Genomic DNA, 288,358 nt, shown 5'->3' on the forward strand with positions numbered 1-288,358 from the left:
GACCCCATGGACTGTGGCCTGCCAGGCTCCTCTGTCCATGGGGATTCTCCAGGCAAGAATACTGGAGTGCGTTGCCATGCCCTCCCCCAGGGGATCTTCCCAACCCAGGGACTGAACTCAGATCTCCCACATTGCAGGTGGACTATTTACTGACTGAGCCACCAGGGAAGCCCCCTTACACTTTAAGGGCTGTTATTATCACGCCTGTATTGTTGACTTTTCACAGAAAAAAAAAATACTTCTCCATATCTGGGTCACCATCAAAAGTGGAAAAATGGAAGATAAATGAAATGAGACTATGTCCTCAAATCCTGGGAGAGAGCATCTTTTTTAATGTTTGCTTTCCACAGTAAATGCACTGGAACATTCTCTCCTTTTAAAAATTTTCCCATTTTGTTTTGGCCATGCCACGTGGCATGCAGGATCTTAGCTCCCTGACCAGGGATTGAACCAGTGCCCTGTGCAGTGGAAGTGCACATTTTAACCACTGGACTGCCAGGGAAGTCTCAAGAAAGCGTGTTTATTTGTGTAGGTGGGAGAATCTTACTGCATGACTAAGATGCAAGCTAAGTGTGTCTGGTGATGGCTTATGGCCAGACTTTTCTTTCAGTGGTGGCCTCTGTGGACATTTGAGCCCCCATTTGGACCCCAGGTCAGCAAGAGATGCTGCAGCAATGAACAGACCAAAGGTGGATCGTAGAGAAAGAAGGAAGGTCAAGGGAAAGTCAAGTGAAAGTGAAAGTCGCTCACTCGTGTCTGACTCTTTGTGACCCCATGGGTTATACAGTCCATGGAATTCTCCAGGCCAGAATACTGGAGTGGGTAGCCTTTCCCTTCTCCAGGGCATTGTCCCAACCCAGGGATCAAACCCAGGTCTCCCATATTGCAGGCGGATTCTTTACCAGCTGAACCACAAGGGAAGCCCGAGAATACTGGAGAGAGTAGCCTATCCCTTCCCTAGTGGATGTTTCTGACCCAGGAATTGAACGGGGGTCTGCTGTATTGCAGGCATATTCCTTACCAACTGAGCTATCAGGAAAGCCCAGAAGGAGGAGGATGACTCTTCTTTTCCCCTCTTTTTTCACGCCCTGGGAACACCTCTTGGAGAGCAGCTCAAGTCCCCAGAGAACCAGGATCTGGCGAAGCTAAGCCAGAAACTACATCCCTAGGTCCTTCGTCAGATGGTGTGATCATGCTGTTCCGGTTCTTTATTTCTAATTACTCCTTTTGGGACAAACTGTCTCATGAGTGTTCTGGCACAGATAGCCTCAATTTTTAGAACTGTTTCAGCCTTCTTGCCAGTGTTCAAAGTATAATTATGAAAATGACAATAATAATAATTCAAGAAATGACTATGGGCAGGACCTGTTCAAAGTGGTCTTTTTAAAAAAATGTATTAACTTATTTAATGCTCAGAAGACCCCTAAGGTAGATACTATTACATCATCATTCTCTGTTTACAGATGAGAAAATGAGGTGTGGAGAGTTAAGCAGAACTACCTGAAGGTCTGCGCTAGTTTTTGTTTACTGTTTCCCAAGGAATTTCCCCCCCTATTTTTTAGCTACACCCCAAGGCAGTGAAAGTGAAGTTGCTCAGTCATGTCTGACTCTTTGCGACCCCATGGACTATAGCCTACCAGGCTCCGCTGTCCATGGGATTTTCCAGGCAATAGTACTGGAGTGAATTGCCATTTCCTTCTCCAGCGGATCTTCTGACCCAGGGATCAAACCCGGGTCTCTCTCATTGTAGACAGACGCTTTACCGTCTGAGCCACCAGGGAAGTCCACTCCAAGGCAAGCAGGATCTTATTTCCCCGACCAGGGATTGAACCTGTGCCCCCTGCAGTGGAAGCATGGTGTCTCAGCCATTGGACCACTGAGGAAGCCCCAGGTCTACACTAGTTGAGAGGTGACGTGGGATTTGAAGGCAGGCTTCTGGCTCTGAGCATTTGGCCATTGCACTACACTACCCTGGCTCCCCCTAGAGGTGAACAGATACCTAGGGTTGTTCAGCTCTTACAATACATCAAGATGCTAAAGGACATGACCACCTGTTTATATTTTATGTGCTTAACACATCTGTGTTCACGTTTTAAGATAATAAAGAGCATGCAATGCATGGTGTTGGTCACTCCGTCATGTCTGACTCTGCGACTCCATGGATTGTAGCCTGCCAGGCTTCTGTCCACAGAATTCTCCAAGTAAGAACACTGGAGTGGGTAACCATTCCCTTCTCCAGGGAATCTTCCCAACCCACAGTCTCCCACGTTGCAGGCAGATTCTTTGCTGTCTGAACTACCAGGGAAGCCCTCAATGTATGGTAACAGTATACAAATCATTTCTTTTAAATAGAATTGTTGATAAAAAGCTCTGACCTTTTTATATTTGGCATGATGGATAGTTAGCTGGAATTCATATAAACTACTGGTTGTGTGTGTTGGGGGGCAGTTGTTCTGCTGTAAATTTGCTTAGAATAATTTTTTAATTGATACCTTTTATCTTAAAAATAGAAATAGATTAGTTTCATTATCCATTTTCCCTTATTATTCCATGTCCTTATTATTTTCCTTATCTTGGGTTGAGTGGCAGATTGTGTTAGAATGTCCTTTCCTTTCCTTTAGGAAGTCTGGAGCAAGGGATTAGACCTTGTCAGTTATCATCACAAATATATCATGATCATGATATACCAAGTATTTTATGCCTCTATTTTATGTGTAGAATTTCATGTACCAGTTAAACTCCATAGGGTAAGAATAATATGGAAAACTGGAGAGGAATAAAAAAGGAATAAAAATAATCAAAGGGTGAAAAGGTTACAGAAATATTTAGTCTGGGGACGAGCACGCTGAGGTGTTTGAAAAACTTACTTCAAAAATGACTAAGGACGCAGGAGGATATTGAACAGATGTCTGGTCAGCTGGTGGCCGGTGGAGCAGGTCTGCTTAAGGATGTTACACAGAGCAGCTACAAGGGAATAAATTAGGGGCATCAGCACCAGAGATGAGGGTTATAACCAGTGATGGGCATGTTTTAGTTCAGAAAATGATAGGAGCACAAAGGCAGTGGTTTATAAAAGGCTTCTCGGCCAGGTGGGGCTTTCTGAATGGCAATAGTGGGCCCGCCAGTGCAGGAGAGGTAAGAGACATGGGTTGCGAAGATCCCCTGGAGGAGGGCATGGCAACCCATTCCAGTATTCTTGCCTGGAGAATCCCTTAGACAGAGGAGCCTGGCGGGCTACAGTCCATAGGTCGCACAGAGTCCGACACAACTGAAGTGGCTTAGCACCCACACACACAGACAGATGGACATACGCTCGCAGGCATGATCAAGGTCAGTCAGGATCCCACCTGTCCTGTGGGTGCTCCTTTCCCCCTGGAGTCGGGCTCCCTCATGCAGGGTCCACCTGAGTCCCAGGCTGTCCGCCTCGCATGTTTGCACAGGTAAAAACCTCCTTGGCCTGCACACGAGGACAGACTGCTATCGGTTAGTTCAGAAAACCCAGGTCATTACTCCTTCATCTTTTTGGCCATTGGCGGGGCACTCATTGCTGAATAATTCCCTTATAAATAAATACTTCAGTCCCAGCAGGTATATGGACATAAATACTTGCCAAATCGGAACCACCACCTCATTTTAACACTTTAACCAACCCCCAGTTCTAAAGCTACCTATTATCATTGAGGCAATATAAGGGAGAATATTAAGTGCCTTTATTGATGCAGTTCTACCAGTAGATTTTCTGAGACTCTTCTAGCATGTAATTTATCTTACAATGAGTCTGGAAATCCTCTGTCCATACCTGGTGAGGGAAGGGGGTGGAGGGAATGAGGGGAGGGAGGCAGGGAGGTGGGCTTATCTTGAAACAGACCGGGGCTTTGTTTTAATCGGGTATGGTATGGTGACAGCCATGGAGACACCTGCCTTCGGAGAAAAGTTTACTACTTACAATTTCCATGGGGAGGAAGCACCTCGTGCTACAGAGGGGGAAGAACTAGGGCCAGTCTGGAAGCAAAGGAAGAGAGAATGGTCCAGAGTCTTTTCTGTGGTTTCTACAGGGAGGAACGGGCCAAGAAGGGTAGGCAAATTTGAGCAAGTTTAGGACTGGATGGCTTGAATAATTTGGGTGGCCTCTGGGCTATAGGGGTGGTTTCTAGAATCTGATGCTGGGCTCTGGGGGGAGTTAGAGCAGGGAAAGATTGGTTTGGGGTATGAGAGCTAGATGGGCTTCCCTGATGGCTCAGACAGTAAAGAATCTTCCTGCAATGTAGAAGACCTGGGTTTGATCCCTGGGTTCAGAAGATCCCCTGGAGGAGGGCATGGCAACCCACTCCAGTATTCTTGCCTGGAGAATCCCACGGACAGAGGAGCCTGGTGGGCTGCAGTCCATGGGGTCACAAAGAGTCGAACACGACTGAGTGACTAAGCACAGCACAGTACATGAGAGCTAGACACAAGAGGAGCCCGAGAATGAGGGTTTTGGCTGGTTTGGTTTGCCTATGAAAGTCATGCTCCCAGGCAAGTTGTTCACCATCTCTAGGAATCCCTAGTCCTGAGAGGAACAGTCTTTCCAAGAATCTTTCCAACAGTCTTTCCCCAGAATGTAAAATCATCATAAAACAGAAAAAAAACCTAACGAATACAGAAGTCTGAAGTCACAGAACCAGGTTTGAGTGAGTCCTGAAAGGCTTAGGGCAAATCTAGACGGGCTGCACACACCTGGGAAGCGGGGCAGCTGGCAACGAGAGTGCCTGTCAAAGCATGCGGGGCAGGGGACTGTCACTGATCACGGAGTGTGTGGACTGCACAAACACATTCTACTTAGAGAGCCGAGCACACAGGGACCATCTGTCAGCAAGGGAGCCAGTGAGCCCAGCATTCCCAGAAAGGTCACTGGTCCTTGGAAGTGGGTGGGATGGTGTATTGGTCAGGGTTCTCCAGACATACGGAACCAGTAGGATGTGTAACTGTATCTCTCTGCATCTACACATTTCTCTGTCTCCCCATAGATATCTATCATCTCTCTCTATCATCTCCCTGTCTATCTCTCTCTCTATCTCTATCATCTCTCTCTTTATCTGGCCAAGACAGAGATTCATTATAAGGAATTGGCTTATATGATTGTGGCTGGAGATTCAGGAACAGTTGCTGCTACAGTTCCAGTCCGAAGACATCTGCTAGCAGAATTTCCTCTTCTTTAGAGGAAGTCAGTCTTTTTTACAGGGCCTCGGACTATTTGCAAGAGTGTGCCCCCAACCCCGCCTGCATCACTATGGGGGATTGTCTTAGTCTACGTAGGCTGCTACAACAAAAACGCCACGATTGGGTGGCTTAAACGATGTATTTCTCACAGTTCTGGGGGCTAAGAGGTCCCAGACCCAGCTGCTGGCCAATTTGGCTTCGGGTGAGGGCCGTCTTCTTGGTTTACAAACTGACGCCGTCTGGCTGCATCCTCACATGGCAGAGAGAGGTCACCTCTCTCCGATGTCTTCTTACAGGGACACTAGCTCTACCCCTATGACCTAATTACCTCCCAGAACCTCCACATCCAAACCCCATCACACTGGGGATTAATGCTTCAACATAGGAACTTGGCAGAGGGATGAAAACATTCAATCCAGAGCAACGCCGATCTGCTTTACTCAATGTCTACCGATTTAAATGTTAATCTCGTCTAAAAAATACCTTCATAGTAACTGCAGATGTATCTGACCACATGTCTGGGTACTGTGGGCTAGCCAAGTTGACACATGAAGTTCACAGACACAGGGACAATGCCACGTGACCACAGAGGCAGAGACTGAAGTGCCCATCACAGATGGGGTCAGCAAAGGACAACCGTAAGGGGGAGAAGTCTGGGGGCATAAGGCATGCACTATTCATGGGGCAGGAGACAGACACTGACCTCAGGAAAAGCAGAAGCCCACCCAACCGTAGAGCTGGAGCAGCCAGCATGGCTCATTCACGTCATTCAATAAATAAATATGGATATTGAAGATCTACTGTGTCAATCACTGTGCCAAGGTGATAAAAAGGTTAAAGACAGGCCCTGCTCGCAGTGGAGTAGGGGAGACAGGCAATCACTGGTGAGTGCATTAGTGCGTACTCTTTCACAGAGGAATTCCACTCTCAAGGGGATGGAGTCCAGCCACCCTCCCAGAGCAGGGGACTGGAGCCTCTCAAATTCCTCTTACCCTACATCAGAACTGGTCCTACTGACTGGACCACAGGTTCAAATGCAGAGGGAGGTCAAGGTGAGCCATGACTGTGGGAAGAGTGGGTGCCAGGTGAACAGGTGATGAAGCCAGGTGAGGGAAAGAATGGTTGTTTCTCCTTGATGCTGGTCTGGTCAGAAAACAATGGCCCTGGGACTTCCCTGGTGGTCCATTGGTCAAGACTCCGTGCTTCCACTACAGGAGGCAAGGGTTCGATCCCTGGCCAGGGAAGTTTCACATGCTGTGTGGTATGGCCAAAAAAAGAAAGAAAGAAAACAACAGCCTTAAGTCACGGCAGATTTGGTGAGCATCATGGGAAGAAATATTTTACCAGTGAAGTTTTGGGTTCATGATCTTATCGCCAGACATACGACATACGAGAGCAGACTGCTGTCATCTTTGGGACTAAGGCATTGCTAGAAAGGGCATGGTGAGCTTGGCCCTGTGTTTGCTGGGCAGAAGTCAAATGTCAGCTTTTATGTAGGTGGAAATTAAGAGGAAAGGGGTAACAGGTGAACAGCAGACAGAATAAGAAAATTTAAAATATGAATTAAAGAGAAAAGATCCATGCTGCCTGGGACTGCCATAAAAAAAGCACACCAGCTAGTTGACTTAAAACAACAGAAATTTATTGTCTCACACTTCTGGGGGCTGTGCTCTCCTGAAACTTAGAGGGAAGAATCCTCCCTTGCTTTTTCCATTTTCGGGGTTTTCTCAGAAATACTTGGTGTTCCCTGGCTTAGAGATACAGGCACTTCAGTCTCTGCCTCTGTGGTCACGTGGCATTGTCCCTGTGTCTGTCTGGGACATCTTCTCACAAGGACATCAATCATGGTCCACTTTGGCCCCACTTGACTCCATTACGACATCATCTTAACTAATTATACCTGCAATTACTCTTTTTGCAAATAAAAGCAAACCCTCAGATATTCCTGGGGTTAGGAATTCAACAGATATTTTTTTTGGGAGGGTGGGTGTTACACAATTCAACTCAAAACAGGGAGAGAACTAAAGATGTAGGTAAAGAGGGTCCTGAATTTAGTTTTCCATAATAAAAATAGAAAAGATAAAGTCAATAAGCAAAGTAAAGTGGCATATGATGGTCAGTCTTTAGTACTTTCCTTTGTTTTCCAGCTTATTTCCTAAAATTTAGGAAATATTTCCATGTGTTCTTTTTTCCCTCTTTAAATCAGCTGCTATGGTAATGCTATTCCTAAGTATGCATATTTCTATGGAATTTCTATAGATTTACAATAATAAATATTACCAGTAATGGAAATAAGAGTGATAAGGTGTTTTCTGCACAAAATCATTATGATTATCTCCACTTGGGAAAATAATAATTACAAAATTAAATGAATATGTGTTATGGCTGCACCATGAAACATGCAGAATCTTAGTTCCCTGACTAGGGCTCGAACCTGAGCCCTCTCAACCTCTGCAGTAGAAGCACAGAGTTTTAAACAATGGACTGCCAGGGAAGTTCGTAAAAGAATATATCTTGTTTTAGGACATTATGTTGAACATATCAAATCAACATGCTATCACTGCTCAGCATGACCTGGCCATGAGATGCACAGCAAAATTAAATATCTGAGCCAATAATGACCCTCACATCTTCTGAGTAAGCCAGTGAGAGACAAGCTCCCACTTCTGTTGATACAACCCTGGGGGATGTAGATCTCGGTCGTTAGCCTTGCCCAAATGGACAGGAGGCGACTGGGCAGATTCCTAAGAGGACATATCGTGGGCAGGGCATGAGGTTATGAAGTTTGGCACATCTGTCCTGTTTTGATGGTGCCCTGAAATCCAGCCTGCACCCTGACAAGGATCCAGGACAGCTACATCATGGGCCAGGATGAGTCATGTGGTATGAATCCTCAGCCATCTCCATCAAGGGGAGGAGAATGCTGGCCCAGTAAAAACGTCCTGCCCTGTGGCCTGTGGTAAGAGGATAAGGGGAATTGGTCATTTGGCCTCAATGTCTCCTTTCCACTTTTGGCAGATGATGCTGTTGTCTCAACCATAGCCTCTTTGCCCATGTTGAAGGTCATCTAGAGCTTCAGGGACAATTGTAAAAGTACGTGTGTCTCTCTGCCCGAGGGCTTTCTCTGCATGCACGAGCATGGCTGAAAGCACAGCGGGGTGTTATAACCCTCAGGAGCAACTCTTATCCAATGAGAAAGGGAGTTGGTACGAAAATAGCTCGGCTTCCTTGCCTGCTAGTGAGCTAGTTGTGAGATGCTTTCTGGTCAGACTCTTACAAGGTCTCTAGTAGGACTCCGGAGAAGGCAATGGCACCCCACTCCAGTACTCTTGCCTAGAAAATCCCATGGGCGGAGGAGCCTGATGGGTTGCAGTCCATGGAGTCTCAAAGAGTCGGACACGACTGAGCGACTTCACTTTCACTTTTCACTTTCATGCACTGGAGAAGGAAATGGCAACCCCTCCAGTGTTCTTGCCTGGAGAATCCCAGGGACGGTGGAGCCTGATGGGATGCCGTCTATGGGGTCGCACAGAGTCGGACATGACTGAAGTGACTTAGCAGCAGCAGCAGCAGCAGTAGGACTCACTTCCAAGTGCTCACAGCTGTAACCCACTCATTATTGACCACCCTCTTCCCCTCACTTCCCTAGGTCCTCACCATGCTTCCTAGAGTCACCTCTCAAATGGAGGGGTGGGATTTGCACCAAAATTGTCTCAAGGTTGGCTTTTGGGAGAACATGAACTAACAGCACTACATCCAATAGCCTCTTTGAATGAGGAATATTCAACTTGCTTAAACAACACGGACGGGCTAGGAAATGAAGGTGTGGTGTTGACCACCCTGCAATGGGAAGTTAAGTATCCATTCTACTTTTATTACTGCTCTTGTACTATGAGCAAGACCCCGTCCACTAGATCAAAATTACCCTCAGAGGAGAAAAATGGATAAGGAACAGAATAATCCTATTTGTGAACAATATAACTTACAAATATTCTAACCAACAGTTAGTGTTATGGAATATGTATGGTCATATTAATAAAGAGCTTCTATGTCTCCTATTATGTCATATACCTAAAAACAAGCCATAAGAAAGTGTCTTTTACACCTGATATGTAATTTTGAAGATGCCCGAAGACTGCATGGTCTTTGTTCACATTAGGCCATCCAGAACCCAACTGTACGTGCTAAGTCGCTTCAGTCATGTCCAACTCTTTGCAACCTGACTGTAGCCTGCCAGGCTCCTCCTTCCATGGGATTCTCCAGGCAAGAATATTGGAGTGGGTTGACATTTCCTCCTCCAGGGGATCTTCCTGGCCCAGGGATCGAACCTGCATCTCTTACATCTCCTGCCTTGGCAGGTGGGTTCTTTACCACTAGTGCCACATGGGAAGCCCACCCAATTACAGTCTGTCAAATGTATGCATGGCATATACAATATAGTCTAATGGCTCTCAATTCTAGGAGATGCAACTCTCCCTTTTATAACAAATATTCTGTAATTCTAATACCCTAAATGAAACTCAGGAAAATATGCTATGCATAATTTTAATAATCAGTATAACACCATTACTTTTATGCAATGAAACAAAGGAAAGAAATGTATAAGAAATTAATACATATTTTGATCTGTGGGTGTTTGGACATGACTATAGTAGGAGATGAGCTTCCCTCGTGGCTCAGTGGTTAGATAATCCACCTGCAATGCAGGAGACGAGGGTTTGATCCCTGGGTTGGGAAGATCCCCTGGAGAAGGAAATGGCAACCCATTCCAGTATTCTTGCCTGAGAAATCCCATGGATAGATGAGCCTGGTGGGCTACAGCCCAGGGGGACCCGAAAGAGTCCTACCTGACTGACTAAGCAGCAACAACACTAGCATTCCCCTGTAAATAGAAGTCAGAAGATCAGAAGTGATGCCACACAGGAGGTATAGGAAAATGAATGCACAGCAGAAAAATAACTAACGGAGGTTGAGAACGTGCACACGTGGTACCAGCAGACCAGATTATGTTTGTGACATGGGAAAGACAAGGAACCTTCACTTGGCCTCCAAGAAAGAGCAGATGGTCAGAGTGAAGATGAGGACGTTCGACTGTCTCACAATCAGGCTCCATATGAGTTGCTTTAAAATACTTCCCTATGCATTGAGTGGTAGTGATGAAGTCTGACAGAAAACTGATTTCCCGTTCTGACACCCCACCACGTGTTAGGGCATATGATCCGTCTCTAGAACTCAGACTCTGGAGACTACAGCCTTTGCTATGTGATAGAAAACAGAGAAGAGAGGAAGAAAGGAAAGAAGGAGGGGAGGGAGGGAGAGAGAGAGAAAGAGGGAGAGGAAGAAAGAAAGGAAGGGGAAAAGAAAGAAAATGAAAAAAAACTCTAATGAGGTGGACTTCTAAAGATGGTACTGGAGGAAGACTGGGGGTGGGGGATGCAAATCAACCCATCACTTCTGTTAAAAAAAACCAAACAAACCCACCCTTTGATTTCCATATGTAATTTTCTCAGCACAGCCTTCTTACCACTGTGCCGCACAAACAGGAAAGCCAGAGGCGGGATGGTACCATCGTGTCCGTACCCCATCCTGAGCTTTAACCACCTAAGGTCACCCTTCCCAACCACAGCCCTTGCTCTGCCACCAGAGCCTCTGCCCACTCACATTGGGGTTGAAGCGCTGGGGAACTGCACCGCTGTGGGGGGGGGGTGTGGTACCCCTGAGTGACTGACAGGAATCAGTGGATAAATACCCCAGCTCCCTCCCCTTCTGAAGCCAGGATTCTAGGGCATTGGCTTAGCTGCCTACAGTGCTGATTCGTTTGATGATTCATCTCTATTGGCTTCCATCCTTTCCTTCCCATTCTCTTTTTCAAAAAAGAGTGGTCCCTTTTTAGGACTGCTGCTGCTGCTAAGTCGCTTTAGTCGTCGCTTCAGTCATGTCTGACTCTGTGTGACCCCATGGACTGCAGCCTACCAGGCTCCTCCGTCCATGGGAGTTTCCAGGCAAGAGTACTGACTACTGCCAGACAAACTTGAAACTGAATTTGAAACTTTGCCTCAGAGTCTGCTTTTGGGAGACTCAAACTAAAACAGGAGCAGCACGGGTAGTTTAGACAGTAAAGAATCTGTCTGCAATGGAGGAGACGTGGGTTCGATCCCTGGGTTGGGAAGATCCCCTGGAGAAGGAAATGGCTACCCACTCCAGTATTCTTGACTGGAGAATTCCACGGACAGAAGAGCCTGGGGGGCTACAGTCCGTGGGGTCGCAGAGTTGGACACAACCAAGCGACTTCAGACCAGAAACTAAAAGAGATGGTAATAATCTGAAATATTAAAAAATTTTTTGATTGATCAAATTTAAAGATGTTCTAATTCTGTCAAAAGAAATCTCAAATGTTCTGTTACACTTTGTTCCTTTTGCCAGAATTATTTCACTTCTTCACCTAAATATATAACTCTTCACCTAAATAGGCTGTTGGAAATAACTATAATAATGTAGTTCCCTTGTTGTTTAGTCGCTAAGTTGTGTCTGATTCTTTCCAACCCAATGGAGTGCAGTATGCCAGGCTTCCCTGTCCTTCACCATCTCCTGGAGTTTGCTCAAACTCAAGTCCATTGTTCACTTACAAAGGCTTTCTTACCTCTCCTCGCTATTCTTTGGAACTCTGCATTCAGACGGGTGTATCCTTCCTTTTCACGGACATGAGTTTGAGTAAACTCTGGGAGAAATAGTGAAGGACACGGAACCCTGGCCTGCAGCAGTCCACGGGGTCAGAAAGAATCAGACAGGACTGAGCGACTCAATAAAAACATGTCCATTAAGTCGGTGATGCCATCCAAACAACTCATCCTCTGTCGTCCCCTTCTCTTCCTGCCTTCAATCTTTCCCAGTGTCAGGGTCTTCTCCAATGAGTCGGTTCTTCGCAACAGGTGTCCAAAGCCTCCCCATATATGTTCTTTAAGATCTGTGTGCATGCTTGGTCACTCAGTCCTGTCCGACTCTTTGCGAGCCCACGAACTGTAGCCCTGTCCACGAACAGGATCCTCTGTCCATGGAATCCTCCAGGCAAGAAAACTTGAGTTTCCATGCCCTCCTCCAGGGGATCTTCCCGACCCAGGAATCCAACCCGGGTCTCCCACTTTGCAGGCGGATTCTTTACCAGCCGAGATACCAGGGATGCCCTCTTTAACGACCGCATAACATTAAAGTTTTCAAGCTCAACCTCCCTTTAAAAGAAAACTTGCTTTCAGTTCAGTTCAGTCGCTCAGTCGTGTCTGACTCTTTGCGACCCCATGAATCGCAGCACGCCAGGCCTCCCTGTACATCACCAACTCCCAGAGTTCACTCAGACTCACGTCCATCGAGTCAGTGATGCCATCCAGCTATCTCATCCTCTGTCGTCCCCTTTTCCTCCTGTCCCCAATCCCTCCCAGCATGAGAGTACTTTCCAATGAGTCAACTCTTCGCATGAAGTGGCCAAAGTACTGGAGTTTCAGCTTCAGCATCATTCCTTCAAAGAACACCCAGGACCGATCTCCTACTAAGGAGTAAAAATTTTACAAGGAGAAAAAAAAATTTTTTTAATGGCAAGCGTCCGTTTAAGGACTCCATGACATAAGTCTGGGGAGTCGGTTCGCTCCGCCACAGACTCACCGCGGCTAGTGACATGACACGGGCCACCGCGGCGGGGAGGGGTTGAGGGTCCAGGGACCACGGCACTCGGCGCTTTTTGTGGGGATTTTGCGAGAGACTGACACGGGACAAGGCGGAGGGGACAGCTGGACCGCCCTGCTCCCCACGACAAGGACGGCCTTCCAGCTCCGAGTCCTCTTCCATCCGAGAAGCTGTCTGTATAGCACGCGGCCGGACACCGGAACGCTAGGCGGTCGTGTCAACAGTCAGCTGGGGAGCCGGCTCCGTGACGGCCCAGAAAGGACTGAGCACGCGCGGAACGCGCCTGGCGCCAAGCGGAGAGGAAATGTCCCCCGCGCCGGCATTCCGGAGGCATATGTTGCTTTGGTGTCTCCACGGGGCGAGGGGCGGCGCTAAAGTACTAATGCGGTCTCCGCAGAGTTACACCCACTCCTCCCACAAGCCATTCCCACTCCTTTCCCAAGGCTCCCGCGGCCGTCAGGAAAATCCGAAGAGGCGAACCCCTTTCACTTCGGACGCACTTCCCTTTCACGGCAGGAAGTAGGTGAGGCGGGGGAGCGGACTGGAAAAAAAAAAAAAAAACACCAACGGACGAGCCGCGCATGCGTTGTTCTCTGGCGGCCTCTGGTGTGGAGTCGAGTAGCCCGATTCGTCGCTCCGCCCGGAGTGCGCCTGCGCGGTCACAGGGTTTTTCTCCACACCGCCCCCCCTCTTCAGTCTCCGCTTCCCCTCCCCCTGTCCCCCGCGGGGCTCTGGGTCCGGCGCCGGGACCATGTTCACCAGCACCGGCTCCAGTGGGCTTTGTGAGTACCGGCCGCCGCCATCCTGGTTGTGTCCCCTAGACGGCACCCTTGGGTACCTCCTTGAGGAGGCTGGGGGCGGCAGGGATTCGGCGGTTGCAGGAGGTTTTGTGTGTGTGTGTATGTGTGTGTGTGTGTGGTCGGCGGGCGGGGGGTGGGGGGGCGGATCTTCCATCCCCGTTGCCAGAACCTTGGTAGTTCCTGCCCCTTGGGGCCAGCTGTCACCGCCCCCGTCTCAGCCTGGAGTGGCCAGTGAGGACTGAGTCCCGCCTCCAGCTCCCCTCGCCCCCAACCCGCCTGTGAGCCCCAGGTTCGATGCTCAGGTGCTCCCGGGGCTGCCGCCAAGTGGGCTGAGCAGTTAGGGTCCGGCTGGGTTGCCTGGTGTTCTGGCCCGGCTTCTTGCCCTCAGCGGAGAAACCAGAGGCTGAGGCGATGCTGGAAACCTGCTCCATTCATTTTAGGCTACCGAGGGACCCCAACTGGCTTCCCTCAGATGCAGATTTCAAACCTCTGCTTCAGAACCTGACCCCTTAGTTTTACTTCGATTTTTTTTTTTCCTCCTCAGTCTCTCTTAGGAGTATTTAGATAAACAAAAACTGATTAAAAGTACTTGAAAGTGGAAGGAAGTTTAGAAGGAATTTGGCACAAGCAAGGCCGTTGCTGCTGGATGTTGTTATATTTTAGTGGAGTATCAGCGGTGGGGTGTCAACAGATGGAGGGTAGAGAAATATATAGAGCCTTTTAAACAGCTTTCTTTTTCTCGCTGAAATGGCCTAATTGACTCAAGGAAATGGCAACCCACTCCAGTATTCTTGCCTGGAGAATCCCATGGATGGAGGAGTCTGGTGGGCTACAGTCCACGGGCTCTCAAAGAGTCGGACACGACTGAGCGACTTAACTTTCACTAACTTTCAAGATGGACTGTATGTCAGCTGACCAGCATTGAGGTTAGGCATTGACAGAGCAACAGCGAACTGTTTGAATAGCTACAGTTTTTGCAACTGCTTGTCTGTTCATGCTTATCTCCAAATGTGTGAAGTTAATCTTACCAAGTACAGAGGCAGTTGACATTTCCAAATGTTCATGATCTCTTGTGAAAGCTAGGAATCTTTTCGAGAACACAGATCGCATTATTGACCAGGGGATTTTTGCAGAAATTAACACCTGTGGTCAGCAGTTTGTTACATAAGTGAGTATTAATATGTCTCTGGTCAATAAACGTTCTGGTAACAAAAGATGTATTAAGATACCTGGTCAGTAAATTGATGTCTTAGTCTGGGAGTAAGTTAGTATCAGGGTGACAGGCATAATTATAAATCTTCCTCACTGCTCAGCTTCGCAGGTTTTGAAGTGGGCTTAGTATTTATGATTTCCCTTGTTTCATGATTTGATTTATGGCATTTTTCAAGCACTGGCCTCAGAGTACCTTAACAGCTACTAGGTAGTTAATCTTCCTCAGAGTACCTTTTGGATAGAGAACATCATGACTGTTGAAACTGATAGTTGAGAAGGTGGTGTGTTTTTCCTGTGATCCTACTATGAGCCATACACTGCTGAATAGGAAATTAGCGGTTGTTATTGTTCAGTCGGTCAGTCATGTCCGACTCTGGGACCCAGTGGACTGCAGCACCCCGGGCCTCCCTGTCCTTCACTCTCCCGTGGAGTTTGCCCAAATTCATGTCCATTCATGCCATCCAACCATCTCGTCTTCTGTCGTCCCCTTCTCCTCCTGCCCTCATTTTCCCAGCATCAGGGTCTTTTCCAATAAGTCGACTCTACATCAGGTGGCCAAAGTATTGGAGCTTCAGCTTCAGCATCAGTCCTTCCAATGAATATTCAGGGTTGATTTCTTTTAGGATGGACTAGTTTGATCTCCTTGCAGTCCAAGGAACTCTCAAGAGTCTTTTCCAGCACCACAATCAATGGTAGAATTCTTCAGTCTTATTTGTTTTCTTTCGTCATTTGAGCTATCCTTCCTTGTTAATCAAAAAACATTAAAAAACTAAAACAGCAAGCAAAATCTGTTACTGGTTACTATGCTCTGTTAGCCATTATGTTGCCAAAGTATATTCAAATTTGATATAAGGTGACTCTGGGGAAGGTAAGACATGCTTACTTGTGGCACATGGTTGATAAGTATTGATTTCTAGGATCCAAACTGCAGCCCAGGGAGAGGCCTAGGCCGGAGGCTACTCCTTAGCTGTCTTGCCTTGTTTCCGAAATAAATTTATCAGAAGCATAAAAATGGATGGAATGGCCATTCCTCAGAAGTCCATGTCTTATATGCTCCTTTAACAAACATTTTGAGCAACTCTTATGGGTTGGTTTCTGGAGATGTGACAACTCTTGCTGGGTTCTGGGGACTTGACATTGGACAAGTCTTGGTCCCAGTGTTTGCAGAGCTTATAGTGTTATTTAGGCACCATTTTTTTTCCTGGACTGGTCTTTTGGCAAGTCTAGGCAGGAAAATTTTCCTTGCTCTAAAGTTTTTCTTTGTAAGGCTCCCCACTGAAAGGGAAGTGATTTCCTTTAGATAAGTCGTGTGCCCTTTGGTAAATGAGAGTTCTGATCCTAAGTGTCCTGAGGATGAATGTTTGCCTAACCCTGCCCCAAGGCGTGCTTTTTAAGGGAAAAATCCCTGCTCTTTCCTACCACCTGCATATTTCCCACCTCTGTGACTGGTAGATGATGGTGTTTGCGTGTTACACTTGCTTTCCTCTCTCTCTCATTTATTTATTTATTCTGCAAGTATCTGTTGACTACGTGCATAAGCCACATACTGTTTGTGTACAAAGGATAAAGTGGTACACAGGATGAAGCAGACCGGCATCCAATAAGTGTGTTACCATGGGATCGCACATAGTGGTAAGTGTCGTGAGGAAAATTCAAGGGTAGTGGCGTAGACTGTAGTTATAGAGGACTGTAGCAGGAAGCCAGAAGAATGCAAAGAATGCTGCTTTAGCTGTCGTGGTCAGAGAAGACGTTCAGGAAGGTGACCGAAATGGTGTGAAGGAGCCAGCAGCTGAGTTTTTGTTGGACAGTGTGCATCTTGCAGAAGGGGAGACACAAGCGCAGAGGCTCTCAAGCAGGCACAGCAGGGTGTTTTCCAGGTGTTGAAGAAAGCTGGTGCTGCCAGGGTCGTGAATCAAGCAAAAGGCATTTGCAACCATGTCTTTGAAACTGTACTGCTGTCGGGTAATTAGGACTGGATAAACGTGCGTAGGACTCGTGTTCTTGCCTCATTTTAGATCCTTGCTTAGAGACGACTACATGTTGAGTAATAGATGTATTATTTCTGACATTTATTAGTAAGTGGTCCCATGACTTACTTCACAGTGTACTCACTCTGACCGTGGATTCAAGCAACACTCGTTGGATGTCTGCTGCTGCTGCTAAGTCGTTTCAGTCATGTCCAACTCTGTGCGACCCCATAGACGGCAGCCCACCAGGCTCCCCCGTCCCTGGGATTCTCCAGGCAGGAACACTGGAGTGGGTTGCCATTCCCTTCTCCAATGCGTGAAAGTGAAAAGGGAAAGTGAAGTCACTCAGTCGTGTCCGACTCTTAGTGACCCCATGGACTGCAGCCTACCAGGCTCCTCCATCCATAGGATTCTCCAGGCAAGAGTACTGGAGTGGGGTGCCATTGCCTTCTCCCATTGTCTAATGTATTCCAATTTCAGGTCCCACCTTCAAGGAGTTCAGTGTTTAGTGGGAGAAAAGTTGACAGAAAGCAATGAGACAGTGTCTGTACTGGGTGCTTCGGGTTTCTGGCAGGGGTTGGGCTCGGAAGGGGAGAGGCGCTGTTAAGACTTCCATCGTGGGGCGATGCTTCAGCTGACTTTTGCGGCCTGAACACGAACTGCTCAGGCGTGCAAGCAGGGAGAGGGCCTCTGTGGGGCACGGAGCCTGGGCAGGGCCTGGCAGAGAGGCCAGAAGTGATGAGTTAGGGGATTGCTGATTCCGGCGGAGGGGAGCACTTCCTGCACAGAGGTGTGTGCAGTGACGTCATTCAGAGGCCAGTGGGTCGAGGGCTGGGGATGGAACCTGAAGAGGAGACGTAGCCAGCTGCCCCTCCCCAGGATCACAGACAGGAGCGGATGGTAGAGCCGAGTTCAGGAAGCAGGAGAAGGTGAAGTTGTGAAACTCTGGTTGGGGAGGCTTCATGCTGCTGTGGGCAGCAAAATGGAAGCTTCCCCTTGGGGATGCGAGCAGGGTTTTCCATATGCTGCCTGTGTCCTGGCTGCGAGAGCAGCCACGGAGCTTTCAGATTCCTGGTCCCATCCCCAGAGAGTCACATTCAGAAGAGCTAATGTGGCCATTAGAGATCTGAATTTTTAAAACCAGGGGGTTGATTCTGAGGGACAGATTTAGGTCAAGGCAGTAGGGTGGCCAGCAGGAGGGGCCCAGAGTCCAGCGGGAGAGGCTGATGGCTTCGGTGAAGGTGGGAGCAGTAGAGATAGACACGGGGGAGAAGGAGGATTCTAAAAATGTGTAGGCAGGTGGGCTGTGTCAGTAGAGCTCATGAGATCGGGAGAGAGAAAGGAGTTGAAGGTGACCGGGTAGACACGTTCCTGTTCACCGAGGCAGGGAGTGCAGAAACAGAGGGCTCAGTTGGGGGGAAGACATTTAGTGTCTGAGGGCCTGGGAAGTCCAGTTGGAGATAACCCAAGGGCCATCTGCAGAGAGGAGCTGGCCTGGACACGGGCCATTACGTGGGGGTTGTGCCCTGGATGTGAATGACAACACCGGGAACAGCAAGTAGAGCTGGAAGGCTGAGGACAAACTTTCAGCTCAGTTCAGTTCGGTTCAGTCACACAGTTGTGTCCAACTCTTTGCGACCCCATGAATCGCAGCACGCCAGGCCTCCCTGTCCATCACCAACTCCTGGAGTTCACTCAAACTCAGGTCCATCGAGTCCGTGATGCCATCCAGCCATCTCATCCTCTGTCGTCCCCTTCTCCTCCTGCCCCCAATCCCTCCCAGCATCAGGGTCTTTTCCAATGAGTTAACCCTTTGCATGAAGTGGCCAAAGTACTGGAGTTGCAGCTTTAGCATCATTCCTTCCAAAGAAATCCCAGGGCTGATCTCCTTCAGAATGGACTGGTTGGATCTCCTTGCAGTCCAAGGGACTCTCAAGAGTCTTTTCCAACACCACAGTTCAAAAGCATCAATTCTTCAGTGCTCAGCTTTCTTCACAGTCCAACTCTCACATCCATACATGACCACAGGAAAAACCATAGCCTTGACTAGACGGACCTTTGTTGGCAAAGTAAAACTTTAGGCAGTTCCAAACCAGTGTTGAAGGCACAGTGGAGACAGGAGACAACAGAGTAGGCAGACATGGGTGTTTCTCTAGGATAAAACTGTCCTCACCCGACCTAGTTTGATTTGCCTGCTTTCTTTGTAAACAAACTCCTGCAGCTTCTTCCCACTCTCTCATGGTGACTCTGATGGCCCGACTTCTGATCTCCTTGTCTCCAGTTTACAGCCCATTTCTGGCATCTTCCACTTCCAGTGTGGAGACCACGGTTGATTCCCCGAGTTGCGTTGCCGTCGAGACCCTTGGCGACCTGGGATCCCTGTCCTGCTGTCTCACCTTTCAAAACTCCAGCCTCGTCCTAATGTGTGGTGTCCATACAAGCTGAGTCCTGGCATGGCTGCTCAGTTACATTTCTTGGATTCCATTGTCTCATCATCCAGGCTGTTCCCACGCTTACTCCATCCCAAATACAAGGGCCATGGGTGTTGGCACCCATGGCCATGCCTGGGCACATCCTTTCGCTAACTTGTTTGTATCTATTCTTCAGCAGGTGTTAGAGGAGACGTGCTAATGTAGGTGATGTTCGAGCTGATTTTGGAGGGACGAGTAAGGGTTTGTCAGGCATGTGAACGTAGTTCTTTTTTTCCCCCCAATCTCAAAGAATTCTAATTGAGGCCCACCCTTTGTCTATTCTTAACTCATTCTTTTAACACGTATTTTTGTTATTTATTTGGCTGCATTGGGTCTTAGTTGCAGCATGTGGGATCTGGTTCCCTGACCAGGGATTGAACCTGCGGCTCCGGCATTGGGAGCTCAGAGTCTTAACCACTGGGCAACCAGGGAAGTCATCCTCTGCTGCCTTTTCTAGTGACACTCCCTCCTCTCTTCTGGCACAAGTTAAAGCTGGTGCTTTCTCCTGTGGGCTCTTCGGAGATCCCCAGGATATTTCAGATCCCTATTCTGTGGAAAGTAAAAGTGAAAGTGAAGTCCCTCAGTCATGTCCGACTCTTTGTGACCCCACAGACTGTAGCCTACCAGGCTCCTCCGTCCATGGGATTTTCCAGACAAGAGTGCTGGAGTGGATTGCCATTTCCTTCTCCAGGGAATCTTCCAACCCAGGAATCAAACCCGGGTCTCCCACATTGCAGGCCGATGCTTTACCATCTGAGCCACCAGGGAAGCTCTAGTTCTGTGGAAAGGAGATGTTATTCCCTGTTTTTTTCAGGTGGTTGTGAAGATGAAAACATTTATCATGTGTAAACTCCTAGAGTTTTGCATAGTAAATAACTAGGGTAAAGTATTTTTTTTCTTTTTCTTTTTTAATTAATTTATTTTGAATTGAAGAATAGTTGCTTTACAATATTGTGTTGGTTTCTGCCATACATCACCACAAATCAACCATAGGTATACATGTGTCCCTCCCTCTTGAACCTTCCTCCTACCTCCCACCACATCCCATCCCTCTAAGTTGTCACAGAGCCCCGGTTTGAGTTCCCTGTGTCATACAGCAGAGAGACTCCTCTAGTAACAACCTATGGAAATGATCCCTGAAAGTATAGTCTTAGAGTGAAGTATTTTTAACTGGAGACTTCTTTGGAGTCGTAAAAATACAGAAGCATAACCACTTCATCCATTGACCGTGTTCTGTATGTGCCCAACTGCTAATGACTTTGTTTCTTCTTCCCTACCAAGCTTCTTGAAAGATGTCTTCACTTTTTTTCCTTTCTCACTTACCTTCACTCTTAAGCTCTGCAGTTAATTAGCTGTTTGTTTTTTTATTCTGATGGTCACCGGCTGTGGCCTTGCGTTCACCGTGCCTGCTTCCCTCCCCCACATACCACCGAGAGTGAGTGACCGGAGACTTCCTTGTCCACATACGGGCCTCTCACTCCTTGTCTTAGTGGAATGTTCTCTCACACTGGCCTTGATGAACACTTTTTGTGCAATTTTTTTTTTTAAATGGAAGTGTCGTTGATTTACAATCTTATATTAGTGTCAGGTGTATAGCATAGTGATTCCAGTTTTTATAGATTGCCTTCCATTCAAAGTTATTATAAAATATTGGCCGTATTCCCTGTGCTGTACATTACCTCCTTGTATCTTATTTATTTTATACCTGGTAGTCTGTACCTTTCTAAAATTCCTTGTTCTTTGACTTTCTCCTCTCATCTCCTGACGACATCTACTTAGTTTCTTTCACATCCTCAGGGGCTCCTGAATTTGGCTATAAGTTATTGTCACTTTAAGATGAGCAGTTTCAGTGGATCATTAAGGCCAAAACCTATTTCTGTCGAAGTAAAGAGTGAACTAAAGGTTGTTGTTGCTTAGTTGCTAAGCCATATCCGACTCTTAGTGACCCCATGGACTATAGCCCCCAGGCTGCACTGTCCGTGGGGATTCTTCAGGCAAGAATACTGGAGTGGGTTGCCATTTTCTTTCCCAGGGCATCTTCCCAACCAGGGATGGAACCTGGGTCTCTTGCATTGGCAGGTGGATTCTTTACCACTGAGCCACCAGGGAAGCCCATGAGCCAAAAGTAGAGAGTAGAAATAGAGTGGATTGTTGGGATGGACAGCTGAGCGAGTCTCAGGAAGACAGAGCTGGAGTCAGCCCTTTGGAGATTCGGATGGTTGTCAGTACCCAAGGGTATCATGCTAACTAAAGCTCACATAGCCCTGAGTTGGGAACCAGTATAAATTTATCGGAGTGCAAAATTCATTCTCAGCTGAGCTGGAAATTTCCTTTGAGTGAAACTCTTCTTTCTTTATCCAGAAACCTTAGTTAGGAAGCTTGAGTCAAATGCAGTTGATGAATCCGCAGTAACCATGGTGCCAGCCTATGGTAAGGACAGTATTCTCACTCTAGAGATGGGTGGGCTGTAAGGACCAGTGGGTCACTCAGGGTCTACAAACCCCACCCTCATTTCAGCTTTAGGATATTGCCTCAGAAGCCGAGCACTCTGACCAGCATCACGCTGACACGACACTTCCATAGTTCCCCACTGCGGCTGTGGTGGTGCTCCCAGGAAGGGCCATACCACGTTCTGATCTATTCTTTCCTCAGATATGTACTCAGTGTGTTGAATACATAAGTAAGTTGTGGGAGATGATCAAAGTAAATATTTTTGTCTCTCACCATGTCTTTAAAATGCACTTGGCTTGGGAAGCTTTTTGCCTTTATGAAATGGCATCAGGCCTTACGACTTTTTATTCACTCTTTAAGTTACTGATTCAGTGGCTGTTTACTGTACCCGTGAGTCAGCTATTCTTCTAGGAGCTTGGGATTCAGTAGTAAGTGAAAGACAAAAGGTGCATTCAGGTGGCAGTAACCTTAGGGAACAGAAGTCACAAAACATAAGCTCAGTTTAGAGATTGAAAGTACCCAGTTCAGTGTATTCAGCCTTCATTCAAAGGTAAGACTTTATCTCCCTCTTTCTCCCAGTTAAGATTTTATCCCTCTTTAGAGATTGAAAGTACCTAGTTCAGTTCATTCAGCCTTCATTCAAATTTAAGACTTTTCCTTCTTCTTTATCCCAATTGGGATTTGTAGCTGGTAATGCCTTGTCAGAGAAAGTGATGTAACTAGCTTCTGACCTTTTGTGTGCCAACTGACCCTGAAATTTCTAGTTTCTTCTTCCTGGTTTCTAGATGGGGCAGAGTGGGAGGACGAAGGAATGGTGAGGAGCTCAGACTGTTCTATGCTTCTCTCCGCGCCTGGCCAGTGGTTTAAGCTGACTCTGTCCTATAGGTTCTTGCAGTGTCTGGGGAGGCACTCATGTGGGTTGCTCCCCTGACCTCTGGGGGATGTATTATTAGGCTGGTGGGCTTCATTTGGTGACTCTTCCTTAGCTTCCTGAAACTTAGGTCCATCTGCAGTTTCTTCCTTCTAAGGCCTGTTTGGCTTGCTTGAGGGTACCGTTGGACAAATCAAAGACGACGCCTCTGGCTTGTGGTCCACCTCTGCTCTGCTGGAATTGCTGATTCTTTGCCCTGGTCGTGCATTTTTTATCACATTGATCAACATGGCTTCTCCTCCTTCTGCTTTCCAGAAACCCACTGTACCCCCCACCTCCTATCAGGGCTCACGTATTTAGTTCACCCCTTGCTCGGCTTGACGCGAGGGCCTGGATGTACGCACAGTGAGTTGGTGGTTCGCTCCACTCGTCTTCCTCGTGATGTCCTCTCTCCACAGCAGAGAGCTCTCACCCTTCTGCTCTTTATACTCATGATCTGACTGAGAGGACTCTCTTGGGGCTCTTTCTTTGTAAACTCTGCATTTTGGTTGTGGAATCTCCCTTTGGTATTCAGCGACTCTTGTATTAATATTTCAGTACCTCAGTGAAACCTGCAATTTTGCCATCTTGTTTTAGTTAGGTTTCTGTTTTGAGGGCCAAGGATTACTTGGCTGGCCTCTTTAGAGGTGACTTTGTGTATTTGTGTTCAGATTTCATTCCTTGTTGCAGTAAGGGATTAACTGAGCAGGCCTGGTTTGCCCTGTTGCCCTGTAAAACCAGTTGCTTTTAATGCCTGATTCTTGGGGATAAGCTGCTTCCCAGATTTCTTCAGTTTTGAGGGAGTGTATTTTTTGAAACAAGGAGATCCAACCAGTCCATTCAAAAGGAGATCAGTACTGGGTATTCTTTGGAAGGAATGATGCTAAAGCTGAAACTCCAGTACTTTGGCCACCTCATGCGAAGAGTTAACTCATTGGAAAAGACTCTGATGCTGGGAGGGATTGGAGGCAGGAGGAGAAGGGGATGACAGAGGATGAGATGGGTGGATGGCATCACCAACTCGATGGACGTGAGTTTGAGTGAACTCCTGGAGTTGGTGATGGACAGGGAGGCCTGGCGAGCTGCGATTCATGGGGTCACAAAGAGTCAGACACGACTGAGCAACTGAACTGAACTGATTTTTTGAAATGCTTGAGAAATACAGTACTCTTTATTCAAGAATTTTGATTGAGAAGGAAAGACATATTAAGTAGGAAAGGGCAAACCTGAGCAAGGGTGCTTTTAAAAACAATGTTTTTCTTTTCAATCTAAAGTAAGATTAACCACATTATAGAAAGCTTGCAAGATAGAGAAAGACCACAGTTAGCATTTCAGTTAATTTTCTTAATCTTTTCCCCTCTATACATTTATGTTCTTGTTTTAAATTAACTGATTTTGTTATTGTAAAATGAATACATGGTCACCAAAGAAAATTCTGAAATATGGAAAAGTAGTGGGAAAAAATAAAAACATCATTTATTAACATCTTGGTGTTTATACTTTTTCCATTGCAAAAATGAATATCCAAATTAATAATTAAGTTTATCACACTTGAATACTATTTTCTAACTTGCTTTTATTTCATGCAACACACTTAAAATGCAGTCATAATGACTATGTATATTCTGCTGTTTTTTCCTTTGTCATAAGCATTTTCTTAGTATACTATTCTTGCAGTTAGGTTTGTGCTTCCCTCCGTTGTTTTTTTTTTTTCCATTATAGTAATGCTGAGAGCATCTTAATTTTCAAATATTCCTAGGAGTAAAAGAAGACTAAATAAAGAGTATTTTAACTTTTGATACTGCCAAATTCTAGCCCCACAGGATGGTACCTACAACTTTACCAGCAATTTTAAGGGAGAAAATATTGGTTTACTTAAGTTACCACGTTGAATTTTCACAGTAGCTCTAGGTATTGTTACTCTTTTTTTCTGCAAATGAGTATGTTGAGGCTCAGAGTGTAATTTGTCCAAATTATGTGGAAGAGCTAAGACTGAGCTCAGGTTTGCCTGCCTCCAAAGCCAGTGGTTTTTTCTGCTGTGTCGTGCCACATTAGAGACTAAATTGATGTGAATTTAGTCTCTGACTAGGAGCAATGGGAATATAACTTCTAAGCCTTAGGAAAAACACCTGGGAAAAAGAATCATCATTTAAATGAGAGTTCTGTGTATCTCTGTAATTTTTCAATCAACAGCTAATAAAGTATGCGTCATTACCCGTTTTACTTGTATCACAGTGTAAATTTTACTGTGTAACACTTACATGACAGTACTAGGCTCCATCTGAACAGCTGGTTAGTTCAGAACAACCCCGTGAGGTACTATTCTGAGTTATTCCTCGCAGTTTGCAGATGAGGAAGGTGAGGTGCAGGTATTTAAGTAACTTGTCCAGGATCGTAGCTGGTGAGGAGCAGGGCTAGACTTGGAATGCAGTCTGGCTCCCTGTTGTGTGTTGTCAACTAATGCACGCTACTACTGCTCAGACTCAAGTTTCTTTACATTTCTCTCTCTTGACCGCTTGACCCTGTTCATAGGCTCGTGATGAATACAGCAGCTCTGCTCAGCAGTGGGGCTTATTTCCCGGTCACTGAAAATGCACTCTGAGTCCTGGCACGTTGCTTTTCATTCCTCCCCTTGTGTCTGCTGCAGCTCCTTTCTCTCGGGTCCACCACGTTCCTTTTGTTGGCTTTCAGTCCATGAGTCTCCCTCTTTCTTCCTAAGCAGAACCAAAATCTTGTTCTGTTTTCGCTAGAGATGTTTTATGTCCTAATTAGGATTTTTTTTTTCTTGTAGGAACTAATATACTATGGTTATTTTTATTTGCATAGTGTTCTTTTTCCCTTCTCTTTCTTGATTAATAACTTGACTAATAAAGAGAAAGTAAAAAGAACACTATGCAAATAAAAACAGCCATAGTATATTCAGTCAGTTCAGTCACTCAGTCGTGTCTGACTCTTTCGACCCCATGAATCGCAGCACGCCAGGCCTCCCTGTCCATCACCAACTCCCAGAGTTCACTCAAATTCATGTCCATCGAGTCGATGATGCCATCCAGCCATCTCATCCTCTGTCGTCCCCTTCTCCTCCTGCCCCCAATCCCTCCCAGCATCAGGGTCTTTTCCAATGAGTCAACTCTTCACATGAGGTGGCCAAAGTACTGGAGTTTCAGCTTTAGCATCATTCCTTCCCATGAACACCTAGGACTGATCTCCTTTAGGATGAACTGGTTGGACCTCCTTGCAGTCCAAGGGACTTTCAAGTCTTTGCCAACACCATAATTCAAAAGCATCAATTCTTCGGCAGTCAGCTTTCTTCACAGTCCAACTCTCACATCCATACATGACCACTGGAAAAACCAGAGCCTTGACGACAGACCTTTGTTGGCAAAGTAATGTCTCTGCTTTTGAATATGCTATCTAGGTTGGTCATAACTTTCCTTCCAAGGAGTAAGCGTCTTTTAATGGCTGCAGTCACCATCTGCAGTGATTTTGGAACCCAGAAAAATAAAGTCTGACAGTTTCCACTGTTTCCCCATCTATTTGCCATGAAGTGATGGGACCAGGTGCCATGATCTTAGTTTTCTGAATGTTGAGCTTTAAGCCAACTTTTTCACTCTCCTCTTTCACTTTCATCAAGAGGCTTTTTAGTTCCTCTTCACTTTCTGCCATAAGGGTGGTGTCATCTCCATATCTGAGGTTATTGATATTTCTCCCGGCAATCTTGATTCCAGTTTGCACTTCTACCAGCCTAGCATTTCTCATGATGTACTCTGCATAGAAGTTAAATAAGCAGGGTGACAATCAATATACAGCCTTGACGTATTCCTTTTCCTATTTGGAACCAGGCTGTTGTTCCATGTCCAGTTCTAACTGTTGCTTCCTGACCTACATACAGGTTTCTCAAGAGGCAGGTCAGGTGGTCTGGTATTCCCATCTCTTTCAGAATTTTCCACGGTTTATTGTGATCCACACAGTCAAAGGCTTTGGCATAGTCAATAAAGCAGAAATAGATGTTTTTCTGGAACTCTCTTGCTTTTTCGATGATCCAGAGGATGTTGGCAATTTGATCTCTGGTTCCTCTGCCTTTTCTAAAACCAGCTTGAACATCAGGAAGTTCACGGTTCATGTATTGCTGAAGCCTGGCTTGGACAATTTTGAGCATTACTTTACTAGCGTGTGAGATGAGTGCAATTGTGTGGTAGTTTGAGCATTCTTTTGCATTGCCTTTCTTTGGGATTGGAATGAAAACTGACCTTTTCCAGTCCTGTGGCCACTGCTGAGTTTTCCAAATGTGCTGGCATATTGAGTGCAGCACTTTCACAGCATCATCTTTCAGGATTTGAAATAGCTCAACTGGAATTCCATCACCTCCACTAGCTTTGTTCGTAGTGATGCTTTCTAAGGCCCACTTGACTTCTCATTCCAGGGTGTCTGGCTCTAGGTGACTGATCACACCATCGTGATTATCTGGGTCATAAACATCTTTTTTGTACAGTTCTTCTGTGTATTCTTGCCACCTCTTCTTAATATCTTCTGCTTCTGTTAGGTCCATACCACTTCTGTCCTTTATGGAGCCCATCTTTGCATGAAATGTTCCCTTGGTATCTCTAATTTTCTTGAAGAGATCTCTAGTCTTTCCCATTCTGTTGTTTTCCTCTATTTCTTTGCATTGATCTCTGAGGGAGGCTTTCTTATCTCTCCTTGCTATTCTTTGGAACTCTCCATTCAAGTGCTTATATCTTTCCTTTTCTCCTTTGCTTTTCACGTCTCTTCTTTTCACAGCTATCTGTAAGGCCTCCTCAGACAGCCATTTTGCTTTTTTGCATTTCTTTTCCATGGGGATGGTCTTGATCCCTGTCTCCTGTACAATGTCATGAACCTCCGTCCATAGTTCATCAGGCATTCTATCAGATCTAGTCCCTTAAATCTATTTCTTACTTCCACTATATAATCATAAGGAATTTGATTTAGGTCATACCTGAATGGTTTAGTAGTTTTCCCTACTTTCTTCAATTAGCTCCTACCAAAAAAAAAAAAAAATCCTAATTAGGGAATGGCAGCCCACTACAGTATTCTTGGCTGGAGAATTTTCATGGACAGAGAAGCCTGGCGGGCTACAGTCGCTGGGTTGCAAAGAGTCGGACACGACTGAGCAACTAAGCACATTATCTACCTTGGGCTTCCCAGTGGCTCAGCAGTAAAGAATCTGCCTGCAATGCAGGAGACGTGAATTCAATCTCTGGGTCGGGAAGATCCCCTGAAGGAGGGCATGGCAACTCTGTCCAGTATTCTGCCTGGAGAATCACATGGACAGAGGAGCCTGGTGGGCCACAATCCATAGGGTTGCAAAGAGTCAGACACGACTAAAGTGACTTAGCCCATTATCTGCCTTTTCCACCTTTTTCCATTCTCAGCCTATGGCAGTATCGGTTTAAGTCAGAACGTACTTTAAATCAAGCTACTTTAAAAATGTATTTCTATGGAATTTTAATAAGTACAACCTGATAAAGAATATCATAAATAATAGTTGACTCCAACATTTTTGATATGTGCTTTGTGGAACACACTGGTAGTGTGTGGGGCTGCTTAAAAATTTTTTTTAATTAAAATTTTTAAACAAAATTATATTGTTCAGTTCATTTTTTCTAGCTTTATTGAGATATAGTTGACAAAAATTTTATATGTTTCTATTGTATGTGATGTTTTGTCATATGTATACATGGTGAACTAATTACTGTGGTCAAGGTAATTAACATACCCATCACCTCACAGTCATCTTTTTTGTGTGTGTCAAACATTCAAGATCTACTAGCCAGTTTCAAGTATACAATACAGTATTGTTACCTATCGTCACATGCTGTACATTGCTTACATTTTAACTCATTTAAATAATAAATGAAAATGATTGTTATTTTTATTGTTGTTCAGTTGCTCAGTCATGTCCAACTCTTTGGGACCCCCTGTACTGCTTATGTAAGTCATGATTCCCTTTCCCAGACATTTTTCATGAGATTTGTATGTTACATTGCCACTGTTCTCAGACATTTTCCAATGCTTATGTCACCTTAGTCCCTTGAATGTAGCATGGTACTGTGGAAAGAGCACAGTATTAGTTGTTTTTTAAAGATTGATGATGCAAGTTAGTACTTCCAGGCTTATGGACCCTGCGACAAGGAAATTTAACTCTTTGTTAAATTGATTAACTTTTTGTTTCTAAGACTTAGTGGGCATGGTCTTCATTGTAGAAAATTTGGGAAACAAAAGGAAGAACATAGAATTCCATTTCACTGTGCCACTGAGAGTTCATCTGTGTTTACATCTTCAGTTCAGTTGCTCAGTTGTGTCTGACTCTTTGCGACCCCATGAACCGCAGCACGCCAGGCCTCACTGTCCATCACCAGCTCCCCAAGTCCACCCAAACCCATATCTTGGTGTTCTGTAAATTATTCCATATGTATGTACGTAAACATATTTAAAAGCAAAATTGGATCTATATACAGTTTCATGTTCTGATTTTTTCATTTAGCCTTAAATAAATTTACCCCATCATTAATAACATTGTTAATGATGTTCAAAGCTGACATTTAGTGTTGTTTTTGTCTTGCCTTAATGACAAAACTGAAAAATACTTGCTGCCAAAAAATTCACAAATTACACAAGTAATGTAATGTAGAAAGGAATAGTCACATTTTACTCCAGCTAAATGACTATTACCGATAGTTGAATGTTCATTCTTTTAGAGACTTTTCTATGCAAGTTCTTAACCTGTGCATTCTTTCTCTGAGACACATACACACAGAAAATCATAACGATAGCTATGTTTACATTGTTATTATTGTATATTCATTATCCCCTGGAGGAGGAAATGGCAACCCACTCCATTATTCTTGCCTCATGGACAGAGGAGCCTAGCGGGCTACAGTCCATGAAGTAGCAAAGAGTCGGACATGACTGAGCACACACACCTACACGCAGTCAGTGTTGAACCAAGGTGTGTGACTGGAGTCGTAGGAGAAAATAGAGCCCTGGGTCATAAAACCTGTGCTACTTCAGGGAGTCTCTTAATTTCTTTTGATATTTCTTCACTACTTAATTTCACCCTCAGCTACTGCAGCTTCTTGAGCCTTGCATCATTTTCTTCTTGGAAGTCTTCTGTGATCTCCCCCTGGCCTCCCTCCTGCAGCAAACGTTTTGGTGCAGAGAACACAGGGTGAACTTTCCAGATGCTCACTTGGCCATTCTTGTGCATAGTGAGAGACTGGATTCCTAAGTAGCTGGTGTGGGTTTCCTCTTTGTTTGTGGGTTGGTCTTGGTCCCCAGGAGGCCCATACCTCCACTGCAGGGCTGCCTGCAGGCCCTGTTCAGGTGTGCAGAGCTTGTGACTAGGCTGCAGAGGTGGGGAGCAGGAGGAAATCCCCGACTGCTGGCCTGTGGGCTGGCTGGGGGGCTCAGCCCTGTGTAACTCTCACTCTGAGTAAGGCTGCCCTTCCTCTTACCACCCACCCCCTCCCACTGATCTGTGTTCCCCAGGCTGGCACCTCCTGGGGGAATCTGAAGATACCCGCGCTCTTTTCGAGTCCTTCTCAGTCCTTAGACACCTCAGCGTCCTCCCAAGTACATCGCCACTTTCTTCAGAGGGCAATTCTTGAATTTTATTTTGGGGGCCAAGCCTTTTCTCCTGCCAGGGAGAAAAATGCCAGATGAATGGCTGTGGGTGAGAAAATCTGAGTGTGCCTGGGGGTGGGGTTTTGTGGAAGGGCCACCCACCTGTCACGGCAAGGCAGGCATGTGTGCCGTTTATATGGGGATGGTTTTACACAGGATGTGGGCTCCACACCAAGGGCCATTGAGACAAATGTGAGATAATAATTCCCTTGTCAGTTCTTTCTCCTCTTGATTGTAACAGAGGGAGAGTCTCAGTCAGGTGCTAGTTTGACGTGCGTTGCTGTTAGCAGCCAGTCACCTGCTGTGACCTGGAGAACAAGAGGCAGGCCGCCATCTTTCTGTCAGCAGCAGTGTTAGAATCTCATAAAGTGTGTTCACTTTATAGTCATCAGCTACTGATGACATTGTGGCACTCATTTTGTAATTATTATAGTGATGTACAGTTTCTTTTAAAATACATTTATTTAACTAAATCATAGTAAGGTGAGTTGAAGTGTTAAATACTAGAGTAGGTAGCACTGGGATATGGCAAAACTTGTGGTGCCAAAATGGAAATGTTTGAAGTTTGAGGAATACTCTAGATTATTCTGATGGATAATTCTGTTTGTACATTGCTCCTTCCCAGGTCTTGGTCTTTAGTGATTGTTCCCTGGACGACTTTGAAAGGAGATGTTTCTCTGGTGTTCTGAGGGCCCTCTTATTTCAGTATGACTTAGGAAGGGAGGAAACGTGGACAGGTATCGGAGTCTGTCATCTTGAACTGGAATTTTGTCTGGAGCTGTCTTTTTGGTTTCATTGCTTTTATCCAATTCTTGAATCTACTTAGAATTCATTTTAGTGTTTTTAGAGTTTAAGTGGATGTTTTGTGTTCCTACTGACCTGCCAGTCTCGGCACCAGTGGTTTAAGATGTTTAGTAGCGTCTCTGTACACAAATGGATTAGGTGCTAAAAGGCTGTGTGTACAAGTCCAGACTTAAAGACTTTCTGCTTGGTTCTCTATTTTTTTTAATTAATTTATTTTATTTGGAGGCTAATTACTTTACAATATTGTAGTGGTTTTTGCCATACATTGACTTGAATCATAGACTTTCCCACCAGACAGGAGTGGAAGAGATTTCTTGGATCATCAAACTTGAAAATCAGACTTAGGTTTCTCTGCCTTGCAGATATGTGTTTGGTTTGTGTCTCCCGCGCCCCACCCCACTCCGATAGAACAGTTTTATGGACGTCTTTGTGGGGACAGTCACCAGAAGGCACTCGCTGTCCTCCACTTGATCACTGAGGGTATGTTTTCATCAGGTTTCCTTCCAGGAGACTCATAGTCCTGAACAGTAAAGCAAGGTGGATGCTGAAGGCATCCCTCCCAGAGGCACAGGTTTCTGCCTTTTCATGGACTTCCACACGTTAGCTTAACCCCTTTTCGATGAAAAAGCTTAAGTGACTTCATAAAGCACCAAGTCACCCCATTCTTGGGGGACCCCTGAGAAGTTTACCAAATAGTTAAGTATTCAGAAATAGAAAAACCAAACTGGTAGGATATGGCGGCCTCTCCTCCCAGGGGTGCGAACCACACCGGGGCTTTTGGCGAGTGTGCTGTGACATGGTGACTTGTGGGAACAGGCAGGGTTGCTGCCTTTTCGTTCCCCTCATCCCCACCCCCTGCAGCACTCGTCAGCTACGATGCTCTGTAACAGCCCACATGGCTATGCTTTGCAAGACCTGTGGTTAGTGTCTTCAGTACCTAAAAGATGCATATTTTTATTCAGGTAGGATTCACATAACAAAACTCACCATTTTAACCATTTGAAGGTGTACCGCTGTTTGCTTCTGGCCCATTTACACTGTTGTGCAGTGGTCAGTCTCTAATTTCGGACCATTTCTATCGCGCCCTAAAGAAGCACAGCTCCCACTAAGCAGCCCCTTGCATTCCACGCGCCCCCCCCCCCACCATAATCCACTTTGATCTGCTTTCTGTCTGCATTTTTGAATTCTGGGCACTTCATGTGTATGGAATCATCGTGTGTTGCTTTTTGTTTCTGGCTGCTTTCACTCAGCGTAATTTTTCAAGATTCTTCTATATTGTAGCCTCTGTCAGTAGCGTGTGTCCTTTTATGACTGAGTGATGGCCTGTTTCATGGGTGTACTTCATTCTGTTTATTCATCTGTTGATAAACGTTTGGGTTCTTTCTACTCTTTTGGCTCTTAGGGTATGCTGTAATGAATATTCAGGTTTTTGTTTGAATATCTGTTCTCAGTCCTCTTGAGTATATAACTAGGAGATGAATTGTTGGGTCATATGGCTACCCACTCTAGTATTCTTGCTTGGAGAACCCCATGGACAGAGAAGCAAGGTGACCTACAGTCCATGAGGTCACAGAGTTGGGCATGACTGAGTGACTAACACAAGGACACCATGGTAATTCTATGTTTAACTTTCTGAGGAACCAAAAAGGTACAGGTGAAGTATTCAAAATAGTAATAGTGAAAATCCTTTTGGACCATGGACTAGGATACAAAGATATCAGATTTTCTTGTTATATATTAGAAAACCTTTGCTTTGGGGTCAGGCAGAACAAGTTCAGATCTAAGCCCTTCTACTAACTAGCTGTGACCTTGGGGAAGTTATTTAACCTTTTTTATCCTATTTTTTACCTAAGACATTCAGATAAGTAACTATTGCCTCAGGTACTGTAAGCATTCACTGAGTGCTTTTTTTAGCACAGTGCTTGGCATAAAGCACTCCACATGTACTGTAATAATTATTTTAGGGCAGTACACAGTCACCGTAGCCTGATGCTACTCATTGCCAAGGAGAGATGGCTGTGTGCCTCAGTCATGCCAAAGAGTTGAGGGACCCAAAAGGAGACACCCTAAACTTTGGTGTTTTATGTTGTCTTTCCCATAGATGCTTTGCATTTTTATTTTTAAATTAATGTATTGACTGTCATTCTCAAAGTTTGTAACATCCCTGTTTTCAAAAGTGGAAGGACCCACTGCAAAGAAGTGACTTGTTTTTAACTTTCCATTTGATCCCTGCTTGGGTTCTCCATGGATGAACCACTTCCTGGTTCCACTCACAGAGGGGCCAGCAGATTGCTAGCGATTTGCCTTGTCTTGCTGCGTAAGGATTTAATGACACTTGTTACTGAATTAATAACTAGCTAAACCAAAATTATTTTTTCTAATTCTTAAAATATTTTCATAAAAAATTAAAACCTCCCATGAACAGATCACTCAGAGATTACCACTGTTAATACTTTGACAGGTGCTTAAAAAAAAACCCATGTATGAACTGTTTTTTAAAAAGTGTTATATAATAATGCTACTAGAAATATTTTGCACTTACTACTTAGGAACATGTCTCCAAAGCATGAAATATTTTTCTATAACCTAGTTCTTAAAATTGAATATCATTCCATTTTATGGATAGGACAGTTTATTTTCCTATTGGATAGTCATGTTCCTAGTTTTTTCACGGTTACAAACAATGCTGTGATGAGTGTGTTTATAGCAAAAATCTTTTTGTATATCCATGATAATTACTTTGGGCTAAGTTCCTAGATGTAGATTTTTTATTTTTTAATCAGAGATCTTATATATATTTTTAAAACCTTTGATCCGTTTAGCATTTAATAAAGTCAGGAAGTAAGAGTTACAACTGGACATGGAACAACAGACTGGTTCCAGATAGGGAAAGGAGTACGTCAAGGCTGTATATTGTCACCCTGCTTATTTAATTTCTATGCAGAGTACATTATGATAAACGCTGGGCTGGAGGAAGCACAAGCTGGAGTCAAGATTGCCGGGAGAAATGTCAATAACCTCAGATATGCAGATGACACCACCCTTATGGCAGAAAGCAAAGAAGAACTAAAGAGCCTCCTGATGAAAGTGAAAGAGGAGAGTGAAAAAGCTGGCTTGAAACTCAACATTCAGAAAACTGAGATCATGGCATCTGGTCCCATCACTTCATGGCAAATAGATGGGGAAACAATGGAAACAGTGACAGACTTTATTTTTGGGGGGCTCCAAAATCAGTGCAGATGGTGACTACAGCCATGAAATTAAAAGACGTTTGCTCCTTGAAATAAAAGTTATGACCAACCTAGACAGCATATTCAAAAGCAGAGACATTACCTTGCCAACAAAGGTCCGTCTAGTCAAGGGTATGGTTTTTCCAGTTGTCATGTGCAGATATGAGAGTTGGGCTATAAAGAAAGCTGAGTGCCAAAGAATTGATGCTTTTGAACTGTGGTGTTGGAGAAGACTCTTGAGGGTCTCTTGGACTGCAAGGAGATGCAACCAATCCATCCTAAAGTAAATCAGTCCTGAATATTCATTGGAAAGACTGATGCTGAAGCTGAAACTCCAATGCTTTGGCCACCTGATGTGAAGAACTGACTCATTGGAAAAGACCCTCATGCTGGGAAAGATTTAGGGCAGGAGGAGAAGGTGACGACAGAGGATGAGATGGTTAGATAGCATCACCAACTCGATGGGCATGAGTTCAAGTAAACTCAGGAGTTGGTGATGGACAGGGAGGCCTTGCGTGCTGCAGTCCAGGAGGTTGCAGAGTCAGACACGACTGAGCGACTGAACTGACTGACTGACTGAACTGAAATACAGAGTCATGCGGGAAAGCCACTCTGAGGTGCTGTTTGAGATGAGGACTGGAGTGATGAGAACAGGCTGGACATGGGGAGAACGTTTTGAGTAGAGGCAGTAATGGGTGTAAAGGCCCTGAGGTATAGGACCTTCAGGAACAAGGTCATTCACATAAGGTGCTGTGGATGGGACTGTGTACTGCTGAATAATCCATAAATGCTGGATAGTATTGGTAGTAAGATCAGAGCACAGGAATAGCCTGTCATTAACTGCCCAACAGTGAGTGTCCAGTTTTGCCTCGTGAGTGGACAAAAATTGGCATCGTAGAATACGCAGATAATTGTACAGTGAATTGTACACGCGAATAGAGTTGCACAGCACATTTTTCTTTATTGTTGTGAATTACATTGGTTTGCTTTGCATTCCTGGTTTAACTTCACTTGGTTGTGACTATTATCTTTTTTGTGTATAGCTGGATTCAATTTGCTAGTATTTTGTTGAGAATTTTGCATCTGTGCTTCTAAGAGATAATTGGTCTGTTATTTTCTTTGAGTGTCTTGGTCTTTTTTTGGTATGAGTATAGCATTGGCTTCATGAAATGAATTCAGAAGGGTTCTCTCCTTTTCTGCATGGTGGATGAGTTTGTGTAGGGTTAGTTTTCTTTTTCCTTTAAGTGATTGGTACCATTCATCAGTGAAACTGTCAGGCCTGGTGTTTTCTCTGTTGGAAGACATTTAGCTGTGAATTGTTTCTTCATTTCTATAGGTCTGTTCAAGTTATTCATTTCTTTTTGAGTGAGCTTTGATAGATTGTATCTCTCAAGGAATTTGCCTGTTTTATCTTAAGTTGTCAAATTTGTGGGCAAAATGTTGTTTCTGATATTCCCATATTATTCTTTACAAATTGTTTATGATAAAAGTACATACATAAGATTTAACCATTCTAACCATTTTTAAGTGTATGCTCCAGTGCATTAAGTGCATTTTGCAATGCTGCTGCTGCTGCTAAGTTGCTTCAATCATGTCCGACGCTGTGCAACCCCATAGACGGCAGCCCACCAGGCTCCCCCGTCCCTGGGATTCTCTAGGCAAGAACACTGGAATGGGTTGCCATTTCCTTCTCCAGTGCATGAAAGTGAAAAGGGAAAGTGAAGTTGCTCAGTCGTGTCCTACTCTTAGCAACTCCATGGACTGCAGCCTACCAGGCTCCTCCACCCATGGGATTTTCCAGGCAAGAGTACTGGAGTGGGGCGCCATCGCCTTCTCCGTTTGCAATGCTATAAACCGCTTATTAGGCTCTTAATGTCTGTGGCATCTGTAGTGATGCCCCCCTCCTTTATTTCTCTTTTTTTTTCCCCCCAATCAATCCTGCTAGAGGTGTATCCATTTTATTGATCTTGTCAAAGAGCTTTTAGTTTCATTGATTTTTTTTTCTGTGTTATATTTTGGTTTTCTATTTCATTGATTTCTGCTTATAATTCTTTTCATATGCCTGGTGAGGGTTTAGTTTGCTTGTCTTTTTCTAGGTTTATTAAAGCTTGTAGGCTTTGTCGTTATTTGAGACCTTTTCTTTTCCTGTATAACCATTTAATGTTGTAAATTTCCTTACTTTGCCACCCACAGATTTTGCTTGGTTTTTTTATTCTATTAACATATATTCTGTTTTACCTTGTGACTCCCTCTTTGACCCAGATATTATTTAGAAGTATGTTGTTTAATTTTCAAGTCCAGTTGACCCTTGAACAACATGAGGGTTTGGAACACTGACCCCCGTGAAGTTGAAAATCCAAGTTTAAGTCTATAGTCAGCCCTTCATATCCATGGTTCTGCATCTGTGGATTCAAGCAACAATGGATCATGTAGTGCCATATTATGTATTTATTGGGGGGGGGAATCACATAGGTGAACCCTTGAAGTTCAGATCTGTGTTGTTCAAGGGTCAACTGTATTTGGGAGATTTTCCATCCATCTTTCTGTTGTTGATTTCTAGTTTTAATTTTGTGGTAGTCAGGGAATATACTTTGTATGATTTTAATTTCTTTAAATTTATTGAAGTGTGTTTTATGGCCCAGAATATGGTTGGTCTGTCTTGTGGAATGTTCCATATGCATTTGAAAAAAAATGTGTAATTTTCTATTGTTGGGTGGGTGTTCTATAAATGTCAGTCAGGTCACATTGATTGGTACTGTTTTTCAAGTCTTCTATATTCTTACTGATTGATATAATAGCGTATTGCAGTGTGGGTGTCTTAAACAACTGAAGTTTATTTGCTCTCAGGACAGGAGGCTGGAAGTCCAAGATGAAAGGGTTGGTGAGGCCTTTCTCCTTGACTTGTGATGGCTGTCTTCTCCCTGTGTGTTCACATGGTCTTTCCTCTGTATGTGTGCAGCCCTGGTGCTTCCTTCTCTTAGAAGGACAGATTGGATTAGGACCCCACCTTAATGACCTCATTTAACCTTAAATTACCTCTTTAAAGACCCTTTCTCTTCAGTTCAGTTCAGTGCAGTCGCTCAGTCGTGTCCGACTCTTTGCGACCCCGTGAATTGGAGCACGCCAGGCCTCCCTGTCCATCACCAGCTCCCGGAGTTCACTCAGACTTAGGTTCATTGAGTCGGTGATGCCATCCAGCCATCTCATCTTCTGTCGTCCCCTTTTCCTCCTGCCCCCAATCCCTCCCAGCATCAGAGTCTTTTCCAGTGAGTCAACTCTTCGCATGAGGTGGCCAAAGTATTTATTGGAGTTTCAGCTTTAGCATCAGTCCTTCCAAAGAACACCCAGGGCTGATCTCCTTTAGAATGGACTGGTTGGATCTCCTTGCAGTCCAAGGGACTCTCAAGAGTCTTTTCCAACACCACAGTCCACAGTTCAAAAGCATCAATTTTTCAGCACTCAGCTTTCTTCACAGTCCAACTCTCACATCCATACATGACCACTGGGAAAACCGTAGCCTTGACTAGACGGACCTTTGTTGGCAAAGTAATGTCTGTGCTTTTGAATATGCTATCTAGGTTGGTCATAACTTTCCTTCCAAGGAGTAAGCGTCTTTTAATTTCATTTAACCTTAAATTACCTCTTTAAAGACCCTTTCTCTTAATGCAGTGGAATTGGTGGTGAGAGCTTCAACACATGAATCTGGAGGAGGGCAGTGGACATTTCAGTCCATGACACTGATTTTCTGTCTACTTGTGTCACTGATTGCTGAGACAGGAGTGCTGAAGATTCCTACTATAATTGTGGATTTATCTGTTTCTATAAGTTTTTGGTTCATGTATTTTGAAGTGTTTTCTCAGCTCTCAAATTCTGTGATTCACTGTGTACCCCTCTCCATGTTTTATTATGAAAAATTTCAAACATGCTGAAGAGTTGAAGAATGGTTGTAATAAACACATATACCTACCACATAGATTCTCCAGGTAACATTTTGCACATTTGTTCTATTAAATACCTGTTTTCTGTTTCATCAGTTTGTCTTATTTTTTTGATGATTTCAAAATAAGTTGTAGTCACTTATTTCTAAACACTTACGTGTACATGTTGTTAACTAGAATTTAATCGTTGTTTCAAGTTCTTTTTTTTTCCTTAAAGTAAACTTCATATGGTGAAATGTACAGGTCTTGAGTAAATCTTGCTGTATACAGTAATACTGTATACTTTCCCTGTGATGTAGGACTTCTTGGACAATTGTATATTATCTTGTAGCTTTCCTCATTGGTTTTTTTGGGACCTCATTTTTGCTCACCTTAAGAGGAGAACTTAACGGTTCTCTGATTTAAGTACTCAGATCTGTATTTTTAGTGGTTTAGTCCTAGACAGAATGAAAATGGTTGAAAAAATAGGATCAGTTATTAAGTCAGTAAATAACTTATTTATTTTCAGTCTTTATTTTTAATTGTGGTAAAACATACATAACATAAAATTTGCCATCTTAACCATTTTTTGGTGTATGGTTCTGTGGCATTACGTACATTCACATTGTGCATTTATCTCTAGAACTCTTTTCATCTTTGCAAAACTGAAACTCTATACCCATTAAACAGCTCCCTATTCTTCCCTCCCCCCAGCCCCTCGAAACCACCATTCTGCTTCCTGTCTCTGAATTTGACTACTTAGATAGCTCATATAAATGGAATCATACTTATCATTTTGTGTGTGCTTATCATTTTGTATGTGACTTATTTCTTTCAGCATAATGTCCAAAAAGTTTATCCATGTTGTAGCATGTGAGGATTTCCTTCCTTTTAAAGACTGAATATAATTGATTCTATTCGATTATATGGATATACTGCATTTTATTTATCTACTTACCCATCATGGATGTTAGGTTGCTTTCACTGGCATTTAGTGAGCGTCTCTTAGACATTAGTCACCCTTCAACACACGAACATGTGTTGACTGCCTTTATGGACCTGATCCTGCTATAGGCAGGGATACTGAGGGATACTGCAGCAGTGAACATATAGACAAAACTTCTGCCTTCAGGAAGCTTATATTCGAGGTGGGAGGGGGGGTTCAGGGTAGGGAACACATGTACACCCATGGCTGATATAGTCAGTGTATGGCAAAAACCACTACAATGTTGTAATTAGCCCCCAATTAAAATAAATAATTTTAAAAAAAGAGAAGCTTATATTCTAGTAGGGACTGAGGATGGGAGATGGGCAGTACCCAAAGAAATGTATTTCTTGATTCCAAATTGTAATTTTTCTCACATTTTAGTGTTTCTAGCCTTGGGTTGTATTTTACAATTGGTGCCATCTTAGAATTACATTTGACAGTGTTTCTTTTTTAGTAACACCTAAAATAATGGTGTATCTTACAGTCAGTTTGAATCATAGACTTGATGAATCACTATTCACTAAGTCACTTGTTGATAAGTGCTATGAAAAAATAAACTAGAACAAAGGAGAGACAGAATCACATGGGGTGGCCGCAGATAAATTTGAGCAGAGTGCGTGTTCAGTACAGACATTTTTTTCATAGCAGGACTTCCTACCTGAAGGACGTAGTGTGTTGGTTAACACTCTGTTCTCACTGTGGACTGGTAACAACTTGTGGACTGGTGACTTTGAGTGGCACTGGTGAGAGGCTAGAGCCTTGGTAGGTGGGGGTGGAAGTGGGCTTAGAGAGCACTCTGCAAGATGGCTGTAGATCTTGTAGGCAAGGTAAGGGTGAAGGTGACAGAATTTCCCAGCCTAGGAACTGGCAACGTTTCTCCTACCGCTCACAACAAAAACTTTGGCCGCATCTTTGATTTCTCCATTTGCCCATGCTTTACACCCCATTAACCAGCAAATCCTGCTTGCTGTACCTTCAAAACGTACTCCAGTTCTGACCACTCTCACCTTCAAAACATACTTCAGTTCTGACCACTCTCATCTTCAAAACAAACGCCAGTACTGACCACTTTCACCACCCCAATCCAAATCACCCTGGTCCAGGCTGTGATCATCTCCTGTCTGGATTATCATGGTGGCCTCCTTCCTGGTCTCGCTTCTTGTCCGTTTGCCTTCCTATGGGGTATAGCAGCCAAAGCGATCTTGTGAAAACACGTCTGATCGTGTTATCATCTCCTTTGCCTCCCCCAGAGCATCCTGCCACTCTCTGAGGAAAGGGTAGAGTCCTTGTGGCCTCTAAGGGCTCTCCACTGTTTGCTCCTCAACTTCTCTGACCTTATATCCTGCCTGTCTGCTCTGCGCGCATTCTCCCCTTGGCCATCCTGGCAGCCTTACTTCATCGTGTGGAGCGTGTTTCTGTCTCACAGCCCTTGGACTTGCTCTTCCGTCTGCCAGAAACACTGCTCCCCAGGCCCCTGCCGGGCCCACATCCCCAGGCGTCTGCTCATACCTCACCTTAGAAGGGCCTTCTAAGCTCCCTGTTCCCTCCCCACCAGCACTGTTTCCCCCTACACCAGGGCAGGCTAGTTAGTTAGGCTGCAGCAGCCAACTGCTTTAAAACGTCAGAGGTCTGCAGCGACAAGCTTTGTTTCTCACTGATGGCCTCCCTCTCTGTGAGTCACCCAGGAGGACCTGTCCCACTCTGTCTTCCATGCTGGGATCTGACTCATAGCCGAGCCTCCATCTTGAGCACTGGCACAGGTTAAGGACAGTCACTGGCTGTCCGGTGTTTGCCTGGGAGTGACGTCATGTTGAGTTGGCCACATCATGTTGAGTTGGCCAAAGCAGGTCACATCGCCATGTCCCACTTCAGTCAGGGGCAGGTGTGGGTGGGCAGCAGTCCTGTCTCTTACCTGGAAAGAGAGCAGGAAGTCCACGGTAGGTCACACAGCCTCGCTCTTTACCTTGCTTAATTTTCCTGTAGTATTTATTTCTATCTGTCATGACACGTATTTAGCTCACTTTGTGTATTTTCTTTTCTCCGCTGTCTAGACTGTAAGCACCACAGGGGAGGAGCTTTGTCCATCATCTGCTACTGTATCTCAGGGCCTCGGGGTGATGCGTGGTCCCCAGCAGCAGGAGCTTGTTCATTGTAGAAATATGAGTGAGGACACCAGAGCACACTGTCCATTTATTCATATGGTGACATGTAAGCCACCGGGAATGTGGAGCAGGAAGGTTACTGGAGAAAAGCAGTAGCGTTGCTGCTCAGTGGAGGTGTCTGTTTGAGATCTGAGACGATGAACCTACAGTGGTTCCTACAGGCTGCAAGGAAGAGGCAGGAATAAACGAGGGGGCCCATTTCACAAGCATAGATGAAGTCCAGGGTCAAGAAGGAAACCTTCAAGGTGCACCTTCATTGCCCATGCGCGATCCTCAGTTCTGTCTGAATGGTAAGGGAGGAGCTTGCCGCAGTCATCACCTGGGATGGTGATTGCGGTGGTTGGGGCAGTTTTCCCTGCCTTCATTCTTTAATAGGATTTCTGAGGGAGCTTCTCTTCTCTTCATTTCACAGGTGAGGAGAACTGCGGGTGAAATAGCGCTCGATAGAACTGCTCAGGCTCACAGCTGTAGTGCTTCCCTGTACATTTGAGTTCCTGGGCAGGGGGTGGGGCTCCGTTTTCTAGAGGGTGGGGAGCTCTGTTAGCTTTTCGATTCCCTGGAGCCTTGATTGCATCTTAGTGGTGGAGGCAGTATGCAGCGACTTTACCCGTGGTTTGAGTTTAGCTGTTGGTAAGACCTTACCAGAGAGGAAATAGTTGAGCTATTTTTACATACGTAAACAAGTGCGGTAACCACACCACCAGCTGTGACCAGTGGATTCTTTCCCAGGGAATTTATTATGAATACCGTTGAAGTGCGCTTCGCATGATCTGAGAGTGTCCCTTTTGGTGACGCTTTCCTGTGGTCCTGAGTGTTGATGATCTGTATATTTCATTCCCTCAAGGAGCTGTGCTAGGCTTTATAGCCATCATTCAGAAGCATATAGAAGAGAATCATATTGAAGATTCTTCCTTGGGAATCTTTAATGTAGTCAGGAAGGCAAAGTTCCAGACCCTGACTGGTAAAGTAGTATCTGGAGACAGGGGTGCGGGGTTGGGGAAAAGCCCCCCCCTAAAATGGGAGAGACTGACTGGAAGGAAGTGGAAACCGAGCTGTCATTTGAAGGCTGTGTGAGATTCAGACAAGGCTCTGGGGGTGCCCGTTGTGGAAAATCTCAGCAGGCCACTGCAGTCAGCCGTGTTAGCACTTTTAACCTTTTCTTAAATTTCCCTGGTGGCTCAGATGGTAAAGAATCCGCCTACAATGCAGGAGACCTGGGTTCGATTCCTAGGTCAGGAAGATCCCCTGGAGAAGGGAATGGCAACCCACTCCAGTATTGTTGCCTGGAGAATCCCATGGATAGAGGAGCCGTGTGGGCTGCAGTCCATGGGATTGCAGAATCGGACACAACTGAGCAGCTTAAATTTCTTAAAATAAGTGTTTATGTACGTGAATCCCAGTCATGCTCAAGAGCTGACTGGTCAGTTTGATGGAAAGCCTGCTTGTCTGTTTCTTTACACTTCAGTGGCTGCTTTTCTGAAAGGTAGTCTATGAAAGTAAACTTGGTTTGGTTTCATATAAAAACCAGATGACAACAAAGCCCCCGTCAGCAGTTTCCCAGCGCCCTTTGATCACTTACCTCTGCAGGGCGATGTTTTGAAAATGTATGTAAACAAGAATTAAATTCCAGAGCATGTGAACTTTGTCTTTATCCTAATTCAAAAGAAGTGAATTCTCTTGCTCTTCACCCGTATGGTCTGTAGAATCTTAGGGACAGGCGTTCTGAAAGCCATGTTGTTTTCCCCCCAGACAAGGCACCTGTGTCCAAGTGTCTCCTACTGGTCCCCAGCGCCCTGTCCCTCCTGCTGGCCCTCGTCCTGCCGCACTGTCAGAGGTTCTTCGTGTACGACCTCCAGGCTGTCAAGGACGACTTCCAGGTGAGCGCCACTCCACTGGCCCTGGGAGAGGAGAAAGCAAGTCTCTCGTCTCCGATTTGCCCTCCTTTCTGCCAGTCTCAGTGTCTCATAGCCTCTCAGTTTGTAAGAAATATTTATTATTACTATCCCGTTAACAAGTCATTTTTCCAGTTGTATTTATTGATAATTTTCAGCAAAGCAGATTATATAATGAAGCAGTTGCAGTATTTCCAGTTTCCTTTTGCACATTTCAACTTCACCTTTTACTATGGAAATGCGATTTTTAATTTCAAGAGATTTAAACTGTTAAATCTGTTTTGTTGGTATGATTAGTTTGCATACTTAATATTTGCAGAAACTTGCCTCAGTTTGAGCATCTGTTAGATGTGCTAAGCTCTCTCAGCTCTAGCAGATTGTGAGTATGTGAATTTCTTTTATGGTGGTGGTTAAATCAATAAGAAGTTTCTCTTGGATTTTTGCCCCACTCTCCCCAAATCTCTACGTATTCATCACCCGGGAAGCTCTCAGAGGCCTGTCCTTCTAAGGGTTTTATGTAGATTTATTACTCAGGCGTGCAGGTGTGCTAAGTTGCTTCAGTCATGTCTGACTCCTTGCGATCCTGTGGACTGTAGCCTGCCGGGCTCCTCTGTCCATGGGGATTCTCCAGGCAAGAATACTGGAGTGGGTTGCCATGCCCTCCTCCAGGGCATTACACAGGCAGGATTGATTACATCACAGGACATCTGTTAGTTGACCCACCTTCCAGCTCCTCTACTCCCTGAGGTCAGGACGTGGGACTGAAGGTTCCAACCTTCTAATTACAGGGTTGGTTTCCTGGAAGCCAGTCCCCATTCTTAGGTGCTTCCAAAAGTCACCTCATTAATCTGACAAAAGACACTGTGATGGCTTTCTTCACTTTGGCAATTCCAAGGGCTTTAAGAGTTCTGTGCTAGAAACAGGCAAAAACCAAACACATATTTTTAAATGTGTGTGTGTGTGTGTGAGCGCGTGCGTGTGCTCAGTCATATCCAATGCTTTGCAACCCCATGGCCTGTATTATAGTCCCCCAGTCTGCTGCAGAGCCGGTTGCCGTTTCCTTCTCCAGGGGATCTTCCTGACCCAGGGATCAAACTTTGGTCTCTTGCATCTCCTGCACTGGCATGTGGATTCTTTACCAGCTGAGCCACCAGGGAAGCCCCATTTCTAATTTATAAATCACAGTATCACAGAATGTTAGTGCAAATTATGGTTATAATCGCCACCTTTTCTTTGTTAAATTCTTGATTAGTCATTTTAAGCATGATAGTCCATTCTTTTCTTAAAAACATTTTAATTTTTCATTTATTTGTCTTTTAGGGGCATTTCTCTAGCTGCAGCGAGTGGGGGCTGCTCTCCAGCTGCAGTTCTTGGGCTGTGCGTTGCAGTGGCTCCTCTTGTTGGGGAGCAGGGGCTCTGGGGCATGGGGGCTTTAGTTGTCGACCTGCAGTCTCAGTAGTTTTGGTGCACTGGCTTAGTTGCTTCAAGGCATGTGGGGGTCTTCCTGGATTAGAAATTGAACCCACCTCTCCTGCATTGGCAGGTGTGTTAATCCATTCTTGAGCATGACGCTTTTTCTTCATAAGGATGTCATTAATGCCATTGCTCAGGTGGGCTTCACCAGGTTCCTATGACTGAGTTATTTATCTATACTACTGCTTTCTGTGGGAATATCGTAGAGCTTCCGTTACGATTTCAGTTGCTGTAATAGAATGGTTCTTAACCCTGTCCATGCAGTAGAATCACCTACATAACCGTTTTTCTTTCTTGATGCCCAGACCTTGCCCTAGACCAGCTGAGTCAGAGAGCCTAAGAGTTGGTGTACTTTTTAGAAAGATCCCCAGGGGATTCTAGCATCTGGCCAGCCCTGAGAAACACTGCTCGTAAGGGAGTGTCAGGGCCCTGAGGCCCCGAGTTGGCGCCTTTCCGATCATGGGGTGGTGTTACTTTGGTTCATCTGGCTGGGTTGACACCAGTCCCATTTTCCTGGACCACTTTGTGGGCATCTGCGCTCTAGGGCTGGGGCCTGCCTGGGTAGAGGACAACCATCCTCTGTCCAGGAGTGAGAATAGCCCCACTCTCCTGCCAGAACCTCCTAGGATGCCCTCAGTATGCGTCTCTTAAGAGCTGCTACAGAGATGGAGAGTTTCAGTTCTGCCTTGGGAGATCTGAGCTTAGAGTGTTAAAAATAAGCAGTCTGAAGTAAACATGATAAATTTGCTAACGAAGAGACCCCCAACAGAGCTTACTCATATTTGTTATTCTTTTTTAATTCCCCATCTATAGATCTGGAGGTTGATTTCTGGAAGAATAATTTGCCTTGATCTGAAAGATACTTTCTGCAGTAGTCTGCTTATTTATAATTTTAGGATATTTGAAAGAAGATATGGAAGCAGAAAATTTGCAGTAAGTTTTTATGTATTTTCCCTTTGTTACTTTGGTTATGGGGAAAAGATATTTGTTTTCTTATTTTTAAGTAGTTTTATTCGCTTGGTGTTATTTTTAACAGTTGTCTTTTTATTACATAATCCTCTGTCTGACTTGGAGCATGGACATTAACCAAAGAAAAATTTGAAATTGAAGCCTTTAGCATAATAAAATAATAATAATGGTGAAAATAGATAATAATATCAGTGCAAGTGGGCAATAACCACTTTAATTAGGACTTTTAATATAGTTCTAATCACTCAATTTGCTTAATAGTTTGTGCATTACTTGTAAAAATGAATCATGCTATAAATATCTTTTCTTCAACATACTTAGAAATTATGGAAGTTAATAACATTTGATCAATACGGTTTTAATCCCTCATTTTGAAAAGTCTTTTGGAACAAAAAAGAAACTTTAAAAAAATATGTGTAAACCTGAGTTGGTTTTAATTGATTAAGGTTATTTTTAGAAGTTTCTTCCCTCTAATGTTCTTCCTGTTTTGTTTTTAGTCCTTTTTGCTGGGCTCCTGGGTTTTGTCAGTGGTGGGTGACTTCATCCTTGTTGAAGCTGTGCGGTATTCCTTTGGTGTCACTATGGCCAGGAATTTGCCTTCTGGATTGTAAGTAGCTCCTAAAGATTAGCTTAATTCATAACTATGTAAATCTGATTTAAAGCATTATTGTACATGAAAGTCAGTAAAGAATATTTTAAGCTTTTAGATGTAGTAAAAATTGATTTTATATGTAAAAAATCCAGTGTATACCTACATTTTCATTATGTTCTTGAAGCAGATAAAATAGATCTGAAAAATAGATTTTATTCTCAGTCTTTTTTTTCAGCTTTCAAGTCTCATATTTTAGAGAATTTTAAATGAATTTTCTGTTCTGGTCCTGAAGATACAATTGTGTTTTCATAGTTAAATTTCATCTTTGTTAACTTCAACTACTTAAACACAAAAATACAACATTTAATTAGATTCAGTTAGGAAACAAAATTAATTTGTCTGAAATTAGGCTTCTGAAGAATGATGCTTTTGTAAAATGGTATTGTTGATAAATTTCCGCCAAATATAAAAGAAAATAAATAGGTTATGACTTTGTGCCCAATCTGCAGCGGGCAGCCTAACTTGTAGAGTGTTTGTGCTTTCATATTGTGTTGGTCTTCTTTAAAAACAAAATGAAAAAACATGTATTAGTTTGTGAAATAACTAGCAGCAAGGAGCAGAGTTGTTAACACATACAAATGATACTGAAACATCTCTGAATGAAGTTTCTGAGGCTGTATTTAAGAAATGAGATACTGTGAAATAAAGACACCATATATTAAAAATTCATGTGTACTAATTTAAGCCTTATTTTAATTTTCAGTATGTGTTTTTGAGAACTCTTAGGCTATGCAAGTATCTTGATCCAGCTTCACTTTGGATCTGTATTTTTAAAATACGGCTAGTGATCTAACAGCTCTCACACTTACGTCCTTAATACTTAACAGTTGTAGTGGACTTACTGAATTATTGGCATGAGTGTCGATTTTTAGTTGTCTTATGAATGTTTAATTCTGAATAATCTTTTAGTGGAGACATAAAGTTCTGTGTCGTAATTATGCAGTTTTTGAGCTTTATGGGTTGTGATTGCAGTTAGATTAAGAAGTTCAACTATTCTGCTATTGTGGAAGATTGTGTAGTCATTAGGAATGATGCTGTATTGATTCAGAAAATAAGCAGCATTACTGAATCATTAGTTTTTCCCACACATTTCTCATCGAGACCAATTCTTTTGGTTCTTTCTAAGACCTATTGAGTTGTGGAAAGGTTATGCATGTCATGTATGTTTGTGTTAGAATAAATTGAGGGGGTGGGTAGTAACATGGCTTTTGATTATTATTTACGTTGTCTTCTTGTGAGGACTTTCTTTTCTGTTGTACGGAGAGTGGAGTGACAGTTATTTCTTTGTAATGAATGATATTTTTTTATGGAATCCTAACTGGTACATATAAGGAATATTGATTCAGTTTTGAAATAGGTGGTAATGTGTGTGTGTGTGTTTAACCAATTCTCAAGGCAAGAAGGCATTTGCCTATTTATATCTTAACTATAGCAAGAATTGCAAATTTGAGTAAATTCAAAAGTTATAGGATCCCCTTTGGAAGACTGGATGTTAATTCAGACATTACCTAAATGAAACAATATTTCCCTTTCTGTTATTATATGGCTTATTTGAATCTTGAAGCATTCTCAAACATAGACTTCTTGGAATATAAATCTTTACTTCAGTAAGTAAACTTTGCATTTTATAAATGTATCTTTTACTTGATGGTAGCAAAGCTTCAAAAACTCAGGAAACTTTTTGGTCAGTGTGGTGTATGTGCATTATGTGCCGTATTTTCCATATAATGTTTTTTTCTTTCTCATCAGTGCCAAATTTATCTGCACTCCCAACAGTTCTTCACTTCTTATTTAATTGTGTCTCTCTCTTTTTAAAGCTCACCACTATTAAAACTATAAAGGTCATCAGTGACCAACTGATTTCTGAAGCCAGTGGCTTGTTTTCACTTGTCTTATTTGACCTTTCAATAGCACACTGTATGCTTTTGGCATCCCATTATTTCATGAAATAACCTGCCCTCCTGAGTGCTAGCATACTACTGTCTCCTGGTCCTTTTTGAGCTTATTTATTAACTCTTGGCAGCTCCTTTCTCACACTTACGCCAAAAGCTTCCTCTATGCCATCTTGTCCACTCTCATGACTTCAGCTATCGTTAACATCTGTTGTTTGTGTCCCAGTTCTCCATTTCCAGTTCATATTACTTTCCTGATCTTTACTTGTATTTCCTGATGGCTTCTCAGACTCCAAGAAAATTCGTCGTGTTCAGAAGCTGTCACCTCCTCTGGTCACCTCTCTTTCTGTGCTCTCATCTCCTCCTCCTTCTGTACTCTTTAATTGAAGGCATTTCCATCTACACAGTCATCCAAGCTGGAACTCTTTCCCTTTTCTCGTCGTTGGAGTGGGTCACTGAGCCTTATTCGTTTGAAGTGCTGGGTGAATCACCCCTCATTATGTATTGTCGTTATCTCAGTCTTAACTAGTCTTTAACTTTTCTTGCCTAGATTTTTATAATAATTCTCTAAATAGTCTACCTGTCACCTCCAAAGCAGTTCATGCACTGTTTTCAGAAGTTGTCTTTCTAAAATAGAAGTTTGACCATACTAATCTTCCTTTTAAAAACCTTTAGATCTTTATTTTCTTCAGAATAATAATCAAACTCCAAGATGGCATCAAGGCTGTCTGGAATAGTGTGAATGACTTAGGCTTTGCCAGCACGTAGACCAGATATAATTGAGGTTTCCTCGCTCTGCCGTGTGTTGTGTGTCGTCATAAGCAAGTTACTTCTCGAGTTCTATTTCCTGAGCTCAGTTTGTAGAAAATCCTCATATGTAAATTGGGGGGTCTGTACTTGACAGGGAACTAAATAACCTGTGCAAACATCCTAGCAGTAGTAACTTCCCCATCCTGTATGTGTGTGTGTGTGTGTATATATATATATATATATTTTTTTTTTTCTTTTCCTTCAAAGCCTTTATAATCTGACCCCAATCCAGAGTTTCCCATTGGTCATTCTTGTATTATTTGTTTTCTTGTATCTTCTTGGTTTTCTTTCTGCACCCTGTTGTCCTTCAGCAGGATTATTCGTCCTTTTATGTATAGTCCAACACATTTATTACAATCCCTGTTAGTGTTGATTGCTTTGCACCATCACGGTCATCACCTGGGCCTCCTGTGCCGCCCTCCCAGCCCACTGAGGGCGCACCAACTTTCCGTTACGTACTCGCTGCCTCACCCTCAGGAATGTGGAAGGGGTAGCCTTGGTTGTGCTGTAGCCCCTGAAGACTGTAAGGTGAGGTCTTGGAACCATAGACACCTTCATCTCTTTTTCTGGTGCTTTACAAAGAAACTATACCTGGCATGTAATAGATTCTCATGACTGTTACTTGATAATTGGACAACGCAACCCTTAGGTTTTGAAAGTAGCTATATATTAGTTTCTTCCAGTAACCCATGCTTATCACACACCTGTCCTTACATACCTATTATTTTTTTTCATTGTTAGTATTTATATGTAGATGTTATATAGTTTCCCAGAATCAAATCACTCCAGAATAAGTAGAATTTGAAGTTTTACATATCATATTAAAGTATATCTGATTACAATGCTGAATAAAATTATTTTTAATTAACTGTTTTTGTTTTTTTGTAAGAACCGTGACTTACATTTTCGCTTTTTGGACTTTGTGTTGATAAAGACTTTAGTTGTATCATGTGCTCTCAAATTCTTCTCATCAAGAAAAGTCATTGCAGAGAAGTTGCATTTAATAAATTATCTAAGAGCAGATTAATCTGTATAGGTGAGAGTAGGCTGTGACTGTATAGCACATATCGAATAGAGGTTTCTCTTGTTTTAGCAATATTCACTTAATGATATTTAAGTGTCTTGCTCACTCGACTAATAAAGCTAAAAAATTCAAGTGGTTTTCTCTCAGTACCATCTTGACTCCTTTTCGTTACGTAGCTATGAGAATGTTTACATTCTGTGAGCTTGTTTGCTTTTTACTATTGAGAAATTGGTGCTTGACATGAAAGGAGAGCTAAACTTGGTTTCTAATGCTGGTGCTTTAGCCGAGCAAGTCACATAACCTATGTGGACCTCATTTTCTTTATATTTAAAGCAGAAGGACTGGACAGGAAGACCATCTAAGAGATCTTCTGGTATGAAAATGCTATTTTATGATTGGGTTCCTTTGTGTTTATCTCTTTTTTTTTTCTTTAAGAATATTTATTTTCCCATGTTATAGAAATATATTTATAGCCAGTGCATTTATCTGATTCTTAGTCCCATTAGGAGATGATCATGCTAAGAGTCATGCAGGCTATTCGGCAAAGAGGAAGTTACTGCTGACTCATTTATGTGCTTTCATAATATTTAGAATAGTATGTTTACAGATTATAGTTGACTTCCTTTCCTTTTTAAATGGAGAAGTCACTTGGTTACTTCGTTAGGAGGAATTAAATGATAAGGCTTGGATATGAATCCAAGCCTAAGTTTTACTAGTCTCTGACTAGTAAAACAGTCGATCCTAAAGGAAATCAACCCTGAATACTCATCAGAAGGACTGATGCTGAAGCGTCAATACTTTGGCCACCTGATATGAAGAGCCCACTCATTGGAAAAGACCCTGATGCTAGGAAAGATTGAGGGCAAAAGGAAAAGGGGGCAGCTGAGGTTGGGATGGTTAGAATAGCATCACTGACTCAATGGACATGAATTTGAGCAAACTCTAGGAGATAATGGAGGACAGAGGAGCCTCGTGTGTTGTAGTCCATGGGGTCACAAAGAATAGGACGTGACTTAGCAACTGAACAACATATTTCACCATATAGCAGAAACCTTATGTCATGGGAATGAACTTAGATTATTGGGCAGAAATAGGATCTCAGGTTCAGTTTCCCCCAGTAGTCTGAAGTAGAGTCTGGCGCATACTAGGCTCTCAGTAAGTATTTATTGAGTGGCTGTAGTCTGTTTCCGAAGGAAAATGAATTCAGTGGAGGGGAGGGCTGATGGCAATGACCTATATCACGCCTCGGGTGTTTGCTTCTGCAGATTTTGCTGTACATCAGTAACAGTGATGTGTTGAATATAGTTGTTTTTATAGGAATCCCAGAAGTTTTATGTTTAGAACACAAAGAACTGAACTTAGACCACCATTTCTGAGTGTAAATCAAACCAAAAGGAGCTGCATCTAGTTGGAAAATAATTCAAATTATTTCAAACAGTAGCTCAATTATTTGAGATCATGTAATTCTTATTTGCACATAGGGTTAAATCCAAACAGTCAATGATGTATTTAGATAAGGCTTGAATCTGAAACAGGAATTGGATGCTTTTCTCCCAGTCATTCATGCAAGTGTTTTATGTAAGTTTTTAATATAAAAATAATGAACTAGAATGTTTCGATATATTTAATTATGCTACCACAATAATAAGATCCCACAAAAGAGGAAGGGTTTTTTAAGTTTATTTTATTGTTTTTTCCAGGAGAGAAGGGACTTGGTGATATCCTAGAGATTATCCACTGACCCTAAGATAGATAGTAAAGTGTATTTAAAGAGCTTGAAGGCAAACAGTGACGATTCATAACATTTCACTGTTTATGTTGCTTAGTGACCGTAAGCTACCTGAGCGGAAGCTCTTTCTGCGCACGCTCCGAAGGTAATTACGGTACAGCATGACGCTAATGACTCGAGCCTGAAATTGTTTCGAAACGATGTAGTAGAGAATCACGTCCAGACAAGTGCTGAGGTTCATGAGGAAGGTGGTGAAGGCTCCCCAGGGGTTGTAGCTGTTCTCATCCCCTCCCAGCATCAGGAAAGCAAAGCAAATGTGGAAGGGCATGAAGCAGACCAGCACCTGCACCATCAGCGTGATGATGATCCGGATCGACTTCTCCTTGACCTTTGGCTTCAGCTTAGAGGTCTTACCGTGAAGGAGACTATGGATAATGACCAAGTAGCACCCAATCATGATGAACAGAGGAATCAAGAAAAAAAATATCAGTCGAGTGAAGTTCAGCGCATTAATAGCTTTTAAGTAAATGATGTCAGAAATCTTGAGGCAGGTAGGGGGGGTGGAGGAGGCTGTGTCTGGGTCTTCATAGAGCAGCAGGAGTGGGATGGTGGTGGTCAGGGTCATTATCCAGACGCCCACACACGCCATCACGGCCTTGCACGTGTTTTTAAGTTCCTTGGCATATTTCGGCTGTACGATGGCCATGTATCTGTCAGCACTAATAAAGGCGAGAAGCCACAGAGCAATACTCGGGTAAAACACTGTGAGAGCCCCAAGAATCCGGCAAAAGTACTCTCCAAAAGGCCATTCACCTTTTGCGTAGTAAAGCATCCGAAAGGGTAAGCTCATTATAAACACCAAGTCCAGTAGCGCCACGTTCATCATATAGACGGTCACAGTGGTTCTCTTCTTGGTGGTGCAACTGAAAACCCATAAGGCGGTGACGTTGACAAATAATCCAATGATGAAGATGCAGCTGTAGAAGACGAGGGCTGCCACCTTGTATTCATCTGGATGTGGGTCGATAGGAAGGCCAGGTTGAGCTTGACTGTGAGGGGTGGTCATCTTACAGCTCGTTGGTGGGCATGACACTTAGAAACTGTAGAAGAGAAATAGGAATGAGACCTTAGTTGAAAAATAAATGCTTAACATTCTTACATTCAGCTTGGCATGTCAGTGGATTTTGAGAGTACTTTATGTCGTAGAGTCAATATATATGTCTTAGTATTTGTTAAGAAATACACTCCCTGGATATTACTGCTAATATGTACTAGCCCATTAGGATGGTCTGGTGTGTCACAATGCACTGGCCAGTGTATTCATTTTCTGTCTCCCTGTAGTATGGGGTTGGGTAGCCGTTGTTCCTGTATTAGGTATCCTTTGTTAGGGACTACTTGGGGAAAGGCCATTCTGAATTTTGACTCTTAAGCTTGTCACTTTTTATCATCTTTATTCTGTTTAAATATTTGGTAACTAAGTAATGTCTGATTTTTATTCATTAAGTATAATTTTAATGTATAATGGATTATTACTCATTAAATATAAAACATTAATGTATAAATTATGTACTAGAAAGTAAAGAAACCATACAGCTGGTTGACTATCGAATATTGAGTTCTCAAATGTCCTCATTTGAGAGCTGGAGGCTTTCCTTCTTACCGCTGTGTTGTCTGCACTGCCTGATGCATACACAGTAGGTGCTCAGTTTGCTGGATTGATGGCTGAGTGCAGGAAGGAACCTTTGGCAGGGTGACCCACAGTAGCTACTCTCTAGTTTGTCAATGAAACATTGCTTAATTGGCCATTAAATCTGCTTTTTTTTTTTAAAGTGGCAAACAGTTCTTAATAGCATCATGTTCTAAGCTATCGTAGATTAGAAACAGCAGTTCTTGTGCCATGGTGTACAGATTAAGAGCTTGACTCTTAAAAACAACAGACAGGCTAGTTTTTAACATACAGTTGGGACTGCCTAATGCTGAATCCTCCAGATGGTGTTTACCAGTGTCCCAGAAGGAGATGTCACGGCCTCAGAGGAGCACAGAGCGCACCACCTTGAGAATAAGCTGTTTCTAGGATAGTAGCTTTCACCTCCTCACTCTGCCTAGATACAGAAGGGTAAGTATTGTTTGTCAATTTTAATTTTTTAAAAAAGGAGTGTCTGAGACAAGTAGTTATTAACAAGAAGTCACTCAGTGACTTTATGTGTTTGCAGAAACTGTATAATTTCTATTCCTCACGCCACCGGCAATGCCCATTTCTACTGGAAAGGAGTTGTGATTGTAAATATCATTGACCTGCCACCCCCCTGTGTGATACTTCCATCACCCACGATGTAACATCAGCAGCAGTGACTTTAAAAATAGACTTGCTACACACAGATGGAACCTCGTGGCATCCCCCTGAAATAAGGAGGTGTAAGAAAGTTTCCTTCAAAAATGTCACTTTGCAGAGTGGGCTTCCTCTCGTTCAGCTCTGAGGCTCTTTAGTGAAAACTGTGGGGGAGATGGGCCATCTGCTCAGTGACATCGTGGGCAGTAATTTAAAATTGATTAGAGCAGTTGCTGTGGACAGACAAGATAGGACTTTGTTTTCTTCCTCCCTCTCTCCTTCCTACCTTTCCGAGTTTGCCAAATATTTAGGTTAAATACGATTTTTGAAGTAGAATTCTATACATTTAAAAGCCTGTGTTAATTAAAATTTCCACATATTGGGGTGACTGGAATATTAATTTCTATAAAATGAGAAAAATACTACATAGAGAAGTTAAATCTCTAGTATCATACAAACATAATCATTTTAGAGACTTGGCTCTTATTTTTAACTTTCAATGAATTTTTCCACAATAGAAATTATAATATAAATGACATTTTGTATCCTTTTCTCAGAACTCCCTCCACCCATCCTCATCCCTGATTTTTGTCCCAGAAATTCCTTACTTACAAACTTCTTCTGAATGAATCTTTTCCTCCTCATTGGGCTCAAGCTGACTTTATTATGTCATGAACAGTTGTGCTCATTTGCTTAAGGTTGACTAAAATCTGTGTGATGCATGTGTTTTAAAGGCATTACCATACAGGTTGTACTCCATACACACACATACAGTTTTGGATAAATATTGAAAAACGATTAGCTTGTAAGTCAGTGTTTTAAAAGCTTTCGACATTCTTTGAAACAGTGTAATTGAAAACCAAGTGATAAAGACTCCTGAAGATACTTACAATTTATTATATCAACAGTCTCTGTAAGTTGAAAAAAACTACGTTTACTATTAATGTAAAAAATACTGAAAATAAATGAAAATCATATTAATAACATAGGAAGATGACAGTATAACCCATTTGAAGGTCCTTCACCAACATAATTTCAGCAACATATTATTAAAATAAAACAAAGATCTTGAGAGTTAACAAATAAGTACAACATTACTTCTGATAATCTGTGATAAAAGTGATTAAATGCTACTTACCTCCTGACCATCAAAAGGCTGTTTGAGAAGAACATTTTTCGGTAAACACAGTTCTGTAAAATAGATATCTTTGAGTTGCTTGTGTTAAAATAGCTCTTTCTAGAAACCGTGTATTTAAGAAACGCTATATTTCTTTTGTTTTAGGCTCTTCCGTTGCTTTAAAAAGTTGTTTCAAATTTAATACTTGGTATAGGACTTGGTACTCGCTCAGCTGCAATTGCTGCTTTGTCTCTTTCAGGAAGTGCTCGCTGAAATAAGGCTTTTTCAACTTATGACTTTGCCCTGGATGTGGTTTTTCTCTTTCACAAATGATTTGTTTATGAGGTCATGCTTAGCATAAGCTCCCTTTGAAATGATGGCATGTATTTAAGAGAATCACAGAAAAATGTCTTCACTTTGTTTACTTTGGTGCTTAAAGCCTGCATCATCTGTTGAAAGAGAATGGGATTTGATATTGACTAGAATAGAATTCATAGTATAATTTATTCACTTTCTAAGCTGTGTGACTTTGTTTAGTTACTTAAACACCATGAACCTCTGTTCCTACTTAGTTTGTGTAGCGCTAAAATAGAGATAATACCCATCTGGTAGGATTGTGAGGGCTCTAAACCAGGAAAGTCCAAGTGCTAAGGTGGCACTTGGTGGGAACCCTTTACTACGAGTTCCTAAAATCGTCGAATATCTACTTTTTGCTACTAAAATATCTCTAAATGGTAGAAATTTGGGCACCCTCAGTTACTTGGTTCAGCTTTGCACATACCTTTCCCTACTCTGGTTTGCTTTATTTTTTAAGTACCCAGTGTTTCATATCCCTTGTCTATCACATGGAAGACTGGAAGTAATTCCTTTGGCAAAAACATCCCTATGAATTGCTAAGAAAGGACTCTGGGAAGCAGCAATGGAAACACAGACATCGAGAATAGACTTATTGTCACGGCTGGGGGGTTGGGGAGAAGGAGAGGGTGGGAGTTATGGAGAAAGTAACACAGAAACATACATTAACGTGTGTGAAATAGATAGCCAATGGCAAGTAAGACTGAGGGAACTCAAAATGGGGCTCCATAACAACCTAGAGGGGTGGGGTGGGGAGGGAGGTGGGAGGGGTGTTCAAGTGGGAGGGGACATGGTAAATCTATGTCTGATTCATGTTGATGTTTGATAGAAACCAGTGCAATACTGTAAAGCAATTATCCTTCAATTAAAAATAAATACCCCCCCCCCAAAAAAAAGGACTCTGGGAGTCTTGAGTGGAATAATTTACATATTAGGAGTATTTTAACCTAAGAAGGGAAGTGAAAGCAAAGAAAAGAGAAGTGAGCAATTCCAATCATTGCCTGCTTGGCTATATTAACTGTTTTTTCTTTTTCTTTAAAAAAAAAAAAAATCATAATTTCATTTGCTTGTCCTAAAACTTTAATTATCTTTATACTTTGTTATGCATGACTTGTCAGCTTTTAAAAGGTATGTGAACTTAACGGTTTGGTTTTTTGATTTAAGACAACTTGTGGGCACATGCTCTTTTTTTCCTCCGACAAAACTGTAGTAAATCTGTGACTTACAAATTATTTAGACCCTTTCCTTTGGTGATTAAAATACTTTTAATTGTGATAATGCCAGGTGAATGGGTTTTAGAAGCACAAGCAGCAACCCCGAGCTACAATTTCTTGTGTAAATGGAGATTCAAGGCCCAGTGAGGGCCAGTGACTTGCTGAGAGCTCAGATACCCAGGCCTAGTCTCTTCTGGTACCAAGTTCCTTACCCTCCCCTTTCTGCCCTGGCTGCTGTAAAGACTTTCCATTGGGAGGTGATTACATTGATTTATTCACTAGATGTGATAGGCTCATTGCTGAGTTACATTATAGTCACTTTTTTACACACAGAGTTATGTTTCATATGCAAGATAGGAGTTTGCTGTTTTACCTGGAGATAGGAGACTCTTACCTGCAGATCCAATCTTTTCATTGCCCTGCTTTCCTATAGCCTGTGACAGGTCTTCTAAAATTCACTGCTGGTTAGTGTTCTCCTGCTGCTGAAGTCAGCAGGTATGGGAAGGCATAGATCTCATTAAGAAAAGGCCCCTTGTCTGCGCAGGGAGAATCCTTTCTCTGACTCGACAGTCTCTGGGGGAAGGCACCAAGGGACACAGCTTGAGGGTGGGCCCTGTCTTTCTCTCCATCCCAGCCTAGGCTGTTACACCAACCTGTGGTATCCCTTCCCAGCACACTCCCATCTCTTGGTATGGCTGGCTGCTATTTATCCTTAAAGCTTTAGGTTAGATGTTGCCTTTCCCACGAAATCTTCTCTGACCCCTGAAGCTGGTTGGTTATTTGTGCCTGTAAGGTTCTTTAGCACTGGCTTCTTACCCCTGTAGTGGCATGTATTTGTATTGTTACTGGGTCTTTACTTGCCTTTTATCCTCCTCTAAATTGAGGTCCTTGAGGGTTTGCATGTGTTGTGTATGTATGTGTTTAACTGCCGTTTAGTAAATACTGGTTGAACGTATGATTGAAAACATAGGTGAAGAAATCGAGGGTTGAGGGAGTCATGGATGAAATATTGAGCCCAGTGTCAGCATCAGGGACATTTTGACTTGCTAATGTGAAGGAAACTTGCCAATCGCAAGGAACAATAGAGACAAGACCACCCCCTCATCCCACCCCCCGCCCCTGACACTACAGCACTTAGCATTGCTCTCTGGGTTTCCAGGCTTCTCACAATAACTTTACGTTGGAAAAGAATTTCAGTTAAAAAAAAAAAAGAATTCCCCCAAACCATTTGGCAGCGAGTAAACAGTGGATCAAGAATTAAACTTGTATGTCTAGTTTGCTTCTTTAATACTTGAACCTAATGAATTTTTTATTCAGATGGAAGAACTTGTCTCATTCGGGGATCATTCTTGCAGCTTTAATTTCCTGACTTAGATTGGGATATGAGTGAAAGAAAATTGTCACCTTGCAAAAGAGGGATTTCACAAGAGTTCCCTTCACCTTATGGAACCATCCATTTCAGCTCCATTTTTGAATTCTGGTTTTAAGTACTAAGAGCCCCAAATGAATTTTTATTTTAGCCCTCGAGGCCAGTTTTAGAGCAAATATAATTTAGTTAAGCCAATTTTACAATTATCGGAAAGGATGTAGTTAATAGACTTACACAGTAAATCCCCATTATAAAAGCATGCTCTTATATCATGAGATTTTGTCTGTGCCACAGATAAAACTATATTTCTCATTCTTAACACATTTCTCTTTTCCTCAGTAGGTATGAGGCTTATCCTGGTTCCTCAGACCAGTATTATGAGGAGGGCCCTGCTGTTGTCACTGTTCATCTTGCCCAGGCAGGTGGCCATCAGCAGACAAAGGCTCTAGAGCAGTGGGTAGACAGCCAGTCCCCACAAAGAAGAGGTGGGGGGCAAACAAGAGTGAGACTCCTGCCTGGCCCGGCGGCCTCCCGCTTAGATGTTAGGGATCTCTGCGCCCTGCCCCCTCTCTGTTCAAGTTCGCTTCTGAAGTCACTGCTCCTTTTTTTTTTTGGAGGGGGCCAGATATGTCGCATAGTGGTTTCTGGATGAAAACGACTGAGACACTGTTTGTCTCCATCTATGTTACTGTAACTCCAACAACTTAACAGCTGTAGTCTTATAGCCAAACTGGTATCTACCTCCTTTCCATTTGATTTTCTAAACAGTATTGTAAATTGAGCATCTCCCAAATTCCTCTTCCTTGGCAATTTTTGTTCAGTTTCACAATTTTACAGACACATAGACAATCAGATGATTTACTTACCTCACAGCAAAGAAGTTGAGTCCAGATAACCAAAGTGATAGATAATTCTAGTTAGAATAGATCTAAACTGGCAATGAAAGTAGGGTTGCCTAAAGATATTAAAGATTCTTTCACTTAGAGGATCTTAGGATAAGGCTTCTTATGGCAGTGAAAGCACTCCTAGACCCCTTAAAATCCCAGGTCAGGAGTTTGTGGGGTGACGTTTCACTCACTGCCTGGAGAGTCATTCAGGGTCCCCGGGCACAACTGGTTGAGTGGAACTCTGGTTATTGTGATATACTGGGCTGCCCCCTACAGAGTCTGGTCTCACAGTTAAAGGAGATAGTATGTGTAGAGAGAAATGAATTTCTAAGGGAAGATGTCTAGTAATATGGTAAAATAGCAGTTTAGAAGAAAAAGGTAGTGTGGAGAGTCAAGACTGGTAAAGAAATGAGTGTGTGTTATCGAGTTACTTAAATATCCAACCTCGTGTACTAGTGTGTGTGATGGAGGCTTTTAGTATCTGTATTCTAAAAAGTAACTACGTGTCTATAGGTTGAACGTTATTGGTTTTAAAAGAGTTACTTAGGATTTTAAAGAAAAAAATTATCTCTGTCGTTACTCTTATCTATATTATGAGAGGTAAAGAGTCATCAGGCAGAGGTCTAAGTGCTTTCCATGGGATCATAGAATTTAATCGTCATGCCAACAGCAAAGTATGTTGACACAATAGTAGTTTCGATGGTGTAACCCAGGGATGTTTACTCAAGATTCTCAGATTGTGAGATTGTGTTGTACTCTTTCTCTGTTATGGTGTTGTACTTTCTTTCAGTAAGTTTGCTGAGGTTGGTCCTACTTAGTAGAGAATAGTCAAAGTAGTCATTCAATCTGTAGCAAAAAAAATCTTCTGAGGAAATAGAACTTCCTGTCCTATCCCTGTTTCTCACCAATGAGTTGGTATTCCCCAGGAAAGGTTTTGTAGCTGGATTCTGTCAGCCTGTAAATTTAATTTTGCAAGGGAGATTGCCGCCATTCAATGAGCCAAAGACTTTGAAGCACTCAAGAATGGATGTATCCAAATGGTCAGTAAACGTGTGTGAGTATGCCTAACCTCATAAGTAATCAGGGAACTAAAAATTGAAATTGTCATAAGGATGTTACTACCCACACACCAAAGTGGCCACAGTGAATAAGACTAATAAGAAGTGTTGGCGAGGGTATGGAGCAACCAGGAACTCTTGGGCATGGCCAGTGGGAGCTTAAATTTGGCAGACAGCTGGATATTAAGTACTAAGATGAAGATGCATACACCTGTGACTCAGATTCCACCCCTTGGTAGAAATGCATGTTCCCGTGTACCAGGAGATGATAGATAAGAGTGTTCATAGGAGCATTATTTCTAATTGCTCCAAATTAGGAACCACCCACATGTTCAGCAACTGTAGAGTTGATAAATCAGTTGTGTAAACAGTTTTCTGCCTTTCACAATCAAAATGGATCATACAGGAGATGCATGTAACAGAATGGACAAATGTAGTGTATATGGTGTGAAGCGAGAAAAGCCAGACAAAGGAATTCATACTGTACGATTCTATTTGTATGAATTTCAGAAAGTAGGCCTGGAGAAGGCAATGGCAAAGCCTGGTAGGCTGCAGTCCGTGGGGTTGCTAAGAGTCGGACACGACTGAGCGACTTCACTTTCACTTTTCACTTTCATGCATTGGAGAAGGAAATGGCAACCTACTCCAGTGTTCTTGGCCTGGAGAATCCGAGGGACGGGAAGCCTGGTGGGCTGCCGTCTATGGGGTCGCACAGAGTTGGACACAACTGAAGTGACTTAGCAGCAGCAGCAGCAGCAGCAGAAAGTAGGCCAAACTGAAATAAAACATTTAGGGATTCACACATAGGCAGTAAAACTCACCAAAAGGTTTGTGGGTTGTGGGAGCCTGTTTTTAGAGGTGGGAGTTGGAGGTGTCTGTGGCTCGCTCTCTCTTTCACAAGTGTGTTGTTATTCACCCCTTGATTGGACGCTCATCTTTATTATTCACATTTTGGGTCTGTCTTGTTGACAAGGACCTGATCCATCTATCTTCACATGTCTCAGAGCACCTAGCACCGTGCTTAGCACAAAACAGACCTCAATAAATAGGCTTTCTGACTTCACTAGCATGCATGTATTTCTTTTTCTGTAAGAAAGAAAACCACCATGTCCCTACAAAATGAATGTATAATATTTCTAAATAGATATAATCACAAAGACATATCAAGCAAAAAAAATGAGGCAAGAGATAGAGTTGGTTGAGAAAAGGCCCTGGGGTGGACGTGTTTTCGCAAGATACGCACTCACAGTGTATAGCAGAACTTGAATTGCCTGTGTTCTGCTGCTGCCCCATACTGGTTGACCTTGAAGGCTGCTTTGACATGAATACTTTGCCTCCACTGCCACCTACAGGTGACAGCCAGCCATGGCGCTCTTCTTCCCATGATTTGAAGCCTCAGGGAGATTGAAATCAGTGTTTTCAGAAGCTCTTATTTGGTACAAGATAATACTGATCTTTGTGTGCTATGTTAATTTATCAGTATTCCTACATTATTCAGCATTATGTAGGAGACATATCCTCATTTCTCTAAAATGTTTTGGCTTGGAGATCTTTTCTGGGAAGCATCCTGTTGTTTTTAGGAAACTGTTGTCCTCTATAGGACTTTGCGTTCCTGGGCTAGGACTTGGAAAAGATTCCACTTTAAATGTTGTTTGTGCCCCATATGCTAGTAAGAGTCAGGCGTAAAGGTGATCTTGGAACAAATTGGATATGGCTTAAAAATTTTAAATGGTGGTATAATGTACACAACATAAAATTTACTGTCTAAACCATTTTTAAGTTACAGTCAGTAGTGTTACGTACATTCACATTGTTGCCCAGCCAATCTCCAGAACTTCTTTCCTCTTCCCAAACTGAAACTCCGTGCTCGTTAAATGGCTTCCTTAACCGCTCCTCCAGCCCCTGGCCACTTCCGTTCTGCTCTGTCTTTGTGAATTCACCTCCTCTTGTGCCTCGTGTAAGTGAATATCCTTTGTGATTGGCTTAATTCACTTCGCATAATGTTGTCAAGGTCCATTCGAATTGGAACATGTGTCACAGTGTTCTTCCTTTTTAAGGATGAGTAATATTCAGTTGACGTACTCCTTTTCCTATTTGGAACCAGTCTGTTGTTCCATGTCCAGTTCTAACTGTTGCTTCCTGACCTGCATATAGGTTTCTCAAGAGGCAGGTCAGGTGGTCTGGTATTCCCATCTCTTTCAGAATTTTCCACAGTTTATTGTGATCCACACAGTCAAAGGCTTTGGTATAGTCAATAAAGCAGCAATAGATGTTTTTCTGGAACTCTCTTGCTTTTTCCATGATCCAGAGGATGTTGGCAATTTGATCTCTGGTTCCTCTGCCTTTTCTAAAACACAAGCTGAAATCAAGATTTCCGGGAGAAATATTAATAACCTCAGATATGCAGATGACACCACCCTTATGGCAGAAAGTGAAGAGGAACTCAAAAGCCTCTTGATGAAAGTGAAAGTGGAGAGTGAAAAAATTGGCTTAAAGCTCAACATTCAGAAAACGAAGATCATGGCATCCGGTCCCATCACTTCATGGGAAATAGAATGGGGAAACAGTGGAAACAGTGTCAGACTTTATTTTTTTGGGCTCCAAAATCACTGCAGATGGTGACTGCAGCCATGAAATTAAAAGACGCTTACTCCTCGGAAGGAAAGTTATGACCAACCTAGATAGCATATTCAAAAGCAGAGACATTTTACCTTGCCAACAAAGGTCCGTCTAGTCAAGGCTATGGTTTTTCCTGTGGTCATGTATGGATGTGAGAGTTGGACTGTGAAGAAAGCTGAGCACTGAAGAGTTGATGCTTTTGAACTGTGGTGTTGGAGAAGACTCTTGAGAGTCCATCGGACTACAAGGAGATCCAACCAGTCCATTCTAAAGGAAATCAGTCCTGGGTATTCTTTGGAAGGACTGATGCTAAAGCTGAAACTCCAGTACTTTTGCCACCTCATGCGAAGAGTTGACTCATTGGAAAAGACTCTGATGCTGGGAGGGCCTAGGAGCAGGAGGAGAAGGGGATGACAGAGGATGAGATGGCTGGATGGCATCACTGACTCAATGGACATGAGTTTGAGTGAACTCCGGGAGTTGGTGATGGACAGGGAGGCCTGGCGTGCTGCGATTCATGGGGTCACAGAGAGTCGGACACAACTGAGCGACTGAACTGAACTGAATATTCAGTTATATGGATGTATTTCTTTTCCTGGAGAAAGGAAAGGCTACCTATTCCAGTATTCTGACCTGGAGAATTCCATGGACTGTATAGTCCATAGGGGTTGCAAAGGGTCGGACATGACTGAGCAACTTTCACTTTCACTTTATTCATTGAAAGGACTGATGCTGAAGCTCGAATACTTTGGCCACCTGATGCGAACAGCCAACTCATTGGAAAAGACCCTGATCCTGGGAGAAGAGGGTGGCAGAGGATGAGATGGTTAGATAGCATCACTAACTCAGTACATGAATTTGAGCTAACCTTGGGATATAGTGGAGGACAGAGGATCCTGATGTGCTACAGTCCATGGAGTCAGAAAGAGTTGGACATGACTTAGCAAGTGAATGGCAACAGAGTTTTATTTGTCCCTAAAGTTCAGCATCTGGCTATCCGTGGACTATTTTAAGGGCTCAGTAATATGAGATTATCTACCATTATTAAGTCTTTACCTGCCAGGCAGATATTATAAACATATAAAGAAAATGAGGCCCCAGTGAGATGAGTGTAGGAAAATCAGAGTTTTAAAATTAAATTTAATTTCTTTAATTATTTTAATTGATAAACTATTGTGACAAAGTTCTGATTTGTTCTATTCCACGATAATTACTTTGATTGTGTGTGTATGTTTGCCGTAAATTCTGGGTCATTCTGCCTACTGGGTAATGCAGCATTGATAAAGAATAAATCAAATGAGTGAATGCGGCTGTTGGGTTTTTGTCTCAGTTTGCTGTATCCTTTTGTTTTCCTGTGAGTATTGCCCTCTGTTAGACTCTGTGTCCTTACAACCTCTCTGAGGCACCCCCTTCCCCTCCCACCCCTCTTCTGACTAGTGCTTTGCTTTTTTCTTGGTGTGTAGTAAGCACTGTCGGAGAAGGCAATGGCACCCCACTCCAGTACTCTTGCCTGGAAAATCCCATGGGCGGAGGAGCCTGGTGGACTGCAGTCCATGGGGTCGCGAAGAGTTGGACACGACTGAGCGACTTCACTTTCACTTTTCACTTTCACGCATTGGAGAAGGAAATGGCAACCCACTCCAGTGTTCTTGCCTGGAGAATCCCAGGGACGGTGGGCTGCCGTCCATGGGGTCGCACAGAGTCGGACACGACTGAAGTGACTTAGCAGTAGCGGTATGGATGTATTACGTGTTATGTATCCACTCATCTGGTAATGGATACTTGGCGTGCTTCCATGTTTTGGCTCTTGTGACTAATGGGAGTACAGATGTCTCTTTGAGACCCTGCTTCAGTTCTTTTGGGTATACATCTGGAAGTGAAATGCTGGATCATGTGGCAATGCTATTTTTAATTTTTTAAGGAACCACCATACTATTTTCCATAGCAGCCATTCCATTTTCCATTCCCAGCCGCAATGCACAAGGGTTCCAATTTCTCCACGTCTTTGCCAACGTTTATTTTCTGTTTTGTTTTGTTTTGATAGTAGCCATCCTGATGGATTTGAGGTGGTATCTCATTGAGGTTTTGATTCTGTTTCCTGATGATTATTGATATTGAGATCTTTTCATGTGCTTATTGCTCATTTGTACACCTTCTTTGCAGAAATTCAAGTCCTATGTCCATTTTTAATCAGTTTTTTTGTTGTTATTAACTTCTAGGAGTTCTTTATATTTTCTGGGTATAATCCTTTACCAGATAATATGATTTGCAAATATTTTCTTTTATTCCATAGACTGCCTTCTTAACTCTGCTTGCGACCTTTGATGTAAGACAATGTTTTTGGCATAGTTTTAGGTCCACCCAGTTATCATATTCTCATGATAAGGATGAATTGAAAAGCTTTAAAAATTTTAATGTTAAGCTAGGGTAGGGTAGATTTTCCTCCATTTGTCCTTCAGAGACTTTCCCTAGTGACTTAATCTGACCAGTATTTGTCTCCAGTCCTCAATGCCTTTCCTTCATCTAGCAGGGTGTAAAAGCTGATGAGCAGAAGCAAGCCGTATCCCAGAGTTGGCTCACACAGAGCCTTACACTTGCAAGTGCTTCTCTCTTACACTCTGGAAATTACCTGTATTATTGTAATAATACGAAAATGAAAGAACAGCATTTACCTTTCTGTAGTGTTCTCATTCCCTGCTTAGCCTGATAAATATATATCAATGATTGCTTTGAAAATAAGAGCATGTTTGCTCATGAAATTTGCAAATTACAAAAGCTTCGGGAGATATGTTAAGAATAGCAGAGCAGAGAAAATCCAGTGGTGGCTCCGTGGTAAAAAACCCGCCTGCAGTGCAGGAGATGCAGGTTCGATCCCTGGGTCAGAAAGAACCCCTGCAGGAGGAAATGGCAACCCACCCCAGTCTTCTCGCCTGGGAAATCCCACGGAAGAGGAGCCTGGCAGGCTACAGTCCATGGGGTCACAAAGCCCATGAGACGGCGCTGCGCCGTGCCTGCCGGCAGACCCGGACATGCTTGTGGATGGTGTAGGTAGTCAGACAACATGCACAGCCCTGGCGGTCCCTGTCTGCGTCAGGACGGGAGGGGCAACTGTGGACACAGGCTGTGCTGATCCTGGAGAGGAGAAGGGCAGAACAGGCTTCAGCTGTCAGAGAGGCTGCTCGAGGAAAGAGGAGTTTAATGGAGCACGTAGGGCACAGCCAAGGGTGGGTGACGATGAGCCTACAGAGATGCTGCTGGAAGTTACTGGGCTTGGTAAGGGCTAGCTCGGAGGCACCGTCTGTCTCCAGGCAAAGTGACTCCCGTGGGAGGTGCTGACTTGCCGACACGAAGACTCTCAAGCAGAGGCTGGAAAAGCAGCAGGCAGGGATGTCCAGGAAACCCACATGTTGGGTAGGTGGCAGGAGTGAAATTCCCACGAAAGCCCTTGAAACTCTGAGCGTCTCTGCTCCTGTATCTTCTTTGCGGTGGGATCCACTGGTTGGCTTGGAGACCTGGAGACGTTAATAGGAGTCCAGCAGAGGGACAGGCGTTTCCCATGAGGATCTCTGCAGCCTAGCAGTATCCAGCGACCTTGTCCTCCTGTCCTCTCAGTAACAAAGTATATGCATCCGTGAGGGGTGAATGGATAAAGAAAGCATGCTGTGTACACACACACACACACACACACAACACACAGAGTGACCTTGTCCTTTCCTCTCAGCAACAAAGATATACGTGTCCATCAGTGGGTGAATGGATAAAGAAAGTGTGGTGTGTACACACACACACACACACCCACCCCCTGGAATATTTACCCAGCTTTATAAAAAGAAGGAAGTGCTGTCATTTGCAGCAGACTTGGAAGGTGTTACATCAAGTGAAGTAAGTCAGACAGAGAAAGACAAATAGTGCATGTTCTCACTTATATGTGAAATCTTAAAAACATAGCTCATAGATACAGAGAACAGACTGCTGGAGGTGGGGGTGGGGGCGGGTGGCAAAATGGGTGAAGGGGATCGAAGGGTATAAAACAATTCCTGGGATTCAGTGTGCAGTGCAGTGACCGTAGTTCATACTCCTGTATTGCGTATTTGAAAGTTACTAAAGGAGTAGGTCTTCAAAGTTCTCATCAGGCGTCCAGGACTGGTGGCCACACGGAGACTGAGGGAGAGTGCAGAGTGGCTGGCCGGCTTGGAGACAGTGCGGAGCTCCGCATCCTTTCGCTGTGTCTTGCCCCATGCATCTCTTCCATCTGACTGGTCTTCAGTGGGTGAACGGATAAAGAATGTGTACACACACGCAGAGTGACCTTGTCCTGTCCTCTCAGTAACAAATACATGCGCATCATCAGTGTGTGAATGGATAAGGCAAGCATGGTGTGTACACACACACACACACACAGAGCAACCTTGTCCTCCTGTCCTCTCAATAACAAAGATGCATGCGTCCATCAGTGGGTGAGGGGATAAAGAAAATGTGCTGTGTACACACACAGAGTGACCTTGTCCTGTCCTCTCAATAACAAAGATACATGTGTCCATCAGTGGGTGAGGGGATAAAGAAAATGTGCTGTGTACACACGCAGAGTGACCTTGTCCTGTCCTCTCAGTAACAAAGATACATGCATCCATCAGTGGGTGAGGAGATAAAGAAAACGTGCTGTGTACACACATGCAGAGTGACCTTGTCCTCCTGTCTTCTCAGTAACAAAGAGTTATGTCCTCTTACAATATGTCCTCTTATAATAAACTGTAATCTAGCTAGAGAAAAAAACAACACAAACGACCTCATCACAAGAAAAAAGTTTTGTGACTTTGTAAACAGTGAAGAATGTTAACTAGACTTACTGTGAGCATCATTTTGCAATACATACACGTCCTGAATCATTATGTTGTACACCTGAAACTAATCTTTTATGTCAATTTTACTCAATAAATATGACAAGGACATAATTCCCTGCGGTAGGTTCTTGTGCTAGTGAAATAAGCTATTTGTAAAATGAGTTTTTCTGTATAATCTAAATGATTGATTTTGCTCATGAACAAAGAATATTTTTATATTTTTGAAGTATTTCCAGAAAATACTTTATAAATACTTAAGGAGAACCAGAGTGAAAAATAATCTTAATAATTATTTTTAATCAATTTTAATCAAGTTAAACGTCAGATGACAAGACCTAAATAGTGAGTTGGTCGGGTGACATCTTTGAAACATTTGCAAAATAAAATATTCAGAGTGATTTATATTTTTCACATATTACTAGCAGTTCTTACAGAACTTTAGTATGAACTATTTAAGCTTCCTTGTGAGGGATATTTTCCCCTTTCTGAGAGAGAGCAGCACATCGGCAGTTTGATTGGCTTTGCCTGCAGTCACATTGTGAACCATTAGATGGCAGTGTTAGGCATAACCTGATGCATCTACTCTGCTGCTGCCAAGTCGCATCAGTCGTGTCGGACTCTGTGCGACCCCATAGACGGCAGCCCACCAGGTTCCCCCATCCCTGGGATTCTCCAGGCAAGAACACTGGAGTGGGTTGCCATTGCCTTCTCCAATGCATGAAAGTGAAAAGTGAAAGTAAAGTCGCTCCGTCGTGTCCAACTCTTCGTGACCCCATGGACTGCAGCCTACCGGGCTCCTCCATCCATGGGATTTTCTAGGCAAGAGTACTGGAGTGGGGTGCCATCGCCTTCTCCAAAGGTGTGATGGGGCTCAGATTGTGAAATCGTTTTGTAATCAAAAAATACGAGAGAGATTTTATAGTTTATACAAACGACTTGAGCAGTTTGGATAACCTCTGACTATCTTCAGAGCCTATATACTGTAGTCAGAATTTTAAAATGGTATTATGTATATGTGTTTTATTTATTAGTAAATTACATGGCACGTAATTTCAGACACTATTGGTATAACAATTGTGAAAGTCCTATGATAAAAACATAAGAATAATTTTAGGTTCTGATTATGAGTGGGCTCAAAATTGCACAATTCCAAGTTTATAACTATTCAAGGTGAAGTAATACCCTTCTTGGCCCCAATACTTATCTTAAGGAAAAAAACATACTGTCATCTGGGATAAACAAAGTGAATTATAAGGAGAGATTTTTGTCAAAAGGATGTAGTCATACTATTTTATGTTTTGTATCTCTGAAGTCTTTTATGAGCCACAAACTATATTTTTATCAGAACGCACATGTGTGTAAATACTAATAAGAAGACACTTGGAATTTAGCAGAGGTGATAATATGATGCCACGTAATAGTCATTGGCTTCCTAGGTGGCTCAGTGGTAAAGAATCCACCTGCCAATGCAGGAGACGCCGGAGATGTGATTTCAGTCTCTGGGTTGGAAAGCTCCCCTGGAGGAGGAAGTGATAACCCACTCCAGTATTCTTGCCTGGAGAATCCCATGGACGAGGAACCTGGCGGGCTACAGTCCATAGGGTTGCGAAGAGTCAGACCCGACTGAGCACGCATGCAATTGTTAAAATAATCAGCTTTTGTCTTCCTAAAGAGTGGATCTTAGCTGATTCTTGGGCACAGAATGGAGTGATGGATGCTAGCATTTCTGTATTAATATCCAAGGGTATAGGTATCAACAACAAGTATAATATTCTCAAAGCTCATGAACTGAAGAAGTAGGAGGTAAGAGTTTGTACTTAAGAAAAACTATATAGTTTCTATGTATGTAGAAATTGATGGTGTGGACATACATATGACTTCTCAGGAAAGATAAAAATAAGGAACAGGAAGCTGAACTATGAAGGGTGCTTTTTACTATACTGTGTACTTTTAATACCTTAGAAAGTGTACTGATGTTTTATGTAAGTTATTCTTTGAAAAGTCAGTTGTAGTCATTTTTTAGGATGTGAAGGAGGAATTTGCACAGTAAGGAAAAGAATACCTTGACACTCCCTTGTATAAGGTTAACGACCAAGTCGTGTTTGAGGGTGCATTTGCGCATGCATGAGTGAATGAGAATTCTGCTTCATGTCTTACAAGAACGGTCCACTTCCTCTGATTTCCCCATCTCTTCGTTCAACACATATTTATTGAGAACCTGCTTTGTGGTAGATAGTATGTGTTTTGGGCTCTGACGATCCTGCACTGATCAAAACAGATACAAGTCTTTCTCATTGACTTTATGTTATAATCTGGGATAGAAGGCAGTAAGCAAGATAATAGAATACATCATATGTCAGATGCTGATATATGCTGTGTAAAAACAAATCAGCCAGCTGGCCGGCGGGAAAATGAATACCAGGGTATAAGCAGGGTTGCAGTTTTCAGCAGTATGGTCAGTAAAGGCCTCAGTGGATGGGTGGCAGTTGAACGGGGGTCCAGGGGAGAGCCACGTGATGCGGGGTGGGTGGGAGGGCTTGTATCCAGGTGCAGGGAACTGCCAGCATGAGGGTCCTCAGGTGGACACCTGACTTGGGCATCTGTGTAGCCGGAGCAGAGGGAGCCGAGGGCAGGGAATTGTAGGAGGTGAAGTCGGGGAGGTAAGAGAGGTCACCAGGCTTTACAGGTCTTTGTACCGACTTCAGCTTTTACTTAGAGGGTGATGGGAGCCATTCATGAGTTTTTGGAAGATGGAGGCATATTGGCCTATAGTATTGGGTTTGTTTGTTTGTTTTTTGTAAAAAATGGTTCCTGTTCCTTTAAAAGCACGTGTAATAGTTTTGCGTGTTTGCACATTGTTCTGTTGCTTCTAGTTCTCATCTTATCAAATTCTCCCTTCGGGCAGTCTGTTGCTGTGTTTTGCAGTTTGTGATTTTTCATTGTGAACTCATTTTCCGTGGGTTTTGTTTGCTGCTGGAGCCCCCTCGTGCCCTAGCTCATGAAAGCATTTCTGCAGGAGGACTTTGTGCTTCCTTTTGCTGGATCCCCAGGGGTTTTTGTTGTCTTGGAATAGCTTTTATGTTATTTTCTTACGTTGGAGTTCCCAAGCCATTTAAGCAGGGTAAATCTAGACCACAAATTCAGGTATGATATTGGCCTTTCATTGTGATTAGTTGTTGGGATTGTTTATTGTTTTTTTTCCCAAGGCCTTTCGTGTAAGCTAAATGTCATAACCGCTTTCTCAGACTGAATGGAATATTTTTAGTCTTCTCTGTAAAAAGTACAGGTCTTTTCGCATCTGTGCTCAGTCCCAGGTCTTCTTGCCTGAGCAGCTTGGGGCCATGTCGTCTGTCTTAGGCCTGAAAATTCAGCCCCAACACCAGGGGCGTGTGTCTAGTACCTACCTTGGGGATCACTGGAGCAGCGCGTGCCGTTACTTCTGTTTTTATTCAGATATTTGGGATTATTATACGGAAAGTTTTAAGCACATAAAAAAGTGTAGAAAGCACTATAAGGAACTCAGTTTCAACATCACCCAGCTCCAGCAATGGTCAACTCATGGTCATCTTATTTTATCTGTATCTTCACTCACACTTATGTGATTCCAGTGGACCTCTCTTTGGTGTGTTAATCCAGGAGCAGAAATATGTGTGTGTGTGTGTGTGTGTGTGTGTGTTCTTCTGTGTGCTCTATTGTATGCCATTGGTCTCTTTATATGTCCGTGTGCCCCATACTCTAATATCTTTAAGTTATTTTGCTTTTTAGTGGAACAAGCAACTTTTTGTTCAGCTATTGCAAAATTACCCTAACTACACATGTACTTTTATTCTTCCATATAAATTTTAGAGTAAGTTAATCAGTTATCTTAAATTCAGCTGGAATTTGATACAGTATTGCTTTTATAGTTTGATTTGGGAGAGAACTGATACCTTTATCCAGTTTTCCAATCCAAGAGCATAAAGGATCTCTCCATTTATTTGTAACATCCGTGTTGTTTAATTGATTTAAAAATTTTTCTCTTCTAGATCTTTTGTAGTCCTAGGTTTTTGTTTTTGTTATGGTGAATGATGTTGTGTTTATGTATTATGTTTCCCAAATGTAGCTATTTTATTGCTGGAGTAGAGAACTGTCAGTGATTTTTATAAGTTGATCTTGGATTTGGCAACTATATTGAACTCTCTTATTTATTGATTGTTTATTTTTCTAGGTGGCATGGTAAGTATATGTTTTACTTTTTAAGGAACCGCCAAACTGTTTTGTTAAGTATCTGTAACATTTTGTGCTCTGATTAGCAATGTATGAAAATTCTAGTTAATACCCATCCTGGGGTCATTTAGTGTATTAATTTTTAAAGCAAGTTTTTAGTCATTCCAGTGGATGAAATCTGTTACAATTACTGTCATTTTAGTTTGCATTTCCCTGTGTTGAATATTTTTTCATGTGCTTGTGTATTATTAATCCATCTTCTTTCAAATCTTGCCCCCTTCCTTTTTAAATTGGGTTGTTTTCTTATTACTGAGTTATGAGAGGCCTTTGGGTTTCAGATGCAGGTTCTTTATCAGATGTGTATTTTGCAATATTTTCTCCCAGTCTTGCTTGTTTTTTCATTTTCTGAATAGTGAACTTTGAGGAGCATAGTTATAAATTTTGATGATATCTAGACTGTCAGTTTTTTTTTAAACAACTCATATTTATTGTATCCTTTCTAAGAAATCTTTCTCTCATCCATGAGTATAGAGATGTTTTTCTTCCTTTTGTAGAAATTTTATAGTTTAAGTTTTCCCATTTAGGAAATCTCTTTTAGTTTATCAATTGCCTAGAATTTTTTTTTTAATCATAAATAGACTGAATTTTGTCATAGTTTTTTTCTATCTATTGATGTGGTCTATGGTTTTCTTATTTAGACTGCTTTATGGTGAATTACATTTATTTTTGAATGTTGAATCAACCTTACATTCCTGTGATGAACTCCATTTGATGTACTCTCCCTTTTATATATTTCTAGATTTGATTTGCTGATGTTTTGTTGAGAATTTTTTGTGTATATTCATGTGTGACATTGGTCTATAATTTTCACTCCTTATAATGTCTTTGGTTTTTGGTATGAAGGTAATGCTGGTCTGGGACGTCTTCTGCCCATTTGCTTGAAATGTTTGTGTAGAATTAGTATGTTTTTTTCCCCTAATATTTGATAAATTTTGCCAGTGAAGCCATCTGGGCCTGGAAGTTTCTGTATTGATAGGATTTTAAAAAATCCCTCTATGAACTCATTTTCTTTTACCTATTAACAACTCTAAAGATGGCAGAAAGCGAAGAAGAACTAAAGAGCCTCTTGATGAAAGTGAAAGAGAAAAGTGAAAAAGCTGGCTTAAAACTCAACATTCAGAAAACTACTAAGATCGTGGCATCTGGTCCCATCACTTCATGGCAAATAGATGGGAAAACAGTGGAAACAGTGAGAGACTTTATATTTGGGGGCTCCAAAATCAGTGCAGATGGTGACTGCAGTCATGGAATTAAAAGACACTTGCTCCTTGGAAGGAAAGTTATGACCAACCTAAACAGCGTATTAAAAAGCAGAGACATTACTTTGCCAACAAAGGTCCGTGTAGTCAAGGCTATGGTTTTTCCAGTGGTCGTGTATGGATGTGAGAGTTGGACTGTAAAGAAAGCTGAGCACCTAAGAACTGATGCTTTTGAATGTGGTGTTGGAGAAGACTCTTGAGAGTCCCTTGGACTGCAAGGACATCCAACCAGTCCATCCTAAAGGAAATCAGTCCTGAATATTCATTGGAAGGACTGATGCTGAAGTTGAAACTCCAATACTTTGGTCACCTGATGCGAAGAACTGACTCATTGGAAAAGACCCTGATGCTGGGAAGGATTGAGGGCAGGAGGAGAAGAGGACGATAGAGGATGAGATGCTTGGATGGCATCACCGGAGTTCAAGTAAACTCCAGGAGTTGGTGATGGACAGGGAGACCTGGTGTGCTGCAGTCCATGGGGTTGCAAAGAGTCGGACACCACTGAGGGACTGGACTGAACTGAGAAAGAATGAAGTCTTTACAAGAAAAGAAAAGTTTCAGTGATTTTTCTCTACTTTCTCTTTTCGGTGTCATAGATTTTTACTCCTATCATTGTTACTGCCTTCCTTCTGCTTACCCTGGAGTTAATTTGATACTCATTATCTAGTTTCTTAAAATAGAAACCTGGATCATTGAGTGAGACCTTGCTTTTCTAATATTTAGTATTATATGTGTTCAGTGCTATACGTTTCTCTTTATGCACGGCTTTAGCTGCATCCCACAAGTTTTATGTTGTTTTTATTTTCGTTCAATTCCCAACATTCCCTGGGACTTCTTTGATTCATGGATTATTCAAAAAAAGTTTTTAATTTACAGGATTTTTCCAAATATTTTTCTGGTATTGAATGCTAATTTAATTCTGTGTAGTCAGAGAAACTACTTTGTACGATTCCAGTTCCTTTAAGTTTGTTGAAGCTTGTTTCTTGGTCCCCCTTGCTGAATACTCCAAATGCACTTTAAAAATGGGTGTATTCTGATGTTATAGTGGGTGGTATCTTCTGTGAATGTCAATTTGGTCATTGGTTGATGTGCGTTTTTATGTCTTCTGTATCCCAAGTGGTTCTCTGTTCTCTTGCTTTATCAGCTACAGAACGAGGAATGTTGAGTACTCTTGTTGTGAATTTGTCTCTCCTTTCTGATCGCCCTTAACTCCAGCGTTCTGTAGTTCCCCCTTAGTTCTTAGTGGAGTAATCTTTTCATAAGCATTTTCACAGTGTGTGTGGCAGAGCTTTGAGTCCTTATGTACATAAAGATTTTTTGATTTGCTCACTTTTTAATAATTTGGATGTTTAAAAATTCCAGGTTGAAGTTTTTTTCTTCAATATTTAAAAATTTTTTAAATTATTTTTCCCCCCCTGGCATGACATGTGGGATCTTAGTTCCCTGACCAGGAACTGAGCCCAAGCCCCTGCAGTGGAAGTGTGGAGTCTTAACCAGGGGACCACCAGGGGAGTCCCTTCTTCAGTATTTTACTAGAATTACTATACTCTCTCATTGAATCCCTGTATCTTTTGCAAATTTGAGGTTGATCTTATCCATTTGTCATTTGTTTATTCTTTGCCTTTGGAAGTTTCTAGAATTTCCCCTTGTCTTTCTTAAATACCACCATGGTGTGTCTGCATATAGGTTATCTCTATCTAAACTGTATGGCAAAGAGACCTTTAGTTGAAATATGTGTGCATTCTTTAAATGACTGACTGTTTCTTTAAACATGTTATCTCTATGTCTTTTTCGTGTTCAGCCTTTTATGCTGACCTCTGGGAGAATGCCTAAGTTTATTTTTCAAGCTTGGTTAATTTGTTCTTCAAGGGTATTTATCCCATCTGTTACGTTTTTCATATTTAATGTTCCACATAATCTGACTTCATATTTTTAATATTTTATCTTATGTTAGTATAGAGACTAGTACATATTATAACTTGAGGTTTGCCTGTTCTAAAAATTCCACTTTCATTAGTGATGTTGTTTGTTGTTTCTCTTTCATTGTGATTGTACTCCAAGGATGTCTAGTTCTTTGGGCCTCTGAACCCACGTTCCCCTGAGCTGTGTTCAACGTTTTGGCGATGTCAGAGCAGATCAGTGGGGGCAGTGAGCCCCCCAGGATAGAAAACCCAACCCACGGTCACCACAGAGACCATCTGTTACCCGCTCCTGTTTGCTGACATCCCATCAGGCATGCAACCTAGTTGGGGATTCACCTTCAAACTCTTTGAAATAAACAGCATTGAGAAGAAGCATTTTTTTTTTTTAATATGGCAATTTGTCTGAGGTGGAGGAGGGTGGATGAGAGGAAGAAGCAGGTGAGGGGATGCTGTCTCTTGTGACCAGTACCAGCCGTGCGCTGTTGCTGTTGACAGATCATGTGAAGATCTGCTGATGAATACCTTGAGACAGCTTAGATGAGGTGCTTCGTAGCCATGCGGCTTTCATCTCTTTTGGTTGTACAAATAGTAGACCCTTGATATCAGTCAGACAACTCAAGACATTGCTCTTCTTGAATTTTTCTTGAATTACTTTGATTATTTCTCTTCAATATTCTTGGTTCTCTGTTTCTGAAAAAATCCTACTCTCTGGGTATTCAGCCTCCTGGACAGGTCCAGTTTTCATCTCTTTTCCGCCCTTCTCTTTTCTTCTTTTTTGTGTTCTTGCTCTCCTTGTGGGGAGATGTCTGGAGCTCTGTCTTCCGATTCTAATTACCATTTTAAAATAAACTTCTACTGAAGTGCAGCATGTACATGAAAAAGTGTATGTGTCCTAAGTGTGGAGCTCACTGAATTTTTATAAAGTGACTCCCATTTGGACACACAGGTGGAGAAATAGAGCATCACCTGTACCCTGAAAGACCCGCTTGTGCTGCCTCCCAGTTACCACTTGCCTCCTCAAGTCTGTCCTGCCTTTTAACCCTGGTCGGATTTTGTTTGGGTTTGACCTCTATGTAATATGCTCTTCTATATCTAGTGTCTTTATCTCAATATCACACTGTTGTTGCTGCATGTCGCAGTAGTTCATGCTTGTTTATCACTGTGCAGTATTCTCTTGTATGAATTACTGCTGTTTCTTCATTCTGTTGTTGATGGACATTGAGCTTGTTTCTGATTTGAGTGATATCGTGTCTTTTGTTGTGTATATGTATACATTTCTGTTGTCTGTGTACCTTGGAGTTAAAAGCTGGGTTCTAAGGAGTAGCTCTGTTTAGCTCTGGTAGACACTGCCAGTTTTCCTGTGGGTCAGGAATTTGGGAGCTGCTTAGCCAGGTGACCCCAGCCCTGAGTCCCTCATGTGGTTGCCGTCGGAATGCCAGCAGACACCATGGTTGTCTGGAGGCCTGATTCAACTGGAAGACCCTCTTCCAAAATAACTCACTCACATGGCCGTGGACAGGAAGCCTCAGTTCCTCACCATGAAGCTGCTTGAGCATCTATGTGATCTGACAGCTGACTTGCCCCAGAGCGCGTGTACCAAGACTTGGCAGTCCTTTTCATTTCAGTCATTCTGGTGGATTTGTAGTGATATGTTATTGTGGTTTTAGTTCGTATTTCCTTGATGACTAATGATATTAAGTACCTTTTCACCTATTGAATACCTTTACAATATTTTTGCTATCCTAGTTTCTAATTTCCAGTAGTTCTTTTTTACTTTTCGAATATTCAATTTTGCTGGCATCCTGCTTTTTTGTTTCATGGATATAGTCTTTTTTTTCCCTTGTGTCTTTCATGATATTAAGGATAATCCTCTACCTCAAGATTTTAATTTCTATGCACAGTTTCTGTTTCGTCTGAGTTCCTTTTTTTTCTCCTTGTTTTCTGTTTTTGATATTAGAGGCTTTTTTTTAAATATCTCTGAGCCTTTGGCTATCTCTTTATATGTAAGCGCCAGTTTCTAAAAAAGCCTGATTGAAGAAATAGATTGTGTGCGAGGCGCTGAATGACTTCATGGTGGGGTCCCCTCCTTGTGGTATTCCACTGTGAACGCCCAGTGTCCGAGTGCAAGGAGCAGGGACAGGCCTGCACAGTCTCAGGATCTGTCCACAGGAATTTATTGTTCTCATTTCTGCAAGTCCCCAGTTTCTAGCAGGATATATTCCTGTTAGTGTTATAGAGGGACCTTCCGTGCTGTTCTTGGTGATCAAATTATATGTATGACATAGATCTAATTCTCCCTCTTAACTCTGCAAAGGATCAAACCTTTTAGGACTGGACACAGCTGATTCAGGAGGCTAGGAAACAAATATTACAGTGCTACCATAATTATTTATTGGAATGACTTGGTTATTTAGACCTGTTTAATAGAAACAGTCATAGATATTTAATGTAATTCTTTCTTAATTTTGTTGCTCTTAATGGACTTTTATTTGAGCTCCCTTGTTACTGTAGTAACAGTTGGTACTAAGAGGCAGTGTTAACTTTTAATCTCAAAAGTGCTAGGGGTAGGTTTCTGTCAAGCTGACGGCCAATTAGAAAGTAGCAGCACACCTATAATCTTCTGTGGTCATCTTGAATATCAACCGTTGGGATATTTTAAGGGAAGTGGGTATTGTGGGCAAAGTTAACAATAAATGACAGTTAGCTTTCTAAATTACTTGTCCCTCTGGCTTGAACTTGGGCTAAGTATCCAGATCACAAATTAATTGTCACAGCTGGAATAATGTTCAGTGCCTTTACTTTAGAAGTAAAGTGTTATTTCTCAAACATAGAGCTGCCAGGGCCTCCGGATTTGAAGCGATAATGTTATTGTGTGTAGATTAATAGATTAGATGGGTTGAGCTAATGGTTATTTCAAATAGCTTATCACCTTTGATTCCTATTTTAAATAGCACTTTTTTGAAATCGTTATATCTATTTCAGTTCAATTCAGTTCAATTGCTCAGTCATGTCCGACTCTTTGTGATCCCCTGGACTGCAACATGCCAGGCTTCCCTATCCATCACCAACTCCTGGAGTTTACTCAAAATCATGGCCATCAAGTCATTCTTCGGCCCTCAGCTTTCTTTATTGTCCAACTCTCACATCCATACATGACTACTGAAAAAACCAAAGCTTTGACTAGACGGACCTTTGTTGGCAAAGTAACGTCTCTGCTTTTTAATATGCTGTCTAGGTTGGTCATAACTTTTCTTCTAAGGAGCAAGTGTCTTTTGATTTCATGGCTGCAGTTATTATCTGCAGTGATTTTAGAGTCAAGTAAATAGAGTCTGTCACCATTTCCATTGTTTCCCCATCTATTTGCCATGAACTAATGGGACCGGATACCATGATCTTAGCTTTCTGAATGTTGAGTTTTAAGTCAGCTTTTTCACTCTTCTCTTTTACTTTCATTAAGAGGCTCCTTAGTTCTTCTTCACTTTCCGCCATAAGGGTGGTGTCATCTGCATGTCTGAGGTTATTGCTATTTCTCCCAGCAATCTTCATTGCAGCTTGTGCTTCATCCAGCCCAGCATTTTGCAATATGTACTCTGCTTATAAGTTAAATTAGCAGGGTGACAATATACAGCCTTGACGTATTCCCTTCCCGATTTGGAACCAGTCTGCTGTTCCATGCACAGTTCTAACTGTTGCTTCCTGACCTGCATACAGATTTCTCAGGAGGCAGGTCAGGTGGTCTGGTATTCCCATCTCTTTCAGAATTTTCCACAGTTTGTTGTGATCCACACAATCAAAGTCTTTGGCATAGTCAATAAAGCAGAAGTAGATGTTGTTCTGGAACTCTCTTGCTTTTTTGATGATCTTACGGATGTTAGCAATTTGATCTCTGGTTCCTCTGCCTTTTCTAAATCCAGCTTGAACCAGTTCACGGTTCATGTACTGTTGAAGCCTGGTTTGGAGAATTTTGAGCATTACTCTGCTAGCGTGTGAGATGAGTACAGTTGTGCAATAGTTTGAACATTCTTTGGCATCGCCTTTCTTTGGATTTGGAATGAAAACTGACCTTTTCCAGTCCTGTGGCCGCTGCTGAGTTTTCCAAATTTGCTGACATATTGAGTGCCACACTTTCACAGCATCATCTTTTAGGATTTGAAATAGCTCAACTGGAATTCCATCACCTCCACTAGCTTTGTTCATAGTGATGCTTCTTAAGGCCCACTTGACTTCACATTCCAGGATGTCTGGCTCTAGGTGAGTGATTACACCATCTTGGTTATCTGCGTGATGAAGATCTTTTTTGTACAGTTCTTCCGTGTGTTCTTGCCACCTCTTCTTAATATCCCCTGCTTCTGTTAGGACCATACTGTTTCTGTCCTTTATTGAGCCCATCTTTGCATGAAATGTTCCCTTGGGATCTCTCATTTTCTTAGAGAGATCTCTAGTCTTTGTTGTTTTCTCTTTTGTTGTTTTCCTCTATTTCTTTGCACTGATGGCTGAGGAAGGCTTTCTTATCTCTCCTTGGTATTCTTTGGAACTCTGCATTCAAATGGGTATATCTTTCCTTTTCTCCTTTGCCTTTAGCCTCTCTTCTCTTCTCAGCTATTTGTAAGGCCTCCTCAGATAACGATTTTGCCTTTCTTTTTCTTGGGGATGGTCTTGATCTCTGCCTCTTGTCACTAATCTCCATCCATAGTTCTTCAGGCACTCTATCAGATCTAATACCTTGAATCTATTTGTCATTTCTACTGTATAATCATAAAGGATTTGATTTAGGTCATACCTGAATGGTATAGTGGTTTTCCTTACTTTCTTCAATTTAAGTCTGAATTTGGCAATAAGGAGTTCATGATCTGAGCTACAGTCAGCTGCCGGTCTTGTTTTTGCTGCCTGTATAGAGAGCTTCTCCATCTTTGGCTGCAAAGAATATAATCAATCTGATTTCGGTATTGACCATCTGGTGATGTCCATGTGTAGAGTCTTCTCTTGTGTTTTTAGAAGAGGGTGTTTGCTATGACCAGTGCATTCTTTTGGCAAAACTCTGTTAGCCTTTGCCCTGCTTCAGTTTTGTACTCCAAGGCCAAATTTGCCTGTTACTGCAGCTATCTCTTGGTATCTATTTCACTGATGGGAAAAGATCTATCTGATCTCAAAAAAAAGAAAAGATCTATCTAATCTCAAAAAGAATCTATCTGATTCTCAAAAAGATAGAGATCTGTCCAGGGGCATCTGTCCAGGGGCATGTAAGTCAGTTGGAGTTTTGGCCTAGATTGCTCCACTCTAAAATCAGAATGCCTCCCAGGCAAGATAAAGCAGTGGAAGTTGGCAGGCTGCTGGGTCATCATGTTTATCAGTCTGCAAAGGATTATGTTTCTGAGTATCAGTCACAAGAACAGTTTAGGCTTTCTCTCCTTAGTGAGTCTGCTATTGTGAAGCTAAACCTTTGGATCCCTAGCCCTGTTGCCCCATCTCTTTTCCTTACAGACTCCACCGTCTCCTCCCTCCCCTTCTCTCACCCTTTAGCTTCTGCCCACCCCACTCCACTCCGTTTATCCTCAGTCTTCCTTTCCCCTCCCCGCCATGCCTACTGGTTTCGTTAGACCTACCAGTGGTTTTAGGAAGTCAGTACTTAAATGTGGCTGCACAAAAGCAAAGTGGACTAGTGAAACAGAAGGTTCTCACATTTTTATTTAGAATGAGAGGTGTGAGAAAATACATACCCCCAATTCCAAGGCGTCAGGAAGAGCCAAAAGGTCACTCCTCGAAGCTTTCTTGGACCATGCCCACCCTGAGATTAGGGCAGGGTGATACGCTCTCTTAGGCCATTCATAACTCTTGTCACCATAAAAATTAATTGTGTAATAGATGGTTTAATATCCATGTCCTCCATAGCATATAAGCTCTCGCAAGCAAAGGCCATGCTTATCTTACCCATCAGTCAGGCCTCGGTTAGCATGGTGGCTCCCACACAGGGGGCACTGTGTTTGGTGGGTGGTTGGATGGATGGGTGAATGGATGGTGGGCGGGTGGAGCAAATACGTGAATGAAAAGCCGTGTTGTTTTGATTCCATTTCATCTCCTTTTGTGTGGACTACTGCAGTAGCCTCTCGACTGTTCATCCGGTCACCAGCTCCACGCTGTCATCTGTGCTGTTCCCCCTCCTCCATAACTTTATCTCCAGAAAAGATCTTACCTCGTTCCTTTACACCTTCTTAAACCTGTGACTTCCTACTGCTGCGCCGTAAAGTCTAACTTGTTAGTGAGGCACCTCAGAGTTGAGTTCCCACCCACCTTTCCAGCCTCGTCTACTCAGTCCCCCCTTGTGCTCTACGCACTGGCCTAATTGCATTATTGACCACCCTCTGAATTAATTTATTCATAAGTCAGACAATTCTGATTGCAATATCCTCTCTCCTCTTTACCTGGCAAAATTTTTCTTGACCTTCAAGGCTCACCTTGGACATCTCTACTCTGTGAACCTCTACCCCAGCCAGAAGTGATCACATCTTCCTTTGTGCTCACAGATGACTCTGTGCTTCAAGTTACATGTAACATTTACCACTTGATTTTATACTTGTTTACCTAATTGACGCTTCTCTCAACTTAGTGCTTTTTGGAACAAAATCTTCCTCTCTTGTTGAAAGCTCCCTCAGCGTGGAGCATCAGGAAGATGGCACGAAGCCGTGAAGTGTTCTTGAACACCAGAGAGACCTGCCGCGATGGAAATTTTGATCTACCACCTGCTAGTTACTTCAATTTTTCTTTTGTACTAATGCACTTTTCTTTCTTTTCTCTTTTTTTTTTTTTTGATGACTTACCTCAAATCTGTTACTTATAAGAAAAATGTAAAAACTGAATTTCAAATATGAGTTCAGTGATATGTTTAAAAGATTAAAATGTTGTTGATTTATAAAATCATTCCAGTATCATATCTAGAGAAAAAACATAAAATCCATTCATTCTTATATTCTCAGAAGAGGTTTTTTTTTCTTTTTAAAATATATTTATTCATTTATGGCTGTGCTAGGGTCTTCGTTGCTCTTTGCTCAGGCTTTCTCTAGTTGCGGGTGAGCAGGGGCTGCTCTCCATTGCGTTGCACAGGCTGCTCACTGCCGTGGCTTCTCTTGTTGCAGAGCACAGGCTCTAGACTTGTGCGTTTTAGTAGTTGGGGCACACAGACTCGATAGTTTCGGCTCATGGGCCCAATAGTTGTGGCTTCTGGGGGTAATTGCTCTGCAGCATGTGGAATCTTCCCAGACCAGGGATCGAACCCATGTCCCTTGCCTTGGCAGGCAGATTCTTATCCACTGTACCACCACGCAAGTCCCCAGAATAGCTTTTTATAAAACAAAAGTCTTGAGTTATTTATTTGGCCACACTGAGCCTTAGTTGCGTCACGTTGCGGCCAGTAGACACTCCAGTTGTGGCATGCGGGCTCTGGAGCTGCGGTGTGCCGGCTGCGGGATGTGGATCCTAAGGTTCCTTGAGCAGGGATCGAACCTGCATCCTCTGCAGTGCAAAGCGGATTCTTAAGCACTGGACCACCAGGGGCATCCCAGAATAGCTCTTATCTTAACCCCGAAGTTCTCAGTTTAGTGTCCAGGTGTCTCATGCTGTGTGTCTGACGTCACCCATCAGGAGTCAGCACACACCATGCTCGTCCCAGGCGGTCTGCACACACACTGGTGTCACTTTAATCCTCTGTACAGTGGGAACTGTCATCTCCTCTGAGGAAGCCAGCTCAGAAGCCTTGAGCAGCATTTTCTGTAAAGTGGAAAAAGAAAAGTCATGATGATGTTAAAAGATACATAAGGAGAGGAAGTGGCTTCTGTTACTTCACTTGTGTGTTTGACGCTGTTTTAAGGGATGACTAGAAAATGAGATTGCTACTCAGTGTAATCAAGGTGTTAGTAATGTTTGAAGCCCAGTGTCTTTCGAATCAAAAAAGCGACATCAATAGTGAGTCTCTTACCCCCACAGACGGCTGGTTAATTGTGAAAGGAGACTCAGGTTTTTCACACGGGAGATTTCATTGGCAGTTTCAGTGGCCTGAGCATCTTCCCAAGGAGTAGATGTAGTGTATCCTGTTTGAAAGACTCTGTAAGCTATCATCAGAGGTTATAGGAAGCCACCCCATCGGTGATTTTACACTTGAACGTGAAGGGCAGTGATACTGTCAACCCAAACCAGAGTGTTCTCAGCCTCGGCTGGCACTTTTGGTCACATAGGTCTTTGCTGTTGGGGGGCTGTCCTGTGCATCACAGACTGTTGAGTAACACTCCTGGCCTCTGCCCTCAGATGTCTGCAGCACCTCCCACCTCCCAGGTCCTGACAACTAGAAATGTCTCCAGATAGTGCCAGATGACATTGAGGGGCACAAAATTACCCCTGATGGCAGACCACTGACCCACTGAAGCTTTTACAGAGCCTCTCACCTATTTTGACATGCACGGTGCTGGGTGGTAAATAGAACCCTGAAAAGAGTTAGCCCACACCCTGGAGGAGGCAGTGACCTATGAAGCTTGTTGAGATCTTTTGACTAGGTAGAATATTTCTAGTCATTGACTGAAATAGCTTTGGTTGAGGCTATCAGTAAAAATTTGTTTCAAAGAAGTTTAACATCTGTTTTCATTTCTGCTTTTGTCAGTTACTTCGCTACTCAATTCCTTTATTTTAGCTTGTCTTCCTCTTAGGACTTAAAATATTTAAGTACATGTCAAAATTTCCAGTTTGATAGAAAATATGTTTTATTGAAACAGAAATGAAGATGTTAAGAACTTTAGGCTAGGATGGTGAAAAGTTTAATGTTGTTAACCAGGCTAGATGACAGCAGAGTAAATAGTACTGAAGGGAACTCAGTCTGGTTCTGTTCAAGATTCACTTCCTGTTCTTGTTTATCATTGGAAGTTGTACTTTACAAAGATTTTAGATTCAGATCATTGTATTATTCTAAGAAAAAAATTTCAAAATGCTCACCACGTCTTGGTAACCATGGCAAGATATGTAACACACAAAAATAATCTCATATTTATCTCAGGGTTGAGTTTTTTTTTTTTTTTTGGTATATGGTATACCTTGAGTTCGGAAATATCTAATTTGCTTCTGTTATCTGAGGTCAAAGGAAAAAACGGCTTTCTGAATTACAAGACACAGGCATGCCTGTTACTTGAAGTAATAGAACCAACACTGGTTTATTTAGTAGAAAGAGGGTTTATTGAAGTAGTTCAGAGACCACTTGGGTGAGGGCAAAAATCCAGCCTTGGATGCAGTGAAACCATAGTTAATACTTAAATGTATCCCTTCCCACTGAGGGAAGATTGTCTGCCTACTTAATGTTTGATATTGACTTGTGGAACATGAGATTTGTGAGGGTAACTTGGTCTGTATTATTTTCAGTCCTTGCATCCTGGCGCCACAAACAGGAGGAAGCCCTTAATAGATGCTTTTTGTATAAATATGAGATAAAGCATGTGTTCATTAGTATCAGCAACAACATGGAGAGAAAGTACAATAGTGTTGAAATGTTAATATTATACATTCGATTGGGGGATTTTTTTGGCAGCAAAATAAGCTCTTTTTCTTTAGTAATTTTGACCAATAAATATTAAATGACTATTTTGTACCATAGAGCCCTGTTTTACATATGTTCCTTTTAAATGAACACCCATGGCAGTCTTGCAAGAGTAGTAGATATTGATACGGTTGTATCCTTCATGAGAAAGCGGAGGGTCTGAGAATTGATTTAATCATCAGGCTCACAGCTATTTAAGTGCCAGAGCCTAGATTGAAATTCATGCCTGTCTGACTCAACACAAACATGTCCCTCTGTGCAACAGAGCCTTAATGCCACTTTCCTTTTTTTTTTTTAGGTTTAAAAAATCCAATTAATGGTCACCTGTTCACTCTTTTAGAAAGTAATTTGAGTGTATAAATTCATCAAACTGAAACTTCCTATTTGGATTTTCAGCTACAGTGTTACAAATGTTTATAAAAGTAAATGTTAGTCTCTAAAGGCAATTTTTATGATTACATTCAAGTTTTGCTGCTAAATGAGAATTACAAAAATAATCCGCCATGGAATGCTGTGTGAAAAAGCACCACCTGTGCAGTACTCCAGTTATGTAGCTTCTAGGTTTCAAGTTGTTGTCGTCGTCGTTCAGTTGCTAAGTCATCTCCGACTCTCTGCGACCACATGGATCGCAGCACGCCAGGCTTCTCTGTCCTCCACCGTCTCTTGAAGTTTGCTCCTACTCATGTCCATTGAGTCAGTGGACCATCCAACCATCTCATTCTCTGTCATCTCCTTCTTTTCCTGCCCTCAATCTTTCCCAGCATCAGGGTCTTTTCCAGTGAATTGGCTCTTCATGTTAGGTGGCTGAAGTATTGGAGCTTCAGCTTCAGCCTCATTCCTTCCAATGAATATTCATGGCTGATTTCCTTTAGGATTGACTGGTTTGATCTCTTTGCTTTCCAAGGGACTCTCAAGAGTCTTCTCTAGCACCATACTTTGAAAGCATCAGTTCTTTGGCACTCAGCCTTCTTTATAGTCCAACTCTCACGTCCATCTGTGACTACTAGGAAAAACCGTAGCTTTGACTATATGGACCTTCGTCAGCAAAATGATGTCTCTGCTTTTTAATGCGTTATCTAGGTTTGTCATAGCTTTCCTTCCAAGGAGCAGGCATCTTTTAATTTCATGGCTACAGTCACCATCTACAGTGATTTTGAAGCCAAGAAAATAAAATCTGTCACTGCTTCCAACTTTTTCCCCTTCTATTTGCCATGAAGTGATGGGACCAGATGCCATGATCTTAGTTTTTTGGATGTTGAGTTTTAAGCCATCTTTTTCACTCTCCTCTTTCATCCTTAAGAAGCTCTTTAGTTCCTCTTCACTTTCTGTCATTAGAGTGGTATCATCTGCATGTCTGAGGTTGTTAATATTTCTCCCAGCAATCTTGATTCCAGCTTGTGATTCATCATTTTAATTTAATAGACAGGAAAAAAAAAAAAAAAAAAAACTATGCTGTTTCTCTTCAGAGCTCCCTAATGCTGCCACTGTGTTTTATACTTTTTTAAAAAAAATCTGAAATAATTCAGGCCTTCTAGGAAGGTTACGACAATAGGACCCTAAACCCAGATGCCCTAATTGTTAATGTTTTTTGTTTGTTTTGTCATTTTCCCTCTTTCTCTATATATATAGGGTTGTTTTTTTTTTCTGAATCATCTGAGAGCAAGTTGTCGATGTAATGCCCCTTTATCCCTGAATACCTCAGTATATATGACCATAAAATTAGCAATTGGACAGTTTTATAGTAAAAAAGAAAAAAAAAAGGATGGCCATGTCACATCTTGGAATTACATCTTGTGTTTAATTGTTATGTCCCTTTACCTTTTTATCTGGGACAGTCTTCATTCTATCTTTATCTCTTGTGATCTTGACATTTTGAAGAGTATAAGCTAGTTACTTTATAGAAGATGGTACTGATTTTAATAATATAGTAAAATTAAAGTTTTTGAAGGAAGCATTAGATGAAAATAATTTGTGCTTCCGTGTTTCTCTTGGTATAATCTGTTAGAGCTTTTTATTTTGAAAAATTTCAATCACAGAAGCAAAGAGAATAATAAAATGAGCCCTGTGCTTAGTTGCTCCGTCATGTCTGACTCTTTTTGCTCCCATGGACTGTCATCCGCCAGGCTCCTCTGTCCATGGGGATTCTCTAGGCAAGAATACTGGAGTGGGTTGCCATGCCCTCCTTCAGGGACTCTTCCCAACCCAGGGATTGAACCCAGGTCTCCCGCATTGCAGGCGGATTCTTTACCATCTGAGCCACCAGGGAAGCCCTCTCCTCCAGGGGATCTTCCCAACCCAGGGATATTTCCCACATTGCAGGCAAATTCTTTACCATCTGAGCCACCAGGGAACCCAAAATGAGCCCTACTACTACTACTACTACTACTACTACTACTACTAAGTCGCTTCAATCATGTCCGACTCTGTGTGACCCCATAGATGGCAGCCCACCAGGCTCCCCCATCCCTGGGATTCTCCAGGCAAAAACACTGGAGTGGGTTGCCATTTCCTTCTCCAGTGCATGAAAGTGAAAAGTGAAAGTGAAGTCACTCAGTCGTGTCCAACCCTCAGCCACCCCATGGAGTGCAGCCTTCCAGGCTCCTCCATCCATGGGATTTTCCAGGCAGGAGTACTGGAGTGGGTTGCCATTGCCTTCTCCAAAAATGAGCCCTAGAACCCAGAAATAATAATTAACATTTTTGCCTCCCTTCCCTATTCTTTTTCTAGTCCCCTAAAAACTAAATACTTTCAGGCATTTTGTAGCAGTTTTTGGACATCATAATCAAGTGGAAGTTGCTTAGTTGTGCTCTTTGACCCAATGGGCTGTAGCCTGCCAGGCTCTTCTGTCCATGGAATTTTCCAGTCAAGAAAACTGGAGTGGGTTGCCATTCTCTTCTCCAGGGGATCTTCCTGACGCAGAGATTGAACCCAGGTCTCCTGCATTGCAGGCAGATTCTTAACCATCTGAGGCACAAGGGAATATTCCATATTTAAGGAAGGTCTAAAAAGTAGTGGCATTTGCTTATAGAAACATATTACTTTAACCTAGCAAAATTATTTATAATTCCTTAATAATTACTTATAATACCAAAACTATATTCAGACTTCTCCTATATTCATTTTTTCTCTTTGAAAAAGCCCTTTACATTTGGTTTTGCATTTGGTTATGGTATCTCTTAACTTTCTCTTTTTTTAATTAGACACTCCGTCCCATTTGGTGGAAAGCTTTAATGTTTGTTGTGGTGTAGTGACTATGCCTGGATCGTCTTGCTCTTTACCTTTTCCAGGGTCCTCTTAGTGTGTATCCACAGAAAACAGAGGTTGGAAAGCTTAATGCTGTCTTTCTCACACTCCCTTGCGTCCAGAGTCCTACGATGATTTAGGGTCTTGTGCGGTGCTTGAATTCAGTGTGAGCTGAGGCAGTAGCATTTGAGATGCCCGTTTTGGTGGTCCATTTCCGCAGACCCCACAGCCCTGGAGGTTACAGTTCAGACTACTTCCTGCTTCCTAGACTCTGTTGAAATGATGTAATGACTTCCTGATTCCCAGCATCCTGACTCTGGCAGAGGAAACCGTGTTCATGGTAGACCAGTCCTTATGTGTTGCTTCAGAGTCTGTTCCTGGACACCAAGCCTGGATCTGCCCTTCTGGCCCTTTTAAAAATTTTACAAACACCTAGTTTTGTATACTGAATCTTCTCTTGCCCGAAACAGCTTGAGAAGTTTCTATTATCTGTAGGTGAACCTTGGCTGACAGTATTGGTAATCAAAAGAACGTAAGTTTTATCTTTGACTTCAAACGTATATGTCCAGAGCAACATACCCATATCTGAAGCATTCAGATTTGAACTGGAATGTGGTTTAAGGGAAAGGAAGCAGCTTTTTGCCCATGTGTGTGTGTGTGTGTGTGTGTATGAAAGCCCGACAGTCTTTTCATGCAGGTATCTGGTATAACCTGTAATTTGCTAGTGACTTTGTCACAAAAAGCCGTTTCTTACTAGGACTTCTTATAGGTCCTTTAGACTACCCTTCCCTGCACTCTTGAGATATGAACGTGGCCCCATATGTCTCATTCCTGTCTTCCCACGTGACTTGGGTTGTGCGGCTCAGTGGTGAGAGATGGAGACCAGTAGCCGTGTGACCACCACCTTCCCCTCCCACTCATCCCTGAATTTCTGCCTCCAGTGGCCCTGATGGCCCAGCAGTGTGGGGAATGTATTGGAGACTATACTTAACGATTTTAAAAATTTATGATAGAAAATTTCAAAGATACGTGAATGCAGAGAGAACAGTATAATGAAAGACTACTGTGTACCCATCACCTTATCAGCATTTTGTCAGACACCAAAGTTCAAATAGTTCAACAGTTGGGTCCCTTATGAGACACTTCTTCCTTTCTCTCTTCTGTTTTACTCTTGCTTCCTCAATTCTTCATGGCTAAGACCTACAGTATTTCTCAGCCCTGCTCCTGCCTTCAGTTGACCAGCCCCTCTGCAGGTCTCTCCCCTAGGGATCTCGCGCTCCTCCCAGAGTCTCCCTTCCTTGGGTCTCTGGGGACCTGAGCATGTGGGTGCAGGCACCATCCATGCCCAGGCTCAGGGCGAGCGCTTTCCAGATTGTTGGAACTCACACCAGGGACTGTGTTGAATTATATATAATATATGATAGACCAGTAATGTAGTTTGCGTTGATTTTTTTAAAACCCTGATACAGGCAATGACCCCATATATTTTTACTATATATTTTAAAAAGCAGATATTTCACTCCAGGACTTAAGGGGAAAATTGTGGAACTCAAAGAGTGAGAACACATCAAAATGTTACTTTTTTAAGAGTAGGATTAAAACCTTTTTCAGCCTCCTTGTAGTTTCATTTTGACGCATTTTTTTTCTTCTCAAAATCTGCATGGGAAAAGTCATTCTTACAAGATATGGAAACCAAAAATAAATGTTCTCACACTCTGAAAAAACTGTTAAAAGCCAATCAAAAATTACTTGAGTTCTTGGTTCAGACCCATTATAGTAGGTACCATGCGAGACAGAAGGGTTCCTGCCCAGACGTGGCTGGCAGTTTACTCAGATAGACAAGACATCCAAATACCACTGTCAACAATGAGAAGCAACATAGTAAGTGTACAAATAAAGAGAAAGCGAAAGTCTTTACCATTTGAGGGGCAGATAAGCTATTGAAAAATAAAATAATATCTGGATCTGCATTATCAGGGACAGATTAAATGAACATAATCATCTGTTGCCTCTGTGTGTATGGAAGAAGAGGGAAAGCTAGTGGCATGCCTCTTATACTCTCATCAGAAAACTTTTTGTTTATTTTTTGGAAAAGAAGTCTTGATTTATTTAAATGTCATTATAGTTTCCAATTTAAAATATTTTCCAGGATTAGTATTTCTATACCATAATGTATTAGTTATCTGTTGCTGCCTAACAAACTACCACACACAAGAATAAGATCTCTCCTCCATCATACTTGAATAGTACTAATCATAATAAGGGGATTCTGAGGAGGCTTTAGGGGTAAAGAGCCCACCTGCCAGTGCAGGAGGTGTAAGAGACACGGGTTCATTCCCTGGGTCGGGAAGATCCCCTGGAGGAGGGCATGGCCACCCACTCCAGTATTCTTGCCTGGAGAATCCCATGGACAGAGGAGCCTGGAGGGCTACAGTCTGTAGGGTCACACAGAGTGGCAGATGACTGAAGTAACTTAGCTCACATGCATACACAATCATAATACAGACAGAAAATGGTAAAGGCCTAACAGAAGCAGAAGAGATTAAGAAAAGGTGGTGAGAATACACAGAGGAACTGTACAGAAAAGGTCTTAATGACCCAGATAACCATGATTGTGTGATCACTTAAATGGAGCCAGGCATCCTGGAGTGTGAAGTCAAGTGGGCCTTAGGAAACATTACTACAAATAAAGCTAGTGGAGGTGATGGAATTCCAGATGACCTGTTTGAAATCCTAAAAGATGATGCTGTTAAAGTGCTGCACTCAATGTGTCAGCGAATTTGGAAGATTCAGCAGTGGCCACAGGACTGGAAAAGATCAGTTTTCATTCCAGTCCCAAATAAGGGCAGTGCCAAAGATTGTTCAAACTGCTGGACAGTTGTGCTCATCTCACATGCTAGTAGGGTTATGCTCAAAATCCTTCAAGCTAGGCTTCAGCAGTACATAAACTGAGAACTTACAGATGTACAGTTCAGTTCAGTCACTCAGTCATGTCCAACTCTTTGTGACCCCATGAACCGCAGCACGCCAGGCCTCCCTGTCCATCACCAACTCCCGGAGTCCACCCAAACTCACGTCCGTTGAGTCGGTGATGCCATCCAACCGTCTTATCCTCTGTCGTCCATCCAACCATCTTATCCTCTGTCGTCCCTTCTCCTCCTGCCCTCAATCTTTCCCAGCATCAGGGTCTTTTCAAATGAGTCAGCTCTTCGCATCAGGTGGCCAAAGTATTGAAGTTTCAGCTTCAACATCAGTCCTTCCAATGAACAAGCTGGATTTAAAAAAAAGGCAGAGGAACCAGAAATCAAATTGCCAACATCCATTGGACCATAGAGAAAACAAAGGAATTCCAGAAAAACATCTACTTCTGCTTCAATGACTATGCAAAAGCCTGTGCATAGTCTGTGCAGATCACAAAAAACTGTGAAAAATTCTTAGAGAGCTGGGCATACCAGGCCACCTTATGTGTCTCCTAAGAAACCTGTATGCAGGTCAAGAAGCCACAGTTAGAGACTTACATGAAACAACTGACTGGTTCAGTACTGGGAAAGGAGTGCGTCAGGCTGTATATTGCCACCCTGCTTATTTAACTCTATGTACATACATAGAGTACATCATGTGAAATGCCAGGCTGAATGAATCGCAAGCGGAATCAAGATTGCTGGGAGAAATATCAACAACCTCAGAAATGCAGATGATACCACTCTAATGGCAGAAAGTGAAGAGGAACTAAAGAGTCTCTTGATGAGGGTGAGAGAGGAGAGTGAAGAAGCTGGTTTAAAACTCAGCATTCAAAAAACTAAGATCATGGCATCTGGTCCCATCACTTCATGGCAAATGAAGGAGAAAAAGTGGAAGCAGTGACAGGTTTTATTTTCTTGGGCTCCAGAATCACTGCAGATGGTGACTGTAGCCATGAAATTAAAAGATGCTTGCTCCTTGGAAGGAAAGCTGTCACAAACTTAGTGTATTAAAAAGCAGAGATATCACTTTGCCAACAAAGGTCTGTACGGTCAAAGCTATGATTTTTCCAGTAGTTGTGTATGGATGTGAGAGTTGGATCATAAAGAGGGCTAAGCATAGAAGAATGACGCTTTCAAATTGTGGTGCTGGAGAAGACTCTTGAGAGTCCCATGGACAGCATAGAGGTCAAACCAGTCCATCCTAAAGGAAATCAACCCTGAATATTCATTGGAAGGACTGATGCTGAAGCTGAAGCGCCAGTACTTTGGCCACCTGATGTAAAGAGCTGATCATTGGAGAAGACTCTGATGCTGGTAAAGATTGAAGGCAAAAGGAGAAAGAGGTGGCAGAGGATGAGATGGTTAGATAGCATCACTGATTCAGCGGACATGGATTTGAGCAAACTCTGGGAGATAGTGGAGGACAGGGAAGCCTGGCGTGCTACAGTCCATGGGGCCGCAAAGAGTCGGCGTGACTTAGTGACTGAATAACAGCAACAATCATATAATGTCCTCAGCTACTATTTGATGACCTGTAGTCAACATGTGTGTGTGTGTGTGTGTGTGTGTATTTAATTTTTAAAATTTATTTAGTCATTTATCGCTGCACTGGGTCTTCACTGCTGCGTGAGGGCTTCCTCCCATTGTGGCAAGTGGGACTACTCTCTGGTTGCAGTGCGTGGGCTTCTGGTAGCGGTGGCTTCTGTTATTGTGGAGCACAGGCTCTAGGGCATGCAGGCTTCAATAATTGCAGTGTGCAGGCTCAGTAGTTGTGGTGCACAGGCATAGTTGCCCCTCAGCATGTGGGATCTTAGTTCCCAGACCAGGGATCAAACCCATGTCTCCTTCATTGGCAGGTCAATTCTAAACCACTGGACCACCAGGGAAATCCCAACGTATATTTCTTTGAGCATTATCTCCATGCAAGGTGCTGTGCTTGAAGCTACCCAGAATAGAAGGAAGATTCAAGATCTTTGCCCTAATGGGGCATATGTTTAAACTGAGGGATATAAGAGTGGTGCATGTGAAATAACAGACCACAGGCTGTGTGATGGTTGGCAGAGAGCGTACATGTCATGTAGTGCCGTTATTTCTTTGATAAGATAACGGAAATCTAGAAAGGCTAAAAGACTTGACAAGAGGTGATGTAGCTGATACACAGTCAAACCAGAACCAGGTTTCCAGGCCATTGTATTTTTTCCTCTTCTTTTGTGGCAAGATAGTTTTTGTCTAAAGTTAAAACTGTGTGGCATAGGATATATGAAAGCCAAATAAGTTGAGGAAAGGGAAGATGGGTGGCTTTGAGTAGTCAAAGGAGAATGGAAGGAGGAGGTACAGTTAGAATGTGAGTGTAAAGGATGAATGGCAGAAGCAGGAGAATCTAACCAAAAGGACCAAGTATTTGTCATATTCATGGGGTAGACCGGCTGTCTTGAGAGGTACTTACTGAGCAATGAAGAACAGCGAGGTAGCAGACGCTTGAAAGTGTACGAGAGGAACTTTTGCTTCATGCGGTCCATGATGGGGAACTATTCTCAATCCTGGAGCGTGAAATGACATGATGAAACTGGGATTAGGGAAGATTACATCTGTTTGCCGGGAGAACCGCATAGAGGGTACATTCTTTTCTTACCCTTGGTGTATGGGTAGGTGTGTTAATTAGCCTCTGTTGTGGCCCCAAATTAACCCTGAGATCTCAGTGGCTGAATATAAATGCATCTCTTGTTTGCGCTACTTTGTCAACACAGATGGATGGGGTATGGGCTGGGGAGTTCTCTGTTTACTCATTCAAGGACCCAGACTGACAGAGGTCCCACCATCTAGAACCTCGCTGGTCCCCATGGCAGAAGAGCGGTGTGGGAGGTCCCTCACTGCCGTCCAGAGCTCCAGCCTGGAAGGGACCTACAGCATTTTTTCTGGCCAACCCATTGGCCGGAGGTAGTCAAATGTGCCACAACAGGAAGTTGAGAATATCCAGTGAGCAGTAAGTGTCTCTTTCAAGGCTGTCTGAGGACCTGGGCATATACTCTGCTTGTTTAAAAGAGACAATGCCATGATAACAAGTGACAGACCTTGGAGCCAAAGTGTAGAGTCAAGAGCCTGTCTCCCCTGCTTGCTAACTGTGTGGCTTTGGGTAATTGACTGAATTTCTCTGGGGCATAATTTCCTCATCTATAAAACAGTGATAGTACTGGGACCAGGAGAAGGAAATGGCAACCCACTCCAGTATTCTTGCCTAGAGAACCCCGTGGACAGAGGAGGGGCTGCTGTCCATAGGGTCACACAGTGTCAGAAGTGACTTAGCATGCATGCATGCATTGGAGAAGGAAATGGCAACCCACTCCAGTGTTCTTGCCTGGAGAATCCCAGGGACGGGGGAGCCTGGCGGGCTGCCATCTATGGGGTCGCACAGAGTCAGACACGACTGAAGCGACCTAGCAGTAGCAGCAGCAGTGGGGCCAACCTTGAAGAATTATTGTCGGCTTTAATTATATATAAAGCCTTAGAGTCTCATACCATGTGACTGTTAGGAGTTGTTTAGCGTGGTTTTTGTTATTAATCTGCTGACTTCCGGTATAGTACCTGAAAGGAAGGCTAAAGTGTCTGGCTCCAGGTGAGGGGAGCAGTGGGCAAGACGTTGTGGTCATTTAGGTGTGTGTTGCCAGCGTCCAGCCTAGGATGCTGATTTGGGGCAAAGAAAAGATGGGCAAGAGTAAGTTCTGGAGGAGAAAATGAAAGCAGGGCTTACTGGCCAAATACCATGGATGAGACTGAGTGTGGGACTGAGGGTGTGGGACTGAGGGAATGGAGCTTGAGAAGCAGAGAAGTTAGGGTGCTCCCACAGGGAAAGAAGATGAGCTGAAGGTCCGACGTGGTGTTGGGACGTGTCCAAGGCCCAGGAAGCCGCAGGAAGTGGAGGAATGGAGCCGTCTCTTAATGAACATAATTCTGTAGTGGTGAAAACCTCATGGTCCAAGTCACACTACCCTGGGGCCAGAGGGTTTGGATCGAGCTCCCAGCTCCACGTCTCCATGGCCTGGCACTTGAGTCTCCTCATCAGCAAAATAAAGATATGTGTGTGTGCTCAGTCACTCAGTCATGTTCGACTCTTTGCAACCCTGTGGACTATAGCACGCAGGTTCCTCTGTCCATGGGATTTTCCAGGCAAGAACACTGGAGTGGGTAACCATTTCCTCCTCCAAGGGATCTTCCTGACCCAGGAATTGAAACCCCCATCTCCTGCACTGGCAGGAGGATTCTTTACCACTGAGCCACATGGGAAGCCCCAGATAAAGTTCTACCCGCCCCTTAAAGTAGTGAGGATTAAGGGAGGTAATGCCTGTCAGGTACTTGAAAGTGGCATGTAGTAAATAGTCAGCAGTTGTTCCTTCTCAGCTAATTGAGCTTGCAGTTGAATAGAAGTCTGAGGATCACTTTTTAAGTGACCAGTTCTTCAGGGTTTAGTGTAAAGCAAACTGCCAGTGACATCAGTTCTCCTGAGCGGATCTAGTCGCCCCCAGATTCCAAAACAGGGGCTGTGTTGTCGCCAGATCAGCTCTTCATTTTTTCACTCTTATCTGAATAGTCCAATGAGCAGATGTTTTTAGCTTTGCAAAGAATAACAAATTGCAGTGGGCTAAGAGTGACCAAAATAGACCATTTAAAAAGTTTATTTAAGGGCCGTGCTTCCTCTTTTAAGATTGCCTGGTACTTTTTAGTGATCAGTAGGAGTCACTGCCCTTGCCTCTTGAAATCTAAAGTTGTTTTCGAGCAGAACATATTTCTGTAACTAAATATGAACTGGCTTCTTGGGACATTAGTTCTGTTCTTTAATATATCTACTTTAAATTGCAGGGTCTTTGAGAGGCCCTGTCTTCAGTTACACAAATACATATTCTCTAGCATATGTAACTTCTTTTTCATTTCCTGAAAAAATTTACAACCTTGGAGATCTTTCAGTAGGGCTTTAGTATTTTGTCAGTACAAAAGAGGTGCTATGCAATTAGCTGGGTATTTGAGAGACTTCTTGGGGCCAGGCTGTGTACCAGACGCTGTGTGTATAACCTACAGCACCCTCATCCTCCGGGAACTCACAGCCAGAGCGTGTAGTCGTCCCACTCTTGGGTATTTGTCCTGTACAAGGGTTAGCTAACCTGCTGGCCTATAATTAAACCTGCCTTCTCATACTTTTTCTCTGAGTCTGTGTGATTCAGTCCTTTTAATGACTGAGACATGAAGTTAGGGTTACATTCCTGTTGCTCCCTGTCTCTTAATTTACCAGGTTCCTTTCCTGAATTTGGATTTCTTTATAAAGTGTGGGCAATACAGTCTGTTCATCCTGTTTCACAGATTGTGAAAAGGAAGACATTACATAATTCCTGGACCAACTGCACTCTTCATATATACCTGATGTCATTTCTAAAATCTAACCTTCACTATTCTGTACTCTCCTCTACTGTCACTGAAGAGTCTATGTGTTTATACTGACTCAAGCTAAGTAGCTTTGAGAGTTTTTTTTTTTTAATTAACCAAATGATCCTTTTAGACATAAAAATAAAACTGTGGAAGAGGAAATATGGTTAGCTGCCTTGTAGCTATCAGCTTTCTTAGGTGTTTTCTTCCTACCTCCCTGTTATTATTTAAAATTGTTAATATCACCTGGTCAATGTAGAAGGACTTATAGATTGTGATTTTCAAATAATGTGTGATATATAAGGCCACCTCCTATTTTTCTGTAACAGAATATAAATATTATACATCATTGACCCTGTTTTCCAAGGTTACCTGCTCCCAAGGGAAACGCATGAGAAATAAACCTGAAGCCAACTAATAATACAAGACAGGGGGAGGGTGCTCCAAGGCCATGTAGGAACTGCGGCTTCATGAATGAAATGGGCAGTATGGTCCTTTCGAAGGACAACAAAGAACTGAGTTTGATTAGAGTACAGACCTTTTTAAAAAAGATTAATTGGGGGTAGGTTTAAAGTTTACCTGGAGAAGGCAATGGCACCCCACTCCAGTACTCTTGCCTGGAAAATCCCATGGACAGAGGAGCCTTTTAGGCTGCAGTCCATGGGGTCGCCAAGAGTCAGACACGACTGAGCAACTTCACTGTCACTTTTCACTTTCCTGCATTGGAGAAGGAAATGGCAACCCACTCCAGTGTTCTTCCCTGGAGAATCCCAGGGACGGAGGAGCCTGGTGGGCTGCCATCTATGGGGTCACACAGAGTCGGACACGACTGAAGCGACTTAGCAGTTAAAGTTTACCATTTTGGCAGTATGGCTCCTTATCATTGGATAAAATCGTTTATATAGACTTGTGGTATACTGGAAGGAGGAGGCAGAAGACTTCTGAAAAAAAGCACATTATTCCTTTGTCAAGTGACATAGATATTTATTGTCTTGTTTGAAGGATCTTAAGAACTGACCCTGTTAGCACAAAGAGGACTCTCATCTACTATGAAGCAGCATGTTGGCTCATACACACAGTAGTCTGTGCTGGAACACAGTCATACAACTTGTGTGCCGTAAAGATGCTCTGAAATTCAGGAAGCTTTTGTTTCTAGTTTTCATTTAGCGACTTTCACAATGGTTTCTCTTTGGGAATCAAACTCAAATGTCTACATAAGTGCCACCTTGCATAAAATATAGTATTTTGCCCTTTTTCTTCTTCACTTGGAAAAGTTTATAGATGAAGGAAAGGCCCTAAGTTCCTGACTTCTATCCATGCGGTCATCTATCTCCATGCTGCTGCTGCTAAGTTGCTTCAGTCGTGTCCAACTCTGTGAGACCCCATAGACGGCAGCCCACTAGGCTCCTCTGTCCCTGGGATTCACTAGGCAAAAGTACTGGAGTGGGTTGCCATTTCCTTCTCCAATGCATGAAAACGAAAAGTGAAAGTGAAGTCGCTCAGCCGTGTCCGACTCTTAGCAACCCCATGGACTGCAGCCTACCAGGCGCCTCCGTCCATGGGATTTTCCAGGCAAGAGTACTGGAGTGGGTTGCCATTGCCTTCTCCATCTATCTCCATAAGGTGTCACAAAGACCAATGGCTGTTTTTGACAATGGCTTTAAGCTATCTGTGAAATTAACATAATACAAATCTGAAAGTACACAGTAAATGGTATTGAATTGACCATTAAGATTAGTTTTCTTACAGGATAAAATCTGAAAGTGAGTAAGGTAAGGCTTTAAAAGAAAGTATTTCCAGGATATAAAGCTTAATAAAAATTTTAAGTATGACCCATCATATACCATTTCATTTCTTTAGTTGAGTTATCAAATGTGGAGTCATTGATAGGTACTGTCTTGAGGTAGTTGAGGGATCCAGTAAAGCAAATCTGAGCTGGCAGATGGGTTACTGTACTTGGGGAGGCCGTGCTACTTGTAAAGAAAGTGTTAAGTTCCTCAGTCGTGTCCGACTGACTCTGTGCAGCCCCGTGGACAGAGAAGCCTGGTGGGCTATTGTCCATGGCGTTATCCAGGCAAAAATACTGGAGTGGGTTGCCGTTCTCTTCTCCAGGGAATCTTCCTGACCCAGGAATCGAACCCAGGTTATACAGAGGTATTTCTATTTGGTCACAAGAGTCAGACCATGACTTAGTGACTAAACAACGATAATGTTGTAAAGAATCCTGGTGACTGTGAAGTTCATGATTTTCCATTTTACTTTCCATCTTAACAAGGCAAGCCACAATTACACCCCCACTGCACATCCTCCGTACCCTTCCTGGTAACCAACCCACTGAAATACAGATACAGGGTACTGCCAACTTCTGTATAAATAAGATACCATCCCCTAGGGACCCAAAAAAAGCCAAGCCTATTTGCATACATGTATATATATATTTTTTTAACTCTCAAGAAGCATTTAGCAAGTGGACCCTCTTTCCATATGAGATCCTTGTCATGTTCCTGGGCAGTGGCCCTTGAACCCTGTGCTGGCTGCTTGGGAAGAGCTTTCATTGCCTTCATCACCATCATCATCATAAGGCTTTGCTCCAAAATCTGCCTGCTGCTAGTTTCCTCTTCCCTGTAACTTTTGCTGAGAGTTCACAGTGAGCATTGAAGGACATACTCATAATTTTGTAGCATCTAGCTCTTTATTCAAAAACAAGTTTCTTCAGATGAAAATTTATGACTCAGAAAAAAAAATGGTTATTATCAAGGAGGTAAAGCCTAAGATTGAAAGAAACATGAATTGAAATGTTATACAAAAAAAAAAAAAGAGAGAGAAAGGGAATATTACAATATTAACATTTCTACACTGGCAATATACAATTTTGATAGTCTTTTTTTCTTTTTTTGAATTATTGGTGAGGAACATTAATGATTTCGTTTTTTGTTAACACAAAACTTTTCTTTTTACACTGAGATTTATTAAAATACCCTCCCTTTTAAAGGTATACTATTTCATTTACAAATGAGAATTTTGCTGAATGTTGTTCTTGAGTGTAAATATATATATATATATATATATATATATATATATATATATATATCAATTTACTTCCAAGTTGGAGGTGAGAAATAGTGCCCAGTGAAAGGAATTCAAAAGAATCCTAATTGGAAGTCTAATACTTGTTATAAGAAAAGTCTTGCAAAGTTCAACATACAGTCTACTTTGGTATAAATCCAAGACTCCTTTCCTTTTTACTTTCCATTTAAAGACTTGGAATGTATCATCATTTGAGTTTCTGTCATTTCACGTGAGTTTTCTTCAGGGGCTGACCTCACAGCACTGGAAATTGATACACTGACTTGACGTTTCAACATCTTCATGACCTTTCTCTTGTACCCTTTACATGCAAAAAAATATATAAAAGGGTCCATGCAGCAGTTGAAGTTCATCAGACATACTGTAAAGTGCAGAGATATCTGGAATGAATGTCTTTGGCTACATTCCAGGAGACCGGGAAGACGAAGCTTCTTGATCATGTGTTGAATAATTGCAACATGATAAGGCGTGAAACATACAACAAACACAACAATTATAAAAATAATTGTGTTGAGAGCCTTTTTGTTGACCCCAGATTTCTCAGTTAGCGGGTTCTGTTTGGCAGTTTTAAAGAGCTTGCAACAGATTTGAGAATAGCAGATAAGAATAATGACAAGCGGAAGTACGTATCCTATGAAACAGGCACCAAGCAGAATCCAGGGGAGGGATTTGGTTTCCTCGAAGTTTGGATATTCCATGCACGTAGTCCTTTCAGCCTCCTGTTTTGACATAGGGTTTATGAGTAGTGGGAGTGTTTGACCAAATACCAGAATCCAGACAAATATGCAGATGCATTTTGCATGTTCAATTCTTTTTATCTTATTATACCGCAGGGGGTGCACCACAGCAAAGAACCGGTCAATGCTCAGGCAGGTCATGAAGTTCACACCTGCGTATGTGTTGATGTAAAACACAAGAGCGGTTATCCTACACAGGGCATCGCCGATTCTCCAGTCAAAGCCCAGCGCATAGTAGGCTATCCGTGTAGGCAGAGCCGTGGTAAAAAGTATATCTGAAATCACCAAGTTGGTTGAATAGAGAGTGGTAGAGTTGATTTTTTTCCTGTTTTGAATAATGACAATCAAGGCCAGTAAGTTTCCCACAAGCCCAATTATGAAGACGATGCTGTAATGCAGTGGCATGAGGATCCTGGCTGTATGGTGGTGGGCATAGAGATCACAGTCGCTTTCCAGAGAAGCTGCAGAGGGTGTCGTAAAATTGTCCATTTTTATATCCATCAGTGGTGTTCAGGGTCTCTAAGAAAACCAAGAAGGGTGTGTTTTATTAAAAGCATTCTCTTAAATCTCCTGCATTGGCAGCAGGTTCTTCACTAGTGCCACCAATTTGTGGGATACAACTAAAAGTTCTGATTATAGGGAGATTTATAGCTTTAAAAACAAACCTTAAAATAAAGATTGACAATCAAAAAAAAAATTACAGCATTTTTAGGGACTTCCCTGGCAGTCCAGTGGTTAAGACCTGGGGCTTCAATGCAGGGACCACAGGTTCCATTCCTGGTTGGGGGACTAAGATCCCACATGCTGAGCAGTGAAGCCAAAAAAAAAAATTTTTTTTTTTTATTTTAAAAGTTTCAAAATATAAATAAAAAAGCATATTTAACTAAAAATGATATAAACTAATTCCTTGAGATCTAACTTAAAATGTCAAAATTTATATAATTTTCAAAAATCTGTATGTAATGTGGTTACATACTATATTATAACAGGAGGAGCAGAGACCGAAATTTATATTTTTACTCTTAAAATTTGGTCGCTTTGGCAAAGCTCTGGCAAAGGAAATAGAACCATTTAAATAGGGCAAATGTATTTTTGTGACAAGGGAATGCACTAACTTTTTAAGCAGAAATTTCCCCTTTGTTTTTTTGGATCATTATCTGGTAAAGAGTAAAATCACGTAAAGCACCCCACACTTCAGAAAGCGTAAAACTTTGCTTTTAAATTGAATATCAGTTGGACTTTTTTTTTTTTCGTCAAATGCATATCACTGCCAGGAAATGAAATCAGTCACACATTTATGTAGTGAAATACGAACTTACCACAGTGGTCTGATTTGTGTTAACCCAAAAATTATGAGAAACAAGCTAAGGCCTTTGTTAGGAACTGAAAGTTAGGTTTTCTTTAAGAAAAGAAGAAGACCATGACAACCATGACAAAAACAACAAAAAAAAAGAAGAAAAAGAAACAAAAAGAGAAAGAAAAAAGTGTTTTGAGGGGAGAACTTTAAATTAGTGTTAAAGTGTATCATTCTGCAGGTGCCCCACTGACGTGTGCAGTGTTCATTCTTACATGTGCAAACAGCAGGAAAAATTACACACGTGGTATTCTGTGTTCTGTTTGTTCATTTACTATGTTCATGTATCAGGGTAGTCTGTGTCTTCGTCATATGTGTAGATCTTAGGTAGACATTTAATACGTATTCTGAAGTGTTCCAGCGGTAATGCATAATTTGCTTCCTTACGCCCTTGATGAATACCTGGATTATTTCTACCTCTTTTCTTATTATAAATAATGTCTAAGATGGAGAGTGAAAAACTCCTACAATAAAAATCCATATATGAGGATGAACTTCGATAAAACTAAGAAACAGCAGAGCAATAAATTCTGTGAAGTTTTTTCTTTTTTTATGGTCATACTACATGGCATGTGGGATCTTAGTTCCCCGACCAGGGATTGAACTCGAGCCCCCCTACATTGGAAGTGCGGAAACTTAACCACTGGACTGCCAGGAAAGTCCCCTGTAAAGTTATTTTTAGAAGGAAAATAATTTTGTGGTAGGTCTCTATGCATAAAATCTCATCTGAAAGTCACTGTAACTGAGGGAGAAGTCAATATATCTAGTAATGATGGTACTGTATGTTAAAGGGAAGAACTCTGTTTCTAGCCTTATCAAAGCACTGACTAGACATCTGCATCTCCAACTGCCGTATTAAATGAAGTAGAGGCTCTGTAACAATCTCTGTAACGATCTTAAAACAGCGATACCGACAGAACAAGGGGGTTCTGAGAGGACTGTACTAATGTCATAGGTGTGTATTACCTACAGTGTTGAGAGGTTAATCATGAAAATATAGGACTACAACCTAAAGCAAATGGGAGCAAAAAAGGAAATAGAACTTTTTATTAGTCAAGGGAAGACAGAAAAGGAGACTCTGGGAAAAAGCAAAGGGTGAAAATGGTAGGTAGAAAAAACAAAATAAGAAGATAGGAAATGTGACACGACAAATTTAAATACATTGATGTGAAAAAGTGTTAGTCATGTCCGACTCTTTGAGACCCCGTGAACTGTAGCCCGCCAGGCTTTTCTGTCCATGGGATTCTCCAGGCAAGAATACTAGAGTAGAATTTGGTGTATGACTCAGGGAACTCAAACCAGGGCTCTGTGACAACTAGAGGGGTGGGATAGGGAGGGAGGTGGGAGGGAGGTTCTGGAGGGAAGGAATACACACACACACACACACCTATGGCTGATTCATGTTGATGTATGGCAGAAACCAACACAACATTGTAAAGCGATTATCCTTCAATTAAAAATAAATTTAAAAAAAATACTGGAGTGGTAGCCATTCCCTTGTCCAGCAGATCTTCCCCACCCAGGAGATCGAACCAGGTCTCCTGTGTTATAGGCAAATTGTTTACCATCTTCCCCACCAGAGAAGCCCCAAAAAGTTGAAAGTGAAAGTGTTAGTCGCTCAGTCGTGTCTGACTCTTTGTGACCCTGTGGATTATAGCCCACCAGGCTCCTCTGTCCATGGAATTCTTCAGGCAAAAATACTGGAGTAAGTAGCCATTCCCTTCTCCAGGGGATCTTCCTGACCCAGGGATCGAACTTGAGTCTCTTGCATTGCAGGCACATTCATTACCATCTGAGCCACCATTGAACTCACCTCTTAAAAGACAGAGACTATCAGTTTGGATTTTTAAAAATCCAGCCATATACTGGTAGCTCAGTAAAGAATCCACCAATGGAAAGCTAGACTAGCAATATTAACATCAGAAAAAACTAGAATTCAAAACACAATCAATAATAATAGAAACAAAAGAATTCACTACACAAGTTCAAAGGAATAGTTCAGGGACATAAAAATAATAATAAATTTTACATGTAACAGCGAGATTTGACAGAGTTTAAAGGAGAAATTGTCAAATCCACAACTGTGATGGGAGAGTTTAACACATTTTTATTACAATATGATAGGTAAAAAGAAGATTAACTCAACAGGACTTAAATGCTAACAGAATTTGTGCTTAAAGCACATTCGAATTCTTTGCAAGTTTGACCTTTTACTCAGTTATGAGACGTGTCTCCAAAGTCTCAGAAAATCATTAGCAAGCAGCTCACATCCCTTTTGAGTAAGGACTCCCTGGTGGCTCAGGTGGTGAAGAATCCGCCTGCAGTGCACAGGCCTGGGTTCAGTCCCTGGGTCAGGGAGATCCCCTGGGGAAGAAAATGGCAACCCACTCCAGTATTCTTGCCTGGAGAATCCCATGGACAGAGGAGCCTGTCGGGCTACAGTCCATGGGATTGCAAAGAGTCAGACACGACTAAGCAACTAACATAGCGTAACACAACAGCAGCTCACATTCCTTGTGAGTAGTACAGTACGACTAAATTAGAAATTAAAAATGAGTTAAAGTATCAATTTGGACTCTAGAAATATATTTTTCTAAAAAAAAAGAAATATATTTTTCTAAGAAACTTATGGGTTAAGAAAGCACAATGCAGATTTTGAAGTTCTTACAACTAAAGGACAAAAATATTATAAAACAGTGGAGTGGAGCGCAGCCAAAGAGTTAACCCAAAATTGATGCAAAGCCTTGAAGGCATTTATTTCTTAAAAAATTGAAAGTAGCCAAGTTAAATATGGGGTCACATAGAGTCGGACACGACTGAAGTGACTTAGCAGCAGCAGCAGCAAGTTAAATATGTAGCTCAAGAAGCTAGAAAAGAACTGAGTTTGCCCCCACCCCCAAAATAGAAGAAAATAATAAAAAATAAATGGAGTTATTGATGAATTAGAACTCCAAACAAAACCCACCCAGTAAGTATGGGCTTTATATTTTGTGTGTTTTGGTGGGGAGAGGGGAATGGAGTGATTCTCAAAGGGGAAATTGTGGAATTGCAATTATGAAATAAAAATAGAAGAAATTTTATTCATTAGTATGAAAAGCAACTTTGCAGAAACTGAGTCTGGACATAGGTAGAAATTCCAGGCACGGGTTGCAGGAACAGGCATCAAGAGCTACCTTTAGTTTATGAATTTTTGTGAAAAATTTTTTTTCTGAAAATCTCAACATTTAAATTTTATTTGGAGGAATCTTCCAAAGTAGGTTCCTGGGAACTGCCTTTGAAATACACGGTGGGGAAAAAAACCAACACTGTGAAGTCTGCTAATCTTCCATATGAATAATAATGGTTGTAGAGGTTAGGAAAGTTACACTGACTCTGAGAATGTGTCACTGCCCACCAGTTGTAAAAGCACGGCCAACCGCTTCACTGAGTGAAGTACAGCATCCAGTAGCATCCATCAAAAATAAATGTTTTTTAATGGATGAAACACACAAGGCAGTGTTTTCAGAACATTTTATCCTAAGGAAAAGATGTTTAAAACAGTGTCAAATTTTAAGTGTGAAAGTTTGCAACCAAATCAGATGTCCATCATTAGGGAATTGGTTAGTTTATGGCCCTATAGTGGAATATGCCAGGACACGGCCACTGAAAATGGCTACATAGATGCCTGTTTCCAGACGGGGCATAATGTTAAGTAGGGAAAGCGGGTTCCACGTCAGGCCACTTTTTGGAAAGAAGAAAAGCAGCTATTTACACACACATCCGTGCGTGGACACAGAGGCCAGCACATCATTTTGTACAAGTAAATTTTGAGTTTCATTCATACCTTTTCAATTTTAACACCGAATGTGAATTAACTTACGAAATGAATAAATAGGTAAATACTTCCCTTTTAATGTGAGTAAAAATTTACAATTCAGCTCTTCTTGCCAAAGCTTGTCCTCTGACCTGCGTTTCAGAGCTCACCCTGAGTGTTCTTTATTCAGATTCAGGCCTGAATTGTTGCTGGGTGCCTACCTTAAGTCCGATCTGGAAGACCCCTCCCAGCCATCCTGGAAGCCAGGTATGGCCAGCACCTGCCTACTCTGCCCTCGAGGTGACCCCTCTCAGAGAAGGTAGAGGACGCACCAGATTCTTCTCCCTCCCCACCTGGCTTCCAGCCTCCTACCCTGTCCAGCGCTCGGCAGGGGTAGTTGCTCCACGCTGCCTCTCAAGAACCGAGAGTCTGTGGTTTCAGGGTGGTCGAGGTGTCAGGGCCGTCCTCACCTGTGCACAGACAGCCGGCGCACACGTGGCCTAGCCGCTTTGGAGCGGGCGGCCAGTTCTTCCAGCAGAAGCCGTTCCAGGAGAGGCGCCTTCCCAGGTCGAGGCCAGGCCGGTGGATGCTGTGTCATAGAGCCCTGAGGGGAGACTGCAGAGAGGCCCCGTCCTGAGTCAGAGAAAGGCCCTTGCACAAGGCGGACATGCACGTGGGCTGACCCAGAGGCTCTCGGGTAAAGGGGAATGTGGGCTGTTTCGGAATGTGTGCGTTTGGCTCTTTAGCAACCTCTGGAAGGTCGATTCCATCGGTCAGCAGCTCTAGTATTATACTACCTTTGGTGGTGTTTACCCAGTGTTATTATTAATGCTATAGTTTTAGTCCATTTTATCTTTTTCAAATTGAGAGAAAAATCCTTTCACATATTTGACTGTTATCCTGTTCCTGTATCAGGCAATCCCAATTTGTTATCATATTCCCTCAGAAACCCTATTTTGTCCCTTCCTTTAATCCTTTTAGGATTCAGGATTACTTTCCTGAACCTTGACTTACTCCATGCTTTTATTCAGGAAAAATGGCTTTCTAGTGCCCCCTCCATCCGCCAGATCCTGAAAATTCAGACATGATACCTTTTAATGTCCAAGGACCTAAACCTGATGACGAATGGATGTTGGGAATGTGCTCTTGTCCGAATGAGGTGTTATATCATTGACACACCCAGGTTCTGCTTGCTCTTTGCATTACAGTGCTCCTTTATCAACCTTTGCATTGCAAATTCCCCTTTTAACTGTTTCTAATCCTTCCTCTTTTAGTCATAACCAAATCGTTCTTTTCTTTACCTCTTTGTTTATTCTAGACTGAATTTTAAACATTTTTCATAATTGTTAAGACAGCAGCATCTGACATGTTATTGAGGTTAGATATACTGAGTTGTACTTGAAAGTCCTATGGCTCGTCCTTTTATTGCCTTGAGAAAAGCACAAAGAAGTGCTTACTCTAAATCTTTTTTCCTTAGAGTACTTGAACTCTCTAATAGTCAGAATTTCATTGTGAAGCTTTCTGATGAAAAGACGCACCATGTCACTAAGCTATCCCCTGTGCCTTACGCCGGAAAGGATGAGGGGCGCAAGCCTTGCCCTGAGGGCGCAGATGTACCTGGGCTGCTGGAAGTGTGGGTCCTTATTCAGGTTACACCCAAGGAACCACAAGCAGCCATCTGTGCCAGTCCTCTGAAAGTTTTTATTAATAAGCAAAGGAGGCTGTCTCAGTTTTATCTCTGTCACACAATATCGATCCTTTTAACTTTACTGTTATCCTAACATATAACAGCAAGTTCTTCCACGGCAAAATATGAATATCCTCCAAAGTATTTTCACTTACATTTTTGGGAGTGGGCCTGTGTGTATGGTTTTCTGTACATTGATTTTCTTACTAATTAGAGTGGTGAGCGTTTCTTAAGACACTATCATCTCATTTTTGCATAACCGGACATGTTGACATGAACTGTCGAGTTCTTTCTAGCCACAGAAAGGAAAAAATAAAAAGCCCCCTCACAACTCATTTATTAGTATTTCAGAAAACTGTCCAAGAGCTAATGTGGTTTGTACTCTAGAAGTATTTACCCTGGATACCAACTTGGAGGCAGTTGTGGTTTTTTTCACAGGGTACTGATACATACTTTCTGCAATCTCAGCTTACTTGCTTGGATAATTATTGTCTTAGCTTTTATTTGTGGCAGAAGCAGAATAAGATCTTCATTATATTCAAAGATCTAGTAAATGCTAGAATACTGGCTTTTTTTTTTTTAAGAATACTGGCTTTTAGAGTTTAGCTCCAAGATTCCTGAAATGTCACCTTTACCCCTAATACGTATTCGCTTAATAATCATCAACACTTAAAATGAGAAGGACTTAATCTTGTAGTAATTTTGTTTAATTTCAGGCCTTAGCAATGAACCGAATGGGTCAAAGCATGCTGACAGGATCATTGCTAAGAGGTGACTTCTCTGTGAGGTGAAGTCTGCTCAGGACCGTGTTTACACATCAAGATGATCTGAGTCAAAGTGCCCACAGTGGCCTGCACCAGAGAGGAAGTTCCTGGAGCACGCTCTGAAAACAACCCGGGGAGCCCCAGAGTGGACGTGCAGATGCAAATGATATTTGTCTATTGTTAAATGATGTGTGCTGTCTGATCCGGTTCTTTGATTTCTGTTGATACACTGTCCTTTGGTTATTTTTTTGAAGAGGGCTAAGATTGAGGAAAGATTTCTAAGTGGGAGAAAAGAAAGTCCCTGGGAAAGGAGTGGGCAGAGAAAGGATCCGGACTCAAAGGGACAAGGATTCTGTCTCCTGGGGAAACAGACATTTCAGGACAGCAGGCTGAGGCTGTTTGGCGCCTCTGAGGACAAACGCTCGGGCTTCCCAGGTGGCGCTCGTGGTAGAGAACCCGCCTGCCATGCAAGGGACACAAGAGACGCGGGCTCAGTCCCTAGGTCGGTAAGACCCCTGGAGGAGGGCGTGGCCACCCACTCCAGTATTCTTGCCTGGAGAGTCCCATGGACAGAGGAGCCTGGCAGGCTGCAGTCCATTGGGCTGCAGGGTCAGACACGACTGAAGCGGCTTAGCACACGTGACAACAGACATACTCCATGGAAGAAAGAAATCACTGTTGCTTTCTCCAGTTACCCTATTTTTATACGTATTTGTCAGGGGCTTGGAAAAGCCTCCGTGTTCTGGAAGCTGAGTGAACAGGGACATCTGAACCTGGTCCAGTGTCACACACACCGGCGCCTGGCACTCAACCAGGGATGTTTTTCACTGGCTTCAAGGTGAGAAACCACTCGAGCAACTGTGTGTCCCCACTGCCCTGCAAAATTTAGTCATGAATCACATCTGACTCTTTTGCAACCTGTGAACTATAGCCCGCCAGGCTTCTCTGTCCATGAGATTTCTCAGGCAAGAACACTGGAGTGGGTTGCCATGCCCTCCTAAAGAGAATCTTCCCGACCCAGGGTTTGAACCTGCATCTCTTGCATTAGCAGGCAGATTCTTTACCACTGAACCACAAGGGAAGCCCACCTTGCAAAATAGGAGCAGGAGAGTCATTCCTGATTGTCATTCTGATTGTGGAAAGAGCCCCAAGGCATGGACGGGCGGTGAACAGCACAGGCCCAACCTTGCTTCCCTCCGCTGGCATGGCCAGGCGCCTGTTCCAGTCCACTCTGAACCGCTGTGATAGTCAGTCCACACCCGATAACCTAGTCAAAGAAATCTTCCTATGCTCTCAGGGGTCGTTCCCCCCACCCCCCCACCACCCCAACCGACTTTGAGTCCTGAGTTGGTAGCCGTGTCCAAGATTGATTCTAGGGGAGGATATACAGGGAATATCGTCCAGAAAGCAGGCTGATAGCTGCCTCCATGTCTCCGAGGGAACCCCCCCGCCCCCAGTGCGCCGGAGTGTGTATGTCAGGAGTCTTGTCATCTGCGGTCAGTGTATCTGAGGGCAGCTCTCCTCCCTGCCTCCCGGGGAGCTCGCTTGCTTTCTCCGGTCTGTGGAAGGGTTGACCCTGCGGCTGACCCGAGGACACGATCTGGTCCTGACCGCCTCCCGGTAGGTCTGCCCAGGGTCAGGTACAGGCCAGTGCATGGGGTGCATCTTCAGAAACAAAAAACACCCCATTGTTGGCTGGTCTGTCCTTTCCTCTTTGTGCCTCCGTGGTGTCCTGAACCCCATGGAGATGCTGCGCCTTCTGTAAACACCTACGTCAGAACTGATGGGAAAGTGAAAGGTGCCTGACCTGTGTTACCTGCTTAAACACCCACTTGCACATTTGGGGTTTTATATAGTCTGGCTATTTTTCTTTCACATTTCACTGATTATTTATTCCTCCTGTGGCTTTTTGGCAACTTGAATGCTGACTCAAATGATATGAAGGTCTTCAGAGATGAAGACAGAAGGAGGTAATAGCACTGAGGACTTGAAATATGTGGCATATTGTTTAGCAACTGGAAGAAAAAAAAAATTCCCACCCTGATACACTTTTCAGTGTAAGGAAGACAAAGACCATTTCCATGTGGCATGATGGGACCTATGTGCAAGATAATCAACTGCATAAATATATGTATATAAATATATAAAGACTCCTTATAAAGAAGGGCTGAGTCAGTATTAACCTTTATCCCCTGAATCCAAAATGTTCCCAGAAATAATAGGTACCTTTTCTCCTTAAAGTCTGAGGGAGTTTGAAATTTTGCATTTCATCTCTATTATCTCATAGAAATTAGTGAGAAACATTACATATCCTTATTTTATGGATAAAGGGAATTCCAGAGAGATTTGATCTCTTGCTCAGGGGTCCTCTTTGGCCACCTCATGCGAAGAGTTGACTCATTGGAAAAGACTCTGATGCTGGGAGGGATTGGGGGCAGGAGGAGAAGGGGACGACAGAGGATGAGATGGCTGGATGGCATCACTGACTCGATGGACGTGAGTCTGGGTGAACTCCGGGAGTTGGTGATGGACAGGGAGGCCTGGCGTGCTGCGATTCATGGGCGTTGCAAAGAGTCGGACACGACTGAGTGACTGATCTGATCTGATCTGATCAGGGGTCCTCCCCCCAGGACAGGTGCCGAGCCAGGGGCCACGCAGGTGCCCAGGCCTCCGCGTCCTCCAACACCCCCTGCCTCCTGCCAGGCAGCGGTTCCTGGGCCTTCAGCCTGCTGTGCCCCTCCTCCCTGCCCCCTGCACTCGCCCATCTGTCTGCCTGGGTGTGAGTCGCTGCCTCTGCTCTGCCGGCCTCGAGCCACCCTCACTTCTCTCTGCAGCTGCAGCTGCAGCCTGCGCTGGCTCACACGGTGCCCTCTGGCCCCGGGCAGACTGCACGCTGTCTGTGGTGACACACAGTTTCCTTCGTGATCGGGCTCCGCTTCCCTCTTTAGCTGGATCTCTGTCCGTCTTCCCTCCCGTGACCTCGAGCTCAGGCCCTGCTGGAATAGGCTGTTGATACCCTGTGTTCTCTCATAGCTCTCTTCCTTTCTGATCCTCTTCCTTCTCTCTGGTGCCTCCTTGGCCCCCGCCTGCATCCTCTGCTCCTGCTTTCTTTCCTTCAGGCCTTTGTTCAAAATCAGCTGCTCCTGGAGGCTTCCCTGATTCTGTCCTGTCCTCTCCTTCCTTGACAGCCCCCGCCCGCCCTGCAGACAGGCAGCGTGGGGCACCCTCGCCAGGCCCTGCGCCCTGGACTGGCATCTGTGCTGTTTTTTTGTTTTGTTTTGTTTTTCCTGTTTCCTGCTAGCCTATGAAGTCCTGAGAGTGGGGGCTGTGTTGTTAATTTGGCGTTATCTCCAGCCGGCCCATCATTGGTGCTCAGTAAATACCCATTAAGGAGTAGCAGAGTCCCAGCTTTCTTGATCCTCAGTCGGAGTTTCTTTATTAGACTACAGGGTGCGTTTGATGAATAAAAGTAGCCAGTAGTATGCAGCATAGATTGTGTCCCAGGCAGTGCCCTGGGCTCCCTAGGTATATTCACCCTGACTCTCACAGAGCTTTCCCAAATCCTTTGCCAGTGGTGAAACCAAGAACAGAACGCTTACGAGTCTTGCCTCAAGACACAGCTGTCAAGTGTCAGGATTTACTCCTGGCAGATCGGCTCCAGGAATGACATTCAGCGTAGTACATTTTAGCCCCTGCTCCTATTTCCAGCCTGATCTGATGTTATTGGTAGGAAACAAGTAAAATAGGAAGACATCTCAGAACTTTTAACACATAATAGTTCATACACCTGGCTGAACCAGAGGGAAGAGAAGGGCTGGGGAGATGGGACAAGAGAGGAAAGGAGAAGAATAAGTTGCTATCAATAAGGAGTTCATTAATTTATTTGTAGCATATTTTAGTGCAAGTAAAAGTTTCATAAATGAATTTAGACTTTACTGGCTTAAACAGGATGTCTATGAAAACAGTTTGGATTGAAATTTCCACCAAGAGAAGGTGAATACCTAGGACGGCTCTTACGCTTGTTAAGTATTTGCAGATATCTAACAGAATATTTTTATTCCTCTGTTCTGGCTTTCCAGATACCACAAGGATCTTTGTCACCTCTTGTTTTTCAGGGGATTTTCGCATGTTAGTTATTTCATCTGCCATTGAATCCCTGTGTTTTACAAGTGTCTTGGGAGGCTGGGAAGCTATATGGACTGGGGGATACTACACATCCTTAGCATATACACAACCAGGACCTTTTAGCAGCTGCAGGAGGCCCTGAACTGTAGCAGAGAGACTGCTGTCCCTGCCAAACTCCTTTACTGGGTGGGGAGCTCTTTTTTTAGTTATAAACTTTTAAAGGATACCAATTTTATCTCATTTTATCCCCTAGAATGTTTAAGATCTGGCCAGCTGCAGATAGCTAATCAATGCCTATGGAAAGCATAAATATATAAAAAGTGATAGAGTGACCTGAGTTGATATTTATTCCATTAAATGACTGGCCATGTTACTGAGAAGCCCTTAGAAGCCAGTTAAAGTAATTTATCAAAGGCAGTCCCACCTCTCACATGATACGTGAGCCCAGTGAGTGAGGATGCTTTCTGGAGCCGTGTTCTCTTTGCAGCGTCATGTCCAAGAACTACGATTAACCCCCCAAGAGAAAACATGCACTGAAATCCTAGCAGATGCAAAGTCCAGGCAGGCAGCACAGTTAGGTGTATAGACATCCATAGACTCAGTCTCCATGTGAAATATTCTCTAAAGATCTCAAAATAAGTTCAAGAAGAAGAAAATGCCCACAGAAGTGGTAGGGCAGGGAAACTTTGCCTATTGGATTCATCCTTCAGTGGTTTAATGGGCAGAGGGAGGAGAGACCAAGGCTAGCAGGCAGTTTTCCAGTGCTTTCTATGACAACCAATATTATATAGCACTTATTATGACACCCAAGGACCGGGCAGTATAGTTACTCCCCATTTTACAAGTGAGGCAGATGAAGCCCGGGAAGCAACATGTCCAGGGTCACGCAACTGGTAAGTAAGAGAGCCCAAGCCTGACTCCAGAGCCCATGCTCTTAACCACCATCCTATATCGTACTTAGAGCAAGACCCTCCCCCTCAAAAAGCACACCCTCTTTTCGAGGAAGTCTCTGAACAGCTTACATGTTACCAAGAGTTTCTGTCACCTCCGTTCCCAACCTGGACATAAATATTGGCAGTTCACTGCACCTAGTTCATTGTTCTGTGATATTTTTTATGCATACAGAAGTTCTAGGAAGAAAATACCGAGCTGTGTTTAGCCTTTCTGATCTTCAGATAAACATAAAGCAAACAAGCGCTGTTCCTTTTTCACTTATTAGATTAACAGTTTATATTTAGAATTAAAATACTCATGTTGTCAGAGAAGCAGTGAAGCCCAGACTGTCTTCCACTGATGGGAGAGTAAATATTTCTGTAAACTGAAAAATATCAATTTTAATTAAAGTTCTTTTTTTTTTAATGTGCACCCTTTGCTCCAGGAATTTGACTATTGAGATTCTATCCTGAGAAATAATAGAAAGTATAAAAGTAGAGAAGTAACAGAAATACAGGAAAGACTTTTATGTACATAGAACCGTGGTCAAATAGTTACATGTAGTAACTTTTCAATTGTGCTGAATAACTTCATCACAGTACATTTAGGTGTAGAAATGCTCCATTCTACAATAACTTTGTTATTTTCCTTCATAAAGTATCCTGAAATACTGGCAGTATTTGCTGATTACTTGATACTGTTTTTGGTAATTGTGAGTTCACACAGAAATACGAAGTAAGCCCTATTTATTTTTTTTGGCAAAGGTATTTCTGGCCCGATTCACTGCCTTCACCTAGCTTAATATCAGCTTATTAGAACTGCCAGTCACCAGAGAGTCTCAACTGTATTAGTGGTAAGATTTCTGATGTTAGAAATGTTTATAGCTTTTTGTTACAAAGATTCTTTACCTTTACTTTAAAATTTAACTAGACTTTCAAAGTTTTTCTTAACTTACAAGAATTTGTTGAAAAAAGCAAAATATCTGTTACTTACCTCTCAGTGTCTTGTTGGGGCCCCTGTGTGGCAGCAGTCAGTATTCGCCCAAACTGAAGTAGGTTAACCTTGGCATGTTGTTTTAAGGGAGATTACCAGACATCCTTTTATGGTGGTGGCTTTTTTTTTTTTCTGTCACCCTGTGACTGAGCATAGTAGTGATCAGTTAGCCTCATGTGTGCGTGTGCACTTTTTTTAAATGGGAAGTGAAATTTTTCTGTTAGTGATTCTTTTTTTTTTTTTTTTTTTTAGAAAAGAGCTATCCAAAAACCCCTTGGAATTTATGAGTTGTTGATATCTATGGAACTTTATAAATTTTTCTATAAAGATTTAAGTTAAAAAAAATTCTTTAGAAGAGACTGAAGAAATAAACCGTAACCAGTGGGGAAAAAAAGGAATATAGCTACTGATGATGTTGTATCCATATTATGTGTGAAGTATGAGTGTTAACATGTTTTAAGGGGAAAATGTCAATTTTGCCAATTGTGTCTGGAAACTTGGTGCAGGGAGTAGTTTACTCATTCTGTATCTTATCAGCAGCTTAATGAGAAAGAAATAGAAGTTTCTGTGGTGAGTGGAGGAAAATGCTCTTTTGCATGTGTATAATAATTAGTTGGTGTTTTTAGGCAGGGGACCAACCGACTGGATCAGTGACTGCATGAACCCATGTTAACAAAGGAGAGGTTGAAGGGGGCATCTTACAGCTAGAATCACCTGTTACGCACACAGACCTGTGCTGTTCACCTTCGAGTTTTAATCGACTCAGTTTAAACCAACAATGTCACATGGATATCAAAATGCAAATTGATTTACAGACTAAATTAATGGAAATAGAGCTCTCAGAATACAAGAGATGATCTAGCCATTCTCAGTGAGTGCAAGAAACTGCATTTTGCCAAGGCATGGATGACCTAGAGCCTGCCCAGTAGGTGCAGGCTCTGGATCCCAGGTCTTAGAAGAAAAGATTGAATGAACTGAGCATGTCCAGGCTTGGCAGGGATGTGATCATTATCTTCATGATCACGGTAAAGGGTTTAGGTTGCATGTGTCAATCTTCCTAACTCCAGAGGGTAAAAGGCAGGCATGTAAGAGGAGGTCACAGGAGACAGCTCTCAAATCAGAATAGGAAAGCAGTTCTCAAAAGTTGGGATCATTTTTTCTAAAAAAAGCGCATGTTGCCTTTTGTTTTTGTGTGCTCAGTCATATCCAACTCTTTTGTAACCCCATGAACTGTAGCCCGCCAAGCTCCTCTGTCCATGGGATTTCCCAGGTGAGGATACTGGGGTGGGTTGCCATTTCTTTCTCCTGGGGATCTTGCCGACCCAGAGATCGAATTGGAGTCTCCTGCACCGGCAGGAGGATTCTTTACCACTGAGCCACCTGGGAAATCCATCTCTTCTGTAGGTGCTTGCATAAACCAGGTGTCTGTTTGGAGGGACGTTGTAGAGAGAATTGAATCATTTGGTAGGGATTTGTGACTCTGTGCCCTCAGAGACCCTTCCATTCCAGGATTCTGTCAAAGTGCTGAGGACTTTTAGCCTCTCAGTGTATTATTCCATTGAGGTTATTATAAGCCCTACCGTGCTGAAGATGCGTAGATAAACGTTGTCAAACAGAAGAGTAACACTCACCTAAGTTCTGTGGGACTCCATGCCACTATGTAAAATAAAAGTACTGAACTAAATGATCACCAAGGTAACTCCTAGTATAAAAATTCTCTGAGGGGGAAATACAGAGATTTTATGATTTGATTGGTCAGTGTGATAAACTTTTACAGAACTAGTTCCTTTAAAACTTGGTTTGAATACTCCTTTATACCATGACATTTTTGAACCTTGTTTAATGCCCCTGGATATGTTCCATTGTCTCCTGGTTTATAGTCTGTGGGAACTTGAATAGAATTTGTATCCTGTTGTGTGAAATTTGTATAGATCTTAATTATGTTGAGTTGTTCATAGTGCTTTTCAGATCTGCTGTATCCTTCTACTTTTCTGTCTATTCATTCTATTAATTTTTGACAGTTTGATGTTTAAACTACAACCAAAAATCTTAATTTTTCTACTTACAAAATAATTGCAATATATAGTAAAACTATATGTAACTTTGTTCTGTATTTTCCAAATCTCCTGTAAATATGTTATCATGCTTCATAATTTAAAAAGTAAAAAAGAAGGGAAAAAAGAAAAAAAATTGGATCGAAGAAGCCTTGAAGAAGACACTGTTGAGAAGTTTTTCAATTTGTTGAAAAGCCATCCTGGTGGGGTTTTTGTCTTTTAATTTTCAAAATAATTTTTGTTAAGTAAAGCATTTTTATTTTATGAACTTATCTAGGTAAAATAAATGTTCTAGCAAACTGGATTTCCCCTCTTTTTGGTATTAGAGTAGTCATATGTATAAAGAAGAGGTGACAGGGTAATTGTCCTTTGAGATGCTGTTGATATTTACTATCAGATAGTTTCATGAGTTCACAAGCCTTATTTTTATTGTTGAAAGTTACCAGGATTTCTTTAGTTGTACTGTAAAAGTGGAGTCACTGTCCTTTTTCCATAGAAAATATAGGATGGACATTTGTGACCTGACCTGAGTGCTTCTATTTTATTTGTTCTGTCAAGCATAGTTGTGAGTATATAGGAGATACTCAACAAATGTTAGTGACATTAGTGAATGAATCCTTTATATTGTGTATTCCTTTCTGTACTTCAGCCCTGTATGCTTAAACCACATAGGGCTTCCAGAAGTTAGCTGTTCTCAATATGAAAAGGTCAAGCTGAGTTACTGTTGACAGTATAAAGAACAAATGTTGTTGTAAAATAAGGAAAAGAGAAAGACTGGTCAGTGACTAATAACACTCAGTGTGTATAGAAATAGCAGTGGAAATTTTCTACAGGGCAGCCTGTACCACACCATGGTCTGAAATACGTGCTTTTGTATATTGGGTAGGTGTAGTTTAGTATTTAGTCATCAGTTAAAACTACATAGTGATGAATAACTTCTAAGGAATTTTGAAACTTCTTCTGTTGGTATGTAAGATATGAACTGTGGTCATTAAAATTCCTATCAATATTTCTTAGTTTACATTGAAATGTACCCTCAAGTAAGAACTCTGCTTCAGATGTTTTGTTATACCTTCACTCTTTACATTTTATTGCTAAATGTAAACAGAAGACCTTCTATAAATTGAGTACCTAAAGACATGTTCCTTAGTCAGACACTTCAAGTGCAACCAAAATAGGGTTTTCTTATTATTACCAAGAGACCAATAGGCCATAGTTTGAATGTATCTATAAAACTGTATGCTTTAATCCCATTAAAAATAATAAAGCAAGAAAAGGGACTTTTTAAAACAAAAGACAAATCCTGCTGTATGGTTTTACCGTTTTAAAGAGAAATTCATTTATTCATCAAGTACCAATAGAAGAAGTTTCAGAGTGCTGCCATCTACCTCATTTTCAACATGTGTTGGCTTTTTGTTTTGTTTAAGAGTAGAAAGGACAGTGGATGATTTTTTATTAACATATTCTCTATCAAAGATGGGAAAATGTTCTAGAGGGACCTGTTGTTTCCACAGAAATGGTAATGAGAACATTTCTTTGTGGAAGTGAAAAGTAGTTCTTGCATTTTTCTTATGATGCAATAATTTCTTTGTGTGATGCCACTCGTCCAAAATACGAGGAAGTAAAAGACTAATTAAATTAACAAGTGTTTAATGAAGAATGTGTGTTACGTGTATGTCCAAACCACAGGACTCGCTCATGTCTGCTGCCTTACCCTGGTAGGAATGTGTGTCTGCAATCTTGGAGCTAATTCCTTGAGGTTAGGGGCTGCTTCCTACTTAGAGGTGTTGATGGAGCTCCTGTACCTGGCCTGCTGCCTCTCGCACAGTGCCCAGGTGATTGATTCATTGATTCACTCAAACAGTGAAACTGGGGTAGCTTCAAGGGCAAAGGAGAGCGGCTCACCGCCAGGAGGGTTGGAGAAATCACTGGGGAGAGGAGCTGAGCTCTGTCGTGCACCATAAGCGTAAGTTTCCTAAGCAGAAAAGTGTGACACTTTTGTGTTGAAAGAATAACCTGCATCAGTGAGTAGTCAGCAGAGGCTGAGGTGCCCAGGGAGCATCTGGACGGGGAGGGGGTGAGAGGGGATGGGCCAGATCAGGGAAAGGGAGAAGGGGATGGTCGTAGGAAACCACACTGGTAAGAAAGAATCACAGGGTTTGCTAGTTCATGCTGATGTTTGAAATTTCCTCTTTGGATACTGGGAGCCTGTGGAAGGAAGGGTTTTAACCAGGGGTGTGACATGATCAGAACTGTGGGGGAAGAAAATACTGATGGCAGTATTAGGAGATGGATTCAAGAGAAGCACGTCTTCATGCAGAAACACGTTTGTGACTTTTGAGTATGTCAAGTTGAAGGTATCAGATCGAATTTCATAGCCAAGGTGAGGGGACAGTCAGACAGCTTGGGGACTCACTTCATTTTTTTTTAGTTGAAGGCGTAAAAGGGCTTAGGTTTATACAGAGAGAGACTAGAGCAAAGAGAAACGTCTTCAGTGGAACCCTGGAGAAGGCAGAAGAGAGGTGGAAGAAATCATGGGTAAACCAGCAAGAAGCAGGGTTTAAGACAAAATCAGGAAGACATTTGAGAAAGGGAGGACAAGAGCGCGAGCCTTGTCAAGTGCTACAGTGAAATGTAATCGGACAGGTCTGACATGAAGATTTTGCATTTTGCCATGATGAATTGTAACGTTTCTTGATTTTGGTTTGTCTCACTTCTTTCATCAGATTTCAATTCATTCATGAAAAGAAAACGTAGCATCAGCTTTACATTTTCTCACAGTGCTAGTAGTTCATTAGTAGATGCCAAACCATTACTTTGCAATCACTTTGGGAGAGTTAACAAAGATCAGATAGAGTTCTCATAAAATGTTATATATACGTACAAATTATTTCGGATATGTTGTACATATAGAAACCAACTTGTGTATCTAAGATCATGTTTTCAGACTGAAATAAAACGATAAGCAGTGTTACTTCAGATATACATTTGCCGTTGGTGTTGTAAATTGAGCATTACACCATAGTGATTTTTTTTTTATTTGTTTGCATAGCCTGGCACCTGTGTTTGCTCTCTTTGTACCATTTTACTGCTCCATCCCAAGAGTCCAAGTGGCACATATTCTGGGCCCGTTGTCCATCACAAACAAGACACTGATTTATATATTGGGACTACAGGTACAGTATACATTTTTCTGTTCACATTTCTTTAACCAGATCTGTCTCTCTCTCTCTCTCTCTCTTTTTTTTTTTTTTTTTTTTGGTCTTTTTCTCATTTGATCTCCTTGAAAAACAAAGTTTTTTTTTCCCCATAAGTTTGGCTTCATGATCTGTATCAAACGTTCAAAGGAAGTGTTACAGAACAAGAACATCAAGGTATATAATGTACTAGAATACTTTCATAGCCTTTAGAAATCTGATAAGCGCTTTCACTGTAATTTGTATTGGTGGAAAATATTTTAATTTTGTTGTACAATTGCGTGTAAGTACTTTTTCAAAAATCGCAGTATGAAGCGGAAACGTGAGAACAGTCCAGAGGCGGAACGTGGAAAGCCACTGCCAAAATTGATTCATTGAATACAGAGTCACAAATAAAGCTCTAAAGCAGGAACCAGATACGCTTTGCCAGCCTCATGACTCCTGTGCCGCAGCAGGCTTGATTACACTGTTGCCATTCACTAAATGGTTTTACCCGATGGCCATTAGTGGACTTACCATTTGACTTGAATCGAAAAAGATCGTCTTTACCAACATTCAGTGAATATAGATTGCTGTCTGCTAGGCTCCAGGCCCGGGAATAGAAGATACGTGTGATTTTCAGTTTTCTACCTGTAGCATTACACCTGTCACTTTTCTTTCACTCTCACACCTTTTAATGTAAACTTTTATTCTGCTGTTTCCTGTGGTACCATATGTAGCTTGGCCTTTTGATCCGTCAATACTCATAACATTCCTTATCCCACACATATCAGACCGGATGCCAGTGTCACTGTACAGGCCCTCCTCCCTCCCCTTTTAACCTTTAGCATTTCCTCCACCTTCTCTTGTCTGCTCTCACGTGTTATCAATGGCCCATCTGGGGTGGGTGTTTCCTTACCACTTTTACAACCATTTTTCATGAAATATGTTTATTCCTCATCTCTCAGCCTACGTAGCTTTACACTCCCCTTTGTCCTCTCTAATACTCTTATAACCTAAGAGCCCATTTCCATGTTTTACTCTTATTACTAGGGTTTTCAGTGGCATGCTTAATTCTTTTTAAGATGTTCCAACAGAAGACAGAATGCAGTGGTCGCAGAGTCCCCTGGACCAGGGGCAGAGACCCAAGTTCCAGTTCTGACATGGCATACTCAAGCTTGATACTTGGGTCAGGTCATGGAAGCCTCTGGTCCTCATGTTGGCTCTAGTTAGAGAGCAGCTTTGAGGGTAGAAGACGTTGCTTCATTCCATGTAGAGCAGGGATTCAGTGCAGCGCTGTGGCAAGTCTTAGGAGCCGAGTGGACATTGGTTTAAGTACTTGCTCTGGTAATTACTTTCCTTTTCCATCACTTTTTCTGAGCCCCCATTTGCCCACCTGTAAAGTGGGAACAATGATATCTATTTTACATGATCATTTGAAGATGTAGAGATTGTAGCAGTGGGTTCTGGGGGGTAATCAGAACAGGTAATAAGAAACTAAGTCAGTTGGTTCCTAATATTAATAATGTATGTCTGTATGACTGCCACCTTTGGTTTTTCTGAGATTGTGAGTGGTTTTGTTTTGTCTTTTTTTTTTTTTTGGTGGGGTAGAAGTTGATGCAGAAAGTAGAGGTGGAGATGCCCTGGGCCTCTTGATAAAATCTGAACTCTTTAGCATGAATGGCATTCAGGGTTTCTTCTTGTCCATCCAGTATCGACTCCCACCCTTCCCCCACCTTGACGTGAGTGTGAACCTTTTATTCCCCAGACTTCTGTTTCCTCCCCTCTGAACCTTCACACTTGTTTCTGTGCCTCGGTTACTCAGCAACTTCTTGAAACCAGGGACATTTGCTAGATGAGTGATTGAATGACTTTAGTCATTCTCAGGAGAGCAAAGACGTTTGTGAAGGGACATTGACGTGCCCAGGGCTCAAGAGCCAGTCACGTAATGCCCAGTGCTGGGGGCCATGGAGGATAAAATGTAGCTTGAGATGCAGCACTTGCCCCTCAGAGAGGCCAGCAGTGAGAAAAAACACACAGCAAGTGCTGTGGAAGTATTACTTTTCTCTGTACTTTTAGAAGAAGACTACAGAAAAATAATTTTCCACGTAATTCTCATTCTTGTTGTTTTCAAAGTCATTCACACTGAACAAGCATCCACGCTCAATCAAAGGATTAAATTTTAAATCAAGGGATTAGAGTTGCAGCCATTGCTCATTTCTCCATGAGCTAACACAAGAGCACAGCTTGTTAGACTGCTTTTTACCTGTGCTTTGCCATCTGTTACCTTTGTATCTGTCTTCTTTCTATGTATCTTTTTTTCTATCTGTCCTTGATAAAAGTGCGCAACTTTGAGGTTTTCATCTGGCACTGATGTCGCTGATGAACTGCTTCTTTCTCTACGAGCAGAAATGCTTAACTCCCCATCTGGTGATCTACTGATCTAATTGTGGACAGACACTAAGATACAAATCTTTTTTTTTTAATCTGCATGTGTGACTTCATTTTATTCTCTAAGTATTTCAGTGTTAATATTATATTTCAGTGTATTTCTTATAAATAAGGTCATTCTCTTGCATAACTGCTGTTCAGTTAACAAAATTGGGAAATTAACATTGATACAGTCTTATTCCAATTTTACCAGTTGTCCCGATATTATCCTGTTACTAGGCTATGAATTTTTCTTTCTTGCAGGAACACTTGGGAGATGTCTTATGACATAAAAAACAAAAACAAACAAACAAAAAAAAACCCTGAACACAATCCTTGGATGTAAATGATTTGAAAAAGGCAGAGATTTCATGAGACCCATTTCTAACTACTTTTGCCATTAATAAACTCTGAGCCCTGTTACTTGGTTCGCTCTTTCTGGGCCAGACTGGAATGAGAGGATCAGCAGAGCAACATTGGGCAAGGACCTGTATGCTGACAGACGTCTTCCATCTAAAACTAGAGTAGCAATAATAAGAAATTGAAATAAGAGAATTATATGAACTATAATACATGTCATTACTTGACACTAAGCATTGGCAGTGACTACATATTTTCCGTGTTGTTAATGCTAATAATTTCTGTCCATATAGTATTTTACTTTGTGTAAACCAATTAATGTCCATTTGTAAACAAGAATGTGCTTGAATTTCACTTATTTTTCTTTGCATAAGAGTGGGCTGGTTTCAACCAATCTGTTTTAGGCTATCGGAAAGCTGAGTGAGGTCTTGGTAGAAGAGGAAAGAAAAGAAAAATGGTATATTATTTACCTTTATATAACAGAGTATTTGGTGATCTTCCATTTGTTTATATTAAGAATATATATAATTAAGACAACATAAATGGTAATGACTATAATTATGTAAAAGTAAATATGCTGTGACTGGCAGTTGAATTTCATTTTTAGTTGCCTTTTTTTTCTTTTATAGCTTTTCACCTCTGGTTCCTACATCTGGATTGTAGCCATAAGTGGACTTGTAAGTGTGATTTCCCCGCCTCCCCACCTCTCCTCTTTCCTGAAGAAACTTGAGGGAAAATGTCATATTGAGATTATGGGTTATATTCAGTTGTCTTCAGGTGTCAGATTCCATCTCAAAGCCACTTCCTTAGTGATGAAAAAGCCAGTTACATGGATCATTGAGACAAAAGAGGCCAGATTGTCTCAGTTTTCAAGGTAATTTTAGTGAAAGTTTTAGCTGAGTTTCTTGTCTGTGTTATTTTAAAATTACATTAGCAGTAGTCGAGGTCATAGCAGGACAAAAACAGCAGAAAAAGAAAATGAAGAAGTCGGATTTGCCAGAAGCAGGGAGAGAGATTTTGTTTCTTTCGGAAAAAGACTTGGTCATGCAAGGGAAAAATAAGGTTAAGCGGAAAGTCAGGTGGATGAGAACTGATGCAAGATTCGTCAGGGTGCGTGGCTGGAGAAGGAAGAGGGAGCTAGCTGAAGGGTTTGGGTGGTGTCTCATCTGTGTGCCACACAGAAGCATCATCTTCCCCATCCCCATGCTCTGTATTGTTTTGTTTTATTTTAATTAACATACGTCTTCAACTCTATGAGGTATCAAGAAGGAATCTAAAGCATGAAATTGAGCTTTATTTTTCATCCATGGCTTAAATTTGAACTCCCAGATTTCTATAAAAAATATGTTTATAACTAGTATATGTGGACGGAGAAGGCAATGGCATCCCACTCCAGCACTCTTGCCTGGAAAATCCCATGGATGGAGGAGCCTGGTGGGCTGCAGTCTATGGGGTCACTAAGAGTCGGACACAACTGAGCGACTTCACTTTCACTTCTCACTTTCACGCATTGGAGAAGGAAATGGCACCCCACTCCAGTGTTCTTGCCTAGAGAATCCCAGGGACGGGGGAGCCTGATGGGCTACCGTCTACGGGGTCGCACAGAGTCGGACACGACTGAAGCGACTTAGCAGCAGCAGCAGCAGTATATGTGGAACATAATTTTAATTTCTTTCTTGGAAATGACTAAGAAAGTTACAGACTGGATTCACAGGGATATGTATAACATCAAAGGGAAAGGATTTGGACATAACTTTGCATTCCACTGGGCTTCCTTGGTGGCTCGGCAGTAAAGAATATGCCTGCAATGTGGGAGACCTGGGTTCGATTCCTGGGTCAGGAAGATTCCCTGGAGGAGGGCATGGCAACGCACTCCAGTATTCTTGCCTGTGGAATCCCATGGACAGAGGAGCCTGGTGGGCTACAGTCCATGGGGTCACAAAAGTTGGATTCGACTTAGCGACTAAGCCAGCCCCCCCCACCACCACCACCGTGCATTCCACTGCAGACATTTTACGTAAGTTATCACTACTCACTCTTGTTTCCTGGGTGAATAGTATGATGGGACACTGGGTCATTACTTTAAGCCGGCTCACTTCTGTCCTTCCTTTACGCTCTCCTGTGTTTGTTCTTTTCATATACAACTTATTCCTTCACTCCTTGCAGTTTCCAGCCACAGTTCTGAGGACTGAAGTCACTTTGTTTCCCTCTCCCAAAACACTTTCCACCGATGCCCAGATTGGCTTCAGGACTGCAGAGCTGAACTCCATTGTGAGGTCTTCAAACCATCTGAGCCACCTGGTGTTCTTAAGACTTGTAGTGACTTAAGGACAGCCTGGGGTCATTCTGCTCGTGTGAGGCACAGTGGCCAGGCTCTGCCCCATCTAATCTCATCCCCACTTGATCTGCCAGCTTGACTGGCAGGTTCTTAACCAACCTGAAGACAGTAAGTTGAGAGTTCATTGCTTTCATAATGAGAGCAGCCTGAGAATTTACTCTTTCATTTGTGATACATTCTCTTTCTCTTAACAGTGATAATCTTCAGTCCTTTTTTTCCTAAAACATCCAAAAATTTGACAAGTACCTTATTGTATTACATCTCATTGTGTTAGTTTTCTGTTGATTGATTTGCTGTCATTGTCTGAGCCATTCTTTAATATAAACTCACTATGTGACTCATTTGTTTTAAGACATCCCGTTTTATTTCTTTATTCTGTTTGCAGACTCCTGGTTTTCAAATAAGTTCCTGATACCACCTCAGACAGTTTCATTTTGTGACATTCAGTGTTCTAGAATTGAAGGTTGCATTTCTCAACTCTTTCTAGTCTTTTTAAAATCTTAAGTTTGTGTGTTGTGGTCAGTCTTTTCTAGTACACATGCTTAACAGGTGGTAAGGGGCTGATTTAATTTCATAAAGGAATCCGAAGTTTAACAAATTTTTAACATTAACATTCAGAAGAGTGAATTGAGTTGCTCGATATTTGAAATATAATTTTCAGATGAATGTAGCTTAGAATAGTCCCATTATTAATAAATATCTCTGAGCCAATTCAATCTTCACTTTATTGTAAGTAATTCAACCAGGGTTACAGACCTCCTGCCATTACACAAATCTGATAAATCTTCATATCAACCTTGTTCTTTATTATTATCCCACTGTAGTTAGATGATACTAATTGTGTTGACTTAAAATGATTAGTGTCAGTGATAATTACCCCAGTTTTCCTTCACATTATATCATAGATGTTAGTGCTTGTTTTGAATTTAATGAATATCTTGTTTCTGACTTTTTCCAGAGAAGCGCACTTTTATTATGAAATATTTAATATAATATGGTATACTTTAGATAAGGATAATTATAAAGGAGGGTGTTGTTTTTGAGTGTTTGGTTCACACACCACTGATTATAGGATCGAGGTCTGAGATTCATAAAGCCACAACTTGTCCCAGATGTCTTCTTGCTCAACGTGACTCCTCCTCTCCCCATATTTATCAAGCAACTTCCTTTTTTTGTTTTTTTTGGGGTTTTTTATGTTAAAATACTAAAAATAAAATAAAATTTTTACTCTCCCCCCAAAAATGCACAGATAATATTCAGTGTTTTGGAGAAATACTAGAAAACCTGTTGATAAAAGATCACCTTTTAGCTCTGAAATCAGTAGTTCTCCTAACATACTGTGTGTAGTAAGGAAGTAATTTTATTTCAATCTGTGTTTTTAAGAGAAAGAGCTTTTTTTTTTCTTATAAAGAGAATTTGTATAAACATAAGTAATGTGTTATCTGCTGTCATAGAAACCAAAACCTTTACTCATGCTTTTCTGAAAAGCTGCCAGCTTTGGGTTATTTTATTTAGTTATGGGTGGATTTATTTTGCTTTAGGCCAGTTTTTCTCTCTCCTTGTGTCACCCATCCTGTCATGATTAGAAGTGTTTCTGAATACCCAGCTTAAAAGTATCCCACTGATTAAAAGAGGAGAAGGAGGGTGAATTCCACTAGTACAGTATTTTGCTAGGTTGGGAGTGATGTCGCTGAAAAGAATAAGACTTAAGTATTTTTCCTGATTGGAGAGGGGTTAGGGAAGTGTGTTTAGCTTTCAAGCAGCAATAACGAGTTGATTTGCCCAGAACAGCTAGGATCCGTTTTGCGATCCCTTGGGGATTCCAGTTGCTGCCCAGAAAGTATAAAGGGCATTTGGTTTTGCATAAAGATTGATATTACTCACATGTAACATTGATACCTATTTTAATATCACATTGTTTTTCCATCGACCGTTCTGGCTTTGAATACCAACAGTTAATGCCTAAAAATATGACTGTTTCCTTGAAAGTTGGCAGAATTGTATAATAATTGATATAGTACATAAGTGAAATATTTCCATTTAAATGGGTACTTCAGAAATATTAGTCTGCACTTCCTTGAGTCCTATTCCCACCTCATGTCTCACTATTCTTCATGTCTTTTTTTTTCTCTTCTTCATGTCTTTTGTGAGAGACCTTCTTTGGAGGAAGTCACTCTACTCCACAGTTCCACTACATTTGTTACATGTTAATAAGACTTTTTTCCTTAGAGAAAACATTGGTTACTTATTGAACTTTAAGTTCTTTGTATGGTTCTGAAGAAAGCCTTCAGGCCGTCTGTAGCCCTGCACTTCTTCATTTTCTGCCATCCTCTGAATCATAGTAGTGAGTCATTACCACCGGGATGTACCCTAAGTCTCAAAAGCTGAAGTCTCAGGCCTGAGCTGATTCTGGAATGATTAAAATAGAAAGAGCCTGCTGTTGCCAAGTTTTCTCTTTTCATAATTCATGTCTTCATCATCGTTTGGTCCTCTTTCAAGCTGTTTGAGAGCAGGTGAAGAGGCAGGCCTGTCTAAGAGACCTGTCGCTTTCACAGTCTAGCCATTTCCTGCATTTGTTACCTGCTCTGTACAGTACGTCAGACTTTGATTATCTTACAATCAAGTCACCGTAGTGTGAAAGAAAATCTGTCCTACCCAGTAACAAGATTAGAAACATAGATTCATACCAGATTCATTAGGACCTTGGACGTGGTCTGAGTTTGTATGTTTTTTCTATAGGCAGTGGGTGTAGATCTTTAAAGAGTAAATCTTTAAAGCTTTTCAAACAAAAACTTCATGATGGTGTGAGATTATAGACGTCTTATTAGGGTTTGTAAGTCACAGAAGCGGGGAAGGAGAGAGTTGAGCAGCCTTGAAGGAATCAAGATGGCACATCTGTGGGCAGTAATTTACCTGTCTCTCTTCCCCCCACAAGAGTTTTAAAGACAAAAAGTAAAACATCATCTGATGGTAACTGTAAAAGAAAAAGCACCAAACAGAACCTTATGTTGATGGGCTTTCCATGATAAATCATTAAGGGAAAAAAGCTCACGGACCTAGCGGAATCCACTGTGGAAATCAGAACTTCTTTGGAGAAAGTTTTGGAGCCCTGACCTGTTTCCCAGGTGAATGAGGATGGGTGTTGATTCTGCTCCTTTTCACATCTTTCTCTGCTCTTCACTCTTTCTTTTCTTCTTCCTTATTCTTTCTTCCCTCAGATATCTTCTCCCAGCTCACCAAAGGAAGGGTACAGCATGGCAGATCATCATCCGATGCCCAAGGTTTTCAGTTGAACCTGAGGGATTGAGATGATTTTTTAGCATTTCATTGAAAATGAGGACAGAAGCTGCAGAGGGAAGTCAAGGGTGGTCAGAGCTGTGAGGTGGGTTGGGCTTGTGAAAGAACCTCGTGTAGAAGACAGTGGATCCTTAGGAAGCAGCCATATGTAGAGGGTGCTTTCACCATCTTCTAATTAACACAGTATTTACAATCCCACCACCAGACTGAGTGCTTATCAGTCCATTGTACAGTGCCCCCTCTCTCTCTGATTCTTTCACACCCTCTCTTTCCTCCCCCTTCTTTTCCCTCCCTTCCTCTCTGAGCCCCCTTCCCCTATCCTGACCCTAGGTAGCCTGGACCTACTGAAAGAAACCTTCTGTCCTCTTCTTTGTTGAAACAGTTGCAACTCAGTCCACTGCTGACAGAATGTTGTCTTAGACAAGTGTTGCATGGAGAGTGACTTTTAAATGTTCAATGCCGAACAAATGAAATCATGCCAGTGTCTTGATAAAAACCGGCACAGAGTGCCTCATAAGATACAGCTATATAATTGGCATTACTGTCACCTATCTTTTACCTATAGGCAAAACCTTGGCCTCTTGCAGAGCCTTTCAAAGTTAGGCCTCCTCAGGTCCCTCTCTCAGCCCATGGACACTGTACTCCGGAGTCGCTGAGCACTTTACCCCTCTGACATCTCATGCTGTCTTGAGATTCTTTGTCATCACTTATTTTTCTTTAACAAACCCATGGCACATGCTATGTCCCACCCATTGGTAGTAGATTATATTGTTTGTTCAGCTGTTTTGTTGGTTGAGAGTATTTGCTGCCCCATCTCCCTAGACCCCTCTCTGCAGGGCCTCTAGGGGCCGTGTGAACATCAGACTCCACTCTGTGACTTATGTGAGCCACCAGACTATGAGCAGCAGTGATGGGTGCTTCTCAGGCAGAAGTTTTAAGCACCCTTGTGTGGTCCCACCATTGCTCTGTTCGTTTTGTCATGAGAAAAACACGTGCCAGATAGACGTTGCTCCCTCAGCCCAGATCCCAGAATGAAGAAAACACACAGAGCAGGGCCATAGCCAACATGCAAGATGAGTGAGAAACAGCCTTTGTAAAAACAACTGAAATTTGGGATAATTTGTTATCACCGCATAACCTAGAGAAAGCAGACTAACACAACTCTTTTCTAAGCACTTTACAAATACTATTTATTTAACTAGTCCTCCTAAAAACCTGATATTGTAGACCCTGTTGTCCCCATTTTATAGATAAACTGAGGCACAAAGAACTTATCTGCTAAGAATACAAGCTGATACGTAGCAGAGACAATGTTCAAATGCAGGTTCTGGAGCTTTAGCATCTGTGCTCTTCAGAGGTAGCTTTGCATAACCATATGGCAGTTTCTTCCAGCCATCTCCATTCTTTCACCATTAGATCCCTTCTTTTCCTAGAAAATCGTATTCATTTAAGTTCTAACTCTGAAGCCTTCTCTGAATCTGCCCTTTCAATTTAGAAACTATACATTATTCTTTATCATCCCCAGTGCCAAACAAAACATCTGGCGTTTCATCTATATTCTAGAAATACTTGCTGAGTTTCTAAAAACTCAGATAAAATTCAGTATTATCAAATAATCATTTCTGTACAACAAAACACTGCTATTCTTTGTGATTGTCAGAATGTTGTCAATGTGTACTGCCTCATTAGGTTCTTGACACACACTCTGCAGTGGTGGGGAACCTAGGCTTCTTGTTTTAAAACTGAAGCTCAAGTTGCACAACTGCTGGGCGATTGAGCCAGGACCAAAGGCCACGTGTTCTGGTGGTCCAGTGGGCCCAGTGCCTTCCAGTGCCTATTTCAAGGCTCTCGTCCATGTCTGCTTCAAACACAAGACACTTAGGTACCAGCTGTTCTTAGATCTTCCCTTGCCGACCCCACTAAGGTGAGGCCCTGATCATCATCCATGGAGACTGGATTCTGGAGGGAGATCCTGGTCATAAAGAAGTTTTAAAAGTACCCAGAGGTGCTGAAAGACCCATACCTCCAACAGTTCCCTGCAGCCTTCATTATGAATTTTGTGGGCCCACCAATATCCAAGAAAACTTTATCCTGTTGGCATCCTCTGCTTTCTTCTTAATACGAAGAAATTGGTCTGTAGCTGTATTGTACTTTCTCTTCTAAGACCATCAAAGATATTTATTTAATTGGTCCTCCATATGATGGATTAAGAATGCAGCTCAAACATCACCTTCAACAAACTCATTGTCTTATGTCTCTGGCGTTGTCGTGTACAAGAAAACTAATAGATGGAGAAATATACCATGTTCATGGGTTGGAAGAATCAATATAGTGAAAAGGAGTATACTACCCAAAGCACTCTGTAGATTCAATGCAATCCCTATCAAGCTACCAACGGTATTTTTCACAGAACTAGAACAAATAATTTCACAATTTGTATGGAAATACAAAAAACCTCGAATAGCCAAAGCAATCTTGAGAAAGAAAAATGGAACTGGAGGAATCAACCTGCCTGATTTCAGGCTCCACTACATAGCCACAGTCATCAAGACAGTATGGTACTGGCACAAAGACAGAAATATAGATCGATGGAACAAAATAGAAAGCCCAGAGATAAACCCATGCACCTATGGACACCTTATCTTTGACAAAGGAGGCAAGAATATACAATGGAGAAAAGATAATCTCTTTAACAAGTGATGCTGGGAAAACTGGTCAACCACTTGTAAAAGAATGAAACTAGAATACTTTCTAACACCATACACAAAAATAAACTTAAAATGGATTAAAGATCTAAACATAAGACCAGAAACCATAAAACTCTTAGAGGAGAACATAGGCAAAACACTCTCCAACATACATCACAGCAGGATCCTCTGTGACCCACCTCCCAGAATATTGGAAATAAAAGCAAAAATAAATGGGATCTAATTAAAATTAAAAGCTTCTGCACAACAAAAGAAACTATAAGCAAGGTGAAAAGACAGCCTTCAGAATGGGAGAAAATAATAGCAAATGAAGCAACTGACAGACAACTCATCTCAAAAATATACAAGCAACTCCTGCAGCTCAATTCCAGAAAAATAAACGACCCAATCAAAAAATGGGCCAAAGAACTAAATAGACATTTCTCCAAAGAAGACATACAGATGGCTAACAAACACATGAAAAAATGCTCAACATCACTCATTATCAGAGAAATGCAAATCAAAACCACAATGAGGTACCATTTCACGCCAGTCAGAATGGCTGCTATCCAAAAGTCTACAAGCAATAAATGCTGGAGAGGATGTGGAGAAAAGGGAACCCTCTTACACTGTTGGTGGGAATGCAAACTAGTACAGCCACTATGGAGAACAGTGTGGAGATTCCTTAAAAAACTGGAAATAGAACTGCCATACGACCCAGCAATCCCATTGCTGGGCATACACACCGAGGAAACCAGAATTGAAAGAGACACGTGTACCCCAATGTTCATCGCAGCACTGTTTATAATAGCCAGGACATGGAAGCAACCTAGATGTCCATCAGCAGATGAATGGATAAGAAAGCTGTGGTACATATACACAATGGAGTATTACTCATCCATTAAAAAGAATACATTTGAATCACTTCTAATGAGGTGGATGAAACTGGAGCCTATTATACAGAATGAAGTAAGCCAGAAAGAAAAACACCAATACAGTATACTAACGCATATATGTGGAATTTAGAAAGATGGTAACGACAACCCTGTATGCGAGATAGCAAAAGAGACACAAATGTATAGAACAGTCTTTTGGACTCTGTGAGGGGTGGGGATGATTTGGGAGAATGGCATTGAAACATGTATAATATCATATAAGAAACAAATCGCCAGTCCAGGTTCGATGCAGGATACAGGAAGCCTGGGGCTGGTGCACTGGGATGACCCAGAGGGATGGTACGGGGAGGGAGGTGGGAGGGGGGTTCAGGATGGGGAACACGTGTACACCCGTGGTGGATGCATGTTGATGTATGGCAAAACCAATACGATATTGTAAAGAATAATAATAATAATAATAATAAAAAGAAAACGAAGTAAAGGATGGCTTTGAGAAGGCTTTAAGGCTACTGTAGAATATATTAAGCTGGGTCAGTACTGCTGCCGGTCAAAGGGAAAAGAAATGGAGATAAGAGGTCAACAAGAAAACACCCAGATGTTTTCATTCTTGATGATTCCTGATAGACTACATGGCAGTTGCCACACAGAGTGCTTTTTCCCTTTTCTCACAGAGTCTTCACATTGTTTCCCTATCAAGAGATAGGAAGCCTTGAATCAGTTTTGATTATGTCTTTCAACAGATTGTTTTGAAATAGAAATGTCCAGTGTTCCTTCCTCTTTGGGGCTGATTATGTTGATATTTTTCTTATATCTTTATGATCAGCTCTGCGAAAGAACTATGGTAAAATCAATGCATGTGATTTTTAATATATTCATTATGTGCGTGCTTAGTCACTCAGTCTTGCTGACTCTTTGTGAACCCCATGGACAGTAGCCCGCCAGGCTCCTCTGTCCATGAGATTATCCAGACAAGAATACTGAAATGAGTTGCCATTCCCTTCTCCAGGGATCAAACTGGGGTCTCTTGCATTGCAGGCAGATTCTTTACTGTCTGAGCCACCAGGGAAGTTGACGTATTCGTTATAAATGACAGCATAACTTATTATCGAAAAGTCTTCTTATGTTAGTTTATGTTAGCTGGAAATATTTTCAAGATACCAGAAGTTTTTTGTTGCTAAAGACTGGTTTCAGTCTGTGAAAATCTCACCTCTTTTATAAAATTTAAGATGAGAAGTATATATCTAGAAATTTCAGTCTTCCTAGATCTTCACGTTTACTTTTATGAAAATTTTTTGTTGTTGTTCATTAAAGTATTACAATACAATAAAATATACCAACTTTAAGTGTACAGTTTGGTGAATTTGGGTACTTGCATACTGTTTTATAGCTACCACAACAATCAGGATAGAAAACAGTCTCTTCTCCCTAAACATTTTTTTTCATTCCTTTTGCTGTCACCCACCTGCCATCCCCAGATAACCACTGGTTTCTTTATGTCACCACAGCTTTGCCTTTTCTAGAATCTCATATAATTTGAATCCTGTAGTATGAAGTCTTTTATGTTCTACTTATTTCACTTAACATGCTGTTTTTGAAATCCATTTACCTTTGATTACTGTTTAATTCCTTGTTATTGTAAATATCAATCCCTAGTATGTTACACTACAATTTGTTTGTTCATTAGTTGGTGAATATTTGGGTTATATCCAGGTTTGATTATGAGTAATGTTGCTGTGAGAATCTGTGTATACATTTCTTTGTGTACATATGTTTTTACTTCTCTTGGGTAAATGCCTAGAAGTAGAATTGCTGGAATTCATCATTTGAAAAATAAATGGTACCATATTATTTTACAAGGTTACTATACCATTTTGCATTTCCACCATCAATATATGAACGTTCCAATTCCACCATCTCCTTGCCAGCACTTGGCATTGTTAGCCATTTTAATTTTAGTCATTCTAGTTGGCATGCAGTTATATCTTGTGGTTTTAATTTGTGTTTTTCTGATGACTAGTGATTTGAGCATCTTTTCTTGTGCCCATTTTGTATTCTGGGTATAAGCCCTTTGTTGGATATATTTTGTAAAAATTTTGTGCCAGTCTTTGGCTTGCTTCTTTGTTTCCTAAACTGTTTCTTTCAATGAGCAAAAGTTTTAAACTCGATTAATTCAATGTCTCAGTTTTTTAAATAGTTTGTGCTTTTGATATCTTATTTAACAAATACTTGCTAATCTGATGTCACAAACATTTTGTCCTGTGTTTTCATCTAGAATGTAATAGTTTTTGCTATTACATTGAGGTCTGAGATCCAATTTGAGTATAATTTTTGTGAAGTTAAGGATTGAGATGTATTTTTTTCCATACAAATGTCTAGCATTATTCCATCAATGTTTGTCAAAAAGGTGTCTCCTTGGCGTATCACCCTGGCTCCTTGATTGAGAGTCAGTTGGCCAGTGTGGGTCTGTTCCTGGACTTGCTCTTCTATCTCAGTGATTTGTGTGTGCTCTTATGCCAGCACCACTTTGAGTACTTTCGAGTATGGTAAGTCTTAAAATCAGGTAATGCAAGTATTTCAGCTTTGTTCGTCTTTTTTCAAAGCTGGTTAATCTATTTTAGAAACTTTGATTTTCTGTATGTACTTTTAAATTAGCCTTTGATTTTCTTCAAAAAAGAAAAAAAAAAGTTAAAATTTAACCTGAGATTGCACTGAAACTATAGATCAATGAAGGAAAGATTTCCATTTTAATGATTTTAAAAATATCGCCACAAATTATTTTGTATTTCAAAAAATGGAACTTAATTCCCCCTCTTCTAGAATGTGAGCTCTACTCAGCGATTCACTTACAATGAATAGAAAATGGCAGAGATGATGGAGTGTGACTCCAAAGGGCAGATCACAGAAGACATATTGCTTCCATATTGTTCTCTCTCAGATCATTCATTCTGGGGGAAGCCAGCTGCCATGTCACAAGGGTCCTGAAGCAGCCCTGTGGAGAGGTCTACATGGCAAAGAACAGTGCCATCCTGGCAGCAGTCAGCACTAATCTCCCAGTTGGGTTTTGAGCTACCTTAGAAGCTGATCCTACAACCCAGTCGAGACTTCAGATGAACATAGGTAGGATGACATCTTGAATGCAGCCTCATGAGAGACCTTGAGCCACAACCACCCAACTAAGCAGTCCCTAGATTTCTGACCACATAAACTGTATGTATATTAAATGCATATTGTTTTAAGCCACTGCGTTTGGAATAATTTGTTATTCAGTAATGTGTAACTAGTACAACTATTTTAATAATATTGGGTCTTCCAATTCATAAACATAGTATGTGTCTACTATGTAATTTTTTAATTCCCCTTTTTAATTTTAAAATTTTCAATGTATAGGCCCTGTACATCTTTCATTAAATGTATTTCTAGTAATTTGTGAGGTTTTGATGCTATTTTAAATGGAGTTTTGTCTCAAATGTTTGTTGCTAGTACATGGAATGCAGTTGATTTCTATATATTGCTATTGTATCCTCGAGGATACAATAGCAATTTATTTATTTATTTCTGGTAGCTTTTCTGTGGATTCTTCAGGGTTTCCTACATATTAATATATGATCAAGTCATCAGGAAATATATTTGGTTTATATGTTTTCTTTCTTCCTTTCTGATCTATGCATTTTATTTTTCTTGCCTTATTGCACTAGCTAAAACCTCTAATATAATGTTAAATAAGAGTGATGAATAGACATCCTTGTCTTGTTCCTGGTCTTAGAAAGGATTGAGTTTTTCCCTGTTGAATCTCTGTCTGTAAATGCATAAGTTATTCTTGATATTTAAATTCATTTTTATTATTTTTAGTCCAATGTAAGAAACAAATTTTAACATAAACCTATTTACTTCCTAATTTTAGTTTTTTGAATCAGTTTATGAAAAGTGAATATAATTATAAAAGAGGACAGTCTCCTTGTTGGAATGGATATTAAAAGGTATTTACCTTTTAGTGTTTGATTAAGGCTTTTTGCCATGTACTAGAGACTCGAGCTGTCTCCCAGTGTATTTTTTCCTTATTAACAGAACCTTCATCTTATTAGGGGCAGCAGGACCTCCAACTAAAAGATCACATTTTCCAGTTGCCTTTGTATCTAGATCTAGCTATCAAGCTAAATCTTGGCATCCTGGCCAGTGAACTACAAGCATACTTATTGGCAGGACTTCTAGGAAGTCTCCTTAAAGTAGCCTTTTGTCCTTTTGTTCTTCCTCATTTTCTTCTCCCCACTGCCTGGAATGCAGTTAAGATGGTTGGAGCATTTCTAACATGAGAGAGAAGTAAATTTCTGTTGTTTTTAAACCACTGGAATTTACAGTTTTCTGCTTCATGCAGAAAACCTCATCCTCTTGATGCATGGTTTACTGAAAGGAAAAGCTTACAGCAGCTTTCTAAGACAGTTTCTTAAAAACAAATAATCTATTATTAGTTCAATTAATTCTGTTCCTCTTCTAATTCAAATTCCCAAGAGTTAGAAGGATACCCAGTGTTTTAAATAGATAGTTCAAAATAATAATGAAAATGAAAAGAGAGCTATGGGAAATTCATCTGAATCACTTTTGTAATTGACAAAGAACAAAATAGCAAGACTCTTTAAATAAGTGCTAAAGCCACTTGATTCTGTCATGAAAAGGACAGTCATTTCATAATTAATCACAAATGGCACAAATAATTTTGGGCGCTTCTGATTTGTGTACATATTCTTTGCATAATAAAATAAGTAATTTCCTTCCTTCTTTCTTTAGCATTTTCAGTGAAGAAGAAGGAGTAGGAAAACAGACAGTTCTTTAGAGCTGGAATTTTCTTTGTTTTGCTCCCTGCCTTTAGAACACAGCCTGGCACATAGTAGAAGTTCGGTAAACATGCACTGAATGAATAAATGAGGCTTCAGTGGGCCTGCTTTCTTCAGGTCGTGAGTGAATATGCAGTCTGTGTGAAGGGGTCCAGGTATCAGAGGGCGTCTCTTCCCCTGTCTCGTCTTTACCTTGAGACCAGTCACGCTCTCCTCCAGGGTGACGGCCCCTGTGTTTGTCCTGCTGTCCCGCCAGATAAATTTCTCACATGTTGGGACCTTGGTTCGCCAGGACTGCGGCAGTGTAGTTTGCCAAGTGGGTCTCTGTTCAGCCATAGCTGACTGGAGAAGGAGATCAGTAGAAATCTGCGTGCTGGTGCCATGTCATGGTTTCTCACCTTTGCTGGCTGTGGCTTCATGCTAACACTAAACAAGACCAGAGGACAGTTGAGGTTTACTCTCTGTAATCAAGAGAGTTCTGCATGGTTCCACCCAGCAAATTAAATTCTTTATCCCCTTTGGCCCAGACTTGCAACTGCAAGAGATCCAGAATGCTCTCTGGTTGCCTGACCCCTGGGGCCCTCTTGCTGACCAGGATTCCCAGTTCCTGCCGCTTGAGTGTTCTGGTTCTGGGTGTACCTGGCCTTCGCAGACACAGCCCACATGTTCCTTCCTGCTGTATCTGAACAGTCTAGACCTGTCTCCCAGCCTGCCCAAGACCCCTGCCACTGCTTCACCCCTTGTCATTGGGTCTCTCAGCTTGATCTGGGGCTTCTGGGCTCTGTGGGCCTGCCAGACCCCTCCCTTAGAATTTCCCCTGGCCTCTTGACATGCAAATCCCAGCAGATGGTCTATTTTTAAAGCCTGTTTTTTTCCCCCGCAAACTCTATGGGGTTTCAATCAAATTCTCATTCAGAAGTCCCAATATAAGAGAGGTTCATGAGATAATGAAAATGAAAGTTAAAAGTAATGTGTAAGGTAGTATAATGAATAAGTATTATTCGTAATTCATAATAATACTCTCTCAAGGCTTTTGATAGTAATGAGGTATAACTTAGGTAAAGTTTACTGTGCTTATCCCCCATTGTCTCCTAGAATAGGGTGATGTGATTATCACGTATTTATAGGAAACTGAATTCTTAAACCTCTTTATATTTTAATCAATAGTCAATCTAAGAAAGAAATGGAAAATTTTATCTGAGCCAACCTGAGGATTATAACCCAGGACAGTCTCCCAGGGAGCTCTGAGATCTGTTTGCAGAGGGAAGGAGGTGACCAGAACATATGTGATGTTGACAGAGGGTGCATGCAATCAAGAACGCATCTTGGCAGAAGGTTGCTGCTATTTGCAAGGAACAGATAGATTAGTTAATGATTTTAGTGCTTTTCTAAGTGTGGGAAAATGCCAGACCCTGAGTTTATGACATTTCCTCCTGAAATATCTAGCTGTCTGAGGGCCAGCTCTGTCAGTTTTCCCAGAGCACAGAGTGCCTCACCCTGAACTTTGTTTTGAGTTCCTCCCAGAGTGTGCTATAGGTCAGCGACTGCAGCGGCTGGTGATTTGATTCTTAGAGAACTGGATGGTGGGCAGCTTTCTTCGTTCTCTCTCTTCCCTTTCAGTCGTAATACTCACTAAGGCTTGGGAAACATTTCATCACCAGCTTTCCCCAGTGCTCTTAGGAATACTCGTTCCCAGGTCAGGAGGATTTCATCATTAGGCTACTCACTGCTGTTACTAGACTAGGCCTTGTTCACAAGCCTCTGAAGCACCCGTCTGACTAGTGTGTTATGGTCTAGGAAATGGTTCCCTCTTGTTGCTTCTTCCCTTACCTGGAGTCACACTGTTGGCTCTTAGAGGATATGCTTTTGGTCAGTTGTTTCACGTCGCCTAGTCGTCATTTATTTTACACAGATTTGGTAATGCAAATAACAATAATCTTGTAAAATAGTCAAAATATAAGTAAAATAAGGTCATAAGTATTTAAGCTATGAATTTCCATTTCGTGTGGCCCAGTATCTCCCCAGGTCATCTGACCAGTCTGTTCTGCATCAATCTCTATCTTTGAGGAGAATGATGTCTTGGCATTGTTCACCTAAGGTGTGTACACGTACAAGGTATGTGGGGGTCATCGTGACCCCCCATAGGATTGAGTAAAGGATGTTATCATCTAAGGAGTTGCCTAGCAGGCGCCAGAAGGAGAAAGATTGATATTTGTGATTGAGCAAGAATTTTTGCCGATGGGGAGGGCTGGGTAAGCACATGACAAAGATGCAGTTCAGTTCAGTTCAGTTCAGTAAAGAAGAGGGGAAGCAACGAAATGGGCAGAGAAAATTTTATGTTTAAATTTTTCTTGTCTTACCTTAACATAAAAATTTTTATTTCATCGCCCAAAACATTTTACAGTAGCACTTTACTTATTTGACGACTTGAGGTGGTGCTGAGGTACCAGAGGCGTGAACCAGTGGATTCTATGTTTTTGTCATATGGGAAGTATGAACTTAGCACCAAAAAAGTGTGTCCTTTGGTACCTTTCCAGTTTCCTTTAAAAGCATCTAAGATGACCATTTAGACCATTCACTCACCATTCTCCCAGCAGACGTTCTTCTAGGTGCAGAGGCCATGAAGTGATCAAAATCAACCAGAATTCTTCCCCTTCCAGAGCATACATACATTCAGATAAGTGAACCTTAGAATAGAGCTTTACGCCAATGAGCACACTTTATCCCTGCCAGAATTTAGTCATGCGTTTGTTCATTGCTGAGTAGAATGTACTAATTCTTCATAGGCTGTCCCTCCTAAAATTGAACACATGATTTCATAATGGTATATGTAATGGTGGGGGGATAGATATGGGCAAGAGAATAAAATTCTTCAGCCTTCCTCAATTCCTTAAAGGAATCTCTGACCTACCCTTCCCATTAAGAACCACCCCCCGCCTTACTAAACTGTGAGCTCCTTAAGTACAGGCAACAATTGTACATTGTCATTACTTTTTTCCTTATTTCTTTAAGACATATGATTGCATAAAACGTGAATAACACAGTTGTTATGTGGGTTCATAATGTATTAGGACAGAAAAGTATCACTGTGAATGAGGGTAATGTTAAATGGAACTCTCCTCTCGTAAGTTTCCTTTATTTTACTTGAAGTATTTTGGTATTAATTCTAAGCACCTTGTGTGTATATTGAAATCCCTAGAGCAAACACAAGAAAAAATATGAGATATTGCTTTAAAAATTCCATTAAAGGAATTAAGATGAAATACTGAAAAGTATTTGCTTAATGCAAAAGGAAATAAGAAAGTAGGAGCAAAGAACAAAAAACAGTTGAGATAGAACCAAACAGCAAAATTCCTCTGTATCAAGGTAAATATATTAAGTGTGAACAGGGAAAGATGCTAATCAAAAGGCAGAGATTGTCAGACTGGATTTAAAAGTGAGAAACTGCTGTGTGCTGTCCACAAGGCACACTTTAAACGCAGACACACACACACGGAAGGCTGAAAGTAACAGGACGGAGAGAGATTAATACGGAAATAGAAATCGGAAGTGGCCACATTAATCTAAGACAAAATAGACTTTGTGAGTATCACTGAAAACAAGGAGACTTTATTGTGATAAAAGGGTCGATGTATGTGTGCCTGATAACAGCTTCCACATACACAAACATGTTCCAAGTACTTGGGGTTAGAACTATGGGCAAATGGATAAATTCACCATCATAGCTGGATACTTTGAGATGAAAAAAAAATAAAAATTAAATTTTTTACTTAATTCAAATCTCACAATTCTGATTTGTTCAGATTTTTTTTCACAGTTCGTGATATTTATGACAGCATTTTGCTGTCTTCAGCTGAATCACTGTGCTTTTGCTGTTGCACAATTCCATTTTCCATCTTCTTTTTTACTCAGACCTTCAGAAAAGGAATCCTTACTTCCTCGCCCCCTTCACGTAACTTTTAGCCTACTGTAGCTTTTAAATTATGAAGTAGATGAATATATGTTTTCTTTTATAATCTAGGCTTTATGGTTCTTACTTAAAAATCCTTTCTCATCCCAGTGCCAAAAAGATGTCCCTTCTATATTTGCGCAGAAAGATGTGCAGTTTTGTAAATTACATTTGTGTCCTTAACCCACTGGGAGGTTTTGTGTGGTATCAGGCAGAGGGGGCTGGTTTGACTTCTTCCTTCCGTGTGGCCTGTGTGTTCTTATCGTGTGTGACATACCCATTTCTGCTGTGTACCAGGTGCCTTGTAATGGAGTCTGTGTCTCTGCCCTTGCTCTTTACATCAGTTTGACACACTCTAGATAAAGACCTGGGGCTTCCCAGGTGGCACTAGTGGTAAAGAACCCACCTGCCAACGCAGGAGACAGAAGAGACGTGGCTTCAATCCCTGGGTCGGAAAGATCCCCTGGAGAAGGGCACGGCTCCAGTATTCTTGCATGGAGAATCCCATGGACAGAGGAGTCTGGCGGGGTACAGATCACAGGGTCACAGAGAGTCAGACATGACTGAAGCAACTTAACACATACACACCCATAAAGACCACCCTGTTTTGCTTACTCAAACTTTATAGCATACTTTATAATCTGATAAGCCTCAGTATGCTTCCCTGAAATTACCTCATCTATCCTGTACCCTTTATTCTTTATTTTTAAGTCATTTTATCGTGATATATAATACACACCAAAGTGTCCATAAACTCTTTAAGTGTCATGAAGCCAAACAAATCACGATGAAGCAAGCGTGTATGGATTTATTGGCTGGGAAGTACATCTAGTCAGGCCTACATCCCGCTGAAAGATTACCAGTAATCACAAAGGGCAGAATCTCAAGTTCATTTTAGTGCTTCTCTTTATACATGAAGGTGCAGGAATCTGAGGTCACTGAAAGTACTTCCTGAGCTGTGCATCTGACCGTCTAGGGACCTGTTTATCTGAAGCAAAGGGTGCCTTCTCCTACGTTTTCATCCTGAACTTTCCCCAGGGCGCACCATCAGTGCGTGACTACCATGGGTTGTGACTTCACCCTTGTGTAATGAGCTGTTTTGTTCTCTTTTTTTGTTCATGCTTTTAAGGATTTCTTTCTCTGACTCTCATGGAGCTAGATGTACATTTCATTTTATTATCTTTCTTGGGACTCTTACACTTTCAGTTTGAGTATTTATATTCTTTGTTCATCCTGGAAAACTCGGTTATTATCTCTTGAAACAAAGTCTTCTTCATACATTTCCTCTGTGGTCTTCTTTTGGAAGCTCCGAAGACATCCACGGAGGGCCTCTGTGTCTGTCTGGAGCCCCCACCATGTGGAGCCCAGGTGTCCCCCGAGGGGCTGCCCTGCCCTCGCCAGAGCCTCCCTGACTCAGGCCCTGCCGAGCCCTTGCCTCCTCCCTGCAGAGGAGACTGGTTGCTTCTGGCACTGAGTCCTCTGATCCTCCCCTTCACTCCCACCTTCCTCTGCCATCCATCCAGGGCCCCTCTCCCACCTGTGGATTTACCCTTCCTGGCGACCGCTAAGTGTGTTTTCCGTTTTGTTGGTGTGGTGAGGATTACAGATGTTCTCTCGTTGCACCGAATCTGAAGCTTGTTTCTGTTTTCGTTTTCTTTGTTGTTTTGTACAATTCACGAAGGAAGTAGCATGGAAACTATTTGAAATCAAAAGTCCTTTTCCATTCGCCTTTTAGCCTCCGCCAGTGTGTCTGTTGCTTCTACCACTGCACCAAAGTTGGTTAATTTTGCCAAATCCAACGGTCATTTTCCTCTCTCACGTCTTATGTGAACTCTGGGCTGCATTAGACATGGCTATTTCCTTCTTAAAACATGGTTCTCTTAGCTTCAGCAGTACTAAACTCTGCTAGTTTTCCTTCTTACTTGCAGCCCCTTCTCAGATTGCTTCACCGGCTTCTCCTACTCTGTCCATCTACAAAATCCTGGTGTATCCCAGGTTCAGTCCAAAGTCCTCTTCTCTCCTCTGTAGTATCCCCTCACCCTCCTATTGTCTCTTCTAGTTCTCATGCTTTAAATGTAGTCTGATACAACAGACTCTCAAATCTTTCTCTCTGCTAACTTTTCCCTTGAGTTCCAGAATTTTATATCCAACAACCCACTTGACGGCTCCACCAGGATTTCTCATAGATACTCCCGAGTTCATTCTTGCATTGCCTTTGCCGTTTTCTCTGCCGGAAAGGTTTTTCCTCCAGTTCATCAAATCACTGGCACCTCATTATCCTTAAAAATTCTGCTCAAGTGTCACTTCCACCTGAGCTAAAGAAGATCCCTGCTCCAAGTCACCTTACTGTAATTCCTTCATAGATCTTACCCGGAATCATTTTATATGTTTGCTTGTTTATTGTCCGATCTCCGTATTGACCATGACTGTCAGAGTAGGGCTTTATGTATCTTGTCTTCTGCTCAGTTTTAAGTGCCTAGAACAGCACCTGGTATATAGCAAATTCTCAATAGATTTTTGCCTAATTAGGTAATTTTATTCATAAAATATTAAAGTGTACTTTTCTCTTACTAGAAAGTTATCAAACCTGCTCTGATTTGATATGAATAACTTCTTATCCTAAGAATCAGATTCATAAAGTTGAAGATTTCTAACAAAGGAATAGCCATTCTCATGTTTACCTAGAAAACCACAGGGACTCTTTAGATTCCTCTTACCATGTAAATTGTCTTAAAGATGAAAAATAGTAAGCAGAACTGTTCATTGCTAACTATTGGCAAGGATTTCTAAATCTAGGAAAAATCAGTACTTGATAAATTTATTAAAATATTATATACATTTTAGATCATCTTTATTTTCTGATAAAGGTATGTCTGGGTCACATCACTGACTATTAGGGTTGTTTTATGTCAGTATGTCTCTCTGATGGCCATCTGCCAATAAAAGTAACCACAAAGTTAGTACAGTGTGAAAGTGTCTTGATAATCAGATATTTTATGGCTTTTTTTTTTTTCCTGAAAGACAACATTGTTTTTAAGTATGGTGCCAGTACTTTCAAGTGTTAAATAGGTAGGATTTTGCTGTCTCTTCTAACTTACTAAAAACACATTTGTTTACTGAGGAGATTCAGTGTTTTGTTGGTTTGGTTTGTCCTGCTTAGTATCCCGCAACTCAGTAAGCATTCTGGTTTTTACCTCACCCTACGAAAGTGAAGGCAAAAGCACCACCTGAAGTATTTTACGGTCACTGATTTCTGTGTCAGATATGTTCCCTAAAAATTTTATGACCTGTCAACAATGCAGTTGGACTCTTTCTCTTCTAGGCTTCTGGGATCTGCTACAACAGCAGAACGCTGCAAGTCCACAGGGTGCTGTATGTGCCCAGTTGGATGGCCAAGTTCTGCGCTTGGACCCTGGAGCCCCTCTTCTCATCCTCGGAGCCCACCAGCGAGGCCAGGGTCGGGATGGGGGCCACAGTGGACATCCAGAGGCAGCAGAGGATGGAGCTGCTGGACAGGCAGCTGATGCTGTCACAGTTTGCACAAGTGAGGCGGCAAAGACAGCAGCAGGTAAACGATAACAATCACAATCGAAAGTTGAGAGGTACTCAGGGGCCTGCGTAAACGTCTCCTCTGAGATCGTACATGTGGTTGGGACCGTGTGTCATTCCTCTGCCTTGCATCATGGATATCTTGACATGTTTCCAAGGTCTCTGATCGCGACTATTCTTAGTGTTTTCTTTGGAAGGTAAAAAAAACAAAGTAACTTGCCACTGAAAGACTGGTCAAACTGGACACTCTCGCTCCACTTCCAATAGATAAGCATGATTTCTTAGAGAAACACCAACCTAGTTAACAAGACGGAATATTTATCTGTTTTTATCATCTTGTAAAAGCCACAGTGTCTTCCTGTTAAAATGCTTATTATTGTGTGCTCTGGAGTAAAGAGCAGATATCAGACTTCTTGATTTTCCTTAGTTGAAATGGAGAGACTATGAAGGTAATAGAAGTTCAAGGAAACAACCAATGAGCCGGTCAGATAAGTGCTGGGTTTTCTCAGCCTTGTCATTAATCGTCAGGAAATATCGAGCACTTGCCCACAAAAACGGCTCCGTCCAAACAACATGATTCCACACTGGTGTCCCCAGGGTTCCTCTCAGTCAAGCTGAGCCTGCTTGGGCGCTTCTGTGATCCAGCACACTGGGCTTGTCATTTCCCGTCTCCATCCCCTTTACCCTCTGGGGTATGAGAGAGAGTTCTGTTCTCTCTCACATCACCTGCCCGCATTGCGTGTGAGAAGTCGATCTTCATTGCATGTGGTCTGGAAAGTGATGTCAGGTGTGACATCCTTGGACGTCAGTGGGTCCCAGAATTTCCATCTAGGGTGGGGAGAAGGGGTTCCCTTATCAGTGGGCCAGGTCTGCAGGTGAGAGAGAAGGAAGTGAAGGCTGGTCCTTGCAGGTGTATTTGACTCCAGAATGTACAGTAAAGGAAGCTGACGCGTGGGGAGACAGACGCGGCTCCTGGAGAGATCAGGGCTGCAGGTATGGCTAGAGTCTGTGTGTAGGGTTGGGAGGTGAACCCAACAGGTCAGGGGTCCCCACCTCTGGGATCTCACGCCTGATGATCTGAGGTGTAGCCAATGTGATAATAATAGAAAGTGCACAGCGAATGGAATGTGCTGGAACCATCACCCCCACCCCCGATTCTTCTTCTGTGAAATCAGTCCCTGGCGCCAGCGAGGGCGGGGACCACTGCAGAGGATCACACCTGGGATGAAATGTAGGCAGCAGACTCAGCCTGTATTTAGTAGGAGGAAGAGGGGAAAGTCTTTGAGGAAATGGAAGGAAGAATGGTAAGGATGAGGACTCAGAATAATCAGCGTCCAGAGTGATAATGAGTATAAATACTTTCTAATAGCCTGGACAGAGCTGAGAGGGAGAGAAAGAAGTGTGTGTGATCTGAGATGGCTGGCTCAGCTAACGAGGGATTCAATGGCAGCACCATCCCATCAGCACAGAAGAGCAGACAGGGAGAAGTACATTGACTGGGGTGCCCGTGGGCTGCCTGAGAGGGGGTTCCCTGAGCAAAACGGGAGGTTGTGTTTCTGAAGTTGGCGTCCCCAGCAGATTCTCACATGCAGAGCTGATGCGACAGCACTGTTGGGATGATCACAGCGTTGGGGGAGCAGTGGTGAATGACAGAGGGGGCCTTTGAGCACCAGTCACAAGGAAGGTCTGAGAGCTAATCTTATGGCTCAGGAGCCCTGGCGTTGACAGAGTGTCTGCCAAAGTGTCTCCAGTCCAGACAGACACAGGGGTGGACTTTGGGTCTTGAGAGCTGCACTCCGTCCACAGAGCGGTGTCCCTTGACACCCCACAGCAGGAAGACTGAGTACCACTCCTGGCGGAGGTGGGGCCTGAGCACCGCCTCTCGTGCTGCTGGGAGCTTCGTGTTTCACTCAGGTTCCTGGAGCAGCTCCTCCCGGGTGGCAGGGGCACTCTTCCCAGGGAAAACCTTAAGCGGAAGGTCCGAAGGACTGACCGCCTCCCCTCCTGCGGCAGCCCGCCTCGACGGCACCCTGGTGACCAGCCCCTCCTCTGTGGTCCACTTAAGAGTCCCGGCCCCGCCTGGAAGGTGACTGGATGAAAATACAGGTGCTCAGCCCTGTGGCGTCTGGGTCCCCAGTCCCCGCGTCCTTCCTGGGCTGTGTCTGCCACACATGTGTCTGCCACACATGTGTCGGCTAGAACACAGGTGAGGAGGTTTAGGAGATGCCCTCGCAGGTTACCCGAGCGCCATACCGGGTCTTCCCTCCCACATTGTGTGCCCTTGGCTGAATTTTTCCTAATGATCAGGGTTAATTACTCCTGCAGGATAATGACTCCTTCCCTTGCCTACTTTTTTTTGGTCAGAAGAGCCCAAACTGACAGGACCACAACGGTCACTTAAGAAGTAGCAGTGTTCTTGCTTTGTCCCCTCTGGAACCTCCTTTCCTGTGAGCCAGGCTCTGTAAACCAGGGAGTCCAGGGTCATGGGACAGGGAGCCCAGACGCCCCAAGTGGGTCAGCAGGAGGGCGATCGTCAGGGCCCCTCTCCTCCCACCCCTGGTTGCCAGGAGCCATATGCTCCGCCCCCTGGGCACACAGCGCCTGAGTGACAGTCGTTGATTTGGGCTGTTCTGCATACTGGAGCCCCAAGCGCCATCCTTGCCAGGTGCCATCTGCAAGTTGGTGTCTCTCTCGCCTCACCTGGCTGTCCATCCGTCTGGCGAGTGGGCAGCCCTGGGTCATGCTGTGAGAGGGTTGCTGTGCCCCGTAGTCTGGGCACTGCCCTGCCCTCCCGGCTGGCAGCAGGCCTGTGATCTGAGAGATGTCATCTGGCACCCTGGTCAGCCCCTCACACAGCCCTCCAGCCCACAGGGAGCGGTGCCATGTGACAGAGAAGGCAGGTGGCCCTGAGACCGGAAAATGTGTCACTTTCAGGTAAAGTGAACTGTGGCCTGTGTCAGTCAGCTCAGGTTGCCCCAGGAGAAGACCGTGGACTGGGTGGCTTAAACAACAGAAGTTTTCCTCAGTGCTCTGGAGGCTGGAGGTCCAAGATCAGCACTGTCAGGGCTGGTTTCTGTCGGGACTCTCCTTGGCTCTCGCTGTGTGTCTCGTGGCCTTTCCCTGGTGCCTGCGTGTTCCTGGTGTCTCTTCTTCCAAGGACGCCGGTCCTGTTGGATGAGGGCCCCATCTTTATGACCTCATTGAACCTTAAGTACCTCTTTGAAAGGCTTCCCAGGTGGCCCCAGTGGTAAAGAACCTGCTTGCCAATGCTGGAGACACGAGAGACCCGGGTTTGATCCCTGGGTCGGGAAGATCCCCTGGAGAAGGAAGTGGCAACCCACTCCAGTATTCGTGCCTGGGAAATCCCCATGGATGGAGGAGCCTGGAGGGATACAGTCCATGGAGTTGCAAAGAGGCAGACATGACTGAGCACACATGTGCTCTTTAAAGGCCTTGTCTACAAGTATGGTTGCATTGGGGGGGTCAGGGACTTCAGCATATGAACTTGGGGGTGGGGGGTACATGCTTCAGTCTATAGCAGCACCCCTTCCTGAGCAGTAAAGGGCCCAGCAGAGTCAGCCTGGCTCTCAGGCACAGTCGGTTCTCCTGGACAGGTGGTGGAGTGTCCAGGCTCAGCACTGCCCTCGCTCACCCTCAGAAGCCAAGTCCACCTTGGAGAGCGGGGCCCACACACAGCCTCCTTCCACCTCAACTGCACTGTTCACGTGCCGGCCTGGGGTGAGCGGTGCCAGGACTGGCCGACGGCCACCTACCGCATCGCTCTGTCCCCACCTCTTCTGTGCTGGGCGTTCGTGGTGAGCATGGGGGCCTGGGTGTCACACTACCTGCCTGTTCCTGCCGGACCACACGCCTCTCCCCAGGCAGCCTCGTCCCCTACCTTCCCGTCCCCTGGCCACCCAGGCGAGCCCTTCACCACGCCCGGTGAGTCCATAGATGTTATTCCTTCAGGCCACCACTCTTTCCACGAGAAGTGCACGACCAAATGCACTACCCAGGGTCTCCCCGTCGGGAGCACTTGTCCCCGTCCCTGTCTTTTCAGGGTGACCCCCAGCTGGAGCTGTAGTGCAGCCACTGTCCGCTTTCAGCTTTCACTTGTGTACCGAGCTAACCCATGAACCGAATTTGGTCACTTGGTCGTAGGAACCCAACCTGGTGTCGCAGGAGGTGTGAACTGGGGCAGAGGTTTTTACGCGGCAGGGCTGATGGACATGGTGGTCCAGGCGAACTTGCCTCCGCAACCCCACTGCACCCCCGGCCTGGCTCCTGCTCACCCTGCACACACCACTTCCGTGGGGTGATGGGTCTTTAGCCCCACCTAACGCTAGAACTTGGTAGGTCTGACACTTCTGGCCACCCGCTCACTCCGTGCCCATGGCCAGGCACTTCCTGTCCCAAAGGGTCCAGCAGCAGTGTAACTGGAGTGTTGTGTAATTCTCTGCTGTGTATGCGTGCCCTGGCCCCAGCGCCCGAGGCATCAGCACCACGGTTGTCCCCTGTGGCTGGCTGCGGACTCCACCTGGGGTCTTTACCCACCACAGATGCTCTGAACACCATAGTGTCTGCTGGGTCGCACAGCCCAAGCACCCATGAGTAAACCAGCCCCAGGTCCCCGCCCTTCTTAAAGGGCTTTCCAGCAGGCGGCCGTGAAGTGGTGCCCTTTGGTCTGTGACTCCGCCCGCCGCTGGGCAGGCTCCCCCACTTTCCGAGGTCGGTCTTGCCCCCAGGTCAGTATGCTAGCCCCTGGAGTCCTACCACTGGCTTCTCGTTGTGAGGTCTGCTGCAGAGAAGAGCACAGGGGGTCCCTAGTCCTGGACTGACTCGATTCCCTCTGCATTTATCCCCAGTATCAGCCTTGAGAGTCCCAGCTGTTCCCTGCCCGCACCCTGGGCTCAAGGTGCTGGCTTGCCCACTCACTGCTGTCGAGAGGGCTGTAGAACAGGGGCCCAGATGTGTCTCACTCCAGGGCCTCTGCTCTGTCCTTCACTGGGTTTTTCTTTCCTTCTTGGCTTCAGCTGGTAGGAAACTCAATGCTAAGTTTAAGGTTCAGTCAGATTAACTGTTTAAACCCAAAGTTAGTACTCCTGCCTCCATCTTTTTAAAATATCTTTTTAATTGTTTTAGGATCCTTCTGCTTTATTGCAGACCTCTTCAAATTCTATGATTGCATTTACGATAAATTTATTATTTGTTTACAGACTGTGGGTTTTCAAATTTTTTTTGTAGAACCCAACATTTGTTTGGTCAGAAAGCCATTCAGCTCCTAAATACTGTGTGTTAGATTGATCTGTCTGCAGTTTTTAATTTCAAGCATTCCAGAATAAGGCCAGAGTCCTGTTTGGGTGTATTCCTTTGCACTTCTTTGCCTGCTTCTGTCAGATTTTATCTTGTTGCCTGGCACCTGCTTCGTGCTCGCTGTCGTCCACCTGCCTGTGGTCTGCACTTGGCTCTGGGGTTGCAGTCAGCCAGCAGTCGTTATTGAAACAGTGACCAAGTTTGGTGCAGTCGGCCCCTGAGATGTGAAAAGCAAGTCCTTTCCCTTTAGAGAGGTTTTGATCAATGTCAGGGAACTCAATAGACACACTTGAATTAGAGAAACATCAAGAATGATGAAATACTGCCCAGAGTGCCCAGGGCAGTAAGACCCCTAAGGGGGCCTGATGCTGTGAGAGGCTTCTGGGAGTAGAAGGCTGGACAGGATGTGGGCGGTGGAGAGGATGAGGCCGGTCATCCTAGAGGAGAGGACCAGCAAGACGGAGGGGAGGCCTTGGAGATAGTAGGGAGGCCTGAAAGGGGAAGGCCCTCAAGGAGACTTGGGGGCCGAGAGGTAGGTACGTAGTGACCAAGGGAAGGAACACAGCGACTGTAACAGAAGGAGGTGTTTTTCAACCCAACAGCAGAGTTGGAGCTTGACATTGGAGGCTGTCAAAAGTAGTTTAATCAGTAGTATTGCTAGGACAGTTATCTCAGCAAAGTTCCTCTTATCGATGTGTGTGAGATTGGTAGAGGAAGGAGAGACCGTGGAGGAAGAGACCAACAGAAGATTCTAGAATTCCAGCACTCAGCTCTGTGAACCCCCTGGCCAAGATGACGGCTGTCTCTTCACTGAACTCCGAACCCATGCTGTCTCCCAGGTCCAGCCTGCCCAGCTCTCCCGGGCACACTCCCACTACATCCAGTCCAAGGCTCCCCTGAGCTAAGCTCCTGGCTCCCAGACCTAGACCTGTGGCCTTGACCTCCTCTCCTGGGCTCCAGACCTCAGCGTCCTACCACCACTGGGCATCTCCCCCTGTCTGCTCCGAGCACCAAAATGTACCCTTGCTTTGCTGACCTGGCTCCTCCACCCCTCCTTCCCTCCCTCATGGGAAGCACCACCATCCTCCTGGAGGCCCAGACCAGAGCATCCTGACTTCCCCTTGGACTCTGCCCTCAGCTTCCCCATCCCACAGGTCCCCTCCCTCACCTGCATCCCAGAGAGTCTGCATTCTCCATATAAACCCGCCATTGCCTCTCTCTCCATCCCCTGCCTCAGTCCACGCCACCATCATCGCTCACCTAGGAAAATCTTGTCTCGACCACGCCCTCCCCCCACCCTGCCCCACATTCCAGCCCCCAGCTGGGCTCTGTGGACACAAATCCGATCGTCTGATTCCCACCAGGGCCTTCGGAGGCCCGCCTCAGCTTCCAGGGTGGTTCCTGCTTACCCATGCAGCCCCTGCCTGCTCCTTAGCCCCATCTCCCCATCGGCCCCGCCCCAGCCCCCAGCCGCCTCAGGCTGATCATGCTGAACTGTTTGCAGGCATCTCAGCCCTGTTGTTTCTCACTTCTTGCCTCCACATCTGCCCTTTGCCGACAACAAACTTCCCCTGCACCAACTTCCCCACCCCACCCCACCCCACCCTATGCGGCCTTTGCTTGCCTAACTCCCGCTCACCCTTGAATGTTTTCTAAAAGCCCCTCCTCGGGGAAGCCCTCTCCAGCCTCCCGGTCAGCTCCGACCCTCTCTCCATCTTCAGAGCCCCTCACGGCCTACTCAAGCGCCAGGGCCAGCCGTGTGTCTTGGGGGTGGGGTTGGGGGGTGGAAACTTTTTCCATTCTGTCTCTAACATGTGAATAATGCCTGGCACGTGGTAGGAACTCAATATTCAGGAAATTAGTGTCTCCATACGCTTAGAATAAATATTTACAGAATTTCTTAATAGACTGATGCCAGGGACTTCCCTGCTGGTCCAGTGGTTAAGACTCCAAGGCAAGAGGCACAGATCCGATCCCTAGTTGGGGAACTGAGATCCCACCTGCCACATATCGCAGCCAAAAAAAAAACAAAACAAAACACTGAGACCACCAGCCAAATGCAGGTGTATAGTCCTAGCCGGAAAGTATTCAGGACCGTATATTTGACCTATGAGTGGACAAGTCTGGAGCAAACCACTAAAGACAGCCTGAGACGCAGCTTGAGAGAGAGCAGAGAGGAGGAAGAAGGGCCATCCATGGAGCGAGGAGGCATCCAGGAGAGTTCAGGGCAGCGGAGTGATTCAGGAAGGATGGAGTAGGGGTGCTAAACAGATTCAGAGGCCGTTCCCCACCCCCCACAAAAAAAAAAAAGAACGGCCAGGCAGAGACAGTGAGGAGGAGGAGACCACAGGAGTCGGCTGCCTTGTGGAAGGCGTTTCGGCGGAAGGCACTTGGTTAAGCAGTACTGGGACTGGCGCAGAGGACAGGCGAGCATCCCTCGTGCTCAGAGCACCCGGCCTCGTCCTCAGACCCCGTGCGGGCGTCACGTCCCCGCTTCCAAGTGTGCAGCTGTTGTCCCACGCTCTGCAGAGAACGCATGCCCCCAGTGCTGAAGGGAGGCGACAGCGTGGCAGCTCTGCAGACCTCGCTCCCCCTGGGCTTACAGGGCCGCTCTGCGGTGCCCTTCAGTTCATCGTCGGGCCCAGCGACGCAACTTTTCTAGACATTTCCACGGCGGTCACTCCCCAGCAGCTCTGACGGACTCGCCGCGATGAAAGCTGAGCTGACTCCATAGTGATGCCCAGGAGGTCCTGCCTTCTCACTCTCATCTCCTTCCTGAACACAGAGCCATCCCCTTCTTCTGTACACTGTCGTAGGGGCACGTGTCAGCTCCACGGTAACCGTACCCCTCCCAGCTCCTTGCTCCCGGGCCCACCGCCCACCGCCCCCCGCCCCCAGCATGGTCACCGGCTCCACGGTGGCTGACATCGCCCAGTCATTTTGGTACTAGCAGCTGCTGATTGTTTTTCCACTGCCGAGACTGTTATGTAACTCCTCAGGGGCTTGTGCTTCATTCATTCACTGAAGAGTGTTTGAGTTCCTGAAGGACAAGAGCTGCGTGCTCTGCTTGCTTGCGCCCCTCTTGGTTCCACCGCAGCGTGCAGTCCAGAGAGAGGAAATGACCCTGCCCCGGCCCTTGAGAAGCTGGGAGCCCCTGAGGGACGAGAGATGAGTTGGTGCACAGGGCTAGGTTTCTATTGGAGTCCATGCCAGCAGAAGAGTCCCGGTTTGCAAAGCCCTGTGTGGTTGAGAAGACTCGGGAAGATGCCAGCACACAGGCCAGAAACATGGAGAAGGGCCTCCACAAGGAGTGCCTGGAGAGAAAAAGCACAGGGGCTCGAGACAGCTGCAGGGATGATAAGTGCATTTGTCTGAGCTCAGGGTTTCCTTCAGGAGGGGGCAGTGAGGTGAGGCCAGGGTGTCAGAGGTCTTGTCCCACACTCGAAAGTGTTTTTCTTTGGTCCTGCAAGAAGTAGAGTCCGTGGAGGCTTTTAAACGGAAGAGTAAGTAAGATTTGTCTCTTAAGAAAGATGACTTTGGCCTTGACGTGAGTGATTCTGGGGAAGGGTGAAACTGGAGGAGGAGGGCCACTGGGGAATGGTGAGGATGCTCTGAGTCCTCAGGACATTCGTGGGGTAAGTCAGGGCGTCCTCGCTACGTGAGAGTACAGGGTCAAGCCCTGCCAGCCCCGGGGCGCTCACACCTCCAGAACAGTCACTGAAATCCCCTCGGTGACAAACATTTGAGCAGCCATGAATCTCTGCAGCTCCTCAGCACACGTTCCCCTCTTTGCTGGTCATGCCGTCATCACAGTAGAAAAGCAATAGGATGTAATGAAAAGGGGAAGAAATCTGCAGTCAAGGAATCAACGTTGGGTGGACAGGGAGCTCTGTGCACAGCCTCTCTAGGATAAAATAATTGGTGCAGCATTACCTGACACATCAGAAAGATCTGTCAGGTATTAATTATTCTGATTGCTTCGGAAGGTCTGTTCTCAGGGTCTCAGGAAGTTTGAGAGTCCTGATTTAGGAGCTAACCTGATTGTTATTCTTCTCTGGAACTTGTAACTTTTAGAACAAAGGTCAGTAGGCTGTGGGGGGGGTGGGGGGGCATGGGCCAAACCTGAGGCTAAGAATGGTCTTTACCTTTTTACTGGCTCTGTAAGTACCTGCATAATATCTTTGAAATTGGTCTTCAAAACCTAAAACGTTCACTGCCTGACCTTTTACAGAAGAGCTTTATCAACCCTCTGCCCTGGAAGATTATGTAGCCAGCAACTTTCCAAGCAACTCTGTCTCCCAGGAAGTCTGTACTGTCTTGAGTTTGGTCGTCTGGTAACCGCCATTCCCTCTGTTGTTTGGCTGATGGTGACAGTGCCATCGTGTACCACAAGCTGAACTTGGTGACAAGACTTTCTAAGGCATTTCTCTAAGATCTCCACGTATTGTAGAAGTAGAATTACGGTGGAGCCCACTGTGAACGCATCCGTGCTTGGTATAAGCCAAGCAGGAATTTCGTCAACAAAGCAGTGAGGTCGCTTGATGCTGATTTTTTTCGTTACCTCTGCACTTCCTCCGGCTGCCCGTGTTTCCTGGTTGATTATCACCTCTGTTTTCAACAATGAGCAGCCTTTTTGACCTGTGAGGAGAGATGTTGGCACCTACCGCAGCTCACCGTGATTCACACATGTATTTCAGTTATTTTCTCAGTATTTGGTTGAACTGAGTTGGCTGTATTCTCTCACCTTCCCTTAGTAACATTTTGTGGCTGTGAAAATTGTTTCTCTCCTCATCCAGCCCAGCAACAGTTGTCAGGTAACATCTAACATGTGCATGGTTACGAGCCACATCTGCCTTGCAGATCATGAGCGTTCCTTTTATTAATCAAGGATTTTTAATTTAGTGACACTTTTTTTAGTGTAAATAAAAGTGCTCTCAGGTTCTCAATTTTATTAAGTTTTTGTTATTGAGATTGAGATTGAGTCACATACCATATAGTTCATCTACTTAAATGAGGTCAGTTCAGGGAATTCCCTGGCTGGCCAGTGGATAGGACTTGGCACTTTCACCACCAGGGCCCGGGGTTTGATCTTTGGTCAGGGGGCTCAGATCCCTCAAGCCACCAGCACAGCCGAAAAAAAAAAGAAGGACAATTGAGTGATTTTGAGTGTGTCCTCAGAGTTCTCCCACCATTACCACATTCAGTTTCAGAACATGGGTGTTGCTTCCAGAAGAGACTTCCATTAGCAGTCAGCCCTGCATCCTCCCACCCACCTCACCCCGGGGTAGCCGGCCATCTGGCTTCTGACTCTCTAGACTCGCCTGTTTTAGACACCGAATCGAATCAGGTACCGTCTGGCCCTTTGTGACGGGGGCCTCACTTGGCCTCACGTTTCTGAGGTTTGTCTTTGTGGCAGCATGCCTGACTGCCCTTCATTCCAGTTTCTGTCATTGTCCCTTCATCTGCCTGGGTCTCACCTCTTGGCCTCACCAAGACTAGTTTCCATTAGCCTCCTTTCCACAAAACATCCTTAGTATGCTTAGCATTCAGCCAGGCTCTGGGGGTACCACAGCGAACAAGACAGCACAGTCTTTCCTCTTCCCGGATCAGAGTAGGGAGCAAATTGTCAGGAGGGCTCTTCTAGAAGTCCCTCCCCCAGGAAAGTGTGTCTGGAACGGAGCCCTGAACGCTGTATCCCTAAACCTGTGTGTGTGTGTCTCTTTGTATATGGGGGGGGGGGGGCGGTGTGTGTGTGTGTAGCTCAGGAGTCCACCTTGACTCCAGAGGGAGCAGGTTCTCAGCCAAGATGAGCCCTGGCAGCCCTGAAGACAGCACCCGAGCACGTGGCTGGCTTCTCAGCACTTTTCCTTTTCAGCTTTGCTCTTTCACTTTTTGGTGCAATTTGATTTTAAAGCCATCCTTTTCAAGTTGCTGTGCTCCCTTGTCAACAAAGCAATCTAATCAGTTAGAGCTAGTTCTTTTATGACTTTTTTTCTTTTATGAGTCTAAAGTGTGTAGTATCGGGTACGGAATAAGTTACTAGCGCTCGGTTGATAAAAATCTGCAAATTAAATCAGAACGAGGTGCGAGAACTCCATTTTCAAGTGAAATTCAAGCTCTGCTGTTTATCTCAATCTGCACCTCCTTGCAGAAACTGCTGTTATGTTTTGGGTGCTCTTGCAGTTGATCACAGTGACCTTTATGACACAATTCAGAACAGGAAGATAGGATCAATATAAATTCTAATCCCTTTCCAAGGCTGACTCATTAAGTGACCTCGAGAAAATCATTTCTGTTTTCCACTCTGCCTTGGTCTTCATGAGAAAGAAGAGGGTGTTATAGTCTCATGGTGCTTAAGGATGCAAGTATACAATGACCACATACTCGGTGTTTAGGGGAGACTGAAATTATCAGCAATCCTAGTTCTCTTCATAATTGTTTCTTATTTTTATTTTTCTGATTTATCAATTGCTTTTTTAAAACCATGAATGAATTTAGAGATGTATCTTGAAGCACACCTAATGTTAAACAGGAGAATATTAGAAGAAAAAAAAATGTGTCTCTGTAATCATTTTATAAATTTTTCCTCCTCAAAAAAAAGCAAAGCCATCCCTGTGGGTTTTCAAAACCAGTAAACAGTCCAAGTGCAGGACAGACCCCTGGGCTACCCGTGAGTTTTTCAGGACAAAAAAGTCTTTCTGATCATCTCAAGAAGCCTTGACTTTCATGGAACCCACCCCAGCTTCAGGCCTGCGGCCTGCTGCGGCAGGTGACAGACGTGGTTTTGTGAAGAAGGCAGCAGGAGCACAGGAGTTTCCAGGCTCATGAGTCATGATCTCCTATTCGAGATCAGAGCACAGATTAGCGATACCAAGATTTTTTTTTTTTTAATCATACTTTCTAAGTGATGGCGGTGTACACACTCTTGTCTTGCCTGGATTCCCGGGGTGGGGCGAGAGGTTCAGGTGCCGCTCCGTTGGTGGTTCAGAGCAGGGGCTCTGGGCTATGAGAGATCACCGCTCAGTACTTGACTTCTGCGTTCCTGAGCTGCCCGTTGCTGCCATCTTCGTAGGGGTGGTGCTCAAGGATCCTTGCTCAGTAGAGATGCCCATCAGAGCGCCTCCATCAGTGCAGGTGACACTCATAGGCAGTCTGTACAAGAGGGGATAAAGTGGAGAGTGTCTAGACCTGTGTCTGCCCGAGGAATCTTCTGCAGCAGCTCCAGCAAGTGGCCCCCGGGGCTCCTGCTGCAACAGGGAAAACCTGTTTTTGAGAGAGAACTGCCTGGCTTTCAAGACATTCTTTGTAAGGGAAGGAACCCGGGTGTCCCACAGTGCAGTCATATTGTTTACCATCTGGGCTACCAGGGAAGTAAGATACTGATTTGGAAGAGGCAATTCGGAGTGATTAGTTTAAGGAACATCTAGTCCAATTTTCTGTTGTACACATGAGGCAGCCTAGACCTTCAGGTGGTCTCGTCCTCTCAGACTGGCTGCTTGGCTGAGTTCTGTAGACGTTCAGTGAAGGGGAGAGCAGTAAGGATTTGGACAGTCAAGAAAGAAGCTAGTTGCAGACGGAAAACAAGAACCGGGCCCTGTACACACTGGTAGGGTGGCAGAGGGGTGGAGGGCCGGGGGGAGGGCATTTTGGGTAACAGGCACAATTGGGGCAGATGCTGTCTCAGTGAGTGAGGGCCTGGTAAGTGGCAGGAACGTGCAGGGGAAAGATGAGAAGTAATTAGGATGAGGCTGGTTTTGGAGGACCTTCAAAACAGGACAGAACAATTGAGATGTGATTTCGCATGTAATTAAGATCCTCAGTTGAGGTGGTGGCATTGTGAAAGGACGTATAGACGCGGTTCACCTGCCACGGCATACAGGTTGGACGGGGACAGTATGGTCACACCTGGAGATGCTGCAGGTTCAGCTCCAGACCACATGAAAGCAGGTGTTTCAATAAAGCAAGTCCCACAAATTTCTGACTTCCCAGTGCATATAAAACTTATGTTTATACTATACTGTAGTCTGTTGAATATGCAGTAGTATTATGTCCTTAAAAATGTACATACCTTAATCAAAAAAATACATTATTGGTAAAAAAAAAAAAGTACTAGGCATCATCTGAGCCTTCCAGGAGTCATAATCTTTATGCTGGCTGAGGGTCTTGCCTCGATGCTGAAGGCCACTGACAAGGCATCAGGGTGGTATTTGCTGAAGGTTGGAGTGGGTGTGGCAGTTTCTTAAAATAAGACAGCAGCATGCATGGCACCCCGAAACAATTACAACAGTAGCATCGAAGGTCACCGATCACAGATCGCCATAACAAATAGTGATGCACAGGCACAGAGTGAGTAAATGCTGCTGGAAAAATGTCACCGCTGGATACGCTTAGTGCAGCGTCGCCACAGACCTGCAATATGTAACAAATGGAATATCTGTGAAGTTCAGTAAACCAAGGCAGTGATGTCATCTAAGAATCTGTTAGTTTAATCACAGAGGATGACAGCGAAGATGTACACAGTGGCAGACCCCCTTGAAAGGAAATGCACGTGGTACTTGAGAGTGGGCTGGATTTGATGTACGGGGAAGAGAGTTGAGTCCAAAAGGGTCGCCAGGCTTTCAGGAGATGCTGTCTGCCCTGGCCCGGTGCTGGTCGGAAAACGAGTAAGGGGGTGACAGGTGATTGCCGAAGGGTGAAGATGCGTGACCGCTCGGGGGAGGAGAGGTAAAAAGAGGGGAAACACTGAGTCATCCCCAATCTCAGTTTTAATAACAAATTTCACCTCTTCTTCTGTCCAAACACTTACTGGTAACAAATACCAGAACTAAACTTAATTTTTACTTTTATCTAATAATTTCTGTGTAGAGCTAAGGTTGAGGAGCAAAAAAAAAAAAGAGCAAAACAAATTGTAAACAAAAAGAGTAATGCGGAAATGTGTCATCCCAGTGCCAAAAGATGCCCTTTCCTTCATATTTTCAAGGAAGCTGTGCCTGGTGCTATGTAGTTCTTGTGTTCAGTTTCACACGCGTGTGCTAGTGAATCAAGTGAAGATAGTAAAGACGCCTTCAAGCGAGAGAGAGGTGTCCTCTTCCTGCACCAGATGGCCCCAGCCTGGGCTGCTCACACCCTCACCACCACTTCCTCCTCAAAAGAGAGCGCGCCTTCCCGTTCAATGCCAAAATCAAAACCAAACCTCCCCCAAAAGGCGGGGAAACCTTTGATCCTGACGCTCCACGGAAGAGACTGTCCCTGTTAGAGGAGGCTCAGCCAGCCCTGGGGAAATGTGAGCACCCCGACCCCACCCCAGGCATGGCAGTACCTGGGGTCCCCAGCATCACCCCTACTCCTCGCCCCCTGAGGTAGGGAGCCCGTGACCTCAGGGTCATCTGAAGCCAGCTGCTCTTGTCTCCTGGGTCCTTTCCTCTGCCTGTTAGAATTTAAGATCGGTGGTGATGGGAAGCCCCGGTCTCTCACAAGACATGCCATCCGAGACACACAGAACTCGGGACGCACGTCGGGTGGTGAGCATACCAGCCGGAGCGCCCCTTGCAGGGAGCGCAGTGGCCTGTGCTGCGACATTGCTTCCTAATTGTGGACTCCGGGCGCCTCCTCACCCAACTCCTCACTGCCTCCCCAGTCCAGTGTCCAGACCACACCCGTGGCCGGGGGCTCCCCCCCAGCAACGGAGTGGCCCCCAGAGCTCCTGCCAAACAGGGCAAGAAGGAGGAGGGGGGACCATGGCAGAGGGCATCAGGCCATCGGAGAGTCCTGTTTCAGATCTCACTACTGTGGAAGCGGCCTTGTGTTTTGCTGAGAAGGGTGGTTGATGTGAAGTATCTGAGCCCCCAAAACTGGCTGTCAGATAAACCCCAAAGAAAACTGAGATCTGTCAAATTAACCTGGGACTGTGTTCAAGCCACCCCCTGGTTTCCCTCTAGTCCATGATTTCCTCCAAGCACCTGCTAAGACTGCTTGTGCCCGGCAGTGCAGAGCGCCATTGTTGTGACCACTTCTGGCATCTGTACAAACGTGACGACGGGGCGCTTCACACGCCGTGTCCACCTGCATCTCCCACGTGCTTCTCCTGGTCGTATTCCTGGGCATGACCCAGGATCTGCTTCCCAAAGACGTGATCGGGCTTGTTCTCAGCCCTGTGATTGTCCTGCCATGTTTCATCTACGTGATGGATAGATGTATGGCTAGTTTCTGGGTGTGGCAGCTCTGATGGGGTTTGTTTCCGGGTTTTGCCATGAAGCTAGTGCTGATGCCAGCAGCCTCTGGTGCTCAGTCTAACAAGAGGCCTCTCACATCGCCCCCGGTCACTACGTGCCGCATCCCCAGTGCCTCCTGTTCAGTTTCTACCATGCCTTTGTTTTGTCACCTCAGCTAAGTGCTCTCTGGGCCGTAGGAAATTAGTCACCTCTCCGTGTGTCACAGCCCTCTTTACCTGGCCCCAGTGCAGCGCTCTGCACATAGAAGGTACGGGAACGAAGCCAAGCCCACTCATATTTACACTGTGAGCGGCAGCCTGCGATACGGACAGGGCAGCAGTCAGCGCTTTAGAAACACCCCTCTCGTGAGGAGCTCCTAGCTCCAGCTTCCCGGCACCACCGCAGCCCCCCAGCCGTGGTTCTTTGAAAACTGCTGGTTCCCGTGTTAGAGGGAGACAGTGCGTCCTGCCGCCTCCTGCTGCTAAAGGTCGTATGGGCCGTGTGATGTGCTCCACTCTCTGGACCTCCCAGCCTCAGCCCCTCCCACCCTGGCCGTCCCGACACTTAGGGCCCTGTATTACAACTCACTGTTCAGTCTTTGCCAAGGAAAACCCCCTAGAACTTCACTCAGATTATGCTTTGCTGTATGTTTGTCCACTGCCTTATGCATTCAGCGAATATTTCTTAAGTAGTTGGATATGCCGGGTGGCAGGCAAGGCTGGGTCTGTTAATACAGAGACAAGAAGGACAGTCTCAGCCTTCCTGGCATCTCGTCACCTGCTGGGAAAATTCCTAGCAGAGATTGAAGTGTATCGTCCCAAGGGCTGTCCTTGGCAAGGTGTGTGAGGGAGCAACTCACCCCGGACTAGCTCACCCCGGGGATTAGAGAAGCCTCCTGGGCAGGTGTCTAGACTGAGGCCAGTGTGGTGAGGAAAACCATTGGGGTGGTCAACAGGAGGCTGGCAAGCTCTGGTGAGAAACCCGAACTGTATCCTAAAACCAATAGGAGCTTGATGAGTATCAAAGAATATCTACAGAGAAGGCTGTTAATATACTCTAATTTTTTTTCTAGCTCTATATTTCCATATGGCTAGATATTTTTATATACTTCAGAAGCCAGAGTAGCTTGTAGCAGAATTGACTTCAGACAGAGATGCGAGAATCCAGCTATCTTCCATTAAGCCAGACATAAAAGAGATTTCCAAAAATAGAAAATAATGATGTTCTTCTTAGTAATTAATAATCTTTTTTCAGAAAAAAATTTTTTTCATAAAAGTATGTTAGCAAGTAGTGGGTTTGTGATTGCTATCAATGAAGAAAAACGTATTTTAAGACTGATAGAAAGGCAGTGGGAAACACTGAAGGGTTTTTAAGTGGAGAGATGGCATGATGAGATTTGTCTCTCAGAAAATCACCCTTGACGGTGATCTAAAATGGGACAGTGGGAGTCAGAGTTCAGAGAAACAGACGGATTCTGAAGGACTCAGGACTTAACAGTTCGCAGAGCTGGTAAGCTGGCTTGTGCTGTGGATGGACATCCGTGTCATTCCCCAGGAGTGGGGACACAGGAAGAGATACGGGACTGATGACAAGTTTTGTTTGGGACACGCTCCATCTTACATGTCTCTGGAGCCTCTGAGGGGACATGTCAGGAAAGCTGGCTGTGTGGCTCCAGGGGGCAGCACCTGGATGGGGGGCGCGGGGTAGGAGTCTCCACCAGACACGTGGAAACTAAAGCCCTGGGGACAGACGTGGAGAGAGAGGAGGAATGATCCTAACAGGACCTTAGGGACACCAGCCAGCGTGTTAAGGACACAGACCAGAGGCAGCAGGTCTCAGGGGCACTCAGGGAGTGACCAGAGGCTCAAAAGACCAAGAAAGTGTGATTCTCCAGAAGCCAGAGGGGCATGGGGGCAGGGGGGTCCAGTGTCCCGGGAGGGTGTGTAGAGCGAAGGAGGCACCACTGACCAAGCAGAGGGTGTTCCGGGTAACCTGGACGAAGAGGGAAAAGCAATTTAATAGATAGAATACCAGACTGGGAGTTTCTGGAAGGCGGGGACGTCGTCTGAGCTCTCTTTCCAGCTTCATGGCTCAGGTTCTTACCGGTGCTTAAGCAGGCACTCTGCTTTCGCTGATTTTACTGTAACTGAGCCACCTGAAGCACTCTGGTCTTCCCTGTGTCTGAACACCACGGTAAGCTGCTTGCATTAAACGTGCAGTGTTTCCTTAGAGTCTGCGGCAGGACTTCCCAACCCCTGGGTCCCGGTCACAGGTGGGCTGAGGTAGCGATCCCTTCAGCGCACAGGGCGGCGGGGAGGGCCCGAAGCTGCCGGGCCAGGTGTGAGGGCTTCCTCTGTCCCATGTGTCACATCCGTACAGCCCTCTGTGTGTGCCACGACGTGGAGGCCACTCGACAGCCATGGGCCACAGCAGGGTGGATGGTTCCTGTATAGGTGCTGCCTCTCAGTGTCACTGAGCAGTCCTGTCCCTATGTCCTGATGAACCCATAACCCACCCCAGCATCTTCCTGACACTGTCCACAGGCAGCCACCGTGGAGAGGGCCCCACCTGCTTCACAGTTCAGAACCTAGCATCTGATAAAGGCTTTCAGATCACCAAGACAGAGAATAAAGGATGCTTTCCCAGCCCCCAGTGACCAACCTTTTAAAATACAATAAGGATGCTTTTGGAAAGACTTCACTGTTCTAAACCATCACATTCATTTATACCGCTCTGTAACCTCCATCTTGCCCTTTGCTGGGGAACCAGCTTCGGGCTGCACCTAGCTGGGAGTCGTGCCGCCACCTGGGGGCTTAGATGCAAATCTCACCCCCAGTGCAGCTCTCCAGGGTCTTGTAGTTGAGCTGGGAAGATGAGAAATAACCATACAAGTATCAGACAGTAATAATAGCTAAATATATACATAATATGCTTTTAGACATTTTTCAGGCTCTGTTTTAAATGCTTTACATATACAAACTCATTATTTCTCATATCCTTATGAGGTGAGTGCAGTTATTGTTTGCATATTACAGATGAGAAAACTGAAGTTCAAAGAAGTTTTTGTTTTGTTTTGTTTTTTAACTAAAGCCTCAGGTTATGTGAACTTCCCTTGTGGTTCAGATGGTAGGGCATCTGCCTACAATGCCGGAGACTCGGGTTCAGTCCCTGGGTTGGGAAGATCCCCTGGAGAAGGAAATGGCACCCCACTCCAGTACTCTTGCCTGGAAAATCCCATGGACGGAGGAGCCTGGCAGCTACAGTCCATGGGGTCACCAAGAGTCAGACACAGCCCAGCGACTTCAGTTCCACTTTCACTAAGGTCATGTGATAATTGCAGAGCTGGGATTTGAACCCGATATTCTGGCTCTAGAGACTGCTCTCAGTCACTCAGCCTCCTGTACTCTTTTGTCCCTCCGTCATTATTGCAGAACATTGTTTTGGCCTTTGAAGTAGGAATAAATGCATTCTCAGTCCACTGTCTTTGAACAGCCTGACAGAATGCCTGGCTAACCTCTCCATGGTTGAAACCACACTCAACCTTTAAAACTCGGCTAAAAGCCCCCACCCTCTTTGAAGTTTCACCCCGAGCTTTGGCTGTGCCCTTTGATGCCTCGTGGCTTCCTTCCTGGACCTCCTTGCCTGGTTCTGACTTTTCCCTTTCTGGATGTCTTCCTTTCCCCGGGGAGATCAGGAGCTCCGTGGCAGCAAGGACCAGACCATGCACCTTGCTCGTGTCTCCTGTGGAAGCCGCAAGTGCCCCCAGGACCCCTGGGGGACTCTTCTGACCCAGCTTCTCGGTGTAGACATGGCCTTCCTGGCAGTCCCCTCTGAAACCAGCCAGGACCTTTAGAGATAGAGTTCTAGTCCATGTAACTTCCACATGATACAACATGAACAATTGTTTGCTGCTCTCAGTTGGAAAATCAGTTGTTTGCTTGTTTTCAGAAGAACTTTGACTTCATTTGAAAATCTCCTTACCAACTAATAACATAAAATGGCTCTTCAAAATGCAAGCTGTTTCCTCCTTCCTCTTTTGAGTATGTGGTTATTGCTTTTGAAGAAGACAAAGTGAAGGAAGTGTTTCCTGTTTGCAGAGGCTCACGTTGAACCTACAGAAAAGGCGGGCCGGTGTCAAAACACCCCAGAACCTAGAGCTCCTGTAACTTTCTGCTTTTTAAGCACTTTTTTCTATCACAGCTTGGGGTTTAGTTTTGTTTTTTGTTGTTGGTTTTTTGTTTTGCTTTGCTTATTCTTTCACTCTCACTCCCTTTGAAGAATAAATGTTACAGATTCACCCAAAGGCTCATCCCCCTTCCCACTGTCCTGTCCTGAAGCAGGTGTATTGTGTGTCTGATGCCTTTTACGGTGTCCACTGCCTACGTGTATTTGTATCTTCACCACCTGTGTGTATATCAGGGCTTCCCAGCCAGGACACTGTGGGCCTTTCGGTCCAGGCCGTCCTTTGTTGTGGAGTCTGTCCTGTGCATTAGAGGGTGCTTAGTAGCAGCTGTCGGAGAAGGCAATGGCACCCCACTCCAGTGTTCTTGCCTAGAGAATCCCAGGGACGGGGGAGCCTGGTGGGCTGCCGTCTATGGGGTCGCACAGAGTCAGATGGGACTGAAGCGACTTAGCAGCAGCAGCAGTAGCAGCTGTGGCCTCTACTTCCTAAAAACCAACAGCACCCACCACCCTCTCCCCAGACTCCTCCCCACCCCCTAAGACAACCAAAAATGCCTCCAGACATCTACTCCCAAATATTCCCTGGGGGGTGGGGGCAGAATCACCACATGTGTGTGTGTGTACACACATACATATATATCCATAAAATAGGTTACATAGAATTATTCTAGATATTTTTAAATTTATATAAATAGTTTTATATACACATATTCTTATGTAGCTTTCTTTGTTCATTCAACATTGTATTTTTGAGATGTATCCATTAGATCTAGTTCATTTATTCTAGCCGCACATGTAATAGTCTTTTATATAATGGAACCACTCACTAGTTTATTTCCCTACTTAGGGACAGTTGAATTTTTTTATGCTTTCTTACTTAATATTATAATCGGTACTTGAGAGAATATCCTTCTAAATGCCCCTTGACGCACTCACAGCTGCCTGGAGATAGAATTGCCAGACTATAGAACATCCTCAGTTTTACTAGATCTTGACACATTGTTCCCTGAAATGCTTGTGCCAGTGTAAACTCTCATCAACATCCCCATCTTGGTATTGTTAGACATTTTATTTTTGCCAATCTTACGGTTATAAGGGCTTCCCTTGTGGCTCAGCTGGTAAAGAATTTGCCTGCAGTGTGGGACACCTGGGTTTGATGCCTGGGTGGGGAAGATCCCTTGGAGAAGGGAAAAGCAATCCACTCCAGTGTTCTGGCCTGGAGAATCCATGGACTGTATAGTCTGTGGGGTCACAAAGACCAACTGAGCGACTTTCACTTTAGGCTTCCCTGGTGGCGCAGAGGGTAAAGCGCCTGCCTGCAATGCGGGAGACCTGGGCTTGATCCCTGGGTCGGGAAGATCCCCTGCAGAAGGAAATGGCAACCCACTCCAGTATTCTTGCCTGGAGAATCCCATGGACAGAGGAGCCTGGTGGGCTACAGTCCATGGGGTCGCAAAGAGTTGGACACGATTGAGCGACTTCACTTTCACTTTACGGTTATAAAATGACTTAGTGCCATTTTAATTTGCATTTCCCATGCTAGTGAGGTTGAACATCTTTTGTTTATTGATTCAGGGTTTCCTTTTCTGTAAATTGTTCTTTCACATGCATTCTCCACTTTTCTGTTGTGTTATTTATTTTTTGTCATTGATTCTTTACATATTCTGGATACTGTTTTGTCAGTTATATGTTACACATGTCTTCTCTTAATCTATACTTTGTCTTCTAGCTCTGTTGTTTTTAATCACACAAAATTCGTATTTGTTGTAATTGTTAGCGACCCTTTTTTTGTGATTTATGCTTCATATTTTGGTTTTAGAAATCCTTTCCCATCCCAGCAACATAAAGAATATCTCTTATTTCTTCTAAAACGTTTATTAACAGCTTAGCTTTCCAGATTTAAATCTTTAATCTATGGGGTTTATTTTAAAATAAGCTTATTTTGTACATGGCGTGAGGTCTAATTCTGTCTTTTTCCATGTCTTTTACCATTTGTCCCAGTACTGTTCACTAAATGGTGTCTTTCCTGCTGACTCCCAGGGCCCTCCATCATGTGCTAAGTGTCCATGTTTACTTCTGATTTCTCAGCCTGTTTCTTTGCACTGCTCACCTATCACGTGCTCAGGCCATCCTACTTTATTCTTGTCATCTGACAGTAAGTCCTAATAACTGGTAGATAAAAGTCCTCCTTTATACTTCTTGAAAGTATTCAGGTCTAGTTTTGACCCTTAATTTCAGGCTGTCTCATTCCACCAAAACACACGCACACACACAGCTTTAGCTGCATGTGACAGCAGCGTGAAATCACAGAAACCTAAGCAAGGTGTGAGTCTGTCTCGTGTAAAACAAACCAGACGTTGACAGCCCCGAACCGTCGGGAGCAGCTGCCACCTCCAGTCTCCTCTTCTCTTGCTGCTGCCCTGTCCTCAGCACGGGGCCAGGAAGGAGGAGGAAGCACGAAGGAGGGTTGCATCCCTCCCTCGAAGGCCCCCTCTGGGGGTCCCGCGTGCCCTTCCTGCTTGCGTACCATTGGCCCAGCTGAGTCCACGCAGGGGACGCTGAGAATGTGTTGTAGTAACTGTGTCACCAAAAGAAATCTTATTTTAAGAGTGTGGCTATTGAGTCAGCCCAGCATCTCTGCTGCACTCTAGAATTGGCAGAGTGTGGAAAGATGTCAGTTTTGAGCCTTCTTGGGCAGGAATGGGCTGTCTTTCCACTGATACCCTTCAATCAAGCTTACCATTTTTCATAGAGACTTGCAGATCTTCTGTTAGATTTAATGCATAAGGACCTATGAGTGAGTATGAGAGCTATTAGTTGCTCAGTCGTGTCTGACACTTTGCGACCCCGTGGACCACCAGATTCCTCTGTCCATGGGATTTCCCAGACAAGAATACTGAAGTGGGTTGCCATTTCCTTCTCCAGGGGATCTTCCCGATGCAGAGATCAAACCCACGTCTCTTGTGTTGCAGGCAGACAGACTCTTAGCATCTGAGTCACCAGGGAAGCCCTCCTAAGTACTTAAATAGTTTCTATTATTCTTTGTAAATAGGAATTTTTTGCAGTTACATTTTCTCAGTGATGGCAGGCAAGGGGTGTTACTGATATTTTTGTGTCTTATATTCTGTCTTGTGAGTCCTCATGGTCTAGGTAAGATGGTCATCCTGTGTGAATGACTGGTTGTTTCTTCCCTTCCATCCTGCTGCATTTTCTTTCACAATTGGTTGGTCTGTCTTCATGATGCAGTGACTTGTGTTGAATACAAGAGGTGGTAATAGGCATTCTTGTCTCTTCATCAAGTTTTATCAAATTATTTTTATATCTGTTGAGTGAGCATTTGGTTTTTCTCTTTTAATTTGTTAATGTATGAATTACATTACTATATTTTCTAAGATTTCTGAGATAAATCCTAATTTAATATATCTTATTGGATAAGATGGTAATTTTTTTAACATTGTTGGACTGAGTTTGTTGATATTTTATTTAGGATTATTGTACCTGTCCATAAATTAAAAATGGGTTGTTTTATGATAGCCTTCTCTGATTTTGGAAACAGCATTACATAGCCTTAGAAAATTAGATGGAGAGCTCTTTCCCTTTTCTCTTCTCTAGAACAATTTGTATAAGACAGCGGGTCCTTAAAATTTTCATGGACTTATCCTTAAGTATTATTTCAGTGACATTAATGGCTAAAGGTCTTGTCAAGTTTTCTGTTTCTTCTTGTAATACTTTATTAAAGTATAACATACAGAAAAGTCAGCACATAAAGGGAGTCATACAGATACACTTTTGTGTTTGTTTTACTCAGTATTATGTTGAGCGATTTCACCACATTGTTGCATACAGTCGTAGCCTCTTTCAGACCCGAGGCCTCCACTCCTGAACCCAGATAGGTGCCAGTGCCCAGGTGGGTCTGAGTTAGCAGTGTGCCCGCCCTCACACCTGTCCCTGCTTCTTTACCGTGCTGGTTTCCAGAGCTTGTTTCTGTTGCCCTCAGGCCTCTGTCTCCACTTTGTGTTCAGCTCTGCTTTTGAAATATTTTAAAATTTTATCCACAAGTATTTATAGTAGGAAAAATTTTAGGTTTCCTTAGTCTCTAAATCTTCCAGGACCAGAAGACATCTAGAAACAGATTGAAGTTGATCAATTAAAAAGTTGGCATATGGGTAAAAAAACATCCATTTTTAAAAAGCAGCATGAGGTGCATACTTTTTTTTCTTCCCATTGTGGCTTTTGTTCACTGATGACATAGAAAAGGCAAGAAGTGACCTCGCCATCAACGTTAAGTTATCCAGAAAGCCACACGGAGGACAGGTCTGAACCGCTTGTCCCTCTGTGGAGGATTTACCTTTACATTCTCAGGCCTGTCCCCCAACCTGGGGTTTATCTCCACCTGCAGTCTCTCTCTCTCTCTGCTGACCTTGCTCGGAATTTACTTAAATTTTAAAAAAGAACAAGAAGAGGGAGGAGCAGCATTTTAAAGAGCTGCTGAAGGAAGCGCCAGGTCTCTGGTTGCGCGCCCCGAGTTAGCCTCCTCGCGGCTTCTCCAGAGCCCAGCGGAGTTGGGATGGCGTCAGTGGGGACACCGTGGGGCTGAGGTTAGGAGTGACTGCCTGTGTCTTCTGCCACCCTCCGCAGCCAGAGGGCACGAATCCCTTTGGCAGCACCCACCCACTCCGTTTTTCTCTGCGCATCTCCTGCAGGCTGCCCATTGCAGCCTGTTGATGGAAGGGCTGCAGGGCCCTTTCCGCTTGCGTGCAGCACATCCATCTGACATCTTACCTCCAGTCTGCAGCTGTGACTGCATCACCAGAGAAGCCTCTGCCGAGCGTTACGAGGCTTCCTCACTTTCATGTCTGATCTCTGTGCGATGATCTCTTTCTAGGGAGGAATGATCAACTGGGACCGTCTTTTCCCTCCTCTGCGTCAGCGAAGAAATGTAAACTATCAGGATGGTCGGCAAGCTGAGCAACCAGCGTCCCCCCCTCTGGAGGTTCCGGAGGAGCAGGTAACCTAACACCCGGCACTTGCCCTAAACCTGGGCTTCACACCCCCGGCAGTTCTGCTGAACAGGACTTGAAAGAATTCAAGTGTATAGTGATAAATAGAGATCTTGATACCAGGTAAACTGCCTGCTATACCTGTTTTAGACATTTGGGCCCTGTCATTGGCTTATCTTGGTCTTATGACTTTGAGGAGGATATAATTTCAAAGAAAATTGCATTGGGATTGCTTATTTTTAAGTGTATGACATTTCATTTGCACACAACTACTGAACCTGGTTCACTGCAAGGGCTGGGAGAGAAGGAAGCGGAAGGTCTGGGAGCTTCTCTGTCTGTATGGTTTTAACTTCAGGAATCAAGTAAATGTTTTACAGGTTCAAAAAGCAAATCAACACTGGGGACAGCCATAAAACTAAAAGGCAACTAGAGTAAATGTCCAACTGTATCTTAAGGGAATGATATAAGAAAGGGGGAAAATTAATTTCAGTTACTTGTGAACATATGTCCTCTGCCTAAAAAAAAAAAAAAAACAGAAAAAAAGAACTGCAAACAAATCTCAACTCCTCATGGGAACGAGCACAGCAGTTCACTCCTCATGGGAACGAGCACAGCAGTTCTGAAATGATGTTCTGTGTGTGGGCTTCCCAGGTGCTGCTAGTGGTAGAGAACCCACCTGCCAGTGCAAGAGACGTAAGAGGCTTGGATATACTCCCTGGGTCGGGCAGATCCCCCGAGAAGGAAATGCCTGGAGAATCCCAGGGACAGAGGCACCTGGAGGGTTACAGTCCATGGGGTCGCACAGAGTCGGACACTGAAGAGTCGCCCACTGAAGCGGCTTAGCATGCCTGCATTGTAGATTAGAGCAGACAAGGAAATAGGGGCAGGATATATGCGGCTCCATCTCAGGTGGCTCAGGGAAAATAAGTGGGAGAGAGAGTGTGTGTGTGTGTGTAGAGTATGTGTGTGTGTGCATATGGACAGAAAGCAACTGCAGCAAAGTAATAATTGGTGAATCTGGGTGGAAGAGTGATCAGGTTCTTAGTGCTCTTCTTGAAATTTTCCTTGATGTTTGTGATTTCTTCACACTGGGAAGTTTTTGAAAATCTGTAAAAGTCAGTTTAGAGCATTTCAGTAACAACCCTTTTAAATTTCATTCTGTGAACATCGCTTTTTTCTCAAGAAAGCAGACCAAGGTCAACATTTCATAGCAGGTCGCACCATGCCCTCCTCCGCCCCTGGTACCAGAGCCAGCAAACACCAGTCCGACCCAAGGCCCTCAGCATCTGTGGCAAAACTGTCCATATCCTGGCTTTTTCTGGAACTCAAGAGGGGCTCTTGGGCAGAACCTCCACGGGTCCCTCTGGGTGAGGCCACAACAAGTGAAAGAAACCAGCTGAATGTGCCTGACAAGTTGACCTAGCCCCTCGCCCTTAACTTCTCAGCTCAGACTCATCCTTTGAGCTACTCGTTAGGGTTGAGAGATGCATTAAGGAGCCATAGTTCTCTTCTGCCTCCATTGACGAATTACCTGAAAAATGGTAGCTCCATGATTAGAAACTAAAGCCAAGCAACTTGGCGTTTGTGAAATATTTAAGATAACTGATTGAAAAATAAACCAGTACTCTCAAATTCAGGTGAAGGGAAATAAAGTTCTGTTATATTACTGTCTCCTTGATAGAACCCAGCTCACATCCCTCAAAGAGTAGCCGTTAACGATAGAAAGTATTTAAAGGGTAAATAGTTCTTAGTTTTGACATTTGGGGGAAAAAAAGTGTCAAAAAGTGATAACAAGGTGAATGTGTGTAATTGAAGTCTTAGCATTGTTGTTTTTTTTTAATGAATCATTGTCCTTGATCCTCCCAGAATGACAAGAGTGAGGTTAACATGTTGTTGCTATCAGTTTAAAATACCATTTGCTTCTTCTTGACTCTGTTATGAAAAGATGTAAATACATGAGAGGTTGTTTTTAACATAAACTTCCTTATTCGTTGATTTTTTTTCCGAATTTTGTCTTTTCTTTCTTGAGTATCCTTAAATACTCTTAAAGACGGTCCCACGTTAAGACAGAGTCCCCCTCCTCCGGCATTATTTATGTAGATGCTCAGTAGTTTTTGTGGTAGGTGCTCGAGAGACTGTAAAAGAGAGGAAAGATGCTGCCCTTGTCTCGAGACACTTAGAGTAACATTTACAAGTGTACCTTCCATATGATCTCTGGGTTAACTGGAGGCTAGCTAAGAGAGTTCTGCCAAGAGAACACACTGGTCATAGCAAACACCTTCTTCCAACAACACAAGAGACGACTCTACACATGGACATCACCAGATGGTCAACACCAAAATCAGATTGATTGTATACTTTGTAGCCAAAGGTGGAAAAGCTCTATACAGTCAGTAAAAACAAGACCAGGAGCTGACTGTGGCTCAGATCATGAACTCCTTATTGCCAAATTCAGACTTAAATTGAAGAAAGTAGGGAAAATCACTAGACCATTCAGGTATGACCTAAATCAAATCCCTTATGATTAAACAGTGGAAGTGAGAAATAGATTTAAGGCACTAGATCTGATAGACAGAGTGCCTGATGAACTATGGACGGAGGTTCGTGACATTGTACAGGAGACAGGGAGCAAGACCATCCTCAAGAAAAAGAAATGCAAAAAAGCAAAATGGCTGTCTGAGGAGGCCTTACAGATAGCTGTGAAAAGAAGAGAAGCCAAAAGCAAAGGAGAAAAGGAAAAATATACCCATTTGAATGCAGAGTTCCAAAGAATACCAAGGAGAGATACAAAAGCCTTCCTCAGTGATCATTGCAAAGAAATAGAGGAAAACAATAGAAAGGGAAAGACTAGAGATCTCTTTAAGAAAATAAGAGATACCAAGGGAACATTTCATGCAAAGATGGGCTCCATAAAGGACAGAAATGGTATGGACCTAACAGAAGCAGAAGATACTAAGAAGAGGTGGCAAGAATACACAGAAGAACTGTATAAAAAAGATCTTCACAACCCAGATAATCACAATGCTGTGATCACTCACCTAGAGCCAGACATCTTGGAATGTGAAGTCAAGTGGGCCTTAGGAAGCATCACTACGAACAAAGCTAGTGGAGGTGATGGAATTCCAGTTGAGCTAGTTCATATCCTAAAAGATGATGCTGTGAAAGTACTGCACTCAATATGTCAGCAAATTTGGAAAACTCAGCAGTGGCCACAGGACTGGAAAAGGTCAGTTTTCATTCCAGTCTCAAAGAAAAGCAATGCCAAAGACTACCACACAATTACACTCATCTCACACACTAGTAAAGTAATGCTCAAAATTCTCCAAACCAGGCTTCAGCAGTATGTGAACCATGAACTTCCAGATGTTCAAGCTGGTTTTAGAAAAGGCAGAGGAACCAGAGATCAAATTGCCAACATCTGCTGGATCATCGAAAAAGCAAGAGAGTTCCAGAAAAACATCTATTTCTGCTTTATTGACTATGCCAAAGCCTTTGACTGTGTGAATCACAACAAACTTTGGGAAATTCTGAAAGATATGGGAATACCAAACCATCTGACCTGTCTCTTGAGAAACCTGTATGCAGGTCAGGAAGCAACAGTTAGAACTGGACATGGAACAACAGCCTGGTTCCAAATAGGAAAAGGAGTACGTCAAGGCTGTATATCGTCACCCTGCTTATTTAACTTCTATGCAGAGTACATCATGAGAAACGCTGGGCTGGAAGAAGCACAAGCTGGAATCAAGGTTGTCGGGAGAAATATCAATTACCTCAGATATGCAGATGAGACCACCCTTATGGCAGAAAGTGAAGAAGAACTAAAGAGCCTCGTGGTGAAAATGAAAGAGGAGAGTGAAAAAGTTGGCTTAAAGCTCAACATTCAGAAAAAGAAGATCATGGCATCTGGCCCCATCACTTCATGGGAAATAGATGGGGAAACAGTGGTTGACTTTATTTGGGGGGGCTCCAAAATCACTGCAGATGGTGATTGCAGCCATGAAATTAAAAGACGCTTACTCCCTGGCAGGAAAGTTATGACCAACCTAGACAGCATATTAAAAAGCAGAGACATTACTTTGTCACCGAAGTCCGTCTAGTCAAGGCTGTGGTTTTTCCAGTAGTCATGTATGGATATGAGAGTTAGACTGTAAAGAAAGCTAAGCACAGAAGAATTGATGCATTTGAACTGTGGTGTTGGAGAAGACTCTCGAGAATCCCTTGGACTATAAGGAGATCCAACCAGTCCATCCTAAGGGAGATCAGTGTTGAGTGTTCATTAGACTGATACTGAAGCTGAAACTCCAATACTTTGGCCAGCTGATGCAAAGAACTGACTCATTGGAAAAGACCCTGATGCTGGAAAAGATTGAGGGCAGGAGGAGAAGGGGACAACAGAGGATGAGATGGTTGGATGGCATCACCAACTCAATGGACATGAGTTTGGGTAAACTCCAGGAGTTGGTGTTGGACAGGGAAGCCTTGCGTGCTGTGATTCATGGGGTCGCAAAGAGTCAGACATGACTGAGTGATTGAACTGAACTGAACTGAATTGAGACACTATATAAATATTATTTGTTAGTAACATTAAGATAGTTGGATTTAACAAAACCTTTTTATGCTTAATTTTTCAATTGGATGTGCTGTATTTTCTTTATTTATAGCGAAGGACAGTGTATCCTGGTGGGCTGCATGCAGCCCATGGTGTCACAAAGAGTCAGACACAGCTTAGCAGCTGAACAATGACAACAATTTTCTTTATTTAAATATCAGAGTCATGTGATTTTAATGCATTAAGAAAAAGTAATTTTTCTAAACCAAGAAAAAGGGAAATGATTTTTTTTCTGATGTGAACAAAAACTTTAGGAATTTCAGTGAGAGATATTTAAGATAGGAAATATAGTCCCTCTATTATGAAAACGAAGACTAGTCTGAGAAAGAATGTGCATCCCTCATTAAGTCTAATACTAGTCTGACGTAGGACTGTAGAAACATTTGCCAGCTTTTCTACTTCTGCTGTGAAGTTTCTGGATTCTCAGTCCTTCACAGCCCACCCCTACTGTCTTTCAGCCAGCACCTTTGTCAGTTCACGCATTCCAGATGTCACCCCAAACCTTACTATCTTAAAATAAATCTATTCATTATCGCACTTCTCTTGCTTTTAGATTTTTTTTTCTTCTTAACCAAGGATTTTTTATATTACCCCCAAACTCAAAATTAACAAATAATGAAATTTTATCATTATTGATCTTTTTCTTTCCTAATGAAAAGGGGGACATACTTCCCAAGTTTGCCTCTCTTGAGCCCTCCCCAAGCTTAGAAAGGGACTCTTGGCTTCATGCTTAATGGGACGCACAGATGAAGTCAGATGGGGCATTTAGACTCATGGAGTCAGTGCTGGGACTTAACGAAAGTAAAATAAACGTGGACTTGACAAATATTGACTTCCTCTCTTCCATCCATTTATTTCCTTCCTTCTAGTCAGCCAGCAGTTATCAGCTGTCTGCTCTGCCTGCTCTAACCCTGGGCTGGGTTCTTGAAATACAGAGATAAGTGAGGCAACGATTCCTGCCCTCGCTTGGTGCAGAGCCTGGTGCAGGGGCCCTGGCAGAGGGACAGCTCTGGTCAGCTGCATCCAAGTCTCCCGATGCTGCTGAAGGAATGCCAGTGTGTGTGTGTGTGTGTGTGTGTGTGTGTGTGTGTGTGGTGGGGGCGTGGTGGGCAATGCTGTCTATAAAGAGGCAGCCTGGTGAAAAGCACATCAGATTTGGGGAGCACAGGTGGGTGAAGTTGGAGTGGGACTTGACAGGTGGGGCAGGGGCCCCAGGTAGGGAATAAACAGGAAGGCATCCCAACGCCCTCAGCGGGGCACGGACCTCTGCTTCTAGGCTGTTCTTCAGTCACTCAGTCGTGTCCAACTCTTTGCAACCCATGGACTGCAGCACGCCAGGCTTTCCCGTCCATCACCAACTCCCAGAGCTTGCTCAAACTCATGTCCATTGAGTCAGTGATGCCATCCAACCATCTCATGCTCTGTCATCCCCTTCTCCTCCTCTCTTCAATCTTGCCCACCATCAGAGTCTTTTCCAGTGAGTCAGTTCTTTGCAATAGGCGGCCAAAGTATTGGAGCTTCAGTTTCAGCATCAGTCCTTCCAATGAATATTCAGGGTTGATTTTCTCTAGGATTGATTGGTTTGATCTCCTTGCTCTCCACGGGACTCTCAGGAGTCTTCTCCAGCACCATAATTTGGAAGCATCACTTCTTCGGCGCTCAGCCTTCTTTATGGTCTAACTCTCACATCCATAAACAAGTACTGGAAAAACCATAGCTTTGACGATATGGACTTTAGGCATTAGGAAACCAAGCAGGATTTTAAACAAGGAATCACATTGTTGGGTTTCCTCGGAGGATGGATTAGACATGGAGGAAGGGGCTTATTATGATCATAACCACATATGTAATTTCTTCCATCCCTGCCTGGGGAACATAGTGCAGCCCCAGTGCTTATGAGACTCTTGCCAGACGAGATACGGTAGTACTTAGCATGTTTATAATAGGTGAGACTGGAATGGAGTTGTGTGGATTCCATTCATATCCTCTGAAATACCCATTGGCCCCGGTAGAGAGAGATATCACACAGACACTCAATCTCAGTGAATAAGGAGCCAAATCTCTTCAGTGTGAGAGGATCTCAATCTCAGGAAGTCTTTCCTCATCTCTGGGATCCTTACCACTGCCTCCGAAAAGCCCAGCTAAACTCCACAGAGCTCATTATGAAAACAGCCCCTCACGTAGTGCTCCTGCCCTGAGTGTCTGAACCCGCAGTGAGCTGAGTGTTGATCTAGAGACACCCATGCCATCTGGCTCCCTGGCAGATGGTGAACTGCACGGGGGCTGGCACCTTCTCTTCCATGTTCTCTCCTAACATGGAACCTGAGGCCGCAGATGCCCCGGTGGAGGGGATTAGAGGCCTGAATGTGAAGGTGTGGTTGGAGGGCTTCTCCTTCAAAAGAACTCTTGTTTTTACTTAAAAATGTGTTAGAGGGTGGTCCTCCGTCAGCCCTTTCCATCTCTGATCTCTAATACTAGTGTTAGAACACATGATTTGTTAGAGTGAATTACTGGGAAGCAATCAAATAATCAGCCAATTTGAGGGGTGCTGATACTAAAGCTGAAACTCCAGTACTTTGGCCACCTCATGCGAAGAGTTGACTCATTGGAAAAGACTCTGATGCTGGGAGGGATTAAGGGCAGGAGGAGAAGGGGACGACAGAGGATGAGATGGCTGGATGGCATCGCTGACTCAATGGACGTGAGTCTCAGTGAACTCTGGGAGTTGGTGATGGACAGGGAGGCCTGGCGTGCTGCAATTCATGGGGTCGCAAAGAGTGGGACACGACTGAGCGACTGATCTGATCTGAGTCTACTGAATGCTGAAAGATGTAAGCAGAGGAGCCCCCGCAGCCAGTAGTGAGGGTCTTCTCAGGACCAAACCCCAAAGCACACAGGAAAGTGCAAAGATGAGGGGCCGCTGAGCTGCCTGCATTGGGCAGGCACAGAGGAGAACCCGGCCACTCAGCCAGCTGTGTGACCACAGGGGTTCAGCAGCTCCAAGGAGGGGGTGCGGGGGCCAGCTGACAGGGGGCAAGGGCAGCTCTAACCCACAGGGGTCTGGCCCTGAGCTTGCCTTGACAAGCCCAAGAGGGGGCCACCCCTCCTGGCAGGGTGTGCATGTGGCCTGGGACGTGGCCAGCCACCAAGGGCAGCCTGGGGGGAGGGCTGGGACCACCTTTCAGGTGGGCATGACTTTTTGCAAGAGTCAGAATTTGGGAAGTAAGAACCCCAAAACCATTTGTTTTTGACACCCTTAGCTAAAGGGAAGTTAAAACCACAGTCTTACTCAAAACAAGCAGAAGAGTGTTTCAGACTGAGAGGAATTGCTGTAGATGTCATTGGAATGAGCGTGCTGCTTCACTCGGGTCAGAGCGTAGTTGAACTGCAAGTAGAATGTTAAGGCGGATTTTGATGCCTTTCCTTGAGTAAGAATAACCTTGAGGTGGTTATTGTCCCAACCACAGAGGATTTAAAAAAGAAAAGGGAAAGGAAAGGAACACTGGCCCAGGTTTATCTCCTCTCTCTTCAGTTTCTTTTCTCGCTTGCTGGGGTCTCTCCTTGGGAAGTATGTTCCACCATGTCCTCCTTTACAGCACACGTGTGGATGGCGGTGACGGGACCCCTCCCGTCCCCCAGGCTGGCCTCGTGGGGCCCTGACCAGGAGCAGCTGCTGGAGCCGGAGGTCACCGCGGGGCCCCTGCACTCACGTTTCCCTCTGAGCTGCAATTTCAGTGCCCGCTTCTGCTCCCCGTCCAATTCCTCTGATCATAATGCTGGGAAGTCGCATTTTCAGTCACCAGAAACAGGCCCCGGAGACACTACATTTGAGTCACCTGAGTTTTTTGTGAATAAGTGACGAGGAAAATCGTAGCGTCGTCTCTGGATATTGACCCAGCTCTACCCGGTTTCCAAAAGACATTAGAGGCAAGGATCATTCAGGTTTTTAGACCAGAAACTAAGGGGAACTCTACTCTGATATTTCATGGCAAGAATTTTTAGATGGAAACTTTCCCGCAATCAATGGGCAGGCAGAAAGAAGAAAGGACTCACTGGGCTCTGAAACAGAAAAGGAGCATTGGAGGAGATGTGTTTTAGGAAGTTCCTGTCCTGGGTTTTCGGGACCGCCGCGGCCCCACCAGCCCCGCACTGACTCACGTGCTCTCAACTCTGTCCAGTTTCACTTGGGCTGACCATCTTAGTTTTGTTAGGCCAGTGCTTATCTATAAGGTTTAAACACTAGAGAAGGAAATGGCAACCCACTCCAGTACTCTTGCCTGGAAAATCCCATGGACATAGGAGCCTGGTAGGCTACAGTCCATGGGGTCGCGGAGAATCGGACACGACTGAGGCACTCCACTTTTCACTTTCATGCATTGGAGAAGGAAATGGCAACCCGCTCCAGTCTTCTTGCCTGGAGAATCCCAGGGAAGGGGGAGCCTGGTGGGCTGCAGTCTGTGGGGTCGCACAGAGTCGGACATGACTGAAGTGACAGCAGCAGCAGCAGCAGCAACCACTAGAAACAGGTGACATGTGTCACTTGCTTCGCTGTTCAGTGTGGCCATACTCAGCCTTGGTGGGAGGTGTGTGTGTGGGGGGCGGGTGCTCAGCTGTGGACCTGGGGTGGAATCTCAGAACCTGAGCCTTTCTCTGGATGGCAGTGACTCAGGGTTCGGGGGGTGGCCCTTCCGCTCCCCTCCAGCCACTCCGAGCTCGCCGTGGCACCTCTGAAAACGAGCCTGCCTTTGATCTCATGAAAGACACGCCAGTTCTTTGACCAACAAAGGATATAAAACTAGCAAAGTGGAAGCAGTTAAAGTGAGTGCCGAAAACAAAACCCAAGGGCAGTTCTGTCACCTCAGAGGCCCCGAGGGAGGGATCACACCTGGCCCGGTGGCTTCTCGGTAGCACAGGATGATCACAGGAGGAGATGCTCCTGAGCACCTGCCAGCTGCCGGCCACTGTCCCAGGCCTTTCACACCCGTCTCTCTTACCCCAAAGCGGTGAGGAGCTGGGAGCCCGGCACCCTAGTTCCTGGCCTGGGGTCACTCGGTGACTCCGTGGAGCCCCTCTGCCACCTGGCAGGGTCCCCGCCTCCCAACCCCTGGGGCTGGGATGCCTCTCTCACAGCTGCCGGCTCCCCTGTGGTTTTACTTTGAGGAATCGTGAGCCTCTAGAGAGTCCTGCCCGAGTCTCACTCACCCGACCACAGGCCTGTGTGGCCTCGGCCTTCTCTCGCCACCGCCGATCACGGGAGTCCCTGCGTCACAGGCTAAGTCGGCCTTCACACCCGGACGGTTGTGAAACCCTCGAGGTCTATGCAAGTCAGGCGCTGGTTAACAAGCAGGACCATGACGATGGTTCTCAGCGTCCACCCCAGGGCTGCGCCGTCTGCTGAGCCCTCGGCCCCTGAGGATGGGCAGCAGCAGGACACCCGGGCTCCTGTGTGGCCATGGGCGCCCCAGCCGGCACTGTCCACTATGGGGTGATGGGGACCCTGTGGGAACCCCTCAGTATCCTCCTTCTGGTCCTCTAATATTTTCCTCGTACCCACCCTGAGCTTGCCGTTTCATTTTTCTGTAGGTGTTTGTAGTTTGGGAAACTAAAGGAAACCCACAAGTGCCCTTTCCTTGTGTTGTTCAGTTTTTAAATACTGCTAACCCAATTTCTGCTTTCTGAGCTTTCTCCTCTGGTCAGAGTACCAGGTCATTCAGCAGTGCAGATTCTCTAATCACACTCGTCTCCTCACCCCCCAAGAAATCCAAAAGACCCCAGAGCCAGCTTTAGGCAAGGGGCTGTGATGGCCAGCCAGCCGCAGCCTGCACAGAGCCGCGGAGACCTGCGAAAAACCCAGCTCGTGATGGCCGGCCAGCGCGGCCTGCACAGAGCCACGGAGACCTGCGAAAAACCCAGCTCGGCTGTCAAAACCAGTGATGGCACATGTGGTCGATGGTGTCTGGGAGAGAACGACCTCGGAGGCAGCCTGGCATGCCCAGAACGGGTCTCTCCTTACCAGGACTTCTCCATCTCGGACGCAGCCCGGCGCATCCCAGACCCCAGCCGCTTTCCCTCTGGCCCCAGTGCCACGCATGCTCTGCTCTGTGTCGGGGGCGACCTGTGCTCAGCATCTCCTTGATTCCAAACCAGATTCAGAGTCGCTGGACAGGAAACTCCAGCAGATGGAAGCTGCGGCCAGCGCCCCTGCCCAGTGCCAGCGCCAGGCGAGGCTCTCGTGTCACCAGCTCCAGGTTATGAATCGTGATTTGCCGAACAGATGAATTTGTTCCTGTCGCTGGGTGCAAAGAAGCAGCCAGGCCTTAAGTCCTAGGGGTGACAGCAGATGTGGTGTTTGCCACGCGATTTGTTCCCCATCGTTGAAATCGGCCAAATCGTCGGCCCCGTGGTGTGTGTCCACGGGTAAGGGACATGGCAGAGAGGGAGCTGCCCACCTCCTCACTGGGCCACGTTCACTCCACTAAAGATCGTGGTCCTTAACCGGAAGTCACGGGAATAAGCATCGTGAAAGGTTATGTTGATCCAGGAGTGGAGACAGCCCGATAGGCCTGCCTGGACCGGCGAGGTGGCTGCGCCCTGTTGACCACGTGTCCAGCACATGTCCTGTGGCCCTTCTCCCCAAGTGACACTCAGTGTGAAAGGCCCCCCAAGGAAAAGTGTGGATCCTGAGAACGGACATGTCACGTCTGGCAGGAGCCTGAGATAGATGATGGAGCAGACACTCGTGGAAGAAAAGGGCCTTGTGGTCTGAAGGCCCCACACAGCTCCTGTTGACACAGGATGCCACCAAGACACGTGCGCCTCTCGTCCCCTTGAGAGGGATGTTGATGACATCGTGACAGATAATAACACTGAGTCTGAAACTGGTGAAAATGCAAAAAGACTGTTGACTAAGCCTCCTAGGTAGAAAGGGGCGGGCTCTGGTGAGTTCTGGGCTCGCCTCTGATCTTGTCTGCTTGGCGTTTACCTTGAGTGGCTTGTTCATTTGCTAATCAGATGGGGATGATACCCGTTTGAGGGAGCTGACTAACACCGTCAAGGACAGAATTTAAGCTGAGGGCAGTTTCGGTTACTAGACAGTGATCAGAAGTTTGACAGCGCCCAGTCCTAAACCTGGACAAGTGGGTTAAACTCACCCAGAGCCCAGGGGCCTAGCTTGAGCACATTTCGCCCAATTTATCGCAGGCCCAGCATCATTCACCGCCCCAGAATGCTGTCATTACACACTCAGGGCATGTGTGCACGCACACACGTGCACGCCCACTGTGCCAAGGCTGGAAATCACAGGAAGGCGCACTCTGCCCTGGGCACACCATGCCAGCAGCACCATATCCTGCAGCAGTACAAACAGGCAAGCGCTGGGGGGCAGGGACAGGCCGGACAGTGCTGGGCCCTGAGACGCGGGGTTGGCAAAGGCCACCAGGCCCTGATCAGGATAAGGAGGAGCCACCTGCCCGGTCCCAGCCGGGAGGAGCACAGGACAGAGGTTGGCAGGACCACAAGGCACCCACTCTGGGTTCGTCCTCAGCTGGGGGATTCAGGAAAGGCCATGGGGCCCTGAGACCATTGGGACAAAGACGAATTAACCAGGTGGGAGACACGGAGCCACACAGCCGGAGGGACCAGGAGCGAGAGAGGAGGACACTGGAGGCCTCACGCAGAGAAGGAAACGGGGCATTTCCTGTGGCTTCAAAAGCAGATAAAGGCCTTGGAAGCCCCACGGGTGACAAGTAGTGAGACTCAGATCGGCTCCCTTGAGGAAGAGCCTTCTGTCCCAGCCAGCAAGTGGTGGAGTGTTCCTGAAACTCCAGAAATGGCTGTTCCTACCTGAGGGGAGATGGAAGCAGAGCCCCCTGCCTCTGCCCACACCAGCCATCAGTGCCTCAACCCGAAGGTTGAGCTGGAAATGGGCCACTGGCCTTCTCCCCAAGGTCGACCCTTTGGGGGCGTGTGTGGAGGCGGGGAACCAGAATGAGGTTTCCTTGGAGGGAAGACCCTCACCATGCGCTTTGTTTTTAATCTTGGTCTTAACCCACTGATGAGGGGTCCCAGCCTCAGTTTGAAAAACACCGGCTGGAGCCCCAGCTTCTGAAAAGTGTGCCTCGTTTCCTCCCATCTGGGTTAACCTCTTCCCGAGCCTCTTGATGAGGGTGAAAGAGGAGAGTGTGAAAGCTGGCTTAAAACTCAGCATTCAAAAACTAAGATCATGGTAGCCGGCCCCATCATTTCATGGCAAACAGAAGGGGAAAAAGTGGAAGCAGTGACAGATTTTATTTTCTTGGGTCCAAAATCACTGTTGACGGTGACTATAGCCATGAGAGGTGCTTGCTCCTTGGAAGGAAAGCTATGACAAAACTAGACTGTATTAAAAAGCAGAGACGTCACTTTGCCGACAAGGTCCATCTAGTCAAAGTTACGGTTTTTCCAGTATTCCTGTTCGGATATGAGAGTTGGGCCGTAAAGAAGGCTGAGTGCTGAAGAATTGATGCTTTTGAATTATGGTGCTGGAGAAGACTTTTGAGAGTCCCTTGGACAGCAAGGAAATCCAACCAGACAATCCTAAAGGAAATCAACCCTGAGTATTCATTGGAAGGACTGATGCTGAAGCTCCAATACTTTGGCCACCTGATGTGAAGAGCTGACTTCATTGGAAAAGACCCTAATGCCGGGAAAAATTGAAGGCAAAAGAAGGGGATGGCAGAGGATGAGATGGTTGGAGGCATCACTGACTCGATGGACATGAGTTTGAGCAAACTCTAGGAGAGAGTGGAGGACAGAGAAACCAGATGTGCTGCATGCAGCCCATGGGGTCACAGCTTAGTGACTGAACAACAACAGAAGATTCCCTGAGGGCCCAGGAACCTGGGATCTCAATGGTTCTGGCCCACTCAGCTCTGCACCTCCTTCCCAACTCGCCCCACCCTCCCCACTCACCCCGCCCACACCCTCCTCCGCAGGGGAAGGAGAGGCGGCAGAGCTCTGACCCCTGTGTGCCCCCTGGGCATCGTGTTCAGTCCAAAGGAGGTTAGAAGTGGTGACTAAGTCCCCAGTCCCTTGTCAACTTAAACCTTGTTGAAAATCTCAACATTTGGAAGAGTATCACTTTTCAATATATGTTATTGCAAATGTAGTTTATTTCCAAATAAGTTAAAAAAAAATAAAAAGACCCCTGCGGCTAGTCCAGGGTCCTAGATGTTTTTGTAATACATTTTCATGTGGGAAAACAGGTCACAAGGAATAAACCAATAACCCTGCCATTTCAACCTTGGAGACCGCCTGTATGTAAAAACACAGGAAACCTCTGCATTCACAGCTTCAGGATTTGTGTTTGAAAAAAATGCAAGCCTCCTCCTCCCGATCCTCCATGGCTCTAGCTGCCTCCTCCTCCTCCTCCCGATCCTCCATGGCTCTAGCTGCCTCCTCCGCGAGGTTGTGCCTGGACTTCCTCCCTTCTGCTGGTGGGGACTCCGGGGGCGTTGCACCTCCTGGGAGAGGCTGTGGGGCAGGCACCCCAAGGCCATGCTCTGCCTGAGCCATGCCAGGAGCTCCAAGGAGTGTGTACGGTCAGAGTCCACCAGCATCAGGAATAAATCCCCAGTTAAGAACCTGTTCACCTGCCCGGGGAAATGCAGCTAGGATAAGTTATTCTTCAGGAATCCGATTTGACCCTGAAGGCCTGTGCCCGGGGCTGCTGGTACGACCTGCCATCCCCCACCCCCCAAGGCCAGGGCCCACAGCGCAGCCACCCTCTGCTCGTCCTGGCAGGTCACTGACCCTCGGGAGCCCCCATCCTTGTCCTGAAAGTGAGGATTCAGTGAGAAAATACAGTCTGTGGACCGTATATAGTGAGCACCTGAAAACGGGTCCGTTGTCGTTTCATAAACATCAGCTTTCACACTGAAATGAAAGGGTGATTTTTTTTTTTTTTAACCTGAAAAGCTCACGAGGAGCATTAAAACTCGCATGAGGAACATCGTGGGGCTGGTGGATCGGTGGCAATGCGGTCAGCCTCCTCATCAGACTTCTGGTTTTGTTTCTGTTTTCAGGTCGCCCGGCTCATGGAGATGGGATTTTCCAGGGGCGACGCGTTGGAAGCTCTGAGAGCTTCCAATAATGACCTTAACGTGGCCACCCACTTCCTGCTGCAGCACTGAGGGTCCTGGCCGACGACACAGGGACTGGCGAGCGCTGCCCCCGCCCCCCGCTCAGCCCAGGACGCTGTGCTGTCCTCCTGGGCACAGGGGGTTCCTGCTGCTCCCTCCCTTAATTCCAAGATCAGTTACCATTAAGTATCCAAAATAAGTTTGCCATTAAAATAGCATGCCTTTTCTATCTTTATTTTTTTATGGAGTATTTCCCTTGGTCTGGAGAATCATCACTCATTCCTGATGTGTTTAAAATGCACTCAAATTGCAGATTTCAGGAAGCAGGGGAATAGCGCTACAGATGGGAAATTACTGCTGCTGTAATATTCTTTCTACTGTAACGTATCTTCCTACATTATATCAGATCATTCGTGCCAGAAAGGGGGCTGTTATTCAGACAGCACCTGTCAGATTTTATTTATGGACTTTTTTTCATTGCTTTTTTTTCCCCCCCGTCAAATTTGCTTTCAAACTCCAGTGGCTGTTCAGGGTCCTCACTCCCCGGAGCGAGTAGTTCCTACCTGCAGAGCTGGCCAGGCCCGCCAACGAGGGAGGGAGAGGGAACTTAAACCCCCCTCTGCCCGTTCTACCCAGCTCCAGTCCAGGAGATTTGTCCCAGCTACTCCCCACTTCCATTAAAAAAAAAAAAAAAACAGGAATTATCAGATACCAGCCTGCAGTTCTGGAAGACTCCATGCAACTTCACTGGGGTGAATTTTGCTTAGAATATCCCCAGTTAGCCACTCGGGCTGGGCGTAAAAATGGGGCAAAGAGAAAACAACAAGAAGAGAGGGCTTCCTCGAGGAGTACAGGCCACCCTAGCTGCAGGGCCAGCCCCTCTAGAAGCAGATTCCCACTGGCCCAGGGGTGACCCGATTTCAGCGTCGGGGCAGAGTAGACTGACCCCACCACGGGGAGGAGGGGGAGGCCGGAGCAGACGAGCCTGGAAAGACCTAAAGCAGACGACTGTTAAGATTTAAAGAAACTTGCAGCTATTGTGTTCTGCAAAGCCAGCAGAAGTGTTTCAAACTGATGCAAATTTAGACATGCGTGGTACTTAACAATAAAGTTTTCAATGTGTTTTGCTTTTTGGTGTTGTTTTTTGTTGTTGTTGTTAGAGTTAACCTAAATAAAACTTTGTTCTAGGCTGTGCTATTCTTTACCAGCCAATTTTTTTTTTTTTTTTTAACCAGACTGTTCATCTTTCTGGAGAAGATATGGGTCCTTATTTGAAGTGAGAGGAGCTCTTTGGTGCCTGTAAATTAGGACTGGCCCCTGTGAGACCCCATCCTGAGGCTTGCCAGGGCCATCAGGCTGCTCAGAATGGGGGCTGAGGTGACTCTGGGAGCCTAGCTGGTCCCAAGGAGAGGCCACAACTTGATCTGAGTGTCCATGTCTCAGATCGTAGGGACAGTCAACAGTGCAGGGATGTCCTCGACCACGGTCACTGACAGAGCTTGACCAGAGGGCCTAAGAGGGCAGATTCGTGTGTCACCTCCACAGCAAATCTAAACCCACCCTCTGGGCTTCCAGTGCAAACATGTCACAGAAGGAGCAACCGTGTCCAAAAACACACCATCTCCTGAGTTCTTCCTCCCTTCCAGGCAGCGCCTAGTAAAGTAAAACCAAACCAGAGGCAAAATTCTCACTCGAGACTTTCCACCATCTCTCTCCCAGAGGATAGGGAGCTGAGAGCCCACTGACAGGATCCCAAGGTGAGGCCTAAATTTTAAAAAGGATTCACCACCCCCAAGCTGTTTGCTTTCTTGTCAGGATTCCCTCCTCAATGAGAGAGCCTTGGCCAGCTGAAAGGAGCCCCAGCCACCCTTTGCTTCAGTCCTTTTCCAGAACTGAAGTCCGTGAGGGTGGCGTGACCATTCAGGTTTGTCCTGGCTTTGTTGCAGGGAGAAGTCAATTCTGATTCCGTGTTAGAGGTGTTTCTTCAACTTGCTTTCCGTTGCTATAATCCTATATATACTGGCCTGCCTCAGAGAATCCTGCCCCTCTGCCTGACTGTTAAACTGCCTTTGTTCAGGACCCTGTCTACCTGGGAGGAAGGAAGAAATTAATACATCCCCCTGCCTGAGGCTTACCATTCTAGGAGATATCTTGGAGATTAAATGGCCTTTTTATTTTGTTTCCTCACCTCCCTTCCCTTCCCCCTGCCACCCGGATCTCTGATTCATAAAAGAACCTGGCATCCAGACCCCAACAGGATGGTTATTTTGAAACATTGGTCTGCCATCTTCTCGGTCAGCAGGCTCGCTGAATAAAGTCGTATTGCTTGCCTCAGCACCTTGTCTGGGATTCACTGGCCAGGGATTCAGTAACAGCTTCTTTCAGCCTCTTTTCCAGTTCCCTGCAGCTGCCAAGGCCTCACCTTCCCACTGGTGACCCTTTATTTTGCATCCTTTTCCTGCAGCTTCCAGGCCATTGTCCCCCTTCATCCATCACCAACCCTCTAGGATATTCCTGTCCCCACACACACCCTTCCACGTCTGACTTGACTCCCAGACGAGTTTCTGTGTGTGACTGCGGTTCCCACCCCTGACCTGCTTTTGCTTCCAGCAGTTTGTCGCTGACAGCACCTGATGCCAGAGTGTGAGTTCCTGAAGACACTCATGCCTCTTGTCAAGACACCTCGAAGTCTCAGGCTGATGGCACCCCTCAAAGACCCCTCTTGCAGTCACACATGGGGATGCGTGGCAGAGGGGCGTGTTGGGGAGCCATGTGGCTTGGTTTTTTTTGTTTACTTGCCAAGTCCTGTCCAACTCTTTTGACCCCGTGTACCATAGCCCTCCAGACTCCTCTGTCCAGGCAAGAATAATGGAGTGGATGGCCAAGATCTAGAATAAAGAGCATGTAGGCTGTGAATTTTGTGCAAAAGGCAACAGATTGGGCCTAAATTTCAAGTGAGCGGATTCCACATTGTAAGAAAAGGAAAAAAGTTGTCTATAGTGAACCACCCCCTCCCCTTCCCAAATAAAAGAAAACCTGCCTTCGAAGTCCTGACTCCTAAGCCTAGACTGAGTTTGGGATTCAAAATGGTTTTTTTTCCTTGTAATCATGTCACCCCTCCCCACAGTCAGTGTCTCCTGCTCTGGCTGCTCCAGACCTGGCATCCAGCTGGGAAATTCCAGCCCCCATGCAACCTGCAGCGGCAGTGGGAGCAGAGAAGGAAAATCTCACGTGTTCCACCTCCAACCTTTCCCCTGGGGACCGTCCTGACTGCCTGCCTCCTGCCCCAGTCTCTCCAGCTCTGACCACATCACAGGGCCCGCGGCTCCTCCCTTTGTGCTGGCCACCTTGCTCTCTGCATGGAGAAGGGGCAGGGAAACCCTCTCTTGCTGCGTGGGACCGCAATTCCTCCTGTGAGGCCAGAATTCTCTTCCCAAACCACTGACTGCCCAAGGCCACCCAGCTGTCCCCAGGCTGCTCCCAACTCCCCGATCCCGGGCTTCTGAGAAACCACAGCTGCTCTCCTAACAGGCCCAACATTCGAGGTCAGGATGTTGACCCCCAGACTTCCAGGAGCATTCCAGGGGTGGGACAGAAAGCTCTTCATCAGATGGTTAGGAGCATTGCTGGCAATACAGCGTCTACCCTGAGATTAAATTGTTATTAAGGACAAGTCTCCATTTTTCCGGGTGGCCAGGTAGAGCCTAAACAGCAGATTGGACTTGATGTTTCTGGGCGTCCTTAACCAGGAGCCCTGGGTTCCTGTGGGGCCGGTGCCCAGAGCCTTTGTAAACCCTGCCTCTGAACTGAGCCCTTGAGTTCGGTGAAGATAGTGGCTGTCAGGTAACCCCTGCAATGCTCGCCCTCTCTTCCAGGCTGAAGGTGAAGAGGATTGTCAGAAGGACACGGGGAACCCAGGGGCGGGGGACGGCGGCCTGTGTCGTGGTGGGAAAGGGGTCCCAGGTCCCTGCTCATCAGTCGGTTCTGGTCCCCCTGCCCCTGCAGAGAGGTGCTGGGCCCCCCGAGAGGGCAGTGGGGGAGCCCAGCCCAGGTGGCTGACTTTTCTGCCCTACAAGATTGCCATTTCCTTTCTTCACAGGGACTCACAGCCAGTTTGCTATCCTGAGAGTTGTGTGAGTGGAGTTTTTAGTGTAACATTAGGCACTGAGTTTCCTCTGAAGTACTGCACTGTGTCTAAACATTGCCCAGCCTAGTACTTCTGTGCAGGTTTTGTAAAACCCTTATTTCAGTAGCCTCTGCTTGACGCCAGCCTTTCCTATGCATCAAGCCACCAGGGTCAGAGGTCTTTTCAAAGCCCTCAGCAGGCTGGGTTCTGTCTAGTTCAAATCTGCACAGAGATAAATATGACATCAACACCTGCTGGTGACTTAAGGACCAGTTTAAAGGGGGAAGCATGCTTGACCTCCAGCCCTGCTTCCCTCCCTGGAGGATAGAGAGGTGGGACAGAAAGCTCTTCATCAGATGGTTAGTTCTCCCAGCGATCAGCCCCCATCCTTAGGTGCTTCCAAAAATCACCTTGTTCACATAATAAAACACACCTACATGATTCTCTGCACTTAGGGAATTACAAGGTTTAGGAGCTGGGAGCCAGGAACTGTAGATGAAGACCAAATATATATGAGAAAGAATTCTGGTCATCTGAGTCACCAAATATATATTATGAAAGCTTTTGAACCATGGTGCTGGAGAAGACTCTTGAGAGCCCCTTGGACTGCAAGGAGATAAAACCAGTCAATCCTAAAGGAAATCAGTCCTGAATATTCATTGGTAGGTCTGATGCTGACGCTCCAATAGTTTGGCCACCTGATGCAAAGAGCTGACTCACTGCAAAAGACCCTGATGCTGGGAAAGATTGAAGGCAGGAGGAGAAGGGGATGACAGAATGAGATGGTTGGATGGAATCACTGACTCAATGGATATGAGTTTAAACAAACTCCAGGGGATAGTGAAAGACAAGGAAACCTGGTGTACTGCAGTCCATGGGGTCGCAAAGAGTCAGACACAACTTAGCGACTGAACAACAACAAATGAATCACAATATCGCATCACGATTTTTAGTACAAATGCCACCTGCCAGAAGCCTTCTTGTCCTAGACTGAGGAACGGTGGTTAGTCAATTAAATCAAAAAGTTGAGCAAACTACAACTCATTTTGTTTGAAGTATGATTCTCAACCTCTCTTGCAAAAATAAGAAGTAGATTTCTGCTAATGAATCAAGCAGACATTTAACATTTTGACATAGGCATATGAGAGATCTGATACGCAGGTCAAGAATCAAATCTTCTGAGAAATCTGTATGAAGGTCAAGAAGCAACAGTTAGAACAGGACATGGAACAACAGACTGGTTCCAAATCGGGAAAGGAGTACGTCAAGGCTATATATTGTCACCCTGCTTATTTAACTTATATGCAGAGTACATCATGAGAAACGCTGGGCTGGATGAAACACAAGCTGGAATCAAGACTGCCAAGAGAAATATCAATAACCTCACATATACAGGTGACACCACCCTTAAGGCAGAAAGTGAAAAAGTAAGGAGCCTCTTGATGAAAGTGAAAGAGGAGATTGAAAAAGCTGGCTTAAAACTCAACATTCAGAAAACTAAGATCGTGGCATCCAGTCCCACCACTTTTTGGCAAATACATGGGGGAAACAATGGAAACAGTGAGAGACTTTTTTTTCTTGGGCTCCAAAATCACTGCAGATGGTGATTGCAGCCATGAAATTAAAAGATGCTTGCTCCTTGGAAGAAAATCTATGACCAACCTAGACAGCATATTGAAAAGCAGAGACATTACTTTGCCCACAAAGGTCCATCTAGTCAAAGCTATGGTTTTTCCAGTAGTCATGTATGGATGTGAGAGTTGGACTATTAAAGAAAGCTGAGCACTGAAGAATTGATGCTTTTGAACTGTGGTGTTGGAGAAGACTCTTGAAAGTCCCTTGGACTGCAAGGAGATCCAACCGGTCCATCCTAAAGGAAATTAGTCCTGAATATTCATTGGAAGGACTGATGCTGAAGCTGAAACTCCAATATGTTGGCCACCTGATGTGAAGAACTGACTCATTGGAAAAGACCCTGTTGCTGGGAAAGATTGAGGGCAGGAGGAGAAGGGGACGACAGAGGATGAGGTGGTTGGATGGCATCACCAAGAGTTTGAGCAAGCTCCGGGAATTAGTGATGGACAGGAAGGCCTGGCATGCTGCGGTCCATGGGGTCGCAAAGTGTAGGACATGACTGAGTGACTGAACTGAACTAAACTGAAGCCTTTGAGCTGTGTAACTTAATATTTGGATACTTGACAATTTGTTTCTTTATGTAATTTATTAAATGGTGATGTGTATTGACATTAGCTCAACCATATATGTATACTGTCCAGGAACATTTGGTTATAGTTCTGTGGAAGAAATAATTTTGTCAGTGTTCACCAGCTTGTAAAAATCTAGTGTGAGAGCTTAAATATTAAATAAATGCTTGCATGCATGCATGCTCAGTCATGTCTGACTCTTTGTGACCCCGTGGACTGTAGCCCGCCAGGCTCCTCTGTCCATGGAATTTTCCAGGCAAGAATCTGGAGTGGGTTACCATTTCCTTCTCCATTAAATGAATAATAAAATGAAAAAAAAAAAAGTTGGATAAACTGCAGAACACACACACAGATGGGGCCTGATTTAACAATGGTTTGGCTTATAATTTGTTGACTTTATGATGGTGTGAAAGTGATACCCATTCAGTGGAAACTGTACTTAGGATTTCGGATTTTTATCTTTTCCTGATTGTAGAGGTTCTCTTCAGCCCGGCCCTCTTTGGTAACACTGGAAGTGGCAGGTGCAGATCCCCATCAGCCGTGAGGTCACAGGTCAACAACCATTCTGCACCCAGACGGACATTCTGTTTTGCGCTGCCAGCTCAGAATTCAATAAATTACACGAGATGCTCAACACTTCTGTAAAAAATAGGCTTTGTGTTAGATGATCCTGCCCAGATGTAAGCCAGTATAAGTGTTCTGAGCACATTTAAGATAGGCTGGGCTAAACTGTGATGTTTGGTAGGTTATGTGTATTAATGCATTTCAGCTAAATTTTGAACTTTCAGTGACTCATCAGGCTTACTGGGTGGTGCTAGTGGTAAAGAACCCGCCTGTCATCGCAGGAGATGTAAGATGTTCAATCCCTGGGTCATTGGGAAGATCCCCTGGAGGAGGGAGGGCATGGCAACCCACTCCAGGATTGTTGCCTGGAGAATTTCTTGGACAGAGGAGGCTGGTGGGCTATAGTCCATTGGGTCACAGAGTCAGACACAACTGAAGCACCTTAGCACACATACATATGAGTATTTTATATATATATATATACACACACACACACACACACACACACACAAACAGAAGCCCATATATTAAATATTTTAAGTTAAAACATGTCAATGGTGTTAATGTCACTACAGCCTTTTTGAAAATTGTAGTTGTACTGATTAGAAATGTGTGTCTTTCATAATCCACACCCACATTGCTTCGCTTATGAGTTCCAGTTTGGATTATTTTTTTTAATTGAAGTTAGCCCCAGAACTCAGCAATGCAATCGGATTGTGTGTCATCTTGGTTTTCTGCATTTTTCCAAATGACCTATAAATGTTACACTCACGCCTGTCGTGACAGCACTTTTTGTTTTGTAAGCGATTCACCTTCACCAAACTTCCCAAAGCATTTAACTTAGTTCTTACAACAGCTCTTTTCTTATTGCCTTTATACTTTATTGGTTTATATAATAATGATTTAATTTTGATAACAATTGATATGAGAAGCTTTGGGAAAAAACACAGCTGTGTCTTGAGGAGCCCAGAGCCCCACTGGGGGCACAGAAGACCAGGAGTTGGGCAGAAGCCACTGGCCACCAGTAGGCAGTGTGCGGTCTGTGACCCTCAGACTCACAGAGCTCCTGAGATGGCTGAGTGAGGTCTGCTAATGAATGTCTATCGTGGTATCAATAGTGAGTAAGTAGGACTTTCCTGGTCGTCCAGTGGCTAAGAATCCTTGCAATGCAGGGGACTCAGGTTCAATCCCTGGTTGGGGAACTAAGATCCCACTGGCCATGGAACAACTAAGCTCTCCCGATACAACCAGAGAGCCCATGCGTTGCAACTAGAGATCCCGCATGACCAAGACCCAACACACCCAAATAAATAAATAGAGGGGAAACAAAGGGGGAGAAAAAAATCTAAAATTTTAAAACAAAGAAAGAACAGCAAGAAGTTCATAAAGATTGGGGAAATTGCCAAAGAGGTCTCCCAAAGGGTGGCAGCAAGAAATTTTAGGGGCCTCTGCCTCCGATTTCTTATCCAGCTGCCTCGATGGCCCCCGCCCTCACTGAGCTAGAGCGAATGAGCGACAGCGTGTCACCAGTTCCAGTGTCCCCATCATGAGGGATTCCTGTGGCCTGAGGTGTGACCCAACCTTCAGGGTTGGGGTCTCCATGGGGGACCCGGCCCGTCTGAGCCTGGCTGCCCACAAGCCCACACATGCCAGAGGGACTTCACCTCCGTGTTGGCCCGTGCACCGTGGCGTGGCAAGGAGAGAGAAAACTGTAGTGAAAGCTAGGCCGTGGTTAGCTTGCGGTGGGTGGTGGCGCCAACGGAGTAGGGATTCAAAGCTGACAGCCAGAGGGACATTTGGGCATCTATCAACTCCATTTCTGAAACTCTCCATTCTTCCTCCTTAAAACTGTCAAGTGATCAAAATTCTTAGAAGTCATGAGGAGACCCTCCACCCAAGGGCAGAACTTTCCAGACACCTCCACATGCGCCAGAATGGGACCCAGGGACCTCGTTATAGAGCCCCCACCCACAGGGCCCACCCCCCACCCACCGGCCCTGCACCTTCCTCTGGACTAAGCTCCCACACGCAGAGTGAGGGGACCCTCTGAGGGGGTCACTCTGATGCTTCCATTTTGACATGCAATTATTTTGATTGGGGCTGAAAAACAAACTGTGGCAGTTGACCTTTTTTTTGGACCAACTAGTATTTAAGCAGACTCTTCTTACTCCTTCCTCCAAGTCTCACTTTGGTCATAGGACTCTGATGTGGTATCACAGGGGCTTACAGGAGGGGTCAGGGATGGGCTGAGACTCTTCCAGAGAAGAGTGGAAAGAGGGGTGCTCAGAAATGGGTGGGTGTTAAAAGCTGGATCCCCAAATAAGATCAAGTCCTAACCCATATGACCTTAATTGGAAATAGGTGTGATCAAGTTCAGATGAGGTCATTAGGGTGGAGAAGACTTTTGAGAGCCCCTTGAACTGCCCAGAGCTCAAACCAGTCCATCCTAAAGGAAATCAACCTTGAATATTCATTGGAAAGGCTGATGTTGAAGCTTCAATACTTTGGCCACTTGATATGAAGAGCTGATTTCATTGGAAAAGACTCTGATGCTGGGAAAGATTGAAGACAAAAGGGGATGACAGAGGATGAGATGGTTGGATGGCATCACTGATTCAATGGACATGAGTTTGAGCAAACTCCAGGAGAAAGTGAAGAGTAGGGAAGCCTGGTGTGCTACAGTCCATGGGGTCACAAAGAGTCAGACACAACGACTCAACAACAACAACAAACCCAAGGTGACTGGTGTCCTTCGGAAAAGAAGAAAATGCCGTGTGAAGATGGAGACACACGAGGAGAAAACCAGGTGAAGATGGAGATAGAGATGGGGGTGATGTTTGACAAGCCAAGGAGCACCAATAACTGCAGCAAAGCGCCAGAAGCCAGGAGAGGCCTAGATCAGTCTCCCTTGCAGCTTGAGAAGGAACCAGCCCTACTGACCCCTTGGCTTTGAACTTTTAGCCTCCAGAACAAGAGCATATATTTTTGTTGGTTTAAGTCACCGGATTGATGATGCTTCATTATTGCCTCCCCATGGGGGAGGGTTAGGGAGTCCATGGAGGGAGGGCTGGGGGGTTCCATGGGGTTGGGGGAGGGCTGGGGGTGCCCGTGAGGTGGAGGGAGCACAGAGGTCATGAGCAGGTTGGGCTGGTCCCGCGTGGCTGAGACAAATCTCACGCTGATCCCAGTGCCCCCCGCACTTTGGCAGGCAAATACATGTTTTATTTCACAAAAAATTCAAAATCGCCCAAGTGGAAATGATCTGTGTTGTGTTTTAAACTCAAGAAAGTGCCATGAAAGGTTTGTTTTGACCGAATGCAAACAACACTCGGCGTGCACACGCACTTTCTGACACGCACGACTGAAAAAGGAAGGCTCACGCCCACGTGCTTGTCTTTCTTCCTTCCCCCAGTCTGTCGCTGCCCACACACGCGCTACGGGAAGGTGTACCCTCTGCGCCAGATCAGACTTTTCCTACAAAAGTGATCACCCAGTCCCTCGCCCGCATTCCCCCACCCCAGAGGCTGCCAGGCCAATAACTTGAAGGGTGTCTTCCTCTCGTTTTCTTACTTTGTCAGGAAAACCTTGGCATTTTTGCAAATGTTAACTCTAAGCTTTTAGAGATTTTGGTTTTGGGGGGGAGGGGTAATTTTTTGCTCTTTACAACAATTTGCCTCCCCACATCAGAAACCTTGTCCAAACTGTGACTCTAGTGCTCAGCCAATGATTCTTCTGGTCATGACTGCATTTGATGTGAAAATACTCTTTTCCCAGAAGAAACTGCACACCCTTCAGAGGCCAAGGACGAAGCAGTGTTTATTAGAATACATGAGAGGTGCACGCTGTGTGCTGAGTCGCTTCAGTTGAGTCCAACTCTTTGCAATCCCATGGACTGTAGCCCACCAGGCTCCTCTATCCATGGAATTCTCCAGGCAAGGATACTGGAGTGGGTAGCCTTTCCCTTCTCCAAGGGATTTTCCCAACCCAGGGATTGAATGCAGGTCTCCCGCAGTGCAGGCAGATTCTTTACCAGCTGAGCCACCGGGGAAGCCCCAGAAGTAGGTTTATGGCAAAGCTAACGAATGCTTGCTTCAGAGCTCCTCACTCACCTTCCATGACCTTGTACCTAACTTTGCATCTATGGTTTTGTATTCTTTTTTTTTAAAGAACCCAATCCCCAAATTGTACAAGCTTGGGGTCCTCCCCCTGACCCTCAGGTGCAGTATGAAAGCCCATCACCTCTTAGACTTCATTCTCCTCCAAGGGCGAGGAGCCTCCTGTCTGGTTGATACTTTGTGTTTCTGAAGAAGCTTTTCCCTGCGGGAAGGAGGGAGAGGATGGTGATGCTTTGAGTTTCAGAAAGTGGCGGAGCCATTTCCTGTAACGGGAGGACGCGAAGAAGTAAACGATGGGGTCGATGCTGCAGTTCAAGTTCATGAGGCAGACAGTGAGCTGCAGGCACAGTTTGAAGGCCCTCTGCTCGGAGCAGGTGGGCTGGCGGAGCATCTTGGTCACCATGAACTGGATGACGTGGAGGTGGTAGGGCACGAAGCACACGGCCACGGCCACCAGCACCACCAGCGTGAGCAGGCAGGCTCTGCGGTGGTGGCCCCCCCGGCTCGTCAGCGGGTTGTCCCGGGCCGTCCTGCACAGCTTGACAGCGATCTTCACGTAGCAGAAGAGGATGATGACCACCGGCCCGCAGAAGCTCAGAGAGGAGGTCACCAGGACCATGACGGGCAGCGTGAACACCCGCTGGACGCTGTCGTACTCCATGCAGGTCAGCCTGCCGGCCACGCGCATGGTCATGGTGAACCCGAGCAGGGGCGCCGTCTGCAGTGTCGCCAGGACCCACACGGCCGCGCAGATGAGCTGGGCCCGCCCGGGCTCACGCAGCCGGGGACCCTGCTGGGCGCGGACCACGGCCAAGTAGCGGTCCACGCTCACGCACGTCATCAGGTAGATGCCCGAGTAGGTGTTCACGAAGAAGATGAAGGCCGTCAGCCTACAGAGCCCCTCCCCAAAAGGCCAGTTGAAGTCCAGCAAGAAGTAGGTGATCTTTCCGGGCAGGGTCAGAACGAACAGAAGGTCAGACACTGACAGGTGGACCAGGAAGACACCTGTCGAGTTGATCTTCTTGTCCTTCTGATAGGCCAGGCGAAGGGCCAGGATGTTTCCCAGGACAGCAAAGATCAAGAGGGCCGTGTAGAACAGAGACAGCATCACACTGGCCACCCGGGGCGGGTGGTGGGGAAGGCAGGAGTTGGTGTGGTGGACGAGGCTGCTTGGGTCAGCCGTGCTTGAAGCCATGTCATACAGGTCCTTGGGAAGACAAGAAAATGAAATGTAGCATTGTATCTCAGGGTTACACCTCTAATATGTTGCTGTTGTTATTCCACTCAGTCGTGGCTGACTCTTATGACCCCATAGGCTGTAGCCCGCCAGGCTCCTCTGTCATGGGATTTTCTAGGCAAGAATACTGCAGTGGGGTTCCTATTTCCTCCTCCAGGGGACCCTCCCAACTCAGGGATCAAACTCGTGTCTCCTGCATTGCAGGTAGAATCTTTACCATTGAGCCACTGGGGAAGCCCTCACCCCTAATACTAACTGTATAGCCCAATTCTCACATGAGTGAGAGTTGGACACTTCATAATTTGCTGAAATCACACACCCATGAACAGTATCTCCCTTTTTTTTTTATTAAAAATTTCACAAAATGAACACATCTGTGTGATCAGCACTCAGTTTAGTAAAGCACCTCAGCAGCACCCCCAGAAGCTCACCTTTGCCTACCCCAACGTCTATCTCCACTCAAGGTTAATCAATATCCTAACTTCTAAAATCACAACTCAGGGACTTCCCTGGTGGTCCAGTGGTTAACACTTCGCCTTCTAACGCAGAGGGTGCAGGTTCAATTCCCCCCTTGGGGAGCTAGGATTCTGCATGACTTGGGGCCATTACTTTGTCAACAAAGGTCCGTCTGGTCAAAGCTATGATTTTTCCAGTAGTCATGTAGGGATGTGAGAGTCGGACTATAAAGAAAGCTGAATGCCAAAGAATTGATGCTTTTGAACTATGGTGTTGGAGAAGACTCTTGAGAGTCCCTTGGACTGCAAGGAGATCCAACCAGTCTGTCCTAAAGGAAATCAGTCCTGAATATTCATTGGAAGGACTGATGTTGAAGCTGAAATTTCAATATTTTGGCCATCTGATGTGAAGAACTGACTCATTGGAAAAGATCCTGATGCTGGGAAAGATTGAAGGCAGGAGGAGAAGGGGATGACAGAGGATGAGATAGTTGGATGGCATCACTGACTCATGGGACATGAGTTTGAGTAAACTCCGGGAGTTGGTGATGGACAGGGAGGCCTGGTGTGCTGCGGTCCATGGGGTTGCAAAGAGTCGGACACAACTGAGCAACTGAACTGAACTGAACTGGGGCCAAAAAACCAAAATATAAGAAAACAGAAGCAATATTATAGCAGATTCAATAAAGACTTTTAAAATGGTCCACATAAAAAACCCCATAAAATCATAATAAATAAAATCATAAATCTTTAAAAACATAAAACCGTAACTCAGACCTGGAAGGGTAGGACGGGGGGATCAAGGAGGGCGGCTCAGGCGGGAGGGGACATACGTATACACACAGCTGACTCACTTTGTTGTGCAGCAGAAACTAACACAACATTGTAAAGCACTTGTCCTCCAATAAAACAATTTTTTAAAAAGTCACAACTCAGCACGCCTGCTTCTGAACTTTAATGAGATCATACACTATGTATACTATGGAATACCAGACCACCTGACCTGCCTCCTGAGAAACCTGTATGCAGGTCAAGAAGCAACAGTTAGAACAGGACATGGAACAACAGACAGGTTCCAAATTGGGAAAGGAGTATGTCAAGGCTGTATATTGTCACCCTGCTTATTTAACTTCTATGCAGAGTACATCATGCGAAACACTGGGCTGGAAGAAACACAAGCTGGAATCAAGATTGCCAGGAGAAATATCAATAACCTCAGATATGCAGATGACACCACTCTTATGGCAGAAAGCGAAGAGGAACTAAAAAGCCTCTTTATGAAAGTGAAAGAGGAGAGTGAAAAAGTTGGCTTAAAACTCAACATTCAGAACACGAAGATCGTGGCATCTGGTCCCATCATTTCATGGCAAATAGATGAGGAAACAATGGAAACAGTGTCAGACTTTATTTTTGGGGGCTCCAAAATCACTGCAGATGGTGACCGCAGCCATGAAATGAAAAGACACTTACTCCTTGGAAGGAAAGTTATGACCAACCTATATAGCATATTAAAAAGCAGAGACATTACTTTGCCTACAAAGGTCAATCTAGTCAAAGCTATGATTTTTCCAGTAGTCATGTATGGACGTGAGAGTTGGACTATAAAGAAAGCTGAGCACTGAAGAATTGATGCTTTTGAACTGTGGTGTTGGAGAAGACTCTTGAGAATCCCTTGGACAGGAAGGAGATTCAACCAGTCCATCCTAAAGGAAATCGGTCCTGAATATTTATTGAAAGGACTGATGCTGAAGCTGAAGCTCCAATATTTTGGCCACCTGATGTGAAGAAATGACTCACTGGAAAAGACCCTGCTGCTGGGAAAGATTGAAGGCAGGAGAAGGGGACGACAGAGGATGAGATGGTTGGATGGCATCACCGACTCAGTGGACGTGAGTTTGAGCACACTCCAGGAGTTGGTGATGGACAGGGAGGCCTTGTGTGCTGTAGTCCATGGGGTCGCAGACAGTCAGACACGACTGAGTGACTAAGCACAGCACTGGTATACAGCTAGGAGTGGGGCTGATGAGTCACAGGTTTGCACAGTTGATAGCAGTGGGTCCCGGCAAACAGTTTGCAAAGAGCCGCTCTTCAAAGTCTAACCGTGTTTGAGATTACCACGGTACCTCAACCCCGCCAGCACCAGGCAGGGTCTGTCTTTTTCAGGGGAGCCATTCTGGTGGGTATGCAGGGGTATCTTCTTATGGTTTCAGCTGGCATTTGCCTAATAACCATTGACAGCAAGCACCTTCTCTCTGGTTTATTGGCCATTTATATATTTTCTTTATGAGGTACCTGTATATTTTGTCCCTTTTTCTGTTGGGATGTCCGTCCAAAAATGTGTGTTTTCCACTTCCCCACCTGCCTTTGCTCTTCACACCCCCACTTCTGTCATCTGCATTCTGATCATCTTTTAACGTATAGTTTCTGCACTGAGACAAGGGGAGCTGCGCTCTCCGTGCAGCCGCTGAGCCGGGGTGACTGTCCACGTGGTGCACAGGTGAGCACTCAGGTGTGCAGAGGGTGTGCGGTTTGCCCAAGGGCCACAATAAAAGTAGCTCACAGAACCAGAGACCCAGGCGGAGATGCTGAACTCGGTCATGGGCTGGCTGAAGGGCACCAGCTCCATGAGCCCCAAATCTTATCTTATTTGAGTCACAACACAGCTATCTCCTCCTTTACTAACTTGGGGCTGGCTAGTAGGGAGCCTGGGGCTTCCCTGGTGGCTCAGTGGTAAAGAATCCACTTGCCAAATGCAGGAGACCTGGGTTTGATCTCTGGGCCGGCCAGATCCCCTGGAGGAGGGCATGGCAACCCACTCCAGTATTCTTGCCGGGAGAATCCCATGGACAGAGGAGCCTGGCAGACTATAGTCCATGGGGTCACAAAGAGTCGGACATGACTGAGCGACTGAACAACAGATTAGGGAGCCTGCTATAGACTGTGTCTCATGGCAACCTAGGCACAGAGGGCTCTGTCTGGTCTCTGCAGATGGAGAAGAAGCTTCCATTCAAATGGAAAGTAAGTCCATCAGAACAGGAGAGAGAGGAGCTCTGAAAAGTCCTTTGAACCTCAGGATGATGGTTGGATGGTTGGAGATGATACAGTGATGATGACTGGATAGATAGATACACAGTTACATAGGTAGGTAGATAATAGATGGTAGATAGATGACAGAGATATGAAGATGGTAAATAGATCTGTAAACAGACAGCTAGACAGAGATAAGTAGGTAGGTGGGTACACGCTCCCAGGGGTCCCACCAGCTCCAGATCCAGAGGGAAGGCTATTCCTCCTCATTCCTACCTTTCCTGAACAGTCTGACCCTCAGGTTGCACGGAGGTGGGGGCCGGGCGGAGAAGCTCTGTGCCCCTCCAGCAGGGCGAGGAGGACATCTCAAGGGGTCAGTTTAGCTCAGGAGGGTCCCGGCCCCAGGTCGACTCCACTGCTGGAATCACTAGCACTCAGCCCCAGAGCTGCAACTGGGGGCGGGAGGAGGGGGGGGTGGCATGGGAACCTTGTATGACCCTTGCCCTGTCTGTTCAGGCCTCACTGGGCTCAGGGATAGACCGGCACTTAAAAAGACCCCACCCTGGGCAAGCAGCCCACTTCCTGACTTTCCTGGGCCTCTTCCCCACACACCAGCCCACAGCCCAGGGCGCCGGGCACATGGCACAACCCCGGGGCCCTGCCAAGTGCCACCTCCTCCCTGAAACCTGCAGGGAGGTGCACCCGCAGAGATGCCACATCCACCTGCCACAGTCGGGGGATGGGTACTGTCACAGCTGTGAGTCCCGGGAGATCTGACCCACACGAGGAGCCCCTCCCCACCCGAGAGGGGGGCCCTAATGCCTCGGACCTGCTGACCTTTCCTCTTTCTGCTCTAGTCCACCCGCCTCCTAACTGCAGACCTCGGCAGAAATGTCCCTTCCTGCCCCCCCAGGGGCACCAACCAACTGCCCAGTGCCTTGGGCTCTGGCCCACACCTGCCCAAGGTGTGCTCCTCGGCCTCTTTCTGCACCAGCATCCCCGCCCCGACCCGGGTTCTCCCCTACACACACGCAAAGCAGCCCATCGCCCCGCCCCATCCCACCTGCTCACGACCCACCCTTGGTCTCACAGGGGAGCAGAATTTGCCCCCAAAACACACCTCTCTGGCTGAAGGATCATTTTAACCGGCTTATTTGTAAGAAACCACAGGCACAGAAGAAGCGCTGAAAGCCAAGTAGAAGTTACCCTTGAATGAAAGACATTCAGGACTTCCCTGGTGGTCCAGGGGTGAAGAGCTGGCCCGCCAGAGCAGGGGACGCGGGTTCGATCCCTAGTCTGGGAAGATCGCACATGCCTCGGGGCTAAACCCGTGGGCCACACCTACCGAGCCTGTGCCCCACGCCGCAACTAGAGAGCGGCCCCCACTGAAAGCCCACAACCACAACGAAGACCCAGCATAGCCATAAATAAATAGGGAAACATTTTTTAAGAAGACATTTCTGTTTGTCAGGGTATCTCCCTTGCCCTACCGAGAAGAGAGGTTAATGACTCAATCTCTGGAAACTCCAGTCAATGCAGAAGGCGAGGGGTCACCTGCAGAGCGAACTTGCCCTTGTCTCCTGCCCTTCTCGGGCTCTGCTCTCACGTCTGGCTCCCCCCCCACCCCCGACACACAAGATCTTCTGTTATCTTTCGCTGGAGAACGTATCTAAAAGTGATGGTTTCGCCCACTCCGGCGACTTCGTTTTCCTGGGTCTCTCCCACGTGTACACGTTATTCAGCTTCTGTTCATTTTCCTCCCATTAATCCGTCTCTCATCAATTTAGGGATGAGGCCAAAGGGAAGGGAAGAAGGGATGTGTCCTCTCTCCTACATCCTTCTCCATCTTAATAAGAAGTTACTGATGCATCTCCCACTCAGAAGACTATGTACCTTGGAGACTCACCCAGTGGTGATCGCACAGGGCCAGGTGGTCAGTTGGTGCAGCCAAGTAGGGACAGATACTCAAAAGGGCCTGCAGAGGGTTCTGAGGGTCTACACCCCAGGTCTAACCCAGTTCTATCAGCCACTTTTGCTCAGGGACGTGAGACTGACCCTGACCTTGGGTCTTTCTGGCTTGACCTGTCTGCTGCCTGATCGGGAGTGGCAGGGGTCCCCCTGGGTGTCCAGGATCAGTAAGGATGCTCCACCTGTGGCCAAGAGAAGCAGAGAGAAGAGGGGTGTGTGTGAAAGGCAGAGCGATCTGAGCCTTTCTCCCCAAGTCCCAGTGAGCCACGCCCTTCCCGTGATGCCTGGAAACACCCACCTCTGGTGGGCTTACCTCGCTCACCGAGGATGATGCCAGGGAGCCGGGTGGAACCTGGGTCAGCTGCCTTCCCAAGGGCCCTGGGGCATCAAATGTGCCCCGAGCAGTCTCCCCACTGTAGGGATTGAATCAGTTCACTGAACTCTTCTTTCCTTCACCCACCTCTGCAGGGAAAAAAAAAGAAAGAAAGGAAAGAAGAAAAAAAACCACCCGGGGTATCAGGCAAGGTGATCTCCCTGCCATAGGCGGAGCTCAGAGCTCACTCAGCCACAAGGCCTCCCACCTCTCGAGAAGGACGGAGTTGGGGAGCGTTGCTCCAGGAACTGGTCTCCCCTCTCTTCCATTTCTGTGCCCCCACAGGCAGGCCTGTAGGCCACAGGTGTGACTCTCAAGCCACCAGGGTCAAAAACCCTCCAGCATTCTCCCCGCCGATGACTTGGGAGTGAAGTTCAGCAAGAAGGGCTTTAAGGGGACCCTGACGAGCTCAGGCTGGGGGTGAGCAAGTAAGGGGAGCTTCGCCTGGCTCGGGATTTCCTGGGAGTATGATCCAGGCTTTAAGGCACTTTGATGGAGCCCGAAAGCCTGTTTGCAGCCCTGACTGGTCACACTCTTGAGGGATGCGCTTGGCAGGAGGCGGATAGCGGATGGGGCCAGGGTGCTCCCTTCCTCTGCTAGAGAAGGCGTCCCCCCACCACACCACTGGCGAGTAAACGAGGCATCAGACCCAGCCTAGGATGCGGACTGGGCCTCATCGCTAAGCTGTTTGTCCTGGGGACGTGAGCGCAGGCTTCTTTCTGGGCGCTCTCTGAACACGGAGGGAAGTCGCTTCTCTCACCAGCCAGCTCACCAGTCCACTCGAGACCCCCCACCCGCCTCCCTACCTTTTTCCACCCCCCATCCCCGAACTGTGTGTCTCTGGCCTGACATCCCACCTGCCTTGGGCTCCTCTAGTCTAGAATGTTGGTCAACAACCCCCCCAACTGGCCTCCCCCTGGCGAAGGCCATGGGGCCCCACGGGCCCCGAAAGATGTCTCCCAGAGCCCCAGGTGGGGTGGGGGGAAGTTTGTGAAGCAGTCCCATCTCACCTGCAACTTCCACCATCAACTTCCCTCCAACAGCCCGGAAGGAAGAACTAAGGCAATTTCTTAGTTCAGAGGTGCCTGACTTAGATTGCAAAGTTTGCACTCAGATTGCAAACCCTAGGGAACTTGCCTCCGTGCCTTCCAGACATTTAGGATTCTCCCACTCAGAGGAGACCCCAGAAGGCCTAAAAAGGGGCAAGAAACCGTAGAATGCGCCCACCTCACCCTGTTCACGCATGATTCACTCAACAGGCGTTTAGCAAGTGCCAGCCTGGAGCCAGGAACACGTTCCTGTGTGTGCCGGGAAAGAAAACACTTTTCCTTTGGCCTCCTGTGTTTAGTGGCTGTGTGTGTACGCTTAGTCGCTCAGTTGACTGTGACCCCATGAACAGCAGCCCGCCAGGCTCCTCTGTCCATGGGATTCTCCAGGCAAGAATGCTGGAGTGGGTTGCCATTTCTTTCTCCAGGGGATCCTCCTGACCCAGGGATCGAAACCGAGTCTCTGGCATCTCCTGCATAGGATGCTTTACCACTCTGCCCCCTGGTTTGGCTGAGGTTGTGCTAATTAAACTGATGAAAGACGGATTAAAAAGGGAAAAGGTGCACACGTTTTATTTGATGTTAAAATTTTTACTTTAAGGCGGCATGGGAGCCTTCACAGATAAGAAGGAAGCAAAGTGGACAGGAATGAGTACACAACATTTTAACAAAGAGCGCGATACGTGGTGGGAACTAACACGACAGAGAAAAGGTGGCAGAGGGTAATGGATGGAGAAGCAAATGGAAGGGGAGGGTGTTCAGTAAGGAATGCCAAGCACATTCCTCTCTGTTGGCTCTGGGTGAAGAGTCTAGCGTCCTCTCAGAAGATTTAAGAGTTGAGGTCTTCCTGGTAAGGAGGGCGACATGCCTTTACAAATGGAAATTTATTTTCTGCTTTTAAGCCAGACAGGAAGAAGGCAGAGATATTTTTTTCTTCTCTTTCTGCTATTTTTGTTAACTGCTTTCAGCTCAAAATAATCCTTATGCCAAAGAAACACATGTGGGTGGCATATTCTGGGCCCCCTTCGTGTGGACACGTGACCAGAAAGTTCACGGAGGCTCCTCACCGTGTTCAGACAAACACATCGTCGGTCAGTCCCTGCCCGGCCTGGAATCTAGCTGATCCCTTAGGAAATTATTATCTCCCCTGGCCATTCATGATCTTGTTCAAGAGTTAATAAGCAGCTCCCACCGGACACCATCCTTATCACTGGCCATCGTCCTTTTCATCCCCACTGGCCACCATCCCAGGCTTGTCACCTACACGGCGCCCTGGGTTTCACGCTATCTGGGCTATTCTCTGGGTGTTTCTTGGGCAGAGGTGTTTCCATTCAACCAGCTGATGGGTTCCTTGGGGGTAAGGATGGCAGCGACTCTTTTCTCTACAGAGGCTGCTACAGGGGAAGGTGTGGGAACATCACTTAGTCCCTGGGGGGCCGGGAATCAGGGGGCCTGGGAACTTGGATGGAAAAAATTACCGAATTATTTTCATGAGGCTCTAACAGCAACCTGGCTTTGTGGTGACATCAGAGGTGGCCAGTCTTGGTGGGATGCAGTGTATGTCTGACCCTGTCACTGATAGAAATCATGACACTCCAGACAGAGAAAGAGAAATGTCATACGATACCCCTTATATGCAGAATCTAAAAAGAAATCCTGCCTCTTGTCACAGCCCATCGAAGGTGATTCAGGGACCTTGAACTACATTTGCTCATCATGGCTTTGAAATTACAGTTGCTATTAATAAAGAATCAGATGAAGGAGTATCATATTAGAAATCTGGTTTTTAACATTTGGATAACTGCATTTTAACAGAAGTTGTTTTTCTCATCTTACATATTTTACTGCATGTATTTTTAACCGTCACCCAGAGGAGGGCTTCTCTAGTGGCTCAGATAGTAAAGAATCTGCTTGCAATGCAAGGAGACCCAGATTTGATCCCTGGGTTGGGAAGATTCCCTGGAGCAGGAAATGGCAACCCACTCCAGTATTCTTGCCTGGAGAACTCTATGAACAGAGGAGACTGGGGCTACAGTCCATAGGGTCACAAGAGTCAGACACGACTGAGCAACTAACTGAGTAGGGTCCTTACTTTCACCTGACAGATCCAACAGGAGAAGAGAAGAGCCCTTGATCCAGTCTGACATTTTTGTCTTCCAAGTGGAGAAGTTGAGGCACAGGATTTCCCGCCCCCCACCCCCCAAAGTGTCCCAGCTTTCTCCATCAAGACAGGACAAGAACCTTCAGCTTCTGGTTCCTTTTTGGGGCTTCCCTCACAGTGCAGACCCTGTTAACCCCTACACCCACCTCCTCACAGCCCCAAACACGCAATGCTCCCCAAAGGCTGGGGTTTGAAACTACGGTGCAATTCCCTGATCCTTTGACTGTCCTGACTCTTTCTCAAGAGGACTTGACAACTGCCTTCCTTGTAATCTATTTGTCATCTTCCACCTGGCCCAGAAAATCAATAGCAATGACAGTAACAGTAATGGCACCCGTCATTGAGGACCTACTCACAACGTCCACGAAGAGGCATTGTTATCCCCATTTTACAGATGAGGAAAATGAGGCTCAGAGAAGTTAAGCAATTTAAGGCCACACAGCCGTAGACAAAGATCTAAGGCTGCTTCTGATAAGTTTGATTACAAGGCGGTTGCAGCCGGGGCTGGCGATTAAGGAGGTGGCCAAGATGTCACCCAGATCTGAGGAACACAAAGGACTTGATGCTGCTGTTCCTGGGGTGGGTAGAGCGCCTGCAGCTGTGGCTGGTGGTGGCTGAGTGTGGCGACCACCCTGGGTGTTGCCCAGGCTCGCGGGGCACTGATTTCTGATCTGATCTGTGCCCGCCCAAGGAAAGCAGGGGAGCGCCCCTATCTCATCTCTGTGGTTTGCTCGTCTGTGTTCCATGAACAACTTCAGCCCCAAGCATAAGCGGAGAGACGCCACGCGGCTCAGTTCCGGGTACAGCCACCCCGGGGGGAGGGGGCCAGGGTCTGGAAAGCCAACGCCTTTTATCCTTTTATTTCTTTAATGATGGAGGAGGAAAAGGATGGGGAGTGGTTACGGATGTATTCGTTTCTTCTTCCTTTGCAAAATCCATTTAATTGTTGATCCACTTCTAAGATGCTTAAATAACCTATTCCCTCATGTGCAGCGAATGTCTGCACTACACTGAACTTCCAGAAGCAGCTAGGGTTACAACAGCAACAGAAGCCCTCCTTCTGGAGAGTGGACAGATGAGCAGGCAGGTGACCTCGGACACAACCAAGAGAATGAGTTCAGGTTCCTAAGGCAGTGGTCACCAGCCTGTTCGGGACCAGGGACCGCTTTCATGGAAGACAATTTGTCCGCAGACTGGGGTGGGGGGGCTGGTTTCAGGATGATTCCAGTGCATTACATTTGCTGTGAACTTTATTTGGAATCTAATGCCGAGGCTGATCTGATGGGAGCGGCAGAGGATGAGACGGTTGGGTGGCATCACTAATGCAATGGACTTGAGTTTGAGCAAGCTCCGGGAGATAGTGAAGCACAGGGCAGCCTGGCGTGCTGCAGTCCCTGGGATCGCAAAGAGTCCGACACGACTGAGTGGCTGAACAACAACAACCGATCCACAGCGGGGAGGTTGGGGACCCCTGTGCTAAGGGACCATGTGAGGAGGTGCTGGTCCCCAGTCCGGAGTAACCAGGAAGGTTTCCCAGAGATGAATGCTGAGGATGTGGGAGGAACCTTTCCTCTACCCTCTAGGTTCATCCAGCTGCCCTAAGATTTAAATTGACATGAGGCTCATTAACAGGAGAAAATAAACATTTTCATTCTTACGGACAGGAATCCCACATACACAAGAGGGTCAGAGACCGAGAGGGAAAATGAGGTCTGTGTGCCATCCCGAGCTGAGAGTTGAGGTTGGGGCCTGCGGCTTTCCAAGGATGGGAGGGTCCCTCCCAGGATGATAAGAAGAAGAGCGGACGCTGGGCAGGTGTTTGCCCTGACACACGGATGGGGGGCCACTTTGGTGACACTTATCGCTGGTACTCTTTCCTGGGAAAAAGCCCCAATTTCAACTCTTCTGAGTAGTAAGGTAGTTTCTTGTGAACCCTCAGGGTCTCAAGTACCTTTAGCTCAAAATAATCCACATGCAAAAGTGACATATCTGGGGGAGGCGCATTCTGAACCCCCATATTATGCACAGCATCTGTGTAAGACGTTAAAGACAAGAGTAAAGCAGGCACCCTGTATGCTCCCTGGCCTCTCCCGTGTGTCCACTGGAGGTGAAAGGTACTTGGTAACTGATTACTAAGGACAGGACCCATGGGAAGGGCTGCTATTCCATACCCATCTGTCACAGCTCCTATTGGCTCATCTTCCCACCTCATCCAAAGCCTTCTTCCTACAAGGATTCACTGAGCATCTACTTGGTACCCTGTGCTAGCCACTGGGGTGCAGATGCAGCATGGTCCATGACATCGCCACACCTACAGGAGGCTTTAGTCTCAGTGGTGACTGTTGCCGTGGAATTAAAAGACGCTTGCTCCTGGGAAGAAAAACTATGACTAACCTAGATAGTGTATTAAAAAGCAGAGACATCATTTTACTAACAAAGGTCCGTCTTGTCAAAACTATGGTTTTTCCAGTAGTCATGTATGGGTGTGACAGTTGGGCTATAAAGAAGGCTGAATGCCGAAGAATTGATGCTTTGAATGAACTGTGGTGTTGGAGAAGACTCTTGAGAGTCCCTTGGACTGCAAGGAGATCAAACCACCCAATTCTAAAGGAAACCAATCCTGAATATTCATTGGAAGGACTGACATTGAAGCTGAAGCTCCAATACTTTGGCCACCTGATGCGGAGAGCCAACTCATTGGAAAAGACCCTAATGCTGGGAAAGGTTGAGGGCGGGAGGAAAAGGGGACAACAGAGGATGACATGGTTGGATGGCATCACTGACTTAGTGGGCATGAGTTTGAGTGAACTCAGGAAGATAGTGGAGAATAAGGAAGCCTGGCGTACTGCAGTCCATGGGGTTGCAAAGAGTCCGACATGAGTGAGCAACTTAACAAGAAGCTGGAGTGGGAAGGGGTGGTGACTCAGACCCACAGGTGACTGAGAACCCCGTGGTGCTGGATGTGGGTGTGAGGATCCATGCCTTCTGTCCCCATCCCCCCCACCTGACATCACAGAGTCACAGACAGAGGAACTCAACAGCATCTCCCACCCAGGCCACCTATTTTGCAGATGAGCGAGCGAGAGTGGGAGAGGTGGATTGAGCCATTTGCGGTCACACAGGGAGCTACAGCGGGTGTCAAAGCCCAGCTCGGCCTGCAGCCTCTCAGGCAAATGCTCTTCAGGAAGAAGAGGGCAGGGTGCCTCTCACTTCACAAAACACAAATGGGGAATGCAGGCCAACCCGCAGCTAACTGGAACCCACCATATTTTCTCTTCCCCGTGCTTTTCTTCAGAAGGAAACCTCAATTTAATTGAATTATTTCTCCTTTCTCTCTTTCAATCACTATTGTTATTTACGCACATTTCACACTCCAGGTGCTGGGCTGGGTGCACTCGGTCATCCATGAGAAAAACCCTCCTTGCTTTAGGCTGTGGGAATGAGGCCCCTGTGGCTGCATGTTAACCAAGAATGCAGGGGAAATGCCAAAAGGGTGGGTCAGGCAAGGAAGACAGCTTGCAAAGATTTCACAAGAAAATGCCCCCAGGAGAGATTTAGTCAGAAAAGCAACTCCTGGGGAGATCCCTGGGGTGTACTCAACCCTGATCAATCTCTACCTGCAGTCCTACTGTGTGATCTGAAGTCATTGATGAGCCTGTGGACAAGAAAGCACAGAAGCAACAAAATTAGATGACATTGTTATCACTGTGTGAGGCTGTCTCCTAGACCAACACTCTGCCAGCAGGATGAAGACACTGTCCTTCATGGAAGCAACCTAGATGTCCATCAACAGATGAATGGATAAAGAAGTTGTGGTACACATATACAATGGAATATTCAGTTCAGTTCAGTTCAGTTCAGCCGCTCAGTCGTGTCGGACTCTTTGTGACCCCATGAATCGCAGCACGCCAGGCCTCCCTGTCCATCACCAACTCCCAGAGTTCACTCAGATTCACGTCCATCAAGCCAGTGATGCCATCCAGCCATCTCTGTCGTCCCCTTCCCTCCTGCCCCCAATCCCTCCCAGTGTCAGAGTCTTTTCTAATGAGTCAACTCTTCGCATGAGGTGGCCAAAGTACTGGTGTTTCAGCTTTAGCATCATTCCTTCCAAAGAAATCCCAGGGCTGATCTTCAGAATGGACTGGTTGGATCTCCTTGCAGTCCAAGGGACTCTCAAGAGTCTTCTCCAACACCACAGTTCAAAAGCATCAATTCTTTGGCGCTCAGCTTTCTTCACAGTCCAACTCTCACATCCATACATGACCACAGGAAAAACCATAGCCTTGACTAGACAGACCTTTGTTGGCAAAGTAATGTCTCTGTTTTTGAATATGCTATCTAGGTTGGTCATAACTTTCCTTCCAAGGAGTAAGTGTCTTTTAATTTCATGGCTGCAGTCACCATCTGCAGTGATTTTGGAGCCCAGAAAAATAAAGTCTGACACTGTTTCCACTGTTTCCCCATCTATTTCCCATGGAGTGATGGGACCAGATGCCATGATCTTCGTTTTCTGAATGTTGAGCTTTAAGCCAACTTTTTCAGTCTCCACTTTCACTTTCAACAAGAGGCTTTTTAGTTCCTCTTCACTTTCTGCCATAAGGGTGGTCTCATCTGCATATCTGAAATTATTGATATTTCTCCCGGCAATCTTGATTCCAGCTTGTGCTTCTTCCAGCCCAGCATTTCTCATGATGTACTCTGCATAGAAGTTAAATAAGCAGGGTGACAATATACAGCCTTGACATACTCCTTTTCCTATTTGGAACCAGTCTGTTGTTCCATGTCCACTTCTAACTGTTGCTTCCTGACCTGCATACAAATTTCTCAAGAGGCAGATCAGGTGCTCTGGTATTCCCATCTCTTTCAGAATTTTCCACAGTTTATTGTGATCCACACAGTCAAAGGCTTTGGCATAGTCAATAAAGCAGAAATAGATGTTTTTCTGGAACTGTCTTGCTTTTTCTATGATCCAGCGGATGTTGGCAATTTGGTCTCTGGTTCCTCTGCCTTTTCTAAAACCAGCTTGAACATCAGGAAGTTCACGGTTCACGTATTGCTGAAGCCTGGCTTGGAGAATTTTGAGCATTACTTTACTAGCGTGTGAGATGAGTGCAATTGTGCGGTAGTTTGAGCATTCTTTGGCATTGCCTTTCTTTGGGATTGAAATGAAAACTGACCTTTTCCCATCCTGTGGCTACTGCTGAGTTTTCCAAGTATGCTGGCATATTGAGTGCAGCACTTTCACAGCATCATCTTTCAGGATTTGAAATAGCTCAACTGGAATTCCATCACCTCCACTAGCTTTGTTTGTAGTGATGCTTTCTAAGGCCCACTTGATTTCACATTCCACTCAGCCATAAAAAAGAACATATTTGAGTCAGTTCTCGTGAGGTGGATGAACCTAGAGCCTGTTATATAGAGTGAAATCAGAAAGAGAAAAACAAATATCCTATGTTAACACATATATATGGAATCTAGAAAAATGATACCAATGAACCTATTTGCAGGGCAGGAATAGAGACTCAGACACAGGCAACAGACTTGTGGACACAGCGGGGGAAGGAGAGGGCGGGATGGATAGAGAGAATGGCATTGAAATACAGACATTACCGTGCGTGAGTAGAGAGCTAATGGGAAGTGGCTGCATAGCACAGGGAGCTCAGCCAGTGCTCTGTGACAGCCTAGAGGCGTGAGATGGGATGGGAGGCGGTGGTGGGGCGGGGGTCAAGAGGGAGCGGACGTGTACATATTTATGGCTGATTCATGTTGGTGTATGGCAGAAACCATCACAACATTGTAAAGCAATTATCCTCCAATTAAAAATACATGTTAATAAAAGGTGCTATCCTTCCCCGGGCCGTGCGTGGCACCTATCTCAGTCACCCAGAATCAATGTGTGTATTGGGGTGTGTGTTTGTGTGGGGGATGAATGCACACCTTCTTCCTAAAGTTTTCCCATTGCAGAGGTTGACCTCAAAAAGAGTGTTTCCTTAACCTTTCATTGTTCTTATAGGAAACTTTTGGAACATTTAGGTTGTGTGTACATCTAACAAAAAAGGCTATAAGTCGTACACTCACTCAATTTTCATTAAACTATCGGGGAGGAAGAAAACTTTCCTCTATCCTTCTAGGTCCTTCTGGCTGGTCTAAGAATTAAATTGGCATGAGGCTGACAGGAGAAAATCCAATTTAGCTTTGTATGTATGGGAATCTCACATACACAAGAAGGTCAGAGACAGCAAAGTGAAACGAGGTCTATATGCCACCCAAGCTGAGGAATGCAGTGAGGACCTGGGTTTCCATGGGCTGCAGGGCCACTCGTGATGGTAAGAGGAGTGTGCGTGTGTACTGAGTCACTTCGGTCGTGTCCGACTCTTAGCGACCCTACGTCTGACTCTTAGCCCGCCAGGCTCCCCTGTCCATGGGAGTCTCCAGGCAAGAATACTAGAGTGGATTGCCGTGCTCTCCTCCAGGGGATCTTCCTGATCCAGGGGTTGAACCCACATCTCTTACGTCTCTTGCATTGGCAGGCGGGTTCTTTACTCTAGTGCCACCTGGGAAGCCCTGGAAGGGGAGCAGATGTTGGCCACTTAGATGTCTTTTCCTGACATACAGATGGGGCCACTTAGGTAAAATACCTCTCCGGTAACAGCTCTTTTTCTGGGGAAAATCCCCACACGAAATTCTTGTAGGTAGTGAGGGGAGAGGCAGTCGCTTCTCTAGAACCCACAGAGTGCTGATGGCCTTTAGCTCAAAATAATCCTCATGCAAAAGTGGCACATTCTGGGGGGGCCTCATTCTGAACCCCTAAAAATCACACTTACGTACTAGCAACTAGATAAAAATCCAGACCAGTCCGTGCACCCCAGCATCCCCTTCCCATCACTACCTCCTAGGTTACTAGATTTTTTTTTAAGTCTTCTTGAATTTGTCACAGTACTGTTTCTGTTTTATGTTTTAGCTTTTCACTGCAATGCATGTGGGATCTTGGCTCCCTGCCCAGGGCCCAGGGATCGAACTCAAATGCCCTGCATTGGAAGGCAACGTCTTAACCAATGGACCACCGGGGCAGTCCCAACTCTAGATTCTGTTTTTTTTGTTTTTTTGTTTTTGCCTAGTTTTGAACTTGAGATAAATGGAGTCACCTGGTGTGTGTTCTTCCAGCACTGGCTTCTTTTACTCAATATCATTTGGTACAATTCATGTGTATTGTTAACAGTTGTATAGTTCATTCACTCCCATTGCTGTTTTTATTCCTTTGTGGGGATAGATCAGTACTGATTTATTCCTTTCCCTGATGATGAACACCTGAGTGCTATCCAGCTGAGGCTGGTACAGACAGCACTGCTGCTAACATTCCTGAGCATCAGTTCAGTTCAGTTGCTCAGTCATGTCTGACTCTTTGCAACCCCATGGACTGCAGCACGCCAGGCTTCCCTGTCCATCACCAACTCCCGGAACTTACCCAAACTCATGTCCATCAAGTCGGTGATACCATCCAACCATCTCATTCTCTGTCATCCCCTTCTCCTCTTGCCATCAATCTTTCCCAGCATCAGGGTCTTTTCAGATAAATCAGCTCTTCACATCAGGTGGCCAAAGTATTGGAGTTTCAGCTTCAGCATCAGTACTTCCAATGAATATTCAGGACTGATTTCCTCTAGGATAGACCCGTTGGATCTCCTTGCAGTCCAGGGGACTCTCAAGAGTCTTCTCCAACACTACAGTTGGAGCATCAATTCTTTGGCATTCAGCTTTCTTTATAGTCCAATTCTCACATCCATATATGACTACTGGAAAAACCATAGCTTTGATTAAACAGACCTTTGGAGGCAAAGTAATGTCTCTGTTTTGCAATATGCTGTCTAGGTTGGTCACAGTTTTCTTCCAAGGAGCAAGCATCTTTTAATTTCATGACTGCAGTCACCATCTGCGGTGATTTTGGAGCCCCCCAAAATAAAGTCTCTCACTGTTTCCATTGTTTCCCCACCTATTTGCCATGAAGTGATGGGACCAGATGCCATGATCTTCATTTTCTGAATCTTGAGCTTTAAGCCAACTTTTTCACTCTCTTCTTTCACTTTCATTAAGAGGCTCTTTAGTTCCTCTTCACTTTCTGCCATAAGGGTGGTGTCAGCTGCATATCTGAGATTATTGATATTTCTCCCAGCAATCTTGATTCCAGCTTGTGCTTCATCCAGCCCAGCGTTTCTCATGATGTATTCTGCATATAAGTTAAATAAGCAGGGTGACAATATATAGCCTTGATGTATTCCTGTCCCTATTTGGAACGAGTCTCTTGTTCCATGTCCAGTTCTGTTGCTTCTTGACCTGCATACAGATTTCTTAGGAGGCAGGTCAGTTGGTCTGGTATTCCCATCTCTTTCAGAATTTTCCACAGTTTGTTGTGATCCACACATTGGATCTGTGTGGATCCCGAGCATACTTTTGGACAAACCTATGCACTCACTTCCCTTGGGATTTGCCCAGGGTGGAGCTGCTGGGCCACAGAGTATGCTTGGCTGCAGTTTTAGCTGATACCACAGCATGGCAACCCACTCCACCGTTCTTGTCTGGAGAATCCTATGAACAGAGGAGCCTGGCGGGCTACAGTTCATGGGGTTACAAAGAGTCGGACACGACTGAAGCGACTTAGCACACTCGCACACAAAAGAGAATAAGAGAGCGAGGGAGAAGACTTTTTCAATTACCTGAAAAAATTTAAGCTCAGTCAACATTTTATCAAGAGAACTTTTACTCCATGATTGCACAAATTTTAAAAATAATAATTGGAGGAGAACTCAGGGATTGTGCAGTTCAGGATTTTTCAGCCATTGTAAAATTTACAATGGGTTAAAATAAAAAATGGGTTTCTCTTCTTATTATAAAACATGTGTGCATGCTAAGTCGCTTCAGCAGTGTCTGACTGTTTGCAACCCCATGGACTGTAACCCACCAAGCTCCTCTGTCCATGGGATTCTCCAGGCAAAAATACTGGAGTGGGCTGTCCCTCCCTTTTCCAGGATCTTCCTGACCCAGGCATCAAACCCGGGTCTCTCATGTCTCCTTCATTGGCAATCGGGTTCTTTATCACTAGGGCCACCAAAATATATGTAACATAAAATTCACTATCAGGGGCGTTCCCTCCTCATCCAGTGGTTAAGACTTTGCCTTCCAAAGCAGGGGGTGTGGGTTTGATTCCTTGTCAGTGAGCTAAGATCCCACATGCCTCATGGTCAAAAAACCAAAACATAAAACAGAAGCAATATTGTGAGAAATTCAATGAAGACTTTAAAAAATGGTCCACATCAAAAAAAAAAAAAAAGATCTTTTAAAAAATTTCCTATTTTAACCACTTACAGTAGGTTTTGAAATTATTTTAGTAGGTCATGATCAGAATTTTTTAATAAAATGGAACAGAATACAGAAGAAAATGCATCACAGTAGACATAAATACTATTCTGTGGGACTCTTTTTTATTGCAGGGTGGGGATGTGCTCTGGATCAAAAAAGTTTGTAAAACACAGGTCTAGTCCAGCTTTTTAAATTTGCAGAGTGGCAGGTACACTCAGAGGCTAAAGGGATGTTTCTAAACAGAGCCTCAACTAGACCATGAAATCCTGACTTCCGATTCAGCATACTTTCTAACTCCCCTCTCACCATCTGAGATCAGTGCCGCTGATCCCGCCAGAGTTACAAGCTAGATGGGGCCATGTATCCCCTGCCCCTGGAGCCGGTCCCCAAGTAGCCTGTGGAAGCCAGGACCCAACGCCCAGCACCTTCTGAGCCTTTAAAACTCAGGGCACCCATTTGACCCTATCTGCTTTAGGGTCAACCAGGAATAGTACAAACCTAGAAACTTAAAAAAAAGAGTGGGGAAAGGACCTGTGGTTTGACATTTTTCAGAATTTTTTTTTCTCTTGTGTCTGTGTTTCAAGGACACTTTTCAAGTGCAGAGAGCTGGAGAGGAAGCTCTATAAATAGAAGGGGCCCCACGGTGGTGGTGGGGTGGGGGTGCAGCTGGGGAGGACGAAGTGCTCTCGGAACATCTGCTTGTCTCCAAATCTAGGGCCCTGGAGGGGCTTTTCGGGAGGCCCTTCCTCACCATCAAAACCAGGGCTGGCACCAAGTCTGCTGCCTGGGCCCCCAGGTTCCAGCTCCAGCCCGTCCCCAACCCATTTCCACCCAAGTCGGCCTTCTGGGAGGAAAAGGAGGCATCTCAACTTGGATCTAAGTTCCAGGGGGTCATTTGGCTTAAAAAGCCCCCCTCCCCACACTGCATTCACCCCCAACCCACCAGGGATATCTTAACATCACCTAGATGTGTCCCGCCCTAGTCAAACCTCAGCAATGCCTTCCTGAGGTCTTGGGATAAGCCCCGCCTGCAGCCCACCGATAGCAGATCCATCATTTTCAACCAGGTAGATGTAACAAGAGAGAAGTGAATTGAGGGCAGGTGGTGCGAGGCTGTATTTGTACTGCATCCCCGGTTTTTCCTGGGAGTGTATGTTTCCTTGGGAGGGGTGGGCTTTGGTGGGAAAAAGACGAAAGGCCATGGAGAGAGTTGGGAGAGGGGGCCAGATTCCCCCCTCCCCCCCGCTTTCCTCCCTGCCCCTACTCACTGACCAGCTTTCCCTCCTCCCAGCTGCACCTCCCTCTCCCAGGACCTTATCTTTGCTCCTCACCTGGACCTTCCCTTGGCCATCAAGCCTCCACCTCAGCCTCGCCTTGCTTGGCCAAGGGCTCTTCAAGGACCCTCTAAAATTAGAACCTCTTTTTTGGCCCCGTGGGCCCTTCCTTCCAACACCTAATGTGTGTGAGCCAGAATTTGATTGGCATAGCCATTAGGTAGATGTTTCTCTCCCCCAACAAACTGTGAACTCTGAAGACAAGCACGAGTTGGTTTTGCTGACTGCTGTGTGCCCACCTTCCAACTCAGGGTCTGCAGGGGAAAGGGTACCAGATACAATACAGGTGAGAGGAGGAAGGGGAGGAGGGAGGAGGAAGAAGAGGAGAGAAGGGGTCCTGCAGGGAACAGGGGAGAGTGGTGGACAGGAGAGGGGAGGGGATGGGACCAGTTATCACCAAGAACAATGCAGGCTCTCTCCAACACCCCCTGAAAACGCGCTTCGATTCCCCTGTTCTAACCAGTCTAGGGCTTCCCAGGTGGCGCTAGTGGTAAAGAATCCACCTGCCAATCCAGGTTAAATATAGCAGATGTATGTTGGATCCCTGCGTCTGGAAGATCCCCTGGAGGAGGGCATGCAACCCACTCCAGTACGCTTGCCTGGGAAATCCCATGGACAGAGGAGCCCGGCAGGCTCCAGTCCATGGGGTCCTAGAGAGCGGGACAAGACTGAAACGACTTAGCAGGAATGCACTCATGGTCTCAATTAAATAGTCAGGAGACAAGAAGAGGTCTTGTGACCATGGCTGGGCCCCTCAGGAAGATGACAGACTCCTTTCCTGGCAAGGACTCAGCCAGTGAGAAGCCAGGGACTCTGTTTACTACAACAGCCCTCCCAACTTCCTTTCCACTCTAGAGAAGAGTCTTCCTTCCCTTTCCGTGTGGGGCTTTGCACGTGGCACACTACAGTGGCAGGTGCTGAATGCTAATTCTCTGCCCATCCCGAATAAACCCATCTGGAGATGCTGGAGAAATATCTGGTGGTTATTTGTTTCAAATCACATTCCCAGAAGATCCCTGTGTCTATTTAAGGTCACTGGGAAAGACTGAGGGCAGGAGGAGAAGGGGGCAACAGAGGATGAGATGGTTGGATGGCATCATCGACTCAATGGACATGAGCCTGAACAAACTACAGGAGATGGTGAAGGACAGGGAAGCCTGGCATACCCGGCTTCCCAGGCGTGCCCAGTCCATGGGGTTGCAAAGAGTCAGATGGGACTGAGGGGCTGAGCAACAACAACAACCTCCCAGTTCACCCCAGACCCAGCCAACCTCTAATCTGCTCGCTCTCTCTCTGCATATAGATTTGCCTTTTCTGGATGTTTTGTGTAAATGGAAACATCCAGTGTATAACCTTTGGCATCTGGTTTCTTTCACTGAGCTTAGTGATTTGGGGGTTCCTGTTGTGGCATGCGTGTTTATCAGCAGTTTGTTTCTTTTTGCTGCTGAACAGTAGCCCTGAGCCTTGGTTTCTCATTAGTGAAGCTGTGCTGTGCTTAGTCGCTCAGTCATGTCTGAGTCTTTGCGACCCCATAGACTGTAGTCCGCCAGGTTCCTCTGTCCATGGGATTTCCCAAGCAAGAATACAGGAGTGGGTTGCCATACCCTCCTCCAGGGGGTCTTCCCAACCCAGGGATCAAACCCAAGTCTCCTGCATTGCAAGTGGATTCTTTACCATCTGAGCCACCAGGGAAGCCCTATCAGTGAAGGAGAAAGATATCTACGGTGCAGTCATAGAGAAACCATGCCTTCTTCCAAGGACCCCACTGAAAGGGAGGTTGGCCCAGGTGAGTCTCCTATGCCTGGGAGACAGAGAGAACAGCCCATGATGGTGATGGAGACTGGAAAGAATCACTACGATGGAAAAACTTAAAAGACATCTCAATGGGATAGAGTGACAAGCAGAAACCAGTGAGGTCAAATGTCAAAAAAAAAAACCTTTCCTTCGGTTTCACATATCACTTTCGTAAGTGGGAAGTGCCAGAATAACTAACACCTTGAGAAAAACAGAGGAGCCCTGAGTTTGGAGAGATGCACTCTGCATCAACAGGACCCAAAGTCGGGGCCACCCCCAGACCCAAGAAATGGGAATCCCCTGGCAAAGATTAGGATCAGAAGCCCTCCCACATGATTCCAATGTACAGCCAAAGCCAAAGTCAAGGATGACTGTGCTGAAGGTTACGGGGCACCCAGAATAACCGACTGCTGTATCAGAAGGGAGGATCTCGGGTGGAATCCTGATCTTCCTGTAACACCCTCACACAGACCGCCCTCTTCTGGAAGGCCACCCGGAGGTGTAGCTGTTGCCCTCACATCCACAGATGCCCCAATGCTGACTCCACATTAGGCCCTGACAGGCGCAGGGACAAGGCCGGATTATCACAGGGGGAGATAGCTGGTTCTTCCTACTTTAGTAAAGAAAAAGAAATTCACCAATACTATCTGAATACATCCTCCTGGAAACTCGCCGAAGGAAGGTTTCCCTAGGACTGATCACAGCAGTCGGCTACGTAGATTTCTAGACACTTTTCCCTGCATTTTAGCTCTCTAGGTAAATACACAACCACATAGTTGAAAGTGCACATTGCTCTCAATTTTGCTCACTTCTACCAACGTCATTTCGGTGAGCCTTCTTGTACATATGCACCCACGCACACGTCCACTTCTTTTGTTATTAGGGTAGATTCTAAGCAGTGAAATGTCTGGGAGTTCTGGGCTCTGCATTCAGCTTTGTGTATTTATTTGCCTTTAGTGTTACAATGACTATAGCAGGAGAGTTGGTGGTTTCATTCTTGGTTGTACTATGGACTCTGTTGATTTTCAAGTAGGTTCCCTTTCCCCTTGTGTGTATGTGAGTCTCTGCTAAGTCACTTCAGTCAAGTCTGACTCTTTGCAACCCTATGAACTGTAGGGGATCTTCCCGACCCAGGGATTAAACCCGGGTCTCCTGTGTCTCCTGCATTGCAAGCGGATTCTTTACTGCTGTGCCACCAGGGAAGCCCCTCTTTCTCCTTACCTTTTCTAATTAGTTACAGTTAGCGATTACAAAAACCATTAATATTTTATTGTGGTTGTGGTGGTGGTGGTTTAGTCACTAAATCATTTCCAACTCTTTGCGACCCTATGGACTCTCACCTGCCAGGCTTCCTCTGTTCATGGGATGCTCCAGGCAAGAATACTGGAGTGGGTTGCCATTTCCTCCTCCAGGGGATCTTCCCGACCCAGGGATCAAACTCAGGTCTCCAGCACGGCAGGCGATCTCCTGCACTGCAGCAGATTCTTTACCGACTGAGCCACCAGGGAAGCCCACTTTAATCAGTTTTGAGTGAACAGTTCTGTGGCACTGAGTACATTCACACTGTTGTGCATCCACCCTCACCATCCAGTTCCAGAACTTTCTCATCTTCCTGAACAGAAACCCTGTAGTCATTAGACACTAAGCCCCCAGCACCCCCTACTTCCAGCCCCCAGCCCCCACTGTTCTTCCTTTTGTCGTTATGGACTTGACTGCTCTGGGAAGCCCATACAATATTTGTCCTTCTGTGTCTGGATTCTTCCACTTAACATAATGTGTCCACGATTCATGCACACTGTAGCCTGTACCAGCTCTTCACTGCTTTTTACGGCTGAATGATAATCCATCGCATGTATGTGTCACATTTTTTTATCCATTCCTCTGTCAATGGACACTTGGGTGGCTTTACCCTTTTGGCTATCGTGAATACTGCTGTGATGACTAGGAATACCCACTGTAAAAACATCTGTTTGAGTCTCTTCTTCCACTTCTTTGGATACATATGAGCACTGGAATTTCTGGATCATATGGTAATTCTTTGTTTAATTTTTTTGAGGAATCATCACACCATTTTCCACAGTGTCTGCACCACTTTACAGTCCCACCAGCAACGCACAGAGATCCAGTTTCTCCAGTTCTCACCAACAGTTGTTATACTCTATTGCTTTTTAAAAATACTCACACTAGTCGGACACGACTGAGTGACTTCACTTTCGCTTTTCACTTTCATGCATTGGAGAAGGAAATGACAACCCACTTCAGTGTTCTTGTCTGGAGAATCCCAGGGACGGGGGAGCCTGGTGGGCTGCCATCTATGGGGTCACACAGAGTCGGACACGACTGAAGCGACTTAGCAGCAGTAGCAGCAGGGAATTCCTTGGCAGTCCAGGGGTTAAAACTCTGAGCTTCCATTGCCGAGGGCACAGGTTCAATCTCTGTTTGGGGAACTAGGATTCTGCAAGCTGTCAAGCATGTCCCCCCGCAAAAAAGTAAAATAATGAACTCTTCTATTAAAAATACCCACACTAATGGAAATTAAAGCCATTGATTTGTGTCTGTTGATCTTGCGTCCAACCCCCTCCTCAAATTCTCACATTAGTTTTTCATTTGGTGTCTTGGATTCTCTAGGTAGTTCATCACATCACCTGCAAGAGTGACAGTGTCTTTCCTTCTCATTTTAGACTCGGGCCCCTTAGTCTTACCCTTCTATGCTATCAAGGCCCCGCTTTACAAGGTTGAAGAGAAGCAGCGTTGGATGGCAGCCACCCCTTCTTTCCAGTGTTTCACCCTTGTTATTGTTCAGTCGCTCAGTCGTGTCCACCTCCTTGCAACCCCCTGAACTGCAGCACACCAGACTTCCCTGTCCACCATCTCCTGGAGCTTACTCAAACTCATGTCCATTGAGTTGGGGATGCCATCCAGCCATCTCATCCTCTGTTACCTCCTTCTCTTCCTGCCCTCAATCTTTCCCAGCATCAGAGTCTTTTCCACTGAGTTGGCTTGTCGCATCACGCGGCCAAAGTGTTGGAGCTTCAGCTTCAGCATCAGTCCTTCCAATGAACATTTAGGGTTGATTTCCTTTTGGATTGACTGGTTTGATCTCCTTGCTAAGGGACTCTGAAGAGTCTTCTCTTACATCATGATTTGTGTAAGCTTCTGGTGAACCCTGGTTAGGACTCAGCATGTTTCTGGATTGCTAAGAGTTTATCAATAGTATGCAGCTTTTCAAATGTTTTTGGGGTGTCTATTGAAATTATTATGGTTCAATGCAATGAAATACACTGATAGGTTCCCTAATAATAATCCACCCCTGCCTTTGTTGAGTGAACCTACTTGTCATGAAGTATTTGTGTTTAATGTAAAGTCCAGGCTACACTCGATCACCACAGATGAACAGGTGTCCAAAGGCTAAGGAAACACAAGAGATAAGGATGGATAAGGCTCATATCCTTGCTCCCAGAAGGGCACATCAGTGGAGGAAAATCCCAAAGGAGCAAGAGTCTTCAAAGAACTTCTGATCCTGTTGTAATAAGATGGAGAGAACCACATTTATCCAAGTTAATATCAAGGAGAGTCCTGGGTGCCCTTAGAAGAAACATTGTGATAAATAGATTTCAATTGGTGAAATGTCTACCCAAGAAGAGCCTCATGTTGTGCTGAGCATCTGAGCTGCTGGGGTAGGCAGAGCTGGGGCAGAGCTGACTTGCCCGTGGGTTGAAAAGGACAGGAAGAAAACCTGGAAGTGGAAAGCTAGAGAGACTGGGCAGTGTTGGGGAGAAAGGAGAAAAAGAAAAGGAAGCCGAGGGGGGCCCCTGGGGAGAAGAGATTGTCAACCAGGCTGCAGGCTGGTTTGCTCTCATTACTTGTGGAAAAAACTGAAAGTTAAATTTGCTCAACTGTGTCTGACTCTTTTGCAACCCTATGGGCTATACAGTCCACAGAATTCTCCAGGCCAGAATACTGGAGTGGGCAGCCTTTCCCTTCTCCAGGGGATCTTCCCAACCCGGGGATCAAACCCAGGTCTCCCTCACTGCAGGCTGATGCTTTTACCCATCTGAGGTCCAGTGGGGGAGCAAGCAAAGGGCCAAGTTCTGTCAGCAGCTGGAGACACCATGCAGGTGGAGCGAAGGAGCTGAGGACGCCTGACTTCAAGGTCACCCCGAGGCTTGGGACGCAGCAAAACCTTGCACCTGAGCTGGCTGGGGGTGGAGTTTACCAAGGGAAAGGGCAAAGTATGACTTGGGAGATGAAAGTTCTAGTCTGGAGGATCTTAATCACATGGTGTGGATCCCTCAAAGGGTCTGTGAATAGAACCCAGAGGGTCCACGAACTTAAATAGGAAAAATTTACATGTTTATTTTCCCTAACCTCTAACTGAAATGGAGCATTCCCTTCTGTCTTGAACACAGGTAACAAATCCTAAGTTTTAGCTGTGCCAAGAGAAATAACAAGACAGAGTCTCATTCCACACTTTAGGGGTTGCCAGTATCTCAAATGCAGTACTTGGATGCAATCTAAAAAGCAACAGAATGATCTCTGTTCATTTCCAAGGCAAATCATTCAATATCACAGTAATCCAAGTCTATGCCCCAACCAGTAACGCTGAAGAAGCTGAAGTTGAATGGTTCTATGAAGACCTACAAGACCTTTTAGAACTAACACCCAAAAAAGATGTCCTTTTCATTATAGGGGACTGGAATGCAAAAGTAAGAAGTCAAGAAACACCTGGAGTAACAGGCAAATTTGGCCTTGGAATACGGAATGAAGCAGGGCAAAGGCTAATAGAATTTTGCCAAGAGAACGCACTGGTCATAGCAAACACCCGCTTCCAACAACACAAGAGAAGACTCTACACATGGATATCATCAGATGGTCAACACCGAAATCAGATTGATTATATTCTTTGCAACCAAAAATGGAGAAGCTCTATACAGTCAGCAAAAACAAGGCCGGGAGCTGACTATGGCTCAGATCATGAGCTCCTTATTGCCAAATTCAGACTGAAATTGAAGAAAGTAGGGAAAACCACTAGACCATTCAGGTATGACCTAAATCAAGTCCCTTATGATTATACAGCGGAAGTGAGAAATAGATTTAAGGGCCTAGATCTGATTGATAGAGTGCCTGATGAACTATGGAATGAGGTTTGTGACATTGTACAGGAGACAGGGATCAAGACCATCCCCATGGAAAAGAAATGCAAAAAAGCAAAATGGCTGTCTGGGGAGGCCTTACAAATAGCTGTGAAAAGAAGAGAAACGAAAAGCAAAGGAGAAAAGGAAAGATATAAGCATCTGAATGCAGAGTTTCAAAAAATAGCAAGAAGAGATAAGAAAGCCTTCCTCAGTGATCAGTGCAAAGAAATAGAGGAAAACAACAGAATGGGGAAGACTAGAGATCTCTTCAAGAAAATTAGAGATACCATGGGAACATTTCATGCAAAGATGGGCCCAATAAAGGACAGAAATGGTATGGACCTAACAGAAGCAGAAGATATTAAGAAGAGGTGGCAAGAATACACAGAAGAACTGTACAAAAAAGATCTTCACGACCCAGATAATCACGATGGTGTGATCACTGACCTAGAGCCAGACATCCTGGAATGTGAAGTCAAGTGGGCCTTAGAAAGCATCACTACGAATAAAGCTAGTGGAGGTGATGGAATTCCAGTTGAGCTATTTCAAATCCTAAAAGATGATGCTGTGAAAGTGCTGCACTCAATATGCCAGCAAATTTGGAAAACTCAGCAGTGGCCACAGGACTGGAAAAGTTCAGTTTTCATTCCAATCCCAAAGAAAGGCAATGCCAAAGAATGCTCAAACTACCGCACAATTGCACTCATCTCACACGCTAGTAAAGTAACGCTCAAAATTCTCCAAGCCAGGCTTCAGCAATATGTGAACCATGAACTTCCAGATGTTCCAGCTGGTTTTAGAAAAGGCAGAGGAACCAGAGACCAAATTGCCAACATCCGCTGGATCATCGAAAAAGCAAGAGAGTTCCAGAAAAGCATCTATTTCTGTTTTATTGACTATGCCAAAGCCTTTGACTGTGTGGACCACAATAAACTGTGGAAAATTCTGAAAGTGATGGAAATACCAGACCACCTGACCTGACTCTTGAGAAACCTATATGCAGATCAGGAAGCAACAGTTAGAACTGGACATGGAACAACAGCCTGGTTCCAAATAGGAAAAGGAGTACATCAAGGCTGCATATTGTCACTCTGCTTATTTAACTTCTATGCAGAGTACATCATGAGAAATGCTGGGCTGGAAGAAGCACAAGCTGAAATCAAGATTGCCAGGAGAAATATCAATAACCTCAGCTATGCAGATGATACCACCCTTATGGCAGAATGTGAAGAGGAACTAAAAAGCCTCTTGATAAAAGTGAACGAAGAGAATGAAAAAGTTGGCTTAAAGCTCAAGATCAGAAAACTAAGATCATGGCATCTGGTCCCATCACTTCATGGGAAATAGATGGGGAAACAGTGGAAACAGTGTTAGACTTTATTTTTTTGGCTCCAAAATCACTGCAGATGGTGACTGCAGCCATGAAATTAAAAGACACTTACTCCTTGGAAGGAAAGTTATGACCAACCTAGATAGCATATTCAAAAGCAGAGACATTACTTTGCCAACAAAGGTCCATCTAGTCAAGGCTATGGTTTTTCCTGTGGTCATGTATGGATGTGAGAGTTGGACTATGAAGAAAGCTGAGCGCCAAAGAATTGATGCTTTTGAACTGTGGTGTTGGAGAAAACCCTTGAGAGTTCCTTGGACTGCAAGGAGATCCAACCAGTCCATTCTAAAGACGATCAGTCCTGGATTTTCTTTGGAGGGAATGATGCTAAAGCTGAAACACCAGTACTTTGGCCACCTCATGCGAAGAGCTGACTCATTGGAAAAGACTCTAATGCTGGGAGGGATTAAGGGCAGGAGGAGAAGGGGACGACAGAGGATGAGATGGCTGGATGGCATCCCCGACTCGATGGACGTGAGTCTGAGTGAACTCCGGGAGTTGGTGATGGACAGGGAGACATGGCGAGCTGCGATTCATGGGGTCGCAAAGTCGGACACGACGGAGCGACTGAACTGACTGAGTCTCTCAAAATATTGTCCATGCCCGTTGCTGCTTTGAAATCATGTGGTCATGAACCACGTGATCCTAAAGAGGGTAATGGGGTGGTGGTAAGGACCACACCAAAGGCAGGCTGGAGGGGGCTCCTGGGTCTCTGTTTTTCATTTCACCCAGCACTTTCTCTGTGCCGGATACCGGTGGCCCGAGGGTAGATACACAGATACAAGGCAGAGAGCCTGCCTGGAGGCAGTCTGGAGGAACCCAGGGGCTGGGGGAGGGACACAGCTCAACCAGACGTGCACCTCCGCGCCGATGATTCACGCCGCATGAGCACAGAAGAGGGGTTGGTGGGGGTCAGACGAGGTTTCTCACGGGAAGTGACATTTGAACTGAGTTTTTCAGGATATGTTAAGCAGTGCACACAGGACATAAAAACTTTCCTCTAACCAGAAAACTCCCTCATCAAGCGCGTGCGTGTCCCCGCTTAGAGTTCAAAAGAGCAAAAAGCAGAAATTTCCCCGGCCGTGGGGCTGAAACAGGAAACCACCCAGAAACCCTCAGCCAGAGGAGGCTGGGAGTCCCCGGTTCCCTGGGCCCGAATGGACATTTCACAGGAAGCACCTCTGGGCACAGCGCGCGTCTGTGGCCACCCCTCTGCCTTGGCATGGAGCCTCCATGAGCTCACGGGCTGCCGTCTGTCGCGCATGTTAATGAATCACAGGCACCTGTGCCCGACGCGGACCTGGCCCCTGCAGATCCCTGTTGAATGAGCGAATAAATCCAGCCGCAGCGGCCCTGCCTCCATCCCTCTGAGGGTCATTCCTGTCCCCAGATCACCAAGTTGTCCTGCCCCTCTGGACGACCTGGGAAGACCCCTGCCCCCAAACTCCCAGGGATACAGAATGGCTTCAGGCCAGTGAGCAGGTGGAGCGCCATCCCCTGGGCTGCTCAGGTGTGAATTGTCTCTGCTGTAGTCCAGGTGGGCAAGGTGTCATCACGGGGATCTGCAGGGTCCTAGCGGGTGTCTGAGCTTCCTAGACGAGGGACCCCTTTCCTCAGGGTGTAGTCTGGGCTGGAAGGATGAGTCCCAGTTGGTGGGAGCAGAGGGCTGGAAGCATCTTCACCGGAGCCTCCATCCTGAGGTCACAGTGGGTGCAGAAGGTCGCCTTCTCGCATGGCCTCCTTTGAGCTGGTCCCTGATCCACAAAGAATACAGTAGAATGTTTCTACTGCGTCTCTGTTGCCCCCAACAATGTTATGGGCAGAACTGTGTCCCTTCCACCAAATTCATCCGCTGCAGCGCTAACCCTCAGCACCCCAGAATGTGACTGTTTCTGGAGATGGGATTTTAAAAGAGGTGACTAAGTTAAAATGAAGTCACCCAGGAGGGCCCTGTTCTAATACATTGCTGATGAGTTGCTAAATCATGCCCAATTCTTTTGGAATCCTGTAGACTGGAGCCCACCAGGCTCCTCTGTCCAAGGGGTTCTCCAGGCAAGAATACTGGAGTGGGGTGCCCTTTCCTTCTCTAGGGATCTGCCCGATCCAGGGATCGAACCCAGGTCCCCTGCATGGCTTCCCTGGTGGCTCAGAGGGTAAAGCATTTGCCTACAATGTGGGAGACCCAGGTTCGATCCCTGGAGAAGGAAATGGCAACCCACTCCAGAATTCTTGCCTGGAGAATCCCATGGACAGAGGAGCCTGGTAGGCTACAGTCCACGGGGTCACAAAGATTTGGACACGACTGAGTGACTTCACTGTCTTTCTTTCTTTCTTTCCCCTGCGTGGCAGGTGGATTCTTTACCACTGAGCCACCAGGGAAGCCCAATCTAATCTGACTAGTGTCTTTATTAGAAGAGGAGATTAGGACTCAGACTCATACAGAGGGATGACCATGCGAAGACACAGACAGAAGACGTCCTGTCTACAAGCCAAGGAGAGAGACCTCAGAGGAAACTAATAGCTTACGGTGAATGGTGTCAGCTTTGTGATTTCCAAAGATTTAACTTCGGGACCAGGGACCAGGCTTGATCACTCAAGAGCTTTTGTACAGCAGAGTTTTATTAAAGTATAAAGCAGAACAGAGAACGCTTCTGACATAGACATCAGGAGGGGGATGAGAGTGCCCCCCCTGCTAGTGTTAGCAAGAGAGTTATATACTTTTAAACTGGTTATTACAATACATCAAAAGAATGTCTCAAGGTTGTAAAGATCTTACTAGACCCACTCCCACAATTTACATTTTAGGATAACAGGATCAGAACTTAACAATAGAAAGATCCTACCGGACCCACTCCCATAATATACATTCTAAGATATTAGGATTAGGATTAGTCAGAAGGTCTTCAGGAAGGAGAATCTGTCCTCAAGAAGGACACATTGTTGTTATATAACCCTTAGTACAGAGTGTAAACTGAGTTGTTGTGTAATCATCAAAGAAAAAAACTTTTTATGTGACCAAGACTAAAGAACGTACAGAGAAAAAAAGGATGTTTGTCCTCTCCTCCTCCTTGAGAATTCGAGACCCCTATCTCTGCTTCGAGAGCCCCAGACCCCTTTTTCCTCCTTGGGGACCCCGGCCTTCGTACCAACCTGCTTAGAAAGTGACTCAAAACCAACCCCACTGACACCTTAATCTCAGACCTCCAGCATCCAGATTCATGAGGAAATAATTCTCTGTTGCTTAAACTCCCCAGACTGTGGTACTGTGTTACGACAACCCTGGCTGACTCCTACAACTGACCTCACTCCGTGAAGGTTTTCAATGGGCTCCCAGAGATAACACCCACAAGCTTCTGTCACCACAAGGGAAAAATAAACAGAAGTGCCTTCAAAGACTCATAGGTCAGAAAGACCTCGGGACCCAGGGGTGGGTTATTTGGTTATTCGCTGACCTTATTGCGTCTCCGCAAGCAAAACAGGGTTTCAGAGCTTGAATTTCCCAGAAGCACCAGCTGCTTCTTGCTGATGTCAGAGTATCCACGCTTGGCGGTAAGCTGATGTTGGCTCACACAGATTTTTACACGCAGAGAAGGAGAACCACGGAACCCTGAATCCCATTACACAGCAGACGTCTGCAGGGAGGTTAGTGGGTTTTAGTCTTAAAAAAAAAAAAATCTGATGCGTGCCTTAGTCTTTTACAGGGTTTATTAGCCATGTGCCTGACTTGCCGCCTCAGAGACAAGAGTTAAGTCCAGCTTGGAAGTGTCCTGAGGTATTATACTTGGCAGCCAGTCTCTCAGTTTTCACGCATTTCACTGATTACCTGGCGATGCCTCCGAGGGCTTTGGGGACACGTGGGCGCCCCACCCCCATTTCCAGCTTGCTGTGCCTTCAATTGCCAGGCAGGTAGTAGCTTCCAGCTGTGCTCTGCTTTAATAAGATGGACGCTCCCTCTGCCTCTGGAGAAAGTCCAGGCGGTTTTGTTGGTTTTGGTTGATAAGTGACTGACGGGCACGTGCGTGCAGGAAAGCCACGATGGGTTAAACCGTCTTCCGCTGTCCCCTCTCCCCGAGGTGAGTAAGCTCTCAGGGCTGGAGGTCCCAGGACGGGAGAGGCAGGGTTTGCTGCTACCTAGCCCAGGGCCTTCGCTTTCTGAGCTTCGGTTTCCTCATTGTAAAATGAGAAAAATAGTAACAGCCCACCCAGAGGACCTTCGCAGGCTGAAGGGAGTCACCTGTGAATGGACTGTGTCTGTTCCCTTTCGTCCCTGTCTTGCCCCTTGGAGGCAGAACTATGGCTTCTCCGGGGCACCCCCCACCTTGCCCAGCACCACGCTGGGCACACGCTGAGATTGGGACGGGGAGTGTTGATGAATCGATGTCCTGGTCTCAAATCCTTTGCACGTTTCACTCAACGGTGTCCGCCTCAGCTGGGACTATCTTTGAAGAAGGTGAACTTTAAAACTGTCTTTCTGCTAAAAATAACTGATGCTCCTTGTATTCAGTTTGGAATATGTACTCGAGCACAAAGAAGAAAATAAATATTATAGCTAACCCTCGATACTGAAGTTTCAGTACGTTGGCCACCGGATGCAAAGAGCCAACTCATTGGGAAAGACCCTGATGCTGGGAAAGATTAAAGGCAAAAGAAGGGGAAGGCAGAGGATGAGATGGTTAGGTAGTATTACTGACCTAATGGACAAGAATTTGAGCAAACTCTGGGAGACACTGAAGAACAAGGGGAGCCTGGCATGCTGCAGTCCACGGGGTCACCAAAGAGTTGGGTGCGACTTAGCAACTGAACAATATTTTGCAGTCTTTTCTTCCAGTCTTTTTTTTCTATGCATATGTGTACTCAAGTCCCTTTTACTCCAGTGCCTGGACGTTTGCCCTGAACATCTTAGAGAAACCTGTCAGCATCTAAAGCCTCAAAGACAAGACCTTCCTTACAACAGAGCTATGTCTGACAGCCCTGTCTCTCTGAGTAGTAGAAGTCCCTGTACACTCCAGGGCTTATCTCACGCTTCTTGCAGAAGTAAGATCACTCTCGTATCAAAAACACAACCGAGAAAGCTGCCGGGATATTTCCAGGCTGGCAGCTTGTGGTGATGAGAACTTTTTAAGTTAGGCAAATAATTTAGAGAAAAGAATGTCTCTAGGTTTCTGGACATCTTGCTCCGTGTTTGTTCTTTAGATGAAGAAATACAGTCATCTTGGTTTTATTTCTGGTTATGGAGGAACTAGCTGCGGGGCCCTCACGTTGGGTCCTTTCCCCAGATCAAGGTTTCACTAAGGAAACCAGAGGGCAGGCTGTTATGCTGGGCAGCCCTGCACCACTCAACTGGGCAGGTTGACCAGCCGGGAGGGGAAGTGGGTCTGCAAGGCTAGGCAAACTCATCTGATCCAAGCATTTTTAGGAAATAACAGCGGGGACTCCCCGGGGGTCCAGTGGCTGAGACTCCTCGGCCCCAGTGCAGGGGACCCGGGGAATCCTGGTCAGGGAACCAGATCCCACACGCCACAACTGAGACCCGGCGCAGCGAAATAAATAAATAATTTTGTTAAAGAAGGAAATTACAAGGCAAAGAGTGTTTTGCTCAGGTGTAAGACCATTCATGGAGTCCAGCAGGCCTCTCATACACCTCTTCTGATTTGCTGTAGGGTCCACATATTTGACACCAGACGTAGAAACAGCTGTGATTCTCGCATAATCAAAGCTGAGCTTGGTGGGTGACTTTTTTATTCAGTTGAAGTATAGGTGATTTACAATACAGTGTTAGTTTCAGATGTACAGCAACATGATTCATTATATATACACATATATTTCAGGTTGTTTTCCATTATACGTTATTCAGTTCAGTTCAGCTCAGTCGCTCAGTCGTGTCCGACTCTTTGCGACCCCATGAATCACAGCACGCCAGGCCTCCCTGTCCATCACCAACTCCCGGAGTTCACTCAGACTCACGTCCATCGAGTCAGTGATGCCATCCAGCCATCTCATCCTCTGTCGTCCCCTTCTCCTCCTGCCCCCAATCCCTCCCAGCATCAGAGTCTTTTCCAATGAGTCAGCTCTTCACATGAGGTGGCCAAAGTATTGGAGTTTCAGCTTCAGCATCATTCCCTCCAAAGAAATCCCAGGGCTGATCTCCTTCAGAATGGACTGGTTGGATCTCCTTGCAGTCCTAGGGACTCTCAAGAGTCTTCTCCAACACCACAGTTCAAAGGCATCAATTCTTTGGCGCTCAGCCTTCTTCACAGTCCAACTCTCACATCCATACATGACCACAGGAAAAACCATAGCCTTGACTAGACGGACCTTTGTTGGCAAAGTAATGTCTCTGCTTCTGAATATGCTATCTAGGTTGGTCATAACTTTCCTTCCAAGGAGTAAGCGTCTTTTAATTTCATGGCTGCAGTCACCATCTGCAGTGATTTTGGAGCCCAAAAAAATAAAGTCTGACACTGTTTCCACTGTTTCCCCATCTATTTCCCATGAAGTGATGGGACCAGATGCCATGATCTTCGTTTTCTGAATGTTGAGCTTTAAGCCAACTTTTTCACTCTCCACTTTCACTTTCATCAAGAGGCTTTTTAGTTCCTCTTCACTTTCTGCCATAAGGGTGGTGTCATCTGTATATCTGAGGTTATTGAGATTTCTCCCGGCAATCTTGATTCCAGCTTGTGCTTCTTCCAGCCCAGCGTTTCTCTTCCCTGTGCTATACAGTAAATCCTGGTTGCTTATCTGTTTTATATATGGTGGTTTATATCTGTTAAACCCATATTCCTAATTTGCCTCTCAACCCCTCCCTCTCCTCTTTGGTAACCAGAAGCTTGTTTTCTACATCTGGAAGTGTATTTCTATTTTGTATACAGATTCATTTGTATTATTTTTGTTAAGATTCCACATATAAGTGATATAATATTTGTCTCAGCCTGACTTACCTCGCTAAATATGATATTCTCTAGGTCCATCCATGGAGAAGGCAATGGCACCCCACTCCAGTACTCTTGCCTGGAAAATCCCATGGACGGAGGAGCCTGGTAGGCTGGAGTCCATGGGGTCGCTGAGAGTCGGACACGACTGAGCGACTTCACTTTCACTTTTCACTTTCATGCATTGGAGAAGGAAATGGCAACCCACTGCAGTGTTCTTGCCTGGAGAATCCCAGGGACGGGGGAGCCTGGTGGGCTGCCATCTATGCGGTCGCACAGAGTCGGACACGACTGACGCAACTCAGCAGCAGGTCCGTCCATGTTGCTGCAAATGGCAGTATTCCATTCTTTTTATAGCTAATATTCTGTTGTATATATACGTGTGTGTGTGTATATATATATACGTATATATATACATACTGCATCCTCTTATGCAATGGCCTGTTTTTGCACACTGGGGTTGCTTCCGTGTCTTGGCTATTGTAAATAGTGCTGCTATGAACACTGGGTCGCATGTGTCTTTTCATATTAGAGTTTTTGTTTTTTTCTGTATATACACCTAGGACTGGAATTGCAGCTCTTGTTGTTCAGTTGCTCAGTCGTGTCCGACTCTTTGTGACCCCGTGGGCTGCAGCATGCCAGGCCTCCCTGTCCGTCACCAACTCCCGAAGCTTACTCAAACTCATGTCCATTGAGTCGGTGATACCATCCAGCCATCTCATCCTCTGTCGTTGTCCCCTTCTCCTCCTGCCCTCAATCTTTCCCAGCATCAGGGTCTTTTTCAGGGAGTCGACTCTCTGCATCAGGTGACCAAAGTATTGGAGCTTCAGCTTCAGTATCGGTCCTTCCAATGAATATTCAGGGCTCTATTTTCAGTTTCTTGAGGACCCTGCATCCTGTTTTTCTGTGGCGGCTGCAGCAGTTTACATTCTGCTGGTGACTTCTGAGTCCTGCAATCCGCCCTTCGTAGCTGTGACCCTCCCACCACTGTGGTGATGAACCCAACTACACTTCAGATACATTTATGTGTGTATGTGTGTGATTCTGTGAGTGTGCATGAGTCCATAAAGGGAAACACTCCAAGGTCAGCCTTGCACAGTTTCTTCTTAGCTGTCTAACTTTTTAAAATATTTTGATCATGAAAATATCTGCTTCTCCATACAATTTTTCCTCATAGTATTTAAACCCTACCCTTCACCCTGAAATCATACTAAATTCCTATAATTTATTTACATGCGTGCATGTACCTGTGTGTACACACACACACACACACACACCCCCCCCAGGGCTTCACTCAGGGCCCTGTAGGTATGCAATAAGTTACATACCTTAGCTATTATTATTGTTGGCTTTTTTTTGGATTGTAGTCTGACCTTTAGAACCCTGTGAATAAAATGGATACCCCAGGAGTACAGACCAAGGACGCCTGGGAGATCAGTGCGTTCCTTTTTAACAAAATTGCTACCGGAGGGAAAGTAGGGGCGCCTTTCGCACGGAAGAGTTTGAGCTCTTGACTACGCCCCCTTGTGGTGAAAAAGGAGTAAGACCGAGGGATTGGTCCTTAGCGCAAAAAATGCTTCCTTTGTGTGAATGTCAGTTATTCCTACTATGTCACTATTATTGTTGCTGTGACCACTAGATCTTCTACTGGTTGATTGTTATTATTCATAAGGATGCTATTGAACCTGGCATTGTGCTAAGTAAGCACTTCATGTACTTTATTTCATGTCAGATTTAGAACAACCCTATGCTGTAACTAGGGCCTTCCCAGGTGGCTCAGCCACAGCGAATCCACCTGCCAATGCAGGAGACCCGGATTTGATCCCTGGGTCGGGAAGATCCCTGGAGAAGAAAATAGCAACCCACTCCAGTTTTCTTGCCTGGAGAATCCCGTGGACAGAGGAGCCTGGAGGGCTCCCAGTCCGTGCAGTCACAAATGTGTCAGACTAAACAATGCTGTAACTATTGTTAGCACTGCCATTTATAGAGCAGGAAGCTACAGCTCAGAGGGTTTGAGTAACTTGTTCAGAGTCACACAACTTATAGGAAATGGGTCTAGAACTTAACCCAAGGCCTAACCCCTGCGCTTAACCACTTACCCACTGTCACACCATAGCCAGTTAGAGTGGTGTTTCTCAAACCTGAGTTACATGTGGACCCTTTTAAATGAAAAGACTTTCTTATGAATGAAAGAAAACAGACTCTTCTGAGAAACTGAGTTAAAACCTTGTAACCACAGGCGATCCTGGGCACCATCACAGCCGTCCAAGAGTCACAAGCGCCTAAAGAGTCCCTGGCATGGGGCTTCCCTGCGTGGCCTCATTCAGTTGATCCTATCCATTTTTTTTTTTTAAATGATCACTGAAATGAAATCAAAGCTAAGTTTTATTCTTAAGGGAGCATGTGGGCAAGGCACTGCCCTCCTGCCTCAACCCTGCCAACTATTTTTAATAAACCCCAGTCTGAGAAACACCCGTTTAGAAAATGGGTACAGAAGAAAGCGGTTGGTGTCACACCGCTCTTTCCATAGTGCTCGGAAGACTGTTCCTGATGGGCTGGCCCTTTAATCTCATACTTGTAACAATCCCATAAGGCTTTTCTTGAATGTCATTTGAATCCGAATCTTGGAGGTGAGTCTTGCCTGAGGCAGAGTGCCCCCAATGCCAGAGTTGAGACACAAGCTGTGTGCAGCAGTTAATTTGGTTGATGGCACACGGTCCCAGGAGGCAGGAGTGAAGGATGCGTGTGTGTGCAGGTATGCTCAGAAGGATGGGGGAAGGGAAATAAGAAAAGGGAAAACCATATAAAATGTGCTTGCGAGTTGCCCACCAGAATCCTCTGCAGAGGGTGTGGACCTATCTCAGAGCTTCCCACCTGCCCAGGAAGGAGAGGAAGAGCAGCTGCCCTTGCCTGGCTCATTATCTGTCCCCTCAACCTGGGCTTCCCTGGTGGCTCAATTGGTAGAGTCTGCCTGTAATCCCGGAGACCTGGGTTCAATCCCTGGGTCAGAAAGATCCCCTGGAGGAGGGATAGGCTACCCACTCCAGTATTTTTGCCTGGAGAATCTCACGGACAGAGGAGCCTGGCGGGGCTACAGTCCGTGGGGTTGCAAGAGTTGGACACGACTTAGCAACTAAACCAGCACCACTGATCAAGGGCTCCCCTGAGGGCAGTAACCTGTGCTCTTTTAGGCTGTCTAATGAGCGCCAAGCTCCAGAGGCGCCCCCAGGGGTTGGTTCATTCATTTCCTGAAGTGGCTATAGCAAAAATACCACAAACGGGCTGCCTTGAAACCGCAGACACCTTTTTTCTCCTCCCACCTCTGGAGGCCAGAAGTCCAACATCAGTTTGGCTGGGCCCAAATCAAGGTTATCTTGGAGACTTGCTCCCTCTGGAGGCTCCAGGGAGAAGCCCACTCCTTGCCCCCAGCTCCTCTCTCCAACCTCTGGCTCCATCTTCAAGTTGCCGTCGCCTCTGTGTATCAAACCTCCCTCGGCCTCTTTCTTATAAGGACGCATGAGGGCATTTAGAACCATCCTGGTCACCCAGGATGAGTCTCCTGGTCTCAAAATCCTTAGTCTCACTGGGTGGTTTAGTCACTCAGTCGCGACCCCATGGACTGTAGCCCACCAGGCTCCTCTGTCCATGGGACTCTCCAGGCCAGAATACTGGAGTGAGTTGCCATCCCCTCCTCCAGGGGATCTTCCCCACCCAGGGATCGAACCCGGGTCTCCTGCATTACAGGCAGATTCTTTACCTGCTGAACCACCAGAGAAGCCCTTTTAGTTATATCTGCCGAGACTCTTTTCCCAAGAAAGGGAACCTTCACAGGCTCCACGACCACAAGCCTCACTCACTGCCGGTGAAACCCGTTGGGGCCGAGCAGAGGGAGGCTGGTCTGAGCTAGTGGCCTTCCCCGGGGCTGCAGGCAGAGGTGAGGATGACAGCCCAGGGCAGGAGGTGTCTGGTAACCAAGAAGACGCCTCTGACCCACAGACCAGGACGTTCAAGGGTGACGGAGGCAGCAAACCTCTGCAGGAATTCCTGGGGAATTCTGCGATTACACTTCCTTTCTGGCAAATGTGTCCCAGGTGTTGTGGCATCTGCTTGATTTATTTCTGCAGGACAGTGGTTTCCCGAGTCCCTCTTAGGGCTGCATCACGAAGAGAATCTAGGATAACACCTCGGTCATCTTTTTCTACAGGTGCTCGCTTTTCACTGTCCTGGAACGTTCCTGGAACAGGTGCAGTAGGTACCTGCCTGGTCTCCCTGCCTTCACGTGCTCCATTCTAGAGAACTTCATCTCCAAAAGGCAAGTCTGCCCACATCCCACCCAGGCCGCGCCCTTCAGCGGTTCACGGTGCTGTGAGACAGCAGTGGAACGGCGCTGGGATGGCGCGTTGCACCACATCCTCTGCTTGTATTAACCCCCGCTCACGGGAAGGGGTCTGAACAACAACCAGGAGATGGTGAAGGACCAGGAAGCCTGTGTGCTGCCGTCCATGGGGTTGCAAAGAGTCAACACGACTGAGCAACTCAACAGTATTTCAATCTAATCATTTTTTAACTTAATTTTACTTGAAGTATAGTAAGGCAATGGCACCCCACTCCAGTACTCTTGCCTGGAAAATCCCACGGATGGAGGAGCCTGGTGGGCTGCAGTCCATTGGGTCGTGAAGAGTTGGACATGACTGAGCAACTTCACTTTCAGTTTTCACTTTCATGCATTGGAGAAGGAAATGGCAACCCACTCCAGGGTTCTTGCCTGGAGAATCCCAGGGACGGGGGAGCCTGGTGGGCTGCCGTCTATGGGGTCACACAGGGCGGACATGACTGAAATGACTTAGCAGCAGCAGCAGCAGTTGACTTACTCAACATAATTTTTCCTTTGGTATTCTCCTTAGTTTATTTTATGCGTTTGAAAACATTATCCTAAGAAAGGATCATCAGTTCAGTTTAGCTCAGTTGCTCAGTCATGTCTGACTCCTTGTGACCCCATGAATCGCAGCACGCCAGGCCTCCCTGTCCATCACCAACTCCCGGAGTTCACTCAGACTCACGTCCATTGAGTCGGGGATGCCATCCAGCCATCTCATCCTCTGTCGTCCCCTTCTCCTCCTGCCCCCAATCCCTCCCAGCATCAGAGTCTTTTCCAATGAGTCAACTCTTCGCATAAGGTGGCCAAAATATTGGAGTTTCAGCTTCAGCATCAGTCCCTCCAGTGAACATCCAGGACTGATCTCCTTTAGTATGGACTGATTGGATCTCCTTGCAGTCCAAGGGACTCTCCAGAGTCTTCTCCAACACCACAGTTCAAAAGCATCTATTCTTTGGTGCTCAGCTTTCTTCACAGTCCAACTCTCACATCCATACATGACCACAGGAAAAACCATAGCCTTGACTAGACGGACCTTTGTTGGCAAAGTAATATCTCTGCTTTTCAATGTGCTATCTGGGTTGATCATAACTGTCCTTCCAAAGAGTAAGCGTCTTTTAATTTCATGGCTGCAATCACGATCTGCAGTGATTTTGGAGCCCAAAAAATAAAGTCTGACACTGTTTCCACTGTTTCCCCATCTATCTGCCATGAAGTGATGGGACCAGATGCCATGATCTTAGTTTTCTGAATGTTGAACTTTAAGCCAACTTTTTGACTCTCCTCTTTCACTTTCATCAAGAGGCTTTTTAGTTCCTCTTCACTTCTGCCATAAGGGTCATAGGCATCACCAGAATGCCTAAGGAGTTCCTGACCCAGGAGAGGTCAGCCTCACTTGCAATACTCCAATGTGTCCGGCAGAGGGCACTAGAGCTCCTATGCAAACCTGCATACACACTCCTGCCTGTTTTCCTGGTATTTCCCACCATTGCAGAAGCAGAAATGTCCTTTAAATTCATATTCCTTTTAGAATAGTAATAATGTATGCACAATGAACAGAATGTGAAAATACTTACAGACCTGCTTTCCTATTTCTTTGTCGACTCTTAAAATTTCCATACCATTTTTAAAATGCTTAACTGAACAGTTGGTACTGAAATTATTTTTAAACTGTGTCTTATAGCTGGAGCTACCTTGTAATTTCTATGTCCTATATGAAAGTATGCAATCAGTATAAAGTGGAAGTTAAGATAAAGACTAGCCTGACCACATTATAAATACACACAAATGTATACAAAATACCAAGTAATGTGAGATATAGCGATGACTGTGGAAGAGCCTTCAAGGTCTTTGGCCAGCTCACCCAGAACATTATCTAAAGGCTTCCCAGTGTACATAATGAAGTCCTTTTTTTCTGAGGAAAAAAACCTTTCCTATTGTGTTTTCTCAGAGAGTCTGATCACCCAAATTATCCACCTGATATTTGTTAAATTATCCCAATGAACTGAGTGTCAAGTATTCAATGCCTATTTTACACAACAGTTTTGAACGGGGAGGTCAGTTTGAAGGCAAGACCTGTTTGTCCTCCTCTTTCTGCCATTGTCTCACCAGCGATTCAGGGGTTTCACAAACAGCAAACTTCACAGACTGTCTTCTCCCTGTTTTTCCTGGGGGAGCAGGATCAGAGGGGGGAAATGCAATAACAGATGAGCCCCACCTATTTCTCCTTCTGACGCTGGTAAGGCCTCTGATGAATAAATTAACAACACTTTCTCAGCATGCCTGCCCTGCATCCTGTGTATGCCTATGACCCAGGACATGCAGAGAAATATTCCTTCCCCCAAACCTAAAAACTCTTCGTAAGGCAGGGCCACCTTCTTACATTGTATGGCAACCATGTGGCGTGATCTGGGGCTCAGATGGATGTGACTTCAAATCTTAACTGCAACTCTTAAGTGATATTAGTCAAGTTGGCTTCCCAAATGGCTCAGTGGTTAAAGAATCCACCTGCAATGCAGGAGACACAGGCAAACGCGGGTTCAGTCCTCTGGGGAAGAGTCCTTGGAGGAGGGCATGGCAATCCACTCCAGTATTCTTGCCTGGGGGAGAATCCAACAGACAGAGGAGCCTGGTGGGTGACAGTCCATAGGGTCGAAAAGAGTCAGACACGACAGCGACTGAGCACGCACACGTGGGTCAAGTTACTTATTTTTGAACATTATCTCCGAATCGTAGTTACCTCCAATAATACTTATATCTGAATAATATGTATCTCTGGAATTACCTCTGAACACGTGTTGTCTCCTCCATAAAATGGAGTAGCAGTTGCTGTTCCTCGGGGTTGTGCAGATTCAATACAATTTTGTTTGGAAAGTAGCAGGTGCACAGAACATATTCGGTCAACGTGAGCCCCCAACCCTTCCAGCTCCCCCCAAAAACACATGCTTTCCCCTTGGAAGAGATGCACAGACCAACTCTGAGTGTTACTTTATGATCCTAGGGAGACTTAGAAAGTGGGCTATTAAAAGATAAATTTCAGAAAAGGATAAACTCATGACTCTTATTCAAATACAGGAAAAATGACACATGTTGAAGATACTATTTTGCTGCTCATACAGTGAACGCGGGTTTCCCTGGTGGCTCAGTGGTAAAGAGCCTGCCTGCAATGCAGGAGATGTGGGTTCAATCCCTGGGTGGGAAGATTCCCTCTGGAGAAGGGAATGGCTGCCCACTCCAGTATTCTTGCCTGGAGGATTCCATGGACAGAGGAGCCTGGTGGGCTACAGTCCATGGGGTTGCAAAGAGTCAGACACGACCAAAGCACACACAAACACACGCACAGGGAGGGAATCAGGCAGATTTTATAACTTTCAGTGAAGAAGTCAAAAAGCCCACATGTACAAGGAATAAAAGAAATGTTGAAATGAATCATAAAGGAAACAAAGTTATTTTTTTTCCCAGCAGTTGGGGAAGGGGGAGGTAAGCTGGGCCTCTCCCAAACAGGATGGAATGTACATAATTACCAGTTATCTGCAGCTCCTACAGCTTAGAGTCAGAAAGAAAAAAAACCAGAATCCAATAAGGCAGAGATTGCCTGTTATAGATAACACACAGTTTACCATTAGAACACTTTTTTTCCCCACCTTACTGCTGAAGGTGTGTGCAGCAGTAACAGGCGCCGGTTTTATTTCCTACTTCCTAGAATTAGATCATACAGAAACTACCCGGCAGTGACCCCAGGTTTTGAAATCACGAGGAATCAGGGTTCCCCGGTCCTGGAACAAAGCTACAGGCTCCACAGGCAAACAAAGCCCTTTGCTAAGAATCAATGCGTGTCGCGGAGACAAAGCAAGCCCTGGCAGACAGCGCCCAACCCCGCAGGGCCCCCAGAGCTCATCTCCAGCTCCTGAGCAGGTGGGCTGCCGGGTGCGGAGGGGATCGTCCCAAGGGAGGGACGTCCCATTAATCTCCTGTCTCTATAGATTTGCCTGTTCTGGATATTTCATATAAATGAAACCATATAAAATATGATGTTTTGTGACTAGCTTCTTTCACTTAGCATACTATTTTCAGGGTTCATTAATGTCGTAGCATGAATCAGTACTTCATTTTTTTAAATAGCTTAGTGATATTCCATTGTATGGATATAATGCACTTCAGTTCAGTTCAGTCGCTCAGTCGTGTCCGACTCTTTGCGACCCCATGAACTGCAGCACGCCAGGCCTCCCTGTCCATCACCAACTCCTGGAGTTTACTCAAACTCATGTCCATTGAGTCAGTGATGCCGTCTAACCATCTCATCCTCCTCCATCCAACCATCTCATCCTCCCACCAGGCTCCTCTGGCCATGGGATTTTCCAGGCAAGAATACTGGAGTGGGTTGCCATGCACTTCTCCAGGAGATCTTCCCGACCCAGGGATTGAACTCTTGTCTCTTGCGTCTCCTGCGTTGGTAGGCAGGTTTGCGCCTCCGGCGTTGGTAGGCGGGTTTGCGTCTCCCGCGTTGGCAGGTCCTGAACTAGCACGTGAAAGTGAAAGTGTTAGTTACTCAGTCGTGTCCAGCTCTTTGCAACCCCATGAACTGTACCCGCCAGGCCCCTCTGTCCATGGCATTCTCCATGCAAGAATACTGGAGTGGGTTGCCACTCCCCTCTCCAGGGGATCTTCCTGACCCAGGGATGGAACCCAGGTCTCCTGCAGTGCAGGCAGATTCATTACCGTCTGAGCTACCAAGGAGTCCTGGTAAGGCACTAGCACCATAGAAGCTGCCTATCATGTAACACCGACGAACTGACGGAAGTGGCAAAAGAAGAAGCTCCGAGTGGAACAGGCATCTACGCTGGGCTCAATGTGTATTGAGCACATGGCAGGGAGTGTCTGAATTCGGGTTCCCTCAGAATCAGACACTGAGACAAAGACCCTGGTGCAAGAAGTTTGTTTTGAAGGAAAAGAAACCACCGCGAGAGGAGTAGGAGAGTGAGACTTGGAAGCAGAGCAGCCAGTGTGGGGTCAGCAGTCCAGCTGGGAGCTATTGTGGACGAGGAGAGCTTGGTCTCTCTTAGGAAACCCTTTGAGGATCAGTGCAGTGCCCACAGCTCTGAGGGCTCCTGAGAGGTGAGAGTTGGGGTATTTATACACCGTGTCCAGTCAGCTATTGGTTGTGGCTGCTTCCAGGGAAATTAATTCCCTGCTCCTGCCATGAACATAGCCAGAGATAGCCCTCCACCCAAAAAGGATAAAAAGGAACTTTGTGGCACTTTGAAGTTGGGCCGGGAGGCAGTGAGGTGGTTTGGACAAGGAGAAAGACGCAGGCCATTGAGAGAGTACACTGCAGGGGTATGAAACTGTACCTTCCTACCCACACGGAGCTTAAGTCTCAAGATGGCAAGATATGACCATATGGCAGAAAGAGAGCAGTCAGCAGAATACACTGCCATGTCAAAATGATTATCTGAACATTGTGCAATCAGAAAGACAAAAGTGATGACCACATATTTTTAAGAATCTGTTTACATGAGATGTCCAGGAAAGGCAAATATGTGGTTACATGAAGCTGGTATTGGCGGGTAGGAGGGGGTTGGGGTGGGGAAAGCAGGGAGTGACTATAAATGAGCCAGAGGGCTTTTTTTTTTTTTGATGGCGATATCTTCAGATTGGATTATGGTGACGTCTACACAGCTCTGTAAAAGTTTTAAAAATCATTGAATCCCTACACTAGAAATTAATGACCTTTATGGTGTACAGGGGCTTCCCTGGTGGCTCAGCCTGTAAAGAATTCGCCTGCAATGCAGGAGACCCGGGCTTCCCAGTAGCACTAGTGGTAAAGAACCTACCTGCCAGTGCAGGTGAGACCTCAGAGACGGGTTTGATCCCTGGGATGGGAAGATTCCCCTGGAGAAGGGAAGGGCAACCCACACCAGTATTCTTGCCTGGAGAATCCCATGGACAGAGGAGCCTGGCAGGCTATGGTTCATAGGGCTGCAAAGAGTCAGACACAACTGAAGCTGGTGCATAAATTATATCTTAACAGAACCTGTCTTTAATAAGTGGTGCAAGGAGACTTAAAACTGCCGGTAGGCACTGGGACTCAGGGCCAGCCTCCATCCTTTGTCAGTACACAGCAGACATCGTGCTGCTGTGAGCCAGGATCCAGGTAGTGCTGGGCCAAAATGACTTTGAAGTTGGAGATCCATCAGATATTGAGTTGAGCAAGTTACTCAGTCTCCCTGGGTTTCTTCTTCATCGTGTGGACTGTGCTGGGTGTTTTCTATAGAGGTGTTTTCTTTAGATCTTTCTAAAAATCACAGGAATACTTAGCACCTTGCCGCCGCTGCTGCTAAGTCACTTCAGTCATGTCCAACTCTGTGCAACCCCATAGACGGCAGCCCACCAGGCTCCCCCGTCCCCGGGATTCTCCAGGCAAGAACACTGGAGTGGGTTGCCATTTCCTTCTCCAACGCATGAAAGTGAAAAAATGAAGTGAAGTTGCTCAGTCGTGTCCGACTCCTAGCGACCCCATGGACTGCAGCCCACCAAGCCCCTCTGTCCATGGGCTTCTCCAGGCAAGAGTACTGGAGTGGGTTGCATTGCCTTCTCCACTTAGCACCTTAAAAGCTGATAATATTGGATTTGTTACCTGGGGCCATTAGGGATGACTTCTTGGCATTATAAGGCATAAATGCGGTAATGGGATAGCTGTCCAAACAAAAGTGATTTGGAGAAACATCCTAGCTCCAGGACACATACAAAATGAACGGGACTTTTAACATGAATAATGTAACAGTGCTAACAAAGAACAGCACAGCGTAGGGCTAAGGAAAACGCATCACGGAAGAAAATGTCAGTGAAGAGCCTTCTGGGTGCAAGGCTTTTAACAATTTATACAGGTGGTAGAAAATCTGGCTTCAGGAAACCTCTAACTCAGCTTGATGAAGAATGAAAGAAATTTCCATTAGTTACTCCAGCTCCTATTCAGTCCTTCTGATGACAGAAGAAAACTGAAACCATTGAACCATGCTTTATCTGACCAAGATTATTGATTTGACTTGAGCAGGTAATAAACTTGGCTGGAATGCTGCATATCATTGGTCGAATCAGGCCAAACAGTCATCAGTTTTAGTCAAACTCTCTTTTAAACACCAGTCAAGAAATTTCTCCTGCAGTAGGCACCTCTTAACTCAGTTTTCTATCACAATGTTCCCCTGATACTTTTGCAGTCAGCTGTGGTTACTAGAAGTGTTTTGAGATGGGACTTTGTTAGCTGCTAACAAAAGTAAGTCAACTGATTAAAGCTATTTGGAGGTAGGTTTCATGAACTATTATCTTATGGGTGTCTGATTTTCAGAATGAGGCCTATCCAAATGAGAATTCTGTATGTGATCAATCTTTCAAATGCATTTACTTTTAGAGTCATTTTCAAATGACTCTAGGGGTGATTTTCATTATCTTTTTAATTTTTTTCTGAACTTTATGAATATTATAAAACAAAGTGGCACTATTTTATTTTAATTTTAGACATTTTAATTATGCTAAACAATATAGGAATATATTCTATTTGTAAAAGATTCAAACAACCCAGAAGTACTTAAATACTGCTGTCATCATTAATCTCAACTAATTTTGCTACAACTAAAACAGCTGTGACAAAGTAATGTGCATCCTGCTAACACTTTATTTACACTTAGATGTAGTTTTCATGGTATTATGCACTATGATTATATATGTTGTGACTTGCCTTTTGTGCTTAAAATAGGTCTGGATGCTCTTTAAATGTGTATATGTATATACATGTGTGCATATCCATGTATACATAGGCTCCCCAGGTGGCTCAGTGGAAAAGAATCTGCCTGCCAAGCAGGAGACCCGGGTTCAATCCCTGAGTCAGGAAGATCCCCTGGAGAAGGAAATGACAACCCATTCTAGTCTTCTTGCCTAGGAAATCTCATGGACAGAGGAGTCTGGAGGGCTACAGTCCATGGGGTCACAGAGTCAGACATGACTAAGAAACTAACACACACATTTATGTATACAACCATATATATATATATATATAATATTCCAGAGCTATAACTTATTTTACAGTTCTCATCTTGATGGACATCCATTGGGCTTTCCAGTTCATGGGGCATCCTTCATACAGTCACGTTTGTGCACACGAACAAACATCTTTGTAGGAGAGATTCCTAGGAATGGCGTGAATGGGTCCAAAGGTATTTGCGTGTGTAGTTTCAGTAGATACCGTGACATTGCTGCTCACACGAGTTAAAGTGTATATACTTCCACCAGAAGTTTAGGCGTGAATAGCACTTTCCTGAATATAATCAACTTAAAAATTTTTTGCCAATCTGACAGGCAAAAAGTATCTTCTCTCCTGAGAGACAGTGATGTTGGCCTTAGGCATTTTTCCATACATTTATTGTTTCCAGATATACCTGACCTGATGTCTACTACATCCCTGCCTAGAACTATCCTTGAAAAGCCAACTCAAGTCTTACTTCCTCTTTGAAACTTTCCAAAGCAGAATGGAGTGGAAAAGATGTATCATTGGAGACTCTGATAAACCGCATGAATGGTATTGCTCCCCCTTATTCACTCCCCTCACCAGTAAGAGTCCCTCTCCGGGTGCCCTGAGCCTTGAGGTGGCCACCCTTAGGAGGAGCTGCTCTTCCTGTCTCCCTGTCGGCCATCTTGGCTGCGTGGCTCGCTTTAGCCAATGGAGCGTGAGCTGTAGTGACAAACGCCACATCCAAATGGGAGCTCTCAGAGGCATTGCAAGCCTCAGCCACTTCTGTTTTCCTTCTGCCATAAGAGAACAACATGTTCCCATTTTCTTCCTGGGGTGAAGAAAACATGTGGAGGAGAGCTGTCATGTAATGTGACTGAGAAGTACTGGGTTGGCCAAAAGTTCATTCGGGTTTTTCCGTTACATCTTATGGAAACACCGGGACGAACTTTTTGGCTAACCCAGTGCATCTTGGTTGTTATAAGCTGCCGAGATTTGGATCTGTGGGAACCAACTCAGAACCCTTGGGTTGGTATAAAGGTATTTTAAGCTGAAGATATTTGAAAGTCACCAGATGAGGGAGAAAGGAAAAAGCCTCTTCTCTGACTAAACGCAGCAACTTCTGGGAAATAAGGCTGCTTTATTTCCTCTTTAGGGTAGATCTACTCCTAGAAGCGAGAACATGAATAAAACCTTCCCCAAATACAATAAATGAGTCACAGGGGCGAAATGTATAGTGTGGGAAATATACTCAATAATGTTATTATAATATATGTATCTCTCCCCGTATAAAATCTTTAGCTATTATTTTAAAGGACTTATTGTAAAGGACTTCTCATGGTGGTAACTAGACTTACCATGGTGACCACTTGGTGATATACAGAAATTTCTGATCACTGTGTTGTGCCCTTGGAACATAATGTTAGAGGTCAATTATACTTCAGTGTCAAAACTAACAAATAATAACTACTGAGAACCTACTGAAGAGCACAGGGAACTCTCCTCAATGCTCTGTGCTGACCTAAATGGGAAGGAAGTCTGAAAAAGAATATGTATACGCAGAGCTGATTCACTTTGCTGCACAGCAGAAACCAATACAGCATTGTAAAGCAACTATACTCCAATAAAAAGTAGTGAATAAAACAAAAAAAAGTTCCCCAAATCCCTTTACCAAGGGAGTTCTATGGCCCTGAAGGAGATGGAAAGATCACTCATACCTATATAGAGGAACATTATCACAAATATTTTATCCCTCATGTGTTCTCCTGAAAACGCTTTATCTTTAAAAAGTCATCAGTTTTCCCAAAGTACATTGCTTCCCCTCTCTTTCACCTATTCAGATGGTATGCTGCTGCTGCTGCTGCTGCTAAGTCGCTTCAGTCGTGTCCGACTCTGTGCGACCCCATAGACGGCAGCCCACCAGGCTCCCCCATCCCTGGGATTCTCCAGGCAAGAACACTGGAGTGGGTTGCCATTGCCTTCTCTGATTCAGATGGTATATAAGCCCCGAATTCTGACCAGTCCTTTGTGTTGCTCATCACTATGGTCTCCCATGTACATGTACATTACATATGTAAGTGAACTATTTTTTCCCTCATACAAATCTATCTTTTGATAGTTTAATTCACATACCACAGAGACAGAACTTAAGAGGGTAGAAAAATTCGAGCTTTTCTTCCTCTGTAAGAGCCATTTGTTACTATAGCAAAGCTGAATGATACAGAGAGAGATGGGCCTTCATTTCCAATTGTGTCTCTGCCACTTACTTGCTGAGTGACGCTTATGTTCTAGAAGACCTTTGGTCAAATGCTCCTTTATAGGCTCCTTTATAAATTAAATATAGCTAATGGTTTTTTTCCTTCTTGTGAAGAACAAATAGGATGAACAAATTGTTGCATGTTGGTATTAAGTCACAGTAATACATCTTTTTCAGAAGATAAATTATGCATATTGCAGTAAGAAAAGAGATTGGATAATACTCTCCAAATTCCTACGCCAAGTTATGTTTTAAAATTACTTTCTTACCATTTGGTGGTTCTGTTAAAGAATAAATAAGGAAGGGTCCACCCAAAGTGCTTGAAATACTCACTGAGAATTATAACCGGCTGTCATGTGGCCCATCATTACTGCCATGTGATGGCATGGTCATGAGAGAGGTCAGCAGAGGGGACTGAGATCTTCCCCTTTTTGAAGTTGGCACCTCGCCCTCCCCGCAGAACTTGGCTGTGGGTCACAAGCAGCATTTCTGTGTCTGCCCCTAAGATCAAGTAAGCAAGCAGAGTCCCTGAAGTGCTTAGACCTTTTTCTTTTTGGCAGCACTACAAAGCATATGGGATGTTCATTCCCTGACCAGGGATGGAACCACACCCTCTGCAATGGAAGCAAGGAGTCCTAACCACCAGACTGCCAGGGAATTCTCAGTGCTCAGACATTTGAAAAATTCATCTCATGACAAGGGGCTGGAGAATTATATAAATATTACATATTTATATATTTTTGTTGAGCAAACTGTTTGAGATAGAAAACAAAAGGCATAATACACACCCATCTGTCTGGTCGCTACTTACTGTTATGCAGAAATTTCCTCAAGTTCCTACAAGTGTTAGAAAGAATCATAGTTGAAACAAGCGATATCATCAGTGGTTACCTGTTGTCCCTGGGTGATGGGTACCTGGAGGTTTCTTCTACTTTCTACCAATTTATGTGTAATTTGAATTTTTCCATAAGAAAAAGTTTAGGAGAGACAGAGGGAATCAAAGTATGCCTATTCCATAGCAGGGAGTCATCTGAACTTAGCAAGTGTTTAGAACAGTTGAGTAAGTTCCTTAACTTTCTGATTTTCAGTTTCTTCATCTGTAATATCCGTTCAGTCACGTCTGATTCTTTGCGACCATATGGACTGTAGCCCACCAGGCTTCTCTGTCCATGGGATTCTCCAGGCAAGAATACTGGAGTGGGTTGCCACTTCCTACTCCAGGGGATCTTCCCAACCCAGGGATCGAACTCACGTCCCCTGCATCTCCTGCATTGATGGGTGGATTTTTTACCACTAGCGCCACCTGGGAAGCCCTTTGTCTGTAATATGGGATTAATAATACCTCACTCATGGTATTGTGTCTTAGTAAGGGGTTCCAAGGAAGTTACTTTTTTGCATGCAAAATAAATACCTGTTTATAATGAGAATTTCCCCCGTCCCCCCAGCACCCCTCAACTGTCTGATTACTGGAAAAGGTAGGACCCTTGTGATGGGGTTATTGCCCTTGTAAGAAAAGGAAGAGACGCTGGAGTTATCTCTCTCTCCACATGCAGGTAATGAAGAAAGGCCTTGTGAGCACACAGGGAAAATCCAGTTGTCTGTAGACAGGAAAGAGACGTCACAAAGAACCGCATCTGCCACCACCTTGATCTCGGACTTTTCAGCCTCCAGAATCGTGTCACATAAATGGCTGTTGTTTGAGCCTCCCAGTCTCAGACATTTCCTTATGGCAACCCGAGCTGACAAAGGCAGCCTCTGCCTATGAGCATACGTCTTCATCTAAGTCTAAATGCGTTTGTGTTTGCTTTCGTCTTGCGCTTGTATCTATGTGTTTCTCCTTCTTTTGAATGTGGTTTTATCAAAAGAACCAGAAACACTTTAGGCATTTCTATAAATCAGGGCCAATGATAGGACCCATCTCATAAGATTGTTGGGTATCAGGTATCATTATTTTACTTTATCATTTATTGGTTCCTAGATTTGGAGAAGTTAGAATTTATCTTACCGTCATTTATAAAGGCAATTTTAATGGTTAAGAATGGGTTTGAACCTCATATTTCCCCACCGTCTGTCCATCCATCCATCCATCCATCCATGGCCTCACTTTCCCCACCTGCAACTGGACATAGGAAAAACATCTTCCTAACCAGATCGGATGAAGTAATCCATGTAACCTGCTTAGTGCAGTGTCTGTGCATAGGAAACACACACTAAATGTCAGCTGCTAGAAACAGCACAGCCTTCGGTGGGAAATGACGGTGCTTTGGCTGCCTAGGTGGCACTAGTGGTAAAGAACCCACCTGCCAACGCAGGAGACACAAGAGACGTGGGTTTGATCCCTGGAGGAGGGCACAGCAACCCACTCCAGTAAGAACCCACTCCAGTAAAGAACCCACCTGCCAACGCAGGAGACACAAGAGACATGGGTTCAATCCCTGGAGGAGGGCACAGCAACCCACTCCAGTATTCGTGCCTGGAGAATCCCACGGACAGAGGAGCCTGGCGGGCTATAGTCCACAGGGTTGAAAGAGTCAGACACGACTCAAGCGACTTCACACGCTTGCATGTAGGGAGAAAACACAGATGTGAGTGAGGTTGAGGTTACAGTGCTATGACTCCATAGGCATCTTCACTAGGCTCCTTTTCCTGGGAAGAAGGGTAAGATGGGCCGTGGTGGGTTGGTAATGGAAAACTCTCTCTGCGTGATGGGTGAGATGGATGCTCAAGGCTAACAAGTGTTGGCTTCCTCCACCAGGAGGGACTGGGCTTGTCGTAGCTGGAGAGGGTCCCTAGGCTGCCTATTTCCCTTAAGAACTTGTTTGAACACTAATCATTTTGTGCACTATGTATGACAGCCTTGTTAATCTTTTTTTGTGCTTTTTAACTGTGTTTCTTAACACCTTCTTGGGACCCAGAAGCAGGTATCTGTTTTATAAAGTAAGATGAACTCGTTGTTTGTTGTTCAGTCATTCAGTCGTGTCTGACTCTCTGCAACCCCATGGATTGCAGCACGCCAGGCTTCCCTGTCCTTCACCATCTCCCAGAGTTTGCTAGATGAACTAGACACACAAAAAATGCACTTATCAAAAAAAGGTAACTTATCAAGTTGAGGAAGGTACTTATTCTCTTGGAGCTTAAGTTGTTTCGTGTATAAAATAAGGAGTTTAGAAGATCAGCTGTAGCACTCTTGTCTGCTTTTCTGGGGTGTCCACGGCATCCTTGCCTGGGTTCCCTAACTCCTGGTCTGTGTAAGCAGATCTATTTTCGTGAATATCATTTGGAAGGATCATGCTAACGTGGAATGGCGACTGGGAACCATCTCCCATGTTCAAGTGCCTTGTTTTTCCTTCTTCCTTGTCCTCATCTCCACACCAAAAACCAGAGGGCTGCCAGGCAATACCTGGCTGGCAGATCTGGGGAAAAGAGACAGGGAGACTAAGTGATAATAAGCCTCTTTCAGGACCAAAGAGGCTTCCCTAATAGCTCAGTTGGTAAAGAATCTGCCTGTAATGCAGGAGACCCCAGTTCGATTCCTGGGTCAGGAAGAACCGCTGGAGAAGGGATAGGCTACCCATTCCAGTATTCTTGGGCTTCCCTGGTGGCTTAGCTGGTAAAGAATCTGCCTGCAACGTGGGAAACCTGGGCTCAATCCCTGGGTTGGGAAGATCCCGTGGAGAAGGGAAAAGCTACCCACTCCAGTATTCTGGCCTGAAGAATTCCAGGGACAGTATAGTCCATGGGATCACAAAGAGTCGGACATGACTGAATGATCTTCACTTTACTTCAGTACCTAAAAAGAAAACAAGTAATGGTTACACCCTACTTCCATGGCCTCCTGGAGAAACTTCTAGGCTGTGTGCTGTTTCTGGCTTCTTAATCAGAATACAACCAGAAATCGGGAAGGCAGTGCTTTTACAACAGTCGATGCACATGGAGTATGTACCAGGTACTGGGCACTGTAGTCAGCAAGGACTTCACAAGAGCCTCGCATTCTCTCAGGGCTTCCCGGATGACTCCAACAGTAAAGAATCTACCTGCAACACAGGAGACCCTCTTTCAGGATGGTTCTTAATCAGAACACTTTATCAGCTCGCGGGCACTATTACAGCTATACCAATCGTTAAAGTGTGGGTACACTACAGTGATGGTCGGTTGCTAGGTGACGCTGGAGTCCACTAAGTCCTTCCCACCCACCCCACCCACCGCTCTGGCTGCAAGTAAGGCATCATGGGGGACATCTGGCCAGCAGCTTCCTGCTGGGGCAGCAACAACTTCCAACCCCCAGACCGTGGGGAATGCCCAGTGCAACCTGGCTTTTCAAGGCTGTGTTTACCCACCACCATCTGACTCCCGCTGTCATTACAGCAGCTGCCTGTTGGAGCAGGCTCTGTGGTATATAATACCGGCTATTCAGCATTTTTTGAATAATTTTATTTATTTTTGTTTTTAATAATGTTTAGGTGGTGCTGGGTCTTCACGGCTGTGTGGGCTTTATCTCTAGTTGTCAAGAGCAGGGACTACTCTCCAGTTGGGGTGAGCAGGCTTCTCACTGCACGGGCTTCTCTTGTAGCAGAGTACAGGCTCTAGAGTTCACAAGCTTGAGTAGTTGCGGCCCGTGGGCTCTGTAGCTGAAGCTCCCCGGCTCTAGAGCACAGGCTCAGTAGTTGTGGCGCGTGGGCTCAGTTGTACGTGGAATCTTCCTGGACCGGGGATCGAACCTGTGTCTCCTGCATTGACAGCTGGATTCTTCACCACTAAGCCACCAGGGAAGCCAGCTATTCAGCATTTTTAATCTCACTCTGCCTTTCTTTTCTTTTTTGCACCAACTGCAGCAAGATTACATTAGTTAATTAAAAGATTCAAAGATCTTTTAAAAATCTCCCCAGACATCAGATGTTTTCCATTTTGCCCTGCTGTCTTAGAGACCATGTTCATATGTACCCATCACTCTTACACTGTTGTAATCACAGCAAAGTTCATTTTTGTGTCTTGCCTCTCTTGGGTGACATGATATCATTGGCATTTTCTCAAATTTCTACATCGTTTTGAAAATTATTATTTTGATGATTTATCAGCTCTTACTTGGATTGAAGCCAGATGACTAGGCTATAAAAATTATGCACGGTGGGTGTGGGAGGAAGAGAGAAATGAAAAACAATGAATGTCCTCCCTCCTGCATCCTGTAGATTTCCCTCAACAGGTGTCAGATAGTTAGACAAAGTGTGTGGCTCAGAGTGTTCCTACTGAGCTGAATTCATAGCCCTGGAGAAGGAATTTCTGAAGAACTTCACAGTCGTAATCGCAACTTGGCCAAGATACCCAGTTCTTCGGTTCAACATTACTCGTTTCATGGCTCTTTTCTTGGGGAAGTTCAATCCCTGATGGCTCAAAGCCTTTCATAGACGTACTTATGACCACAACGAATGTAGGGCAGCTAGAACTAATGGTTGCTTTTGAAAACAGTCTGTCCAGTAAGATCTAGAAAAAGGTCACTCATCTCTCAGAAACATTGCTTGATCACAAAGTGACTAACTTCTTTATATGAACACTTGAAAAAGTGGGGCCATTCTCCCCCATGCCCTGAATCAATTGTTTCTATGATTCTCTATGTCTTTTTTAAAATTGGAAAAGTAATAAAGAAAATAGGAGAGACTTGCTAACACTAGATATTCGACACATTTTCTTGTTGCTAAGGCTTAAAAATGTTTTTTCTGTGTGTTGAACACGGTATTATCCTGTGCTTTGCTTGCTGTAGGTAATTTAGCAACGGGATTTACCTAATAGGACAGTTTTTGCTTGTTCTTTCGCTTGATCTAATTTTGGGCAATTACTTCTCTTTTCAAAGCTTGTTTTCCTAGTGCTTCTACTGGCCCTGGTTTCCCACATAGCAATATTTACCCCGGGATAACCTGCCCATAAGGCACTAGAAAGAACAGCTCAATTTCCTTCATCAAATATCAAGCATGAAATGTAAATTAAATGGGTAAAATGAGGAATTCCACACCAGTCATAAAAATCTACCCATAAACAGGTGGAGAATGAAAAAACAAAACCTAAACCAGAACGCCCAAGTCAATAAAAGATTTCATGCATGCATGCGTGCTAAGTCGCTTCAGTCATGTCCGAGACTTGCAACCCTATGGATGGTAGCCCGCCAGGTTCCTCGGTCCATGGGATTCTCCAGGCAAGAATATGGCGGTGGGTTGCCATTTCCTTCACAAAGGAATCTTCCTGACCCAGGAATCAAACCCGACTCTCCTGTGACTCCTGCATTGCCAGAGGATTCTTTGCCACTGAGCCACCACCAGTAAGCCCAAAAGATTTCATAAAACCAATCAAATGCTAAAATTACCGACAACTGGATATCTTATTCTGAGTCATTATCCAAATAGAGTGCCTTCTCCAACATTCACCAAATACCTGTTATTTTATTGTAAAGTAATTAGCCTCCAATTAAAATAAATAAATTAAAAAAAAAATTCCATGCCTTCCTGGTAAAACAGTAGAACCCTGTGGCACTTCCCGCCATGTCCTCTGGCTGCCTTTTGTCTACGGAAAACTTAAGTCAAAGCGTAACTTTAATCAGAGAAATGCGAACATGCAAAAACAAAGGCCAACAGTCAGAGGAGACCAAATAATAATAATGTAGCCATTAAGCAGAGTCAAGGGCCTTTAGTTCCTTCTCAAGGGCTATAGATAGTATTCTGAGCCATATCCTGTGGGCTGTCTTATAGGAACTGAAAGCCCCACCAGGTGGAAGAAGTGAACTTGATGACTGGACTGTACCTACGACATAAGCTGCCACAATTCTGAGAACCGGCCTCAAAGAAATAGAAACAAAATAACCCTGGAACTGAAGATTAACTGTACCTAGAACAACCAAGATGACGCTAGTCAGACAACTGATGACCTATTTCAAGATGACTATCAGAGCTGACTGTTTCTTCTTGGAGCCCCCTCCTTCTGTCTATACAAGCTCTTGCCTTACTAGTCTCCAGTAAGGGGGAATTGGCCTTTGGACAGACATCCGCCCTCCCCTCTGTGGTTTAGTCACAAGGTCGTGTCCAGCTCTTTGTGACCCCATGGACTGTAGCCTGCCAGGCTCCTCTGTCCATGGGATTCTCCAGGCAAGAATACTGGAGTGGGTTGTCATTTCCTTCTCCAGGGGATCTTCCTGATCTAGGGATTAAATCCAGGTCTTCTGCACTCCAGGCAGATTCTTGACCAACTGAGCCACCAGGGAAGCCCTCCCCACTAGATGCCAGTATCCGAAAGAAAGCAAACTTACCTTTCCACCAACCTGGCTTGTTTATTGGCTTTTGAGCAGCGAGCAGCCGGACCCCACCTTTTGGTAACTAACCCTGGGACTGGGTGTGCTAACGCCTTAATAAAGTCAGTCCCTGGAAATAAAGAAAGCAGTTGGTCAGCTCTGCAGCATCCTCTCGTTTTTTGGAAAAACTTTTCTTTTAGAGTCTCGATCTTTTTGTTTAAGCACATTTTAAAATGCTTTACATCAAATAAGAAAGAAAGGGAAAGTGTTAGTCGTTCAGTCCTGTCCGACTCTTTGCCACCCCATGGACTGTAGCCCACCAGGCTCCTCTGTCCAAGGAATTCTCCAGGCAAGAATACTGGAGTGGGTTGCCATTCCCTTCCCTACCCAGAGTTGAACCCAGGTCTCCTGCATTGCGGGCAGATTCTTTTCTGTTTGAGCCACCAGGGAAGCCCAACCTCAAATAGAAGTACATTGTCCAGTATTTTATTGGGGACAGAGGAAAAAAAACATAACTTCTTTAGGACCTCTGTGCCAGGCACTGAGTAGGTGTCTTTTGGTGTTTTCTCATGGAAACTGTATTCTGAAAACTGTCTCACTGACACTGAGCAGGATCTATAATAGCTTCCTTGCTTATATCACACAAAAAATTTTGTGAGGACCAAATAAGGAGGGTAGCTGGGGGGTGGGGAGGATTTCAAACTCCTAAGAGAAGTCATCTCTGTGGGGCAGGGAGCCACCTTTTATTTTAGACATTTTTAACATTACACAATACCTTTGAAGCTATTAGCTTTTTAATTGTAACTTTTCCTTACATAGCCTGTTAAAGGTATCTTCATGTCTGTAACACATTATATTAAATATAACTTTAGTAGTATATACTTCAAATGTAATGATTCTGTTCAAACAGAATGAAAAAATGGAAAGAAGAATCTGAAAATTCGATTTTAAAATAAATAGACTATTCTAGAGCAATTTTAGGTTAGGTTCACAGAAAAAAAATAGCAGAAAATAAAGAGACTCCCTATTCCCACCCTCTTCACTGTGCATCTTTTCCCTATTACTCACATTATTATTAATGCTAATAATAGTAACAAACATTATTAATATTTTCCCACATTATTCATGTGGTACACTTGTTACAATGGATGAGCCAATGTAGATACATTAACTAAAGCCTATGGTCTGCATTCAACTTCTCTCTTGCTGTTGTACATTCCATGGGTTTTGACGGAGTATAATGACATGTATCCACCATGACAGTATTACACAGAAGAATTTCACGGCCCTGAAAGCCCCCTGGGATCCGCCATCCTTCTAGTAATCACAGACAGTAGTAATTCTCTCCAAAGTCTACCGAGGCTCCTCAGAGCCCAGGCTTCACCAGGTCTCAACTTTGGCCCATAAAAACTTGAATAAATATTAGCATAGTATCTAACCTCCCCAGGTCGTGTCCCTAGGGTGACTGTACCTCCCCATAAAGTGCCTGCCTGAGAAAACTCAAGGCTTCCCCAAAATTGCCTGTTCCAGCCACATCTGAAGATGAGGGGCCTGCTCCCAGCCTCTGTGAGAAAGAACAAGCCCAACTTAGCAAACCCAGATGGTTTCACATGAACCCACTTTTTATAATTTTTCACTTCCCATACTCTCCTCAAGCCGCTGTTTTCCCCACCCCACCCCACCCCCATCTGTCATCACCTCTACACGGATCAAGATTGAATTCAGTCCACAACGGATTGTTTTCCTGATGGCAACTGACCAAAATCTGTCCTCATCACTTGAACTAGCATCAGGTTTCATCTACCTTTCACATCATGTTCGGTCATTCAGTCATGGATGACTCTTTGAAATGCTCTGGACTGTAGCTGGTCAGGCTCCTCTGTCCATGGGATTCTCCAGGCAAGAATACTGGAGTGGGTTGCCATGCCCTTCACGGGATCTTCTCGACCCAAGGACTGAACCCTAGTCTCCTGCGTTGAAGGAGGATTCTTTACCGCTGAGCCAATGGAGAAGCCCACCTTTCCCATCACTGATCTTACCACTTCCACGGTTTGGCCTTTTCCACAATGTCCTAGTTAGAATTGCAGCCCTAGAAAAAGACAGCTTATTATTACATACAACCAAGAACTCTGACTACCAGAGGCGCCCTCTACTGGACAGTGACCGCTACATCAGTTCAGTCTTCTCGGAGTTAGAAGGTTGTCCTCAAGGAGTTAAATGGGGCTTCCCCTACGGCTCAGCGGGAAAGAATCCACCTGTAATGCAGGAGATTCAGGTTCGATCCCCGGGTCAGGAGGATCCCCTGGAGGAGGGCAAGGCAACCGTCTCCAGTATTCTTCCTGGAGAATCCCATGGAGAGAGGAGCCTGGTGGGCTGCAGTCCACGGGGTCACAAAGAGTCAGACACAACTGTGGCGACTGAGCAGGCACTCAAGGAGCTGACTGATCAACAGTGACAGAAACACTGGGTGAGGAGGACATGCTGATGGTTGAGTATCCACAGGGTCAGGGCCCTAACCTCGGGGACAGCAGACTCTCAACTTCCGTGTCTTCTGAGTTCCCATCAGATGATTTTCATACTGTTTTAATTTCTTTTGAAGCCTATTAGCCTCACTATTGAGACATTTTCCTCATCCTAATTATGCATTCCCTAGTATCTGAGCCGGAGAAGGCAATGGCAACCCACTCCAGTACTCTTGCCTGGGAAATCCCATGGATGGAGGAGCCTGGTGGGCTACAGTCCATGGGGTCGCAAAGAGTCAGACACAACTAAGCGACTTCATTTTCACTTTTCACTTTCATGCACTGGAGAAGGAAATGGAAACCCACTCCAGTTTTCTTGCCTGGAGAATCCCAGGGATGGAGGAAACTGGTGGGCTGCCATTTACGGGGTTGCACAGAGTCGGACACGCCTGAAGTGACTTAGCAGCAGCAGCAGTATCTGAGCCACTCAGAATGTGCCCCTGTTCCTTGTAGCACAAAAAACCTTGAATCTGTAAAATTAACCACATTTATGCAGTGCAACTAGCAAGAAAATATTCATCGTTGGGTAAATTTCCTTACCTTATTACTAAAGAGAATGCAAAGAACTTGAAAAAACAAATGAGCTAAATGAATTAATGCATTAGAGAAGAAAGTTTGCTCTAAAAATAGGTGTTTTTCTTCAACTATAGAGTGACCCACCGCTATTCTTGGAATCCTATTTTCTGAAAGACACTGAGTATATATATGTAATTTTAGTAATGTCTTTAAAAATAGCATCTTAAAATTTAATAAATGGAAAAATACAATGTGTATAAAAATAGGATCACACTAACCATTCTATTACTTTTTTTCTGGTTAAACATGTCAGATTGTACTCAGAATAAAAATAATAGAATTTAAGGTAATCATCAAGGAGTCAATTTTTTTACTTGAAAATTCTGACTAATTATAAGTGGGATGTATCTAATAGCTATGGTATCTTATTTTAGTGACTTGTTCTCTCCTCGGTAGAACCTCTGCTCCTGTTACGTTGTGAACTTCCGTTGCTATTAGCTTAAGATAGTACCTCATTCTCCTGCAGTGAACCACTGACTGTAATTTCCTAATAAAAGTTCATTGTGTTATCTGTCATGGTCCCTTTGAAATAGTCTCCTTCTTGAGTCTCCTGAAAAAGACTTCTTTAATGATGGAAGGAAGGAGGGAAAGAAAAGGGGAAGGAGGGACTTCCCTGATGGTCTAGTGGTTAAGACTCCACGCTTCCGAGGCAGGGGGCTCAGGTTCGATCCCTGGGAACTAAGATCCCACACGCCATGCAGGCCAAACAAAAAAGAGAGAGAGAAAGGAAAGAAGAGATAGGTAGAGGAAGGGAGAGAAGGAAGGAGAAAAGAAAGAAGCCTCTTTCTGCTTTTCTTCTGTTAGTACCTTTGAACGAGTTCAAAAGAGAATTTCTCAAAATGCTAAACAGTGACTCAACTCTTCAGCTTTTTCATGAGATTGATTCTCTAATTCAATCTCTTCTTTTCTATGGGAGGAATTAATGTCACACACAATACCTCTTACCGTGTTCCTCTAAGCAGACCTCAGTCTATTCTTTGTTATTCGGAACCTCTAACACCCTCTCTGTCACCAGGTCTGAATCTCTGATCCTGGTGGTTCTGATTCTTGTCCTGCTCGGGCTGAATCCTTGGTGGCCCACAGTCACACTTACTCCATACACATCAACCCAGCTAGCAAGGCCTCTAAAAAACTTGCCGGGATAATTTGATTGCAACCTCCCCCCTTTCCTGCCTCCCTTTGCACTTCTTTCTGGAATCTCTCACACTGAATTACTGTCACTGACTTCCGACAGGAACCTCTGAAATCTCCCCTCGGTGGGGAGTCAGGGAAAGCCCAATGGTGCCCGTTCTTCTCCTTTTCTACCTGTAAAATGTTGCCGCCTTCCTCTCAAGCTAACACACAGATTCAGTGAGGTTCTTTCTCAGAGGTCTCACCTGGCTCTCGTGTTTTTGCAGGAATCTAGATGGTGCATTCCCTATGACCAGAACTACTGTGAACGTGCCCCTGTTCCTTGCATCCTGCAAGATCTTGAATCTGCAAAATGATTCTGCCAGTACAACTAGCAAGACTATATGGTCAAGCAGGGTTCTGAACCTGTCTCCTACCCCTTGTCCTCAGCTGCTCTTCCTGCCTCCACAAACTGTCCACCGTGTGTCCACCCTTACAGATCTCATCGCTTTCCTTCGGTCACGTGGTCACTCTTGGTCCTGGATCTTCTTCTTCTGACTACTTCACATTCTCTCAGTGGTCAGAACAGAAACTACCCAGCTGAGAACCACTGGATCACTAGACCATCAGACAATACAGTATCATTTCTCCACAGTTCTTCCTCCAGCTATGAAACAACCTCCCTGTTCAGAGCTGCCCCAGTCCTAAAGCCTTCTCCAGGTGTCTTGACTGCCTCCAGACTTCCATAGTTAAGGAGAAAATGAAAGACTCTCACTTCTCTCAAATTCTCCTGTCCTTAACTCCTTCAGAGTAACTGCTCTTATAAAATGATAAAACGGTAGAATTTATCCATCTTTATCCATCCCACTCCCCCCAAAAGGATTTTAGGACTAAAGCTACTTTCAATTACATAGATTATATGAGCCGTAAAAACTTTTATAGTTATAGACAAATTTAAAGTCCTCCCCCCGCCCCCCAATCTTTACTATTGGCACTGCCAGGCTCCTCTGTCCATGAAATTCTCCAGGCACGAATACTGGGGTGGGTTATTATTCCCTTCTCCAGGGGATCTTCCCAACCTAGGGATCAAACCCGGGTCTTCCGCGTTTCGGGCAGATTCTTTGCCATCTGAGCCACCGGGGAAGCCCTTCTGTCTTGTAGCTATAAAAATTGGCTACTAGCCCGAGAAAGGAGTTGACTCTCCCTTGAGTAGGCCCGCTATTCTAACAGCATCTCTCACTCTAATAAACTCTATTCTCCTCTCTTCTGCTTCATGTCTGGAAATTCTTTTCCAACTCGCGCACAGACCATGACAATAACCTGCCTGTCTTGGGCTTTTGTAATACCCTTGCCCTGTGTGGTAGAGCTCTCAAGGCAGCTCACAGTCAAACCGTCAAACGGAGGCCTAATACCTGATAACAGCTGTGGATTTTTGAGAAACAGCCTGGCCTGTGTGGTGCCTGGGGCCTCACTTCCTGCTGGCGGCCCGGGGCAGGAATAGCTGAGGGAGGCTGAGATCCCTCAAGGGGTGGTTAGAGGGTTGATTTTCACAGCCCAGGAGGGATCTGCTTCTCAGTCTGCATCAGAATCTCCCTTCTGTCCTGGATGCAGCAAATCATGATCTAGGAGGCCTCGTGCACTTGGATTGTCACCAAGTCCAAGCTCATCTGCTCGTGGATTATGGGGTCTGGATGTTAGTTTCTTTTATAGAACAGAGATGGAGAGCAGGTGAGAAAGTAAAGTTAAAAGGTCGTACGTAAGTCTTGCAAAATATCCCCTGGTTTGGCCAACCTCGGGCGGGGGATGAGTTAATTTCTCCTTTCCTGCAGCCATTCACAGTGGGGAAGGGTCATGAGCAAAGACACTTTAGTTTAACATTCAGGCAGAGGGGCAGGCTTCCCAAGGCAGGCCATTATTATGAATGCTTATAGCGATAGGTATAGCCTGGTGTGCAACAGTTCATTGGGTCTCAGAGTCAGACACTACTTAGTGACTGAACAACAACAGCTGTGCATGCGTGCTAAGTGGCTTCAGTCGTGTCCAACTCTTTGCAAACCCATGGACTGTAGTCCACCAGGCTCCTCTGTCCATGGGACTCTCCAGCAAACCCATGGACTGTAGTCCACCAGGCTCCTCTGTCCATGGGACTCTCCAGGCAAGAATCCTGGAGCGGGTTGCCATTTCCTTCTCCAGGGGATCTTCCCGACTCAGGGATTGAACCCAGGTCTCTTGCATCTCATGCGTTGGCAGGTGAGTTCTTTACCACTAGTGTCTCTTGGGAAGCCCTAACGAAAGCTACAGACAGCATCTTTTTAGTGATTATAGTAATGAAAGCAATGGGAGGCAAAGGTTAAAGTAAAAGAAACAGACCCAACACAGAGTCAGATTTTGTTCTTCCCTGTTAGTTTTGTTGGTGGAAGCACACTGACTGAAACCACCCACCCTGGCCAGACACCATAGTAACCATTTGCATGAGCTGTTTTATGACAGGAGGTCCTGATAAGGAACATGGAAGTAATAAACCACCACCAACCTGAAGAGTTCGGGAAAGGTCAAAAGGAGACACCACCTGTCCGACTACCTCCCAGAATCCTCATTGGCATCCATCTTGGCTGAACAAGGCGTGGACCACCAGGAAGGACTCTGAGTCAAAATGATTGGCTGAAGACAACCCGGAAACTAATCCCATCATCATAAAACCCGACACTGCAAGCCATGTGGCAGAGCAGTCCTCCTGGGTTCCCTTACCCTCCTGCTGTCTGCCTGGGTGTCCTTTCCCAGTAAAATCTCTTGCTTTGTCAGAACATATGTCTCCTTGGACAATTCATTTCCAAGTGTTAGACAAGAGCCCAGCTTCAGGCCCTGGAGGGGTCCCCCTTCCTGCAACAATTTCAGTTCTCTCTAGATTTTTGGATAAAACCATTTGAAAACTCCACCTAGCATAACTTTGGTTACTTTTGTAGAGCAAAATCAAATAAGCCAAGTGCTACTGAAATGCCTGGCAGCTTCCTGATGCTTAATTCTTGATGAGAGTTCTGGTCCACTTGCAAGACACGCTAGGATGATGAGAAACGGAAACAAATACAGTACTCGGTTTCTGATTGCATCATAGTGCCAACATTTTCTCCTTTCAGAAGGAATTCTGGCTGCATTCCACAAAGTGGAAATTGTGGGCTAATGGATGCTAATGGTGCAGGGGAGGCCAGGACACTGCACCGCCCGGGGCAAAGCGCAAGATTTATGGGACGATGATATCATTGCCAGATCTTTTGTGACTAAAAGAAACATTTCATCTAAAAGCTATTTCTCCAATAGCATGGTGAAGCTTCTTTGCCCCTAAAAGGCTGAACCAATATGCAATCATGGCAGATATTGTTGCAGGGAGGAAGCCAATTCTGATGCCATGTTGGAAACTCTTCTTGACTTGCTTTCCGTTGCTCTTGTTATCGTACTTAATGGCTTGCCTGGAGGACCCTGACCCTCTGCTAGACTGTAAACTAAAGTGCTTTTGTTTAGCTCCTAAAGAGATAGTTTGTCCCTGCCCACCTGTGAATAGAAGAGATTAACACTCCCCTTCTTCCAGAGGCTGGCCATTCCCTGGAGACGTTTTGCGAGACTGAAGACCCTCTCGCTTTACTTTCCCACTGCCTCTCCCTCCCTGTTCTGCCTTTTGACTTTGGTTCCTCATTGCTTCTTTCTCTCTGATCTATAAAAGAACCTGGCAGCCAGACCCCAGTAAGATGTTTATTTTGAGGCGGTAGACTGCCATCTCCTTGGTCTGCCGGCTCCTGGATTAAAGTCTCTTCCTTGCCTCAACACCTCGTCTCGCAGATTCATTGGCTTATCTGTGGCAAGCAGAGCGAGCTTGGACTTGCTAACGGTATCATTCGTTTTCCTATTAAAAAAATCTATCTATCTATATATATATGTAAATATATAAGATATATATGTAAATATATATAAGATATATATATTTATATGTTTAAATATAGATAAGCTATCTATACACAAATCTCTTTAAAAATGAAACTTATGTTCATTAAAGAAGCATAAAAACTACAGAATCAAGAGGGAGGAAATCGTCTGCATTTGACGCATAGAAATAAACCAGTATAAAAATTTTCATGTGCGTCCTTCCATTCTTCTTTTGCATTTTAAGCCATTCTAATAGGTGCGTAGTGGTACTCATCATGGTTTTGATTTTCACTTGCCTATTGGCTAATAGATGCTGAACACACGTGCTGATTTGCAAGCCACACACCCTCTTTGACAAAATGTCTATTCAAGTATTTCATCATGTTTTAACTCATTTGTTTTCTTCCTGTTGAGTTTGGAGAGTTCTTTATATACTGAAATCAAGTCCCAACCCAGGGATTGAACCCACGTCTCCTGCATTGCAGGTGAATTCTTTACCGTGGAGCCACCAGGAAGCCTTATCATAGCTATGCTGTGTTGCGCTGTGTTAAGTCACTTCAGTAGTGTCTTGACTCTTTGGGACCCTGTAGACTGTAGCCCGCCAGGCACCTCTGTCCATGGGGTTTCTCAGGCAAGAATACTAGAGCTGGTTATCATGCCTCCCTTCAGGGAATCTTCCCAACCCAGGGATTGAACCTGTGTCTCTTATTGTCTCTTGCATTGGCACGCGGGATCTTCACCACTAGCGCCACCTGGTAAGTCCTATAATAACTATATTTTATTGCAAATGTTTTTCCCCAGCTTTATTTCCGTGCACCTTAATTGTCAGGCCTTTTTTGAGTCCTTATTCAAATCTTTGCAAATCAAAGATCCATCAGTGTTAGGGTCACAGGATTTAGCAAATAAAAACAAACAGCAAATATTTTTTCCTTAAGTATGCTCCAGGTAGACACGGGACATATATTCTTATACTAAAAACTATATGCAGCGTAAAGGTAACTGGCCACCCTATATCTGATCTTCACCCCTAGATCAGATCAGATCAGATCAGTTGCTCAGTCGTATCCGACTCTTTGAGACCCCATGAATTGCAGCACGCCAGGCCTCCCTGTCCATCACCAACTCCCGGAGTTCACTCAGACTCACGTCCATCGAGTCAGTGATGCCATCCAGCCATCTCATCCTCTGTCGTCCCCTTCTCCTCCTGCCCCCAATCCCTCCCAGCATCAGAGTTTTTCCAATGAGTCAACTCTTTGCATGAGGTGGCCAAAGTACTGGAGTTTCAGCTTTAGCATCATTCCTTCCAAAGAAATCCCAGGGCTGATCTCCTTCAGAATGGACTGGTTGGATCTCCTTGCAGTCCAAGGGACTCTCAAGAGTCTTCTCCAACACCACAGTTCAAAGGCATCCATTCTTCGGCGCTCAGCCTTCTTCACAGTCCAACTCTCACATCCATACATGACCACAGGAAAAACCATAGCCTTGACTAGACGGACCTTTGTTGGCAAAGTAATGTCTCTGCTTTTGAATATGTTATCTAGGTTGGTCATAACTTTCCTTCCAAGGAGTAAGTGTCTTTTAATTTCATGGCTGCAGTCACCATCTGTAGTGATTTTGGAGCCCAGAAAACTAGGAGTCAAATCACAGCTGAATTGGGTGTTGGGTTCTAAAGTCAGCACAATGGGCAAAAATTGTATAAGGCTGAAAGTATCTTTAAAAGTCCTTTTAAGTAGCTTTCAAAGTTAGTATGCATGAGTACTGCCTTCTACCTTATATGGTAATTCTTAAGCACCATGACATTGAGAACTTCTCAGGAATAGGAGAAAAGTCCCTAGGCAGATGGCTGGTCATTCAAAACATTTTCCTCTTGTGTCAGTAAGTATGGGAAGGAAAAAGAGGAGGATTTTCAAGGATTCCTGTCTGCCTACAGGCTTTTCTGTTTTGTATCAGGCTCTAAAATGTTTAAACAAGTGGTTATTGGTAGTTGTGGTGGTTTAACAAGATTTAATGGTGAAGTTCATCCCACATGGCTATTAAGCTCTAAAGTTAGTACTCAAGAAAAACATGACCACACTGTGACTCCGTCGAATTGTTTTTACACAGTTACCCTTCAATTCACGCTCTCCAACTCCCTCGGTCCACGTTTTATTTTCAGTAAACATTCTAACCCCAAGTTACTCAAATATTTTTCTTCTGGGGGAACTTGTATATTTTGGATCATTCAGCAGTTACTTAGGAGTAATCATGGTGACAGGCTTCCTATGGCTTTTTGGGCAATCACATCCTGTTTCATGCACCCTTTCTCTTTATTTCTCTTTCTGGACATTTTTCTAACAACTTTGCCCAACATTTTATTGGGAAATATACCTTAGTGATACTCAGAAGTTTCAACTCAATCATTAGTCAGGAGTCCAAAGCAAAATGAACAGAAAGAATGATGTTCATATCAGCAAACGTAATTCATGAATGACATTCCAATCTCATTTATTTCTAGCATATTTAAAACATTTCAATCAAATAAAAATTTGTAATCCATGCCAAAGTTCATTTTCACAGAATTTGACCTGTAGTGAATGACACTGTCATACTCTCTTCTTCTCTCTTCAATACATGTATATCTATAATATAAATATAATATACATTCAACATGATTGCATTAGTACATGTATAAAAATGTTCACTCACATTGTTTTACATACTAGATGTATTACTTTCACTGGTTAATACTGTCTAGATATGCTGACCTTCTTTAATGCCAAATTTCTAAATCCAATATGGTATAAAAGAATTACTGGCTCTTTTCATATTGCTATGGTTTCTGGAAAAAATCTTGTTCACTTTTGAAGAGATTGGCAATCAAGGAGTGACTCAAATACTTACAAATAAATATACATACATATATACAGATACCTAAATACATAGGTACACACATATACACAAACATTTGTATACATATATATTTTCTGTAACATCTTACAGAAAAACCCAGACAAACTTTTTGGCCAACCCAATAACTTTATTATGGAAAATGCATAAAAATCGAGAGAAAGGTACCTTCGGGTATCTCCTGTGTCTGACACCCAACTTCAATGATTACCAACTTTTCACAGTAATATTCACAGCAGCGACATTAGTCACAAGAATACAAGTACTGTATAACATACGTACATAGAGGAAAGTACACAGATCAAAGGTTACAGCTTGATGAACTATTACAAAATGACTGCACCCAGGTAGCCAACACCCGGATTAAGCTATAGAATGTTACCAGCACTGCAGCAGCCCCACCACTTGCCCTGCATGCTGGATCTCAGCTCCCCAACCAGGGATTGAACCTTCATCCCCTGCAGTGGAAGCCGTGCCAAGTCTTAACCACTGGACCACCAGGGAAGTCCCAATGACTGCCTTTTTATAGCTCCCTACAGGTACGACCGGCGCGCTAAGTGCAGGCGGCTGCGACGGGCGCGCTAAGCGCGGCCGAGAGGAGCCACCCCACGTCCGAGGTCAGGGGCAGTGGCCGAGAGTACCAGACTGCGACGGCGCAGAAACGGCCGAGAGGAGCTACCCCACATTGAAGGTCAGGAAGGGCGGTGGTGAGGATACACCCCTCGTCCAAGGTGAGGAGCAATGGCTGCACTTTGCTGGAGCAGCCGTGAAGAGATACCCCACACCCAAGGTAAGAGAAACCCAAGGAAGACGGTAGGTGTTGCAAGAGGGCATCACAGGGCAGACGCACTGAAACCATAGTCACAGAAAACTAGTCAATCTAATCACATTAGGACCACAGATCAGATCACATCAGATCAGTCGCTCAGTCATGTCCGACTCTTTACAACCCCATGAATTGCAGCATGCCAGGCCTCCCTGTCCATCACCAACTCCCGGGGTTCACTCAGACTCACGTCCATCGAGTCAGTGATGCCATCCAGCCATCTCATCCTCTGTCGTCCCCTTCTCCTCCTGCACCCAATCCCTCCCAGCATCAGAGTCTTTTCCAATGAGTCAACTCTTCGCATGAGGTGGCCAAAGTACTGGAGTTTCAGCTTTAGCATCCTTCCTTCCAAAGAAATCCCAGGGCTGGTCTCCTTCAGAATGGACTGGTTGGATCTCCTTGCAGTCCAAGGGACTCTCAAGAGTCTTCTCCAACACCACAGTTCAAAGGCATCCATTTTTCAGCCATGAGCCTTCTTCACAGTCCAACTCTCACATCCATACATGACCACAGGAAAAACCATAGCCTTGACTAGATGGACCTTTGTTAGCAAAGTAATGTCTCTGCTTTTGAATATGCTATCTAGGTTGGTCATAACCTTCCTTCCAAGGAGTAAGCGTCTTTTAATTTCATGGCTGCAGTCACCATCTGCAGTGATTTTGGAGCCCAGAAAAATAAAGTCTGACACTGTTTCCACTGTTTCCCCATCTATCTGCCATGAAGTGATGGGACCGGATGCCATGATCTTCGTTTTCTGAATGTCGAGCTTTAAGCCAACTTTTTCACTCTCCACTTTCACTTTCATCAAGAGGCTTTTTAGTTCCTCTTCACTTTCTGCCATAAGGGTGGTGTCATCTGCATATCTGAGGTTATTGATATTTCTTCCAGCAATCGATTCCAGCTTGTGTTTCTTCCTAGGACCACAGCCTTGTCTAACTCAATGAAACGAAGCCATGCCCGTGGGGCAACCCAAGATGGGCAGGTCATGGTGGAGAGATCTGACAGAATGTGGTCCACTGGAGAAGGGAATGGCAAACCACTTCAGTATTCTTGCCTTGAGAACCCCATGAACAGTATGAAAAGGCAAAATGATAGGATACTGAAAGAGAAACTCCCCGGGTCAGTAGGTGCCAGGGACCAGCCCCGGCTGAACCAGGGTATTCGAAGCAGGGACAGCGTCGGCGACCTATTTATTTAAATATTTTATCAAAGATATAAAGAGTAATAGGATGAGGATAGCTCAGTAGGAAAATTCAGTGGAGAAAAGAGGCTGAGTAGCTTGGTTTATGCGGGAGACCAATAAAACTTCAAGACAAGAAGTTTGCACCACTTACGTAGGCCGCAGGCGTCCTTCCGTTCTCCCGAAGGAGAGGAGACACTGAGGCCTCCCCGGTCGGATCTTAGAAGCCCAGGCATAATTAGCAAGCATGGCGGGTTCCGCACTCCAGATGGAGACTCAGCCAGAATTTGAGAGAGAGAGCGACATGGGGAGACCAAGTTTCAGTGAACAAGGCCCACACTTTATTTTCCAAAGTAGTTTTTATACCTTAAATTGTGCATAGAGGATAATGGGGGAAGGGGTGGAGTCATGCAAGGACAGCAGTTCCTGGTCCTAATGGAAGCCAGGCTTTCAAACTTATCATATGCAAAAGTTCAAGTGAATTACATCATCTTCTGGCCAGGAGGCCTGTTAACATTTTAAGAAACTTATCTTTCTCTAAAGGTGATTATTCCAAAGTCAGGCACCAGCCTCCAAAATAGCACTGGACAAAGCTGCATTCCTATAGGGCAAAGGTGAGGTGGGCTCAATCAAGAAAAGAATTAACTCAAGGGTCCAAGGTTACAAACATTGAGGCTACTCCTTACATTTCTATACACCCATTATATCAATCAATACACTGCCAAGGACACAGTGGGTAAGGAGTATGGAGACTTAGCAGCAAACATTGGCCCAATAAGTGAAAAACCCTTCACCAATACAATTTCTAATCAATCTTTTAACTACTCAAAGGAATCTGTGTTTAGACAGTTTAGAACATCTCCTGCCCCTCACAGTTGGGAGGCTCTGAACAATCACATGTGGCCGGAAAAACCTATTCAGGCAGGCTAGAGGATTTCCAAAGGAGTTTGTAGGTTAAACACTGTCACACCCAGGAATTATTAAATGGAGCTGTAAGCTAACTCTTTTTTTCAGAGAGAGGTAGTGGGGGACAGCCCCCCATAAAGTCAGAGGTGTAGGTGAAAGCACAAAGCATAAAGTAGGCAGACTCTGGTTTTGGGGGTAGATGCTCGAGAATTTCCAGGGAGACTCCTGAGGCTTGATCCCGCCTTTGCGTATGCCAAGCCTCCTTCCTCATGACCTTTGCCATGGGTGGAGCTCGCTCCCCGCAAGTAGGTACCAAATATGCTACTGGAGATCAGTGGAGAAATAACTCCAGAAAGAATGAACGGATGGAGCCAAAGCAAAAAGAATACCCAGCTGTGGATGTGACTGGTGATAGAAGCAAGGTCCGATGCTGTAAAGAGCAATATTGCATAGGTCCATGAATCAAGGCAAATTGGAAGTGGTCAAACAAGAGATGGCAAGAGTGAATGTCGACATTCTAGGAATCAGCGAACTGAAATGGACTGGAATGGGTGAATTTAACTCAGATGACCATTACATCTACTACTGCGGGCAGGAATCCCTCAGAAGAAATGGAGTAGCCGTCATGGTCAACAAAAGAGTCCAAAATGCAGTACTTGGATGCAATCTCAAAAATGACAGAATGGTTTCTGTTCGTTTCCAAGGCAAACCATTCAATATCACAGTAATCCAAGTCTATGCCCCAACCAGTAATGCTGAAGAAGCTGACGTTGAACGGTTCTATGAAGACCTACAAGACCTTTTAGAACTAACACCCAAAAAAGATGTCCTTTTCATTATAGGGGACTGGAATGCTAAAGTAGGAAGTCAAGAAACAGCTGGAGTAACAGGCAAATTTGGCCTTGGAATACAGAATGAAGCAGGGCAAAGGCTAATAGAATTTTGCCAAGAGAACACACTGGTCATAGCAAACACCCTCTTCCAACAACACAAGAGAAGACTCTATACATGGACATCACCAGATGGTCAACACCAAAATCAGATTGATTATATTCTTTGCAGCCAAAGATGGAGAAGCTCTATACAGTCAGCAAAAACAAGACCAGGAGCTGACTGTGGCTCAGACCATGAACTCCTTATTACCAAATTCAGACTGAAATTGAAGAAAGTAGGGAAAACCACTAGACCATTCAGGTATGACCTAAATCAAATCCCTTATGATTATACAGTGGAAGTGAGAAATAGATTTAAGGGCCTAGATCTGATAGATAGAGTGTCTGATGAGCTATGGAATGAGGTTCGTGACATTGTACAGGAGACAAGGATCAAGACCATCCCCATGGAAAAGAAATGCAAAAAAGCAAAATGGTTGTCTGGGGAGGCCTTACAAATAGCTGTGAAAAGAAGAGAAGTGAAAAGCAAAGGAGAAAAGGAAAGATATAAGCATCTGAATGCAGAGTTCCAAAGAATAGGAAGAAGAGATAAGAAAGCCTTCTTCAGCGATCAATGCAAAGAAATAGAGGAAAACAACAGAATGGGAAAGACTAGAGATCTCTTCAAGAAAATCAGAGATACCAAAGGAACATTTCATGCAAAGATGGGCCCAATAAAGGACAGAAATGGTATGGACCTAACAGAAGCAGAAGATATTAAGAAGAGATGGCAAGAATACACAGAAGAACTGTACAAAAAAGATCTTCACGACCAAGATAATCACGACGGTGTGATCACTGACGTAGAGCCAGACATCCTGGAATGTGAAGTCAAGTGGGCCTTAGAAAGCATCACTACGAACAAAGCTAGTGGAGGTAATGGAATTCCAGTTGAGCTATTTCAAATCCTGAAAGATGATGCTGTGAAAGTGCTGCACTCAATATGCCAGCACATTTGGAAAACTCAGCAGTGGCCACAGGACTGGAAAAGGTCAGTTTTCATTCCAATCCCAAAGAAAGGCAATGCCAAAGAATGCTCAAACTACCACACAACTGCACTCATCTCACACACTAGTAAAGTAATGCTCAAAATTCTCCAAGCCAGGCTTCAGCACTATGTGAACTGTGAACTTCCTGATGTTCAAGCTGGTTTTAGAAAAGGCAGAGGAACCAGAGATCAAATTGCCAACATCCGCTGGATCATGGAAAAAGCAAGGGAGTTCCAGAAAAACGTCTATTTCTGTTTTATTGACTATGCCAAAGCCTTTGACTGTGTGGATCACAATAAACTGTGGAAAATTCTGAAAGAGATGGGAATACCAGACCACCTGACCTGCCTCTTGAGAAATTTGTATGCAGGTCAGGAAGCAACAGTTAGAACTGGACATGGAACAACAGACTGATTCCAAATAGGAAAAGGAGTACGTCAAGGCTGTATATTGTCACCCTGCTTATTTAACTTCTATGCAGAGTACATCATGAAAAACGCTGGACTGGAAGTTATACAAGCTGGAATCAAGATTGCCGGAAGAAATATCAATAACCTCAGATATGCAGATGACACCACCCTTATGGCAGAAAGTGAAGAGGAACTACAAAGCCTCTTGATGAAAGTGAAAGTGGAGAGTGAAAAAGTTGGCTTAAAGTTCAACATTCAGAAAACAAAGATCATGGCATCCGGTCCCATCACTTCATGGCAGATAGATGGGGAAACAGTGGAAACAGTGTCAGACTTTATTTTCCTGGGCTCCAAAATCACTGCAGATGGTGACTGCAGCCATGAAATTAAAAGACGCTTACTCCTTGGAAGGAAAGTTATGACCAACCTAGATAGCATATTCAAAAGCAGAGACATTATTTTGCTAACAAAGGTCCGTCTAGTCAAGGCTATGGTTTTTCCTGTGGTCCTGTATGGATGTGAGAGTTGGACTGTGAAGAAGGCTGAGCGCCGAAGAATGGATGCCTTTGAACTGTGGTGTTGGAGAAGACTCTTGAGAGTCCCTTGGACTGCAAGGAGATCCAACCAGTCCATTCTGAAGGAGATCAGCCCTGGGATTTCTTTGGAAGGAATGATGCTAAAGCTGAAACTCCAGTACTTTGGCCACCTCATGCGAAGAGTTGACTCATTGGAAAAGACTCTGATGCTGGGAGGGATTGGGGGCAGGAGGAGAAGGGGACGACAGAGGATGAGATGGCTGGATGGCATCACTGTGGCATCACTGACTCGATGGACGTGAGTCTGAGTGAACTCTGGGTGTTGGTGATGGACAGGGAGGCCTGGCGTGCTGCGATTCATGGGGTCGCAAAGAGTCAGACATGACTGAGCAACTGATCTGATCTGATCTGATCTGAAAGGTACTCACTACCCTGATTTCGAACATCATAGATTAGTTTTGTCTGTTTCTGAACTTTAGATAAATGGAATCATACAAGTGTTTTCACTGTGTTTCTTTCACTTAGTATGTTTGTGGGATGAATACACATTGTTGTCTTTGACAGTGATTTGTCTTCGTTGCTGTATAGTAGAACGATATACTACAAGGTGTTATTCTATTCTGCTGTAGCTGGACAGTAGAATTCTATCTTGGTGAACATATCTTTTGGTGAATGTAAATAGGCGTTTAGATCTAGGAGTGAAATTTCTGGGTTATAAAAATATGTGTGCAAAATAATTTTCCACCAGTTTACATACCCACTGGCAATGGATGGGCCTCTCAGTTGTTCCGCGGCCCTGTCAATACTTGGTATCGTCGGTTTTTAAATTTAAGCTCTTCTGCTGTTTATGTAACTGTGTCTCATTGAGGTTTTAATATGCAATTTCCTCATGATGAATGAAGTTAAACATCTTTTCATTTTTGTTAACCATTGGCTACTCTTCTGGTGTGTCTGTTCTATCTCTTGCCCCTTTTTCTACTTAGTTATCTTTTGTAACAGTTAATAAAAGTCCTTGTATCCTGGATATGAACATTCTGTTGGTTATATGCACAGCAAATATTGCTAAACTGCATTTAAAAGTCCAAATGGGACTTCCCTGGTGGTCTGGTGGCTAAGGCTCTGCTCTCCCACTGCAGGGGGCTTGGGTTCAATCCCTGGTTAGGGAACAAGATCCCACATGCTGCAACTAAGACTTGGCAAAACCAAATAAATAAATAAAAGATATAGGGTCATGAAATAAAGCAAACAAATAGAATACTTACATTGTTCACTACCTCACTTACAAGACGAAGGTGAACTATTTAAAAATCCATAAAAATTACCACAATCTGAATTTGAGGGTTCAAGTATACCCGAGTGACCCCAATTTTTTTTGCAGAAGTTTCATGAAAAAGGCAAATATATTTAGTGACACAAAGGAGTGAATGAGCAGTAGTTTATCCAGACAAGATGGCATTATCTTGGTGAAAAAGTGAAAAACAGCCCCTGACAGTTTGGGCTGGTAATCACAGCTAGGCTCTGTTGAGTATAAATGATTTCAGAGAACATGGACCTCAGCTAGGCCACTCTGACCATGATCATGATCAGGGGCCTGTTGTAATTATGTTTAAACAACAATAAAACTCTGAACATTAACCACAAAAGGACCAGACATCCCCCCGCTCAGGCTGAGAATAGTGCTTGCTGTTTCTTTACCAACTATATAGCTTTAGCCTCAGTCTAGTCTGCCCTCCTTCTAGATAAGACTTAAGATACAGTCTTAAGAATCTCTCCTGCTTCCTGGCAGCTTCCAATCCAGAGCAAAGCTCCACTTCTTTAAACACTCCCCCAAACCACCCAGCACAAGCCCCGAATCCTAAAATTAGTCCCTTTCTAACACCCTCTTACTGAGAAACCCCATGTTGTATATCCTTCATTTTATCAAGCAGTAACTCATTGGAAAAGACTCTGATGCTGGGAGGGATTGGGGGCAGGAGGAGAAGGGGACGACAGAGGATGAGATAGCTGGATGGCATCACCGACTCGATGGACGTGGGTTTGGGTGAACTCCAGGAGTTGGTGATGGACAGGGAGGCCTGGCGTGCTGTGATTCATGGGGTCTCGAAGAGTCGGACACAACTGAGCGACTGAACTGAACTGAAACTCAATAGTGACAGACATAAGCCCTGGTGTGTTCCTCCTGGTGGTCTTTGGTTGGAGGGCATTGACACTGGATTCCCCAAGTGGAATAATCCAACAGCCTGAGACTATTTACTTGTCAGGACACTAAAAACAGACTTATCTCTAGGGTGAAATTACATTAGCCACAGACACTGAAACTGATGGCTAAATGAAATGATTAATTAATAATTTAAAAAAAGAACCAGAGGAGTCAGAAAAGGCACAATTATAGACTAAAAGTAGATTAGTGGTCCCTGAAGCTGTATGTGGAAAGAGGGATTAAATGTTAAAGGTCTTGTTTGGGATGATGTTCTAAACCTATATTATGGTGATGATGGCCAATAAATTTGCTAAAACTCATTAATTTGTATACTTAAAGTGAGTGAATTGCATGTAAAAAATTATGCTTCAGTAAAGTTAACAACAGTAATTCCAGAGAAGACCAGCTACCTGAATCCAGCAAACATTCTCTTTCTGTAAGCAAACTACATGACAAGCTACGTTGTAAGCAGAAATTTGGTTGGGATGTAAATTCAGAGCAAGTCGAACTGGCTATATGTGATTAGAATACCTCCATTTACATCACAGACATACAACCACTTCAGATGTGGAGTCTTTATACTTTAGGGTTTGCCTCTGTGGCTTTCATTCTTCCAGGTTCTGCTGGCTAAATAATCCTTCTTCTGGTACAATGCCTACTTTCAGCCTACAGATCAAGTTATGTTGTCCTGGGAACCACTTTTCATCTTAAAACTTCAGATATCTTGGCTCTGAACTACCACGAGTTGTGTTTACAGCCTCCAGGTCAATTTTATTTCCAAGTTGCAGTGTTCAGACTGGGAGGGAAGAGGACAATGGGTGACTTTTTGTCCCTATCACAATTTTATATCAGAAACGGAATGGCAATGAGGAGATTTTTATCTTATAAAAAATTTCTACAGGCACACTACAAGCAGGGCACAACTGCCTCTCCTGCAACGTGACACGTAGGTAAGGCTGCCAGGTAAAACATACACACGTCCCATAGAATATTTGGGATGTACACAGACTTAAAAATTACTCATGGTTCATCTGAAACTAAAATTTAACTAAGATCCTGTATTTCATTTGCGAGTAGACATAGAAGCCCTGGGAATTACCGAAAAACATACTGTCCAAATAACTTCGGCAAAAAAAGAGTGAAAGAACCAAACTCCAGGCTGTCAAACAGCCTTGCATCGGAGTTGGCAAAAGCTACCTGTAGCAGAGTAAAGGAGAAAAATCCTAAGTGTTAGAGCCGAATCAGAAATATTAGTTGTCTCGGGAGGAAGGGGAGAGTCACAGTCCAGGGAAGGATGGAAGGAAAACTTCATTTCTTCTCAAGAATTTCTGATCAAGAATTCCCCACTCAGCCTTTCTGCGTGGCAGCGGCCAGAGAGCAAGCGCCTACAAGGAAGGGACTCCACTTTGCGGCCTGGATGACGAACGGGGCGATTTCCCCACTCCAGTCCCCAGGCACCTGGCAGGCGCACCTGCGCTAGGTAAACGAGAGAAGCCCGCCCAGACCGGATGCGGAAGTGAGGAGTGAGCGCCACCCCGCGGCTAAGCCCCGCCCCTCGGCTGAGCAACGCCCCGGCCGCGCCCACCAGGCCAGGCCGCGCCCACCAGGCCAGGCCTCGCGGGGTGACGTGTCTGAACTGTGAAGGCGGAAGCGGGAACGAGGTCGCCGGGGTAGGAGTTGGCGAGGTGTGGCTGGCTGCTGGGCGTGCGCACGCGCAATCCGCGCAGTGGGCGGGCCAGATTGCGTCTGGAGACCGGAGACCATTGTTATAGATACAGGCTTCCCTTTTCCGGGTTTTTGCTAATGCTGAGCTCGGCGGATAGAGGTGGTGATGTGTGTAGGGAAGCGAGAAGACACGCCTTAGACACTTCTGCGGGCTGGGTCTCCAGTAGCCATTTGACGGCGAGCTAGCAGCCAGTCCTCTTTCTTTCCTCTGTGAATGGAGGATAAACGCGTGTGGAAAACGTCAGGTTTAAGTCAGCGCTGAAAGTCTTGTTTTTCAGTCGTTCAAGTCGTGTCCGACTTTTTGCTATCCCATTGCCTGCAGCACGCCAGTTTTCCCTGTCCTTCACCATCTCCCCGAGCTTGCTCAAACTCATGTCCATTGAATCGGTGAGGCCATCCAACCATCTCATCCTCTGTCGTCCCCTTCTCCTGCCTTCAGTCTTTCCCAGCAGCAGGGTCTTTTCCAATGAGTTGGCTGATCGCATCAGGTGGTTGAAAGTCTGTGACTGTCAATTCAGATCTAGAATTGATGTGGTCTGGCCAATTCCAGTACCAATTCCAGTAGTGTTCTCCCGTTACTAGCTCCTCCTTCGTGTTCTAGATGGTACTGTAGAGGCGGGGGTGAGGCAGTCCACAAATAACCACGTTAATGCCAGGTAGCAATAAGTGTTTTGGAGTGTCAAGGTTAGGCAGAAGAGTAGAATTGAGTGATTTAAAGATTTTATGAGCTTGCTATTGTTAAGAGTGGACGCTGAGAGGCTATTGCAGGAAGTACTAGTCCGAGAGAACAGATTTTGGCTCGGACTAGAGTGTAGCTGTGGATTTGGAAAGTATTGAAAGGATTTAGTGTACTTCAGCGGCCCAGTGAACTATATTTATTTATTTATTTATTTTTGTCATGGTGTGTGATCTTTTTAATGTGTTGTTGGATTCTGATTGCTAGAATTTTGTTAAGGATTTTTGCATCTATGTTCATCAGTGATATTGGCCTGTAGTTTTCTTTTTTTGTGGAATCTTTGTCAGGTTTTGGTATTAGGGTGATGGTGGCCTCATAGAATGAGTTTGGAAGTTTACCTTCCTCTGCAATTTTCTGGAAGAGTTTGAGCAGGATAGGTGTTAGCTCTTCTCTAAATTTTTGGTAGAATTCAGCTGTGAAGCCGTCTGGACCTGGGCTTTTGTTTGCTGGAAGATTTTTGATTACAGTTTCAATTTCCGTGCTTGTGATGGGTCTGTTAAGATTTTCTATTTCTTCCTGGTCCAGTTTTGGAAAGTTGTACTTTTCTAAGAATTTGTCCATTTCTTCCACGTTGTCCATTTTATTGGCATATAATTGTTGATAGTAGTCTCTTATGATCCATTGTATTTCTGTGTTGTCTGTTGTGATCTCTCCATTTTCATTTCTAATTTTATTGATTTGATTTTTCTCCCTTTGTTTCTTGATGAGTCTGGCTAATGGTTTGTCAATTTTATTTATCCTTTCAAAGAACCAGCTTTTGGCTTTGTTGATTTTTGCTATGGGCTTTTGTTTCTTTTGCATTTATTTCTGCCCTAATTTTTAAGATTTCTTTCCTTCTACTAACCCTGGGGTTCTTCATTTCTTCCTTTTCTAGTTGCTTTAGGTGTAGGGTTAGGTTATTTATTTGACTTTTTTCTTGTTTCTTGAGGTATGCCTGTATTGCTATGAACTTTCCCCTTAGGACTGCTTTTAAAGTGTCCCACAGGTTTTGAGTTGTTGTGTTTTCATTTTCATTAGTTTCTATGCAAATTTTGATTTCTTTTTTGATTTTTTTTTCCACATCATTTTATTTTATTTTATTTTACATTTTATTTTATTTTTAAACTTTACATAATTGTATTAGTTTTGCCAAATATCAAAATGAATCCGCCACAGGTATACATGTGTTCCCCATCCTGAACCCTCCTCCCTCCTCCCTCCCCATACCATCCCTCTGGGTCGTCCCAGTGCACTAGCCCCAAGCATCCAGTATCGTGCATCGAACCTGGACTGGCAACTCGTTTCTTACATGATATTTTACATGTTTCAATGCCATTCTCCCAAATCTTCTTCCCAAAGAAGAAATTTAGGTTATCTTCTAGGTTTGGGACTTGAGAAGCAGGTGATATGCAAAACAGGAGGAAAAGGTTGGGATAGGGCCAGTGAGATAGTGAAGATCAAGTATTTAGTGGCACCGCATAAACAGAAGATAGTAGACAAGAAATTTTCATTTTTCTGCCCCTTTCTAAATGTAGAGAACATTTGCTTCCTCTTATTATATTGGAAATCTCTATGACTTCAAGTATGGAAGTGTTTTCACCAGCCCAAATAAGTTCAACAAATATGTTAACTGATTTGCTCCAGGGAGAAGCGACCTAGACAGGATCCCACCGCTCAGACCCCCTCAGCCTCCTACTCACCTCCTCCCCGAACCCCAGCTTTCGTTATAAAAATGGCTCCCTTTTCTCTTTCCTCTGCCTTGCGCTTAACGTATATTCCCGCCCTCTCTCCCATCCTCCCTTAATCTTCTCAATCATCTAAAGAAGATGGACAACCTTTTCTCTCTACTTCCCAATTCTCCCTGTTACCTGGAACTTGATAAATTAATTTGCTCAAGGTGCGCACGTGAATGGATAGTAGTGTCCCAAAGCTGCAGTTCTTAGTGTGCACCTCTGCAAGCAAGAATTCTTCATTATTCTGGTTATCCCCACAGAATATAGATCAGTAGTTCTTAGCCTTTTGCTTGGTCATAGATTCCTTTGAAAATTTAATAAATGTTATAAAATTTCCGGGGGTGGGGGGGGGCGGGGAACGTGCAGATACTCACAAGAATTTAGATAGGGTTGCACGGGGCTCCACACTTTTCTGAATTATCCCTCTTAGCAAACTTGCCCATTCTTGAATTCTGAGCTGGGGGTACATCTGGGTTATAATTCCTTGCTATGTGGTCTAAATAGATGGCTTCTTCTGCAGATTTGATTGAAAGTTAAACATCAGAGGAATGGACTTCGTGAACAAAAACTGTGGCCCATACTTCCAGTTCTGCAAGGATCAAGCCATTTGCTACTGCAGTCACCCAACAACAGTGCACCCTGAGGGGAACTCAGGATGGAGAAAAATCAATATTCTGTGCTTCGGAGCCTGGCCCTGGATAGTTAAGATGCATATCTAAGGAATAATTTCACTGAACTCAGATGCTTGCATCCGCTCATATGTACAAAAACAGTAAAATCTTTAACTTGAGATGTCTGTTCTTTGTGATTAGCAGTAACCTTTGGATATTGGCCTAGCTATTTTGTTCCAGCCAAAAAACTCATATACATCCTGTCTCCTCCCTTACCTCTTGAGACCGGTTCTTCAGAGCTATCTGAGAGGGGGTTTTCTATGCTATGTTCCTCAGTAAGTTCCCTGAATAAAACTTAAAACTTCCATGTTGTGTGTTTTCCTTTGTCACCAAAAGCAAGTTTCTCCTGGAACAGTGTACCACACAAACACACACAAGTACGTCGTGCACACACTAGCACAGGCAGCGCATCGCTTCAATAGGAAAAGTGACAGAAATTTGCTCAAGTATGATCGTCCCAGATTTCTATTTTGCATGAACTACATTTCTCACTGGGCTCTAGAGTATGCCCATGTCTTCCTTTGTAAAGAAATGTCAACCTTATCTTCCCCTACTTGCCTAGTCCATTTTCCTCCCCACCTCATTTCCACTCACCCTTAAGGGGAGTCTTATTTAGTCTATGCAAACACTATGCAAAAAACAAACTGTCCCACCCAAGGAGCCACTGCATCCAGTGCTGGGAACCGGACCCTGCAAACACCTCTGAGTAGCTATTTGAAGATGGGCGGCTGGTGTCTCCCCTCTTTTTTTCCTTATCCTGTACCTACTGCTGCTGCTAAGTCGCTTCAGTCGTGTCTGACTCTGTGCGACCCCATAGACGGCAGCCCACCAGGCTCTCCCGTCCCTGGGATTCTCCAGGCAAGAACACTGGACTGGGTTGCCATTTCCTTCTCCAATGCATGAAAGTGAAAAGTGAAAGTGAAGTCGCTCAGTCTTGTCCGACTCTTAGCGACCCCATGGACTGCGGCCCACCAGGCTCCTCCGTCCATGGGATTTTCCAGGCAAGAGTGCTGGAGTGGGGTGCCATTGCCTTCTCCGATCCTGCACCTAACTGTCTCCCAAACTTCTTCCCTCTGCCAACTCATCCTTCATCAGCAAGTACTTTGTGTAATATTACAAGTCCGTAATGGGGGTTGGTGTGCCTCAGGCACTGAGGCGAGGAAAACTGGGAAAATGAGGCATGGCAGCAAGCCTGGGGCGCTGGGCAAGAGAGACACGCTCCCCGACGCCCCAAGGGGGCTCCAGATCGGAATTTGGAATCGGAATGCGGGCGCTGGAACATCTCTAGTAGCAACAGCCCTAGCTGGCCCGCCGAAAACACGGAAAGTGGATTTCCTCGCCGCTCCCTCCCAGAAACTCCCCGGAGCGCTCGCGGCCGCTCGCACGGAGCATGTGCGGGCGGCCTCGCGCATGCGCCGTAGAGGTCCGGGTCGGTTCTGTTGCGGAACCCGCGCCGTCTCCTAGAGCCACCGGAACTCTCCGTCGCGGGGACGGCCTCCTTCAGCTTGGGCGGCCTGCTCGTCGTCTCCGAGCCTCGCCCCCGTCCCTCCTTCCCTCTTTTCCGCCCCGCGGCTCGGCCGCCTTTTCCCCGAGACAGCCGTCATGAGCGCGAGGCTACCGGCGCCGTGTCCCCCTCGGTGGTGGTTGCTGCTGTCGCTGCTACTGCTGGGGGCGGCCCCGGGCCCGCGTCGGGGCGCCGCTTTCTACCTGCCCGGCCTGGCGCCCGTCAACTTCTGCGAGGAAGAGAAGAAGACCGACGAGTGCAAGGTGGGCGCGGCCCGGCGGACAACACCCCCCTCACCCTGCCCTGGGGGGAGCCGGGGTCCGAGGGGAAGGGGGCGTAGCCGCCGTGGGGCGGGGGTTGCGGTCGGTGTCGCCCCTCAGAAGTGCGGGGCCGTGGGTCGGTGGCGGCTCCGAAACGGCCTCGGTGAGCGGCGGGGGTAGGTTGTGGAGGACTTGGTGGGCCTCGGCGCGCCTCAGGTCTGGCGGGGCCAGGTCGAGCGAGCAGGTGTGTGTTTGTGTGTGTGTATGTGTGTGTGAGTGAGTGAACCGGGGACAGTGAGCTGTGTGCGGGTTGGTGAGCGCTCCACGGATAAGAGGGTGTGTTCGCGCCAAGGAAGGGGCCCTCGCCAGGTCTTGCAGGAACTCTTTGATCTCCTGGCTTCCTAAATTTTCTACTTTTCTGGAATCCTGGTCGGTTATGAGGTCTTGTGCTTTCTAGGACTTGGGGTTGGGGGGGGGTGTATTTTTAACCTCAAGATTAGGAGTCGCTTCCTTATTTGTGGAGTTTTTACACCCAGAACCGTGTGAATTGCGTTTAATAAAGAGTTGTTGTGATGGCTGAGACCGTTCATGTCTTAACCTTTTAAGTGTGTTAAAAAAAAAAAAGTTTTTAGTATGCAAATATATATATATATAAGATCCCCCTGTTCAGTTTCTTTAAGACGATTTTGAACACTTTAAAGAAGCAGGCGACAGGAGAAGGCGACGTTTTCTTCTTCCTAGGGCAGACCTTGAAAACTTTGTGATCTCTTAACGACCTTAAACCCAAGGCTTTCAGTTTAACTACTTTGTAAAAGAGACATAAGTAACCTGTTTCGGGGTTATTCGGCATAGGGCAGGACAGTATACCTACGCAATTATTTTAGATGGCTAAAACTTACCCTTTGGGGCGCGAGAAAAGTCTTTGAAACCGTTAATAATTTTAACAATTCAAATAGTCCTTCAGCAGACGTTTACAATCTATAAATAGGTTTATTTACTAAGTTTGAATTTTTTAAGCTGGTGTTAATTTTATTACTACTAGCTTTACTATAGTTGTGAATTTTGAGCTTATTTTAGGGCACTAAAGAAGCTGTTAAATTTTTCATGGTATTTTACAGTTTCTGTTTAAAAAATTGGATCCTTGAAAATATTTGAAGATCTTTAAATTCCACGCAGGTTAACGGCGCTTCAGTACTGTAACTCTGGTACCTTGCAGTGCAAGGCGCTTTCACTCTTAGAGTTCTGGCTGAAAAAAACCCAAACAGTGCTTCCAAATGGAAGAGAGAGCTTGTCCCACAAGCACACTGGTTTTTCCAGTAAATATTGTAGTAACCAGCCTTTAAAACTTAGTGTTTGGTCTTTAAACTTAACAGCAATTGTGTATTGTATAACTAGTGCCTATAGAGACAGAAATATTCCTGTCTCCTAGGAAACTCAAAGGTCATAAGCTTATGACAGATTATCAGAATGTGATGTTATAAAAGATGTATGTCCAAAGTGCTCTGAAACACAAATGAGGAAACATCTGTGGATTGGAGTCTTCAGGGAAAGCTGCAGAGAGGAAGTGACATTTGAGATGGACTTCAAACATGAGTATGAGTGAAATTTACAGGTGTTCTTCCAGTTAGGTAATGGTTAGGTAATTTTGTTTCCTCAGTTAGGTAATTTTGTTTCCTCGACAGGTCCTTTTAGGTAGCTACTTTTAAAACTTTTAAAATAGTAAACTCTTGATTAATTTCAGGGAGTCCTTTTGGCCTTTTCATTCTCACAGATGTAGGAATAAAACAGGCAAGACAGATCATGTTTGATTTCTGAGATGTTTGGATTTCTTCTGTGTGGCCAGCTGCATTCACATCTTGGTCAGTGGTAGCAAATATCAGACCAGTACAAAGATGTACTTTTAACACTTTTCCCCTAGAATTTGACTAATTGGTTTAGGGAATTTAAAGTATACTTTAACATTTCTTCTCTTTGCCTCTCAAAGGAGAAAAACAGTAAACAGTCTAAACTTTCATTACATCAATCAGGGAATTAATAATTTTTTCTCATCATTCCACGTTTGTTAAGGAAGACAGTCTTCTGTACACTGTTAGAAAAACATTTTTAAAATTGGAACTGGAATTGTGACGTGGGAATAATTATAAATATATTGAAATATATTAAAATTATAAATATTATAATATTTATTATAAATGATTATTTCCAGAAGATGCTTTTCAGTTCAGTCGCTCAGTTGTGTCTGACTCTTTGCAACCCCATGAACCGCAGCATGCCAGGCCTCTCTGTCCGTCACCAACTCCCGGAGTTCACCCAAACCCATGTCCATTGGGTCGGTGATGCCATCCAACCACCTCATCCTCTGTCGTCCCCTTCTCCTCTTGCCCTCAATCTTTCCCAGCATCAGGGTCTTTTCAAATGAGTCAGCTTTTCACATCAGGTGGCCAAAGTATTGGAGTTTCAGCTTCAAAATCAGTCCTACCAATGAACACCCAGGACTGATCTCCTTTAGGATGGACTGGTTGGATCTCCTTGCAGTCCATGGGACTCTCAAGAGTCTTCTCCAACACCACAGCTCAAAAGCATCAATTCTTCAGCGCTCAGCTTTCTTTATAGTCCAACTCTCACATCCATACACGACTACTGGAAAAACCATAGCCTTGACTAGATGGACCTTTGTTGACAAAGTAATGTCTCTGCTTTTGAATATGCTGTCTAGGTTGGTCATAACTTTGCTTCCAAGGAGTAAGCATCTTTTAATTTGATGGCTGCAATCACCATCTGCAGTGATTTTATGTTAGGAAATCAGGAGTTGGGTGAACTGGGCAGGTCATTGATAACCATTTCCATCAGTTTTTTTTTCCATCTGTAAAATAGAGATTATCATATTTGCTTGTTATATGGTGGTGGTGGTTTAGTCCCACCTAAGTTGTGTCCCAACTCTCTGCCCATGGTATTTCCCAGGCAAGAATCCTGGAATGGATTGCCATTTTCTTCTCCAGGGGATCTTACTGACCCAGGGATTGAACCTGGGTCTCCTGCATTACAGACAGATTCTTTACTGGCTGAGCCAATACACACTGCTTATTATATATTCCCCTTGAAGGATATTTTGCCTTCACTAGAGAGAAAGTACAGTACTTATCATTGTTGCAGTATTATGCAATATTCATAGGTATAGAGATGAATCAAGTTTATCTTCAGGGTAACTGTAATTTATGGACTACAGTCTTTACATATCCTGTGAAGTCCATGTCCTGTATCTGGCTCACTATGTATACTGAGAGACAGTCAAAAGAACCCTGAGGATTCAGTTATTTTCTCTTCTCAGAATTATTTTATGTTCAATTTACTATCATAGAATCAGGAATCCAGTGAACATCAAATCCTATTCATATTTTTCTAGCTTCTGATTTATGATCTTCATTTACCTTTATAAATAGTGTGACTGTGTTCTGTGGCTTTTTGTGTGTGTGTATGATTTTTTTTTAAGCTTGGTATCATTACATATACATTTGAGCATCAACGTAGTGCACGTTTTCATGAGGTTTTTATTGAATATATAGTATTTCATTGTGTTAGTATACTGTGGTTTATTTCTTGCTTACAGGGCATTTAGATTGGTCCTGATTTTTCTCTACTATAAGTAACATTGCTAGGATGTATTTAGCAGGAATTACTTGCATATTCACAAATTACTTGTTCAAAGGCAAGAAACAATTTTATAGCCCTATTTAATATCACCAGGTTTTTTCCAAGAAAGATTTGATTTACAGTGCCTGTATGTATGCTAAGTTGCTTCAGCTGTGTCCTACTCTGACCCCATGGGCTCTGTCCTTGGGATTCTCACGGGCAGTCATACTGCAGCAGTTGCCACGCCCTCCTCCAGGGGATCTTCCTGACCCAGGATTCAGACCTGCGTCTCTGTCTCCTGCATTGGTAGGCGGGTAGTTTACCACCAGCACCACCTGGGAAGACTGTCACGAGCTAAATGACTCCCTCCGTCTCCTCAGTATTTTATAGTTTTTATTTATAAATTTAATAGCTTTGTCATGGTACCCAAAACAGTTTTTTAGTGCTGCATTACTTTTGCTGCTATTGAGGTTTTTCTTTTAATTTTTTTCTCTTATTTTGTTAGTTTTTGAAGCCACAGTATTAAAGAATTAAAGCATGGTGTAAAGGTTCATCTAGTCAAGGCTATGGTTTTTCCTGTGGTCATATATGAATGTGAGAGTTGGACTGTGAAGAAGGCTGAGCGCCGAAGAATTGATGCTTTTGAACTGTGGTGTTGGAGAAGACTCTTGAGAGTCCCTTGGACTGCAAGGAGATCCAGTCCATTCTGAAGGAGATCAGCCCTGGGATTTCTTTGGAAGGAATGATGCTAAAGCTGAAACTCCAGTAGTTTGGCCACCTCATACGAAGAGTTGACTCATTGGAAAAGACTCTAATGCTGGGAGGGATTGGGGGCAGGGGGAGAAGGGGACGACAGAGGATGAGATGGCTGGATGGCATCACTGACTCGATGGATGTGAGTCTGAGTGAACTCCGGGAGTTGGTGATGCACAGGGAGGCCTGGCGTGCTGCGATTCATGGGGTCGCAAAGAGTTGGACACGACTGAGCGACTGATCTGATCTGATCTGATTCCTTTCCTCTAGCATTTTACTTTCTTAAACTCAGGGGATAATGTGTTGACAACAATAAGTAGAATAAGCCCTGGTCAAGAGTGAATAGATCTTCACAGGGTAAAATGTGCAGTTAGCTTTAGACTGAGTTTTAAGACTTCCCTGGTGGCTCAGATGGTAAAGTGTTTGTCTACAATGCGGGAGACCCGGGTTCAATCCCTGGGTTGGGAAGATCCCCTGGACAAGGAAATGGCAATCCACTCCAGTACTATTGCCTGGAAAATCCCATGGACAGAGGAACCTGGTAGGCTACAGTCCATGGGGTCGCAAAGAGTTGGACACGACTGAGCGACTTCACTTAAGTGTACTGAGTGGCATTCTAATGACTAATAGCTGAAGATTAGTGAGCAGTTCACCCTTGCTGCTTTTAACTTTCAAGCAATTATTTAATGGCTTGTGATGTTCTTAGATGAAAGATTAACATTTTCTTTCCTGTCTTAGATGAAAGATTTAAGATTTTCTTTCTAGTAAGGGGAAATGACCAAATGTACCCCCTAGTGGTTAAGAAAAAAATTTTGAATTAGTTTAACAACTTTTTTAATTAAAAAAAAATCAGAATCTCACTTTTAAATATCCTTTCTTGGTAGTTATTTTTAGAAGCTTTTAATAAATTCTGTGTCTGTTATTTTGGGAGCAGTTGCATTTTATTGTAGAATTAGTCAAATTTAAGAAAACAGTTCTAAATGTTCTGAACAGATACAAGAATGAACATTCATTTATGTGTTTTAACTTGACCGTAGAGACAGTTTGGAGATTTTGAAATATTTAAAGAAAAAATATTTACACGTGTGTGTGCATGTTCAGTCACTTCAGTCGAGTCCAACTCTTTGCGACCCTATTGAGTGTAGCCCGCCAGGCCATTTTGTCCATGGAATCCTCCAGGCAAGAATACTGGAGTGGGTAGCCATTCTCTTCTCCAGGGGATCTTTCCAACCCAGGGATCAAACACGCGTCTCCATTGCGGGCAGATTCTTTACTGTCTAAGCCACAAAGGAAACTCCTTTTTTTTTTTTTTTTTGCATGAAATTGTTTTAAAGCTGTGGTTGTTCATTATAGTGGATGTGAAAGCTAGGATTAGGAAAGCAGGCATGATTGATATAGATAAAATACAGTCCTACTGTCTCTGGCTCTCCATAGAAGGAAGCCCTGCAAGAGGTGTGTTCTTGAACAAGACCGCAGCCATGTGCTGCACATGCAGACACACAAAAGTTCTAGAAACTGGTCTGTGCTCTTTCGGCCTCAGAGCCCAGTTCCGGAAACCCCTGCTTTGACTCTGGCTTGCAGTGTACTATCACCACGCCCTCTTAGTCAGTGTTGTTCTCTAGTTAACTGCCTGTCTGCTCTGTGAGGCCATTCTTTGTTGCCATGAAAATTAACTAAGTATCTATGAAAAGCTTTGTGAGAAATTGGTGAATGTATTTTTCTCTAAGAGAGTTCTTCTTACTCTGACCTTTGATTCTTATTTAGTGCCCTTTACTAATAACAGTGATAGAGACTGCAGTTTGTATACTTTGTGTGTGCCAGGTGTGTATTAACCTTAGTTGATCCTCAGAACAGTCCTGTGGTTTTTAGATGGGGACCCTGAAGGCTGGATAGGATGCAGTGCCCTCTAGTCAGGACGAATTGAAGCTGCGGCTCCAGGAGTGTGTGAGTTCGAAGCCTGGGCTCTTCACGTTGGAATCCTCCTGGGTCTGCGGGCCGGGCAGGTACCTCTTCTGCTGCCCCACCTGCAGATGCCCAGCTGCTTGTAATCCTGGACTTGCACAGTTGCTGCACTTACAACAAAAAGCTCTTTACCTACGTAATCAGTTTTTAACCAGTCACATTTTATATGTCTGCTCCTTCCTTTGATACAGTCTAAAGTTGAAATTTTATTTTTTGATGGGGAGTGGAGAAAGAACCTTAGGATCTAGGAGAGTAGCTTCTGGGCCCTGTTGGTGAGGTAACTCAGAATTTATGAATTCCAGCACGTCTGTTGGGATTTGTAAATTACATCCGAGTTAAGGTTTTCCTCCTTTAGACATTTTCCTACTATGGACTTCTCCAATATTAAAGTAGTTGAAGCTTCCATAGTTTTCCTTTCCTATGGCTATACCTTGGCTTTCCCCACTGGCTCAGCTGGTAAAGAACCCACCTGCTGATGCAGGAGATGCAAGAGACAGGAGTTCGATCCCTAGGTCAGGAAGATCCCCTGGCGAAGGAAATGGCAACCCACTCCAGTATTCTTGCCTGGGAAATCCCATGGACAGAGGAGCCTGGCAGGCTATAGTCCATGGGGTCACAACAGTCAGACATGACTTAGTGGGTGTGCACACATACCTTGGTATCTCAGATCTTTTTGTAACTGGTCACTTGCATTGATCATTGTACAGAGTGCCTTTTTTTTCTTTTTTTGGCCGTGCTGAGGCTTCATTGCTGCGTTCAGGCTTTCTCTAGTGTGGTGAGCAGGACCTACTCTGTATAAATTGTGGTGCATGGGCTTCTCATTGCTGTGGCTTCTCTTGCAGAGCGCAGGCTCTAGGGCGAAGCGGGCTCAGTAGTTGTGGCACACAGGCTTCGTTGCTCCATGGCATGTGGAATCTTCCTGGACCAGGGATCGAACCTGTGTCCCCTGCGTTGGCAGGCAGATTCTTAACCACTGGACCACCAGGGAAGTCCCCAAAGTCAAATTTCTTCCCTGAGATTTCCCTCTACCTTGAAAAACAATAGTAGGTGTAAGATGGGACACATGTGATGGCAATTGTAAAAGCAGAATCAAAACAAAGGAACAAGGAAATGGGAAATTCGGTCCTATAGCAAGATGTACCTTGAAGCCATAAAGTAGGGTGTAGTTGTGACCAAGGAGAAGGAAATAGCAGCCCACTCCAGTATTCTTGCCTAGAGAATCCCGTAGGGTCGCCCAGAGTCAGACACGACTGAACCGACTTAGCAACAGCAGTTGTGACCAAAGTTGGTGTCAGAAGTGGAATGGGCAGATGGGGACTAGAAATAAAATTGTACATTTGGGAGGAGAAGGATTTAGAAGGGAGATGATAGAACTCTCTATAAAAATATTTTCATAAAAGATTTCTTAGGGTGGTGTTGTAATCAGTCTTGTTTTGTCTGTGTCTTGCTTTAGGATTTACAGTCTTGCTTAGGATTACTCTGTACCTTTCTTATGTTGTCACAACTTTTCATGCTTGTAATAACTCATCTTGGGGCAGTCTGAAAGTGGGGATGTTGAAAGTAACCTTAAGACTCTTCAGGAGTTGGCGATCTCTAAGGCAGATTTCCAGATGGAAATGTATTTAATTAATGTAGGGATGCGAAATAAAGATGTTTAGAATGAAAAATGACCCTAAAGTTAATCAAATACTGCTCTCTTATAGCGATTGCCATTTTAATAAAAAAGCAAACTAAATCCCATAGATTTAGAAAACTAACTCCCAGTAGCTACCCCCAGAACACGTAAATAGCTTTGTCACTTTTTTCTTTTACTTCCTTCAATGAATGCCCTCTCTCCCCAACCTGGATTATAAATTCTTTAAAAGGCAAAGCATTCATGCGTTTTATTTTATTATAGCATTCACAGTGTCTAATACAGGACATTATGGGCTTTGAATAAATGTGTTGATTGAATGAATTTCTCATGGTTTTTCAGGATTTGTCGTTGTAAGTGTTCTTTGGTTTTCACATGCATTGCAAATTTTAGTATTTCCCCCAATTTATTACTTCTTTTGAAGTCATCCTTCCTGCTTCTGACATGTTTCCACACTAAATTTTACTCTTTCATCTTTATTTCTTATCGCTTTCATTTGGCTTCTGTCATTTCATAATATGACTGAAGTCCACTCTTATCTTTAAAGCCTTTTCTTTTTCCAACTTTTAACTGCAGCAATTTTCAAAATTCAGAAGAGTTGAAAGAATAATGATCAGTATATCCACCGCTTAGCCCTCTAGAACCAACGTTTGTTTAAATTTTCTTCTGTTTGTTTTATCTGTGTGTGCACTTAACATTTTTTAGAGACAAATGTCATGTTTGTAGCGTACTTTTGCCCTTCATGAAACCACATACACTCACTGGCAGTCTTAATTCCTTTCTCCTTTCTTGCGATTTTTAACATTTATCCTACTGTCGTATTATGAAGATCTAGTAATACTATTTTTATGATACTTATAATACTTTTGAGATTCCTTGTTTGATTGTAACAGTCAATGTTTAAAATAGAGTGTTATAAATGTAGCATATTTACAAGTATATTGTAAGTTGCTATATTCTGTGTGAAAAGGTATCATTCATTTTAATTTACAGTTCTTATCGTGCTTTATTTTTTAATTTTTTTAATTAAAAAACATTCTTTTGTCATGCCCAGAGCATGTGGGATCTTAATTCCTCCACCAGGCATCGAACTCTCACCCCCTGCCATGGTCTTCACCACTGGACTATAAGGGAAGTTCCCTTAGAATGTTTTAAATGAGATGTCTTAAATTTTCAAAATCTCACAATGTAAAAAAGGTAGGATGAATGAAAGTGCTACAAAAATAGCCAAGAGGAACTGAATAGCCAAGATGTGTTTGATTAGTTCATCAAATGACAGGGAAAGGTCCATAATTTAGTGGTGATATCAATGATGGACCAACTTTCCTGTAAAAGTAATTGGAAAAGTGTCAGAAGGAGAAAAATGGAGGACTGAGAGCAGCAGAAATTAAAAGTGGTAGCAGCAGTTCATTACTTGCTTTTCTGAACCAGCAGTCCAGTTTTTGAACTTTTTTCTTTGTCTTAAAGCAGAGCAAGTAATCCCTAGGTCATAAGGTTATTATGAGAGTTGTGCTTGATAATTATTACCTTCCCCTTCCCTAGACTAATAGCCAAGAAGGGAGTAATGAATAGGCATAAACAGTAAATGAGAAGCCACTGTCCTTAGTATCTTTAATGAGCGGGAGATGGGACAGCCTCTCCCAGAAACCCTCAAGGTTATCCCTACACTGATAGGTATATAGATTGCAGAAGGTCCAGTTCCTGTTAAATAATAGACAGTAATAGCGATCTTTAGCTTACAGTTAAGCATTTATTGTTATAGTTTAGTCACTAAGTCGTGTCCAACTCTTTTGTGACCCCACGGACTCTAGCCTACTGTCCATGGGATTTCCCAGGCAAGAATACTGGAATGGGTTGCCATTCCCTTCTCCAGGGGATCTTTGTCACCCAGGGATTGAACCCCTATCTCCTGAATTGGCAGGCAAGTTCTTTGCTGCTGAGCCACCAGGGCTCCCAGTTAGACATTTAATTTATTAGTTACTGTGTGACAACTATGAAACTGTATTGTTTTCTTTTTTATTATTACGTCATTCATTCTTCACATTCAAAATTACTTGCCCATAAGCACATGTTTATTAACAATAGACCTAGGATTTGAAATGAATCCAGAAGTCTAACTCTATTCTCCCTCCATACTGAAGTTTTGTTCTCTATTTGTATGTTGTGTGTTAGTTTTTGTTTAGATGAAAGATTTGTGGGAAGGATTTTTTTTTTTTTTTTTTTTGCTGTTTTGGAAAATTTTGTGGACAGCCCTCCACAAATTGTAGACATCCTTATAAATCATAAACCAAGAATGAAATATGTTTCTTAGGTGATGTTAACATTTTTGTTATTAGGAGTAGAATTCGAAGCTACTTTACCAGATCAGGAAAAGTTGATAGGTAAATTTAATGGGATGTTGATACTAGACAAAATGCCAAGTGTGAGATGGATAAAAACTAGTAATGTACAACTAAGAAAATAACGAGGGAGAGTGTGTGAGTCTTTGGGCTCTAGCCTGAGATGGAGTAAGTGTGGTTATAATCAGTTTAAATGATGCTAAATTTTATAAACAGAAGACTAGCAGGATGTCTAGAAGAGAAATTTTCCTGGCTTCTAGAGCTTGATTCAGAGACTTAGACTTAGAGGAAGCCAGTGAATTTGATTTCTAAAGTTGTGACAAGATAGTTTTTTTAAAAGGTTAAACTGGAATTTAAAGTGTTGTGGGTTTCCTAAAGGGGAGTGAAGTAGGGAGTAAGCCATCAGTTCAGTTCAGTTCATTCACTCAGTTGTGTCCGATTCTTTGCAACCCCATGGACTGCAGCACGCCAGGCCTCCCTGTCCATCACCAACTCCCAGAGCTTACTCAAACTCATGTCCATTGAGTTGGTGATACCATCCAACCA

General features: G+C 44.6%; 5 protein-coding genes, 2 long non-coding RNA genes and 1 other non-coding gene across 15 annotated transcripts in view; 4 read left to right on the forward strand and 4 right to left on the reverse strand.

The window, feature by feature from the left end:
- Positions 1 to 13,439: 13,439 nt before the first annotated feature.
- On the forward strand, positions 13,440 to 183,908 carry UBAC2 (UBA domain containing 2). 2 transcript variants are annotated; one of them, NM_001103344.1, is given in 9 exon segments: positions 13,585 to 13,655; positions 43,197 to 43,324; positions 45,626 to 45,745; positions 46,279 to 46,388; positions 118,889 to 119,012; positions 122,432 to 122,479; positions 143,121 to 143,366; positions 167,939 to 168,061; positions 182,724 to 183,902. In NM_001103344.1, coding segments are annotated over 9 exon segments (1,038 nt in total). In that variant the 5' UTR covers positions 13,585 to 13,624; the 3' UTR covers positions 182,832 to 183,902.
- On the reverse strand, positions 51,824 to 59,815 carry GPR18 (G protein-coupled receptor 18). Of its 4 annotated transcripts, XM_059892101.1 has the most exons (4): positions 59,138 to 59,815; positions 57,297 to 57,475; positions 55,356 to 55,408; positions 51,824 to 52,988 (listed from the first exon to the last, which is right to left on the reverse strand). In XM_059892101.1, the coding sequence occupies exon 4, from the start codon at positions 52,952 to 52,954 to the stop codon at positions 51,956 to 51,958; it is 999 nt and encodes a 332-aa protein (XP_059748084.1). In that variant the 5' UTR covers positions 52,955 to 52,988; positions 55,356 to 55,408; positions 57,297 to 57,475; positions 59,138 to 59,815; the 3' UTR covers positions 51,824 to 51,955.
- On the reverse strand, positions 98,983 to 113,891 carry GPR183 (G protein-coupled receptor 183). 3 transcript variants are annotated; one of them, XM_005213958.5, is made up of 3 exons: positions 113,783 to 113,891; positions 105,751 to 105,895; positions 98,983 to 100,652 (listed from the first exon to the last, which is right to left on the reverse strand). In XM_005213958.5, the coding sequence occupies exon 3, from the start codon at positions 100,632 to 100,634 to the stop codon at positions 99,552 to 99,554; it is 1,083 nt and encodes a 360-aa protein (XP_005214015.1). In that variant the 5' UTR covers positions 100,635 to 100,652; positions 105,751 to 105,895; positions 113,783 to 113,891; the 3' UTR covers positions 98,983 to 99,551.
- A 9,329-nt stretch (positions 183,909 to 193,237) lies between the features above and the next one.
- On the reverse strand, positions 193,238 to 200,940 carry LOC615640 (G protein-coupled receptor 183-like). 2 transcript variants are annotated; one of them, NM_001105442.2, is given in 3 exon segments: positions 193,469 to 194,154; positions 194,512 to 194,996; positions 200,790 to 200,940. In NM_001105442.2, coding segments are annotated over 2 exon segments (711 nt in total). In that variant the 5' UTR covers positions 194,985 to 194,996; positions 200,790 to 200,940; the 3' UTR covers positions 193,469 to 193,916.
- A 21,775-nt stretch (positions 200,941 to 222,715) lies between these two features.
- On the forward strand, positions 222,716 to 260,230 carry LOC132346792 (uncharacterized). The gene is made up of 2 exons (XR_009496742.1): positions 222,716 to 226,705; positions 234,200 to 260,230. It is a non-coding gene; the product is annotated as an uncharacterized lncRNA (long non-coding RNA).
- MIR2285N-1 (microRNA mir-2285n-1) lies at positions 243,259 to 243,340 on the reverse strand. Its single transcript, NR_107748.1, has one exon. It is a non-coding gene; the product is annotated as a microRNA mir-2285n-1 (primary transcript).
- A 9,997-nt stretch (positions 260,231 to 270,227) lies between the features above and the next one.
- Positions 270,228 to 276,036, forward strand: LOC101905905 (uncharacterized). The gene is made up of 2 exons (XR_236795.5): positions 270,228 to 272,999; positions 275,581 to 276,036. It is a non-coding gene; the product is annotated as an uncharacterized lncRNA (long non-coding RNA).
- Positions 276,037 to 277,203: 1,167 nt separating this feature from the next.
- Positions 277,204 to 288,358, forward strand: part of TM9SF2 (transmembrane 9 superfamily member 2) — a 51,561-nt gene continuing 40,406 nt past the window's right edge. Inside the window, exon 1 of the mRNA NM_001205323.1 lies at positions 277,204 to 277,498. Coding sequence (NP_001192252.1) covers positions 277,334 to 277,498 — 165 coding nt within the window. The 5' untranslated portion in view covers positions 277,204 to 277,333. The remainder of the gene's footprint in view (positions 277,499 to 288,358) is intronic.

This window comes from Bos taurus, chromosome 12, assembly GCF_002263795.3.
Source record: "Bos taurus isolate L1 Dominette 01449 registration number 42190680 breed Hereford chromosome 12, ARS-UCD2.0, whole genome shotgun sequence".
Lineage (NCBI taxonomy): Eukaryota > Metazoa > Chordata > Mammalia > Artiodactyla > Bovidae > Bos > Bos taurus.

Excerpts from the sequence above, each read along its gene's own strand:
- UBAC2 (XM_010810958.3), top strand. The coding sequence starts at position 13,455 with ATGCGTTGTTCTCTGGCGGCCTCTGGTGTGGAGTCGAGTAGCCCGATT. Across the intron at positions 13,656-45,625 it reads CACCGGCTCCAGTGGGCTTT|ATCTGGAGGTTGATTTCTGG; the intron begins GTGAGTACCGGC and ends CCCCATCTATAG. Across the intron at positions 122,480-143,120 it reads TTGTAGCCATAAGTGGACTT|GCTTCTGGGATCTGCTACAA; the intron begins GTAAGTGTGATT and ends TTTCTCTTCTAG.
- GPR18 (XM_059892100.1), bottom strand. The coding sequence starts at position 52,954 with ATGACCACCCCTCACAGTCAAGCTCAACCTGGCCTTCCTATCGACCCA.
- GPR183 (XM_005213958.5), bottom strand. The coding sequence starts at position 100,634 with ATGGATATAAAAATGGACAATTTTACGACACCCTCTGCAGCTTCTCTG.
- LOC615640 (XM_059892116.1), bottom strand. The coding sequence starts at position 194,984 with ATGGCTTCAAGCACGGCTGACCCAAGCAGCCTCGTCCACCACACCAAC. Across the intron at positions 194,151-194,504 it reads TCCTGGCGACACTGCAGACG|AGGGCCTTCAAACTGTGCCT; the intron begins GCGCCCCTGCTC and ends TGCTCCGAGCAG.